Genomic DNA, 288,358 nt, shown 5'->3' on the forward strand with positions numbered 1-288,358 from the left:
AATGCATTATCTCACAATTCTCTGGATTGAATTTCATTTGCTACTTTTCTGTCCATCTGACTAATTAATCCATTGATATCTTCCTGCAGTCCACAGCTATTCTCCTCACTATCAGCCACACAGGCAAACATCTTGATCCTCCCTTCTTTATTTACAAACAAATCATTAATATAGACCACAAGAAGTATGGGAGCTAGTACTGAACCTTAAAGAACCCCACAGGAAACAGCCTTCCATTCACAAAAACACCTATCATAAATGACTCTTTGTTTCTTGCCACTAAACTAATATCCAGCTTGCTACTTTCCCCTGAGTCGCATGGGCTTTTATTATTTTTAACCAGTCTGCCACGTAGGACCTTGTCAAAAGCCTTGCTATAATCCATCAACTGTACTACTCTCCTTAACTTCCTAAATAAAAATCCATCAAGTTAGTCAGACACGAGCTTCCCTTAGCGATTCCACTCTGACTGTCCTTGATTAATCCGTGCCTTTTAAAATGACAGTTTATCCTGTTCCTCATAACTGATTCCAATAATTTGCCCACCACTGAAGTCAAACTGATTGGCCTGTCTGACTGACAATTATTTGGTTGGACGCATATGTTATCAGACCTCCAATTCTCCAGCACCACATCTGTCTCTAGTGAAAATTGGAAAATGATGGTCAATCCCTCTTCTATTTCCCTGGCTTCTTCTAACAGCCTGGGGTACATTTTATCTGGCCCTGGTGATTTATCCACTTTCAAGGATGCTAACCCCATTAATACTTCCTTGCTCCTGATGTTAATGCATCCAATACTTCACACTCCTCCTCCTTAACTAAAATGTCTGCATTATTGTCCCCTCTTTTCTGAAGACGGATGCAAAGCATTCATTCAGAACCATACCCACATACTCCACCTCCACACACAGGTTACCTTTTTGGTCTTTCATGGCCCTACTCTTTCCGTAGTTAGCCTTTTACTCTTAATTCATTGATAAAACATTTTTGAGTTCTCCTTGATTTTGATTGTCCATATTCTCAAATGCCCTCTCTTTGCTCTCCTAATTTTCTAATTGACTTCACTCTTCCACTTTCTATACTCCTCTCAGCTTTCTATAATACTAAGTTCTTGCTGTCTGACACAAGATTTCCTTTTATGCCTTATCTTACCCTGAAAGCTCTTTGACAATCAGGGGTTTAGATTTGGCCACCCCACCCCACCCCATTTCTTTGTGGAAATATATTTACTCTGAATCTCCCCTTTAAATGCCTTTGCTTGACACTGATTTACCATCAAGTAGCTGTGTCCAGTCCACTTTTGCTAAATCACTCCTCAGCTTGGTAGAATTGGCCTTGTCACAGATTTAGAACTTTTAGTTCTATACTGTACTGCACCATATTCTGGACACTAGACTTTAGGATGGGTGTCAAAGCCATGGAAATGGTGCAGGGGGGGATTCACTATAAAATGCTACCAAGAATGAAAGACTGCAGTTGTAAAGAGAAACTAGAAAAACTGGGGTGTTCTCTTTCGTGTAAGCAATGTTTACAGGAGATTTATTAGAGGTGTTCAAAATCATTAAGGTTTTGATAAAGTAAATATGGAGCAACTACTTCCAATGGTGGCAGGGTCAGTAATCAAACCAGGCAGCATGGTGGCACAGTGGTTAGCACTACAACCTCACAGCACCAGGGACCCAGGTTCGATTCCCAGCTTGGGCCACTGCCTGATGTTCTCCCCATGTCTGTGTGGGTTTCCTCCCACAGTCTGAAAGACGTGCTGGTGAGGTTCATTGGCCATGCTAAATTCTCCCTCAGTGTACCTGAACAGGTGCCAGAATGTGGCAACTAGGGGATTTTCACAGTAACTTAATTGTAGTGTTAATGTAAGCCTACTTGTGACTAATAAATAAACTTTACTTTACAGAGGTGATTGGCAAAAGAACCAGAGGCGAAATGTGGAAACATTTTTTACACAACAGATTGTTGTGATATGAAGTGCACTGCACAGTGCACAGTGGTTGTGGAAGAAGATTCAATAGTAACATTCAGAGGAGAATTGGATAACTAGTCGAAAGGAAAACAAATGAAGAGCTGTGAGGAAAGAGCAAATGGGATTATTGAATTGCTCTTTCAAAGAATCAGTGATTATCATAAAATCCCGACAGTGCAGAAAAGGCCATTCAGCCCATCGAGTCTGCACTGACTCTCTGACAAAGTATCTTACCTAAGCCCTCTACCTCTCCCTATACCTGTAGCCCCACACATTTACCATGGCTAAAACATCTAACCTACACATCTTGGAACACTAAGGGGCAATTTATCATGGCCAATCCACTTAACCTGCACATTGTTGGACTGTGGGAAGAAACCGGAGCACTTAAAGGGAATGCACACAGACATGGGGAGAATGTGCAAACTTCAACCTAGGCCGGAATTGAACCCAGGTCCCTGGCGCTGTAAAGCAGCATTGTTAACCACTGTGCCACCATGTCACCCTCGATTACCTTGATCAGATCTACCTGAGCATTGATGCTAGCTGGGGACACCAGCCTGCATTTGCAGATTTGAATGAGGTACAAATTCCAACATCAGGAGTGCATTGGGCCTGGTTAATTTTGGATCTAAACCAATTTCTAGGACTATGTCCTCAAGTCCTGAGTGGAGCTCGGCCTAACATCTTCTGTCTTGGAAGCAAAAGTGAGCCAAGGTTGACACCTTTCTTGAGATAGAACAAAATATATTGTTAATATTATCAATTAGAAACCAGGAAACTGATTCATAAAATCCTTGTCAATTATTTGATTAGACTGTCAACAGCAATAAATAACACACTTATGATTCACAATATGATAACTTATGAATGTGGGCGCAGTTCGTCTTTGACAAGTACATTGTTTAATGAGATACTCAATGCAATGTCACATGACAAATTTATATGGACAGCACTTCGCAGGGCAGCTTTAACAGCATGCTTCTCGCCTACATCAAACCAAAGGATTTTAAAACCAGTCCACTGTGACTGTACTGATGTGTATACTTTATCTTTTGCAGAAGTTACAGGAAAAGAATTAAAATTCTGTTCGCAGTCACAAGACCAACAGTCAATTCTAACAAATATCAATTTTCTTCTTTGACCGTGTAAGTAGCTGGAAGATCCAGAGCTTTGTGACAACCTAGATCCATCATGCAAAGTCATTTATAAATTGAACTGCGGTGATTGTAACGGCCTAACCTGTGGATCAGTTTGTTGCATTCGGAAATATAACAAAGCTATTAGGTTGAGCATTAATCACAATATCCAAGATTAAAGAAAGCAAATATCTGACCCTTCACTGCAGCGTTACCCTTTTTTCTAAATTAATAAATTGTTGATTAAACCACACTTTTTTAAAGAAAATGCTCCATGAAGCAGATCTGGTGGGAAGTCTGCAATCACTGGTTTGCTTGATTAAAGGAATTTCTCCAGGCCAGCAGTCATGACTAAGATGAAGATTACTTTTTTTCAAGCACAGATTAAAATGAACGTAAAAAATCAACAATCAGACCAAATGGAAATAGAAAGAGCATGTCAGTGAATGCAGTAGATTAAATAACACCATCCCCCATCGCCATACCTGCAGAGTCAAACAACGATGTGGAGATGCCGGCGTTGGACTGGGGTGAACACAGTAAGAAGTCTCACAACACCAGGTTAAAGTCCAACAGGTTTATTTGGTAGCAAATACCATAAGCTTTCGGAGCGCTGCTCCTTCGTCAGATGGAGTGGAAATGTGCTCTCAAACAGTGCACAGTGCACGAGAGTCAAACAACAACATGAAAGCACACAGTTTCATTGTGCACATGTCCTCACTTTGTGGACATACATACATGTTATTGCACTTGTTATTCCAGTTATATTACAGTATTGCTGCTGGTGACAGCCTAGACTTTGGCAACAGCAATGGAACAACAATATCTTTGATAGCACATAGTAATCCCTCAAGAAGAGTGTTTTCCCCAACTTCTGGAGACGCAATGCCACCATTCGCAATATAAATGGCTAAAACAGCATTGCAGGTCTCAACGTCTCTGGCCACTGACATCCTGAGTACCCAGTCTACACAAAAAGGCCAGCAAGTTGGTTTTCATATTGGTAGCCATCAGAGGAACAAAGGAACATGAGTAGGCCATTCAGCCCCTTGAACCTGTTCTGCCATTCGATTAGGTCATGGCAGATCTGAGCAGGGGCCACAACTTATATAAATGACTTGGTTGAAACGACGGGAAGTATGGTTGCTAAATTTGTTGATGACACAAGGCTGACACAGAGGAAAGTAAGTTGTGAAGAGGATGTTCGGCGGTTAGAGGAGATGTATGGGTACGTTAAGTGAGTGGCCAAAGATCTGGCAAATGGAGTATAATGTGGGAAAATTTTGGCAGGAAGAATAAAAAAGTAGCACATTATCTAAATGGTGAGAGATTGTGGAGCTCTGAGATGCAGAGGGATCTGGGTGCACTAGAACATGAATTGCAAAGCCATGATGTGGAGATGCCGGCGCTGGACTGGGGTGGGCACATTAAGAAGTCTCACATCACGAGGTTAAAGTCCAACAGGTTTATTTGGTAGCATGAGCTTTCGGAACGCTGCTCCTTCATCAGGTGAGTGGAGAGTTGGGTTCACAAACAGGGCATATATAGACACAGACTCAATTGCAAGATAATGGTTGGAATGCGAGTCTTTACAAGTAATCAAGACTTTACAGATGCAGACAATGCGAGTGGAGAGAGGGATAATCATAGGTTAAAGAGGTGTGAATTGTCTCAAGCCAGGACAGTTGGTAGGATTTTGCAAGCCCAGGCCAAATGTTGGAGGTTACACGTAGGACCCGATTTTACCATTTTCATTCTAAGTGCTGAATCTGGGCGCAATTCAGATCCGACTTGGAAATCTGCTTTCAGGTATCCCCATACGCACTTAGCCTGAAAAGAAAATCGCGGGTCTGAATCTGAATGGGCGGGGCTTAGCATGCCCGAAACGATCGGAGCTCTGAACTGCGCATGCGCAGTGAGGAAAAAAATTTGAAAATCGCACTGCTGTCACATCACTCCCAGCGATGTTCTCCAAGGTGGCCTTCAAGGCACACAACAACGCAAAATTGCTAAACAGAAACTGATAGCCAAGTTCCGCACACATGAGGACGGCCTCAACCGGCATCTTGGGTTCATGTCACATTACCATTTGTCCTGGGCTTGCAAAATCCTCGTAACTGTCCTGGCTTGAGACAATTCACACCTCTTTAACCTGTGATTATCCCTCTTTCCACTCGTACTGTCTGTACCTGTAAAGACTTGATTACTGTAAAGACTCGCATTTCAGCCATTGTCTTGCAATTAAGTCTGTGCCTATATATGCCCCTGTTTGTGAACCCAACTCTCCACTCACCTGATGAAGGAGCAGCGCTCCAAAAGCTCGTGCTACCAAATAAACCTGTTGGACTTTAACCTGGTGTTGTGAGACTATTTACTACGAATTGCAAAGGGTTATTATGCAGGTACAGCAAGTAATTAGGAAAGTGAATAGAATGTTATTGTTTAGCATGAGGGGATTTGACAGGGCATATATACATATCAGGAATACTATGTACAGTATTGGTCTCTTTATTTAAAGTATATTGTAAATATGTTGGAAGCAGTTCTAATACCTGGAATGGGCAGGTTGTCGTTTGGGGAATGGTTGAACAGGCTAGGCTTGTATCCAGTGAAGTTTAGAAAAGAGGTAACTCGATTGAAACTTATAGGGCAGAATTGTGCCCCAAAAAAGCTAAGTGTCATAAGGCTGAGAAAACTGATTGGTGCGGTCCGGACCACAGTCGTCCCACACTTAGTGCACTGAAAGAACCTGCACATGAAATACGTCGTTATGGCGTCTCCAGGCATGTGACTCACCCGAACCAGCTGCAGCTGTGCGCCATTAATAAGGAGTTGTCTGCCCTCTCAGGGGAACAAGATGGCCTCCTTTCCTCCACGGTGTCCAGCAGGCATCCTAACTCTCCCTCTGTAAAGCATGGGGCTGCTCTACATGGCACCATCTTCCTTATGTGTGACTGGTTGTAAGTGCCTCGTTAGTGTTTAAATGGAGGTTCCCCTTCTTAATGATGCACAGCTGCAGCCACTTGGGGTGAGTCATGTGCCTGGAGCCTCCATGACGGCCTGTTCCACTTGGCTGTTCTTTTAATGCACTAAGTGTTGAAAGATCGCAATGCCGAGCACACTTGAGAAACTGATGGAGAACACTCCATCATTCTTGCAATTTTGACATTTAGGGCAGGATTTTATGGCCTCCCTCGAGCAAGACCGGAAATTCCTGTCTGAGGTCAATGGACATTTCTGTTGTCCGCCCCTCACCCACTCCGATTCCGTGGCAGGAGATATGGTTGAATTCTGGCGTTCAAAATTTTTTTGGAAAATTCCACCCTCAATAAAATCACCCTGAACTTTATATCTTCCAGGGAACAAAAGCCCAGTGTATGTAATCTCTCTTCATCATTTAAATCTTGGGACCCTGATAATATTCTGGTGAATTTTTGTTGAATTCTTTCCAAGGTCAATATATCTAGTTGTAGTTTTCAGAATTGAATGCATTAATCCAGATGTGTGCTATATCGAGCTTTTATATCTGTTGCAAAACATCCTCTCTTTTATTTTCCATATCCGTCTCATTTTCATTAACCTTTTTGAATATTTTTCTCTCTAGCCAATACATTTTAGTGGCTGTCCCAGTCAGCAGCAAACGTGTGTGATCCAAAGACTCAAGTTATCATTTTGTATTTCTCATGTACAATGTTGCTGTACTTGTGTTGCTGCTGGTCTTCGATAATCCAACTGGCATTTCCAATGGATGCTTTTTAATTCATTCATAGGATGAGAATGTCTCTGGCAAGGCCAACATTTATTGTCCATCCCTAATTACCCTTGAAAAGATGGCACTTTTGTTGAAATGCTGCAGTCATGTTGTGTTTGTAAAGCCACAGTTCTGTTCGGGAGTTCCATATTTTTGATCCAGCAACAGTGAAGAAACAGTGACATAGTTCCAAGTCGGAGTGATGTGTAGCTTGGAGGGGAACTTGCAAGTTGCTTGGAAAAGAATGCTGTTAGAACACATTCCAGGGGTAGGATTCTCCGGCCATGCTTGTCCCAAAACTGGAGAATTTTGCCCGAGGTCAATGGATCTTTGCATGGCCCCCACCCCGCCTGCTCCGATTCCCATAGTGGGCGGGATGGGAGAATTCCCCCCCAGAACTTTCTTTTGCCAGTATATAAAATGGTTATGAAATGTGGAGTCTTGCCTTTGATCACTTAGCAAAAAAAGGGATTAATCTACATTTGCTGGCTTTCAGTCTTTACTATATCATTCTGATCTCTTTCTTTCTCCTTCTTTCCCCCAGAGTGCAAAAAAATTGCAACAGTAAATTTACAAAGACAGGTATTGGTGTAAAATCAACCCTGAGTAAATCACAATTACACAGCTGTGTACCAGAATTCAGGCTCATGTAGCACCCTGACAAGAGATACATTCAGACCAGCACTGAGCAATCCTTCTCCAGTCCTCCAATCTGTCACTCTGTTTCTCTCTAGCCAATACATTTTAGTGGCTGTCCCAGTCAGCAGCAAACGTGTGTGATCCAAAGACTCAAGTTATCATTTTGTATTTCTCATGTACAATGTTGCTGTACTTGTGTTGCTGCTGGTCTTCGATAATCCAACTGGCATTTCCAATGGATGCTTTTTAATTCATTCATAGGATGAGAATGTCTCTGGCAAGGCCAACATTTATTGTCCATCCCTAATTACCCTTGAAAAGATGGCACTTTTGTTGAAATGCTGCAGTCATGTTGTGTTTGTAAAGCCACAGTTCTGTTCGGGAGTTCCATATTTTTGATCCAGCAACAGTGAAGAAACAGTGACATAGTTCCAAGTCGGAGTGATGTGTAGCTTGGAGGGGAACTTGCAAGTTGCTTGGAAAAGAATGCTGTTAGAACACATTCCAGGGGTAGGATTCTCCGGCCATGCTTGTCCCAAAACTGGAGAATTTTGCCCGAGGTCAATGGATCTTTGCATGGCCCCCACCCCGCCTGCTCCGATTCCCATAGTGGGCGGGATGGGAGAATTCCCCCCCAGAACTTTCTTTTGCCAGTATATAAAATGGTTATGAAATGTGGAGTCTTGCCTTTGATCACTTAGCAAAAAAAGGGATTAATCTACATTTGCTGGCTTTCAGTCTTTACTATATCATTCTGATCTCTTTCTTTCTCCTTCTTTCCCCCAGAGTGCAAAAAAATTGCAACAGTAAATTTACAAAGACAGGTATTGGTGTAAAATCAACCCTGAGTAAATCACAATTACACAGCTGTGTACCAGAATTCAGGCTCATGTAGCACCCTGACAAGAGATACATTCAGACCAGCACTGAGCAATCCTTCTCCAGTCCTCCAATCTGTCACTCTGTTTTGCATGAGCCTCCTGAAGATCAAGACGACAAATGAAGCAAATAAATAATAGTCAAAAGCATTTAGAATTGGCCCTGTTCAGTGTTGCCCAGTACAGCTGCCAGCATGCAAATACTGCACTTCTGCCTTTCTTCATTTCAGATGATCACATCCTTGCTAAATATCCACACAGGCATCATCTTCCAGCAGGAATCTTTGGAGATTAATGAGCAGCAAAGACCCTGGGGGATTTTCCACCCCGTTTTTTGGTGGGCAGGAAAACTGTAGGGGTGGATAATCCAAGACGTGTTGGTAAACAGCTTCTAAGCCAGCTGGATTTCCCAATGACACTATCCTCACCCCTGCCAATGATGTAATGAGGTTCCCACCATGAAAAGTCAGGTACCCCCTTAGCCATACATTTAAATATCATGAACGGGCGTCCCCATTATATTATCCTCCATGTAAGGATCCCCCATCCCCACTCGCGCGATCACAGGCAGGGATTGCGACAGACCTGGAAAGGGTGCAGTGCCAGGGTGCAGGGCCAGGGACAGTGTTGGGGGCAAGCCTTCTGCTGGGGAGGTTTGGGTTGGGTGGAGTGTTGTTCCCTGGGGGAATTCCCGTGTCCATTGGACAGGGGGTTCCATTTCTGTGCGGGTGAATCCTTTTCTAAACTTTTTCTCCGGTCTGGACATGATCTGTCAGGGACTGAGGTTGCTCATTCAGAGCATGACGTCTTGGGTCCTGCCTCTTCCATTTTTTTTTCAAAATGCTTGAAAATTTGGTTGGAAAAGCCAGCAAGATAACTGGTGAGCTGCTTTCCGCTTTCCCCACCGGAGAGAGCGCTTTTAAAAAAAAATCACAAAATTCCATTCCCTGTCTAAATTCTTTACCTCTCCCAAGAATAATGCCCTACCTTAAAATAACTAATTAACCACAGTCCAGGAATCAAATCTCGAACATTTCTGATCTGTATCCATCAAATTATCAAATAAACAGTGTTAAAATTGGGTTACATTGGCTTGAAATCCCCCATAGGTGGGGGATGATATTTGGTTCCGGGACAGTGGTTAGCAGTGCTGCTCACAGCGCCAGGGACCTGGTTCAACTCCCGGCTTGGGTCACTGTGCGGAGTCTGTACATTCTTCTTGTGTCTGCGTGGGTTTCCTCCAGGTGCTCCAATTTTCTCCCACAGTCAGAAAGATGTGCTGGTTAGACGCATTGACCTGAACAGGCGCCGGAGTGTGGCGACTAGGGGAATTTCACAGTAACTTCATTGCTGTAGTAATGTAAGCCTTACTTGTGACGAATATATAAACTTTAACTTTACTTTAAATAATCGATTGTTGTCAGAAAACTGGACTCAAGAGAGAGAGAGAGAGAACAGACCATTATTTCTTCTGCTTTTGTGACGAAGTTTATATATTCGTCACAAGGAAGGCTTACATTACTACAGCAATGAAGTTACTGTGAAATTCCCCTAGTCGCCACACTCCAGCGCCTGTTCAGGTCAATGCGCCTAACCAGCATGTCTTTCTGACTGTGGGAGAAAATTGGAGCACCTGGAGGAAAGTTCTTTAGGTCAGTGAGCAAAGGCGGAAGAGCTGTGGGGGTGGGACAGTCAGCGATTCATGCTGTCCTATGGATGAATCACTCAGCAAGTCCGTTGTTCAACCCAACTCTGGTGAGGTTGGAGAGAGCAATATGGTGAAGCAGGCCACAGTGAAGTACTACTGAGTCATAGGGCCCGATTTTACCAAAGATTCGTGCCCCGGGCGATGGGCCTTTAACGCGATCTGCACCTGAATGTGAGCAGATCGCGGCTTTACCGACACCCGATTCGGCCGTGGGTCCAGTCCGCGCCCGAATCGGGCGGCCCAATGATTTAAATGCATTAACATGCATTTAAATCGACTTATGAATCGCGCGCCCAACTCTACTGCCAAATTCCACTTTACCGTCTTCTGGTCCGTTCCGGATCCGCGCTGTAAGCGACCTGCAGAATAAAAATCCGAAGCGGATGTCTATTCTGCAGGGGAGCCTCCGAAGCCCATCCTCCTCGACCATCCTTCACAGACCCCCCCGCTAACACCCCGGCAGACCCCCTCCCCCCGGATCAGACCCCCCCTGGGAGAGAGGCCCCCCTGGCAGACCCCCCCCCCCGGGATCAGACCCCCCTGGGAGGCAGGCCCCCCCCAGCAGACCCCCCCCCGGGATCAGACCCCCCTGGGAGGCAGGCCCCCCCCGGCAGAGCACACCCCCAACCTACCTCGATCGCTGGTCTCCCTCCACCATCCTTCCGACCTGCAGTCCTTCGAGAGTCTACAGCACCTTCCTAGCCTTCCACTGGCGTCCGCCGGAGGAGGGGGGCGGGCTCAGATGGATCTCTGGTTGCGTGGGGGAGGATGGACTTGGGAGAATCTTGCAAACTGAAAATAATGTAGCATCTTCTTTGTGCTGCCTAATTATCTATGGGAAAGGTAATTAAACTACAGTGTCCTAGTGAGCAATTAGTGACCTGTATAATACATTTGTGATCTGTAACTGGATTGCTGATGTCCCTGTAGCCATGAGCCAGGTGCTCAAATGTTCAGAGTCATGTGGTGAACTTGGAAGAATTGTCCCCGTGGTGGAACTTGGTTGGAAATAAGATTCAAGGAGATTACTAAATCTGGGAAATCAACCATAGTGAAAAGAAGTTTGTATTGGCAACTCTTCTCTCACATTCCATGGCAGATGTGCCCCTACTTATGAATGTGATTTGCATGGGCAACGTTGGTTGCAGCTAATCTGCCTCTGGAGCAGCCTTGGATCCTTTCTTTCATCTTGTTTTCATCTGAACATTGCACAGAATTAGAGGAATTCCCTTTGGAAGATAATGTCAAAATTATAATCGCAGGAACTAAAAACCTGACAGTCAAAAATGTGGGAAAATATTTCAAAATATGGATGGGGGGATATATATTTTGAAATATTTTCCCAAATTTTTGACTGTTAGTGTCCCAAGGCATATAGGTGAGATGGATTAGCCATGGGAAATATGTGGGCTAATGGGGATAGGGTAGGGGAAATGGCCTGGGTAATGTTCTCTGTCAGAGAGCATCAGTGCAGACTTGGCAGGGGCAATCCACCTCACCTGCACATCTTTGGATTGTGGGAGGAAACTGGAGCACCTGGAGGAAACCCACACAGACACAGAGAGAATGTGCAAACTCCACACAGACAATCACCCAAGGTTGGAATTGAACCCAGGTCCCTGGCACTGTGAGGCAGCCGTGCTAACCACTGTGCCACTGTGCCACCCATAAGAGAGTCACATCACTCTCAGGAGTCCATTTCATGAAGGTTTCAGGCTGCTTTTTAGAGGTAAAATGACCATCTTCCTAATAGGCTTTACAGACCGATGACCTGACCATGCCAGGAAATTCTACAAATTCAGATTCCCTGAAGGAATAAAGACTTGCGAGATGTCTAGTGATGTTCAGTGTAGATCAATGTTGTTGTACATGGCGGCCTGGTAGAAGACTATCATTACATGAATGAAAAAATAGTCCACCTCAGGTTTTGTGAATGATTATAGAGGTACATATGGTCAAGATATGGTCTGAATATTGCAAAATTATAAGTCATTTTTATTGTTTTTGTGTGAAATGTTAGCCTGGATTTCCAGCCCTCCCACGGTGGATTTTCCAGCACCAGAGGCAGCTCGCCATTGGCCACCAGCTGGATCTTCCTGTCCCTCCATTTGTGTTGCTCACCAGCCAAGTCATCAGGGCACCCGCCATGGTGGGTTGTCTTCTGCAGGACTCGAGGCTCCTACCAGTGGGAAGGGCAGGCAAATCTCACCCGTAGCTGTTGTCTGAGAGGAAAGCTGCATTTTGTGTAGAATTAACCAATCAGCTGATTTTGCTGGTTGAGGGTGCGCATTGATTCTTCGATGCTTTAATTTAATATTACAGAGTAAGGAAGTATGATTCATAAACCATTTCAACATTCTTTGTCTTTGTTGGAAGGATTACCTGGGTGGGTTTGGGCAGACTATTAATGATGACACTGACAAGTTGTAAGCCTAACAGTTGTAAAGTCTTCAGCAAAAAATCACCGTATCTATTTCCCATTAGAGAGGCCAGGATTGAAAGAGGTAAACCTGGTTGCCGTAACCTCCTTTAGTGCCAGACCAGGCTGTTTTGTTTCAGTCTGGTTAAAGGTTGATGTCAGCTTCCAGTGTCACGTCAATCTACTAAAACTGGTCCATTATCACAGCAGTTAGAAGTACTTTACTATCAGGTAAATAGTCATTCAAAAGTATCTACGTACTTTGCGCTGCATGAAATTACCCAGTGCTGTCTTTGAGGAGAACATCATAAATGTGATATAGCATCTCAACTGTGCACTCTAGTCAAACACTTTGATAAGTAAGTTAAGAAAATTGCATCACAATCTATCTTTTATATTTTGGTAACCCTTATCAATTTTGTGAGGAAAAGCAGTGTGTTTTCCCTCATTGTTAAAATAGCACATTTCATTTTAATGTATTTGCAATCATTGCCTTTTTCCCTCATGAACGCATCCTGTTGACAGTGGTCTGACCTTCATATGCGCACAGAAATAAAACTGCCCATCAAAATAAACTTGCTGAAACAGTTACGACAGTTACATCAGCCGTAATACTGAAAATAGAAGCTATAAAAACCATTGCCTACCACTCCAAGGAAATAAAGGTCACCAGAATGTCTGCCTTCATTTCAAGGATGAAATCCTGCTTTGGTTCAACACTAAAGTAGTTCAAGTTTTGCAACTTGATTCAATGAATTTCAAAGTGTTTTTTGTTTCGAGATGGGTGCAATTCTCATTCATTTCAGCTACTTATCCAATTCACTGAAAAATGTATTCATTTTTTTGTTGCTACAAATGTAATTGTGAACAGCTCTCTGGTAAGTTGTAGAAATTTCCCTGAAAGTACTGGACCCAGTAGCAGTGGCATGCTCGTTCACTTCCCTCAGTTATTGGGGTTACTGCGGTGCATGTAACAGGGAAACTGTCCATCATGTGTGTTGTTAGTAAATGCCAATGCTCCATATACGAAATGCTTTCTGACTTCCCTTCTCCCTCCTTTCTTGTTGTATTAAAATAGACCTTTCTGGAATTCAATGCTGCTGCACCTCAAAACTGCAGAACGCTTCTTTATCCTCCCGCACCCACAGTTCTTTCATCATCCAACCACCGGTTGCAAATGAATTCTGACTTCCATTCTAATTCTTTGAACTTTGGCATTGTCCTGTCCTTCACCCAGGTTTCTCAATAAAAAAAAACATTGCTGATATATGAAAGGAAACCCTTGAAACCTCAGATTCTGTGAAGGAATAAAACATCTTGACTGATGTTCCATATGGATCAATGCTGTAGAGCGAGATAGAAATGTAATTACCATATGGGATGGATTGCTGCGTCACGAGAAAGCAGTGACTAAATGGAGAAAGGTCAACCGAATGCCAGTGTCATTCATAATAAAATTACTGGGTAAAAACCTAACAGGATTCAATTATCAAGGTAACAAGGTGCTTTCTAATTGTCAGCCAGGTCAGTTTTTCTTTTCAAACAGTATCCAGGGATTTGAAGAGAAATGTATTTTATACAGTATCAGTCTAATGAATACATGTCAACGGTATTAATTTAACAAGCACTTCCATGCGTTCCTTGACTATCTATTGTGTTCCCTGAATTATAGCAACGGTGGACCCCTAATTTAATAACATTGCCCAAAGCGCTGAATATCCATACCACCACAAAGCAAAATAGTCTTTTGTACTACATATTATCGAACATGGTTTAGATTCTGTTCCAATGCTCAAATTGGAGTTCACTAACATGTCTGATGTGGTTTGAGCTCAGATAGAAGTACGCTTGAGGAATCAGATTCAGCCGCCGTATACTTTGAAGAGAAATATCTTTGCAGTTTTTTGGACCTTTTGAGTGAATAATTTCCTTTACAATTAAATGAGGATCAAGAGGGTAACAGGAAACACATGAACGGGCAATAATTTGAGAACAAATTTGTAAAAGATAACAAGAAAAATATCCAGGTCAAACTGATAACATTAAAGTACACAATTATATTCTCATGCTTTATTGCTTTATACATGTGAAATCCATTCTTGACTTTTAATCGTAATATATAAACAGCCTTTCTGCAATATATTCATGGCTATATAGATACATATCACATTTTAATTGCTTATTGATTTTTTACAAAATAAACATTAACAAAATAAGTTGTAGTCCTCAACTTAATTAGAAGTGTGAATGTCTAGATATCTGCAATGCGAATAGACAGCTTTGTTAAACCCTCAAGTAAGGATGGAGAATTGATGCATACCTGATGAAAATTAATCATGGATAATTTATGGTAGGAGTAATACTTTCCATATTTTATCTTAATTGCTTAAGTTACTTTGCAGTGATGGATGGCATTTTAAAATGCAGCTACCTCCCCACTTAGAAAGGCCAAGTTAATGTCCTGTTGACTTTATAACTACATGAAGTGAACTGAGTGATGTAGATGGAATCTAGTCAATTCTAATATAACTTCACAGTTCATTCCACAGACCAGCTTGGATCATTCAATATCCTAAGAGCAATAAAGAAGCTAGCACTCAAAAATTCTAACCCAAAACATGAGAATGTTTGGAATATATTTTAAAATCTGGAGATTGTGTATTTGGCACAATGGGGAAATGATTATATGTAGCCTTATATGGTTGTCTCCTATGCAATTTACAAGCATATCACATTATGTTAAGTACTGTAAGTGTTAATACTTTAAAAATTATTCAAAGTCACCATTCTAACAGTTGATGGCCAGTCTTCTGTAGGTGTTAGCTTCCTTCATTATATGTATTTCTAATATTGAAGCTTAATTCCACTACCAGCAGATCACCGTGTCAGTTCTGCTAAACCACTTAGAAACCCTTGGGGTGAAATTAGTCTATATAGTTATGTGAACCACACTCAGAGCAAATCAACAGCCCATTTTAAAGAAGCACGGCATAGACCAATTTCAACCCCTCTCCCCGCAACCAGGGTAGATCCTCCTCCAAACATACCCCCAAACTAGATTGTCAGGCAATGTGAACACACAGCATAACAAATCTCTTACATATATGAATGATTGAAAAATACTTACCTTGGTGTGGGATCCTCTGTTTGGTTTGCCCCAGTTAAAGGGCTTCATTTTACTGTATTTCTGCCTAATGTAACTCATTGTGCTATGCTTTGAGGCTAACTTAAGCTAATTTGGCCATATCAGCTTGGAATTCTGGGTTTAGCTTAGAAACTTGGCTACATTTGAAAATGCAATGTTAAGCAGGAATGATAGGCTTTCTAATAAGGTAAACAAGCCTTCATGGTCACAGCTGTGAATTGCTTTTTGAAAGTTACAGACATTGGTTTGTACTGTTTGTACCTGGTAATTTCATAACATAAGTTAGAAGGCTCTGTATAGCTATGTGTTTTCAGTTCAGTCGGTGTTCAGTTGCTTTTTGAATGCTGAACAAGCTTTTGAGTCAAGATCTCTCTCTCTCTCTTCTCTTTCTTGCCAGCAAATTAATCTCTTTAACTTTCTGTAAAATACTCATTCTAAAGGATGCTTAATAAAGAAGTTTCTACTTCGAACCAGCCGTGCTCAAGTTTATTTTGAAGAAGAAAATAGATCCTACAGTCTGGCGCATGAACAGGGACTGCTAAAGGCCTTTGGACTGAATTCAGGACATCGAACCTACGTCGCGACCCAGAGGTAAGGACTCCTCTTGTTTAAAAGTCCTCGGTCGATCGTCTAAGTTGTCCTCCCCTTTATGCGGTTAATGATGCGGCACACTGGTACCCGTGATGCCCCACCTAGAGATATCCCGTTTCGGCAGTGCATGTGATAAGTGATTCCGACCCGGCTAGAAAGCCCATGGCTCAAGACCTGTTGTTAACCCTGAACAGCCATCACCATGACAGAAACGAAAAGTCAGACCAAAACTCCACAGAAACAGTTACTGACCACAGTTAAAGGAGGGCAGGCCCCACCTGATGTGTCAGGGGCTGAGATTCTGCAGCAATTAAGAGAGTATATAGAACAGCAATTTGACTTGCCCAAAACCTGTACTGAGATTGAACTGAAGTATGTCCTACAAAGGACAGTGGTCCTTGGACGAGAATAAAGAGGGTCTTGGGGAAAACTACTCGCATGAAAAATAAGGAACATGTATGATGGTCCCTGGCCGCCATGGCCCAGATCTGACAATGGAATGAAATCATAAAGAATTCCCAGCATGACTGAGACCTGACCAATGCAAAGAACCAACTAAAAGCGGTATACGAACAGTTGGAAAATAAAAAGCAGGAGTTAGAAAAGTTACACGCCGAACTTAGGGATTTAAGACGAAAAACAAAACCCTTAAGGCTGAGAACCGAGATTTAAAGAACCCATCTTATAGAGAACCAACCCCATCTAAAGGAGTATGTATGGGGTGCAGACGAGGTTACCCGAGGATGCAGCAGAGGGGAAAGAAACAGCGAGACACACAGGGGCACGAGCCTTCTTCAGAAGCAGACTCAGGGTCCTCTAGCGACTCGAGTGAGGACAGCGACACTGCAGAAGGAACTTTTGAGCTAAGACTTGCACCCTTAAGGAGAGGCCGGGTCAAGATCAAGTCTGAGGCAGCTACAACGGCAGGTGGAAAAACCATTAAAGAGGGCCAGTACATCTACCACCACTTACACAAGCCGGCAGACACGGAGAAAATTGAAAAGTGGTTTAAAGAATTGCCAAAACCTAAGAAAGGGGGCATGGAGACCTGAGATCAATTAATCCATCTCAAAGCTATCTATCAACTCCACCCGGGGCGAGTTCAGATTATAACCGTAATGGCGCCCGAACAAGCGGCAAGGAGACCACAACGGGAGGTGGAAACGGCTCTAGGTGAAGACAAACAAAAACTAGATGCAGGATGGGACGCCATCAAATGATGGCTACAGATATTCGGACCCTCCAAAATGGACTGGGGAAGAATAGTGGCCTGTCAACAGAGAGGTACCAAAGAGGTCTGGGAATATGACAAAGAGTTTAGGGCTGTGTGGAATATTCGGAAATAGACAACGATGGACCCTAACAAATGGATGGCAGTATTTTCGCACCTATGAAAGCTGCATTTGCTGCCGGCCTAAAGCCAGAATTGGCGAACTTGGTAAACCTACACCTGCCAGAATTGGACAAAGTCGGAACAACTTGGGTCGGTGTAACCAAATAGATCGGGACATGGGAGCTAAAGTCTGTCCCCTGCAAGCAAGAGAGAAACCTGAGGATCCAGGTGGGCCCTGCAAAGGGAGGTTACCGGGAAAATGCCACCACTGCAGAAAAGAAGGTCACTGGACAAAAACATGCCGCACCAAGCAACGGGCGAAAGGACTTCAGGGACACCATCAGTCTCAGCCTTGATCTGAAGAAGTAGAACGTTTGGAGAAGTTTAGCAGCTCACCGCAGAGCAACAATAGCGGAGAACAAACTCTGGGAAACACCTCTTTGTCCTCCTCAGGTGATTGTAGTCAGTCCAGAGGTCAGCAGGGGTTGGACCTTGGAGAGATTTGCTGGAGGGAGCTGGTGGGTCAGGAGAGCAGGGGTTGGGCCTATGGAGAGGGTGGGATCTGGTCAGATTTGGAGGGGGTAAAGGCAGTGGCGGGGTGGGGGGGAGAGCCAGCATGCAGAGGGGGAGTTCTGTCAGGTCAGGCCTGTGGGGGAGGGTTCGTGGAGTGTCAGTGGGGTGCGGGGAGGAGATGGGGAAACCATGGGGGTGTGGTTAGTAGGGGTGGGGTAGTTGGGTGCTGGGTGGAGCCCCTGGGGAGGGGTTTGGAGATGTGGGGGTGTTGGGTGGGGATGGAGGAGGGAGTTCCATGGCTGGCAGAGGAACTGGGGCTCAATCTGCACCTTTACAATAGTTAGCCAGAAATTAAGAGAGGTTTTAATTTATCTAATTTTTTTCAGAGTGACTGTTAGTGAAACACAGTCGGAACCATCCAAAGTTTACGATTTAAACCATTTCGCAGCACAATAGCCCAGGGGAAGCTTGTGCTTCTGGGCAATTGCCATGCAAACCCTTACCTGGAATGTTCCAAGAGGGATTCCCCAGCGCATCTTGAGGTTCCCTTAATCCAAGGCTGGGGAGCTCAGAAGCTCCAGCCCATTGAATCAGCTCTCTGCTCCAGTAATACTGCCCAGGAATTCCTGGAGTATGCACAGGCCCATTGAGACAGAAGATAGATTCCTTGTGTTCTGTTCCAGTTTCCTCATCATTTCAATTAAGCACCTCAGCAGAGAAAATCTGAAAAGACTTAGTGTTGGGGCTTGACTCCCAGTCCTCCACAGAGTGCAGAATCTGCACAGATCTTAGAAGCAACCTGAAGAGTCAGTGAGGTGGCTAGGCAAACAATGGTTGATGAGAGAACATTTCGGAAGTGGGAGATAACTATGGAAACGGATTACTTCAACAAATTCCATATAGCATAACATTACTGCTTCCAGTCTGGAATTTACACCATAACTCAAACTCAGCAATCTTTGTCTCCAGGCCTCTGAGCAGATTAGTCTTCGTAGATACTGTCTCAGCTAAAAGAAGATGACAAAAAATACTTTGAAGAAGACCTCAATCTGGAAATCCAGTTCAAGTGCTTCTGCTGAAGGCAGATTAGGTTGACTTTTAATTCTCTTAAACTCCAAGAGTTCCCTCCAGCATCAAAGCTTTCAGATGCTTCATTCAAAGGCCTGGTTTCAGACATGCATGAAGTCTGCAGACTCTGTCATTGATCTCTATTGGATCTGTCACATTGTCGCCCGCAGGAGTGTTAACAGCTGGAACTCAGCATGCACTTGCCACTGTACCTAATTGGTATGCGAGTAAACCACACATTTTGTCCTCGTGTTGATAATTGCATTGCTTCACCCAGAGGAGGGAAAATTCAACCTTCTGGAAAAGGCAGACATTAGCCTTTTCTCATATGGCTTCCTAAAAAACTATCACGGGCAGGGAGGGAAGTTGAGACTTTTCCATCTGTTCTGCTTCTCAACTTGGTGATAATACACTAACTGCTTTAATTTTTAATTCAAGCCTAATTTGGTTTCAACTACAGCAACATACCAATCACAAAGCTAAATGTCGGCATAAATAAATGAAACCACAGAAAGAAGCTTTCCTCCAGTCAGACTTTACATGCCATGCAGTTAGTAATATATTGAGAAATTGTTTGATGTGTAATGACAATCAATGAAAACAAAGGCAACTTAATTTTCTCGGAACTACTGGTACTTCTGCTCTTCCATAAGTAACTGTTGCTGCGTTAATTAAATTGTAAATCTAGTCAGTACATAGAATATAAAAGAGTTTACATTGATTCAAGGTCAAACCTACCTACAGTGGTAATTAAGATGAAAATATTTATTTTAATTTGAAATTATACACATACTTTTCACCAGATCAGATCTGTGACATTATTTTACTCTAAACATTGGGTGGTTACTCCCTTTTAGATTTTTCAGTCACTGTTCTTCAACGAAAGCTAAACCTCGTATACTATAGTATGGTAAAATAAGCAGTTTGAAAAACCATTGATCTTAAAAAAAGACACAGGCAGGAGCCACAGAACCATATACAAGACATTGCCAAATCAGGGTCATATTTAGTTCTTCTAACCAGAGAAGGCATTTTACACTCATGATGTGTCAAAGACCTCATAAATCTACACTGTTATGGATTAGTCTCTGCTAATATTACAATTACATTATAGAATCATAGAATCCCTACAGTACAGCAGGAGGCCATTCAGCCCATCGAGCCTGTACCAACAACAATCCCACTCAGAACCTATCCCCGTAAACCCATTTATTTACCCTGCTAATCCCTCTGACACTATATTGGCCAACCCATCTCGCCTACACATTTTTGCATTATATACTAATAATCGGGGTAATAGAAATGTGATTGTTTGTCTGTGAATCATAATCTTGTGGATTGCATGGTGCAGTAGATTAAATACTGGCCTTTTTGCCTCTGGGTCCTGGAATCAAGTTCAGCTCGGATTGATGAGATGAAGTAATGGCCCAATGTGATACGAGCTTATACAATTTCATTCTAGTCCTGAGGTGCAAGGCCAACTCCACTGGCTATTAGACTTCTGTAAATAAGGACCAAGATGGGAGAGAATGAAGGAATAAAGGAATAAAGCAGCTTTATAAGACCCTCGTCAGACCCCACTTGGAGTACTGTGCTCAGTTCTGGTCGCCTCATTACAGGAGGGATGTGGAAATTATTGAAAGGGTGCAGAGGAGATTTACAAGGATGTTGCCTGGATTGGTTGGCATGCCTTACGAGGATAGGTTGAGGGAGCTCGGTCTTTTCTCCTTGGAGAGACGAAGGATGAGAGGTGACCTGATAGAGGTGTGCAAGATGTTGAGAGGTATAGATCGGGTGGATTCTCAGAGGCTTTTTCCCAGGGCTGAAATGGCTGCTACGAGAGGACACAGGTTTAAGGTGCTGGGGTGTAGGTGCAGAGGAGATGTCAGGGGTAAGTTTTTCACTCAGAGGGTGGTGGGTGAGTGGAATCGGCTGCCATCAACGGTGATGGAGGCAAACTCGATAGGGTCTTTTAAGAGACTTCTGGATGAGTACATGGAACTTAATAGGATTGAGGGTTATAGGTAAGCCTATATATAAGCCTAGGTAGGTAGGGACATGACCGGCGCAACTTGTGGGCCGAAGGGCCTGTTTGTGCTGTATTTTTTCTCTGTTCTATGTTCTAAAAGCAGACAATGCTGGAGCCAGAAAAGTTAATGGTTTCTCTCTCCTCAGGTGCCAGATCTGCTGAGTATTTCCAGTCAGTTGTATTTTCATTTTAGATTTCCACCACCTGTGCTATTTTACTTCTGCAATAAAGAATAAATGTGGAGATGTAAAGAATAAAGGCATGGCTGGAGAGAAAGGAATCAAAAGTAGAGAGTAACTGAGCAACTCAATGGACAGGATTTTACAGCCTCACTTGTCCCAAAACTGTAAATTCTTGCCTAAAGTCAATGGATCTTTCCATGGTCCATCCCTCACCTGCTCCAATTCCCGTCGCGGGTAGGGCAGTAATATTCCGACCAGTGGCTGTAGAAACATCATGACAACAATAGAGGAAAGACCCAGGTAATTGGGATGTTGAAAGAGTAATTGTTAGTGACTTGACCTTTTGCAGGGCAGATGTAAAAGAATTAGGTTGAAAGAGGGTAGGTGGAGAGGATTCAAGGCAGCGCAGTGGCACAGTGGTTAGCACTGCTACCTCACAGTGCCAGGGACCCGGGTTCAATTCACAGCTTGGGTCACTGTCTGTGTAGAGTCTGTATGTTCTCCCTGTGTCTGCATGGGTTTCCTCTGGGTGCTCCGATTTCCTCCCACAGTCTGAAAGACGTGTTGGTCAGATGCATTGGCCACGCTAAATTCTCCCTCAGGTGCTGGAGTGTGACGACTAGGGGATTTTCAAAGTAGCTTCATTGCAGTGTTAATGTAAGCCTACTTATGACACTAATAACCTTAAATGATCAGAGATGGCCTTGTCATTGATTGAAACTATGTGAGCAGAGACTGCAAGGCCAAGAACATGGGTAGAAAATGTTACATGAGGATAGGAAAGCAGTGAATTCAGCAAAGAGCATTGAGATTGAGACTTAATTCATAAGGAACAAGGAGTCACTCAGTGCTCAGATGAGAGAGAAAGGAAGGAAGATATTTCAGGAAAAAAAATCAAGGTGTAGTTTGAGGATGCAGATTGTGGAAAGTATATCAGGCTCAAGGTGTTGACAGTCAGGAATTAAGTTTCAGTGAAAACTACACACCAATGCAATCATCCGCAACTGGACCTTATTTGTAAATGAATAGACAGTCTGGAGGAAAGTGTGGATAAATATATAGTGAATGAATAACTTTAAGATGTCCAATTCAATAAAAAATATATTCATAGTCCAGTCTTATTTCTGTAACAAAACTCAATTCTTCTGACTTGACAGTGAGTATTGACTTAACAACAAAATATATAGCTATCTCCTGGTGTAGGAGCCAACCACAAGTGCAGTTAGAATCACAAAATTGTTACAATGCAGAAGGAGACCATTTCACTGGTTATGTCCCTTTAAGTCTGCGTTGGTGTCTTTGACCAGAAATCTTTGTCCAAACTCCTCCGTGCTCCATGTTCTTACTACCCGTTTCTAAGCTCTAGATGCTGGTCCACCTCATAGCTCATGGTCAGGTTGTGACAATGCAAAAGCCTCCCACACCGGTGAGTACTGGAGGGCTCCTCAAAAGCAGCAGAGGCAGCAGAAACATTCAGCATCCCAATTTGTCTGTTCGATGATAATCCTCATAGCAGCTGTCACCTGGGCGAGGTCCCCAAATTTGTTACCTTCCATCTCTCTGTGGGAACTATCTCAGCACGAGCCACGGTGGCACAATGGTTAGCACTGCTGCCTCACAGCGCCAGGTTCGATTCCCGGCTTGGGTTACTGTCTGCGGAGTCTGCACGTTCTCCCTCCCCGTGTCTGTGTGAGTTTTCTCCGGGTGTTCCAGCTTCCTCCCACAGTCTGAAAAATGTGCTGGTTAGGTGCATCGGCCATGTTAAATTCTACCTCAGTGTAACCAAACAGGCGTTGGGAGTGTGGCAACTCAGAGATTTTCACAGTAACTTCATTGCAATGTTAATGTAAGCCTACTTGTGACTTAATTTGTGAAATTCTGGAGGGGTAATCCCAAATTGTTATACCCCCTGGGTGAAGAAGGATTAACTGGCTCCCTTTCCTTATTCAACCCCCACACAAGATTAATTTAAAAAGGATTCCTCCCTTTGAGAGTACCTTTTCCCAGTCCCAATATATTTATATTTTAAAAGAACCAATTTAATCAGGGTCCTCGAGTTGAAGAGTAAGCTTATTAGCTACTAAAATATGAATAAATAGTAAAATGCATGCACATATATAGATTAACAATGAAAAGTGAGTCCAAATATAAGTTCATAAGAGTCTTTGGGTGAGATTTTCCAGCCGTGCTCGCCCCGAAACTGGAAAATCCCACCCAAGGTCAACGGGCCTTTCCATGGTCTGCCCCTCGCCTGCTCCGATTCCCACGAGTGGAACAGTAAAATGTACCCCTCTGACTTGTCCATTAGGACTAAATGGTGAAACGTTGCGGTTGTTTTGGATTCACGATTCCAGGAGCACTGGCTTCAAAAGTTGAGTAGTTGGTTTGGTGATTCCAGCGTTCTGCATTTTAACTGAGAGGAGTTATCCTGCTTTTTTTCCCTCAATTGTGGCTTTGCTGACTTGATCTGCTTCCAACAATCAGAGACAGCAAGAGTTTTATTTTACCGGTCAGAGCATGGGGGAGCTCGGACTTTCTCGTTTCTGTATCACACATTCTGACACACCAGCACCGGTCCCCACAGATCAGGTTTTCAGTTGCCATTTTACCCCAGTCCTCAGTATATTCCCAAAACCCCCAAACAAGTCTGGGTCATAACTTACAGGATATGATTCCTGTGGGGGTGATAAGCAGCTTCCATTATCTCCACAAAAATCTTTTACAATTTTCCCCAGGAGGCTTCAAAAGAGCCACAACTATTTGTAAGTGTTCCAGCAGGAATACAAGACTTTCACTGCTAAGGAGAGTCGAGCAAAAACGGCAATGCTTGAAACCATAAGTGATGACAAATAACAATTTTTAATGAAATAATTAATTTGAAGCTTATTTTAGTCATTTTTTTTGGCAACATTATAGCTCGTTTTTAATAAAAGTACAGCACCAAATGAACCAGGGAAAATACTAGCCAAAAAAAACTCAGTTCAAAAGCTTGAGGGGATTTACAGCTTATTAACAAAGAAAAATAAGCAGTAAAGCATTCCTGAAACATGCATTTGCATAGGTCCTGCCCAACTTTGCATATCTTTTATTTAAACAACAAAATTTATTTTCTTCAATGTACAAGGCATTAATTAGTACTTGCACAGAATGAATGAAAAAGGAACAGACTGTTAGTTCATAAAAATATATTTATTTTCTTTTAAATTTACAAGAAATTCTGCAATGTCATTGCCATTGATGAGCAAACTGATAATAGAAAATGTATTTTATACGAAATTAGTGCAGTTTCACTGGGCTACACTGAGTGGAGGAACTGGTGCCCCGATTCTTAATCTTACATTAAAAATTTACGGTAAAAGTGAGATATTTTTTACATGTTCTCGAGAAGTTACTGAAAAGCAGAGGCAATTACTCCATTAACGGAAGAATTTTTGTGGCATGTGAGTAGCAAAAGAAATAGAATAATTCAGCACTACATTTAAAAAATAATGCGGGCAAATTCAAGTTTTACATGCATGTTAATATTTGGTTTTTGCCTGGTATGCACCAGGGTGTTAAGGAGGACAGCTCTAAATGTAACATTACTGTTCGACCACAGTGATCGAAATTATCATATAATTATCTAAATGCAGAAGCTCGTATTTTTCTTCTTCATGTTGGATGTCCTCCTCTCCCACAACTTCTAACTACGGCATTTTAAAAATTTCTTCTGCCAGTGTAAGTCACTGGTAAGACCAAGTGCTCTTTGCCCATCTCCAACTTTCCTGAAACAGGAGGTGGTGAGCCACTCAAAATTGAATGGCCTGCTAGGCCATTTCAGACGGTTGTCAACTACATTGCTATGGGTCTGGAGTCACATACAGGGTAAAAACAACAGACTTTGTGCCCCTGAAGGTCATTAGTGAGCCTGGCGGGTTTTAATGACAATCCAATAGTTTCATGCTCATTATTAACTGAACTAGCATTTTATTCCAGATTGAATTGAAATTAAATTCCCCCAGCTGCTGGGGTGGAATTTAAATTCACGTCTCTATAGCATTAGTCCAGGCTTCCAGAAGAATAATCCAGTAACATTACCCCAGTACTACTATACACTACTTAATTCTTTTATAATATATTTTTCATAGTTATTACTTTTGACCTAGTTTTCTTGAAAGGGGGCTTAACTAACTAGAAAAGCTTTACAGTCAAGGAGCAACAGGATTCCAAGTAGCACAACGCCAGAGTATATATAGATATCAAAAAAGTACCAGACAAGTAAAATCTTTCCAAGCAAGACAGATTTGCTAGTGTTCAAAAATGGAACCTAATTAAGGAAACAACTAGAAGAATCCTCAAAATTTAGGGGCAGATTGAATATTTGCTTTGGGACCAAGGGCAACACGGGGCATTTCTACTTCTCATTGTTACAGTTAAAAAAAAGAACACACAATGCTGATTTTCATCCCATGATACTGAATAAAAATGTAATACATTTATTTCTGAGTGTTTTGTGTATTTTGGAGTGCCTGCACTGAAACTACAGTAGGTAATCTCTCAATTATGGCTGGACCGGGCTCATGGTATTGAGGTAGCTGCTGAATTTCAGAATCCATGCTAATTGCTTCTTCCCCCTTCTTCAAAAGCTTCAACATCTCCTGCACGCTAAGCTTGAAGACCAATCGTGGATCTACAGATGGTAAGGAAGGGCAACTACAATCTTCTCGTAGCTTGACAGCCTGAAAGAAAATCACAAAGCAGAATGTAATTTATACAATGTTTAAAGTTGGCCACTCAGATTCAGCATCCATGAAAAGTTGTATCCCGAGTACTGAAAGCAGTGTTTGCAAGGGTTTCTGCTTTGATGACAGAATTTTTCACTCTGCCTTTTTATAATTTTCACACCCTTCTACGTTATTCGCCTTTTCTTTCCCAGCAGTGTTAAGTACATGTACATTTTAATAAGCACCCTAATTGGGCAACATCAAGTGATCAACTTTCACACAACGTTGCTACCTTAAATTGTTCAGTGCATTGCATGGAAATTATCAGAAAAACAAAAAGTAATCTATCACAAATAGACAAAGGTTACAAATCAATTCTTTTAGAAGACAAATTGTCAGATGATTTTGATTTGTTCTGTCACATGTATTAGTATACAGTGAAAAGTATTGTTTCTTGCACTCTATGCAAAGCATACCGTACATAGGGAAGGAAAGGGGAGAGTGCAGAATGTAGTGTTACAGTCATAGCTGGGGTGTAGAGAAAGATCAACTTAATACGAGGTATGTCCATTCAAGTCTGATGACAGTAGGGAAAAAGCTGTTTTTAAGTCAGTTGGTACGTGACCTCAAACTTTTGTAATTTTTCCCAATGGAAGAAGGTGGAAGAGAATATGACCGGGGTACGTGGGTTGCTTGATTATGCTGGCTGCTTTTCCGAGGCAGTGGGAAGTGTAGAAAGTGTCAATGGACGGGAGGCTGGTTTGCGTGATGGACTGGGCTTTGTTCACGACTCTTCGTAGTTTTCATGCGGTCTTGGACAGAGCAGGAACCATACCAAGTTGTGACACAAGCAGAAAGAATGTTTTCTATGGTGAATCTGAAGACATTGGTGAGAGTTGTAGCGGACATGCCAAATTTCTTTAGTCTCCTGAGAAAGTCGAGGCGTTGGTGGGCTTTCTTAACTATAGCATCCGCATGAAGGGACCAGGACAGGTTGTTGGTATCCGGACAAGTAAAAACCTGGAGCTCTAGACCATTTCTACTTCGTCCCTGATGTAGATAGGGGTATGCTCTCCATTACGCTTTCTGAAGTCGATGACTATCTCCTTTGTTTTGTTGATATTGAAGGAGATTATATTATTGTTGCATCAGTTCACCAGATTCCCAATCTCTATGGAGCATAGACGAGTAGACGAGTGCAATTGGCAAGACCAGAAGCGGATGTGAAATTCGCTCCTGCCCACGACTGTCTTCCGACAGCAATTTCACACGCTGGCTGGTCAATTAACAAAATGCGCATTGAGAGAGGCTCAGCACTGCTGGGGGATGGTTCAGGAAGAAGATCGGCGCAGAACGAATGAGGGTGTGGGCGGGAGGTTTAAAATGAGCTCCCTGAAAGATGACAATTGTTGTGGAACTGCCTCAGGGAAGTGCTCTGATTTTTCAAAAGGGTCATATGACCTTTTGGATATATTGAGCGGAATTTTCCCATCCCACACACCATGGAAATCGTAACGCGCAAGGGGAGGACCATGTAAAGGTCCGTTGACCTCGGGTGGGATTTTCCGGTCTTGGGGCGAGTGCGGCCTGAAAAACCCGCCCATTGTGTCTGCAATATGTCACCCGCATCTGAAGCCACTGCCTGTGTGAGATGGGAATGGCCGGAGCCAGGCAGCTCTTCCTGGTTTTCTGACAACGCCAGCGGGTATTGCTAGAGGCAGTCAGTGCACAATGGGAGAGATTGCTGTCTCGAGATGGCAAGTGGAGGACATCACACTTAACAAAGAAGGCATGGAACGGAAGTGGCAACTCTAGTAAGCGGATAAGATGTAGCGCAAAGGACCTGGATGCAGTACAGGAAGAGGTTCTGTGCTTTGCCAGGGTGAGTACTGATTACAGATGTAACCATGGAGAGATGTGTTTGTATGTGACAACACTTGTTGAGGCATACATGTGTGAAATGCCCAGCTTAAATTGGCACATATTCCTCTGCCATCAAAGACTGTATGTGATTATACTGGGTGGTTGGTATGAATGTAAAGGTTATTTGTCACAATTTGATGGGCAACTGAACCTTCATCTTTGGTGGCAGAGGAGGCTGGTATGTTCTGGCATGTAGATGGGAGCTCATGAACACACTTATGTTGTGACAGAAGGAAAGGAGTCACAATGTAGGAAAGCAAGGATGAATGGGGTGATGTCATGTCCCCAACCTGCTGATATCAAGTCAGGTGGAGGAACAGATCCTCAAAATGGCATGCAAACATGGAACCAAGTCCACTGGTCACTGAGAAGAAGAGGTCTTGGAGGAGGGTAAGAGTCCAGTGGACAAAGCAGAGGTTGGGGAAGGGTATGATTTACTTGAATCACTACGCTACCAAATAATTTACCAATTCTCGTTCCATGCTATTATACAACCTCATATCCCATGAGTCCTAATTTTATGTAATAACCTCTTGTGTGGCACCTTATCAAATGCTTTGTGCAAATTCAAATACACTATATCTGCTGGCTTACATTTACTCGTGACAACTTCAAGCAAATTTCCCTTTTATATATCTCTGTTGATCTGCTTAATCATATTATGACTTTCTAAGTGCGCTGTTATCATATCCCTAATAATGGATTCTAACATTTTTCTACCACCTATATTCAGCTAACTGACCTATTCGTGCCCATTTTCTCTCATCCTCCTTTCTTAAATAGTGGGGTTACATTTGCTATCCTCTAATCCCTGGAAACTATTCTAGAATCCAAGGAATTCTGTAAAATCAAAGCCAATGCATCCACTATCACTGCAGCTACCTCTATAGATTGCCAGTTGCAGGGGATTTATTACCATTTAGTCCCATTAATTTCTCCAGTACTATTTATTTTCTTATACTAATTTATAGTTGCTTGATCCTTGGTTTCCCCATTATTTCTGTTTTTTTTTGTCTTTTACTGTGAAGACAGAATAAAAATATTTGTTTAATAACATTATCATTTCCTCATTACCTCATTATAATTTCACCTGTCTCTACCTCAAATGGGCCACATTTACTTTCTTCCTATTTCCTAATTTCTTCCTATTTACATACCTATAGAAATATACACAATCTGTTATTATATTTCTTGCTAGTCCAATCCCTTTTCTCCTTCCACATCAATTTTTTGCTCCTTCAATGAATTACAAAATCTTCCCAATTCTTAGGCGTCTAATTCTTTTTGGCACTGTTATAAGCCTCTTCCTTCAATGCACAGTAAGTCCCTGTTTAACATCGCCCTCTTTTAAGTCATTCTGCTTTAAAGTCGCACAGTTTTTGGGGCCGGCATTCCCAATTTATGTCTTCAATTGTGATTTTACGTTGTTTCACACCACGACAGGTATCCTAATCAGTGCCATTCTGAAGCAAGTGCGAGGAGAGGCACTGGGATCGCACTTGAAGGAATTTGATTTTTTTTTAAACTTTGCAACAAACTTCTCCATGAAGAATATCCAAAGAGGTTTTTTTTTTACAAGGAACAAGTTAAGCCTGGGCTGCTCGCTTCTGTGCAGAAGAGATCAATCTCTTGACTCTGCAAACAGATTTTAATTTTGAAGCCCCATAAATGTCCCTGCGAAGATTTACACTGTTTAAAGTTTATTTATTAGTGTCACAAGTAGTGTTACATGAACACTGCAATGAAGTTACTGTGAAAATCCCCTAGCCGTCACACTTTGGTGCCTGTTCGCGTACACGGAGGGAGAATTTAGCATGGCCAATGCACCTAACCAGCATGTCTTTCAGACTGTGGGAGGAAACCACAGCACCTGGACGAAACCCAGGCAGACATGGGGAGAACGTGCAGACCCAACACAGACAGTGACCCAAGCCAGGAATCGAACCCAGGTCCCTAGCGCTGTGAGGCAGCAGTGCTAACCACCGTGCCATCCTAGTGGTGAGGCAGACAGGCCGGTTGAAAGTCTGCGAGGGAGATATTTTTACACAGGTAAAATTGCTTTCCTTGTCACACAGCTTGTTTGGATTGAAGATGCAGGATGCAGTATTTACCCTTCAGGAACCTGACTCTGCAATGTTCCAATTAACTCTGGGACCCTGTGTCTAGCTCTTGTTCAACAAAAGCCAGCTAGATAGGCATTAGGCTTAAAGTGAGGAAGGGAAACATTATAGGCTCAACTTTACGCAGGACCCCCACCACTGCTGCCCATAGGTAGCTTGCCCACCCCTTCCCACCCACCCATGGACCTGTCACACACATTACGGTGGTTGGGCAAGGCGGCAGGCAGCTTGCACGCCCTTGGGCCTATTGAGGTCCTTAAGTGGCCAAGTAGTGGGGTCACTTTGGGGCCTCGTTCTGCCTTGCCAATAATTTTATGAGAGGATGAGGATGGGTGCACAATGAATATTTTGGCAGCTCTCTGGGATGGGACTTCCTCCCGGAGTCAAAGGAAAAGACTTTCCCTGTTCACTATTAAAACTCGTAATTTATTTAAAGCAGAATGTTGTGGGAGAAGAGGAATTCAAACTAACCTAATTTGATTGTCCTCTTGCTTAACAACTATTTATTTCCATCAAGACCAAACAAGTGGATTTTTCAGTGAAATCAGACAAACCATTAAATGTACTGGCTATGAACCAACTAAACAAATGCAAATTAGATACACACCAAAAAAATCTTTTCTATGGGTGTCAATCAATCAACAAGATACCATATTATTATGGAAATCAGTAGAAATAATTGTGTTCTAATTATGCTGACAGTGATTTACGGTGCCTGGAACATGATTACAGCAGTGTGGTTAAATCATACTGTCAGCACACTTCGAACTTCCAAGAGTCTTTTTCTTGTTCAGTTCAGTGTAGAAAAGAAAGTGTCTAAACTGAAATGTTGCTGTTGTCAAATGCTATTTTTCACACGTTGGTAATGATGCTACTCAAGACAGCAGGATGCTACAACTGGCTGTTAAAACTCTTAAAAGTGCATGGTGCCGCTTCAGTTGTTGCCAGATAGCCACATTAACTCTGCAGATCAAGAACCACTGTTACATCTCTCCCTGCCTCATCATTTTTGTGGCAAGAATTTTGGAAAGATCTATATTTCAATAGATTTTGAACAAGTCCAATGTCTTGTTATTTTTCCAAAATCCCTCTCAAGTGAGAAATGGAACCCTGGCTAGTACTTAAATAAATCTTTCAAAGGGTTGCTAGTTGTATGACCTCTGTTTGTACGGATACTTAGCAATTTGTGCAGGCAAGCTAATATTGGCAGTAACTATTCTCCAAGGGCGGGGCAGGGGTCATGCATTGTGGGAGAGCTACTTTGTTGCACAGACATTAATAATGAATCAGAAAACTTGTCAGCCAATTCTAATTTGATCGATAGTTTAGACCAATTCTGAATGATATTTCTTGATCTTCCTTTGTGTCAGCTTAGTTAGTCATGGGAAATGAAGAGGATACACTGCAGGGTGGTAACGTTAACTTTCTAGTTCCTTTCTCACTGTATCATTACATGGGCAAAAGCTAACAGCATGATGTGGGATTCACTTTTTTCACCTAAGATTTGTCATTGGTAAACCTTGAGCTTTGCTGTTAGGAAAAGAGGTGGCTGAAACATGATAAAAAATATATTAAATTGCTTCAAAATATAGTCAAACCTAACCTGGAGTATTATCTGCCAATGCAGCGAAAGAATGTGCATATCGTTTAAACTAGTAATGGGTTCTTCATAGAAATCATAGAAACCCTACAGCACAAAAAGAGGCCATTCGGCCCATCGAGTCTGCACCGACCACAATCCCACCCAGGCCCTACCCCCATATCCCTACATATTTACCCGCTAATCCCTCTAACCTATTTTAGGGCTTAGGTTAGGAAATTCTTCATGCAAAGAGTGATCAACTTAAAATAATAAAGGAGGTACAAAATGAAAGCAGAAATGTTGGAAATACTGAGCAGATCTGGCAGCCTCTGGACAGAGAAAGAGTTAACGTTTCAAGTCCATAACCGTACTGCCTGATCCTGGTACTTGGGAGCATTTTCCACTTTTATTTTAGATTTCCAGCATCAGTGGTTTTCTGCTTTTCGAGGAGGTACAAATCCTAGAATCATTTAATGAACAACGGATACTATTAGTGGATGAACCTTAGGGTCTCTCTCGACAGATGAATTAAAATGGGCCACATGACCTTCTCAATCCATGATAATTTTGGGATTAGCAATGCGTAGTCTAAATTGTTTGAAGGAGTAGAGAGAACTCTGAAAAGGTTTCATAACTTTTATTGCTTTCAAAGAGAAACTTGAGTTAAATTAACTTCTTTAATCTAACTAAACTCTATTTGTTTTTAATTTTGCTGCTTACTTATACACAGTTTTCAACTGTCATTGTGATATTTATTATTAGTCAGAGAGATTATAAAGTATATCTTAATGGTTAAAAAGATGAATTATTTACCTTGCAGCTTGTTAACGCAGATTATTTTGCACATGAAGTTGAGGCTGGTTTGCAATTTTGACAGTTTGTCGATAGAAATGAACTTTTGTATTGGGCATGAGAAAATTTTTAAAAACTCTTTCACACAATGGGCCCGATTTTACCATTTTGATTCTAAGTGCTGAATCTGGGTGCAATTCAGATCCATCTTGGAAATCTGCTTCCAGGCGCTCCCATACCCACTCAGCCTGAAAAAGAATTGTGGGTCTGAATTGCCCTCTGGGTGGGGCTTAACGTGCCCGAAACGATTGGAGCTCTGAACTGTGCATGCGCAGTTAGAAAAAAATTTGAAAATCGCGCCGCTGTCACATCACTCCCGGGCCGCAAAAAACAGGTAAAGCGGCCCGGGAGCGATGGTCCCCACAGATATCACCCCCACCCCTACAACATAATTTTTCCCCTTATCCACCCTCCCCCACTACCCAGACTGATCGCAACCCTCTGCCCTCTTTCCCCCCCACCGATCGCCCGCAGAGTGGCAGCGGTCCCCCCTGCCCCTCCCCTCCCACCAGAGAACCATCTGGCCTCCCCCCTCATCCCCCAGAGAAAGTTCGGGCCTCTCCCCCCCGCCCCCACCAGACAATGATCGGGCCTCCTTCCTCCCTCCCCTCCCCACCAGAGATGCATCTGACCCGCCTCCTCCTCCCTCCCCCCCCACCAGAGAATGATCGGGCCTCCCTACTCCTGCCTCCCCCCCACCAGACAACAATCTGCCCTCCTCCCCACCGACCCCCCAAGACAACAATCTGCCCTCCCCCCCTCCCCCAGCAGACAACAATCTGCCCCCCCTCCCCCAGACAGTGATCGAGTCTCCCTTCTCCTGCCACCCCCACCCCCCACCAGAGAATGATCTGGCCCACCTCCCCCTCCTCCCCACGATCTGAGTCAGAGAGCCGGTGGAAGCTCTGAACTTACCTCTTCAGCAACTGGAGTGCCCGAAACAGACCTTTGCCGAGCAGGAATGTTTAGCGCCGAATCTGGACGCGCGAACTCGATGGTAAAGGGGGAAATGCTGGTAAAGTTGGGAGGGCAGTTCATTAATTGAATTTAAATTCATGCAAATGCATTTAAATCGCTGTTGCGCCCGTTTCGGCCGCTAATCAGATCGCGGCCATTCCTGAGCCTCGGTAAAGTGGGTATCTGCGCAGACGTGGGTGGGGATCGCGTTAATGGCCTCATGCCCGGCTTTACCATGGTTTCGAGCCCACGCAATGGTAAAATCGGGCCCAATGTGCATTTATTGCTCATCCCCAATTGCCCTCGAGAAGGTGGTGTTGAGCTGCCTTCTTGAATTGCTGCAGTCCACAAAGTGTGGGTACACCAACAGTGCTGTTGGGAAAGGAATTCTAGGATTTTGACCAGGTGACAGCGAAGGAATGGTGATTATAGTTCCAAGTCAGGATGATGCATGGCTTGGAGGGGAATTTGCAGATGTGTTGTTCCCATGCATCTACTCTTCCTTTCTTTCGAGATGGTAGAGGTTGTGGATTTGGAAGATGCTCTCAGGGGAGCCTTAGTAAGTTGCCGTAATGCATCTTGTAAATAGCACACCGCTGTCACTGTGCATCGGTGGTGGAGGGAGAGAATGTTTAATGTGGTGGATGGAGTGCCAATCAAACAGGCTGCTTTGTTCTGGATGGTGTCAATCTTCTTAAGTGCTGTTGGAGCTGCATTCATCCAGGCAAGTGGAAAGTGCTCCATCACACTCCTGTCTTGTGCCTTGTAAATTGTGAACCGACTTTGGGGAGTCTGGCTTGAGATATTTGCTGCAAAGTTTAGACTTTGACCTGCTCTTGTAGCCAAAATATTTATATGGCTATTCCAGTTGAGTTTCTGGTCAATGATAACTCGCGGGATGTTGATAGTGGGTGATTCAGTGATGGTAAAGCCATTGAATGTCAAGGAGCAATGATTAAATTCTCTCTTGTTGGAGATAGTCATTGCCTGGCACTTGTGGTCTGAATGTTACTTGCCACTTATTAGCCCAAATCTGAATATTGTCCAGGTCTTTCTGCACATGGGCATGAACTGCTTCAGCATTTGAGTCATCGCGAATGGTGAACATTCTTCATTCATCAGTAACCATCCTCCTTTTGACCTTAAAATGGAGGGAAGGTCATTGATGAAGCAGTTGAAGATGGTTGGGCCTGGGACACTACCCTGAGGAACTCCTGCATTGATGTTATGGGATTGAGATGATTACCCTCCAAACACTACTACCATCCTCCTTTGTGCCAGGTATGACTCCAAGCAGTGGAGAACTTCTTCCCCCCCAACTATTTCCATTGACTTGGGTTTTGCTAGGGCTCCTTGCAGTTGGTCAAATTCTGTCTTGATGTCAAGGGCAGTCACACTCACCTCACCACTTGAATTCAGCTCCTTTGTCCATGTTTGGACCAAGGCTGCAATGAGGTTACAAGCTGAGTGGTTCTGGCAGAACCCAAACTGAGTGCCAATGATCAGGTTATGAGGAGTAAGTGCCAATTGATAGCACTGTCAAAGACACCTTCAAGAAAATGTATCTTGAACAAGTTTGGAAGTTATTTCCTGTTACTGCTGGACTCCGTATCCAAACTCTGAAAATGAGAGTTGAAAACATTTCATGTCTACAATTATAAAGATATGGGGGCTGACCATTGCAATAAAATAAATTGAGGGATGTTTAATGTTAATTCATTGATCTCAATTAATCTCAAACTATAGAGCTGAACTAAGTGTCTCTCACAATGGTCCCTTGGTTTCTATCTTCTGTGGCCTTACCTGCGTATTTCTGTTGGTCTTTTATTTCTGCTATCTCTGTATTGCTGTTGCATATCCTTTCTTGGCATCAGTCAACCTGTGTTTGTCTCCAACTGTTGTATTACATATTTGTCCTTTAGTCTCTTTGCAGCATAGGAGGCCATTCTGACCATTGTACCTATTCGAGCTCGATGAGCCATTCACTTTAAAGAAGAACTTTTGAAGTGAAAGGTTGCAATATAAATAAATGTGCCAGGCAATTGGCATCTAACAAGATTCCACAAACAATTAATGCAATGATGACCAGATAATCTGTTTTACTTGAGGAACAAATGTTGGCCAGGGCACCAGCTTCATTTTCCTGGTTTAAAATTGGAGTACAGAGACCACATTTTGCATCAGGATCTGCGAGCTCAAATTGCAACCAAGTGCGGCAGATGCCACATGGATGCCTGTCCAAACAGTTGCTAGGCTCCATAAATTTGTAAGTCTAACACTAGACCCAGTCTGTCAACTGGCTCAGCACAGCAGATTGCTCATTTTCAGGGCTCTCTGACTGGTGAGCTAAAGTGAACCATGTTTGGCATCAGCAACAAATGATACTGAGGCCAACTTTGACTTGGGTTCAGTCTGGCAAAGACCAATGCAGGAGGAATGGTGTAACCAATTACGTGCCCAAGTCAACTTCTGACACAAGATGTAATTTTCTCCAGCTTGAGATTTTGTCCAGTCACTGAGGTCTCGCCCACTGACTGAAGAAGTGAGGGAGGGAACCCAATCAGTTCCTGGGGGAGACACGACAAAATCAAGTGCCGTTTAGGCACTTAAGTGACCACTGTCAGACCTTCCCCATGACTGAGATCCCTGGTGATTTAAATCCACTTGCTCAGAGCTGCCAGCTAATCAGAGGAAGACACTCATCATTGCTACCAGCACCAGTCGGAACGGAAACTTCTGGCAGCACGGCACTTATCAGAGTCCTGGGACAAAGGTGAGTGAGGGCTGGATTGCGAGTCTTGGGTGAGGGGGGAAATTGTGGACTCGTTGGCAAGTATGCGGGTAGTTTTCAGCAGCCACCCACCTGCCCGGTGCCAGGTCCCTTATCGGGTACAGTGTAGATAACTAATAGGAACCTCCTGGGAGGCTGCTGGCAAACCCAACAGGGTGCTAGGCAGCCTTCCAAGGGCATGGGAAAAGCTGTGTGACCCCTGTTTAATCCCTGAGGCACCACTAAATTGCAGGGAGTTTAGGGATAATGAGTTCCAGTTGACTCATTGATAAGCTTAACTGACAGCCTGCCACCAGCAGCTGGAAATCAAATGTCAGGCCTCCTATTTAATTGGGGAGGAACTGACACTGCCGGGAGACTGATGTATCATAATTAAATGGGTCCAGCCTCCAAGTCTCCAGTCACGATGGATTGCATTAAATCCAGCCCATTGCTTCCTTTATTGGAAATAATCGTTTTCAGAATCAAAAGGTTTGTGTACCACTATTTTTGTACATATCTGCTATAGAAGCTCACTTATCTACATGTGGTTGTGGAATAAGCATTTACTTTTTAACTTATAGAGGACATGTAATGTGCCACTTGTGTGTGTTATTTTTAGCTCTGCTCCACTTTATCTTATATTTAACAATAGCCTCAAGAGTCTGATAATAAGGCCATTTAAATTTACCTCACTACACTTGAAGATTTATAACTATCACCTTTCTCCATAACCTCCACAACATATTTTATTAAATTTTGCTCCGCATTAGATATTCATTTGAATTCAACAATACTGGTCACTTCACAAGCAATACCCACATCTTGTGTTCAGCATTGTGTTTGCATTGTCTGTTATCAAATTATATATAACCTGGGGATATAACGATAAAAATCCTTGTAAACTGAGAAATGTATATTGTGCTTTTCACATATCTCAGTTACAATTCTGTAGTCTTTTGGTAGGCGGTCTGATGACATGTTTATTAAGATGAGAATCATTGAGCTGCTACATTTTACAGAAAATAAGCAAATTAATATAATCAAATCTTACCATAATCCAACTATTTATATTACCCCCTCATGAATAAAAAATGTATCATACTATTAGTTTAGCAGGCTAGGTGAAAAAAAATCACTTATTTTTTGCTGAAACCTAATCTATAATCTAAACCAAAACAGGGTCTCTTCTTGAAAGAAGCATTTCTTGAACTTTCTGACCTCCTTTTCAGCAGTTCTCACCATCTGACTGATCTTAAACAGATGTTTTTATCTCTTTGTTCCTTCTCACTGCAGAAAGGGGAATTGGGAGCTCCCTGTCGGAGCGGAAATTGTTTCAGAAATTCCATAGAATCATAATAAAATCCCTACAGTGCAGAAGGAAGCCATTTGGCCCATTGTGTCTGCACCGACCACAATCCCACTGAGGCCTTATCCCCTTAACCCACCTATTTATCCTGTTAGTCCCCCTGACACAAAGGGGCAATTTAGCTTGGCCAACCAACCTAACCCCCACATCCTTGGAGTGTGGGAGGAAACCAGTGCACTCGGAGGAAGCCCACGCACACACAGGGAGAACATGCAAACTCCACATAGACAGTCACCCAAGGCCAGAATTGAACCCAGGTCCCTGGCACTGTGAGGCAGCAACGTGCCACCATGCCGCCCCAAATTTCCTTCAATTAAATACTGGGAAGACTGAGGCTCTCTGATCCCCACCACAAATTCCATTGACTCTTTCCCTGGCAACTGTCTGAGGCTGAACCAAATCGTTCACAACCTTGGTGTCATACTTAACCCCAACATGAGCTTTAAATCACATAGCTATGCCATAACCTAGATCACTTATTTCCACCTATGTAGCATCACCCATCTCTGTTCTTGCCTCAGCTCTTCTGCTACTGAAACGCTTATCCATGCCTTTCTTACCTCCAGACTTAACTATTCTAACACACTCATGGGTGGTGTCCAACCTTTTAGCCTCTGTAAACTTGGAAGTTGTCCAAACTTCTGCTGCCCATCTGCTAACTCACACCAAATACTGTTTATTCATCACCCTTGATGATCATCTCGATTTTAAAATTCTGTCCATGGCCTGGATTCGCCCTATCGTTGTAATCTCCTCCATCCCTATAACCAGCCAAGATAGCTGCTCTCTAAATCTGACCTCTTGAGCATCCCCGACTTTATATAGAGTAGCATTTCAAGTCTGTCATACTAAAAGTTAACTCTATTTTTTCTCTTCACAGCTGTTGCCAGAACCTGCAGCGTTTTTCCAGCATTTCCTGTTTTTGTTTCATATTTCCAGCATCTGCAGAATTTTGCTTTTAGTTTAGAGTAGTGATTGAAATTATCCTGTGAAACTGGAGGCTTTATGTTTTTAGGTGATGTCAGCTGAACTTCAACAACTTTAATAGCGAAATAAAGCAACTGCACAATATGAGTATCCATCAAAACACTTCCTCAAGAGACGTCACTGTTGCGTCAATAAAATAAAAACTTCACATTTAAATATTTAACTGTACAGTTCTCTGGAACGCAGGTTCCTATTTACCTCAGGTATTAGTTTATCCAGGTGTTGAACACGACGATCATTTGACGGATGTGTGGAAAACCATTCAGGGATTTGAAATGTTCCTGAAACAATCTTCATCAATTCCAGTTGTTGCCAATATACACTGCTTGCTCTCACATCCATGCATGCCTAGATTAATGAGAATAATTCGTGAAATGACGAAGATGATCATTAATACATATTTGTTTTATCACAAAAGAAATTTGGCTTGCGAGCTTTATGATACAAGGAAGCACATATTCTTTAGAAAATGAGAATTGGGTTGATTTGGAGTGTTTCATGGAGCTGAATTTAATGGCCACAATAGTGGCCATCGGCCGGAAAACCAGGGACAATCCCACTGCAGTCATTTCAAAAGACCCAAAGCAATCGTGTGCCCATCAGGCAGCTAACCGCCTGGCATCTGGACTTCTGTCCATTAAAGACAAAGATTCCATCTCAGAAAGCTGCCACATGGCACACAGTCTTCCCCACCACTGGAAGAGTATCAATGGTGACAGGAAGAGACTCTTATGCGGCCACAAATTGGCCACTTAAGAGCATCAATTTGCCTTTGCACATGCCATCCTCAACCTTCCTGTCCTTGACTGATTTGGAGGGGGGCAGGAAAGTGAGGTGCTCTCCAACCCCACCTTCTCTCCCCATTCCACAACGCCTCTGCCTGCCGCCCTGCCCACTCTTGACTGCAGAATTAAATGTGTGTTAATTTTGCACAGATTGGGGATTAATTGCATTCAGACAATGGTATTAGTCGGGGACTCCCTTGTGGTCATAAATAAGGAAGTAGGCTGAAAGAGGTTGGTTGGAAGTGCATGACATACAATGTGTGCTTCTAAATAAAAGCAGGCTTCAGTTTTCTACTTTTCATTGCCTGGCTATCTCAGTCATAACATGTAGTCCTTTTTGAATCAAACCTGAAAATTCACTGCCGTTAGGTCATATGACATGAAGTGATAGCAGCTGCAACATCTCCGGCATAAAGTAACATTCAGCAAAATGCTAAAAGTAATAAAGAGTGGCAAAGTATGTTACAGTCCCAGAGGTGTAATGTCGACTTGTACCCATGGTATAGATTTATAAACTAAAAGAAAATGGAAATGATGCTTGGTGCCAACAGTACATTTAAACCTTTGGTTCTGAACGTAATATAAATAGTCGAAGTTAAAGCCTTACAAAGATCCTATTCTCAGTATTTCTAGAAAGAGGAAATTATTTGCAATTAAAATATTTTATGCTCACGCAATGGCGAAGTTAGCAAAGGTATTAAAAGATCTGAAGTTAAACCTGTACTAAATTAGCTGATCTCAGCAAGTTGGTAGCAAGTCAGCAATTGTAGGGGTAGGGTATAGGGTTGAAATCCATCATAGTTATTAATCCTGATTGTTATCTAGTGACTGTGGCTGAAAATATCATCTGCCTACTGGATGATGACAAGATAAGATTCAAGAGTATGAACTACCTGGTAATATTAGCGTGTTAAGGTCATCCATGAAGGATAGATAATTGGGTGAGGTACCAGTCTGACATGATGCACCTCCGCACTAGGCAGTGCCATTGGTGGTATTTTAAGATAGAGAATTTAATATATATGTATTAGTCAGCAGCCTCCTCATGCTTAATGGAACCATATTCCATATGAAATGTTAACCTATCTTTCTTACTTAATATAGTTCTAACATTTGCTTTTCCACCTTTCATTCCTCTTATATCTATGAATTTGAACATGAATAAGCATCATGAACATCAATAAAAAAAGGATGAAATTTATAGCCATAGGCCAGGATTCTCCGCTCCTGTTCACGCTGAGTGGGTTCTGCAACGGGAGTGGAAAATATCGCGAGAAGGGAAAAGTCATATTTTACGTCAGCGTAAATGCACAATGCGATTGTAACATTGAGAAAATTCAGAACAGTATTTTTCATTATGCAATTAAAGTATATTTTTGACCAGTCTTTTTGTAAAGAATGAGGAGCAAAATACTTGATGATTATATTACCTATAATTAGTCACAAATGAAACTTTGTATTGTTCAACACATGACTACAAACCAAAGATCAGAACTCTTTAGAAGGCACAAACTACCTTAGCAGCAAGGCGTAGTCCAACCTCATCAGCCTCAATCTCCAGTTTTCGGCTGTATGGTCTATCAAACATGTACTGTCGAAAATAAATTTAATACTGTTAATCGCAATTGCAAACACTAACTGATTCTTCAAGTCTGATCTATATTAACAATGTAGGTAAATCAATACAACATAATTATTTTGTCTCCCTTTGATCTCACTATGTTACAGTTTTAAAAGATACTTTCTGTTGTGTCGATGTAATTTCAGAGCCGAGTTAATATTTCATAACTACATTAGTCAAAAATTGCAAATACCGTTTGGAAAGTAGCATTAGCAATAACATGTGGTGTTCCAGATTTCATTTAAAGAGCTGCTTTGATTTTACAAGGAGCTCGGTGCATGTAAAATAAAAACATGTGGGCTCCAGAGCAATGCAAGAAATAGCAGTGTGCTACTTTTTCACAACTCTTCTTTCAATCAAAATTTGGCTTTGTTCATGTAACCAGTTATCACACTGCTGCTACCATTCTAATTTAGCATCAAATTCCAGATAAAACAGGGAGTAAAACATTACGTTGCAAAAATGCGACCCAGCATTTTAGGTAAAAATCAGGAATCACAATAACTGACGCATTTGAATTTTCCACACACCATCAAGGACTGACTCCGAGAACCAATGTACCAATAAAGTCACCACACAATGTGATAACTAGTATAGAGCGGAGATCATTCAATCATCCATATCAAAATTCTTTAAAATTTAACTGATCTTATTTTCCACTGTTTAAACAGAACATCATAGTGTGACAGATCACAAGAATCTTCACATATGAGCAGTGCATTGCCCCATGGCGCAGATCTCAATATATCAGATGATGCCATGTCTCCTCTGTGTGTATAGTATTTGTCTGGATATTTATTTGTCTCCTTTTGGCTTCTGTCACAATATCACCTCCAGTCATAGAGACATATGGCGCAGAAAAGGCCCTTTGGTCCATTGAGTCTGCACTGACAATATCTACCACTAAAAGCGCGCTAATCCCATTTTCCTGCACTTATCCCATATCCTTGAAGGTTATGATATTTCAAGTGCTCGTCCAAGTATTTTTTAAAGGTTGTAAAGGTTTCCAGCCTCCACAACCTTCCCTGACAGTACACTCCAGGTTCCCACCAGCCTCCGAGTGAAAAAGCTTTTCTCTCAAATCCCCTCTGAATCTCCTGCCCCTTACATTAAAACTCTGCCCCCTCATGATTAACTTCTCAACCAAGGGGAACATCTGCTCCCTACTCCTGTGTTTCTTTTCTTTTTGATTTCTGTCTCTGGATTGTTTAACTGCTTTTTCTGTTTCTGTTGTTTCCACGTATTCTATCAGGTGAGAAATGATTAGGCACATAGAAAGAGTCTCCAAGTTTCATTTTATAGTGATGGTTTAGGAAAAGTGCACTTTATAGTGCTAATTTTCTATCTGACCCCAAGTCACTGCGCCATTTTTCATTCACTTCTATGCCACTGTTACCATTGGTTTGGGTGCTACTTAGTGCTTCCTAAGACGGTTCCTATCTCTACTGCATCTCCATCTGCTTTGAGTTCCTCCAATCAGTTTTCAGTCTCTACCAGCTAAGCAAAGGCATGAGTAACATTCTCTGAGAGTGTGGCTATGCTGCATCTCTCTTCATCTTATCTGCGGTTTTTGACATGTTAATCACATTATCCCCATCCAGTGCCTCTCCTCCATTATCCAGCTTGTGTCTCAGTGGTGGCATTGCATGAAGCTGTCTCCTGTTGCCCTGTCAGAGCGGCCTCAATGCACACATCATCCCTTTCCCTCTGAGTACAGTGCTTTCCAACACGATCCTCTATTTAATAGTCGCATGGAGAAATAATTAAAGTTACATTTTAGGATTGCAGAGGCCATTTAAAATGTTGGTATTTCCAAACAAGTTCCATTTTGAATCTAAAAGTAGGAAGGGCATTAAAAGTAAAATTTACCTCAAAATAGTTTAAAGTTTAAATGTTTGCACTTGAGCGTGGAATTATTTTTAAAGGGCCAGAGGCAGAAGTAAGATGCAGGCTAGGTTGACCCAGCAGGGCAGAAATGGAATTCATCCCCAACAATGAACCAGGTTGTGGGGTTGAAGTGGCAGCAGGAGCAAGACTAGGCAAAGGCAGAACCGTTGGGCACCATCAGAGAATGGTGTTAAGGAAGCACAAAAATTACATTACTAAACTGTTAAATGGTCACATTATGTTCCTTACCACACAAAAAGTACAAAAACTGACATTATAGTGAAAAATATGCTCTGAAACAAGACAGTATGTCCTATCCGGGCGGCACGGTAGCACAGTGGTTAGCACTGCTGCTTCACAGCTCCAGGGTCCCGGGTTCGATTCCCGGCTCAGGTCACTGTCTGTGTGGAGTTTGCACATTCTCCTCGTGTCTGCGTGGGTTTCCTCCGGGTGCTCCGGTTTCCTCCCACAGTCCAAAGATGTGCGGGTTAGGTTGATTGGCCAGGTTAAAAATTGCCCCTTAGAGTCCTGAGATGCTTAGGTTAGCGGGATTAGCGGGTAAATATGTGGGGGTAGGGGTAGGGCCTGGGTGGGATTGTGGTCGGTGCAGACTCGATGGGCCGAATGGCCTCCTTCTGCACTGTAGGGTTTCTATGATTCTATGATTTCTATCCTAAAAAACATTATAGAGTGTCTCAGAGTAATATTTAAATTTTATACTGACATGTTAGTCAGAGAATATCAGCTGAAAGTTAATTTTATTAAGTCATTCAACCCTTTCTTAATACTTTTTTGAAAGACACAATGTTCCCCAAACAACAGTGAGGAAATACAGGACCTGGCAGACTCTTCAAGCATGTAGAACTGGAAGAGTCCAGCTTGATCTCCAGTTTGTGCTGAGTTAGCTTGTGTCAACCCAAATAATAGCAGAGATATTACAATTGTACCCATGCACCAGAAAAGGAGAAAAAAATCAGCAATGTTTCTGGTTATTAAAACTCTGCTCATTCAACTTTTACATAAGGCAAATGAGATGTTGGCAAACTACTGGAATCAGAGGCTTAAAGGCAGCACAGTCCAGCATGACTCAATGCCTTGGAGAGAGCTGGAGATGCAAAAAAAGACATGCCAAGTTTTAATCAAACTATCATTTTCAACAGTACAATGTCATTGCTATTCTCTTGCAGATTACTACTGCTTACTACCATTTGCTGACTTCAAAACTGATCTAGAAAACTAAATTCACAAAAGACACGGAAATGTTCTCACCTGAATCAATTTGCCTTGGATCCACTGTCCCAGAGCAGCAAGACTATCCCGTGGGAATACAGCCCAGATCAGAGTCAAGAAAACAAGAGACACAAAATCTAGGAGCTGAATTATACTCGCATGTTCTGCCTGTAAATCAACAACATCACATGACCAGCATCTTGATAAGTTAGTGGTTATTCATTTCACTGAAAACAAATTGTACTCATATAAATATCATTACAACCGTCAGATCTATGCATGTGTAATACCTCATTATCCACACTCCAATTATCCAGATTTTCCACTGCCTCATTATACTGTCTACTAACACCGACCTGCTCCTATCTGATGTAAATGAATCTCACTACTCATCAAAGATTAAATTAAATCTATTAATTGTATTATACTTGTGTTGATTCCAGGACCTAAAATAGTGCTGTAGCAAGGTCTTCCTGGTCATTAACTAAACCAAACTACAAAACCTCGAGTACACAACTGATATCGCAATCAACTTCTTCAAAAATGGTCTTTATACTTCAACATCTTACACAGTAAAATAGATTTCCTTTTTATTTCAATAAATGAGCTGAGATGTTACTCTTTTTTTAACATGACAGAACAACAGGCAATAACATAGGGTGGTTTGAACTATTTTGAGATATACTGGAATAAAGGAATGCTTTTTTTAGAATGCAACCAAGACCAATATGGATTGTATGTTCCCACTGCACTGCAACAAGGAAAGAAGCGTTGCTTGAAGCACTGCTGAGAAACTATGTGTGGCCAACAACTCACGTGAGAGTAGGAGGGCAACTGCAAAACACTAACCAGAATACATTTAGATTCAATGCAAAGGTAGAATAAGGTAATAAACAGCCAAAGGCGAAAGTGGATTGAAACAAGATTTAGGAGGGGATGCGATATTTAAGATTAACCTAGGCAGAAAAATTAGTAATTGTGACAAGAGTAATCAAAGACGAATCTTTAAAAATGGAAAGAATACACTAGAAAATATTCCTGTAAGATGAAAGGGGCATTTGTCAAAACAGTGGCTTCTGTGGATAGAATTCAGCAGTTAATTTGAAGCTAAAATAGAGAATATTCCAATGTGCTTTATAGACAACAAAGTATCTTTAAATTGTAAGTGCTGAACAAACTCAGCAGGTCTGGCAGCACCCGTGGACAGAGAAAAGGAGATAATGCTTTGTGTCAAATGTGAACCAAAATATGAACCAAGATGCTTCTGACTCGGGAATAAGAGTGCTACCAGCTTAACCTCAGATGACACTGTTACACAATATGACAGGTTCCATATGAACTGCAGTGTGATCAGTGTCATACCAAAAATGATAAATAAAGGAAATATTTTAAACTAGTAAGGAGAAGGGAGGGTCTTCAAGAAATGAAGCAAGCTTAAATATAAATGAAGCAGAAAGGAGAGCATGGGGCAGACTATGCTAAAGGAGCACATAAATAGCCAAGGTATAAATTTTAATAAAACAGGAGGGTAAAAATATAATTAAAAGAGAGAGGAACTAATACTAAAATGATTTAAACCGTATGCAAATCAACAGATGCAGTGTTTGTAACAAGCAGGGAAACTGGAGACAATAACTGGGAGGAACCAGGCAGAGTTGGGATTGCTGAGATAAGGCTACAGAAAAAATGGGCCTTAGAATTAAACATTGCAGGGTATAACATATTTAGAAAAGATAGAGGGGGGCAAAGGTGAGCTGGATTAGCTGGATTTATTACAGATAAGATAGTGGGTATGGAAAAAGTGACAGCCATCAGCAAGACAGAAATAGAATCCATATGAATAGAGATAAAAGATAAAAAAGATCAATCATACTCACGATGGCAGTCTACAAACCAGCAAGTAGTGAACGAAGAAATAGGCAAACAAATGAACAAACATATAATAATATTGATAGGAAATTTCAACTACATCAAAATAAGTTGGCCAGAACATGTGCAACATGGGGCTCCTTTCTAAGCTAGTCTGCAAAAAGTCTAACAGGAGAGGATTCACTGCTGGATCTGATAAAGGGGAATGAAGTAGAACAGACAAGTAAAAGTAGGTGAGTATCTATGCAATACTGACCATAATACATGGTTTAAAATAATAACTGAGAATTAACATGACAAACCTCAGGTTAATAGACTGTAGAAAGGTTGATTTTAAGGGGTTAAGATTAGAACTTGGGGAATTACAGTTTGAGCCTGTATCTATTGGAATTTAGAAAAATGAGAGGCAACCTTATTAAAACCTGTAAGATCCTGAGGGGACTTGACGAGGTGAATGCTGAAAGGATGTTTCTCCTTCTGAGAGTTTAAAATCTGGGAGGTCTCCCATTTAAGACAAAGATGAGACTTTTTTTTCTCTCAAAGGGTCACGAATCTGTGGATCTCTTCCACAGAGAATGGTGGAGTCAGGGTCATGGAGTATTTTGAGTTAGATAGATTCCTAATTGACAAAGGAGTCAAAGGATATATGAGGTAGGAAGGAAAGTGGAATTGAGGCCACATTTTCTCCATTTGTTTCATATTGTTTCTACTCAAATAATAATCTAAAGCCCTCTTCGAATGCCTCAACTGAACCTGCCTCTACCACGCTTCCAGGCAGTGCATTCCAGACCTGAACCACTCATTGTGTGAAAAGGTTTTTTCTCACATCACATTTGCTTCTTCTGCAAATCACTTTAAATCTTTGCCCTCTCGTTTTTGATGTAGAACAGCAATGGAAACCTTTTAAAGTGTTTAACAAAGCACAAGAGAGTACATTCTGCTAAAAACAAGAACTTAAAAACCAATGAGACACCAGGGATAAATAAAGACATTCAGAAAAAACTGAGAGTAAGCAAAGAGATATAAATTATATGCATGGACAGCAGGGGAGAGCATGACAAGGGAGAATAGGAGGGATGGAGAAAAGTAAAAAATAAACTAGGAAGCAAAGCATGAATTATGAAACTAAATTGAAGAATATAAAATAGAATAGTAAAATATTCCAAAGGCACAAATAAAAATACGAAGGTCGAGATGGAAATAGGACTGTGGGATAGTGAGCCAGGTGGAGAGCTAACATTATACTTTTATTTAAGAAGGGAGATAGAACTTGTCCAGCTAACTATGGACTAGTCGCTTAACAGAAAATAATAAAATTCCTGCAAAAGAAGAAAATAGAAAAACACCTAGAAACCATAGAATACTCAACATATCAAAAGGGAAAGCCATGCTTGACCAACCTCACTGATTTCTTTGTGGAGGTAACTGACTTACTGCAGCTGGTGTAATGTATCTAACTTTCCAAAAGGCCCTTAATAAGGTACCACATAATAGACTAACGAATAAGGTCAGAACATGCAGAGTCGGGGGCAATTAACAGAATGGATAGCTAACTAGCTGCAAGATAGAAAGCAAAGAGGGTAGGGGGTAAATGGTAGCAATTACGAGCGGCAAAGGTATAAAGTGGGGTCTCTTAAGGATCAATGAGGGGACCACTATTGTTTACAAGTTATATCAATGGTTTAGAAATTGGAATCAAAAACACAATTTCTAAATTTATAGACAACACTAAATTGGGAGGGATTGTCGACACTAAGGTGGACCAAAATACATTACAAGACATTAATAAACGTTACAAACATTAACAAAATGGGCATGCAATTGGAAAGTTCTTTTCAATCTAGCTAAGCATGAGATATTATATTTTATTAAGAAAAATAAGGATCACATATTACTTAGAAAATAGGAATCCAAACGAGATAGTGGAACAAGTGGATCTGGAAGCGCAAATACACAAATCACTAAAAGCTGTGATGCAAGTCAATAAGGCCATAAAGAAAATGCAAACCAAACACTCTGGCTTATTTCTAGAGGAACAGAGTTGGAAGGTAGAGAAGTTATATTAAATTTGTATTGAACCTTGGTTTAACCTTGGAGTAGTGTGTGCAGTTTTGGTTGCAATATTATAAAAAGGATATAGTAATACCGGAAAGGGTGCAAAAAGATTTACAAGGATGAAACCTAACTGTAAGGTTACACTTACCAGGAAAGGTTGAGTAGACTGGGTACCTTTTTCTCTTGAAAAGAGAAGGCGAAGTAGTGATCAAATAGAGGTCTCTATAATTATGAAAGGTTTTCATAAAGTGGTCATAGAATGTTTCCACTTGTGGGGAAGAACAAAACTAGGTAATCAATAAAAGCTGGCTGGTATACCATTAAAAAGCCTCTACTGAAGGTCTGCAGGAGTCCAGTTTCTGGTTGTTAAGAGAATTAGCCTTCACCAAAATTTTGACCAGTGTGGTAACTTTAATACACAGAATTTTGTGGAAGCTACAACAGACAATGTAAATTTTAATAAATGTGCTTCATTTTTAAGCTTACCGCCAAACAAGTTGCATTTATATAGTATAAAAACAGAAAATGCTTGTAATGCAGGTCAGGCAGTATCTGTAGGACAGAATTAACATTTCACGTCAATAACCTTTCATCACAGCTGGGTAAAGTGAGAGTTATAAGAAGTTTTGAGCAAGGGGTGGGTGGGACAAGGACATGGTAGGATGGAGGACTGCACAGATTCAATGACAGAAGTGTTAGCCCTATGGGGCCAAACGGAATGGTAATGCAGCAAGATAAGAAACAAAAGATAATCCTGAAGCAGCTGTGATACTATCTGAAACAAAAAGAGGAGAAAAACTGAAACATGCAAAGAAACTGAAACAAAATGGGAGCCAAGAGTTTGCAGTCTGAAAATGGTGAACTCAATGTTGAGTCCGGAAGGCCGCAAAGTGCGCAAACAAAAGATGAGGTGCTTTTCCTGAAGTTTGCATTGAGCTTCATTGGAACACTGCAGCAGGCATTTATATAGACCGGAATTTTCCAGCCATTCATGCCCCATCATCACTGCCAGCAAGGACGGAGAATTTGGCACTCCATTCACTGAAGCAGGACCAGAGAATCCCTCTGGCGTGAACGGTCGGAAAATCCCGCCCATAGTGACTTTAACATTGTAATATATCCCAAAGCCCTTCACAGGAACATGAATCAAGCAAAACTTAACACCAAGCCAGAGTTGTGATATTTAGCCAGGTGACTAAAAGCTTGGTTGAAGGTGTCAGTTTAAAAGTTTCTTAAAGGAGGACAGAGGTAGAGGCAGAGAGTTTTAAGGAGGGTAGTCCAGAACTTAGGGCCAAAGCAGCTGATGATAAGGTGGTGAGGTGAAAATCAACTCGAACATCAGATTTCTGAGGGTTCAGGGATAGGGAGGGGTGAGTTTGAAAACAAGGATAAGCATTTTCAAATCGAGGCATTTGCAGACCAGGAGCCAATGTCAACCTGCTTGAGGGCTGGTAAATTGGTATGAATGAGGATACAGGCTGCAGAGTTTTGGATGAGCTCAAGTGTACCGTGCATGCAAGGTGAGAGGCCAGCCAGGAGGAGAGCATTGGAATAGTCTAGTTTAGGGCTACAAATGTTTCGGCTGCAAAGGAACTGAGCTGAATAACAGGTTGATACAAATAGTGCTAAAGAAGTGGAAGTGGGTAGCCCTGGTGATGTAGAAATTATGGGATCAGAAATGTAGCTCAGGGTCAAACTTGACAGTATGCCCAAGGGCACAAAAAAGCTGAAAATAGATGCCAGAGGATAATCTACTTATCACAACGTGCAAGGCTATCTTAAGTTTGTTTAAAATTGATCAACAACTACAGAAATGCTTTCCTAGTTAGATTTTGTTCTTCTCTAATTATAGGTACCATTACTGAGGTGATACTGCTTGGTGCACCGTTATGTGTACAAGTAATGTAAACCAATAACTCAAATGTCGATTATAATACTGCTGTGAGCCAAACCCTCTAACTACAGCAATTGCCAAATGTTTTTCCAGCTGCTACTAGATTTGAATATTGAATGAAGCCCAAATCATGTCTGACCAATAATTTTTCCAGGTGTTAAGTTCATTTCACTAGAATATAGAAGATGCCCCAATCTAATGGTAAAATTGATGTTTCCTTTGGCGAAGGTCTTAGTTAATTTGTGAATACATAATGATTCGAACAATTGACAGCAGTAAGTTGCACTCACCCCATGCGCAAGGAGACAATGAGCCATCTCATGACCTAGAATGCATGCCAGTTGATCAGTGTCTGCTACTGCTTTGAACAGCCCAGTCAAAACAAATACCTGTCCATTCTATGAGAAAAGGAAAATAATTCAATCAGAAAGGCATGCAACATCAATTAGTGATGGGAGGCACTAAAAACTGACAATTTAAATTAATGTTAAATGAGCCTCTCAATATTTTAACTAACAATAATCCACTAAATTTTAGTTATGTTCAAGCTGTTTTGAAGATTAAAAAGTTATATGGTGTAAAATCATAATGTGGAGATGCCGGCGTTGGACTGGGGTAAACACAGTAAGAAGTTTAACAACACCAGGTTAAAGTCCAACAGGTTTATTTGGTAGCAAAAGCCACACAAGCTTTCGAAGCTCTAAGCCCCTTCTTCAGGTGAGTGGGAATTCTGTTCACAGAGTTTATAAAGACACAGACTCAATTTACATGAATAATGGTTGGAATGCGAATACTTACAACTAATCAAGTCTTTAAGAAACAAAACAATGGGAGTGGAGAGAGCATCAAGACAGGCTAAAAAGATGTGTATTGTTTCCAGACAAGACAGCCAGTGAAACTCTGCAGGTCCACGCAACTGTGGGCGTTACAAATAGTGTGACATGAACCCAATATCCCGGTTGAGGCCGTCCGCGTGTGTGCCGAGGCATGGTACATTGGGGAAACTATGCAGACGCTGCGACAACGGATGAATGAACACCGCTCGACAATCACCAGGCAAGACTGTTCTCTTCCTGTAGGGGAGCACTTCAGCGGTCACGGGCATTCGGCCTCTGATATTCGGGTAAGCGTTCTCCAAGGCGGCCTTCGCGACACACGACAGCGCAGAGTCGCTGAGCAGAAACTGATAGCCAAGTTCCGCACACACGCGGACGGCCTCAACCGGGATATTGGGTTCATGTCACACTATTTGTAACGCCCACAGTTGCGTGGACCTGCAGAGTTTCACTGGCTGTCTTGTCTGGAGACAATACACATCTTTTTAGCCTGTCTTGATGCTCTCTCCACTCCCATTGTTTTGTTTCTTAAAGACTTGATTAGTTGTAAGTATTCGCATTCCAACCATTATTCATGTAAATTGAGTCTGTGTCTTTATAAACTCTGTTTGTGAACAGAATTCCCACTCACCTGAAGAAGGGGCTTAGAGCTTCGAAAGCTTGTGTGGCTTTTGCTACCAAATAAACCTGTTGGACTTTAACCTGGTGTTGTTAAACTTCTTACTGTAACATCATAATCCAGAGTGTTTGAAATTTCCTTGTTACTGGAGATGAAATAAACTAGCCATCAGTTTGGTTCAAATTCTTTCATGGCAAATTGTTGCTCATCTCTGCACAATGCCCAGGACTGACTAATCTTATGGAACACAATCAGTGGTTGAGAGAGTGGGAAGGGAAATGGGGAAAATGAACCAGTCCACAAGGTAACAAATGGTGGAGTGCATTTCAAAAAAAGCACACTTTAGGGTACACAGTAGAAATTCTATAGTTTATGATATCATCCTAAAACCAAGGGGTACAAAATTAATTTCCATAGCAACATCTGAAGTGGTAATACAGAGGCCCAGTGCCACTTTGCTGTGGTGCATAGCGCTGCTGGTCACTGCCAGCTCAATTTCTTCAAAGCAAGACCCACATAGGCATCGTCAGCCTGTGAAGCAGCACTATCCTGATGTCACACATCAACCCGGCTACCTTATCTGGACCACTGCAAACAACAGGTTCAGAGATCCAAGGTGAGTCCTGCCCTAGCATTCCATAAAGGGCTCGTCACTCAAATTGCAAGTAAGGTACTTTTTCCAATTTTGGTTATTGCAAGGAGTCCGAAAGTACTCGAGTGTTTTTGGTGGTGCTGTGGTGAGTTCCTGAATTTGCCAGATAATGTTACTGCATCCTGACAGGGAGGGCAGCAGATGTGGTGATCTGTCCACACAAAGGCTGAAAAAGTACGGGGGAAGCAGTGTCAGTGGCTCTGGGTCTACAGGACAATGGGCAAGATGGAGCAGAGGTTGCAGAGGTGAAACTCTGGGTCACACCCTCTGCCAACTTGGAGCTGGACTCCTACATGCTCTTTGATCATGACAGGATGCTTTTCAGCAGGCCAGCCAATGCATCCAGTGAGCATGTCCATTCGTGCTCTCCTGTATGTCACCCCGATGAGGTCCTCAACTGAGTTCTTTGCAGCAGATACTGTCTGCAACCTTGCTCTTTGGGAAGCTGACAAATGAATCATTCTTTACCCAAGGCCTGGCTGGTGCCCAGTCATGCCCATATGACTCACCACATGCTGATGTCAACTCTATACTAGCCACCAAAGTATATGCAGTGGCATTTTTGGAGCTGGTGGGCATGAGAGTAAGTTCAAGGAACACAGGACCTCTTCATTGGTGTCCTTCCTCCATGGGCAGGCAGCGGTTCTTGGGTGTCTCAAGGAAATCAGAAAGGGAAGGTTGTTCTTAGGAAATGGGGCTGGGTGGGTGATACCACCTGCAGCTTGTTTGTCATGTCAATTAGCAGTATGAGATGCAAGTGGAGGACAAATATAAGGCAGCAAATTGCAACCATTCTTCATGTTCTCTGAGACATGGTTGACACAGACTCTATCACTACTGGAACCATGAGGGGAGGCAATGGCCTAGTGACATTATCGCAAGACTATTAATCCAGAAACTCAGCTAATGTTCCAGGAACCCGGGTTCAAATCCTGCCACGGCAGATGGTGGGATTTTAATTCAATAAAAAACATCTGGAATTAAGAATCTACTGATGATCATGAAGCTATTGTCGATTGTCAGAAAAACCCATCTGGTTAATTAATGTCCTTTAGGGAAGGAAATCTGCTGTCCTTAACTAGTCTGGCCTACATGTGGCTCCAGAGCCATAGCACTGCCCTTTGAAATGGCCTAGCAAGCCACTCAGTTCAAGGGCAACTATGGATGGGCAATAAATGCTGGCCAGCAGTGATGCCCACGTCCCATGAATGAATAATTTTTTTTAAATGATGCTGAAAAATAGTTCCTCCATAGAAGATGAAGAAGTACTTGTCTCCCCATCAATTCTACTCTGTTCCCTTTTATTATGTGTCCCCTTGTCCTTGGCAGAAATTGTGTGGCAATTTCCTGTGTTTGGGTGATGTTCCTGCCTTAACTGAATAGCTGAAAGTAATTGCAGGAGGTGATAGTGAGTCCAGTAACATTGTTAGATGTCGGAGGATGAGATGGAGTTTATGGTTGTTAGATATGTGCCATTGTGCCAAGGCCTACTGGTGGACAAGTGAAGGCGATATGGTGTATTGAGCAGGGTGGGAATCTGGTGGGGTGGTGGGTAGATGTTATGTGAAGATGAATTAATTGACCTTGACCACCCATGCAATGCTGCAAGAGATGGTGGGAATTTATTTCCCTAACAACCACTCACACCTTCTGAAAGTCATCTATGGGGCCTCCTGGTCCTCTGCAGAACAAAGGTATCACCCCTCCTGTCCAGGTCACCACTAATGTTTCCAACCTTACATCCATCACAAATGAGAACTCTCTCGTCCTGATGGTCAATTTTCCAGCATTCGCATTCCACCAAAGAACAAAGAACAAAGAACAGTACAGCACAGGAAACAGGCCCTTCGGCCCTCCAAGCCTGTGCCGCTCCTTGGCCCAACTAGACCAATCGTTTGTATCCCTCCATTCCCAGGCTGCTCAGAATATTATTCTGTACCGTTCCCTTTCAAGAGTGACAGCCTGCCTTTCAGAAGAAGAAATTGGCTGCTCTAAGTGGCACCTGCAAAATGCTGATTGGCCTCCTACTGAGCACAGAGGTGGGGGTAGCATGGTGCTACAGTGATTAGAACTGCTGCCTCAGTGCCAGGGACCTGGGTTTGATTCCCGGCTTGGGTCACTGTCTGTGTGGAGTCTGCATGGGTTTCCTCCGGGTGCTCCAGTTTCCTCCCACTGTCCAAAAGATGGGCTGGTTAGGTGCATTGGCCATGCTAAATTCTTGGACCCAATTGGTTACATGCTATAATCATGCAGATAAGGCGGGCGCACCAAATTTGCATGCTGCCCACCTCATTCAGAATCAGCAATCACAGGTCAGAATGCCAACCCCACACCTAAAAACTGGGCCCAAGGTATGTTACTGATTGGAGCACAGTCTTGACCTATGCAATATCACTTATATTTGCTGATGTTATTTGGTAGGTTTGAAGGAAAGAAAGGATAGAAACTATTGGCCTGAATTTTCTAATGGTGCACATCAACTGCAAAATAGAACCTCTGCTTGTCACAGAGATAGCCTCCTGCTCAGTCTGAATTTAAATGGGAGGGGTGGTCTTCTAGCTTTATGCAAGGAAGTTGAGCTGCAGTGGGAGAAAAAAGACAAGACAGCTGCCAAATTTGCAGAAAAAATATTTTTTTGTAAAATATTGTTCTGTTCATCAGACTTGTGTACAACCTCGTGCAACGAACATCTGCACAGGCTTCCTTTCTTCAATCCTCCTAGGATTCATCTGCTGGCTGTTCAAACTAGCATTTAAATTCTGTAATATTAACATACACCAGGTGTATAGACAGACATGTCAACTGAAGACCAGAAAACCTGCCCCATCCAGTTAACAATGCAACCACATGCATCATGGACAGATTAATTTATTTTTAATGGCGAATAATTTTCTTCATTGAATTTTTAAAATAATCTTTTTTCAGGGTCGAAATATTTTTAGGGCAGTGAACTCTCAATTCCACCAATAGTGAGTCAGTTTGAAGTCAGTACGTGTCACACAGAACCTGTCCATCCCTTCTAGTAAATGTGGTCAGGCTATGGTAGCAATCAATAGTCAAGAAACACAACCATAAGCACAAAGAAAAACACCCAAAGCAAGTGTTTTGCCACCGGCACACATCACTGATGGTGCAGATCAATCCTTTTGAGTACTGAATGTCAATTGGAGCTTGCACAGTTGTTAAATGATTTTGGCAGCATAATCATTAGTTGTTCTATTTTTAGCTATCATATATATTAATTCCCAATTCTCCCAGCCAATCATGTCCTACAAACACAGGAAATGGGTCACTGACCTGTATCCAGTGAGCAATCAATTTCATATTTAGGTTAGTTTTACAGATTGGAAATACTACTTCAGATGTTGAGGTATATTTTCTCTGTTTAACAAGATGTTGATTGTTGTAATACTATAATTATATTTAACTTGAGATAGAACTTTGCAATCTTGTACATCTGATCCAAATGACATCTTGAAATCCTAAATTTTATGTACTTTTTTCGAGAGTAAATGAGGTTCTAGTTCAAGGAAACTCTCTTTCCTGTATTCTTCAGCTATGTTAAGTGATGCACATGTTGCATGAGAAGGCCCAACAAGCTGGGATTGGGAACTTGCCAATACAGGAGAGACTGATAATGAAACTGTACCCCCTTCTTAATGATGTGGACCTGTCCACTGGGGCATTGTACTCCCTTCATTTGTAGATGATTAATGGTAACTGCTAAAATTTACAATTATTGTCGCTGGAAGGAGTTGATTAAATATATTTTTCAACTATATTTTAGTACAAAATTCTAATTGGCACTTATTATTGTCCTGATTGGGTGTATAAATCAGCATAGAGCATAGCTTTGTAGGGATTCCAAATTAAGTGGAATATGGAACTGATTAAGTTGAACACTTAACAAAAGCTGAAATGTTGGAGACATTTCACTGATTAAACATTGTAATGACCTAATAACTGCAGAGTAATACTATCAAGTAAACCACAGGAGGATATAATAAGGAAATTATTTTTCAATTGTAATGCAGAATTCATAACTGAATTACATAATATAACTCTGATACAGTCAAGGTCCTCAATAAAACTGCTAATGTGGTATATTAAATGTTTACATTTTTAGCCTGAAGCTTTTTCACGATTTCTTTCTTACCGGCATGACAAAAGCATTTATCTCTGGATCTTCAACAACGTTAATACTCCACTTTGTTTCAGAAACTCCTGGGATATCTTTGTTTTTTTCAACCAGCTGGTTGAAAACAAAGTGAGTGGTCTCATACATTGGGTCAGTCACAGGCAGAAATTTATCCTTATAGCTCTCTAGCACCTAAACACAGGGAGGAACGAATGAGAAACAAACACGATTTCAGTGTCAATTCTTCAAGATAAAGTACACTCAACAATTCATTTAAAAAAGTTAGATAATAATTAAGCAGTATGGTTAAGTGTTTTTCTCCCCGAGTCCGTTTGATTGCCATGCCTTGCCATGACTAAGCCTGCCTTCTGCCTGGACTCCAACAATAAGCCACCATAAGCCAGGTATTGGAAGATGTAAACAAATAGCGGAGGCATGCTTTCCGCTCTTACTTCCTTCCAAAGTGCCACAGTTAGTTCAGAAATTAAGTTCAATGAAGGTCATAAAAGCTGCAATATTCTATTCCAAAAATCTGGTGCTCCAGTAGGAAATCTAACCTCGGCAATACCATTAGTCAAATGACCACTCAAGCGATGGTAATCCTGCCCACAGTGACTGCCTCCCTCAACATTTCTGACATATCCTCCTCCCTTTCAAAAGCTCCTTCCCTACAACTGTGTGACTGACAGTCCCTTTTTTTTTTGCTTCCCCCACCTTTGAGCACTCCGAGACATCTCGAGGAACAGAATGAACACTGCAAACTTGTAAGTTTTCCTAAAAAAAAATTAATCGTCTGTGAAGTGCTTTGGAGGAGGTCTTGTGGCACAGTGGGTAGCATCCCTACCTCTGAGCCAGAAGCTCTGGGTTCGAGTCCTACCCCTGGACTTGATGGCCAAGGAAGGTGTGTTCATAATGCTGCCAAACAGGTTGAATATCAACCCGCAAAATCCTTCCAACACGCCAACGGCAGATGGTAAGAGCAGGTGAGACTCCTGGTCAGCCAGGCTGGATGTGGAGTGGCGCCCCTCAAGCTATAAGCCTCCAGCAGCAGACTAGCAACCTGTTCCAGGAATAACTAGCTATGGAAACCGATGAAAGTCTGCCTTAGTGCACCACTAGGTGTGGGAAGAGAATCGGATTGAAAGTGCTTTGGGACTCTCTGAGGCAATGAAAGGCACTGCAGAATTCTAAGTTTTCTTTCTTTCAGTATTGTTCTTAGTGCATTGCATGCAATAAAATACAGTGCAATGTTAAGATGATTCTTGCAAGACATACATCCAACTACACTCACTCACAGCAGACTATGATAAGCCCTATACTGATAGATGGCAACTGTGCTACTGTCAATTGCAAAGCGGCTTTATGAAAAATGTCTAATCTATAATTTGTTGTGTAAGAGAGTAGTAATAAGCCGAGCCTGATACTTCAGAATTGACCTACATTTCTCAAATTCTCATAATTAATAATTACAGCAGGTATATAGCTTTCTTTGTGAACACAGTTTGCAAAAAAATTACTTTGTGAAAGAAGAGTATTGACATCAGTTAGTTTAATCGTAACCAACCAAATCCCCCATGTTAAAAATAATTACTTCACACTTTTCTTTTACCTCCATCATCTTTCCAACATCAATCATTATAAATAGAAAAGGAAATTTCCTAATTATTGGATGTTTCTTAGCATGTTTCGAAGATCATTCCAGTTATTAAATGGTTTTATTGTCACTGTTTCCTTTTTGTTAAATTTCTTTCACATTTCTACTGAATGAACTTTTAAAAAAAAAATCGGGTGCTATACTTTACTGGTACTTTGCACTGAGGTAAATGTATTTGTGTTCCAATCACTTGACAGTCTGACAAGCTATTATTTGGTGATCTTGGGGGTCTTCGCTCCATTATGTGGCAAATTATTTCTGGTGTACAATATATAATCAAAAGTGCATTGCTGCTAAGCGCCCTGGTTTTACCTACAGCATACAGTGAAGAAATTCTTGTATTTAAACAATGCCCTAAATAGAAATACCGTCTGAATTTATGGCTTTTCATTAAAGGAATGGATGATAGATTTAAAACTGTATTTAATCCTTCTACAGTTTTCAGAATTGCAAAGAATAACCATTGCCATTTGATGGTCTTGAAAAAATGGATGCATTTTTGCTGACATTTATTTCCAAATGGAAAGGCCAGAGACAGTGCATCTGGCTGCTGTCTTCTCGATTTGTTCCAGGAGTTTGAAGACATACTCCATCCCAACAATAGAAAAAACATTGAAAAATCCTTTTTAGGACCTTAACCCCATTTCCGCTGTCTGTATTGTATAACTGGCTTACTGGAAACTGCGTCTGACAACCATCCTTTATTCTAAATCTGTTTTTGCATAATTATTAGCTCGTTTTGTTCCTAAAACAATGAAATGATAAATACAACAATGTTGTATTTAGCTAAACCGTAAGAAGATGAAGTCGTCCTTTATTTGCAACGCTGTGAATGATAAAGGTGCTAACCTTAACCCATTTCCATAATGTAAAGTGCACAACTCGATCAATTTTTAATGCCTCTAAAATATATGTTTTCAGTTTATTAGTTTCAGCAAATATCTATATTCCATACATATTTAGAAAACAAGTGACAGTGGCACACCACTAACTCATGAATTTGTCAATTTGCAAATGTTTTTTTCGAGAAGTGATGTTGTACAATATGTTGGATTACTGAATTGTTAATCTCAGCCTTGTTGCCAACCAACATTCAGGTGACATAGAGAAAATAGTTAGCAAAAGGGACATTGTCCCCACCCAGTCACAATGGAAGGAAGGCTAAAATCCAAGTAAAATATTGCCGAATGTGTGAGGCATTGAAATTTGATATTTCAATGCTTAGCCAATAATGAAATATCTTTAAAAATCAAGAGTTGGGTAATGCAAGCTGATTGTGCATCAAATTTTAAAAATATTAAAAGCAGAATACTGAGATTTCTAGAAATCTAAAATGAGGACAAAAATGCTGGACTCATCGGCAGTAAGGGAAAGGGAATAATGATTCAGTTTGAGGACCTTCGTTTCTCCCTCCACAGATGCTGCCTGATCTGCTGAGTAATTCCAACCTTTTCTGTTGTTATGTAATATAAAATTCTATGACTGATGTAGGTTTGGCTCCTTTTTTGACTATAATAATATCAAATGTCATTTAGTTACTTGAAAAGCAATTACGCTTCAGTTTTTCTCTGTCCCTATCACATGTTTTCCAGTCTTCTCTCTGTTGCAATATGTTCTTTTATGGTTATTGCTACCACTGAGATTCCTCCCTTTCATTTCTACTATTTGCATAATCTCCTACTTGAATTCATTTCTTTATTTCAGCTTAAAATTGTGAAACTCCTTACCTCCCTCAGTCTTCAATTTCTCCTATAGACTTTTAAAAGCCAAGTTTGGCGCCACCTAACCACTATTTCGTCATTTATACCATTTCTCCTTTAGCAACCTTGACGTTGTCCTTGGCTTTGAGCCTTGTATCTGCGGCATATCTAATTAAAATATAGATAAAATATACCCTGAAATGAAATATGGGAATAATTACTATATTAATGTTGATGCATGTTTTTTTCTCTATTTGCTATCTTTGGTATAAAGTAAAATATTAGAGAAAGTGAAATGGATTTAACGGGGTGCTACAGTTCCCCTTAGTTGGGAGTGGTTGGGGAGGGGATTTGATCCAGCAAATGTAATGGCGAAATGACTATTAATATTTAGGATACCCGCCTTCTCGCGGTCAGGAAGGCCTGCCTCAGATGTTGTCGATGGGGAGGGAGGCTGAGAATATCTTGTTCCACTTTGGGGGAACCCTCCCTTGAACACATTGGGTCTGTGAAGGAGGCCCCCCCACCACCAACTGATGTATGGAAACCTGGAAAGCTTCTGGGCTGGTTGCTTGATGCGGGCCTCTCCCACCACCAGATAAAGCTCTGTGGCAGTGGGAATTGCCCACTTAAGGGCCTCAAATGGTCCAATGTCACCATGCGAATTATACAATTGCAGTGGGAGCACGGATAGGCAGGCGGGTAGTGGGCAGATCATCAGCTGGATTTAACGTGCCCCTTCTTGCCAGTGGGGAACCATTAAATTCAGCTCTCTATTTTATGATTGCATCTACTTCCTCAGTAAATTGAGAGAACAGAGGAAACTGTAGCCTTTTGCTGTTGGATAACAAAAGAAAACCTTTCTAAAAGTTTTAAAGTGAATTTTAAAATACATTTTTAAAACAGTGCTCAAATAAGGAAGCATTTTTATAATTGCAGATTGTGCTGCAGGAATAGTAAAATAATCTTATTATGATTAAGTTTAGTAGAATGCAAATTAAGAAGCAATTGATCCAACTGTAAAAACAGCACATAAATCAACTTGCTTACATTTATCGGAATCCTGAATTTCCTGGAGGGTGTAGCTGTCGTCAGTATTTGGTTATTTATATTTTGCTTTTATTGATTTAATTATGACAGAAGGCTTCAATTTTATACACATAAATGCACAAAGTTTTCTGAATACAAGTGGTGAACACAGGCACAAGTGGTAATGTGGGGGTATGATATAATAGCATTAGCAGAGATGTGTTATAGTCTAGAGCAGGACTGCGAGCTAAAGATTCTTGGATTTAAATATTGAGGGATATTGTAGGGAAAAAAGGTGTAAAATAAGGATGATATAGAGTTGATGGAAAAGGTGAGACCATTTAAAGTTATTGAACAGATAACAAAATGAAGGGCAAGATTAATTAGGGATTGATTAGAGTCAAGAAATCTTCTCGAAAAGTATGAAGAAATGGTGGACATACTAAATTAGTCAATTTCACAGAAGACAGTGATAATGGAATTGCAAAGGCACAGCGATACTAGCGTTGGAAAGGGTCCAGAAGAGGTTCACAAGAATGATCCCTGGAATGAAGAGCTTGTCGTATGAGGAACGGTTGAGGACTCTGGGTCTGTACTCGTTGGAGTTTAGAAGGATGAGGGGGGATCTTATTGAAACTTACAGGATACTGCGAGGCCTGGATAGAGTGAATGTGGAGAGGATATTTCCACTAGTAGGAAAAACTGGAACCAGCGGGCACAACCTCAGGGTTAAAACAGAGATGAGGAGGAATTTCTTCAGCCAGAGAGTGATGCTTCTGTGGAACTCTTTGCCACAGAAGGCTATGGAGGCCAGGTCATTGAGTGTCTTTAAGACAGAGATAGATAGGTTCTTGATTAATAAGGGGATCAGGGGTTATAGGGAAAAGGCAGGAGAATGGGGATAAGAAAAATGTCAGCCATGATTGAATGGTGGAGCAGACTTGATGGGTCGAGTGGCCTAATTCTGCTCCGATGTAGAAACATTGAAATCCTACAGTACAGAAAGAGGCCATTCGGCCCATCGAGTCTGCACCGACCACAATCCCACCCAGGCCCTACCCCCATATCCCTACATATTTAACCCGCTAATCCCTCTAACCTACGCATCCCAGGACACTAAGGGGCAATTTTGGCCAATCAACCTAACCCGCACATCTTTGGACTGTGGGAGGAAACCGGAGCACCCGGAGGAAACCCACGCAGACACGAGGAGAATGTGGAAACTCCACACAGACAGTGACCCAAGCTGGGAATCGAACCCAGGTCCCTGGAGCTGTGAAGCAGCAGTGCTAACCACTGTGCTACCGTGCCGCCCTAGATGGTGCAATTAGATAGGAGAAGAATACATAAAGAAGTCGTAGTACTAAAAGGTTGGTGGAGCTGAAAGAGGGCCAACGTGGCATGCGTCCTAGAATACTGAGGGAATTCAGAAAGGAAATAGCAGATGCTCTTACTTATAGTTTTCAAACATCATTAAATATGTGATTGAAAGAGGAAAGGGAAAAAAGTAACAATTGACCAGTCATGCTAACATCAATAGAAGCAAAGCAACGAATGGTCACAACACAGGTTAGTAACACAGGTTAATTTAAGGGAGCCAACATGGATCTGTGAAATGAATGTCATGTGCAGCAAATCTGAAAGAAATACTTGAGGAAAGAATGCAATGAATTGATAAAGGAAATACAGCACACGTGATGCTTATGAATTTTCAAAGTCAACTGATAAGGTGCAACACAGACAAATCAGAAAATAATGATCAATAAATGGATTTTGGACTTGAGGGATACAAGTTGTGATGTTCAAAGGCAGTGTAGGGTCATTACTGCTCTCAATAAGATGAGATCTAGACAGAGATATTGGAAGTACAACATCAAATATTTGCACCTGATCAAAAATAGTAAGCATGCCTAACCGTGAAGAGATCAGGGATATATGGATGCATATGTCTAAACTTCAGGAAGACACAAAAATACGTTTTCAAGGAAGATTCGACAGTCATTATGAGAATTGGCTGAACTGTATCTTGCAAGAGGTATTGATGAATAGTGCATTAGTTTATTCAGATAGATTGAGGTAATTTTACACAAAATGGCCTAGCAGACAGAAATGCAAAAAATAGTTTATATCTGCACTGCAGAAGGAAAAGAATGGTGGAGGTTGCCAAGCAGGAACCATTAGGAATTCACCAAGGCTCCTTCAACAGCACCTTCCAAACTCCCGAAACTACCGAGAAAGGCAAAGGCAGGAAAAGCATGGGAATACCACTACATTCAAGTTACCCTACAAGTTTCTCACCATCCTGACTTGGAACTATATCACCGTTCTTTCGCTATCGTTAGGTCAAATTCCTGTAATTCCCTCCCTAATAGCACTGTGGATGTATGCACGCCTAAAGGACTGCAGCAGTTCAAGAAGGCGGCCCATCAATACCTTCTCAAGGGCAATTAGGGATGGGCAATAAATGCTGACCTTGCCAGCTATACTACATCCCAAGTACTGATTTTTTTAAAAATAAGGCAGTGGGGCCTGAAATGGCTCCAACAATTCTGTGACTCTCTGAACTCAAGGAAGATACAAATATGGCAGAATAAAACACCATATGGCGGCTGCCTGAAAACACTGGAAGAATCCTGTAGCACACACATTCAACCAAATGTAAAACGGCCACAGAAAACATGGAGGACGACTAAGTTGTAGGATACAAAACAGCAGAGGATATGAAGGAGGCTAGATTTCTATCCGCCACAGGAAGCCAGGAACAGCAGCATTTGAAGAGATGGGGACAAATATATTCAGGATGCAAAAAAATTAAAAGAGAGCAAAATAATCAAATAAAAAAGCTTAATGTTCAAATGAAAGGGAGCTAGAAATTAAATTGTGGATAGGTTAGATCACTTGCACACAGTGCAGCCAGCAATGGGTACATTGATATTTCTATATTTACATTCAGTATCGGATTAACACTTTAAAGTCCTATTAGGTTGCCATCTACTGACTCATAGAGAAATACAGTAAGAAGTTTAACAACACCAGGTTAAAGTCCAACAGGTTTATTTGGTAGCAAAAGCCACACAAGCTTTCGAGGCTCTGAGCCCCTTCTTCAGGTGAGTGGGAATTCTGTTCACAAACAGAACTTATAAGACACAGACTCAATTTACATGAATAATGGTTGGAATGCGAATACTTACAACTAATCCAGTCTTTAAGAAACAAAACAATGGGAGTGGAGAGAGCATCAAGACAGGCTAAAAAGATGTGTATTGTCTCCAGACAAGGCAGCCAGTGAAACTCTGCAGGTCCACGCAACTGTGGGAGTTACAAATAGTGTGACATAAATTCTGATTCTAGGATCGCATGATAAAGACTCAGGAGGAAAAAAGCAGAAATATTTATGTGAAATAGTGTGACATAAACCCAATATCCCGGTTGAGGCCGTCCTTGTGTGTGCGGAACCTGGCTATCAGTTTCTGCTCCGCGACTCTGCGCTGTCGTGTGTCGCGAAGGCCGCCTTGGAGAACGCTTACCCGAATATCAGAGGCCGAATGCCCGTGACCGCTGAAGTGCTCCCCAACAGGAAGAGAACAGTCTTGCCTGGTGATTGTCGAGCGGTGTTCATTCATCCGTTGTCGCAGCGTCTGCATAGTTTCCCCAATGTACCATGCCTCGGGACATCCTTTCTTGCAGCGTATCAGGTAGACAACGTTGGCCGAGTTGCAAGAGTATGTACCGTGTACCTGGTGGATGGTGTTCTCACGTGAGATGATGGCATCTGTGTCGATGATCCGGCACGTCTTGCAGAGGTTGCTGTGGCAGGGTTGTGTGGTGTCTTGGTCACTGTTCTCCTGAAGGCTGGGTAGTTTGCTGCGGACAATGGTCTGTTTGAGGTTGTGCGGTTGTTTGAAGGCAAGAAGTGGGGGTGTGGGGATGGCCTTGGCGAGATGTTCGTCTTCATCAATGACATGTTGAAGGCTCCGGAGGAGATGCCGTAGCTTCTCCGCTCCGGGGAAGTACTGGACAACGAAGGGTACTCTGTCCACTGTGTCCCGTGTTTGTCTTCTGAGGAGGTCGGTGCGGTTTTTCGCTGTGGCGCGTTGGAACTGTTGATCAATGAGTCTAGCGCCATATCCTGTTCTTATGAGGGCATCTTATGAGGGCATGGTACATTGGGGAAACTATGCAGACGCTGCGACAACGGATGAATGAACACCGCTCGACAATCACCAGGCAAGACTGTTCTCTTCCTGTTGGGGAGCACTTCAGCGGTCACGGGCATTCGGCCTCTGATATTCGGGTAAGCGTTCTCCAAGGCGGCCTTCGCGACACACGACAGCGCAGAGTCGCGGAGCAGAAACTGATAGCCAGGTTCCGCACACACAAGGACGGCCTCAACCGGGATATTGGGTTTATGTCACACTATTTCACATAAATATTTCTGCTTTTTTCCTCCTGAGTCTTTATCATGCGATCCTAGAATCAGAATTTATGTCACACTATTTGTAACTCCCACAGTTGCGTGGACCTGCAGAGTTTCACTGGCTGCCTTGTCTGGAGACAATACACATCTTTTTAGCCTGTCTTGATGCTCTCTCCACTCCCATTGTTTTGTTTCTTAAAGACTGGATTAGTTGTAAGTATTCGCATTCCAACCATTATTCATGTAAATTGAGTCTGTGTCTTATAAGTTCTGTTTGTGAACAGAATTCCCACTCACCTGAAGAAGGGGCTCAGAGCCTCGAAAGCTTGTGTGGCTTTTGCTACCAAATAAACCTGTTGGACTTTAACCTGGTGTTGTTAAACTTCTTACTGTGTTTACCCCAGTCCAACGCCGGCATCTCCACATCATGACTATCATAGAGAAATAGCAGGGGTAAAGCTGCCTTCTGAAAATTTTTACATTAGAATTTCAACAGGAACGTTTATGCAGAATATTTCAATGGAATATATACATATTAGTTGGATCCAGTAGTGTTAGATCATAAAAAATTAAAATGATCTAATTAAAATTTAAAAATCTAAGAAAATTAACATAGGTTTGGAAAGTATCACAAAATATTAGTATAATTTAAAGCTTTTTTTTTAAAATGGAAAATACGCTTACAAGTCACTCCAACCTCAGATAAATCTATATTGTGAGCCACAAGGGCTAGGTTCATAACTTAGACATTGCATACCAAATTCATGCTTACCGATTGGTACTCAAATTCAACTAATTGCAGAAACTGTCGTTTGCTGAACATTAGTAGGCGAGTACGTCCTGTGATAGGACTCTTGTCCAAGTGGGTCCAGAAATATATTGCAATCAAACCTGACAGACTACATATGCCTAATAGAATTCTCCACCTGTTCCTTTTCACAGAATCCTTAAGTAGCTCCTGTTTGTCGGGAGGAAGACCTTGCCACCATTTCCGTATACTCCTGAAAACACACAAAGTAAGTCCCCATTACAATGGAAGAAACATTATGGGACTTTCCACACAATGGATACTGTAGATTGTTTGAATTCTGAAGTTCTTTTCAGATTTATGCACTCATCTCCAAATCTGCCTTCAATTTGACCTTCCATTCACTTTAGTCTTTGCTCTGCAGTTTTATCTTTAGGGTTAAACACATAGGACAAAGGTTTCTCACAACCCAGCAACAGCTGAAAACAAGAATATAATTAACTAACAAACTGGCACTTGGCCTCTCACTGCTCTGTAAAATACCAACGTAAAGCTAATTGGGCTGGATGGGAGTTATATAATGCTTCAATAATCAAAAGGTTAAAATTTAGAAAAATAAAAACAATTAAAACATATCCAAGATTAGCAGTTATTAATACCTGTGCAAGTGTATACCAAGCACGCAAACAAAGTATCTCTTAAAAATTAAAACAAAAACATTGCTCAACTCTTGCCTAAATCACAATAAAATTACAACCTAAATTGCTAATAGTAAGCCTTTAAAATATGCAGTTTGTGTTTTTGCCCCTTTCAAGAAACTCCTAATGTCTCAGGGATTTATTTTATTACAAAAGTTCGAAATAGTGTATCAAAGGAAGAGTGAGAGAGTGAAGGAGAGCGAAAGAGGTCGGTATGAAGTACTGTCCACCAAGGTGACTTTTAAAAAGACATTCCTACTAATTGACTTCTTGTGGCAGCCTTCCATATTGTAAGACAATGGTTTGTGCTGCGGTGGTCAACTCTTTGTTACACATCACCTAGTGTGGGTTAGGAGTCCCACTCTGACATGGCAGTCTCCACCACTTTTGCTGCAGAGAAAGGCAGTGGGTTGAGAAGGTGCTTGATTCACTGGTCTGTTTTCTCTGGGCTTTCTTCTCAGCCAGCTGAGCTTTTCATTTCTACTCACTTCTCCCAATGCCCCTTTAAAACAGTCAGCCTCCAGAAGTCATATTTCATTGACTACTTTCCCTATAATTTTAGCTTGTATTATTTCGAGGAATGTCAGCCAGGTATTCCATTGGGAATTCTATAGATTTGGAGGTGCTTTTTTTTTGGTCCTAGATCTGGTGGGGACTGAATGTTTACCAAAATTCAGAACCAATTGGGTGCATAGAAATGCACAACAGGCAGCTAAAATAATTATTACTTCTCATCCAGGACCAGAAAGAGTGCTGATGTTGGGGATTTCATATGGGGTGGCTGTAGCTAACTTCGGCTGAGTGGTTCCATCGAGGGAAGGGAACAACTGAACTGATGAGTCTCCAGAAAGATGGAATTGAGTAACTTTCTAAAAAATGATTACCATTATCTAACTTTGGGAAAGAAGGGTTTATACTGGAACTGTCCCAGCTCCTGCAAAACATTTCTAATCTTCTGACATCTTATAGTGCATGAGGATACGCAAAGGCTAGAGGATATGGGTGGCACGGTGGCACAGTGGTTAGTACTGCTGCCTCACAGCGCCAGGGACCCCGGTTCGATTCCCGGCTTGGGTCACTGTCTGTGTGGAGTTTGCATGTTCTCCCCATGTTTGCGTGGGTTTATTCCAAGTGCTCTGGTTTCCTCCCACAGTCTGAAAGACATGCTGGTTAGGTGCATTGACCAGAACAGGCGCCGTAGTGTGGCGACTTGGGGAATTTCACAGTAACTTCATTGCAGTGTCAATGTAAGTCTTACTTGTGACTAATAAATAAACTTTAAACTTTACTTTTCTCCAACATGAGGAACTGATTCCTGGGATAGCGGGATTGATATATGAGAGATTGGATCAGCTAGAATTATATCCACCCTGTAAGTTTTTCGGGCAACTCAGGTCTTTTTATGAGCTGGGAAAAGGACTTGAACCCTAAAGAACTGTGAAAGTGGCCACATTTGGCTGCAGGACTTGACCAAAAATTTCCCAGGGAGCTCAGCCAGCCTGTGTGTGTGTGTGTGTGTGTGTGTGTGTGTGTGTGTGTGTGTGTGTGTGTGTGTGTGTGTGTGAAGGGGCCCAGTCCAAAAATTGCAAGCAGCCAGAAACCAGACGGACTGCTGATTAGGTTATCAGCAGCACAAAAGGGAACTGACGACATCACCAGACTAGGCCGGCAGCAAGACAATACACCTGGTCTGGACTCAATGCAGGTGATAATGGGCTTGTCTCAGAACGAGGAGAAGCCCATTTCCATAATGGGAAAACGATTAAACGATCTCCGATGGAACAATAAAGGACAGCATAGAACATAGAACATTACAGCGCAGTACAGGCCCTTCGGCCCTCGATGTTGTGCCGACCAGTGGTACCAATCTAAAGCCCCTCTAATCTACACTATTCCAATATCATCCATATGTTTATCCAATAACCACTTGAACACTCTCAACGTTGACGAGTCCACCACTGCTGCAGGCAGGGCATTCCACACCCTTACTACTCTCTGAGTAAAGAACCTACCTCTAACATCTGTCCTATATCTCTCACCCCTCAATTTAAAGCTATGTCCCCTCGTGCTAGCCAACACCATCCGAGGAAAAAGGCTCTCACTATCCACCCTATATAATCCTCTGATCATCTTGTATGCCTCTATTAAGTCACCTCTTAACCTTCTTCTCTCTAACGAAAACAACCTCAAGCCCCTCAGCCTTTCCTCATACGATTTTCCCACCATACCAGGCAACATCCTGGTAAATCTCCTCTGCACCCTTTCCAACACTTCCACAGCTTTCCTATAATACGGCGACCAGAACTGTACGCAATAATCCAAATGCGGCCGCACCAGAGTTTTGTACAGTTGCAGCATGACCTCCTGGCTCCGAAACTCAATCCCTCTACCAATAAAAGCTAACACACCGTAGGCCTTCTTAACAACCCTATCAACCTGGGTGCCAACTTTCAGGGATCTATGCACATGGACACCCAGATCCCTCTGTTCATCCACACTACTAAGTATCTTACCATTAGCCCAGTACTCTGTATTCCTGTTACTCCTTCCAAAGTGAATCACCTCACATTTTTCCGCATTAAACTCCATTTGCCACCTCTCAGCCCAGCTCTGCAGCTTATCTATGTCCCTCTGCAACCTGTCACTTCCCTCCGCACTGTCTACAACTCCACCGACTTTAGTGTCATCCGCAAATTTACTAATCCATCCTTCCACGCCCTCATCCAAGTCATTAATAAAAATGACAAACAGCAGTGGCCCCAAAACAGATCCTTGCGGTACACCACTAGTAACTGAACTCCAGGATGAATATTTCCCATCAACCACTACCCTTTGTTTTCTTACAGCTAGCCAATTCCTGATCCAAATCACCTTCAATCCCATGTGTCTGTATTTTCTGCAAAAGCGTACCATGGGGAACCTTATCAAACGCTTTGCTGAAATCCATATACACCACATCAACCGCTTTACCCTCATCCACCTCTTTGGTCACCTTCTCAAAGAACTCAATAAGGTTTGTGAGGCACGACCTACCCTTCACAAAACCGTGCTGACTATCCCTAATCAAATTATTCCTTTCCAGGTGATTATAAATCCCATCTCTTATAATCCTTTCCAATACTTTGCCCACAACAGAAGTAAGGCTCACCGGTCTATAATTACCAGGGTTGTCCCTACTCCCCTTCTTGAACAAGGGGACAACATTTGCTATCCTCCAGTCTTCTGGCACTGTTCCTGTAGACAATGACGACCCAAAGATCACAGCCAAAGGCTCTGCAATCTCCTCTCTAGCCTCCCAGAGAATCCTAGGATAAATCCCATCCGGCCCAAGGGACTTATCTATTTTTACCCTTTCCAGAATTGCTAACACCTCCTCCTTATGAACATCAATACCATCCAGTCCAACAGCCTGCATCTCAGTACTCCCCTCAACAACACTGTCCCTCTCCAGTGTGAATACCGACGAAAAATATTCATTTAGTGCCTCTCCTATCTCTTCAGACTCCACGCACAACTTCCCACTCCTGTCCTTGACTGGCCCTAATCTTACCCTCGTCATTCTTTTACTCCTGACATACCTATAGAAAGCTTTAGGGTTTTCCTTGATCCTACCTGCCAAAGACTTCTCATGTCCCTCCTGGCTCTTCTTAACTCTTTCTTTAGGTCCTTCCTGGCTAACTTGTAACTCTCAAGCGCCCTAACCGAGCCTTCATGTCTCATCTTAACATAAGTTTCCTTCTTCCTCTTCACAAGAGATTCAACCTCCTTAGTAAACCACGGTTCCCTCACACGTCTGCTTCCTCCCTGCCTGACAGGTACATAATTATCAAGGATGCGTAGTAGCTGTTCCAGAGATAACAACTTTGTTTGTTCTAGCCCTAAGCTTCCACCCTAACTCCCTGAATTTCTGCCTTACATCCCCATCCCTTTTCCTACCTATGTCTTGAGTGCCTATGTGAACCACAAGATACCTATTACCTGGGATGGGATCATCTGGTCTCTATGGACTGTAAGATCGCAGCTACAGATAACACTAGCAAGCCTTTGTCTGTGGAACTGCCGGTTGGAAGGGGGCGGAGTTGGCAGGAAAAAATTCAAGTTTTACAATATAAAAAGGATGGTCAGGCCGGCCATCTCTCTCTCTTCTCCTGTTCCTGCCTCTCGTTCGTCTCCAGCACGCAGCCCGAAGTCCACTGAGCAATTTAAACTAGGATTGTGAGTATCCTCTGGTAATTCGCGAAGTTCCCGAGATCATCATAGTGGATGAGGCTTTGGGGAAAGGGGGGGGTTTTGCATGCACCTTTCATAGTTTAAGACACTGGTAAACTTGTGTAAAGTAAGCATTTCCCGTTGTGTCCGTTTTAGTATTCCTTCCATAGCTATAGTCTTATGGAGCATAAGGCATTGTGTGTTGTTTTCCAGGTGTTTGGTGATCTTGACCTTGATGTTTTAATAAATATATATATATATATCTTTGACTTCCATTGGAGTCCGTTTTGATCTTTTCAATTTCTCACCAACGATCTCTGACCAAGTCACAATATAAATATTCCTTACCATAATTCCGGAGTCTAGAACTGAGGGTACTCTGGGCGCTTCGAAACCGCCCACTCAGGAAAGGCTGCCAGGTAAAGGTGGGCAGAGGCTTTCCTTTCCTCTCTCTCTCTCGGGGGTGCTACTCTAGCGGAGTAGGCGCAAGGTGGCTGTGAGTCCACCGGTAAGAGGGAGAGGATCACCCGGGCAGTGGTGGGGTTTGGACAATCGGTGTGCCAAGCCCAAAGTGAGCCCGTTGGGTGGAGTTAAAAAGGGGATCCCGCTACAACCCTTGTTCAGAAGAATGAGGGGAGATTTCATAGAAACCTATAAAATTCTAACAGGACCAGACAGGGTAGATGCAAGAAGGATATTCCCCATGGTGGGAGGTGTCCAGAACCAGCGGTCATTGTTTAAGGATTTGGGGTAAACCTTTTAGGAGATGAGGAGAAATCTCTTCACCCAGAGAGTGGTGATCCTGTGGAATTTGCTACCATAGAAAGCAGTTGAGGCCAAAGCATTGTATGTTTTCAAGGAGTTAGATATAGCCTTTGGGCGAAGGGGATCAAAGGATAGGGGGGGCGGAAAGAGGCAGGATCAGGCTATTGAGTTGGATGGCGAGCCATGATCATAATGAGTGTGGAGCTGGCTTCAAGGGCTGAATGGCCTACTCATGCTCCTATTTTCTATGTTTCTTTGCTGTGCACATAAAATGATTTCTCGAGCAACTAGTTTGGAAGAACAGTTTACTCTGTGCCTGTACAAATTTTGCACCAACTCATACATCATCTTGTACTCACACTCACTTCTGCCAAGACCACACAACTATGGAATTCCTGAAAATCCAGCAGATTGTGAAAGCTATATTAAAAAAAATAGATACAAAGAAAGTAAAAGAGGTGCAAAAAGAGATTAGTAAAATAAGGGATATACAAAGCTAACAGCAAAAGTTTATATTATAAATATATTAAGAGAAAAAAAGTGGCAAAATGAAATGTTGGTTTATTAAAGATTATAATGGATGATAACGAAATGTCAGACTTGTTAAGTTTCCCAGTGCAGGAACCAGGCAGCTTTAAAATAAAACATGAAAGGAATTTATCTATGGAACCACTCAGCTGAAATCATAGAAATCATAGAAACCCTACAGTGCAGAAGGAGGCCATTCGGCCCATCGAGTCTGCACCGACCACAATCCCACCCAGGCCCTACCCCCACATATTTTACCCGCCAATCCCTCTAACCTACGCATCCCAGGACTCTAAGGGGCAATTTTTTTTTTTAACCTGGCCAATCAACCTAACCCGCACATCTTTGGACTGTGGGAGGAAACCGGAGCACCCGGAGGAAACCCACGCAGACACGAGGAGAATATGCAAACTCCACACAGACAGTGACCCGAGCCGGGAATCGAACCCGGGACCCTGGAGCTGTGAAGCAGCAGTGCTAACCACTGTGCTACCGTGCCGCCCTAGTTGAAGTTAGCTGTAGTCACCCCATTTTTTCCTTTTTCTCCTCCATCCCATTTTGACTCTCGTAACCTAAGCAGTATGTGGCTTTCTAATTTGTCTTAGTCAAATATCTACTATGCAGTGCTTTATCAAAGGTCTTTTAAAATTCCAAATATATTACATTTACTGTATTACTCTTATATACATCTCCCATTACTTCTTCAAAGAATTCAAAAAGGTTGATCGGCATTACCTTCCCTTTTTAAATCCGTCTGACTACTTCTTACTATATTTTCCATTTTTCCATGTTTTTCTATTACATTTTTGAGAAAATATTTCATTCCACTTCCTACCACTGATATTAAGCTAATGGTCTAGTTGCCTGGACTTGTTCCACTTTTTTTAAATAAAGGAATACTAGCTGTCCTCCAATTTTCTGGCAGCATTCCGTTTTCTAATGAATTGTTTCAAATATATGTAATTGTATCTCTGCTATCTCTTCCCCAGCTTCATTTTATGGTTGGATGCAATTCACCCAGACCAGAAGTTTCACTCTTTTTCAGTTTGAATAGTTCATCAATTATCTCCCCCTGTTCTAGTTTAAATGTCTTTACTTTTTTAATCTCTGCCTCGAACACCATGCCCACATTGTTAGTCTCCCTGGTAAATACTGTGGCAAAGTTCGATGTCATTATTTGTGGAGTTTACCGAGAGCATCCCTATCCCGTTTTTTCTTTTATATTTATAGTACATCTGTAGAATACTATTTCTTTATGTTTTCCTTGAAAGTTTAATTTTACTTTGCTTTCTTATTTTTTTACTTTATTCCTAATGTCTTCCTATTCTCATTTGTCACCATCTCCTTTATTATCTATGAACTTAAGAGTATGTTTTTTTAAAAATTTCAATTTTCCTCCTACCTCTTTATTCATTCATGGTGTTTCATTATTGGGTAGTTAGTTTTGTTTTCTAAAGGAATATATTTCTCCTGAACTGTATTGATAATCATGTTAAATATTCACAACTGCTGTTATATTTCTGTCATTTTTTTCCAGTCCATCTTCCCGAGTTCCATTCTTTCAAAAGTAGCTTTTTCTGACCTATTATTTTGCTCAAAAACAGAAAATGCTGGAAAATCTCAGCAGGTTTGACAGCATCTGTGGAGAGAGGATACTGCCAACGTTTTGAGTCAGGATGACCCTTTGTCAGAGCTTTAATTTTGTTCTTTGGCTTATTTATGTCTTTTCCATCTTTATTATGCCATGATCATTGTTGCCTAGATATTCTGCTACACGCTGCTCTTTTCAGCATTGATTCATTTCACATTATTAAATTCAGCAATGATTCTTCTCTTGTTAGCTAAGAAAGAAGTCTTGAACACCATAAAAATTCCTTTCATTTTCCCAGTTCCCCATCTCTTGTGCCAATTTATTGGGGGAAGCTGAAATCTCCCTTGTTCATTATTTTTTTTTAAATAATTCCATAGATTTGCCTACATATTTCTTCCTCCACTTGCCTTCCACTAGGAGGTGGTCTGTAGAATACTACAGGAAGTCATGTTGGAACTTCGGTGTGACCACAGCTGGAGTACTGTGTGCAGTTCTGGTCGCCACATTTTAGGAAGGATGTGATTGCACTGGAGGGAGTGCAGAGGAGATTCACCAGGATGTTGCCTGGAATGGAACATTTAAGTTATGAAGAGAGGTTGGGTAGGCTTAGGTTGCTTTCATAGGAGAAGAGAAGACTGGGGGGAGTGGGTGGCGACCTGAATCATAGAATCCTACAGCGCAGAAAGAGGCCATTCGGCCCATCGAGTCGGCACCAACCACAATCCCACCCAGGCCCCATCCCCTACATATTTACCCACTAATCCCTCTAACCTATGCATCCCGGGACACTAAGGGGCAATTTAGAATGGCCAATCAACCTAGCCCGCACATCTTTGGACTGTGGGAGGAAACCGGAGCACCCGGAGGAAACCCACGCAGACACAGGGAGAATGTGCAAACTCCACACAGACAGTGACCCGAGCCGGGATTCAAACCCAGGTCCCTGGAGCTGTGAAGCAGCAGTGCTAACCACTGTGCCTGATTGAGATGTACAAGATTATGGGGGACATGGACAGAGTGGATAAAGAACAGCTGTCCCCTTAGTTGAAGGGTCAGTCACAAGGGGACATAAGTTCAAGGTGAGGGGCAGGAGATTTAGGGGGGATGTGAGGAAAATCTTTTTTACCCAGAGGGTGGTGACGGTCTGGAATACACTGCCTGGGAGGGTGGTAGAGGTGGGTTGCCTCACATCCTTTAAAAAGTACCTGGATGAGCTCTTGGCATGTTATAACATTCAAGGCTATGGGCCAAGTGCTGGCAGATGGGATTAGGTGGGAGCTCAGGTGCTTGTCGGTGCAGACTCGATGGGCCGAAGGACCTCTTCTGCACTGTATGATTGTGAGATTCCTTTTTATCCTTTGTCATAATCCATTTTCTTGTGCCATGTTGGGCTAAATTTTACCAAAGAATAGCAAAGCGTCAAGGTCTGACTGAAAACCAGCATTTTACACTGTCATTTTGAGGGATGTGGCCTAAACACACGAGTAAAGCCTGGCTACACTGAGGTCGGGGTGCCACCAAGAAATAAGCTCCCCATCACTCCACCACGAAGGGGCTCCTCCCCTGAGCCCCTCTCCCTGATCAACACTGGCATCTCCCCCCATGCCCGGCATCTCTCATCACTGCACCCCCAGCCCCCCAAACATCAATGCTGGCACCCTCTGCATCCCTTCCCCCTATCGTCAACACTGGCGTTTCTCAACAGCACCCACCCAACCTGTCAACATTACCTCCACACCCCATCACCCCCCCTCAACAGTAAGCACTGGCCTTTCCTCCCTCCTTCAATGAACACCCTCTCCCTCCCCATTACACATACATGCCCCCCTCCCCCCCCCAACCCCGAGACTCCCATTAGGGTCCACCCCTACCACTGCCTCGGCAAAGGTTGGCACTGCCAGAGATATGTGATTTCTGGATTTTGCCGGATCTTGAGCCCCTGCTGTCAATCCCGTGCATGGAAAATGCGGGCTCAAGGTCACCCCCGTTGCACCTTATTAGTACAGTTACCCAAGCACAAGACTGATACATCTCCAGGACCTGACAATTTCCGCTCAAGAGTTTTAAAAGAAATAGATGTCTTTGTCCAAACTTCGTGAATTTTACCTTTGGATTGACAAATTACAAACACTAAGAGCAGACTGAGGACAAAACTAAATAACTACAGGTTACAAAAACAGAAAGTGCTGGAAAATCTCAGCATTTGTGAAGAGAGAATAGTGCTAACATTTTGAGTCTGGGTGACCCTTCGTCAGAGCAATTCTTTGAGGTTAACTATAGGTTAATCAGTTTAACATCTTTATGCAAAGACTACCTGGCATCTATCATCAGAAACGGAGTGACTAAGCACTTGACCACATATGAAGTGACCAAAAGATCAACAGGATTGGTGATAACTGATTATCATGTCTGACAAAAGTTGTCACATTTTTGAGTACGTCACTAATATGGTAGATAGCAGAGTGTCAACGGATATATTCATCAACTTCTGTAAGTTCCATATGTGATTCATTAGCAAAATTGAAAACACAAGGAATTGGAGGTAACTTGTGATATGGGGTAAATTATTGGAGGGTGGGATACAGCATGTGACAAATGGCATTCCCCAGTGGTCTGTACAGAAGTCTCAATTTTTCACCATCTATATTAATCACTTGAACGAAGGTACACTGTCACCTCTCCTGCCCAGAAATTATTGTTCAGAAACACCAATTGCACAGAAATATTTTGAGCAGACCCAATTCATTCTCTTATCATCGGCATCATTTTAGTCCAGTATTTTGGGAACAAAAACATAGAAGATACGATATTTGTACAAGTAAAAGTATTTTTGTTACAGCATTATAACGTTTTCGCACTGTTTTACATTTCAGGTAAATATTCATGTCTGATGTTTTCCAGTTCACACACTTGCGGTTAGGCATTCTAACATCACTCTATAATTCAGAAAATTCCAAAGTCCAAAAATGACTTGGTCTGAAGCATTCCAGACTACGGAGCTCACAGTGTATACAGTTTTATATTCAAGTTTAAAGATAGCATTAAGTTGGCAGTATAGTAAGTTGTGTAGATGAAAACAGAAAACTATAAAAGAGCAAACTAAGTGAGTGGGGAAAAGCTATGGCAAAGTTCAAAATGTGAGGTCATCCAATTTGGATTCATGAAAGGCAAATGATCGTGATTTCTTAATGGTGAAAGACTAGGAGCTATGGTGTGCAAAGAGATTTTGTCCATGTGTGTCCATGCGCACAAATGATTAAAAGCTAGCACCCAGGTACAGTAAGAAATCAAACAGGGTAATACAATATTGCCTTTATCTCAAAGGGATTGGAATTCAGAAGTGAGGACTGATGTTTTAGTTCTACAGACTACATACAGTTTTGGGAAATAAATTTCAGCAAGATATATTGGCCTTGGAAAGGGTACAGTGCAGATTCAGCAGAATAATACGATGGCTTAAAGGGCTAAATTGAGGGGACCAAACGTGTAAAATGTATATCCCGCGTGAGGCCATTAAAATGAAGAAATGATCTGGTTGAGTAGTATCAGAGACCTTGGACGGAATTGAATGCCCACCCAAAGGCATGTTTGGTGGCAGGGGGCATTTAGTTGTGTCTGAGGGTGGTTGATTGAGACCCCGCTGCCTTCCTGCCTCAGTCCCTGACCATGTCCAGGCCACAAGGCTTGTGGACGGCCCTTTTGCACCATCGTCAATAGGGGCCCCGAAATGGGCAGTTAATACTTGCTTAAGTGCCTCATTCCACTGGTTTGTATTCACCCAGCGGTGCACAGGGGACACACCATGCGGGAAGCTCAAAAAGCAAATCACAACAGGGAATTCCAGGGGAATCCCTTGTTTAAATGCATTCACTGCTTGATTGAGGGACCCAGCATCGAGAAGGGGATGCCCACTGACAGCCTTGCATAGCAAAAAACCTGACCAACACCTTGTATAGCAAAAATACAACTTCCAGATTTGTCCTCTATCATTCTCTTTCTTTATTTGCCTTCATCACTGCAGCTAAACCCTGTGTTCACACATTCATATTCTGCAAATAACCCCACTTCTTAGTCCACAGTTGGAACATTGTTGAAACTAACCTTGACATTTCCAATGTGAGTTACAGCAAGAATATCAAATTATATCATTGTAAAAGCTCCATTATAAAAATTGCAGTTTAATATTCACCTTTTGAATCTTAATTAGTCATTGGACAAAACAGAGGATACCCTTTAGATGATATTATCAGGGTAAAGGCAAATGTATCCAACAATCGAATAGTACTCTTTAAAATTTGGAAAGCAAGTTCCAAGTCACCAATACGGAAATGCAGTGTTAAAATTTTTAAAGCTGTACTATTTTTCACTATCGTTAGGAATGCACAGTATCTGATCAAACATGTACACGGCCAACGCTTTACCTGCCGAGAAGCATTGCTGTCAGCTTTTTCACTGGTTTCAGTAGAATCAAGAGGAGAGGGATTGGCAAGGCTAAGACCCGAGAAGTTGTGTGAAAATCTCTGGATAGGTCAGCAATTTCTTCAGCAATAAACCGTTTCTTTGACAAAACACAAGCAGGCATATATCTGATGATGTAAGGAACGCCTCTGTTTGACAGGCTGGAGAACGTGCTTGCTTTGATATCTGGCACTCTTTTTGATGCAAGTCCTGCTTTGTGTACACCAGTTCTGACGGTTGAATGATATCTGGTGCACGGCACCAATTCCATATTGTGTTGAACAGAGGTTCGCCAAAATTGAGAAGGTCTACTTGAACTGCCATGTCCGCTGCATGTTGTTAACCTTTGGGTTTTTATTTTATAATTTCTCCATGTCTGAGTGCCTTCTGAGAGTGCTGAGATGTTTTGCAGAGAACTGCAGTTTCGCCAGGTAAATAGATGCTTTCTTGCATCCCGAAGCCAAAATCCTGTCTTCATTTCTGCTGATCAAAAATAAAACTGATAAAGCAAACCTTTAAGAACTACAAAGAGGAAAGGATGCTTATTTCCCCCTATCGAATATAAAAATAATAAAACATAAACAGGAGCCAATAGCTGTGAAACAATCTCATAGCTATAACTGTCAAGGTTCTGTCACATGAATGCTAGGGTTCCCAAGATAATATGCTGTTAGATGCAGGGGGCAATCTGCTCACTGCCTACTGCCAACATCACACAATCAATATAAAGGCACCTGAGTATTTAGGACTTCTGTGGTACTGAAATGCTAGCAAGATCTCAGCAATGTTTTAGATTTGACAAGTTCTGGAGGCATTGTCTCCAATCCAATATACTTATAACGGATGCCAGTAGTTTTCAAACGTTTCCAAAATGTATTTTTCCATACAATGCAGGCTAGTAACAGGATCTTCTTGCCTTACTAACTTACAGAAGACATCAACAAGCATTGAAAGCAGTGCTGAAGTTGTACAGAAACTACATAGTCATGTCATTAGTTTGTTAAGAGCACAGCTAATGTTAAATGTTGGGGTATTCTGAAATCCAGAAAGGAACTTTGGAATGCCTGATTAATTAATCACCTGCTCGTAATTCTATTTTGCAATTTGGAATAATCTGAAGAAAGAAATTGAAAACCAGTGGAGGATATCCCTGACTCTTCTGTGGTGATTTTAAACAAAATACAATTTATTACATGATAAAACACACAATAAGAAAATCAACTAAATACAGTTAACAACATTAGTGGCCAGCTACAAGATATTTATTAAATGTATCCAGTTCCAAACCCTCTATTTTTCTAACCTCAGAGCAAAACCTCCCCAAACAACATCCCAAAGGTTTTAAACTATAAGCAAAACTGAGCAATAATTACCACACTGAACAGGATGGTGCTGGAGTGAGGCGACTTCTTGCAAGCTGTGCCCAACATACCTTCCAATTCTATCTTTTACTCTCATTCTATGCTTCTAAAACTTCATTCTAACTCTTTTAAACTCTCTAACAATGCTTTAATTCAATTTCTTACACCCTAGCTATGACTGTAACACTACATTCTGCACTCGCTCGTTTCCTTCTCTATGAATGGTATGCTTTGTCTGTATAGCGCACAAGAAACAATACTTTTCACTGTATGTTAATACATGTGACAATAAATCAAATCACACCAGGCACCTATATCTGTTGGGTTCCTTCTAATTTCAAATAGAGACAACTGGCTTCTCAAGACAGAACTTATTGGGAGTGAACACAGCATCTGTTGTGTTCCAGAATCATAGAACACAAAATTAAAAACTGCTGTGAATTTCTGTTCAGGAGGAACTCAAATTGTTCGAGTTTGAAAGACCGAATTGTTCTCAAAACATAAGATAAAGGCTAAAGTCGGGCAGCGATCCAATTTGAACTTTTCAAAACAAGCTATCGAGCTGAAAAAAATAATGAACTGTTGAGATTCCTTTCAAACTTGGTTAAGTAGCAAATATCAGAAATTGGAAAGTCGTGTAAAGAAGAGAAGGATAGACAAAAGAGATTAAATCTGAGCAAAACTGAAGAATAATAGATCAAAAGATGTCCTTTAAAATTACGTAAAATGACACAATTGCATGGCAGGTTTTCCCTGCCCATTCCCCACCCCTTTAGGTTCTGTAGAAAAGTTATCCATTTCAGCAGACAGTTGATTTGTTCTTAAATCGCCTGGAGACCCATGTGCCTATGGTAATATATGCGTTGAAGTTACATGATATAAGATTTAATGGTGGATTTGTGGGAACTCAACAATACCAGTCAAATGCGGAAATTTTAATCATAGTCTGGAGGAATTTGGAATAAATGTAAGAATTTTGTGTTGCCACATCACGCTACCAGTACCCCCCCCCCCCCCCTCAACCCCCACCCCACCCCCCCAAACAATAAAAAAAACATTTTTCAGGTGGTAATGTGTTTGGGTGAGAATGCATTTGAGATTTTGAATCAACAAAGAATAGGTGATGTCTATAAAATCAGGCATTGGAATAAGTTAAGTTATAATGAAGGAGAATGGAGATCTTGTTTAATTTTAATCAAAGGATTGAGAGATTGGAGTGCTCTGTCTCTTCAACAAAGTATAACTGCGAGAGGAAGCTGAGAATTAATAGTTTGAAGTTTATGAGCTGAGAATCTGTGTGTTTCGTTTGTTTTATGTGGATGTTCACAGAGTTGTGTTACTGCTGTTTATCTTTCTGGGGAATTAACCTTACCTTGAGTTTTAATTACGGGCATATTGAAAGCTTAAAAACAGAACCACAAGAAGCACTGACATAATTCATTTTGGGTTATCAGGTTCAAAGAGTTATTCCTAACACAATTGGCACAACGACAAAGGAAAACTTTGAGATTGGATATGGAGGAAAAAGTTGAAAAGGGAAGATGGTTAGATAAAAATAGTCCTGGACTGTGTTCCTGTTGGATTAAAACAAAAAGGGTGGTGATGTAATGACGTTCATCTGAGAACTTTTACTCCATCTTTTTTCAAACTAGCAGAGAATTAACTCTTGTACCTGATTGTGGAAGAGATTGTTGAAGGTGACAGGGTAGGTTAAAAAGTAATTAAAAAGGCATCTAGGATCCTGGGCTTCATAAACAGGGGCAAGGAGTACAAAAGCAAGGAAGTCCTGAAGAACCTCTACAATCTACTGGTTCGGCCTCAACCTGGATATTGCATCTAATTCTGGACACCGGATTTAAGAAGGATGTGAAGACTTTAGAGCGGGTGAAGAAAAGATTTATGAGAATGGCTCTAGGGATGAGGGACTTCATTGTTCTCATTCAATAAGAGAATGTTGAGAGGACATTGGATAAAGTATTCAAAACCATGAGGGGTCTTGACAGAGTATATATAAAAACTGTCCCCATTGGGGAAGAGTGAAGAACCAGAGTACACTAATTTTAAGTTGATTAGCAAAATAACCTCCTGCAATAAAAGGAAAAACATTTTTATGTAGCAGTGGTTAGGATCTGTAAATGAGAGTATGGAGGCAGGTACAATTGGAGCTTTCAGATGCGAATTGGATAACCACCAGATGAGAAAAGTTACATGACTATGGGAAAAGGGCAGGGGAGTGGGACTAGTCAAGTTGCTGTTCTAGAGAGCTAGCATGAACACAATAGGCCAACTGGCCTCCTGTGCTGTAAACAATGTGATTCTATTCCAGATGTAAAAATGTAAGACAAAATAGAAAACAAAATTAGGGGAAAGGAACATAATTTACAAATCTTAAAGAGAACTGAAATTGATAATCTGGTCATCACCTGACACATTGGAACTGTACGGGAGGAGTTAAGCTAAGATCTAGAGTCAGAGACCCCTTTCGACATGAAATGGCTAATATGGCCTAAATTATAAGAAAAAGTTCTTTTAGAAAAATCAAGATAGTAGAGAAACTAACCTTAGGAGAATCTTAATATGATCACGAGAGAGAGAGAATTTAAAAGAGGCATTGCTGGTTGAAACAATTTGAAAGTCAAGGAGAACAAGAATACTTAATAAGAATTATCACAAGATGGATTCAGGTAAGGAAGAATGAAAAAAAAAATGGGTAGAAGCTTTTCCTACACAAGACTGCTCAGCCAACACTGTGGTACAAAGTTGGAGGAAGTGATTCCCTGTTAGGGCATACCTTGCAGATGGATTCAGATCAGGGTACACATTTCACTGGGCAAGTACCCAAGGAAATATGTAAATAGTTAGGGATGAAACAAAATTTCCACATTCCCTACCATCCCCAAAGTTCAAGTATGGTCGAAAGAATGAATTGAACATCGAAGAAAGCACTAGCTAAGTATATTCAGGATACAGGGCAGGGTTGGGCAGATTTACTACCCAATATTTTCATGAGACTTAGGGCAACACCTAGCAGGATGATGGGATGAGCTGATGACCAGGAAAGCTGAGATGGCGAGGAGATACATTAATAGGTGGAGAAGAAACCGGACCATTAAGAGAGAGAGTGAGGCAGTTTGCAAAGGACTGTCTGCACTAACCAATATTGTACAATGAGACAGTCAATGCAAATGAAACTATATCACTGCACTAATTACTGATGAGAATACAGCAGAAAATAGGAAGGACAAACAAGTTTAAGTGTCTGAAGTTACATATCTGCTTGATTTGTGTTTTAAAAATACAATAATCATCTCTAGAAATTAACTACATACTAAATTATGGAATTGATGATCAACTACAACTGAAAATTGGGTCTGAATTATCATTTTACGTCACCTCAGCCTTGTACACAAGTATGAATCTGAGTGCCTTATCATTCAATACACTCACATTGTAGCCATTCCATCTTTGACATCCCATATCTTTTCAACAGATTCAGATCTAGTATCATATCTTCCTCTTTGGCACCTTTCTTATCTCTCTCTGAGCTGAACATTTAAGAACAAAATTAGAAGTCACCAGTATAAGATAGTCACCAAGAAATCAAATTGGGAATTCAGCAGAAACCTCTTTACCCATACAGCTGAGAATGTGCAACACGCTACTACAAGGGATAGTTGGGAAAATAATTTATATGTATTTAAGGTGAAACTATATAATATGAATGAGAAAGGAATAGAAGTTTATGCCAAGAGAAATAACTGAGAAAGGATAGGAAGAGGTTGAGAGGAGCATCAGTGCCTGAAAGAACAGGTTGAGCCAAAGGACCTGTTTCTGTGCTGCATATTCCATGTAACTTTGAAACTTAGACCATTATTTCCCCCCACTCTATTTTGGTCTATCAGCATCTGAAGGTAGGTGAATGACGGAATTTGGGATGGAACGGTCCCAAGTGCTTGTTTATCATTTTAACTGTGAGGTGGATTCGCTGTGCGATTCTGATATCTATCTGTATTCCTTTTTTCAGTCTGTTGATAAGATGGAGCTTCTCTAGTATCCTGCATCTCGTGAGTTCACTAAAGAAGAATTTAGTTTCACTTTCAGGTGGCACAGTGGTTAGCATTGCTGCCTCACAGCTCCAAGGACCTGGGTTCGACTTCCGGCTTGGGTCATTGTCTGTGCGGAGTCTGCACGTTCTCCGCATGGGTTTCCTCCGGGTGCTCTGGTTTACCCCCACAGTCTGAAAGATGTGCTGGTCAGGTGCATTGGCTACGCTAAATTCTTCGTCGGTGTACCCCAACAGGCGCTGGAGTGTGGCGACTAGGGGATTTTCACAGTGTTAATGTAAGCTTACTTGTGACTAATAAATATACTTTACTTTATATCAGGTGTGAATTTGCTGACAAACATTTGGCAAAAGATTCAAAGTAATAACCTCCTCTGTGATTGCTGTCTCTGGTATCTGTCTTCTTTAAGTGTACTCAACAGCATTGAGAGACTTTACCTTTCAACCGTCAGTTCAGGAGTGGGGAAAAAGCTATGGACCACTTTGGGACATTTTGAGATAGTGTCAGGCTCTATGTAAACCAGTTGGTTTTAAAAAGACAGATTTATTCCTGAAGGTCAACATGCCTTTCCTCTTTAGAGATACTGATAGGCAGCCCGTGCATTTACAGCGTTGACCCCTTTGGTTTTTTTTGTTTTGTTGTAGTTGTTGCTCCGGGTCCCACTCTTGGGGTTAGAGCCCAAATACAGCTTTAAATATGATCAATGAGGTGGCAGCTGCTGGGCTCTCCATTACCTTTGTCCTTTACTCCGGCTGTGGTTCCCGGCCCAAAGCTCTCCGACAGAGGGGTGTGTGAGATAACCAGCAGCTGTTCCCCTCTGCTCAACGACAGGGACCCCAGTCCCAAGCCGCTCCCCCACCTCCAACTCCACACAGGACCACTCAGCTCCACCCGGATGACAGGAAGTGAGGGACCCGCGAAAGCCCGGGTGTCTCACCAATTGGCCCCGGCCGCCCGCAATCCCCGGGCCAACCGGCCCAGGCTGGCAGCAGACAAACTCCAGCTAATTGCTGTGCACGCACTAAAGTCTAATTTTAATTCAGTATTTTTAAAATTTTACTTTCCTATTGGGTGTGTCGGGATATTTTGGCAAGTCAATGGGGAAATGAAAGGGTTTTTAAAAAAAAAAAATTTTTTTAATGTCACAAGTAAGCTTACATTAACACTGCAATGAAGTTACTGTGAAAATCCCCTGGTCGCCACACTGCAGCACCTGTTCAGGTACACTGAGGGAGAATTTAGCACGGCCAATGCACCTAACCAGCACGTCTTTTGGACTGTGGGAGGAAACCCATGTAAACACGGGGAGACTCCACACAGACAGCCAAACCAGGAATTGAACCTGTGAGGCAGCAGTGCTAACCCTTTGAAGAGCTAGTATTGACACAGTAGGCCGAATGGTCTCCTTTGCCTTTTTCATTGTGATTTTGTTTTTTTTCAGTGTAAAATCAATTGACTTTTAGCACTAAACAAATCTTGGGACTTGGAGCCATATTAAAGCTCTATTTAATCATGGAGCTGTATTTTCTTTTGTGGATGAGCAACATTTAAACAAATTACATTTTAAACCCAAAACGAGTGACTACCATTCCCAAATAAGGAACATTAGCAGATCTGATAACCTCTGAAATATTCACAGCTATTATCAACTTTATTTTAAAAATGTTTTTGCTTAAAATGATAATACCCAAGTTCTATTTTATCCCTTGGCAATTACTCTTACATGAATGGGGCATGGTACTTTATTTCTTAAATCATAGCTTTTAAATTCTACAATTTAAAAGATGCCCTAAAAATCACAAAGGAATGGCAATGTTTTGCCTTAATTTATTTTGAAAGTAGGGGTGGCACGCTGGCAAGTGGCTAGCACTGCTGCCTCACAGCGCCAGGGACCCGGGTTTGATTCCCGGCTTGGGTCACTGTCTGTCTGGAGTTTGCACATTCTCCCCATGTCTGCATGGGTTTCCCCTGGGTGCTCCAGTTTCCTCCCACAGTCCAAAGATGTGCAGGTTGGGTGAATGGGCCGTGCTAAATTACCCCTTCATGTCAGGGGGACTCGCTAGGATAAATGCACGGGGTTATGGGGATAGGGCCTGGCTGGGATTGTGGTCGGTGCAGACTCAATCGGCCAAATGGCCTCCTTCTGCACCGTAGGATTCTATGAGTACCCATTCCAGATAGAAAATGGATGAAAAGACTGAGGTCAACCATTTCCTCATTCTTTTCCTTTATATTGTATTTCCTTCACCTACATTGTATAATTTAAAAAAGACTGCATTTATATATGCCTAGCTTTCATGACCCCAGGATAAATCCTAAAGTGCTTCACAGCCAATTTGCACACCTCAAAATCCCACAAGCAGCAATAAATAAATGGCCAAAGGATTTTGAGATGTTGCTTGAGTTTTTCCTTGGCTTTGTAGAACAATGTTACTTTCTGAAGAGAAGAAATTCAAAAAATACCAAAACAGTCCTGATATTGCTGAAAAATTAATCTCAGCACAAAGTAAACAATGGAGTGGTGCAAATCGTCCAGGAAACTCGGAATATATACCCCAAGAATTGCAAATAGCCACAATTTGTTGGGTGATTTGCACCAGTCAGCTGTTAAGTTGTGGGAGCAGCATCTCACATTTCACCTCTCAGCGATTTTCTTGATGTTGTTGCATTTGCACATTAATTGCCCTTTAAACTCACCACAGAATGTTATCTGGTTATTAAGTACCTTTTTAATTCTGTAATAATTAATAATTGTTAATGACTTACAATCACCCTCTTTGGCCCAGAGAGTGAACAGTTACAGATTGCAGTCTCATTCCTGGATACTGTAATTGTCAGTAAAGATCAAAATACTTTGGGCTTCAGGGTGTAGGAAAAGATTTAAGTCGCTGGGCATGCCACAAAATATCCCGTTCCAGCATCTTCCGGGCCATCAAGATTTCTAATTGGTACTGTAAACAAAACTTAATATCAACAGTATAAAAATGATCAAACTTTTTTAATTCACTCATCTTATTTTTTGAGTTTACAGATCACCCACAGTACAGGAAGGACAATATATACAGACAATAAACATTGTCCATTGGCAGTTATTGTGGCTTGATAAAAATACGAACCATATTGGAGGAACTACATTATTACTGTACAAAAATGATCGTTTATTAATCTTATATTTTAAAACTGCAACTCTTAAAACTTGTACTTACAACATGAAGACATTAACAAGCTGGACTAAACTACGTTTTTGAAGTCAAAAAACAGCATATACCAGTGTGACCACATATATTGTACATACTTCTGACTTCCTTTAACCTCACAAATAGACATACAAATAACTTCAATGAAAAATAATGTAGATATTGTTCCAGGAAAATATTATTTACAGTGTGTTACCATGCAGCCAATATTATCAACACATTCATTATATCTTGACTTTTAACTAAAACCGACTTAAACATTGCACTGTGACCTCCCTAACCAAAAACCTACTGACAAGCTGACAAGATGCAAGGCAATGTTCATGGAACATGTAACTAAGCAATAATTCAGTACAGTTTGAAGGACAAGAACATATGATTAGATAAGCTGCTGTTTGATCTATCAACACTACTTATATCTAGTTCCTGTGAGCTCTAATAAATTGCTGCCTAGATCAAACAGTAGTCAAGGATATTTGATTCCTTTGATTGTGATTTTTGGATTTAAATCTGGATAGGCTGATGCTATGACCAAGCTCTTTGGGGCAAGTAACTCATTTACTGTAATTTGGAAGGATTTTTATGAAAGTGGGTTTCTTGAGTCTTGTTCATTTTTCCATTCTGAACCTTTACTAAATAAACTTAGAGATACTGTTGCCTTTATTGCTGAAAAGAGAGACATGTTGCCAAAATTTTTCATCTTGCAGTCATCAGGACAAATGCAAGAATACTAAATTTCAAATGATCACAATATATTACTGGTGAAAAGGCAAGCTGACTCTGATTGATCAAGGCATTGCCATGAAGAAAGCATTGAGGATCTATAGGCTCCCTATGTTTCTGGATAATTCAAAAGAGGTGCAGGACTTGATAACATTTATTTTGTTGCAGAGAACAACTTAAATATGAATGTATGTCTTTTCAGCAAGTGTAAATGAGCCATGCGATCAGCTCAGCTGATTATCTTAAATGCATAGATGATACGTTCACGATCTTTGAATCGGCAGCTGTTTCCATAGATTTCCTTACACACAATGTGCTCCACCCTGCACACCAAACCCTTGTGATTTGGAGCAGTTTAACACGCTGCCTTTTTTCAACATGCTAGTTGAGAAATCTGCTCATGGTTTCTCCACCACTGTCTATCATCGCAAGCCTACATTCATTGGTCAATATATACATTGGGATTTATACAGCCACACGCTATAAGATTGGCCTTAATTACGATCTTCTGTATAGGACCCGAGCTATTTGCTCATTTTGCAAGCTTGATGCAGAAATAAAGCACATCAAAAGTAGCTTGCAGGACAATAGCAATCGTGATTGAGTCACTGTTCACTGTATTGCACAAACTTGCAAACGGGCCAAAGGCCGCCACATTTGGCCCTGAAAAGTGCCCAATCTACCTTAAATTATCCCAGTAAGGCAAAATATCTCAAATTTGAACAGAAGTAAGCTCTTTCACACTGCTACTATGCAGTGGTAGATCATGCGTCCCAAAAATTGGTTGATTAAATCAAATAGCATGTTCCTAAAGCTGTTTGTAATAAGCAGAGTACAGATTATACTCAACCAGCCTGTGCTTGTAAAACCCAAAACAAAACGTCCACTATTAGATGTGATTTTCTGATTGCACAGCATTTGCTGAACAATCCTGAGTGTGCTAATACTTACATTAACAACCAATTTGAGATAATCAGTTGAGCTCATAAAGTGGCTCTTTTAAGTTTGCTATAAAGAACATTCACAGGGACCCATTTTCTGCAAATAAAAGGAATATATTCAAGCTTCGCATTTTTTGGAATTAACCAGTAGCATGGGGAAGACATTCGTTCCCTGCTGTTTTTGCCATCGCCATAACTCACCCAATCAGCACCCCTTTTCTCCTCTGCTATAAATTGTTGCAATCATTTGAAATTTGGCACTCTTGTATTTGTTTTGATTAGTGCAAGATGCAAAGCTTCAGTACCTTTTCAACAATATTCAAGTTATGTGCTACAGGATGATTGTTCTGTCTCTCCTAGATTTGCACTTACTATTACTACTACATAATTTCAAGAGAGGTGGCAAATAGCTGTGACTGAGAATTTAACTAACTGATTGTGAATTTCCATTAATCAGCAGTAGCCTTTTAAGGTTGTTGAATCATCTCATGGCAGTATTCTGGATCAACCTCAAATGTCTTCAATTAAGTTTGAGTCTACAGCATTCAACTAATCTGAAGTCTGTAATTTAAAATACTGAAAAAAGTTGATTAACTCCAGCTTGCTCTAAGACTTTAACACAATTGTGTAGCTAATGTCATAAATCATAAGAGTGAAGCTTTACTTGCTTCTCAAGTTTCTGAACTGTGATTGTGTCACAGACTACTTCATGCAAAACAGCCCATCAATCAATATACGGAAGCTTTTGTTCTATTGATTATTTCATCAGGTGGAATAAATGGAGTCTGCCATCGTTAGCTGTAAGTCACTGTGAATCAAATGTATATGTAAATGAAACTATTTCCTATTTCACTAGAAAAAATTAAAATAACTGCTATAAATATTTGAAGTGTTTCTTATAGGATGTGTTCAACATGAAAGAATTCAGTTCCATATCTGCCATAATGTTTAAATAGCATAACTTAAATCATGTCGGGAATAGGGAATATAAATAAGTCACTTTTTAAATCACTAAGTTTATACACATTAAAGTGTTATGCTAAAGTTTTATTCTCTTAAAGTTATTCCTTTGATTGCTTTAAGCAGCCTAACTCCATCAGCTAGCTACAAATAACCATTATGCAGTTGGGTGTGCATGTGCTAAAATTCTTCAGACCTTCTGGCACACTCCAATGCTAGGTCTGGTGGAACAGCTGGAAAACAATGCAGATCCAGATGCCTGGTTCCCAATCACTGCTGGGCATTTCTATTGGGCTTTGTAAAAAATGAAGCGTCCGCTCTCTCCTTATCAGACGAGTAACATGAAGAGGACAGAACGAAGGACTACCAATGTTGGAAATTCCTGCGACCTGAAACTCGGGGTTCAGCACATCTTGAGGCCAGTACACCCAATATGAAGAGGCATACTGACCTTGTCAACGAGGAAAAGGTCTGGTGTTATAGTATAGGGTCAATGGAAACATGTCAGTAACTTTTCTTTTGTTGAACCTGACCTCTCAGAAGATCTTACTTTGAAAGTAATACAGGTCTATATTGCAAGTATAATATGCTGAAATACTTTGGAATCAATAGATAGAAGACACTCGTGGTCCAAATCAAAATCATATTATAAATAAAAAGTTTTCTCTTTTGCATACTTGTATTTCTTTGGATTTCAGAATTTAATTTTAGAAAAAAAACTTGGAGAAAACCATCTCAGCAGTTGCCAGTACATAAATAAGATTTTGCTAGGGTTCATACAATGGGTACATTCAATGTCTTGAAATACTACTTTTATAATATGCAATCAAATTGGTTTTTAGAGCAATATCCCGCACTCTTCCAGTTCAAAAGCAATCATCACCATGGTTCTCCTGCCAGAATAGAGCCACACAGATGATGAATTTGAAGAATCTATCTTCATTTGGCTGAAGTAAACCTACTTTCTGCTAAATACTGCTGCCAAGGCCGAGTGCTGGAATGCAAATTAAAACTGTTGGTCAGCACCTGGAATCCAAAGAGATTCCAAACAAAGAGATAATTAAACTCTAGAGTCTAAAACTGTAGTCTTTAAGTCACTTGTTTTATGTTCCATTTTCAGTAAGGCTGTTTGTGGGAGGACATTAGATATGTGTGTTAATAACTGGACTTGGTTATAACCAAGCAACTTGATTAATACGTGTGACATAATTACTGTAGGTTTACCAAGAAATTATGCAGCCAGTGGTATTCTATAATAAATAATAATCTAGTCTAGTGGAGTAATAAACCCCAACAAATATTTAAAAGTACAGATATCTGAACAACTAATGCAGATGTTTAGAATCTAAAAAAACATCCTGAGATTTCAGAGAAAGCTCTCACTCAGAATAATACTATCACAAATATTATTCACTACACTGGATACTTTTACATAGTGAAAAATGTTCTTTTCTCATCATGCAATAAATTGCTTTAACTCCAGGATTTATCCATAATGCTGCCCCAGATACTGCCAGACCTGCTGAGTTTTTCCCAGCGCGTTCTGTTTTTATTTCAGATTTCTAGCATCTGCAGTATTTTGCTTCTACTTATCTATAAATTGTCAAGCGCCACCTTCATCTACCACACCACCTAACTTTAGTATTAAACATTATATATACTCTGCAAAATCTATTATTTCAATGTGTTTACCTACCTAGAACACTTATCTTTCTTTTAACATTATCTCAAATGTTATTATTCCTTCCTTCTCAAGCAGAGACATGGCAAAGGAAGGAAAAAGTAAAGGAACTTTGTGACAGCTTGCGTTTGTCTATCAGGAGGAGAGCAGGAATGGTGACCAGCCTGGAATAAGCAGATAGCTGCCCCTTCTATACATTTGGAATTGAAAAGAAACCTGTTCCTCTGCTAACACTCCAGATTTCAACAGCAGAATCCACATGCTACAATAAAGCTGAAGCCTAAGGCTTATAAATCCAAATGTCACACATGATGTCTCAAAGCAGTACCCTCTGTCTTGCACTGAAAGAAGCAATGCAATTAAAGTATAACAGGGCAATTCTTAGTGCAACATTGTTTTGTATATTTTTGTTCAATGTAGTTCAGCTGTACTATCTAACTAAAAGGAAGGAAACAGTTGAAGTCATCTTTGTTTAAGTTATCTTTTTCAAAGAATTAATAATTTTACCATGAATGAATCCATCGTTGTTTTGAAAAACCAATAATCTCCTTGAAGCTTTAGAGAGCCTAGTTGTGGAACTTTCGCCCTATGATGCTTCAGTTAATAACTAGGAACATCACAGAGCAGTGCGCTCAACATGTGTGAAAGTTGGCTCACATCGAGGAATCATACGACAGATTTGGATGTAGATTTCCCTGCTGACATCCGAAGGTTAAGCAATTTCAGAGAGCCACCAGTTTGAAATCGCAGTGTCTGCTGTTTCCAATTGTGCCATTTCTCAATGATTCCCCATAACTGACTGAATGGAAATGACCTCACTCAATTGGCTCCATGATGGCAAGAAAATTGCACACTTTATATAAAAAGTCAAAGAAATTGCCAGGAAAGATCGTCGGTTTATTCTATAAACGGGAGTACTTGGGAAGAACGCAATCCCCATGACTTTCCTTTTAACTAGCCCAGCAATTTAATTTCCTTAAAACAAAACTAGCCAATTTGTACTAAAAATTCCCCTTGCTTCTCTACTGCACAAGTTCTGATGATTCTTCTGACAATTTCATCAGATTCTTCTGGGCAAAGTTCACTTTTTGGAAGCGGGACGTCAGACGCTTGGATCTTAGAAATACATGTTGAGGAAATTAATTGCCTGCTTCTACCGGAAGCTTAGAAATAGTTTCAAATGCATTGTTCCTGTCTTCAATGTTATAACTTGCAAGGAACAAATCTTCAATCTGGGTCAGAAACTCTTCAGTGACTGCAGCATTCCATTGATTTTCCAATGTTTTCCTCATGGATTCAAGCAGCTATAGTACAACAACAAAAAAGGTTGAAAGTGTTACTGAAACATTTTGAATGTTGCTCAGATAACACAAATGATCCGTGTATGTTAAGTAATGACTTAATCCAACAAAGTAAACCTCACCATGCATTTCAAGAAATCATATTATTTGTGTTATCATTGCATGCTAAAACAGAAAGCTAGCAAAAGCTAAAAGCTTTAAAATAATATAGGTGACAAAGCCCCCAATAAACTGACAACTGATTCTAAGCTTATCTCATACGAATAAAAGTCATTACACTGGTTTTGTAACTTATTAGTACACACACCATTCCTTCACAATATTTGGGGGAGGAAAAAAAACAATTATTTTAAAGCCCAAAGCAGAAAATTAAATACTAAAGATAGAAAATATTGAATTTTTATTTTTCAAATGATAGATTCAGGCTAACTTTAGGCATTTTGTATTTCAATATGGATAGACTTGCAATATTTTTATTTTCAAGGGAACAACCAACAAGTTACACTTATTTTAGTAAAACATCCCAACGTGCTTCACAGGAGCATCATCAAAATAAGATTTGAGTCTTAAACCAAGGTACCAGGACAGGCTAGCAGAAGCTTGGTCAAAGAGGTAGGGTTTTAAGGAGTGCCTTAAAGGAGGGAAGTGAGGGAGAAGGTATTCCAGAGCTTGTGGCCCCAATAGCCAAAGGCACGGTTGCTAATGATGGAATAATTAAAATCAGGGTTGCGCATGAGGCCAGAATTGGAAGAGCAGAGAGATTTTAGAAGGTTTAGAAGGAGCTGGAGGAGATTACAAAGATAGGAAATGGGCAAAGCCATAGAGGAATTTGAAATCAAGGAGGAGAATCTTAAAATTCAGGCATTGTCAGATCGGAAACCACTGTAGGTCAGCATGCAAGTTTTACGCAACATTATTGATGTTACCATTTGTTTTGCCATTCTACTTCTGAAAGTATGAAATTATTTTATGTCATATTTATTAAAATGTCTAACATTGTAAAGTGCCATCGGAACCTTATCAAATGCCTGCATAATTTTTGCAGCTTTGGATTTACTAATTAATCTTCCAACCATTATTTGTATTACTTTCCAGCAGATCAATAAAGTCATAAGATCAGAAGTGGTATTGTTCACTGATGATTGTAGCGTTCAGTTGGATTCACAACTCCTCAGATATCTAAACATGTCCACATGTAACAAGACCTGGACAACATTCAAGCTTGGGTTGATAAATGGCAAGTAAGATTTATGCGACACAAGTGCCAGGGAATGACCACCTCTCAACAAGAGAAAGTCTAATCGCCTCTCTCTGATATACAACGGCATTATCATCACTAATTACTCCATCATCAACATCAAGGAGGTCAACAATGAGCAGAAACTTAACTGGACCAGCCATATTAATACTGTAGGTAAAATAGCAGGTCGGAGATCAACTATTTTCTGGCGAGTAACACACCTAGAGTCCCCAAAGCCTCTTCACAGTCCACAAGGCACTAATCAGGAATATTCACCACTTGCCCAGATGAGTGCAGCTCTGTCAACTTTTAAGAAGTTTAACAATATCCAGGACAAAGCAGCTCAGTTGATCACCAGCCCATCCACAATGTTAAAACATTCAATCCCACCACCACCAGCATGCAATGTCTGCAGCATGTACCATCTATAACTCACCAAAGCATCAACAGAAATTTCTAAATCCATGACTTGAGGGACAAGATGTGGAGATGCCGGCGTTGGACTGGGGTAAACACAGTAAGAAGTTTAACAACACCAGGTTAAAGTCCAACTTTAACCTGGTGTTGTTAAACTTCTTATTGAGGGACAAGGGCAGCAAGCTCATGGGGACAACACCACCATGCGCAATTTCCCCTCCATGTCACATATCATCCTGACTTTGAACTATAATGCCTTTATTTCATTGTTATTGGGTCAAGACCCTGGAACTCCCTACTTAACAGCACTATGAGTGGATCTTTCTCACACAGACAGCAGTGGTTCAAGGCAGCAGCTGACTAACACCTTCTCATGGAAGGGATTAGGGCAGAACAATGAAGACTGGCCTTGTCAATGAGACCCACATCCCGTGAATGAATAACAATCCATGAACCGTGATTAGAATAAATCCCAGTTTAACAAATAACTGATGAAAGTGCTAAGACTGATCTCACAACTATATGGCAGGGGGTTATATTCCGAGTACTTATTCTCAGAAATTGGTTCAGTTCACATCTGCTTGGGTTTGTAGGTCTGGATTGGAATGTTATATCAGTGGTTTCTAATTGTTTTCCACCTGCGAGGACTTTAACACCCTATGGAGAAGCAGGGAATCACTAACAGCAACTACTGTATTTGCATTTAACTACACGTTGGCAGTTGTTGTCAGTTTCACAAGAGAACGCTGACAGTTTTACTGTCATTACAAGCGTAAAATCTGAGCCATAAATTTTTAATGTGTCTCGGGGAACCTCTTTAGCCTTGCTGGGGGTAACATATATACCACCTTTTCATCCTGCCTTTAGAGAGCCACAGATGTTTAAAACAATGGGGTCTTCTGTGCCCTTTTTATTATTCACAGAATCCCTTTACTGTAGAAGCAGCCATTGGTCTAACGAGTCTGCACCAACTCCCTGACAGAGTATCTTACCCAGGCCCTCTCCCTTGCCCTATCCCAGTAACTCCACACATTCATGATGGCTAATCCATCTAACCTACACATCTTGGGACACGAGGGGGCAATTTAGCATGGCCAATCCACCTAACCTGCACATCTTTGGACTATGGGAGAAAATTGGAGCACTCGGAGGAAATCCATGCAGACATGGGGAGAACGTGCAAACTCCACACAGACAGTGACCCAAGCCAGGAATCAAACCTGAGTCCCTGATACTGTGAGGAAGTAGTGCTGACAACTATGCTGCCCCAATTAGCAATACTAATCTTTTGAAAAACATCATACAATGGCTACCAACTATGACAATGGATAGTAAGAGTAAATATCTAACAGAAACACCTGACTAGCAAAAGAAGCAGCTGCTAAACACTGTCCCGAAATGCATACACGTTCAAATGTATGAATACAGAAATTTGAGCTACTTTCTGATTTCAGATACTGGCATTATCTCCATATACATTATATGAATAAAAACTTGCACGTATAAGAATGTTTCTCATAAACCTACCTTCTGTAAACATGTCAAATTGGAATCTCTGTGAAACATGCGGAGCATTGGGACACTGCTGTTAACAGAAGAGAACAAAATAGTAAATAATGCTATTGGTTGTAACTGTAGCTGTTCTAAGGTTATAATATTCTACTGAGTATATTATGTAGGACTCTGATATTAATACAGACAGGTTTAACTTCAAAAGTTAAACATATATTAATAAATGATTATAGCTGGAACATTACCATAACTTTCTCTGATCAGATACGTTTTATCAAGCAGTTGTGCATTTGCAGCATTTTATTTTTGTTTTCAAGTAAAACTTCATAGCACATTAACATACCAGAAATTCACCAGTGTGTGGATTTTATCTCTTTCACTAATTTGCTTTCACTTCTCAGTTTTTCACAGTAATTTCATTGCAGTGTTAATGGAAGCCTACTTGTGACGAATAAATAAACTACTTTTTCTACTGGCATTAACTCCTTGTTGGGTACAGCTCCAGGGTTGCCCACATCCAGAATTTTCTCACCCACCTGTGAACCTTGGCTAAGAATCCTGAGCAAAGTACCTGACTGCAGAGTCACTATCTAGCTTTGTTGTCCAAAATTGAGGGATATGGAAGTTAATTGTACCAACCCCATCATTATCTCAAAGGCAAGCTAACTCAGCAAATACTAGGGATGAAGCTTTCCAGTTTCTTCTTGGGTAAAATCACTGAGCCAGCAGATACATTACTTACATGCAGAAATACATAAATAGCAGAAAATAAAAGCCACTTGAACAAAGGGCTTCAAGTTCCAAGAAAAGGCAACACTTCAATGAAAACAGAAGTGCAAATAGAGTGCTTTGCTTGTTCCTTGTGCTTTGATGCATTCAACAGTTCCAGAATTACTATAGAATATACATTATCATTCATTATTTATCAGATATGTCAAGAGATATAAAAGGTTGTTGGAAGAGCAGACTTAGCTACATTTTTGCTGGTATAGCACTTGTGGGGAAAAAAATCTACGTTAGAATAGTCTACAAAGTGAAAACTGAAAGGTCACAGAATTCCTATCAAATCTAAGATTACTGAAAATATAAAGAATAAACTTGAAGTTCCAAGGTTAGTTACAAATTTTCCTAGAAAACCAAAAGATTATTAGCCTGTGAGAGAAACTGGTCTTTGGATGAGGTCAGGTGGCTAGTAGATTAAATGAAAAGTTGTAGAAAGATTGCAAAACCAGGGATAAGATGATGTCATTTATATAACAACAACAACTTGTATTCACGTAGTATCTTTAATATAATGACCTGAACCTCCACGGAGTGACAATTAGAGTTGGATTGCCACTTCATTACCTTGAAGTGTTTACCTTGAAGTGCTGCTGTCTCGCCTGACCTGCTAACTTAGGCCGGTTCAGAACTGTGCAGTGCAGCCTTCAGTGGACAGAGGGAGGCAGTCATACCCATTTTTATGGCACCAGCTGCTGCAATTCAGGTGTGTTTAAAGGTCCAGCCACCTTCATACCATGGGGGGGGGGGGGGGGGGGGGTGTGGATACTTTCACTCTTCCAACAGAAGTTGGCCCACAAGACAGAAACCAATGACAAAGAGTGTCCACTCCCTCATCACGAAGGTTTTCTTCTAACAATACAGCACTGCGATGATTGACCCTTAATCTGCTGTTTTGCCCTTAAAAGGACAATAAAGGCAACACAAGCAGAATACAATTTTATTGGCAGGAAGCCACCAGATTTGATCCAGTGTTTGAATGGCCATGTCCAGTAAAGGTACGTCATCTTCATCATTTTAAATATGGACTGTATTCAGTATAGAATTTTCTTGAACTTCCTTTTTTTTGAAAAAGGGCTGCTAAGATGGCTGCTGAAAGCCAAGTGACGTTTGCAATTCTGCACAGACTCAGAGTATCTCAAGCTTCCAGAAACTTCCTACTTGAATGACCATCGGGGGGGGTTGGCCCTCTTGAATGCGTTTTGTGGAATTCACGCTTTCCATTGCGTGTGGACTTACCCGAAACTCCAAATCAATAGATTCCAGACCGTTTTCAAACTTGATAACAAAGAGAGCTGCAGAAACCAGTGAAATCATGTATAGGTATGAATGTCCACCATCCATCCCCCATTATGTAGCAATGGCTTTGAACTTCAAATCAGTCTGGGTGGAAAATAGAGGTATTGATCAGGTAGTCACCTGATCAAAGCCGTTTTCAGACAACCAATCTTTCTCACTCCAAGCACCAAGGAGAAACCAATAAATCTGCAAATAACACTGAAAGCAGCAGCAGCAAAGGCAACAACATCTATGCCTTAAGACTGGATATAACCTCAGGGCTCCAAGCCTGTTTCTTTTCAAGTGTACCAGTACAGAAAACTGACCTCCTAGTAATAACTCTACATGCAACTAATTTCATGATTTGTTGAAAAATCCACCTCTTCAAGGGAATCCTGCAATGATTTTGAATAAGACTTTGGTTACTGAATTCTCCTAATTAAACTGCCAAGAGTGGAAAATAATCTTTTCTTCACTGGGCCTGCATCAAGGCAAGCCAAATCACATGATTACAAACTATTCCTTTATAACTTGTAAAAGTGCAATATCCTCTTTAGCTGTATTTTCCTCAAGTGTGTGAGAGTGGTGATTTTGATTTGATTTGATTTATTATTGTCACATGTATTAGCATACTGTGAAAAGTATTGTTTCTTGCGCACTATACAGACAAAGCATACCATTTATAGAGAAAGAAATGAGAGTGTGCAGAATGTAGCGTTACAGTCATAGCTAGGGTGTAGAGAAAGATCTATTTAATGCAAGTTAGGTCCATTCAAAAGTCTGATGGCAGCAGGGAAAAAACTGTTCTCGAGTTGGTTGGTACTTGACCTCAGACTTTTGTATCTTTTTCCCGAAGGAAGAAGTTGGAAGAGAGAATATCTGGGATGCATGGGGTCCTTAATTATGCTGTCTGCTTTGCCGAGGCAGCGGGAAGTGTAGACAGAGTCAATGGATGGGAGGCTGGTTTGCGTGATGGATTGGGCTACATTCACGACCTTTTGTAGCTTCTTGCGGTCTTGGGCAGAGCAGGAGCCATACCAAACTGTGATACAACAAGAAAGGTAATATATTTCCAAGTCCGGATGGTGAGTGGCTTGAATTTCCATGTGTCATGAAAAGCTACAAAACTCTATAAAATGTGAATAAATCTGCAACATTCTTATGAGAATTGCTTATGACACCATGACAGCAGGAAGCTGTGGGTGGCAAGATCAGTGTTTCAATTTTCTCTTTATTGCACTGATCGGTAGTTTCAGCAGAAACTGCTTGCCTCTTTGTAACTCAATTCAGGTAGGCATCAATACCTGGATACGTAAGTATTTGTTTACAAATCCAGCAGTTATAATTCCAAGCCTCAGAATTTTGTTAGCTAGCTGATGGATATATGCTTCAACCTGGTGGGAGGAAAAGTGTTGGACAGTTTACAATGGACCTGATTTTACCATTTTGAGTCTAAGTGCCGAATCTGGGCGTCAAATAGATCCGAGCCTGGAATCCTCTTTCCAACGCGCCCATACGTGTTTTGCCGGCTCCAGTCCAAACCGCGCAGTGGGCGGGGCTTAGCACTGCCAGACCGATCGGAGCCCTGAACTGCACATGTGCAGTTCGAAAAAAAATCTGAAGCAGTGCACCTGGGCGGGGAGAAAAAAGCAGAGAGCGGGGCTCTCTGACCCAGATCATCTGGGGGGGGGAGGGGGGGGTGTGTGTGTGTGTGTGTGTGTGTGTGTGTGTGTGTGTGTGTGTGTGTGTGTGTGACGGATCATCCTCTGGGGGGTGGGGGGGGAGAGGATGGGGGGGGGATGTATGGCAGTGTGTGACAAGAGACTGTTATTTTTCTTGATGAAGAGCTTCAATGAATACTTCTAACTTTGGTCAACACAAAGATGGTCCTTCTGCCTTGTGGGTCCATCTGGCTCACCAAGTCAGTTACAATACTGTGTTCAGAATCTACTGAACCATCTTGGATACAAAGGATAATGGTATTAGGGTTCTGCACGCAAGCCTTGCTTATGCCAAAAATTATATCCTTGGTGTCGGCAGCCATTCCTGATGTTACAGTACTGATAAGTACCATTCATTATCCTTTGTATCCAAGATGGTTCAGTAGATGCTGTACACAGTATTGTAACTGACTTGGTGAGCCAGTTGGACCCACAAGGCAGAAGGACCATCTTTGTGTTGACCAAAGTGGATCGAGCTGAGAAAAACCTAGCCAGTCCAAGTTGGATTCAACAGATTGTGGAAGGCAAGTTGTTTCTAATGAAGGCTTTGGGTTACTTTGCAGTTGTTACCGGTAGAGGCAACACCAATGAAGGTATTGATTCCATAAAAGATTATGAAGGAGAGTTCTTTCAGAATTCAAAATTGTTGAAGACAGGAATGCTGAAAGCACATCAAGTGACAACTAAGAACTTGAGCCTAGCAGTTTCAGACTGTTTCTGGAAGATGGTGCGCGAGTCTGTGGAACAACAGGCTGATGCATTTAAAGCTACTCGCTTCAACCTTGAAACTGAATGGAAGAACAACTATCCTCGGCTGAGGGAACTCGACAGGAATGAGCTATACGAGAAGGCGAAGAATGGAATTCTGGATGAAGAGATCAGCTTAGGTCAGGTTACTCCAAAACACTGGGACTAGATTCTACAAAGGAAACTGTGGGAGAGAGTCTCTACACGTGTGATAGAGAATATTGACCTTCCTGCTGCCCAGTCTGTGAATTCAGGCACATTCAATACCACAGTGGACATCAAGCTCCAGCAGTGGACTGACAAACAGTTGCCTCACAAAGCAGTAGAGGTTGCTTGGGGAACCTTGGAGGATGAATTTGCTCGATTTATGTCAGAGCACAAAGGGAAGAACCATGATGATATCTTTGACAAACTAAAACATGCTGTTAAAGATGAAAGTATAAAACGTCACAGATGGGGTGAGCGAGTCTGCGAGTCATCCAGCACAATGCTTTAGAAGATCGTTCCATATCTGACAAACAGCAGTGGGATGCAGCTATCCATTTCCTGGAAGAAACCTTGCAAACCCGTCTTCGAGATACCGAATCTGTAATTCGTGATATGGTGGGGGCCAGATTGGCAAGAAAGGTGGTTCTACTGGAAATCACGGTCTCCAGAACAGCATGTTCGAAGTGAAACCAAAACTGAACTGGAACGGCTGCTAAACATCACTGAGGAACATACAGCTTATCTTGCTCACGGAAGGATGGAGGAGGGAGACCAGCGATCGAGGTAGGTTGGGGGTGTGCTCTGCCAAGGGCCAGAAGATGGTAAAGTGGGATTTGGCGGTAGAGTTGGGTGCGCGGTTCATTAAGTCGATTTAAATGCATGCTAATGCATTTAAATCGTCGGGCCGCCCAATTCAGGCGTGGGTCGGTAAAGCCGTGATCTGCTCGGAATTGGGCCGATGCCCAACTTTACCGCAATTTCGCGTCCGTTTGGTAAAATTGGGCCCAATATCTCAGCCTTTTAGACCTGCACAAAGTCAAAGTCCAATGCCATTCCTCAGATTTATCAATCTTGAGTTGCTTAATCAAGACCTTATGTAATAAATAAGCATGGCAAATAAACATAGGGAAGATTATCTCCCCTCCCTCGGATGGTGAATGAACGGTTAATGCAGGCCAAGCTCTTCCTTATATTCTTTCATACAACAATTTTATCTCACAGTTAGGTTCTAGATTTTATACAGTGCATAAATTAACCTTTTGGTGCATGCCTTGAAGCTCTGAACCAAGAATTGTGTCATTGGAGAGAAATACAAAAGGTCAGTGACCTTGAAGTTCTGAAGAAATGTGTCAGTTATTGGTATCCTTCAGGGCCTCACCAAGAGTGGCACAAAATGGCCTGTTTCCCTATTGTAAATTCTTTGTTACAATTTGAATCAACAATTCAGAGATTCATTGTAAAAAAAAAGTGCTACAAACCTGCCTAGAAAGACACGCTGAAACTGCCTTTACAATGCCACTAACACACCAAAAGGGATGGATATTAGGAGCACTTTCACTTGAATTTTGAGACAGAGGTGCTCAGAGAATCTTCCATTTAACCTCTAAGGATCTTAACAGCAGGAGTACACATCAAGATTTCCGAGCTGCTAGTTTCTTCACGAGGGCTATAAAGCACACAATTGAAAGCCTTACAAAAAGCAAATGAAAGTGTGTGATATCCCAACCCTTGCTAGATTCAATTATCTTATATAAAACTATGAATCCCCCCTTAAAGTTCACACTGTAAATTTCAACAGCTGAGGAATTCAACACAAATGATTGCCCACACTTGCAGTTCTGCTCGTCTGGAAAACAGCGCAGAGTTTACATCTATCTAGTGAACTGGTTTACTAAAGCGTACCTGTGCAGAACAACTTCCATAGAGATGGATCTCTACTATAGTCCACTGGGTTGGATGCCAACTCAGTAGAGCACCTTCCAAAGAAATCTTTTGAACCATGAGTAGTAGCAGACTATAGCTGCAGGAAAAGTGATTTAAGTATTGTTTTGGGTAATTATATGTCCTTCCCAATGAACACGGTCTACTTATCTAATTTTATGTCTAAAAGCCTCTTTAGTTACACAATATTCAATTCAACAATTTATCACCTGGATTGCTCCAATGATGCAACAACCACTGATACAAAGGCCTGTTGCTTTTCCCCAACAGTTTTATTTTCACAGTTACTGCAGTAGGATCCTGCTAATTAGATGAGTGGATAATAAAATTGCAATATCACTGTACTACACCGAAGTGGATTGGAATCAGTATTCAGTTTGTAATGCCGAGCACAGGTCATGTATTTTGTGATGTGTTGTTAGAAACAAGTAACATTCTATTTTGTTGAAAATTAATAAGATATCTCAAAAAGATGTTTCAGTCAAATTTGTATTTAAGTGATAATATTCGTTAGTTACATTATTTTGTTGATTATGTGAATTTTACATAAGTTATGAAGTATTATGTTGCCTTGACTTCACATGGTTAATATGAGATTCATGCCGCTGTTCCTTTGCGCCCAGCAGCATCTGTGGAGTAGAAAGATATGGCGGAATGGTTGCTCTGCTTGCTTCTATCATTGTAAAGTGGGGTTGTCACACTCCTCCTGCACATACTCAAGCATATATGCGGCTCACAAAGCTCTAAACTCTGGGTTAGCTTCCATTGATTTATGAAGAAGCTATAAAATATTAAAAGGCTGTAATCGCAATTTTTGGGACAAAAAATAAAATTTCTGGCTTCAGACCAGCAACAGTTATTATATTGGAGATTGTGCCATTTATGTTGGCAGATCCATGACGGTTTTACTGTGCACACCAAAAATCATTAACACACTGAAGATCTCAATATGGCACCAGTTTGACAGATGCAGTCTAAGAATGTTAGGTAATAAAGGTGGTAGCTTTGCTTTAAGACACTTTCATCTGACATTTTTACCATAAGATAGCGAAGAAAATATTACTGTGCTAATGGATTGACTTTTTTTTAAGGTGTACTGCATTACTGTTTGCCCTTCTGAGCATTTTGATTAATTTTTAGGCACGTAATAAAAATCATCATAATTATTTTTATGATTCAGACTTTGAGGCTTCATGGAAAAGCACAATGTTGCCATCCCAACAAAGCTTCTTCTGCCTATCTAAATTGTGCTGTTGTACGACACCATGGTTAGTCAATCCAAGACGACATTTGAAAACTTACAGATGGGGCTATTAAATTGAAAATGGTCTGTAACATAGATAAATATGTGATAAGCCGAAGAGAGAAGGGATCTAGGGATACAGATGAACAGATGAACAGATGACCTGTACCCCAGGTCAGCAGAATAATTAGAAATGCTGGGATTTATTTCAAAAATAGGGAAGCTATGTTAAATCCTGATCAGATTGTAGCAAACTGTGCACAGTTCTGATCTCCAATCTATAAAAAGAATAGAGAAGCAATGGAGAATGTGAAAAGCAAAAGATTTATAAGAATGGTCCCAGGATTGAGGGGGTACAATTATTGGGAAAGACTGAGCAGGTTGGGGCTCCTACAGGGCAGATATGAGAATTTGTTGCCTGCAATATAAATCTTTAAGTACGCTGTGTGTGGGTGGCTTGGCTGATTATTTCAATTGATCGTAGACACTGCAGGTATCTTGACTACATGTCTTGTACACTTGGCTTAATCATTTATTTAAAAGTGCTCCTGTGGTTAAAATGAACTACTTTGCTTGCCACACTGGTGCTATAAAAATAGGATACTCAGTAGGGAACTGTGGAACACAGATTTTGCTACAAAGAAGAAAGAGCTAATAATTCATGATTTGAAGAAGCTGAGTGTTATTAAGACTTTCCTCTAAATTCTGAACTCCACAATTCCCAAGTGCACAATTTATTTGATCCTGATTAAGATTATAGCTGTTGCAACAGGGCACTTTACTCCCCAGCTAATTTTCAGCAATCAGAATCAAGGAGGGTCAAAAATACTCAGGACATCTTCAAAAGGGCAAGATACAAAGTAATAAAGGACTTCAGACACAAAAAACAAAAGCTTGCACTTATATAATAACCAAACATAATAAGGTTTCCTCAGGTGTTTCACATAAGAATTACAAGCCAAAATTGGATCCCCAGCCACAGATGGAGATATTAAGGGAGCTGGCCAAAAGCTTGGTCAAAGCGGTAGGTTTTAAAGAGTGTATTTTAGCAGGCATGAGAGATCAAGAGAAGATGAGGGAATTAATTCCAAAACTTAGGGGCAATGGCAGCTAAAAGCACAGCCAACACTGATGGAGCAATTAAAATCTGGGTTGCAAAAGAGGTCAGAATTAGAAGTGTGCAGATATTTCAGAGGGTTGTGGGTCTGGAGACAATTACAGAGATAGGGAGGGAAGGAGGGGGTGAGGCAATAGAGGGTTTAAAAACAAGAATTAGAATTTAAAAATCAAATCATTGCTGGACTGAGAGCCAATGTAGGTCAGGAAACACAGAGGTCATTAAGACTTGGGCAGCAGAGTTTTGAATGAGTTCTAATTTTCCAAGTGTAGAATGGGGGAGGCTGGTCAGGAGTATGTTGGAAAGTCAAGTCTAAAGGTAACAAAGGCACAGACAAAGGTTTTAGCAGCAGGTGAGCATTGTTATGAAGGTAGAAATAGGTAGTCTTAGTGATGTTGTGAAGTGTGGTCAGAAGCTCATTTTGGGATTAAATATGATAACAAGCTTGTGAACACTTTGGTTGCTGAGTGTCGTCAGTACACGTGAAAAATAAAACTGTGTTTTCAGATTATGTCACCAAGAGGCAGCATATAGATGAAAAATAGGAGGGCACCAAGTATAGATCTTTGGGGGAACACCAGAGGCAACAGTCTTGAAATCGGAAGAAAAGGCATTGCAAGCAGCGTTCTAGCTATAATTAGATTGGAATCAGCCAATTGCAATGTTACACAAATGAATGGCAGCAGAGAAATATTGGAGTCAACCATGTCAAAGGCTAGAGATGTGTTGGGTCGGGCGGGAAGGAATAGAGATGGATCTTTGTCACTGTCGCATAGGATGTCATTTTAGTATTGCGACAGGGGTGGAAACCTGTTAGGTGGGATTCAAACCTGGAATTCTGGGAAAGATGGGCATGGATTTCGGAGATGCCAATACAATGACTTGACAGAGGAAGGGGAAAAAAATTAGAATAGGTTGATCAATGATAATTTAGCAGAGAACACCTTTAAAAGGAATAATTTTGGACATTCCTAAATATGTTCAGAAAAACAAGTTGAAATTATGGATTATTAAATTAAAAAGTAAATGAAGATGAAAGCAGTCAATGAGATGACAATAAGAAAATGTTGAAAGGCATCTGACGGAAATCAAAAGAGCAAAGAGACACCTTGGAATAAAGCATGCAATGTAAACTAACAACAATAGTGAAAAAAATATTCCAGTACATCAGCAGCAACAGATGACAACCCTCAAAAATGCAAGTGGGCTTGAAACTGAAGACAACATAAGATTGTAAACATTCTGAAGGATTACATCCTCCATCCCCTACCCAAATGGAGTAAAAAGTAAAAACAAGGAATTACTCTAGTAGTCCTTCCAGGCTAAAAGGACTGATGATAAATAAATCCAAAGAGATAGAAACTATGTAATGTAGAGTTTTAAAAGAGACTGGAGAGAAGTTTGGTAGACATTGATAATCATTATGATGGAGAGGTACCAACAAATTGAAAACAGGCTGATGAGTGTTCATTTAAAAAGAGGAAGAACCAGCCCAAGTGGATTGAACATAGGGAGAAAAAAAGCAGCAAATATCCTCCAAGAATAACAGCCAAATAGCCAGGAATCAAGTCAAAAGGAGCCCAGGGATACTGGTAGGCTCAATGTTGAACACGTCCAATCTATTAGCAGCAGCAATCAAAGTCAATATAACATAGAATTACATGCCAAATCATAGAATACAAGTTAAAGGAAATAATGACTAAATCATACAGTGTCTTGGTCTTCTTCTTAGGCAGCCCATCAGAGTCAAGGATGACTTGCTTCCACATTAAAAATTAGTTCTCACATGACTGAGGGCGGCACGGTAGCACAGTGGTTAGCACTGCTGCTTCACAGCTCCAGGGTCCCGGGTTCGATTTCCGGCTCGGGTCACTGTCTGTGTGGAGTTTGCACATTCTCCTCGTGTCTGCGTGGGTTTCCTCCGGGTGCTCCGGTTTCCTCCCACAGTCCAAAGATGTGCGGGTTAGGTTGATTGGCCAGGTTAAAAAATTGCCCCTTAGAGTCCTGGGATGTGTAGGTTAGAGGGATTAGCGGGTAAAATGTGTGGGGGTGGGGCCTGGGTGGGATTGTGGTCGGTGCAGACTCGATGGGCCGAATGGCCTCCTTCTGCACTGTAGGGTTTCTATGTTTCTATGTTTAGGAGTTCAATACATGACCTATAGTGTCATGGAGGGTAGACAGTGGTTGGAGGAATAAGTGGGATGTCCGAATTGAAAGGTACACCTCTTGTTGTCAATGATTGGCTTCAGCTTGCTCTCGGCTAAGATACTCTAGATGTTCAGTTCTTTCCCGAATACTTTTCATCCACTTTGGGTGGTCTTGGGCCAGGGAGTTCCAGGTGTCAGTGGGGATGTTGCGCTTTTTCAAAGAGGTTTTGAGGATGTCCTTGAAGCATTTCCTCAGCTGGGGCTTGCTTGCTGTGTTGAAGCTCCAAGTAGAGTGCTTGTTTTGGGAGTCTCATGTCTGGCATACGGGCGATGTGGCCCAGCCAGCAGAGATGGAGCGTGTCAATGCTTTAATGCTGGGAACGTTAGCCTGAGCAAAATACTGATGTTGATTCGCCTATCCTGCCAATCGATTTGCTAGATCTTGCTCTCTAGACCATGAGCTTGGTGGTGGGTCTGAGGTCCTAGTCTTCAAACACTTTGTCTAAAGCTGCGCTGGCACTCTAAGGGTGGCTTTAAACCTCGTCGACAATGTTTGCCCTTGTTGACAGTAGGCTCCCAGGGTATGGAAATTGGTTCACGTTGTCCAAGGCCTCGTTGTGGATTTTGATAATGAGGCGGGGACAGGCGGTAGAGGATTTTTGCTTTACGGATGTTTAGTATAAAGCCCATGCTCCTGTACCATGTCGACTGAAAATCCTGGAAAACTTTAAGAAGCCATTCGTTGCTGAAATGGAGAGACTTTAGGATTCCTTGGATAAATGGATCAAGGTGGATCAAATGGTCTTCTGTAATTAACTGGCAATCACTGTACTTCCCTGACTCAGTGGAGGATTTTGTTGTTTTGATCCAAGAGTGCCGTATCAATCTGTGATTGCAGTTGGCATACAATATTATAGGCACTGAATAGATTGCGCAAGTTTATTCCAGTTTTTATTGACATGTGGTACGCAATCAACTTCATTTTAACCAAGTAAATTCCTAAATTTAGGTCTCTGCAACCATCAGAACTAAACAACAATAATGAAAGAAAACACCATTAAGGTGGCTTTGCGTTTTGAAAGTAGATAAATTGCCAGGCCTGGACGAAATATATTCCAGGCTGCTAAGAGAAACAGGGGAAGAAATAGCGGAAGCTCTGACTAGTCTTTATCAAACTTCTCTGACTACAGGCATGATGCCAGAGGGCTGGAGGATTGCTAACATTATACCATTGTTCCAAATGGAAAGAAGGGATAAATAAAGTAATGATAGGCCATGCAGTCTAATCTTGATGATTGGCAGATTATTAAAAAATATTCTGATGGACAGTATAAATCATCATTTAGAAAGGCATGGATTAATCAAGGATAGTTAACATGGAAATTCTTTTCATGAGAAGGTCGTGTCTGACTGACACGACTGAATTTTTTGAAGGGGGAACAGGAAGGCTTGATGAGGGTAGCACGTTGACGTAATCTACATGGATTAGCAAGGCTTTTGACAAGGTCACACATGGCTGACTTGTCCGAAGTACAGTAAGCCTCGGATCGAAGGGAAAGTGACAAGTTGGACCCCAAACTGGCTCAGTGGCAGAATGCAAAGAGTAATGGTCAATGGATGTTATTGTGACTAGACGTTTGTTCCAGTAGGATTCCACAGGGCTCAGTACTGTGTCCCTTACATTTTGTGATATATATCAATCAATTAGATTGAAATGTAAGAGTGATTAAGAAGTTTGCAGATAGTACAAAAGTTGGTCGCATAGTTGATAATGAGAAAGATACTGCAGGAAAACATCAATTGGCTGCGCAGGAGGGCAGGAAAAAGGAAGTGAAATTCAATCTGGAGAAGTGTAAGGTAACATAATAAGGGTGGCATGGTGGCACAGTGGTTAGCACTGCTGCCTCACAGCATCAGGGACCCGGGTTCAATTACGGCCTCGGGTCACTGTCTGTTTGGAGTTTACACATTCTCCCCATATCTGCATGGGTTTCCTGCGGGTGCTGCGATTTCCTCCCACAGTCCAAAGCTGTGCGGGTTAGGTGGATTGGCCATACTAAATTACCCCCTAGTGTCGGAGGTGCTAGCAGGGTAAATACGTGAGGTTATGGGGATAGAGACCGGGTGGGATTGTGGTCGGTACAGACGAGATGGGCCGAATGGCCTCCTTTTGCACTATATGGATTCTATGAATACATTTGGGGAGGGCAAACAAGGTAGGGGAATGCACAATAAGTGGTCGGATACTGAAAGGAACAAAGGGAACATTGAGTGCTTGTCTACTGATTCCTGAAGGAATGGGGCATGTACATAAGCTAGTTAACAAGGCATAAGGGATATTTTTCTTTATTAACAGAGCAGTGAGATTATGCAAGAACAAATTATACCACAAACCATTGGTTAGGCCACAGCTAGAGTACTGTGTATAGTTCTGGTTACCACATTACAGAAAGAATATGAGCACACAAGAAAGGTTACAGAGAAGCTATTACAAGGACGTTGCAGGAATGAAGAATGTTAGTTATGAGGAAATATTGGATAAGCTAGGGTGTTTTCTTTGGATCAGAGGCAGCTCAAGAAAGATTTAATTCAGGTGTATGATATTATGAAGTGACTAGAATGGACAGGATAGACTGCAGCAGAGAGGTTAATAATCAGGATCAGATATTTGGAACAGAGGGATTAAAGGGGAGTTGAGAAGAATTTGTTTTCATGCAGAGGGTAGTAGAGGTCTGGAATTCAGAGCCCAAAAGGATGGTAGAAGCATCTAAAGTGTCGCAGCCAGAACTTGCTTTCTTTCTGCCGGGATAGACACAATGGACCCAATAGCCTCTTTCTGTGCTGTAACTTTTCTATGTTTTCTACAGGTGCCAACCTAGTAACTAAGCGCTCATCGGTAAGATATACTGATGCCCACTAATGTCCTTTAGGGAAGGAAATCTGCTGTTCTTACCTGGTCTGGCCTACATGACTCCAGAGCCACAGCAATATGGTTGACTCTCAACTGCCCTCCAAGGGATGGGCAATAAATGCTGGCCAGCCAGTGACGCCCATGTCCCACGAATGAATAAAACAATATGCAAATAAAACTTCTAACAAAGTCTGAATATGAAAAGATATGCAGAATAGACGTTCAAACGGTTAACCCAGTGGAGGGAACAACTCACAACAGAATATCCGGATATAGGCATTGGTGGGTTCAGAGTGAAACAGATAGCTTGAGTTAAGCATATTGCTGAATTTCAGAGGTGCACAAAGAACAGTAATATGTAACAAAATGGAATACCCCAATTTTAAATCATTCTGTTGCACAAAGTAGGGGAGTGGTCATTGTCAATTAAGGTGGAGATGCCAGCGTTGGACTAGGGCGGACACAGTAAGGAGTCTCACAACACCAGGTTAAAATCCAACAGGTTTATTTGGAATCACGAGCTTTCGGAGCACTACTCCTTCATCAGGTGACTCAGGTGACCTGATGAAGGAGCAGCGCTCCGAAAGCTCGTGATTCCAAATAAACCTGTTGGACTTTAACCTGGTGTTGTGAGAGTTCTTACATTGTCAATTAAGACAGCCAGCCACTAGAATCAGGACAAAAAATAGAGTTAGCACTTTTACAAGTGGATGATGAAATTCATTCCCTAAATCAACAATCTGTATTTTGTTACTTGCCTAAGGGATAGTTTGTATTTCTCCAATATCCAACGTGCTTTGTCTATCATTTGCACCCAAAGAGGCTCTTCATTCAGTTGCTTCAACTCACATTTATATGGAAGTCCTATGTTAAAAGAAAACACAGGTTCAGCAATGGCTCAACATTCAACATTATCTGCAAACTTTATTGGAAATCTTCTATCAAAGGAGTTTCCTTAAACTAAACAGAGACAATGTTTGAGAGAGAATGTTTGCTTTGACAGCTACATTGACTGAACTATAGATCTTTCAACAAAATCAAAGTAAACTAATATTAAATCAGAGATGCGAATTTACCAAAATTATTGCAAGCAAGTAATAGCAATAAAGTTCTCTCAATTCAGGAACCATATCTTCAGATTGGGAAACTGCGCCTGCCACTCAGCTATTTAAGCAAACCGAAAGAAGGCAACCAAACAACTCTAGACCATCCTAACATCAGTTGTCAGGAAATTAGGATCGATGAAGAAGGAGAAAGTGATTGAAAATTTTTCGTTGATTGTTAAAAGCCAGCATGGATTTGCAATGAGATCGTGCCTGACAGACTTGAGAGAACATTTTGAAGGATAATTATAGCTGTGGACAGGAAATGTCTCTGGATGTTATTATGGACTACCAGAAGGCATTTGATAGAGTTCCTCGTTAGAGACTATTAGCTAAAGCTGAAGTCTGTGGAACTGAAGACAAATTATTGACATTGTTAGAAAATTGACTAAGCAGCAGCAAACATAGAGTGGGAATAATGTAATTTAATTGGCAGGATGTGACAAATGGTTTACTGCAACTTAACACACTTGGAATAGTGCGAGGAGTTCTGGGTACCATAGCCGAGGCAAAATATATTGGTGTTGAAGGGAGTGTGGCATAGGTTGACCAATATTTTGCCTCGACTCTAAGGGTTTAAGTTTGAGATTACACAAACTAAGATTGTATGCCGTGGAATTTAGAAGTTTAAGGAGTGATTTGACCAAAGTTTTCAAGGTATTAAGAGGAATAGACATGGTAGAGAGAAATTATTTCCATTTGTTGGGAGTTTAGCACTAGAGGCATAGTGTGAGAATTAGAGTCAGACCTTCCAGGAGTAAAATTAGAAAACAATTCCATGTGCAATGGGTGGTAGAAAATTGACATTGTTTATTTATTTATTAGTGTCACAAGCAGGCTTACATTAACACTGCAATGAAGTTACTGTGAAAATCCCCTAGTCACCACGCTCCGGTGCCTGATCGGATACACTGAGGGAGAATTTGGCATGGCCAATGCCCCTAACCTAAGACTGGAATGCTTTTTTGCCAATGGGAACGGATGCTAGATCAATTGTTAATTTTAAATTTGAGATTAATAGATTTTAATTGACTATAGGCCTTAAAGAATATGGGGCAGACCAGACGAGCCTTGTTCCTAAAAAGCAGGTCAATATGCATGTTTGTGGACAAATGGAAATCCCAGAGTTTATGTGAAGTCCAGATCTGAAACATTTCAGTGGAGGAAGAGGATGAAGAGAAATGGGAGTGGGGGCAGGGGCAAATATTGACTTGCCTGCCTGAAAAACATTAAGTAGAAAGCTTTCAATTACCCATACTTACGGAAGCGGCCATCTGCATTGAGTTCTTCACTAACTATAAGACATGTGACCTGGGAATAAGGCAAGGAGTTACTTCTATTGTACGGACTGATGATCATCCCAACGAACTGAGCTCCTCCACGTGAAAAATAATTCTGAAAGGCATTGGAACCAGTAATCAGACTTGAACATTGTAATAAAGTGGGAGTAAGTTTGTATTTCACACATTCTATGACATACAATATAGGATGTTAGATAAAAGCCCAATGCGTAACAATAATTGTAGAAATCACCATCACAAGTTTTTCTGTGTAGGGGCAATCAGTGGTAACTAGTGCACAATGCTGTAAGCTAGAAACATAAGCTTGAATACTCATCTTGCTGCACATTCGCATCTCAAGCCACCTCAAGATGGAAAATGACGTATCATAGAAGGCTTATCAGACACAATACCTAACAGATAAGAGGAGTGAGAGGTGGAATGCAGCTGAGCAGGAGTTATGCCTATTGGAATGATGTTTCTGTGAGCATGGTCAATTTTCTGGAATCAGGGTCATTTCAATATTTTTGGCAAGCTTGGGTCCTGTACCTGAGACAATGGCTCAAGAAGATGCAGAAAATGGCTCTGGTGGACACCACAAGCCTGATGCAGTTTTAAGTAGTAAAACATTAAAAGACAAATATGGCAGTGCCATTGGCTATGCAAATATGGCAGTGCCATTGGCTATGCAAATATGGCAGTGCTATTGGCTGTGCAACTGACTAGCCACTGATCAATTGCACAAGCTCGCCATTCTAATGAAAGTTAAATGGCCCCTTCAATGCCCACAGCAATGCAAGGCACTAAAGATGAACTTGACATAATGAAGCCTGTAATTTGGTCTTCCTTTCCTTGTGCATTTCTTTCCTGTTAACTGAAACATAATTCCTATGTAAACTGGGTGTCCTTATTGCATTCCATTTACTATATTTTACTGATGTGGAACACTAAGTACTCCTGCACAAACTTTTAAATAATGCCTAAAGCAAGTTTCGAATTGTGATGTCTTCTGTGGAGCATGCTTTGATTTTTGATTCAACGAAGATCCTAACAGCCTAGTGTTGCTAAGGTGCGAATATATCAACATAGTACCACCATTTATGTAAAATAATACACTCATTCATATCTGGCAGGAAATACCAGAATGGCACAGGTGATCCTCTGGAGCAATATCAGCTCCCCATGCTTCACTTTGTTAAAAAATCTAGCATGACCTATATACCCAATGGAGCAGGAGAAGGAAAGATGAGCATCGATTCCGACTCTGCTCACATTTCAGAATACCTTTTTAAGCTCACTGTATAGTAACATTGGTGGATGTTGCGATTCTCTATTATAACGCAACAGAATCCCTGAAAAGCTAATCAGTAATTTGTAAAAATACTTTGGTGTAGAAATTTGTTTCAGGCAGTGGCAAAAATCGTGCAACATGAGATTAGCCGCCCATCATTCATTGTACCTGATCAGATATTGCCTGTTTTACACCGTCGCCTGAGAATAGTTTCTACCCACCACCACCCCCCCATGTCGTTAAGCTATGGAATGGGAAAATATATTCAGAGATTTTTGCAATTTAGTGAATTCAGTGCATCCTAATTATTGCTGTTTCGTCTCCTTTTTGAGTACAGAATTATTGAATTACTAAAGCTGAGAAACTTAGATGACATTATCATGGCCACTAAAGATTAATGAGAACTCGTTGCATATTATTTCTTCACAACCAGTGTCTCTGAACACAATATACTTAAGTAGTTTCTTTTTAAATCTTTGAGGCATAAGTGGTTTTTTAAAATTTCTGGACTTCGCCGAGTTTGTACCTGGTATTTAGCCTGGGTGTCAATATCCCTCAAGGATGGATTCGGATCAAATGCAGGATGTGAGTGGTACCATCCAACAATGTTGTATCCTCTTCCAGCTAGGGCTTCTGATGCCTGCGTTTGTGACACTGGGTCCATCTCGCATTGTAATCCTGTGCTTAAGCTGTTACATGGCTCTGCAACACAGATCTGGAAATAGGAAATAATCTTTTATTTAGACATTATTTCACTAGGATGTCAAGAGAAATTTCTCGTCACCAGACCACAGTTTTCCTAATGCTAACAATCTCCGTTAATATAACATCCCTATTTCAGCCATCGGATGGATATGTTTTTCATTCATTTACCATACTACAATTGATCTCTTAAATTTTAAATGGAAGTATTAGCTTTTCTGCCAATTTTAGTGGTTTTAAAGTGGATCCAAACACTCTAACTTATTTCCTTGGCAAATTAAATGAAAGAGAGGTTAAAAGGGGATCCAATCCAAAATCCTACTTACCTCTAATACTCTCTTTCCTGAGGAATATCGTCCACCTAATAGACCAATCACTTCTGCCATTGACACATGTGCATGCTGAACATGAAAGAGATAGGATTATTACTTCTAACAACAGACAGAAAACTCATGCATTCAACAAATTACTATGCACATGTAATATTGTGGTTATGGCAAGTTGCCAAAGTATTCAACAGGATTTTCTGCTCCCTACCAGTAGGTGGCTTTCTTGACGTCTTATCCATCTACTCCTGAGCTGACAAGTCTTTTGAGGGGCTGGTGGGAGGCGTTGGTCTGTATCCCATCCTTGGACCTATAGAGGCCCTGTGACCAATTAATGGCCAATTATGGGCCTCATGCCACCACCACCTCTAGTTACTAACTGCAGGAGAAGGCCCACGTCGCACAGGAAGCCCAACAGCTTTAGTGACATGGGTTCGTGTTGGTGAGGGACTTTTTCTGAGGGGCCCCCCTGGGCCTATAGGGTGCAGCCCCCAAGGCCATTCTCTATCCTATCCCCACCCCCCCCCAGCCAGCCAATTGAACCCAGCCTTTCAGCCAACTCACCGAGACCCCTGACCTGAGTCTTCTCTGGACTCTTCACATGGTGGGACTGCCTGTAGTCCCAAAAGTGGCCACCAGCCCTGGTTGGGACTACAGAGTTGCCAGCCATCTGATTTGCTGGGGTGGGGTGGGAAGAGACAACATCCCTCCAGCCCATTGTGCTAGCAATGAATAATGGATATAATTATATAGTAAAACCAGTAAGACTTATTTGTTTCTTTAACATGCACTTATTTTTCCATTAACAGGCACTTTTAGATCAGTTATGCTGAATTATTAGACTAATAAGTGCAGGTTTATGTATGCAACTCCTCACATTACAAATTCATAGGCAAAGCACTGGTCACATCTCTGAGGAGGCACAGGAAGGGAACTATGTGAGAATTAATTACTTGTTGTTAATCACAGGATTGTCTTAAGCTCCATAGTGTTTTAAATGGGGAAAGAAACAAACCTTAAAGAAAACAAAACCTGCGTGGGTGGTTTGCTCCAAAGTTGCAATAAAATTAATTTTTAAAACCCTGTAGAATATTCAAATACGAAAAGCGCAATGCACAACATGAGTGGAATTCTCCCAGAGAAATTCTACGTGCTGAATTCGTGGAAATCCCACTGCTTTTTTCAGTGGGACTTTCAAAATGAATCTCTCACTCTGAGCACTGCAGAGTGTCCTAATGTGAATCTCATTAAATAGCTGTGGGCGGGGTCTATTCCTGCAGGAGAGGCTGGCAGCCGCTGCGCATGCACCGATCTGTCAGTGCCAAGCCAGCCCAATTGCTGGCCAGCTCTGTGGCCCCACATCACTGGCTGTGCAACCCCCCCCCCCCAACCCCCAATCGCTGGCCTCCTGGACATGTCTGGGCCAGCCCTGACAGCCACCCCCCGCCCCCCAACCCGACAGTCCCGATCTCCCCCACCCCACCCCCTCAACACTGAACCCACCCCCACGGCCAGCCCTTCCTCTGCCTCGTGATCCCAACTGCAGATTGGCAGCGGGACCCCCCCCCCCCCACCGACTGATCTTGCCCCCATAGGGCCCACCCCATTGGCACTGCCTGATGCCCGGCAGACAGTGCCAAGGTGCCTCCTGGACATTGGCATTTTGTCCCTTGGGCAGTGCCGGTGGGGGGGGGGAAGAAAGAGAGAGAGAGAGAGGGGCTAGTGGGCCCGGAGATTTCAGTCCTGGGCCCGCTAATGATATTCAAATACTGATCTACATAATTTATCCAGAAATCAGCATAGAAGTTAGGACGCCAGAAGTCTGGCAGCCAGCAATGCGCTAAGGCTGTGGCGCCCAGCGGGAAGCTCGCTGCACGGCCTCCGCTTATGTCTCCCAGCCCGAGCAGCGCAGCGGGCTGACAGAATCGACTCCTTATGTTTGAAGGTTCACATAATATATTTTGCATGGAACCAGTCAACCTGGATTTGATTTGGATTTATATTTCCAGAAGAGGCTGTCTGTTTGCATCATTATCTAAATAACTTTGTGACTCAAAGTGCATCTTATGAATCCTTCACCAAACAAATCAACTTGAAAGAGTCTACTGCACATGAACAGGCTGTTCAGCCCAATTGGAGTATGCCGGTGTTTATGCTCCATATTTGCAATTTCATTTCACTGAAATTGATGTAATTCTCAGGTATAAATGGACCTTAATATTGTCATAGACACTGCAGATCGACATATACACAACCTTGGTGTTATCTGAAATGTCTAGAACCTATTAAGGACCGAGTAAGTTTTTCAAGCCATGGTGGAAAAAAGTTGTTTCCATCACTTAATTTTTTTTCCTCAAAAGTGAATTTGTTCCACTAGCTACAGGAAAACAAGAGGTAGATTTTCACCTCAATTGTCCACCTCGGGAGAATGCAGGAAGGAAAAGGTGATGGAGAGAATTGCAATGACTGTTCAATGCAAATCAAATGGTTCTGGTACAGACTATAATTTTAAAGTAATTTATGTAATTTAAAGTAGTTTGAATGTATATTAGTTCCATGTTACCCTCCCATCTTTTATAAAACAATTGCCTGCTGGACCTTGATTTTAACCTGCGACATGTGCACACAGCTGAATTGTACACTCTGTCTCTGTCGTTGAAATTAACTCGCCATTTTAGTGAGTGCATTTTGAACTTTAACAGAGGTGACTGATCGTATGAGCTATAGTCGGAATTGGTCTAATGTATACTGTCTCTGTTAGGTCTTCTGTAAGACACCTTTCTATACTGAAGTCTTGCTGATTATCTTCTATTAAGAATAGAGTCACCAGCTGCTGTTACATTCAACAACACAATCTACTGATAATTACCCATCAACATTTGGCACAAGTGTTTAAAGTGTTGCTGAGAGGACCATGCTGCTTAATGTACATTGGACAACTTCAGCTTTGTGCCCATGAACTTTACACACACACAATTTGTCTTTTAAGAGTTTCATATTTTAGTTTTGTTCACAAAATGCATTGCCTAATGAAACATTGCATTTGGTGTATTAAGATGATAAAAATTGAAAGCAAAAGTTCAAAGTGTAAGTTTTCTTTCTCTATCGTTAAACAATTTACAGACCAAACATTCACTGATCAAATAGTCGGGTTGACATTTAATACATTAAAAGTATTTTTACAAATATTGCAGCTTAAAGAAGATGAAGATTTTAGGAACTTGATTTGCATTATACACTGAATTTGAGGATACTGACATCTGTTTTTTTTTACATTTTTAACATATCTGTCATATTTATTAAGCACTTGTGGCAATAATAGTTTCTACCATTATTCTGGGAAATATAATCACCATTTCAATGTTACATGAATTCACAAGTAGCCATGTATAAATGCGCTTCAAGGTGAAAAAGAAATACCTTCTCTCTTGGCTTACCATATCCATCACCAGCAATGCCTCGGAAGCTACCTTCACTTCAAATGGTTCCTGAAATTAAAATGCCATTTACCATCAGGCACACAGGAATTTTAAAAATTAAGCACATCAAATTAGAAGGAACAACTTTATTTGAATAAGACAGAAAGGACCCATACCGGTTTCTCTTCACTGAAGCAGTGACATGGGATCAGCTGGAAAGGGTCAAGAGAGCTACGGAGAGAAAATGAAGTAAAATGATCAATTCACCGAAGGCATGAGCATGAACAACAGGGGGGGGGGGGGGGTGTCTGAATTTCAGGTTCTGGAGATCCAGCTAGTTCCCATGGCTTGGGCTGAGCTTCATTAATATAAATGTGTAGACCTGCAAACCTGGGAAGGCTACCATGATGCAATTTGCAGGCTCCGAGCCAGGAAAAGGGTAGATTCCAGCTATGAACATGGGGAGAGGGGAAAATTGGGGTCGATGTTGCCTTGCTACACCACATCACAGCTCGCATTATTCTTATGCAAACCCAGAATAACAGCCCTGCTTCTCTCCCCATTAAAATAAAAGTCACATTTAATTTTTTGGCCATCTTTTGTGACACTGTCAGGAATCTCCGTGGATGCTTCACTTTGTAGGCTGTTGAAATTAGTTATTTATGGGCGGCAGAGTGGTTAGAACTGCTGCCTCACAACGCCAAGGACACAGGTTCAATTCCGGCCTTGGGTCACTGTCTGTGTGGAGCTTGCACATTCTCCCGTGTCTGCATGGTTTTCCTCCAGGTGCTCCAGTTTCTTTCCACAGTCCAAAGATGTGTGGGTTAGGTTGATTGGCCATGCTAAATTAACCCTTAGTGTCAGGCGGGTTAGCAGGTTAAATACATGGGGTTACGGGGATAGGGCCTGTGTGGGATTGGTGTCAGTGCAGGCTCGATGGGCTAAATGGCCTCCTTCTGCACTGTAGGAATTTTATGATTGTAGACACTTCATGAATTCACTAGAGCTCCATGAGTTAGCTTAGCTCCCCATGAAAACACCAGGGAAAACATGGCTGTGGATGGGAAGTAAGTTCGCAAGTTAACTGCTAGAATTTTAACTCTGTTTTCCCTTTCCACCAGGTGGATGGAGTTAAAATGGGTCCTGTTAGTTAACTTTTACTGCTTCATTTGAAGAGTTCTAAGAGAAACAGCAGCAATTTGGTTCATAAACAAAAACATAGTACATGTTATAATTGTATATAGCTTTGCTTTGGAACCAAGGTGAGATATCTAAATGGATACAAAATTGGCTTCTTGACAGTAGCCAGAGGGTGGTTTATATAGGGTTGTTTTCAAACTGGAGGCCTGTGACCAGCAGTGTGCCTCAGGGCTCAGTTCTGGGTCCACTGTTATTTGTCATTTATATTAATGATTTGGATGAGAATATAGGAGGCATAGTTAGTATGTTTGTAGGACATAGATGACACCAAGATTGGTGGCATAGTGGACAGAGAAGAAAGTTATCTCCAATTGCAACGGGATCTTGATCAATTGGAGCAGTGGGCTGACGAATGGCAGATGGAGTTTAATTTAGACAAATGCGAGGTGATGCATTTTGGTAGATTGAACCAGGGTAGGACTTACTCAGTTAATGGTAGGGCGTTGGGGAGAGTTACAGAACAAAGAGATCTAGGGGTCACATGTTCATAGCTCCTTAAAAATGGAGTCACAGGTGGACAGAGTGGTGAAGAAGGCATTCGGCATGCTTGGTTTCATCGGTCAGAACATTGAATACAGGAGTTGGGACGTCTTGTTGAAGTTGCACAAGACATTGGTAAGGCCACACTTGGAATACTGTGTGCAGTTCTGATCACCCTATTATAGAAAGGATATTATTAAACTAGAAAGAGTGCAGAAAAGATTTACTAGGATGCTACTGGGACTTGATGGTTTGAGTTATAAGGAGGGGCTGGATAGACTGGGACTTTTTTCTCTGGAGCGTAGGAGGCGGAGGGGTGATCTTATAGAGGTCTATAAAATAATGAGGGGCACAGATCAGCTAGATAGTCAATATCTTTTCCCAAAGGTAGGGGAGCCTAAAACTAGAGGGCATAGATTTAAGGTGAGAGGGGAGAGATATAAAAGTGTCCAGAGGGGCAATTTTTTCACAGAGGGTGGTGAGTGTTTGGAACAAGCTGCCAGAGGTAGTAGTAGAGGCGGGTACAATTTTGTCTTTTAAAAAGCATTTAGATAGTTACATGGATAAGATGGGTATGGAGGGATATGGGCCAAATGTGAGCAATTGGAATTAGCTTAGGTGTTTAAAAAAAAAGGGCAGCATGGACAAGTTGGGCCAAAGGGCCTGTTTCCATGCTGTAAACCTCTATGACTCGATGACCCTAGGAAAGATAGTTGCATGCCATGGTTAAAAATGGAAAATCCTTCCAATTTTTAACCACCTCTATCACACCTATGAAACTGTAATAAGACTTTAAACATTTCTTAATTGACTGCAGGAATTGGATCCCAGCCACAAAGATACTTGCAGCCCTAGAAAACTTCTTCAGAAATTACAAGTACCAAAAATAATTTTGAGCATTTTGATAAATGTATTTTCCACAAGCCTTCAAAATGTTAATGCACCAAACATTTCCTAGAAGAAACATGAAGGAACTGTTATCCTTAATACCTGGCAACAAAAATAGCTAATTAAGATTAACTTTAGGATGTACCACATCCCTGTCCATTGACACAGATCAAACACAAAGCCAAACTTAACATGTAAACAGCAAATACCATGATCAGCTTTCCTCAAATCAATACCTCAGTGTTGTGGTTTCAAAGTTAATATGCCACAATAGTTCTTGGACGAGTTCATACCTCTTTGATTGCCGAGGACCTCTCGCTGGTTTTGGAGGTTTGTTCAACTCTTCCTCATGCCTCCTGGCCATTTCTTCTGCAGTGAGATGCTAAAAATTCACAAAAGGTTTTCAAATTATGCAGTGATATTTGCTGAGGTTCAAAGTTAGTAGTTTGACAGGTAGCCTAGCGAGGAACTGCAAACACCAATGGGCAACATGAAGAAAGACAATGAGTTCTCAAACCTTTTCATTCACGGATCACTCAGGCAGGGTAAAGAGCTTGAAGCCCACCGAGTAGTCCTACCCCATCTACTTTTACTTGCCACCCCTAAAATACTTATCATAATTACTGGGAACTTTAAATATTTTATTTTTTTTGCTACTAAGTGTACTAACTGTGTGCATTAACTTTTTAAATTAAATATCGCAAGTACATTAATTTATGCCAGAAACAAAAGAACAGACATTTTCATATTATAAACATTAATACAAGCAGAGAACAGGTTTATTTGAAATATTTTAATAGGGAAAGTTGAGCAGTTGTTATGGAAGTTAAACTAGGGTGACAGGTCAGCCAAGCAGATTTCATGCACTATCACACCTGAGGTTGCATAAAGTCTAAAACACATATCAAATAAATCAAGTAAGAAGTCTCACAACACCAGGTTAAAGTCCAACAAGTTTATTTGGAATCACGAGCTTTCGGAGCACTGCTCCTTCCTCAGGTGAGGAAGGAGAAGTGCTCCGAATGCTCGTGATTCCAAATAAATCTGTTGGACTTTAACCTGGTGTTGTGAGACTTCTTACTGTGCCCACCCCAGTCCAACACCGGCATCTCCACATCATCACAAATAAATCAACTGCAATTTCCACTTCCTAGCCCAAGCCTAGCTGTTGCCCCAGTCTTGCTGTAGGCAGGTATAGGCGACCACATTTCAGAGGCATTATAAATGGATTTCAACACTGTACTGTTGTCACCAAATAGCTTTATTCCTAACCCTGTACCAAGAAAGTTCACTTGTAAAGCACCAAAAACAGACGAGTTAATGTTTTGGTTGTGGACCTTTCAACGGAATCAGTTTCTCTCTCCACAGATGCTGCCAGATCAGCTGAGTATTTCCAGCATTTTTTATAACACATGTAAATCTGTTACTGGTCAGATCTCCCAAGTGAAGCTGGAATAGGGTAGTTTAAGTCAACTTTGATCAAATTAAGATGTCTTATGAGGAAAGGCTGGACAGGCTAGGCTTGCATCCACTGGAGTTTAGAAGAGTAAGAGGCAACTTGATTGAAACATGCGAGATCTTGAGGGGTCTTGCTGTGGAGAGGATGTTTCCTCTTGTGGAACAATCTAGAACTAGGGATCACTGTTTAAAAATAAGGGGTCACCAATTTAAATCGCAGATGAGGCAAAAACAAATTCTCTCTCAGGCTCATTGCCCACCCAAATTGCAGTTATGAAAAATAAACTTATTTTCCATTTTGTATAGTTACCGTGCATTGTAAATAACTAACAAGCCAAACCAACTGTGCACCACAGGCTCTGGTGAATGGATTTTTTTTTTTAAAACATCAAAGCTGTTACTTCTTTTTAAAACTTTCTCAGTACCTCAAATGTTTGCCCCTCCAGATCCTTTGCATCACGCCAGTTTCCCCAAGGGTCTCGTACACGTCGTCTTCTGGTACGCTATCACAAATAAAAGTTGGCAGAGGATAAAATTCTATCCAAAGCATTATCAATGTATATAATCATTTGCAAAATAAGTGCTGGTGGTTTAAGGCTAAGTATGTACTTTTGATGAACTATGGAGATTAAAATCATAGTAGTTTTTCTTCTATATCTAAAGTTAACTGTATATTAATTGTGTTTAGCTGAATGCAAGAGGTGGGCATTAACTGGAGATTCACTTTACTCCAATAAATAGACAGAGTGAAACTGTTCTTGTTGTAATTAAATATTTGTAAAAATGTGTAAAGATAGGCTCTAGTTTTATCCTTCACCAACTGGTTTGCTGGAATTAGCAAAGGATGGTGAGTTAGAGGTAAAGATTGGAAACAAAGAAAAAAATTGGCCAAAAAAAAGCTCCAACCCTACTGACCAATGTGGAAAATATCAGACAGCAAAAGTAAATTGCGAAGGTATGATAACCCTCTGGCATAGTCAAATTCTGACAAATTTTGGAAAATATGTGGTAATTCTAAGGAGGAATATATCATGGGCTTTACCTGATTATGTACAAGATTGACAAAATTCAATTTGGGAACTTTAGATCAATACCAGCACTTAGATTTCTGAACTGTGTTTCATGTGAACTGGCTACTGGTTCTAACTGTTGTTCCATTCTCTGAGAGGGAGACTCTGCTGGATCAGATGTTTTCTGCCTTGACAAAATGAATGGGGAAAACAGTAATTTCCTTCAACCCTCATGGAATAAATGGAACATTCCATGGAGGCACAAAGTATAGAGGACGCCATGATTTCCAGATTTTGAAACAGTCTAGATACTGGATGCAGGTATTAATATAAATAGATGGACAACAAATACTGGTCTTACCAACAATACTTTGAAAGAATAGAGAAATTATCTTGTGAATCTAAACAAATACAGACTTAAGTCGGCTGTTATTTTGAAAGGTGCGTGTTGGTTGTGGGGTATGTTAGAATAAATAACTTTCATGGAGAATGTTTTGAGAATATAGAATATTTGATCACATTTGAATATCGAGGGAAATATTAATTGAATAACTATTCAAAAAGGAAGAATGTAAATGACATGAGGGAAATGCCAGGGGAATGGAATTAATGTAAGTCGCTTCAATTGATGAGCTTGTCGTGACACAATGGGCCACGTCTGTGCTTTTCTACAACTCTAGTCTTCACAGGGAAGGTCAGGTCAGAAAAGACCTAAAAAATGACAAATGTGTTAAAAATACAACAGAAGTGGAAACTCTACTGCTCCATGCTGGCCATACTTAACTAGTCAAGAATTACATTTCTGCACTTTACTTATTCTGGGTTAATACATCCAACTTACTGTGGAATTATCAAGCACTAAGTGGACAATGAGGGAGGAGGGATGGGCGCAATAAATTGAATGGCTTCCATGTGGTAAAATTCAATGGCTTCATGAAAGAATATTTCAGAACTTTATAACATTTTAACAACTGCAGTGTAAAAGGCTGCTGTAGTATTGTAGTGCAGATATTATGTATATTCCACTTACCATGGACTGTAACCTTTGAGCAAGCAAATATGTCTGTACGCTATCCTTTCCTTCCTCTTTATTACGTGTTCGATCTGCAGGTCGCGGCCGATGATATACTGCCTGTTCTGTGGAAGCAAAAGAGTAAACTTTACCAAAAAATCCATTAACCATATACTGAAATGCTAGAATACTCTTTTCCAATTTTGATCTGTCTGAAAACTTCAACCAAAAATTAATATTTAAGTTTACCACTTTAGATCTACGGTCCAGTTTATGGATTCAGTGGAGAAGGCGATCTGATCAGCTTACAATGCTGTATAATTTTTCAAGTGTTGTCTCCCACCCCCCACCACACCAAACTAGGCTCAGTACCAATGAGTGAAGTCAGGGATTCACGCTCGCCAGGATTTCAATTCCTGATTGTTACCTAATGGTTATTAAGTGAAAATGTCAGCTATGATGCTCGCCAGAGGTGAAACAGCATATGATCAATGTCAAGTACCATGTAGGAATAATAGTTACATAGGCATAGCATTAATCTACTATTGAAACTTACCCCAGCAAGGATACAATGCTTTCAGGTGAGAAGGATGGGGAGAACAAGGGGTAAATAAAACTGTTGAAAAAAAAAAGCTAATATTTATGGAAGTAATCACTGAGCAACTAGCTGGGTTCCAGTCAGCTATGAAGATTCTATTTCTGATGGCACTTTGATGACTGAGTTTTTAGTAACTGTACTGTACAACATTCTGATTTATTAACCATTAAAAAAGTACAATATTTCATCAATATAACTCATCACAATATTCTGTACCAGCTGAGGTTCACTGCCGTCAGAAGCAAGTCTCAAACTGCTGATACCTTGGGGTGGTGAGAGGAATAGATATTAAGAACAAATAGATTTAACTTGAGCAATTATGGGACAAGAGTACAAAATTATCAAATCACCAGTTTAAACATTTCTTCCCCAATCCACAAAATAATAATATAGTAGACAGGGGAAATTCAACCTTTATTCAGACTCTTCAAATAAAATTTGCAATAATAGTGTGGAGGATGAGTTCGTGGAGCGCATTCAAAATAGATTTTGGGATCAGTATGCCATGCAACCAACTAGGGAAAATGTTATTTTTGATATGTATTGTACAAATGAGGCAGGGTTAATTAATAAAATTATAGTAAAGGAGCCTTTAGGGATGAGTGATCAAAATATGGTAGAATTTTATTTGGAGTTTGAGTGTGATTTAGTTCAATGCAAAATTACAGTCTTAAATCTGATCAAAGCAAATCATGTAGGTGAGAGAGTCAGGGTTGGTTAAATGTGTTTAAATTATTTGAAAAACTAGAATAAAAGATACGTATGTAACAGCAAACATTAACTTATAATATACATTCCCTGAAAAGTAGAAGACCATTGGAAAAGTGGTCCGACTGTGCCAACAGGAGAAAGTAAAGAAAGCAGAAAATTAAATGTTACCACAAAGAGCAGTAAGCCTGAGGATTGGGAGGAGTTTAAAACTCGGCAAAGGATGACCAAGAAGTTAATCAAGAGGAAACAGGGCATGAACGTAAATGAGCTTGAGACAAAACAGATAATAAAAATTCTGTAGATATATTTAAAAAAGGTTAGCAAGAGTAAACATGGGTATATTAGAGGCAACGGCTAGAGAAATTAAAATGGTGTATAAGGAAATGGAAGAGAGATCAAACAAAACTTCATATTTGGCTTTATACCCAAACAACCAATTCCAGAAGTAGTGGAAAATCAATGGTCCAGTGTAAATCAGGAACTTAAGAATATTAGCATTAGTAAAGAAATATTACTGAAGACATTAATGGTCCTAATAAGGTAACAAATCCTCTGGATCTGATAGCCTGCATCCTAAAGGTGGTGGCTACAGAGATAGTGGATGTACTGGTTTTGATCTTCAAGAATTTCCTCGATGTTGGAACACTCCCTGCATATTGGAAGGTAGCAAATATAACCCCACCAGTTTAAAAAAAACTATAAAAGGTCAGTTAGCTTTACATTGATAAAGTTTATTTATTTATTAGTCACAAGTAGGCTTACATTCACACTGCCATGAAGGTACTGTGAAAATCCCCTAGTCGCCACAGTCTGGCGCCTGTTCGGGTACACTGGGGGAGAATTTAGCATGGCCAATTCAACTAACCTGCACATCTTTGGACTGTGGGGGGAAACCGGAGTACCCGGAGGAAACCCATGCAAGACCCGGGGAGAACATGCAAACTCCACACAGACAGAGATAGTGGAGAAAATGTAAGAATCTATTATTAGAGTCAACAGTAATAGAATCATAGAATCCCTACAGAGGAGGAGGCCATTTGGCCCATCGAGTCTGCACCGAACACAATCCCACCCAGGCCCTGTCCCCATAACCCTATACATTTACTCTAGCTAGTCCCCCTGACACTAAGGGGCAATTTAGCATGGCCATTCCACCTAACCCGCACATCTTTCGACTGTGGGAGGAAACCAGAGCACCCGGAGGAAACTCACGCAGGCACGGGAAGAATGTGCAAACTCCACACAGACAGTGACCCAAGCTGGGAATCGAACCCGGGTCCCTGGCGCTATGAGGCAGCAGTGCTAACCACTATGCCAACGTACCACTCCACACAGAGATGATGACAATAATTTCTCCCTCAATGTCAATAAAATGAAGGAGATAGTCATCAACTTCAGAAAGCGAAGTGGAGAACATGTCCCTGTTTACATCAATGGGGACGAAGTAGAAATGGTCGAGAGTTTCACATTTTTAGGTGACCAAATCACCAACAACCTGTCCTGGTCCCTCCATGTCGATGCTATCGTTAAAGAAAGCTCACCAACTTTCTCAGAAGACTAAGGGAATTTGGCATGTTTGCTATTACGCTCACTAACTTTTACAGATGCAACATAGAAAGCATTCTTTCTGATTGTATCACAGCTTGGTTCTGGTTCCTGCTCTGTCCAAGACTGCAAGAAGCTACAAAGGGTCATGAACAAAGCCCAGTCCATCACTCAAACCAGCCTCCCACTCATTGATTCTGTCTACACTTCCCGCTGCCTCAGAAAAGCAGCCAGCATAATTAAGGACCCCACACACCCCAGTCGTAACTATATTCCATCTTCTTCTGTCGGGAAAAAGATACGAAAGTTTAAAGGACATGTAGCAAACAGCTTCTTCCCTGCGGTCATCACACTTTTGTGATTACCTCGCAATAAGTTGATTTTTCTCTACACCCTAGCTATGACTGTGACACGATATTCTGCACGCTCTCCTTTCCTTCTCTATGAATATGTTCTGTCTGTATAGCGTGCAAGAAACAATACTTTTCACTGTATACGAATACATGTGACAATAACAAATCAAATCAAATAGAGTCATGACAACAGGGCACTGAAAAATCACAACCTGAATGGGCAGAGCTAATGTGGATTTATGGAAAGGAAATAGTGTTTGACAAATCTAGTAGGGTTTTTGAGGCTATAACTGGTAAAGTGGAACTAATGAATTTAGTTAGTTTGGATTTTCAAAAAGCAATCAATAAGGTGCACAAATGATTATTGCATAAAATAAGGACCCATTGGATTGTGGGATAATATATTGGCATAGATTGAGGATTGGTTAGTAGGCAAAAAGTAGACTAGGAATAGAATGGCCATTTTTGGGTTGTCTTGCTGAAACTAGTGGGTAAATCAAGGATCAAGCTGGTTACAATCAATATTGATGATTTAGATGAGAGGGCAGATGTAATGTATCCAAGTTTACTGACAATGCAAAGTTAGATGGGATAGTAAGATGTGAAGAGGAAACAGATGCTTCAAACAGATTTAGACAGGTTAAATGGGGGCAGAACATGCAGATGTGATATGAAGAAATGTGAATAGACTGACTTTGGCAGGAAAAAATAGAAAAGCAGATTTTTTTACAAAACAGTGAAGGACAGGGAACTGCTGGTGTTCAGAGGGAAATGAGTTTCTGAGTATCCGAGCTTTGACAAAGGGTCATTTGGACTCGAAACTTCAGCTCTTTTCTCCACTTACAGATGCCGCCAGACCTGCTGAAATTTTCCAGCATTTTCTCTTTTGATTTTCAATTTTTGCTTGACTAACATTTAAGTGCAGAGAAAACTCTGTGGATATTGAATTAATGTGATAAAGCAAGACTTTGGAATTCAATTAACTAACAGCTCCATTGCTGGCAGTTATGGTTTTATATTTGTCAACTCACCAGACAGTCTGAAGCCTTAAAGGTATAGCTAATTTGACACGGTTGTAAAAAACAAGTTCTGTGTTTTAGGGATCATCTCTACATTGAGGGCTAGAACAGGAGAAGAATCCTTATTTTCTGACATTAAGGATAGAATTAATGATAATATTCTTGGAATGACTACTTGTCATAGCTCAGTTGTACACTTGCAGCATTTTTATTTTTCATTTCTGCATTTGTTGTTTTTAATTTTCTTTACTCCTTTTTGTAAGCACTAAAGCAGATACCAGACACTTGGTGCACAGTGCAGAATTACACTTCATCATTGCCACACAGATTGACCCAGTTACAGGAACATGTCTAAAAAGGAGTTACAGCACCACCCAAAGGAAGTATAAAATACAATAGCAATAGCAACGACACTCAGGCAGAAGGATTTTCTGTGCCAGAGACTAATAGAAAAAGGTTTAAAAAAGAAATGAAATTTATGGTGGAAAAAAACAAAATTAAAAAAAGAGGATAAGAGGACCAAATCAGTTATTCAGACTACTAGGAAAACTCAGTCTGACAATTTGAAATTATTTTAACTATTGAGATGGTGCCATATGGTTATTATAAAGGAAATCAAAACCAGCTCTCAATGTTCATTTTACATATGGGATTTTCTCCATGGAGTCCACAGCCCATTACTGTAATAAAACTGGACTGTGAATACATTGAAATTTAGAATTTGAAAAAAAGCTTTATCTTCCAAATAAAACTTATGATAAGCTCACCACAGCCAAAATTTATAGCTCCAATTAGTTCTAGGTACGTGTGTATCCGTCCAATGCAATTCACATCTCCACAATTTTTCAGTCCTGGGCGCACTGATGTTTTATTCAGGTATTTGGGTTTAGACTTCTCCCTGCAGGAACAAAGCATAAGCCATCACACTGCAATTTATGACTGTCAGGCATTTTTGTTACTGAGACACTAGAGACAGAGATTTTTTCAAAAATAAAAGTCAGATGTGTCAAATATGATAAATTATTAGCTGCTGCATGTTGCACATTTGAGTATTGCAACCTTCTCTTTCATATGGAAACAAATGAACAAGAAAGGGCACATTCCATTTTATATTACTCCAGAAAATAGGTCTTCAAGTACAAATCTGGTAGCAAAAATAATTGGGGTGCACGGGAAGGAGCATGGCCCAGGTCAAAACATACCCACAGAATAGCATAACAAGGGTTTCCCCACCTGCAGATGTAGACCCAATCTTGGGCCAGCTGTCTGGGAAGCACAAGGAACCACTTATCTGAAGATGGAAAACTAAAAATAAATCTATCTGCACTGTGGGTGCATAGCATCTGGGCAAAGATCTATTTAAAGTGGACAGAACAGTTACTATTTGAACCCTTTGTCCATCAAACTACCTTTATAAGGAGAAGATAGATACCACCAGTAAAAGTAAGTGGCATGTACCAAGACTAACTGAATGGAAAATGAGCAAAGCATATCGCAACAGTGGCACAGTGCTGAATATCATACAGTAGGAGGTGGCGGTACAGTGGCACAGCGGTTAGCACTGCTGCCTCACAGTGCCAGGGACCCGGGTTCAATTCCAGCCTTGGGTGACTGTTTGGAGTTTGCATGTTCTCCCTGTGTTTGCATGGGTTTCTTCCTGGTGCTCTGGTTTCCTCCCACAGTCCAAACATGTACAGGTTAGGTGGATTAGCCATGTTAAACTGCCTCTTAATGTCCCAAGATGCGTAGGTTAGGGATATGAGGGGTGTGGGCCTGGAAAAGATGCTCTGTAGGAGAGTTGGTACGGACTTTATGAACCAAATGGCCGCCTTCTACACTGCAGTGATTCTAAGACAGGCACACGTGTGCTCTCTCTCCACCCCTCCCCACCAATCCCTTTGTCCCCACAACGTTTGCCAGTAGATCCATGACCCAGGCAAATCCAACTGAGAGAAAAATAAGAGACGCTCAGAAAATAAAATCTCCATTGGGAATACAGTTCTGCAGAGTGTATTTCACCAGCTGACAGTACATTGATTGTTCAAAGATATTAGCTAAGTTGGAAACTACATGAAAGATTCCACTCTCCCAACTCTTTTTATCAAATTGATGTGAAGCATATGATTATTCATCTGTGGCAAACCCAATTACAAAGTTACATTTTAAAAGTTATTTCATAACATGCACAATTTTTCAGAAAAATCTGGAAAGCATTTCTATTTGAGAAACAACATTATTTAAATACATTTATTGGCCGCAAAATTTGGCTCTATAGCCTGGTACTTTCAGCACCTGAGGTGCTGATTAAGGAGAAAATGTTTTCACCCACATCTGCACAGCCCATGACAAACAGCTCATTGTTGAGGGTGTTAGTGTGGGCATCACGTGTGTTGCTTGAATATTCCGGATAGGTAGACTATGACGTTAGTTAGCCTCTAATACAGATTTGGTGTCCTACTTTCCATTTTGGATCTTACCGCTGTAACTAACACCCCCACTTAAAACACGCACATCTGAACATGCAATGAGCAGCATTAGGGCCACACCGACCCAACCCCCCCCCCCCCCCCCCCCACCCCCACACAGTGCATTTAAAAGCATCATCATCCAATTTGTCATTCAGTTGCTTATTACTGGTTCCTGCTGAGTTTCTGCAATCACTGGGTGCTTGCAGTTCATTAAAGTCGATAAAACTTTCAGGAAATGGTGCTGGACGTAGTGCTAGCCTCACACCACACAGCACGTTCAATGCTGACTGCTTGTTGCAACCATTATAATTAGCAGACAACATCTACTTTGTGTGCTTCCTGTTTCACTCTGAACGCGCACAGGAATATTGCACACCACGAATCCTCACACCCGATTTAAGGGGCTCTCCAATTTTATCCCCCTAGAATCTCAGCTCACTCTGGCATAATTCAAAACCAAATTCCAATTGTACTTTTGATTTGGTGCAGAACTGTCAAAGAGACAGCAAAATAATCTTAAAATGTGAATACTTTATCAGATATGTTGTCAAACATTTTGTAAATAGGCTGCCTTTTCTTACCACTGATCCAAGATGTAGTTGCGAATTTTCAGAAAGCGTTCTGGTGTTTTTGATGATCGCCCTTCAAAGAACTCAGGGATAGCTTGTTTTTCATCTTCTGTGATCATGTTCTTGTCCAATATTACTTCTTGTGCAGGGGGTTTCAGTATTTCCCCTTCTTCACTATCACAGTTTTCTTCATCCACTTCCATTTCACAAACTGGTAAACCATATGCACAGATGTCATTATGGATTTTCTCTTTTTCTTCCATTTGACTGAACTCCAGAAAATCTGGTACTTGCACTATTAATCCTTTATTAGTTGTCTCCAAAGGACGCCCACATTTACCATAGCCTACAAAGTCTACACTGGCTGTTTTGACCGATGTTTCATTGCCTTGGTGGTCATCCATCATGGACTTCAAATTATCGATGTTACTATTAGTTGTCTCATCATGCTTGGACGCTTCCTGCATGTCTGACATCTGTAAACACTTTTGCAAGGCCACAGCAGAAGTGGGAGAAATAACCAACGATTGATCTACTTCTGAAACGCTGTAACCATAAGTAGTCACCTCCGGTTCATCTATCTTTAAATCAGATTGAGTTTCTGTTCCTTTCTGCCCCTGACGGCCATCACTGTCACTATCGGTTTCATCCATGACATCCACATCTTCATCATCAGACATATGCTCAATCTTAACAGCATTGACAGTGGAGTAAGCCTGACCTTGTGATGATATAGAGCTGTAATGCCCTGATCCTATCTTCAAAAGGTTAGCTCCATTTCCAGACACAAGTGTTGTTTCAGCAGTCCAGATATTTGTCTCTTCCACGGATTTTTCAATTTTTGCCTATGGGATTAAAACAAATATATATATACATAAACTTCACACCAATGATAAAGAGGTCGAGTCTTTTACACAGATACTCCCCGTTTCCCAACAGCCTGCACTATAATCACTTGCAACTACAATCCACATAAACTCGGTTTTCTCAAAATCATGGTAACTAATAGACTGCAACAATCATCTGGTTTTTTTGCTTTTTCAAACTCCAACTTTTTGTCTTGTGCAAATGGAAGCCTCTTGCTTGTTTTGGAACAGTTGTATGTGATTTGTCCTGGAAGTACTACAGTTGAGACAATTTCAATCTAATCCATCAACTTGGCAGGCTTGGGCTTGGAGACTAAATCGCAAGTCTCGGGACCACAGTGCTCCATAATGTTTAGTGTACAGTGTGCTTGAGATCTTCAATTATAGCATGATGACTTTTTTCAGTTTGAACTTTATTCTGGATTTAACAGTAAAAACAGAGGTATCAATAATGATTCTGAAGACCATCACTGACATCCCCTTAACTTAGCTGACTCTGCTCCTCTTAGATCTTTGGGCCCCAATAGGTTCCTCACCCAAGAATCAGTCTGATGGGCAAGCTTGTTTTCCCTTTTCTTGTTCAACAGAGAGCGCTCTCGAGGAGACTACATGCCTTAAGAGGAGTAATGAAACCTGCTGCTTCTTTCATGGGAGCATGAGGGAGGAAGGGGTCTGGATTCTGAGAGTGGGTATCAATCCCCTATTCCCAGCAATGAAGTTATGAGGTCATATCCCAACTCAGGAGAGTCTTTAGATGGGATGTGGGAGGGGATCCAATACCAAGGGTGGGATAAGCAGGGAGTCAGGGTTGAGGACAGCAAGGATGAGGTTGGTAGCGACCAATGACAAGGATGCAGACAATATTATAGTTTCAAAGGGAAGCACTCTCTTGTCTCCTCTCCACAAATGGTGCTTTAAAGACATTTAATTTTAACTGAAGCTGTCCTTATTTCCCGAGACCCAGGAAACCCAGCTGTCCAGGCTTAAACCTGCACAACAGATTAAATATAGGTTTGCAGCATAATTATTCTTAAATGGACAACACGTCTCCTGGAAGCTAGTTGGCTACCTGTCCCCATTATACTACCTGCATTAAATCCAGAGATGGAGAGGTGGATTGGGGTTGCTAGTATACAACTTTTACATCTCACCCTACCCCAATCCTCCAGACCATTGGGTTCGAACATCATCGTCATCTGTCATAGTTTGACAAAAACTGTGCAGAAATTTGTGATATCCAGGAACATAAACAAGCCACCTTCATTGTCTGGCAGAACAACCAAGGTTGCAAGTCAAGGAGGCAACATTCCAACAGCCCAAGGCTGATGCCCAAAGATAGATCTGGAAGATAAAGGAAGCTTGAAGGAAAAGCCATAGAGATCCAACAGTATACTGAGCATCATGATATGTGAAGCTTTTTGAAGTAACCGGAGCCATCTATAGATCAAAGTCAAATGAACAAAACACCTTCAGTCACAGGATGGTGTCTCTCTGCTTAATGATGACAATGCTATCCATCAATGCTGGAAAGAACATTTTCAACGACCCACCCCAACCGTGATTCTACAGTGGTACCTGACACTATCTGAGCCACCCCCAGTACCTTCTGTTAGTAATCATGGGAAAACCACCATTGATGGGAGAACTATGGCAAGCAATCAAATGAAAGAAAAATAACAAAGCCTGAGGCCCCCTTGGTATTCCAGCTGAGGTCTTCAAAATTGTTGGGCTTTTGCTCACATCCAGACTCCATGCACTCAAAGAACAAAGAAAATTACAGCATCGGAACAGGTTCGGCCCTCCAAGCCTGCACCGTCCACGCTGCCCATCTGAACTAAAATCCCCTATCCTTCTGGGGACCGTGTCCCTCTATTCCCATCCTATTCGTGTATTTGTCCAGATGCCCCTTAACAGTCACTATCATATCTGCCTTATGGAATTTTGAGGATGATAAACTTTTCCTCAACTTCAGGAATGTGACAGTTGTAACTATCTTCAAGAGAGATAAATCAAGCTGTGGGAACTATCGAGGTACTTCCCTCTAATGCACAGTAGGGAAAGTCCTGACACACATTCTCCTGAATTGCCTACTTCCTGTGGCTGAGGAAATCCTCTCAGATACAGTGTGGTTTTAGATCTTCCAGATGAAACTCCGACATTGTTTTTGTTGCCAGGCAAATCCAAATAAAATTCTGAAAATAATGCCAGGAGCTCTTCATTGCATTCATCGACCTGATCAAAATATTGACTCAGTAAATTGAGAGGCTCTGTCGATTGTGCTCCAGAGATTTGGATGTTGAAGAAACACCATCACAATCCTTTATGATGGTATGACTACAACTGTCTTGAGTGGGAGATCTGAAATAGTTCCCTTTAGTGTTGGGGCTAACACAGCCTTGCTGGATGCCAGCAAGGCTCTGTGTTAGCCCCAACACTATATACGATCTACTTGACAGTCACTTTTCACCTTATCAAAGATCAACTACCCTCTTGTGTAAGCATTGAATATTGATTAGACGGAGAACTTTTTAACCTTAGTTGATTCAACTGTCCATCAAGATGCACCCTGTTTCGAATCCAAACACCTTAATGGTGAGGCATAGCGGCAGCAGAGAAGGCAAGAAATCATATCCTACATTCTAGATCCCACTATCTCGTGAGATATCCTGCCCCATGTGCCCAAAGATCTGCAGGTCAGGAACCGGCTTGTTCAGTTCATGAAGGCCTATGGCAGAAACCCACCACCCTGAGTAAACATCATCCTCAAATCAAGGGACTGCAGAGGACAAAACACCAATCCACCCATGCTGGGAGTTAACATTTCCCAATATATTTGTTTGACAGTTCTAATGTTTTTAATGGTATATCTACTGTGAAATATTAATTTCATAAGTGATATGTGATTAAGTAAGCCAGAAATGAAAACACCACAGCTGTTATAAATTATCAGATTAATAATTTTGAATAAGGATAATATCATGCTGATAAAGTATTTAAATAGCATTTAATCCAGTTTCAATTTTTTTTATGAAACATGGGTTAAATAATGTACGATTCATGTTGATTTTCATACTAAAAACATTTGAATTATACAATAAAATGAATTAACGTAAATAAGACAGGATGAATTTAGTACAACAATTGTGAACTATTTGATGACTTGAATTACTTCACTTTGAATTAAGAACTGAGATCCTACATGTTTTAAACATGCTTCAAAGGTAAGATTTACCAAATAAACTAATGCCATAAGCGATGTTTCCCCAAGTGGCTAATATCTAAATTATTATTTGACACCATCATGCTTGTTACATAACCACTTTCATGATACAATGGAGCTTCGGTAATGACTTAGCTGGTAAATGTTCTGATTAGTGTGGAAACAATTCATACAGAACAGTAATCACAGGTGCCAGACCAATTTGTGGCAAGCTAATCGCTTTCAGCCATGACAGCAGTTGGGACTGCTACAGTTGGCTGCAGTGGATCCATCGAGAAGCATTCAATTAGGTTTCGACCAATGTCCCATTTAAAATTTTGTTGTTCTGCATGGCTCATTTTTTCCAGTGCACAGGTCCTTTAATTTGTTTTTGTGCGGATATGCCCACACATTATTATTTATCAAAGAATAAGGCTTTTAGCAGGTTGCATGGTCATGCACCACGCAGGTTAATAGAACATCGAGTCTGACAATCCCACATTCAATTGTTATTAGACGGGACAAATACCGCCCACTTTGATGCCCCTATGCTTTATGTGCCTGCCCACATGTTGTCTATACGCAATACATGAAGAATGCTTGCAAATGCATGATACCTAAACACTGCTGCAATCATGGGATAATACCCCAGCAAAACCTGGTACCTTTATGAGAAGAGGGCCTATAAATAACAATAAAGACAAGCAAAATTATCTTTGCCTATGTTCACCTTGCTCTTAAAGTATTGTCTGGCATAACTTTTCACTTGCAACACAGTCCGTGATTCAATTAGCTTTGCAATCTTCGTCCATCTTCGACCAAATTGGGCCTGAAAGTAAAACAAATTAGATTTTATAGTTCATGCTTAATGCACCATTGAAAGCACATCCAACAAAAATTGTGGTGCAGAGCTTAAGCTGCAGTTTTCATCAGACTTAATAAGAAAGGACAGGATGGCACAAAAGGTTAGCATATTGCCCTTTCACTCTTGGATGTCATATCCAGGCAGGACTGATGGAATAAAGTGTTCTTTCTGTGTCATCCATAAAGGTATTATTCCGACCAGACAGAACAGAGATCCTCAGTATACAGATGCCTATAATTTGATATGACGAGCACAAACTTGACAACCTAATTTAGTGCCAGTCATGTCAAGTTACATTAAGACAGCTATATGGGAAATGGAAGAAAAACACACAAACAAAACACAGCTGCCATAAGAAGAATGATACGCTCCGGAGGATGGGGGTGAACCATATTGTTGTAATAAGGTGAAGTGTTGTACCATGCCCAGTCCAAAAGATTTCGACAGTTAGAAATTGTGGCGTTCAAGAATACAGCCTGCTACTCACTCTGTGATACGACAGCAACACAGCACTCAGCACTTTATTTCCCCGACGCCTGTACCTTGAAAGAGTTTTCAGCGTATGTGACTTAGCAGATAAAAGCACTTAAAATTGATATTGAAGAAATCTGAAATCAATTTGACCAATGCATACCTCAACTCTCATTTAAGCACAACTCAGATATTTTCTGGATTTGGAAATTGTTTTGGGAACAAACTACTGATTTTCTGAGTGATACAAGAAAAACGGTCTGATTTAATGTAGACACCAATTTTAAGAGGAGAAATTTACATTTTCCATTACTGTGACCAAACCCTCCAACACTAACAAGAAAAGTTTGTTAGAAAAATGAAATAAAAACTTGACATTTTGTTATTAATTCAAAAATTGGTAAATTGTATTAACGTAATGGATTCATCTATTTTATTCTCATGCAGATACCATTAAAAAAATGTTTAAAATACTGTCAAACTAGACAACATATCAAATAGATTGTTGGCTTGCATACTCAATAAACCTGTTACATCTAGCAATGACTGCTCTAATATTTATTCATTATAACAGAATCTACACTTGGGGGTTAGATTTGATAGGATTGCCGTATATCCCTCTGCCAATACTTTAGCATTATATGCCTGCAGGGCCTTCAGGAAAATACCTTACTAGACCTATTTATTGTGTATTAAGATTAGCATTGGCATTGGAAATGAAATATAATTCTGAGTAAAATCCTGGTAGGATTAGCACATATTAACATCTATAGGGCAAACTATTTTTGAAAACCACGTTTAATCACAGCATTTTGCTTTTTATTAAAACTTACTTGCTATTAAAGTAATACAGTTACTGACAGATTTGGATCTCCAGTTGATTTATGAAACTAATCTGAAATTGACAAAGCAAATATTGCTAAAATATGCTGACTACCTCGAGATCCAATATATTTTGCATTCATCCTGTTATATTGATTAAATTGTAATAGATTATGTTCAAAGTTTTAGATGGTAGCACAAAAACTGACAATTAAAATGCTTTCTGGTACAATCAAGAAAGACACGGTGGTTGTGTTACGATGGAATGAGGCATGAGTGCCTGAGGCAGTTTCACAAGTAACATGATTATCTCACCACATCTACTGAGTGCAGACTTCAATTTGAAAACTTAACGAAAGTCATATGCTCATTTCTTTCTTGCACCTATGAGATTATGCATCTACAGGAGCTGGGTGCCCTAACATATAAATCTCAAAAGGTTAGTATGCTGGTACAGCAGGTGATCAGGAAAGCAAATGGAATGCTGTTGTTTATTGCAAGGGTGATGGAATACAAAAAGAAGTTTTGCTACAGTTGTATAGGGTGTTGGTGAGAACACATCTTGAGTACTGTGTACAGTTTTGGTCTCCTAACTTAACAAAGGATATAATTGCATCAGAAACCATTCAAAGGTAGTTCACTCGATTACTTCCTCAGATAAGTCTTACGAGGAAAGGTTGGACATGATGGGCCTGAATTCATTGGATTTTAGAAAAATGTGAGGTGAGCTTTCTGAAACATGTAAGATCTTGAGGTGACTTGACAGGGTAAGTGCTAAGGAGACGTTTCCCCTTATTGGAGAGACTAGAATTAGGGGACACAGCTTAAAAATAACAAATCTCCCATTTAAGTTGGAGTTGAGGAGAATTAATTTCTCTCAGAGGGTAGCTTTGTGGAATTCTTTTCCCAGACAGCTGTGGAGGCACTGAGTTACATGGATTCTTAATAATAGTAAACTACTGCAAATGTTTGAAATCTGAAATAAAAACAGAAAATGCTGGATAAATTCAGCAGATCTGGCAGCATCTGTGGAGAGAGAGAGACACAGTTCACGTTTCGAATCCGTATGACCGTTCGACCTGCTAAGTTTATCCAGCATTTTCTGTTTTTATTTTAGATGGATTTTTGATTGACAAGGGAGTCAAAGGCTACAGGGAGCAGACAGGAAAGTTGAGGCTACAATCAATGAGCTGTGATATTATCAAATGAGAGTAGGCTTGAGGGGCTGAACGGCCCAATACCAATTCCTAATTCATATGTTCACATGTACATGTTGTTATGTTAGTAAACTATTAAAAATCAATACTTCATGCTGCTGCCCAGGTCACGAAGAGCCCACCAATACTAAGATTTTCTGGTTTAAGTGACAGTGGCCATCAAGGTAACGTTAATTCAGTTAGAGATATGATTATTAACATCTTGCAGTTTTCATCAAGGTCAGCTGCAGAGTACACAATCAAATAGACTTAATGTATCAATGTGTTGATTCCAGTTAATACTTTATCTGATTGCCCAGTTTTGGGCTGAAAAGAATCCAACCATTTCACCAGTTCTCTGCATTACTTTTCAAATTTTTAGACGAAAGTCTTCATTATCCAAAACAACTAAAACAGTTAGGTCTTTATTCTGATCTAACAAATGTTTAAAATAAATGCAAACTGTACTATACAAATCCATGTTCTTGCATAATTCCTACTATAGTTAATTCTGCTGTCTCTCCCTTTGGCATGAGAAAGAACACACCATTCATGTTTTCCAAAGTCAAACTCATGCATTGTGATTTATTTATTGAGACAGCACTGTTGGGAGTCATATTAAAATTTCCTTCTACAACTACGCCTTAACTTCAGTTTCTGAAGATGATTCTCTGCTGCATTTTTCCTTCACAAGCAATATTTGTGACCTCTCTGTCTAACAAATTCGTGTCAATCTGAGAATTGTTTTGTGCTATGCATTTCCAGCCACTATGAACTGACTGGAGATGCTTCACAGTAATTTCATGCAGGAACATTTATCTGACAGAGAGAGGAAATTTCCATTCAATGTCAGTGGATTGAACCCCAAGGACAGAGGGCTAACCTGCTGTTGCATTTCCAGTTATTCAAAAAAAATCTATGACCTGATTTTTGTGTCAATAATAACATGGCAATGCAACCTAGTACCATTCTTTCTTTCCCAACTCCTACACTTCATTCGCAATGTAAGCAAAATATAGTTGTTACACAAGACAAGTTGGGCGACAAAAACATCCCGTCTTACAACTATTGGAAAATGAACTGTTTTGGCCAATTTTCTCCAATCTCCTAAAATAACTGGCGCTGTTGGCATGGTTTCACTGGTACAACAGCCCTTCAATATATTGCCAATTCTTAACTTATATGCCAGATCATGAGTGTTCGGCTATTAAACCGTAAAGAACATCATCAAAGCCAAGGAAACTATAATCACCCAGGGTCCATGCATATGCACTTGTCATCAAGATAGTGATCAAGACCAAGAACCTTGATTGAATCTTCAGTTCCCAACTTAGTAATCACTGATGTCCATGGGCGGCACGGTAGCACAGTGGTTAGCACTGCTGCTTCACAGCTCCAGGGTCCCGGGTTCGATTCCCGGCTCGGGTCACTGTCTGTGTGGAGTTTGCACATTCTCCTCGTGTCTGCGTGGGTTTCCTCCGGGTGCTCCGGTTTCCTCCCACAGTCCAAAGATGTGCGGGTTAGGTTGATTGGCCAGGTTAAAAAAAAAAAATTGCCCCTTAGAGTCCTGGGATGCGTAGGTTAGAGGGATTAGTGGGTAAAATATGTGGGGATAGGGCCTGGGTGGGATTGTGGTCGGTGCAGACTCGATGGGCCGAATGGCCTCCTTCTGCACTGTAGGGATTCTATGATTCATAGTTGGGCCTGGCTCAGATGTTGCCCTGGAGGTCAGCAAACTCAAAACAGACCAGAATCGAGCCCGAGTAAAAGCCATCATTTTGATTAATTGTTACTTTAATCTCTTACCAGCCCTTGCTCAAAAAGGTCTTTCTCCTCAGGTGTCCATCGTGCTGGCCAAGAATTGCTTGCTGTTCCAGGAGTCCTAAGGTGAAAATTGAAGCTATGTCATTAACTAAATTCAGCTTCATGCAATTTTAGATTTTAATATTACATAGAGAAAATAAGGTAACTTTCTTTAAAAATTGGGGGTGGGATTGTCCACAACCCCCACAGTGGGAGATTGTCCACGATTGGCCGGCAGCGGGATGTTCTGATTCCACTGCTGTCATTGGGATTTGACATTGAATTCACCCGCTACCACCACCGGGAAACCCGAGGCAGGAATTCGCCATTGGCGGGACCAGAAGATCACACCAGCAAGGATGACCAGAAAATTCCGGCCTACGTTTACAACCTCTCAGATTCTCATCTGTTTTTCAATTCTCATTTTTAAACATATTCTGCCTTGAAAACACTTTTGTTTTTATGTTGCGAGTTTACAGATGTTCTACTATTTCCATATTGTTAAAAAAAGCACTAAAACCTAGTTTAAATAAGTATTATTGCATTTACAGTAATAAAGTAAATTAAAGAGCTCAGAAGTATGCAGTTATACTAATTATATTCTAGCACAATCCAATTAGGTATAAACAATTTAATAAGAGACCATAAAAGTAATTTTATAAATCTAGGTTCCATATATACTAAAAAATCTTACACACATGTAAATTTCCTCTTCTCAACTACTTGACTTCTTGGTGTCAATTTATTACGTCAATTTTTCTCCAATATAGTTTCCTATGTCCATATGAAATACAGAATTTATGGAAACTTGTCACAATGTACTTATACGATTTGGCCACTGATCAGGCAAATTTGTAAAATCTCCATTAATATTTCAATTTGAGTGATTTTTCTGCTCAGACAAGTTGATGTTTAACTTAATTAAAAGCTTTAAATTCTATGTTTTTTTTGATGTGGAAATTAAAGGCATTTCCTCTCCCCTACTCCTTTATGGGAACCGTATGTCCCCTTGTCAGTGCACTGTTCTGTGTCTCTTCCAATTGCCTACTAAGCTCCAATTGAATCCGAGTCCTTTAAGATTTCAGGCCTGTTTGCAACTGTTAACCACCCAGGCCCATTCTCAATTTTGACTTGCTGCCTCCTTTGCTACTGCTTCATGCTTGCACTGCACGGCCCTGTCCCTACTGGCCAGCACTCATATATCTTAAGTCTACTGCTTTCGTCCCTGTCGACTGGCTGCTCTGCCGCCGTTAAAAGTATTTTTATGCAGCGATATTTTTATAGAGATATATAAATAACAAACCACTTGTAAAATAAAATTATATTTTAATGCTGTACACCTGAACCATGTTATCATGGAGAATTAATTCCAATGCTTATGAGAATGCTAGATAAATTCTGTCCCAAATTATTCTAATTCATAATTGCGAAAAGAGGAAAGTGAATAATTCCTGCAAATTTAATCAAGCAGTTGATTTTTAGTTTCATCCACTGAATACTACATTATAAATTAGAAAACATTTTATAACATGACTAAGTGTTTGAATTTTATTGAGGAAACTGCAAATTATCGCGTCCTTTGCTGATTAGTATAATCTTTTGTATCTTTCAAATAATAATTACTTGGCAATTTATTGATGCAAAATACAATTATACTTTTAAAACCATAAGACGGTATAAAGGGTTTGGCTTTCCACAAACAATACAGTTGCATTATACTCAGATCAACTGTTTCTCATATACAATTAACACATGGAGTATGATGTTTGTATTTTCCTGTTAATGTGTTTCAAAGATGTGAACAATTTAGGTTTAATCTACTGGTCCCAGCTCACTTTTCTACAAAAAGCAATGTGTATCATTAAATTTACCCAGAAGAGCTGAGTGCCATTTAATTTAATAGATATTTAATGTTGCCTCTTTTCTACCCATATGTTCACTTTTTAAAAAAAACAATGCCATGGTGAGTTGAAGGGCAAATTAAAAATTGGTGGCTTCCCTAATTTTACTTTTCAGGTTCCAATCAAATAAAAGAAGCTAGTGCTTGAAATTGAAGCAAATTCTCTTGAAATGTTGCAATTCAGGGATCATGTTTTGTTTAGAGATGAATCAACATTAATCAACATCACAGGGGGCTTATTTTTCTGATTTCCTTGTTGCCAATGTATGTGAACAGAATCATGTCTGGTTTTGCTGCATTTGTGTTTGGCACAAATCTGATAACATTCAGCTTCAGTGACAATTATAATATGGGAATTGGGTCAGTTAAGGTCAATGAACATGAAGTTGTCAAGTGTCCAATGTTGAATATGCTAGATCAGATATCGTAAATTGGCTAACACCCTGAAGCAATGGGGAATGGGCCATCCTGAAAGCTCTACTGAAAGTTTGCCAAATTGATCACTAACAGTAACTATGCACAGCAGCAGATGTTTATCTATTCTGTTTGGAATTACAGTAACACTTCATTGTTTCTAAAGAATGTTAATTCAGTGGCACAGAAGCAATCAGTGAAAGCGGCACCAATACACCGTGGATTGCTTTTCCATGTTCTGCCAAGTGATGTGCAAAGAATGTTTGATTTTTACTAGAAGACAGTGTCGCTTTTTTAAGCGCAGATTAAAAGTTAGCTGAAGAGAAAAGGAAATCAAGTTTGCATTTACATTGCAACTATCATGACCTCAGGACATTCCAAAGCACCTCTTAGTCAAAAAAAACCTTTGAACTGTTGTCATTATTGGAATGTAGGAAATGCGGCAGCTAATTTGACACAGGAAACTGTCACAAACGTAAGTGTGATGGTAACCAGATAATATGCGTTAGTGGGGTTGATTGACAGACAAATATCAGCCAGAACATTGGGGATAATTCCTCTACTCTCTTTCCAAATAGTGCCGGTGTTGTTTATGTCCAGTTGAGCGCCCAGTCTCATCTGACAGTGCACCACTCCCTCAATACCGTAAATGCAGTGTCAGTCTGGATTACATGCAGGGTTAATAGCAGTAAAGTTAAACCAATGCAAGTAATGTCCATTATATGCAGTATAGTTAAAAGTATGAGTATCATGTCCATGCTCATGGACAAACTGGAACAAAGGAATATCTTTAGCTCAACAAAGAAATCGATCCTCACATCATTTGCAGGATTAATTCAACTGCAATTAGTTCCTGCCTACGAATAACTTCAAGGCAAATGATCACATAGGAAACTAATTTTTAACAAGGAAGAATGGATAACAAAAGGTCCATCATCTCGAGATTATTAATAGGCAAGATGCTCGAGGGAATCATTAGGTGTGCAGCATATGACCATTTAGACAGAGAAGACCAGAGAAGCCCAACTCAGCTTTCAGGAAAGAACGTTGCATCTTAACAACTTGATTGGATTTTCTGAAATCACCAGGATAGTAGATGAAGAGCATTATTCATCTAGGCTTTCAGAAAGCTTTTTATAAGAGGCTTCTTTCCAAATGGGATCTTGTGAAATTAATAGTAAACTGCTACAGTGGATTGAGAAATGGCTGAAAGCCTGCAGACAAGAGAGTGGTGGTAAATGGATCTGCTTGGAGATTGGTTAGAGCGGCGTCCCACAAGAATTGATCTTAGAATTATATACTATTTTAATTAATAATTTAGGTGTAGGTGTTTGGGGAATACAAGTTTGCAGACAATAACATGATACGTGCAAGAGTTAGTAGTGTAGATGATGCTCATCTGCTATAAGCAGATTTAGTTCTGCTGGGGGATTGGGCCAGTATTAACAAAGAAATGTACATCCTACAAGGAAAAGGGTGACGTGCAAGGGGAAAGGAGACAAGGAAGGATCAGAGGTTCCACAGACGACAGGGGAAAGTATGAAAGAAAAGGGGAGACAGTAGAGATAAGATAGAGGGGAAGAGATGTAAGGAGAGAAATGAAATATGGAGAAAAGAGAAAAAAGGAGAAAATTGAGAGGTGAAAATTAAAATTACTCCACCTTTAATTCTTCCCTTATGAACTTTAAGTCCAACCGCTCCTTTTCCCTCTTCTACTCTGACCCTTTCACTTCCCCTCTCTCTAACTCACCCCTCCCACTTAAAGCATCCTCACTGGCAGGAGGTTATAATGACAATATGGTAAGTTTACATTACAAATGTGGGTATGGAAAATGATAATAAAACTATAACTACACGGGACTTAAAATAGAAAAAGAATTACACCGATGCCGTCCATTCTAACTCCACTTCCCCAATATCAGGGGCGGCACGGTAGCACAGTGGTTAGCACTGCTGCTTCACAGCTCCAGGGACCTGGGTTCGATTCCCGGCTTGGGTCACTGTCTGTGTGGAGTTTGCACATTCTCCTCGTGTCTGCGTGGGTTTCCTCCGGTTTCCTCCCACAGTCCAAAGATGTGCGGGTTAGGTTGATTGGCCATGCTAAAAAAATTGCCCTTAGTGTCCTGAGGTGCGTAGGTTAGAGGGATTAGTGGGTAAAATATGTAGGGATATGGGGGTGGGGCTTGGGTGGGATTGTGGTCGGTGCAGACTCGATGGGCTGAATGGCCTTTTTCTGTACTGTAGGGATTCTATGATCTATATTTGGCCTCAACTTCAGGCATGCAATGCCATAGGTGATTGATTATTCATTCATAGAATCCCTACAATGCAGAAGGAGGTCATTCAGCCCATCGAGCCTAAACCAACAACAATATAATCCAGGCCCTATTCCTGTAACCCCACACATTTACCCTGCTAGTCCCCGACACTCAGGTGCAATTTTAGCTTGGTCAATCAACCTAACCCACACATTTTTGGACTGTGGGAGGAAACTGGTGCACCCAGAGGAAACCCACGCAGACACAAGGAGAACATGCAAACACCACACAGACAGTAACCTGAGGCTGGAATTGAACCCAAGACCCTGGCGCTATGGGGCAGTAGTACTAACCACTATGCTGCCCTTAAACACTAATATATTAAAAATTCTAAAATAAATGTAAAATATACTGCGGATGCCAGATATCAGAAATCAAAATAAACAGCTGGAAAAACTCACGTCAGGCAGCATCTGTGGAGAGAAAAACAGAGTAAACATTTCAGGTCCAATATGACTCTTCCTTGGACTTTGCAAGTTTCTCCTTTGAGTCATACTGGACTCAAAACGTTGAGTCTGTTCCCTCAGTACAGATGTTACCTGACCTGCTGACCTTTTCCTGCAATTTTTTATTAAAAATTCTACATCTGTTTGCATTTCCTGTCAATTGTGGAATTCATACATCCCTAGGAAACATGATATTTTTTTAATTGACGGCTGAATTATATCGGTGTCCCACATTTACCCCCAGATATGGGCCTGGTATCTCCATTGAACAACAATGTTGTGGGAGATCAAGCTATAGTTGCCATAATATCCCTTTTAGATGAGGCAAAATATTTCGGGGGAATACCTGAACTCATCGGTAAACATTTACAATGGCAATGCCTTAAGAATTACTAGTTTAGAATAATAAAATAGTGCATCACAAAAGGAGACCACTTGGCCCATTGAGTTTGCAATGGGTCTTTCGAAAATCAATCCTCTCTCCCTATATCAATGTAATTTGTTTCCCCTTCAAATATTTGTTCAGTTTTCTACCACTGAATCTGTGTCCACCCACTGTCAGGCAAGTGCACTCTAAATCCTAACTGCATAAAAATACTTTTTCTTCATGACGTCTCTGGTTTTTTTGTCTATCACCTTGAATATGCACTCTCTGATTATCAACCTATTCAGCGATTAAGAAGTGTTTCTTAATTTGCTTTACCTAAATCATTCATGGTTTTCAACATCTCTATCAAATTCTTAGCCTTTTCTGCTCTAGGATGAACCACCCCAGCATCTCAGGTCTATGCACATAACTGTAATCCCTCATCCTGGAATAATTCTAGTAAATCTCTTCTGTGCCCTCTTGTCCTTCTCAACATGTGGTGTTCAGAACTGGACCCAAATAGAAGAACATTTCCTATTAAATGTACAGATATATAAATGAACAAATTTAACAAGTATGTAAAAAGATACAAGAAAATCAATATATTACAAAATCAATCACCTTGGAAAGAACAGAGCTTCGAAATAAATACATTAAGTAGAACAAATCATACATACTTGCTTTTCACAGCTTTCCTTTGGCGAATACTGTACAAAACAGGAATAAAAGTCAATGAGTACAGACAAGAAAACAAAGTGCATTTGCAGTAAGAAAAGTATTAGTTTCACAATTAAATACAGATTTATTATTTCTGTACTAGTCAATCTTTCAGTTGCAATTGGTGTTACTTGGATAATAAAACGTTAACATGATTTTACATCAAAATCTCTAATTGAATTGCAGACAATTTAATCGGCCTTCGCCTCCCTTCTTGTGAAGTCTGAAACCAGTTAAAATGAGATGGATAATTGCAGCATTAAATGGTCTTGCTCTTACTCTGCAGAACTGGGTGGTCTCCAATCAGTACCTTTCAAGGGTGAGATCAGGAACTCAAAGTATCTACATCTACCACACAGTGATGTAAACTTTGACAATCTGTAATTGTGCAGCCCAAATAAATGCTTCTCCTAAACTATAACCTGAAATATTTCGCCCCACAGAAATAAACTACAAAATATCGATGGCTGCTGCAATTTCATGCGAGTTTAAATTTCACAACATATATTTTTTGCACCTTTTTTGACCCTATGTTAATCTCAGTTGTATGAGTTTCCAGTGAAGTGGTTTTATTGGAGTCTATTTGATGTGGATATAAAGCAGAATACTACTTTTGCATAGGTAAACAAACATTTTTGCAGTATTCTAAAATGAAGTACACATGGAGGAGGTAAGAAAAAATACCTAAGTAGCTCACTAATCTGCCTGGTGAAATTGTTGTTTTCTTCCTCTGACTGGCAGTATGTCAGACAGATTGCAGTTAAAAAAAGAGATCAGAGTTTATTTACGTGGCTGTTCTGTGAGTAAGCAGCTCCCACTCTGTTACTGAATTTTTAACTGGTCACAGTTCCTTGATTGCAAGGTTGTCAGCAAGTATTCAATTTTTGCCACTCACTGACATGAATTAGTTGAGCTTATAAGATTTTTTCTCTTTAATTAAACACTGACCTTTGCTGAACATACTGCCCATACAAAGAGTTGTTGCTTGCATCCAAAGATTAATTTCTTAATAAAGATTCCAGTGTACAGTGAACCTAACATGCTGCTGCTCACATACGTAACAGAACAATTTAAACTGAAGAGAAAATGTTCAATCACAGGAAGCAACAGTGAGTACTAATTAACTAATTTACAGGCACATAAAAGGACATAATCCTTTCCATATTTGTGCTAGAAATGCTTAACATTTGGCACAAAGTCCACTTTTGATTTTGTGTTAAATCTTACATTAATTAGGTTTTTATTCTCACCCGCTTTATTCCTTTAATAAAGGAAATAACTTCAACAAAATACTAAATGCATTTTTGACATATAGATTACCAGAGAGCGAATAAAGTAGAGAATAGCATAAAACCACATTAATTGCAGAAAGAAAGCATAGATTAAACATTAAGCAACGGGAGAAGAATGGATGGATACATTTGTGCTACTTGCACACTCAAAGCCAAAAAGTGCCTTATCCCAAGTCTGTTGATCAATAGATTTTTTTTCAGTGCTAGTTAATGTCTGTGAACAATAGGCCAAAATCAGAAGACAGTTCTACGCAATAACTTTACAGAGAAAAAAACAACTGAGTCAAAGAAACTGGAACCTATGGATGGAACAGGGGGAATATATATAATCTTTTCTACAGTAAGTTGGCATGATGACACCTGAGAATAAACGTACTAAGCATTGTAACATGGACCTATGCGCACAATCCACTGCACTGCAAAGTTTCCGATCTCAAGTTATTTCTCTTTGAGGAAACATCAAAGGTACTAGGGTAATTCATGAACCTGGTTTTACATTGCTCTTCTACAGCCAAGTTCTGACAGTCAGCTGCAAATCCAAAGCAAAATGTTTACTTTTAATCGGATCACTCTGACTGACTGACGTGCTCCATATATACTTTGGTGTCGTCATTGTCAGCATTAAGAATCACCCCTCAGATGATGATGGCACAAGCATGACACAAAGTGTAATATCGAAGTAGTTTGTACACAGGGAATGTCAAAAAGACAGTCAAACACTGGACGTCTTGTGAAATGTTAAATTTTAGCAGCCAGATTTAAAGCAACACTAGTGAACATCCAGTAGAATTTGCAGGGGAAGACAATTAAAACAAAAATAAAAGGACAAAAATGCAGATTATGCCAACTTAAATAAATAAATACATTTTAGCTTGAAGAATTAAATAAAAGGTACAATTCTAAAGGAGATGCAAGAGCACATAAATCTGAGAGTATATCTGCTCAAATCACTAAAGATGACAGTTTGAGAAAGCAGTAATACAGCATACATGATCCTGGGCTTTATAAATAGAGGTATAAAGTACAAAAGCAAGGAAGTTAAGATAAACCTGCATTAAACACTATTTCACCCTCAATTGGAGTATCATATCCATTTCTGGGTACCGTACTTTAGGATGTGAACACATTACAGAGGGTGCTGAAAATATTCAGAATAAGGACTGCAGAAATGAGTTACATGGATATATGGGGAAGCTGAAGCTGCTCGCCTTGTAAAAGAGATTAAAAGGAGATTTAATCAAGGGGTTCAAAATCATGAGGGATCTGGACAAAGAAGATAGGGCGAAACTACTTCCATTGGCCGAAAGGTCAAGAAAGCAACTTAAAGTGATTGGTAAAAGGAGCAATGGCAGCATGACAAATAACTTCCTTACGCTGCAAGTGGTTAGGGCCTAGGATGTACTCCTGATAGTGTGGTGGAGGCAGATTCAATCGAGGCCTTCAAAAGAGAATTGGAATAGCATCTGAGGAAAAAACATATACAGAACTACAGGGAAGAGCTGGGGAGTGGGTGTAGGTGACTTGGCCTTGCAGAGAGCTGATTTGTAAATGGCTTCGATCCTATATCTTAGAATCATAGAATTCATACAGTGTGGAAGACCATTTGGCCCATTGTGTCTGCACCAACTCGTACCCAGTCTTACCCCATAACCCCACGTATTTACCCTACTAACCTATAGATCTTGGGACACCGAGGGCCAATTTTGCACAGCCAATCAACCTAACCTGTACATGTGGTAGGAAACCTGAGCACCAGGAGGAAACCCACACAGATACGGGGAGAACATGCAAACTCCACATAGACAGTCATCCAAGGCTGGAATTGAACCCTGGTCTCTGGTGCTGTGAGGCAGCAGTGGTAATCACTGTGCCGCCCTTAATCTTCTTTCACTTAATATATAAAGAAATCAAAGAACAAAGAAAATTACAGCGCAGGAACAAGCCCTCTGGCCCTCCAAGCCTGCACCGACCATGCTACCTGACTCAACTAAAACCCCCTACCCTTCATGGGACCATATCCCTCCATTCCCATCCTATTAATGTATTTGTCAGGACGCCCCTTAAAAGTTACTATTGTATCTGCTTCCACTACCTCCCTGAGAACGAGCTGCAGGCATCCACCACCCTCTGTGTAAAAAAACTTGGCTCGTACATCTCCTTTAAACCTTACCGCTCGCATCTTAAACCTATGCCCTAAATCCTTGAATGCTTTCTCATACTCTACAAAGCAAGGATTTAACTGGTGCCATGCAAACTTGTACAAGTGTAGTTGTACTATTGCAGATCCTGCAATAGTAATTCCCCAACCACTTAAATGTGTGGAAAATCATACAACAGATTCTGGAGTTCATGTTTTAAAGACTTTAACTCAACTTTCTTCCCTTTCTATCTTGCCTGAAAGCACCGATTAAAGAGCACCGGGTACCTTCCTTTACCTCACCCTAATGGGCATTATTTAAGTATAAACCATAACAGTTAACATAAGCATGTACCATTTGACTGCAGAAGCTTCATATACAAATTCAATGCTGTCACTACCTGATATCCGCACGTGCACGCCCCTAAGCAAGGAAAGTTAGATGTTCCCCTCTGTAATATGGGGCACTGCAGCAATACTATAACATCCTCTATCTGAGAGCAGCTAACTGATCATGGAACAGAATATGAACGTGGAACTTTCCTGGGCAGCGTGCCTTAAATTTTCATTGATATTTTCATTCCCCATATGCATTAATTGAAATATCTTTTCTGGTATCTTGATAAGCAGCTTAAAAAAGACAGGTTTGGGTTAGAGTTTATCTGAAATGTAGTATATTATATGCCTTAAATATTAATCAATGAATCCCCATTTGCTATACATGCCAAGTCACCTTTTCACAGATATTTTCTCTCTCTCTTGGTGATCAGACCAGCTGCCTTGTGGATGTTTTTTCCCTGTTAGGTAGTACCTATTAAATGGTTAAGGAACACACACAAGCAAAAAAGACTGAATTACATAGTGAAGAAATACTGTTCCAGGGTATGAAAGATTACAACTTGAAGTCATATAAACTGCATTCGGGAACCATTATATTATTGGTATGCATCTACACTTGCTTCATTTTTGAAAAGTTTCATGAATTGTTCACAGATCCACCTGAATAAGGAGACACAGGTGATGGCTCAGCAGAAGAGGGTAACCATACAGATCTGGAAGATCCTAGGTTTAATTCTCAGTCTGTACTGAGATAGCTGATCCCCGCCAGAACTAGCTGGAGGGGATGGATTAGGGAGGATAAAGTTAACTAGGTGCTCAACCATAGAATCATAGAATCCCTACAATGTAGGAGGAGGCCATTCAGCTCATCGAGTCTGTACTGATTGTCCAAAAGAGCATCTTATCCAGACACACGGGATTTGACCTGGTTACAATATCCTTAGTTGTGAAATTGCTTGAGAAAATTCACTGGCCAGACTTACACATCTGGAACAATGACTTGGAAGAGAATGTCCTGGAAACCATACTGTGAGCAAGGAGTCAATCTCTTCAGAAAAAATAGGAAGAAAACTAACAAAGATAAAGAGAAACAGAAAATTATAGACTGCTAAACTGTCCTCTCAAAGACATGATGGACAGGAAACCTGTTCTAACCAACCGAAACAAAATACTGCTGGAAATGTGAAATAAAAACAGGAAATGCAAAAATACACAGCAGATCAGGTAGCACCTGTGGAGAGAGAAACAGACAAAACATATCAGGTCATCGAAATAACAGGTCTAGATCTTCTGGTCTCCGGGGATTGTTGAAGACGAGAGAGGAAAGGCAATCTGACGGTGGTTGCTGCTTCACGGAAGATTTGGGCTATTAACTGTTTTTAAATATACTGTGGGCATGTGTCTTAGGAATGAATTCCACTTGCCTCATTTTATTACCTTATCACTTCACAACATGGCCAATTTATGGAACAACTTGTAGGGGTTAATCCTGTGGGGACTTTGGAAGTTTGGAAAAGATAATGCAGGAATAGAGTACGGGATTACTCTTGCTCACAAAAATAATTTAGTGTAAGCTTAATGATTTGGCTGCAGAGGACAAGAGAATTTTTTTTCATGATAAAGTCCAGATCTCCTAATGCATAATTGGACCATTAATACACCACCTACATTCAAGCTTATGACTCTCAGACTGAAATCGTGTACAGGGCAACAACTCAGGTGAGAGACAGTGACGGTGTTAGCAGTGGCAGCTACTGAGGTGGTCAACAGGGGTGCAGCACCTTGGTAGATGGAGGGCCAAAGGGGAAGGAGTTGAAAACTGGAAAGGGGCGAACAGATAGTTTTGCCAACAGAGCAGGTGATGGTAACAGGGAAGGGCAAAAGAAGGATTTTGAATAGCAAAGAGAAATGCTCAGAAGTTCAATAGCATAGACCTTTGAGGTACAAAGATCTCATTTAATACTTAAGTCAGGAGGGTGGTCATGAAAATGCAGAGTTGACATGCAGGATGAAATTAAATGAGAAAAGAAGAAATAAAAACCAGGGAAAGAGGGAATTTAAATGGTGGCTGAAATTACTTAGGATTAGGAATTACAAGGTATAAAGGCAAAGTAGAAAATGACAAAGTTTTAAATTGGAGAGACAGAGAGGCTGTGTTGTATTGAGCGAGAAAGATTATCTGCAAATATAACTATATCTGACTCCAGTAGTAGTGCATCTGTACAATAACGTCACCAATGAAAAGGATACTCTTCTTCCTGCAACATCTTCTCAATAGCTGCTCTATTCTCTTCACTGAGAGAGCTATCCAAAGTCCAGGACTGTGAAAAGAAAGAACGATGAAAACACAACAAACTTAGAACATTTGACAAAAGCTACTTCACTGGCAGTTTGGGATGTCCTGAGATCATAAAATGCACCCATAAGTGTGAGTTGTTACTAATATTTATCACATTCAAAATCCATTCACCAGTTTCCCACAGCTTAATGAGCTAAATTATGAGAACAGTTAGCATAAATTGGGCTTGTGATCCCCTAACATTCAGATGGCATACATATTTCAAATTGAAATATTTAAAACAACGACAGGATTCAAAAGGGCAGATTAAAACAACAACTTCTCAAGACAGGAGTGGGGAGAAATCCAGAATAAGGGAGCATAATCTCAAAATTAGAGCCAGGCTATTTCAGAGTGAAACACAAAGACCTGGAATTCCACTGTTCGTAAGCCAGTGTGAGTGCTACGGGTCAAATGAAATTTTCAAGAGATCAACAGATCTTCACAAGGCAAGGGGCAGCACAATGGCTAGCACTGCTGCCTCACAGCAAGAAGTTTAACAACACCAGGTTAAAGTCCAACAGGTTTATTTGGTAGCAAAAGCCACACAAGCTTTCGGAGCTCTAAGCCCCTTCTTCAATTTCGGTCTTGGGGGATGTGTGTGTGGAGTTTGCATGCTCTCCCCATGTCTGCTTGGGTTTTCTCCGGGTGCTCCAGTTTCCTCCCAGAGTCCTATGATGTGCAGGTTCGGTGGGTTAGCCATGCTAAATTGCCCCTTAGTGTCCAAAGGTGTCTAGATCAGGTGGATTAGCCATGGTAAATTCACGGGGTTATGGGGATTGGGAGAGATGCTCTTTTGAAGAGTCAGTACAGAATCAATGTCTGAAGACCTCCTTCTGCACTATAGGGATTCGATGGTAAGAGCATCAGGAACATGGATTAAATGCAGGTAAGTGCTTTGAATGTACAGAGCAACTATATTCAAGTCAATGACACAACAGGCTTCAGAAGATAAAGGGCCTACAGTCCAACTCCAATGTTCCACAGAAAGAAATTGGACAAAAAGGGTTTGCTTTTAATATTGTTTAAAAGCATAGTGTATTTAGATAGTTAATAAAAAGGTCTTTGAGATGGACAAAAGCATCAGAACTGCTGTAATTTTATCATAGACTGTAAATGAGTGATTTGTTAGATTGTCTCAGCAATCAATAAATACCTCCCACCCATTGTGCCAAAATCTTTGATTAGCAAGTAGTAACATAAATTCAACAGGCAACAGGGGAATTGCCAGGGACATTTGTAAGCATTTCCAGAGTCAAAAAGCTTACAGATGTTGGGCAATAGGTAGGAGTCACCTTATTTAAATTAAAACTGCCCATTAAAATGCGATAATGTGGTACGTTGTTAATTTTGCATTATTACATGGGTATTGTGTGGATTGTATTACGTCAGTCCAATATCAGTTGACCTTGCCTCATCAAGCATTTACTTGGTTTGTCTTTTGAGAATTTTTTAAAATTCTAATGGCTGAGGAACAGGTATAGTTTTGTGTCAAGATTAACATTATATACAATGGTTTTGGCTGACAGAATGTGAATGGTTGTGATGCCACAAGGAATGGTTCACTCAAGGCCAAAAGTTCACTATATGGGCAATGGTCTGACTTGGAAAGCCACAGTCACAATTTCAACTGTTCCCCATAATTCATTTGTGGAGCAAGTGGCCACATCTTCTCTGACCTGCCCTCAAAGCTGTGGAGGGGTGTCCAGATTTTCTGCGGAAGGTGGAAACCTGGGACTTCACCACTCGGGTCTGTTACCAGCGTCTGTTGATGATATTTGCAGTCAACCAAGAGGTGCACAAGCAAACTGTTTTTTTTGGATGTGGATTGTGCTCCAGTAGGGACTACAGGATTTCAGATGAGTCCATGGGTTATATTTTGAGGTTCTATGTCAGTGGAAGTGCTTTGTTAGCTGTCAGCTGGTGGCGTTATTTGAGGAGGATGTTTTCCCTGCGAACATCAGGAAGTTCACTATGTGCTGGCACAGGAAGCCACTTGAAGATTAATGATGCGCACACACAAAATACATCAGTTATCAGTCAAAAACATGAGACATCTTTGCATAACCTTATTAAACAAATAGATGTGGCACTACAGCCAACTCACACAAAAGTAAGAGACCGTGGTCTGTTTACAGGAGCGACTGGTGCCATTGAACCTGAAAGGGTGACCCAAATTTATAATACAATTCATGAACTAGGTGTACGAGCTCAGTTGCAGAATTTGATAACTTGGTTTGTCAAATGCAGCACTGCATCCCATTGTTGAAATATTTCACATGAAATTATATTTTTATATTTAGTAAATTTGACTAATTTAAAATTATCCACCACAATGCTGCGTTTTAGGACTTACCAAAAATCCATTGTTACTCCTCCAGGAAGAATCGAGGTAATGGTCTTGCAGAAAACCAGGAACTGTACCACAATCCTCACTTCAAACACAAATTAATAATTTTTGGTAAGATTCAGAACCACAAAGAATATTGTTAATCTTATAATCAAAAAAATTACCCTCCACCTTTACTGGGGCAAGATTTGGGGGGGGGGGGGGCAGGGGTCTGGTCAGAAGTTGCATGGCTGGTTATTTCAAATGGGATCCCCATCTGGAAGCCAGTCTGGTACAGGTTGGTATCCTGCTGCTTGTGTAGAGAGTGCAAGGAAGGTGGGTATAGCGTAACTGGTGTTGGTTTTTGTGCAATAGCAGAGATTTTTAAATTCATTTTTGGGATTTATTACCCATCCCTAAAACTATACCATTCAGAGGGTTCTTAAGAGTCATCTACATGTGGATCTGGAGTCACATGTAGGCCAGACCAGGTGGGGATGGCAAATTTCCTTCTCTAAAGGAAATGAGTGAGCCAGATGTTTTTTAAAAATAATTGACAATGGTTCCGTGGTCACCATTAGACAATTAATTTCAGATTTTTTATTAAATTCAAATTTCACCATCCGCCCTCCTTTCACAATACCACTTACCATCGCCTCCTAGTGGGTTCCCAGTGATTCTGAGGGGGTCTGGTCATAAGAAGGGGTGGTGCTTGCTGGGAGGGAAGCATTCCTACTCGCCCACAAACAATGCTTGGAAAGTATTTATCTCTTCCACACAGCAGTCCACTCCTCACTTTAGCTGCCAGGTTTCCCGAGCCCCATGAAACCTGGCTAGCCAGTGTTAAAGCTAGAAGGGAATTACATTTTGAGGCATGTAATTTCATTAAAATATCCTCAACTCCACATGTTCCTACTCCATTGCGCTTCCATTAAAACCGGAAGTGGCCATGTTGGAGTTTGAAATTTTAAACATTCTTATCCACCCATCTGACCCAAGCCCACCTGATGGGTTTAAAATCTCCCTCGTATTTATTATATTGTTAACTACTACAGCTTGTGGGTGCCATACTCCATCTCTTCTAAATTTGACATGCTAACTTTCAAATCAGCAGTTTGACACTATTTTACAAGTGAGCAGAGGTAGTTAAACCAAATTTACAGGGTGAAATACAATTTCCAATAAGGATTGATAACCACTAATCAGAATCTTCAAACTGAATTATGTCACCCAAGTTCAACTGTACATCAATATAAATTGTAACTAAAATTTTCCATAAATAAAAATGCTACTTCATTTTTCTTTGAAGTTACTCCCTGAATTGTGTAGTTGAAGGGGATTGTGCAGGATGTGGAATCAGTCATAGCTAGAGGGCAAGCTGGAGGGCAGCAGAAAAAGGGGTGACCGAGGAATAGTTGGGTAACGAATATCACAGAGTGGTTGCATTCAATCGAATGGTGGAGGACAGACAAACATGCCATACCATCACAGCAAATCTACTGGTAGGAATAGCTACTAGCAGCAGAGGAATAAAGCATCAGAGGATGCAGGGAAGATTCATGAACATGGTTCCAGGGAAGCAGAACTTCAGTTATGTCCCTGAAATGTTTTGATGAAGGTATTCAAAATCATGAGGTGGCTGGATAGTAGCTGGGGAGAAACTGTTCCCATTGACAGAAGGAGCCACAGATTAAGGGAAAAGAAACAACAGCAAAACATGTCACACATTGAGTTGTTAGGGTCCGGAATGAACTGCCTGAGTGTGTGGTGGAGGTAGGGTCAATTAAGGTGGTTCAAAAGGAAATTGGATCACTATCTGCAAAGGAAATATTTTCAGGGCTAGAGGGAAAAATGACAGGGAATGGCAGTAGATAAATTGGGGGCTAGCACTGACATGATGGGCAAAATACAAATCATTCCACGATTCTGGTTGTATTCATTTTGTTTGAGCCTCACGATCGTATTTCGTTCCCTTGTCTGCCTCTGAGGGTTCAAAGTAAGGTCGGGGACTCGAGCACACAAAGCACTCAGGTCAGTCTTGCACAGTCAGATGAACTGCGGCACTGCAAACCGTCTCAAGTGGATATAAATGCTGCCGTGTCACTCTTCAAAGGTTGTCAGTAGCGATCTCCCGCTACCCTGACCAACATTTACCCCGCAGCCAGCTGAATATCTCGACATTGAAGTGGGAACTCGCAGTGCGCTGGTTGGCTGCCGCGTTTGCTATACAAAGCCAGTCCTCAGATGTACTCATTTCATTCATTAGCTTTGGGAAAAGCCAAACCTTTTCCTGTAGGTTTGACCACTGAAAATATTAAATACACATTAATTTTAATAAGGTTGCAGGGTACGTCGCTCTATTGTCAACAGGGAGAAGCAGCAGCAGCAGCTTACATTGGTTACCCCCCAGTGTAGACTCTCTGAATGTTTTACAGTAAATACTCTGACAGGTGAGAAATAAACAAACCCAGGCGGATCCCTCCCTCTCCCCCAGGCCGGCTTCAGCGGTGACAAACTACCCTCGCCTCCCCACTCCGGAACCAGCAGAGCGGGGAACAGCCCCTCCCTCTCTCTCTCCCCCCCTCAGGCCCTTTCCTCTTACCCCAGGCTCAGCTCTGCTCCATCTCCTTCAATATCCACATCCACCTCCTCCGCCATATTGGACCAGCAGCGTCATTTCCGCCCTCAACCAGGCACTTCCGCTCGCCTATCTAACTCCCCCTGCAGGACGACCATGGTATCTCCCGGGTTCAGTTCCTGATTTGAATTGAATAGATCTATTATAAAGTAAAGTTTACTCATCAGTGTCACAAGTAGACTTAGATTAACACTGCAATGAAGTTACTGTGAAAATCCCCACACTCCGGCGCCTGTTCAGGTACACTGAGGGAGAATTTAACATGTCCAATGCACCTGACCAGCACGTCTTTCGGACTGTGGGAGGAAACCGGAGCACCCGGAGGAAACCCACGCAGACATGGGTAGAACATGCAGACTCCGCACAGACAGTGATCCAAGCTAGGAACCGAACCCAGATCCCTGGCGCTGTGAGACAGCAGTGCTAACCCCTGTGCCCACCATAAATTGGCTTTTGCAACCAAATCAACCTGTTGGACTTTAACCTGGTGTTGTTAGACTTCTTACTGTGCCCACTATATATTGTCACATGTATTGGGATACAGTTTAAAATATTGTTTCTTGCCAGCTAAACAGACAAAACACATCATTCATAGAGTACATAGGGGAAAAGCAAAGTATTGGGTGCAGAATGTAGTATTGAAGTTACCGATAGGGTGAGAAGAAAGATCAGCTTAATGTGTGAAAGGACCATTCAAAAGTCTCATGGCAGAGTTGGTTGGTACGTGTTTTAAGACTCTTGTATCTTTTTCCCCGATGGAAGAAGGTGGAAGCAAGTATGTTCAGAGTGCATGGGGTCCTTGATTGTGCTAGCTGCTTTCCCGAGGCAGTGAGAACTGTAGATGGAGTCAATGGATGGGAGGCTGGTTTGCATGATGGCTACAGTCACAACTCTTTGTGGTTTCTTGCGGTCATGGTCAGAGCAAGGGTCATATCAAGCTGTGATGCATCCAGAAAGAATGCTTTCTATGGTGATAGCACACATACAATTTGGTTGCACCAAAAGAAACACATTGACTAAAAGGATTTTTTTTTAAAAATTGGGAATTTTGCCCTAGAATCCATTCAAACCGTTGCTCAACTTATTTTGATGGTACCTGTGACAAAGTGTCTTTGTGTCCCCCTCTGGATTAAATCTGGAAGATCTTTGTAAATCAGCAGTTGTATCACTACCTCAAAGACCAAATGTAACAATTTGCAAACTTCATTGAACGCTCAGCCACGAGTAACACAAATCAAAATAAATGTAAGAATCCTCAATCCTCATGATGAGTGCAATGTGGAATTAGACCAATATGGGCAAAGGGAAAAAGGAACAAGAAATGCAACTTGTTAAGAATAATGGGGAGTCCAAAAAAAAGGTATACCTAAGTTTTATAGATTATACTAAGGCTTTTGAGAGTGAGGCAGGAACAGATGTTTGGAATATTACATGAACTTTTCCCTTCAATATTAAAATTAAGGCTGCTTCAAAACTTAGACAGACCAAACAGCAGTTAGAATAGACAATGAATAACGTGATCGGATAGCTACAAAGAGTGCAACATGGGGTTGTCTTCTGTCACCGAATCCTTTCAATCTTTAAACTTAAGTGATTAAAATATGGTTATAAACTTACCACAAATTTCAGTGGCTGACAGAATATAAATAATCTGAGATATGCAATGACAATAATAACAAATTGTAACATATAGATCATTAAACTGCAGCAAAACAGTAAGCATGGTAATATCAAAGGAGTATATCTGGATGCAAAATAATAGTGGAATTGAAATAAACCAAGTTGAATCATTTTCTTATCTGGGTAGCCTCATAACATCTGATGGGAGAAGCGATTAAGACATCAGCATGCACAAAACTTTCAAAGAAAACCTTCACAAAAATGTCAGACCTCGAGAAATAACATCTTTATGGAAAGCAGAATAAGCTTATTAAAATTCTATTTTTGGTAAACTTTACTAAATGGATGCAAAAATTAAAATGCAAGCTTGGGGGAGGATAAATTAAAAGCAACAGAATGTGGCTTCTGAGACGCATCATGCGGATTCGTTGGACAACACACAAAACTAATGAGGAAATTTTGAGGAAGGTGGGTACACAAAATCTTTTGCAGACAATAACCAAGTGGCAACTACATTTCTTTGGGCAAGTACTTAAGAGGGAGAAACTAGAACAATATATCTGATGGCAACTGGTAAAATTGAGGGTAACAAGGCAAGAGGGAGACAAAGGAGGGAATACACTGACAGTTTAAGAAGCAGAACAGGTGGAAATTTGGAGAACACTACCAAGATGTTGGCTGCTATCAAAGACCATGAAACTTGTAAAAGAGCTATGATTGCTAACATAAAGAATGGAATCTGGAGATAAAGAAAGACAGTACGTTTTTATTTGTTTTGGACAAATATTTGGGTCAGGATGTTGGCGAGACTGACTAGTCAATCAACAAAACTATAGACCTGCCAGGATCAGGTATCAGATTACCACAGAAGCTTGCCCAAATTCCAATCTTTCAATGTCAGATCGGTCATAGTGATTCTATCTCAAGTCTTTGCCATTGAGGCAAGGTGTGAACTGATTCAGAAGAGTAAACTACAATAATGAAAAGCTATTTCCTCAACTTGGATGTTGTAGAGGCATGGGTACAAGCAGCTCGGTTGCAGACAGAGTGTAAAAATATTTTTAGAACACTGCTTCACCAGTGGCTAGATACCAATGGTTTTCATACATGCATTACACACTAATGACAGAAAATAAACAATATCCAACAAGTATTTGAAATGAAGGGCATTTTTATTTCTAAAGATTTAAATTCATGTCAACTATGAGAGTTGGAAGTGTCAGTATTTGAATGTTTGGCACCATATTGCTCAGTATGAAAGTGAAATTCTACAACCACATTTATACAAATATCACAAAGCTGTGTAAGAACTCAAATTTTGAAAATATAGCATCTATATACATCTAGCAAATACAGAACTGGAGACAAAATGAGTTATGAATACGAATCAGTTGCTACTTGTCACTTATGTGTCTTCATCTGAAGAATAGCAAGACAATCCCAGGATTCCACAGCTTTTATTCTGCAAAATAGTTTCCTGAGAATCTTCCGTCATCTTAAAGGCTTCTATTTCTTCTTTCTCTCTGTTCAACCCTGCTTTGGTTCCACAGGAAGATGAGGTTTGTAAATTTGGTAGCTGCGATAAAAGAATTTTGGTCATGTGGTGTGAGCCTTCTCCGGATGTATTTTTTGGGGTTGAGCGCATGGAAAATCTCAGTGGAACTCTAGCAGGATTAAAAGTGAGGGGCTGGTCCTGAAACTTGGAATTAACCACTGAACAGTCATAGATGACACCATCTGCTACCTGTGGGCTGAGACAGCTCCTTTCCCTTCCTTCACCAGATTTCCTATCAGAGTCATACTCATGAGTTTCATCTTCAGTTTCATGTGAAGGAGGCATACGTAGTCCTTTCAAATTGTGCAACGTATCTGTAAATAGCAAAGCCATAATTTACTAAAAGAGAAACAAGTGCATCTGAATATGAATCTAATTACTGGATAGAAATATTTGGGTGGTAAAATTGGCAAACATTGCTTTAAAAAGTGGAAGGTATGGGGATAAAACTACATTGTGGTATCATTAAAATAATCAACATTCCAATTTTTTCATTAAAAAGGAAATATTCAGTGGTGGCTAAATCACTTTTCCAACACTTCACAGAAAATGTGCAAGATAAGTTTTGGTATTAAAAAGTCAATTGGAATTTATATAAATTAACAATGTGTAAAGATCATTTTCAAAACATATTTTGAGGAAATCTAAATGAAGGGCTAAGGCTCAATGGTGTTTATATGGATGGTAGTAAAGGTGAGAGAAATCAATATTTCTAGACATAACATATTAAAAGAATAATTTTAAAAGGTGTCTTGTCATTAAATGGAAAACTGAACGGCACTGTCTGGCATAGGGCCTGGCAGTTTTAGAACAATTAATGGCATTACACAGTACAGCAACAATTAGAGGTTGGCATTTAAGTTACACTAGGTTAGATAAACCTTCAAGTGCCAGAAAATGTATTTCCAAAGATCAGCTGACTCTCCCATGAGTGGATTCATGCTCCCACCCAGTTCATTCAAGAAAAAAACTTTGTCAATGAGTTTCCAGTTATGCTTCTTTTGTTAACAATCTCTTCAAAACTTCTCCCAGCAATGACAGACAAATCACCAAATAGTATATTTAGTATTTTTTTTTATAAATCTAATGACACTAGAGGGCAAGGAAAGATGAACATAAATAGGCAATGGAAGGAAGTACTCAGCGGATCTGGCAGCATCTGTGGAGAGATAAGCAGAGTTAAAGGTTGAGGACCTTTCTTCAGAGGATCTGAAGAGATGCTGCCACACCTGCTGAGTATTTCCAGATTTTCCTGCTTTTGTTTTAGATTCCAGCCTCCACAGTATTTTGCTTCTGCTTTAAGTAATGGAAGGAATTGACACCAAGTTGCATTAATGTAGGCAAGAAGAGATGAAGAGGAGTTAATGAAAGATGAGTTGTCGAAATGGGCTTTAAATAGGTTCAGAACATGAGTTAACAAGAGGCAGAAGGATGTAATTCTAAATGAAGGGAATCGCAAAGAGTTACTGAAAGCTATACCAATATTTCAGAGGCTCAAGGAATATGTTTCAGGCAAGAAATAAGAATTAATTACACGCCAGAATGGAGGACTAAAGGGTAATGAAGGGATAAGACTGGAGTAAGTTGCAGAGATAGAGTGGCCAAAACTAAAACCATGAAGAATTGGAAGTTAACGATCAGGATTTTACATCGAGTGTGCCAAAATGATATTTACATCATTATGCTGCAATGCATCAAGGCCTAATTGCTGCTTAGTTACAAATTGACCTCAAATATAATTTTGAATACCTAGTTCGCTGATGGTCTGTGCTGCAGAGTTAGGTGGCCTTTTCCGCGTATAAGCACGGGGTTTCCAAGGGTGGTCCTTGTGGGAAGGATCTAACCGACGTAGCTTCCACAAGTAACGCTGATACTCCTTCTTAAGTTCTTCAATATGATCCTGGAATTCCTTTATCTTCTTTTCTGAGTAATGGGATAATTGTGATTGCTGTGAAGCAGAGAAAACATTTCCTCTTTATTGTATCATTATAATGCGATTCATAGAATGGTTACAGCAAAAAGGAAACCATTCAGCCTGCCATGTTTGTGCTTGCTCTCTGAAAGCACAAGTCACCAAGTGCCAATCCCCCACTTCTCCCTGTAACCCTGCGCATTCTTCCTTTTCAGATAATAGTCCAATTCCCTGTTGAATGCTTCGATTGAACCTGCCTCCATCACACTCTCAGGCAATGCACTTCCAGAACCCAACTATACACTGTGAAAAATATTTTCTTCATGTCTCCATTGCTCTTTAGCCAATTTAAATCTGAGTCCTCTGGTTATTGATTCTTCCACCAATGTAGTATTAACATATAGCAGGAAGAGCAGGGTCCCAACATCAATGCATGGGGAAGTCCATGATAAACATTCCTCCAGTCCAAAAAACAACCGTTCGGCACTGCCCTCGGTGTCCTGTCACAAGGCCAATTTTGTATTTATGATGCAACTGTGACTTTTATTCCATAAGCTCTAACTTTGCTCACAAGCGAATTGTGTATAGCATTTTATCAAATGCCCTTTGGCAGTCCATGCACATCACGGCAACAGAATTACCCTCAAAAACTCAAGCATTATTTTATCATTTTGATTCTGTTAGACCACCCACCTAGACACATACAAAATAAATGAGCACACGATGTTACATCTGTAACAAACCCTGAAAAATATACTTTTAATAAAAGCAATTTGGTTAACAAAAAGCCATGGCAAACATAAAAATAACTTACTGAACCAAGCATTTAGCAACTATATTTCTTTCATGTATCTGCTTTCTTTCAATTGGACTAATTAGAGCTATTAAAGATTGCATTGTATAAAGAGTGGGTACTGCAATTTAGTAGAATGATAATCCTTTCGTTGCAGACTTTTGTTTCGAATCCAGTCATGAGGAGATGTCTCATCTTGATGCAAGTTCTTCGAATAAATCTGAGCAACATCAACTCATAGCAAGTAGTAATTAGACAGCACAAATCTGCCAATATATTGTATTTTTACAGCAGAATCCATTACCAAGAAACTCCCTTGATACAACTCAGAAGAAAATATTTTTGACTGAAAAACTTGAATTTTTATCGCAAAAAATGAATTGATATTGTTGAACACCAGGAATTTTTCTCTCCCCAGAAGTGAAACATTGCTAATGTCCCTTTCATAAACTGAATTACTCACCTGAAGATAATATTCAATCTCAGTTTTGATGCTTGGAATCCATTTTTTTACTTCAACAGCTGAAGTCAAGGATGACTAGAAATAGGATAACACAAATTCAAATCATCATCATTAAATGTGAAGTGGTCACTAAACAGAAGCTCCATGCACTACATTTCTTGATTTTAGGACAAAAAGTTTTGTTCGCATTGAAAGTGTACCTCTCAGTAAATTCAAAGGTATGAATTCAAACATCTGGAAACACTTAGATTAAATCAATTTAACTTTTAAACAACGCTTGTTTCTAAGTCATGAATATTAATAAACTGCAACTGTAACACTGACAGCAAGATTATAACACTGCTAATCAAATCTAAAATATATCACTTTGGATGTTGCTCCAACAGATTGAGGTGAATTTTGCAGCAGATCCATGCTCTAAAACAGGAACCATCAACAGTCAACTCTGCAGTACAGCTACCACCCATTTCTGAAGACTTTCTGCAAGTGCTCACTTGACATGCCAAGTGACTATTTCAAAATTTCTTGTGCAAATTCAGAAGAACCATTACAATCAGTGACCACACTCCAAAAATAATTTGACTGTGGAACATACTGAAGTTGTGGTACCATATAAATGCAAGTTTCTTCCTCTTTTTTTTGAAGTAGGAGAGCAAGAAAGAAACATGCATCTCAGCCTTCGAACACAAATGGAGCGTGAATCTTGCATGGAGGGAAAATGATCATTGGTACAGAATTAACATACACATTTAATTTCTAAAGTTTTGGGTATGGTGCACTAAGAGGTGCAACGGCAATCATTAAACATCTTCCTGTGCCTAACCTTCTGTAAAGCATTCTAGACCCTCTTAATAAATTTACTGTTTATGGCACCGTCAGATGGTAGGGACGCAAGCTTGGAACAATGGAGGATGAATTTTATTTCTCTTTACTGCATCGTGGCACATAAATACACCATCAAGAGGAGTCTGACTTCCACAGAGATTAAAGATCATGCTCTATTATAAAACTGCAATTTCAGACTCAAGAAAAAAATGGTTTGGTTACTCACCAGTTTGGGTCGGTTTTGATGTATCTCTCTCAGGCGACCCTCTGTTGAACAAAAACAAAGTGATTAAAAATTGTAGTACATGACTAATGCCTTTAATACACTTAAATGTACTAAGATTAATATAATCTTTATGCAGGAGATGGGGGAAAAAGTGATTTGGCAAGCAAGTTTCAGAGCTCAGGGCCTCGGTAGCTGAAAATGGTGGAACACAGAAAACTGAGAATCTGCAAGAGGCCAGAGTCAGAGAAGTGCAAGGTTCCGAGGGCTCTGGGACTGGAGAAGATTAGAGACATAGGGCAGGTGAAAATAATAAAAACTGAGTTTTAACTAAACTAGAAGCCATTGTAGGTCAGTGAGTACAGAGGTGAGTACAACAATCAGTAAATGGTACCATATCTCCCAATTTCAGTAATACACATAAATTTCAAGTATCTAGAGCTGATAACTGTTAGCAGAACTGAAGTTTAGATAATATTAGGTGATGTCCGAGTGGGTACAGTCACCACTTCTATCAAAAATTACATTTCCAATTTTATAATCATGTTTTTTGTGGGACTTAATGTTATGTCGTTAGCTGTTATTTTGCTAGTAGTGACTCATCATTGGAGCCTTCTTGCAGACAGAGTACACTGACAGAGTACACTGACAGAGTACACTGACAGAGTACACTGACAGCCAGATTGAAAGTTATTTTAAAAGGTCATTTCATTCTTAATCAAAGATTAACAAGCAAAATGCAGAAATTTAACTTCGTGACTCAAGTAACATCCATAAACCAGTCAAGAGCTTTTCCCTGGTGGTTTATACTACTTTAACTCTTGTTGTTGCACATTCCCAAACATCAAAAACCTCTCAGCAGAAAATAAAATGCCATCTGAAGCTAAATTCTGTAGTATTCTTTGGCATATTATCCTTTGTGTGTGTGATTAGATTATATCACATGTGCACAAACCAAATGGCTTTTTAATTTTGTTTAAACATATGCAGTGTGCTGGCTAGTCAGATCAGTACTGTTACATTCTTGTCATTTACAGACCTGGACATAATCCCTCCTTGGTGCTCACTGTTTGTAGTAAAGCACTAAAAGATTAGGACATACAACAGTAATCGCAAAAAAGGGCGTTGACTGCTGCGGGCAGCTAGTATCCCATAAAATATGCATAGTGGAAGGAGGAGGAATTTCTTAAGCATATAGTTGATAGGACGAATGCTGAGCCATAGCATTCAAATGCAGTCAACTAACAGAGCTGTCGCTAAATCTATAAATTATATATACCCTGAAAGGGGTGACCGGTCACGCAAATCAAACCCGATTATGCAGTTAAGGATAACAATGAGAACACTTCATGAATTTTGGCTCAATTATAATGCCACCCATGTCAAATGGCCTTCAAGTAACTTCGTGGCAGTGTTAATGGAAGCCTACTTGTGACACTAACAAATAATCTTTAAGCTTTAACTATCCTTTCTTCTGGCTGGGATTCGCAAAGTGGCCCAAGGAGGCCAGTGACGGGGAGGGGGTAGTTCTAGCATTGACGAACCAGCACTAAACCTCAGCACAACAGAGCAAAGAAAACCCAATGATGCCTCGTGAGGTGCTGTGTAAACTTGATAGAGAGCTGCTCACAGACAAACATTACATGGACATCCATTGACAGAGGTTGATAGAGGAAGATGGAGCAGCTTCTTTTACCCTCCTTCTCCCTCTGCAGCCACAGTCGGTTCAGTTTCCCCAGCTGTTTTTCTTCATTGCGGGCCATCAGCTCCTACCATCGCACCAAGTTAGTCCTCCACATTCCCAGCATCCACCTCTCTGGTGCAGTCCTCCACATTCCCGACACCCTCCTCTCTCAGCAAGTCCTCCGCGTTCCCGGCATTCTCATCTTTCACTCAGTCCTCCGCCTTCCCGGCATCCTCAAGATAGGTTTGGTTCTGTCACGTGAGGGTGGAGGCTGGTATTATTTGAAGCTCCAAGTGTTTAATTTGAGTTTTCTCACGTGTAAGTGCGGATATCGAACTAAGAGACTGGCAAAAGCGTCCCAAGAGCTTCATACAACAAACCAGACAACACTAAACAGTTCAAAGTATTAACACTGCTGTTGGCTGCAGGATTAACCCTTTCAGAATGTAACCATGGATCACCCAGAGACAGTTACCCATGTGCCCCCTCAGTGCTGAGTGGGAATGGAGGGATACAAAAGAATGGTCTAGTTTGGACCAGGGAGCGGCGTGGGCTTGGAGGGCCGAAGGGCCTGTTCCTGTGCTGTATTGTTCTTTGTTCTTTATGTATGGGAGATTTTTATGCTTGAAATTGCTCACTGCTCCACAACATCACCAGTGGCTGCTACCGAGAAGATGCCAGCTTGGTGATATTATTGGAAATCTGAAATAAAAACAGAAAATGCTGGATAAATTCAGCAGGTCCGGCAGCATCGGAGGAGAGAAACAGAGTTAATGTTTTGGGTCTATATGACCCTTCTGTGTGGACTTGAAATGTTAACTCTGTTTCTCTATCCACAGCTGCTGCCAGACCTACTGAGTTTATCCAGCATTTTCTGTATTTACTTCTTTATTCCACCAATATTTATATGGTGTGAGCTAAACCAGGCATGACCCACCGATAGGTAGTCCTGATAATGAAAACTTTTAAATTGAAACCATTTAAAGATGCATCTTGAAGATTTCAAGTGATAGAGCTAAGGCTATTTCCTTTGACAGATTGTTCCACTGTGGGATTGTCCTTGGGAAGAAATACTGTTGATACATTGTCTTGGAAACAAATGACCTTTGTAATTTGTGTGGATGACTACCTCATGTTTTGTCATTGCTGAAGGCCACTAGGTATTTCTGTCAATTCCTACCAGTCCATTCCATAGTTTATAAAACGTGATCAATCTATTTTTTCCCCTTATTTGCTGCAATGATTCCACCTCCAAATCTTTAATCAAGGTTGCGACACTATCCTTGTGGATATTGGTATATTTCCTGTACTGTTTCGTGCAGCATCATTCAGCATATCTTCGTGTCGCTTCAATTTTATTGATTACCCTTACTATATGAATATTCCATTCACAACTCCCATACTCCAGGATTGGTCAAGCAAATGTTTGGTAAGATATAACTCTGATATTTTGTTGCAATACCAAAGATTCCTCCTCAGAAATCCCAAAATCATGTTTGCTTTGGATGTTATCTCCTGAATGTGGAATCCCCATTGAAGATTGTCTTTTAAAATGAAACCCCAGGTATGTTTGGATTTAGTATCAGTTGTTTGGGTTTAATATCAGTTGTTTGGATTTAATATCAGTTGTTTGGATTTAGTATCTGTTGTTTGGGTTTAATATCAGTTGTTTGGGTTTAATCTCAGTTGTTTGGATTTAATCTCAGTTGTTTGGATTTAATATCAGTTGTTTGGATTTAGTATCAGTTGTTTGGATTTAATATCAGTTGTTTGGGTTTAATATCAGGTTTTTGGGTTTAATATCAGTTGTTTGGATTTAGTATCAGTTGTTTGGGTTTAATATCAGTTGTTTGGGTTTAATCTCAGTTGTTTGGGTTTAATCTCAGTTGTTTGGATTTAATATCAGTTGTTTGGATTTAGTATCAGTTGTTTGGGTTTAATATCAGTTGTTTGGGTTTAATCTCAGTTATTTGGATTTAGTATCAGTTGTTTGGGTTTAATCGCAGTTGTTTGGGTTTAATCTCAGTTGTTTGGATTTAATATCAGTTGTTTGGATTTAGTATCAGTTGTTTGGATTTAATATCAGTTGTTTGGATTTAGTATCAGTTGTTTGGGTTTAATCTCAGTTGTTTGGATTTAATATCAGTTGTTTGGATTTAGTATCAGTTGTTTGGATTTAATATCAGTTGTTTGGATTTAGTATCAGTTGTTTGGGTTTAATATCAGTTGTTTGGATTTAGTATCAGTTGTTTGGGTTTAATATCAGTTGTTTAGGTTTAATCTCAGTTGTTTTGGGTTTAATCTCAGTTGTTTGGGTTTAATATCAGTTGTTCTGGGTTTAATCTCAGTTGTTCTGGGTTTAATATCAGTTGTTTGGGTTTAATCTCAGTTGTTTAGGTTTAATCTCAGTTGTTTGGGTTTAATATCAGTTGTTAATATCAGGGATTTGTTCCCAGGAGCAGGCTGAGGGTAAGAGAGTGGGTTTTCTGACTTTAATTAATTATTTATTTTTTTGTTTCCTTACACTCTTATTAACTTTTCACTGTCTTACTTGACATAAAGTGTCCAGTATGAGTGTGAAACCAGTGTGTTGTTCCCAGTGTAGGATGTGGGAGGTCCTGGAGGCATCTGGCCTCCCGGACATCCACATCTGTGAGGGGTGTGTCGAGCTGCGGTTCCTGAGGGACCGTGTTAGGGAGCTGGAACTGCAGCTCGAGGATCTTAGGCTGATGAGGGAGAATGAGGAGGTGATAGACAAGAGCTATCATCAGGTGGTCACACCAGGGCAACGGGAGGAGGCCAAGTGGGTGATGGCCAGGAAGGGTAAGGCTAGGGTGGTTGAGAGCACCCCAGTGGATTTGCCCCTGCACAACAAGTACTCCTGCTTGAGTACTGCTGGGGGGGACAGCCCGCCTGGGGGAAGCAGCAGTGGCCGTGTCTCCGCAGTGGAGTCCAGCCCTGTAACTCAGAGGGCTAAGGAAAAGAGGAGGAAGGTGGTATTAATCGGGGACTCGATGGTGAAGGGGACAGACAGGCGTTTCTGCGGAGGTAGGCGGGATTCTCGCATGGTGGTCTGCCTCCCTGGGGCCGGGATCCAGGATGTCGCTAGTCGCGTCCCGGAAATCCTGAGGTGGGAGGGAGAGGAGCCTGAGGTAGCGGTACATATTGGTACCGCTGATGTGGGTAGGAAGGGAGAAGGGGTCATGAAAAGGGAGTACAGGGAATTAGGGAGACAGCTGAGAAAGAGGAAAGCAAAGGTAGTAATCTCAGGATTACTGCCTGTGCCACGGGAAGGTGAGGGCAGGAATGGAGTGAGGTGGAAGATGAATGTGTGGCTGAGGGACTGGTGCAGGGGGCAGGGATTCAGGTTCCTGGACCATTGGGACCTCTTTAGGGGCAGGGGTGATCTGTATACAAAAAACGGGTGGAACTTGAATCACACGGGGACCAATATCCTGGCCGGTAGGTTGGCTAAAGTTACTGGGGAGAATTTAAACTAGATAGGTTGGGGGGAGGGGAGCTAGAAGAGTTGACTAGGATCAAGGAACTAATTGATGGGGTGGAGGATGCAGGGGTAAGGGGAATTACAAAATTAATGGTAGAGGAGAGGGTGCAAGTGAATGAAGGCGGTAATTTAGATAAGGGAGTAGAGGGAGAGGGTGTTCGCGACTCATCAAAGCGGGTCCAGATAAAAGCTGGAATAAGGACACTTTGCCTGAATGCACGAAGCATTCGGAACAAGGTATATGAGTTGATGGTGCAAATCAGCACGAGTGGGTACGATCTAGTGGCCATTACAGAAACGTGGCTGAAAGGTGACCAGGACTGGGAGATGAATATCCAGGGGTATCAGGCGTTTAGGAAGAATAGACAGGAAGGAAAAGGTGGTGGGGTCGCGCTATTAATAAGAGATAATATCAGGGTAGTACTGAGGGATGACATAGGCTCTGAGGAACAAAACGTGGAATCATTATGGGTAGAGATGAGGAATAGTAGAGGGAGAAAGACACTAGTAGGTGTGGTATATAGGCCCCCAAATAATAATGTTGAGGTGGGGAGGGCTATAAACAAGCAGATAAGGGATGCGTGTAAAAACGGAACGGCAATAATCATGGGGGACTTCAACATGCACATTGACTGGCAGACTCAAGTCGGTAAGGGTGGAATGGAGGAAGAGTTCTTAGAATGCTGTCGGGATAGTTTCCTTGAACAGCATGTTACGGAACCGACGAGGGAACGAGCTATTTTGGATCTGGTATTGTGTAACGAGGTAGGTAGAATTAAGGATCTTATTGTGAAGGACCCTCTTGGGTCTAGTGACCACAATATGGTCGAATTTCTGATTCAGATGGAAGAGGAGAAAGTTTGGTCCCAAACCAGTGTCCTCTGTTTGAACAGAGGGAAATATGATAGGATGAGGGATGAATTGGCTAAGGTAGACTGGGAGAGCAGGCTGGCAGGTAGGATAGCTGAGGAACAGTGGAGGATTTTTAAGGAGATCCTTTTCAGTTCTCAGCAAAAATATATTCCAGCAAAAAACAAGGATTGTAAGAAAAGGGAGAACCAGCCGTGGATAACGAAGGAAATAAAGGAGAGTATTAAAATAAAAACAGCTGCGTACAGAGTGGCCAAAAATAGTGGAGAAACAAGTGATTGGGAAAAATTTAAGAAACAACAAAGAGAGACTAAGAAAGCGATAAAGAAAGGAAGGATAGACTATGAAGCTAGGCTAGCAATTAATATAAAAAATGATAGTAAAAGTTTTTATAAATATATAAAAAGGAATAGAGTGGCTAGAGTGAATGTTGGACCCTTGGAGGACGAGAGGGGGGAGTTAATAGTGGGAAATGAGGATATGGCTGAGTCTTTAAATAAGTTTTTTGTGTCGGTCTTCACGGTGGAGGACACAAATAGTTTGCCAAATATTAACGATAGAGGGTTGGCAGCAGGAGAAATACTTAATACAATTAATGTAACCAGAGAGGCAGTGCTGGGTAGACTAATGGGACTGAAGGTGGACAAGTCCCCGGGTCCGGATGGAATGCATCCCAGGGTATTGAAAGAAATGTCAGAGGTAATAGTGGATGCGTTAGTGATTATTTATCAAAACTCGTTGCATTCTGGGGTAGTGCCGGTTGATTGGAAAACGGCTAATGTTACGCCGCTGTTTAAAAAAGGAAGGAGACAAAAGGCGGGTAACTATAGGCCGGTCAGCTTAACGTCTGTAGTAGGGAAAATGCTGGAATCCATTATTAAAGAGGAGATAGCAGGGCATCTGGATAGAAATGGTTCGATCAATCAGACGCAGCATGGATTCATGAGGGGAAAGTCGTGCTTGACGAACATGTTGGATTTTTATGAAGATGTGACTAGGGCGGTTGATGGAGGAGAACCGGTGGATGCGGTGTTTTTGGATTTCCAAAAGGCGTTTGATAAGGTGCCCCATAAAAGGCTACTGAAGAAGATTAGGGCACACGGAGTTGGGGGTAGTGTGTTAAAGTGGATTGGGGACTGGCTATCCGACAGGAAGCAAAGAGTCGGAATAAATGGGTGTTTTTCCGGTTGGAGGAAGGTAACTAGTGGCGTGCCGCAGGGATCGGTACTCGGGCCGCAACTATTTACCATTTATATAGATGATCTGGAGGAGGGGACGGAGTGTAGGGTAACGAAGTTTGCAGACGACACAAAGATAAGTGGAAAAGTGAATCGTGTGGAGGACGGAGAAGATCTGCAGAGAGATTTGGACAGGCTGAGTGAGTGGGCGAGGATATGGCAAATGGAGTATAACGTTGAGAAATGCGAGGTTATACACTTTGGAGGAAATAATAACAAATGGGATTACTATCTCAATGGAAACAAATTAAAACATGCTACCGTGCAAAGGGACCTGGGGGTCCTTGTGCATGAGACGCAAAAGCCCAGTCTGCAGGTACAACAGGTGATCAAGAAGGCAAATGGGATGTTGGCCTATATTGCGAAGGGGATAGAATATAAAAGCAGGGATGTCTTGATGCACCTGTACAGGGCATTGGTGAGGCCGCAGCTGGAATACTGTGTGCAGTATTGGTCCCCTTATATGAGGAAGGATATATTGGCATTGGAGGGAGTGCAGAGAAGGTTCACCAGGTTGATACCGGAGATGAGGGGTTTGGATTATGAGGAGAGGCTGAGGAGATTGGGTTTGTACTCGTTGGAGTTTAGAAGGATGAGGGGGGATCTTATGGAGACTTATAAGATAATGCGGGGGCTGGATAGGGTGGAGGCGGAGAGATTCTTTCCACTTAGTAAGGAAGTTAAAACTAGAGGACACAGCCTCAAAATAAAGGGGGGTCGGTTTAAGACAGAGTTGAGGAGGAACTTCTTCTCCCAGAGGGTGGTGAATCTCTGGAATTCTCTGCCCACTGAGGTGGTGGAGGCTACCTCGCTGAATATGTTTAAAGCGCGGATGGATGGATTCCTGATCGGTAAGGGAATTAAGGGTTATGGGGATCAGGCGGGTAAGTGGTACTGATCCACGTCAGATCAGCCATGATCTTATTGAATGGCGGGGCAGGCTCGAAGGGCTAGATGGCCTACTCCTGCTCCTATTTCTTATGTTCTTATGTTCTTATGTTCTTATGTATGGTTTTGCATCCACTATTGGAGAATTTGACTACACAACTTAAAGGAGATAGAATGTGGGGTTTAGGGAGACTAGAGAACGGGGTTCTGGAAAGAGAGTAATATTCTGGAAAGCCAATTGGTGAAGGTTGATGCTGAAGTCAATCTTTACTCTGTCTTACATTTATTTACAGAGCAAACATTACAAGCAAATGCCTCCATGATGTGTCTCTATATGCTCAAGTGAAACCCCAATTATTACCGTCCATCTGCACATAATTAAACACAAATTTATATACAAATAACAAGGTTATTGGATGGAGCAGAAGGAGACTGGGTTATTTGTTTGAGTCTTAACTGATGACATCTTTTTAGCATCAAAGGACAGAATATCATGTGGGACAGATCAGTTGAATTCTTAAGTGCAATGTACAATAGGTTCACAGATGCTGTCAGACCCGCTGAATTTTTCCAGCATTTTGTGTTTTAGATTACATTTCTACCATCCCCAGTTTTTTTACTGTATACAGTAGGATTTGGGGGTACAGTGATGATTTTCAGAAATTGCTAGTTGGTTGAATTGTCCATAATTAGACCAGTTCAAAGTGATCAGAAGCAGAAAATCTACAGCAGAGAAAAAAACCATTCATTCAATCCATTGTGCCTGTGCCAGGCGAAAAAGGTTATCATGTCTAATTCCACATTCCAGTTCTTGATCCATAGTCCTATAGGTTACGGCAATTCATGTGCATATCTAATTTTCTAGTAATGCAATCAGGACTTTGCTTCTAGAAACCTTTCAGTGAGTTCCAGATTTCCATCACCTGGGTGAAAAATATCCTCAACTCCCCTCTAACTCTGCCAATTACTATAAACCTATTCCCCTTTGCGACTGACCTCTCTGCTAAAAGAAATAGATCCTCCCTGCCACTCTAGTTGAGCCCTCATAATTTTATACACTCAGATAAGTTTTCCCTCAGTGTCCTTTGTTTCAAAGAAAACAACCTCAAGTTTTACTCATTGGAGATTTGCAAGGAACGTTACATTTTAACTATACTCGCTAGTACATTTCTCATCCATCCTGTAATTTGGTGACTACAACTGTGTCCAGTACTTCAGCATGTACCCTAACTAGTATTTTATACAGTTCTAGTATGATTAACCTCCCAGTCTTTATGCTTGATGCCTTGACTAATAAATGAAAATATCTCATAAGCTTTCTTGACCACCTGATCTCCCTGTCCAGCTACCTTCAGGAATCTGTAGAAAGACGCACTAAGATCCCAGTTTCCTCTGCACTTCTCAATATCCTGCCATTTATTGTGTATTCCCTTTCCGCCTTTGCACTCTCAAAATGCATTACCTCACACTTCTTCGATTGAATTTAATTAGTCAGTTTTCTGCCCACATGACCAGTTCGTTGCTTTCTTCTTGCAATCGACAGCTTTCTTTCAAGCACATAGCCATTGTTTGCATAATTTCCAAACCTCTTAATTATGTCCCCTACATGTAAGTCCAAATCATTGATATATACCATCAAAAGCGTAGGAGCTACTACAGTTCTCTGAAGAACTCCATTGGAATCAATCTGCCAGTCACAACCCATCAACCAGTATCCTTGTTTCCTGCCGGTGAGTCTATTTTGGATCCAATTTTGACAGTTGAGCTTGGATATGGATTCTTAATTTTCTAACCAGTCTGCTATATGGGACCTTGTCAAAAGCCTTGCAAAAATCCATGAAGACTTCACCAAATGTGCCACCCTCAACACTGCAGCACAAGCCATTAGGCAAGGGATTCCACCAAATTCGCCAGTAAAGAGAACTGCTTTCATTTACAATAAAATATGTTCATGATCCCTTGTTGTAGTCATAGTCAAACATTCATCCAATATGTTTAAATCTCTCATATCTTCTGTTAGAGAGGACAATCACAAACGATTATCATGTTAAAGGTTTAACAGGAAATTTCCATGGAAAAAATACACAAATATATTGAATTGCAAAAAATTACAAGTGCACCACCATTTTGTCCATTTATTTGTGCTTTTGCTACTTGATATTACTGAGACTATCCTTTGTGTTTAAAACTCTTTTCACTTGTGATACTGAACTACCTCAGTGCCAGTTTGTGAGGTTTCTGACTGGGGCTGTACTGATAGAGCCATTGATAAATGAAGTGGTATTCACCTCAGCAATGCCAACACTCCAGTGGACTTGCTCTAGTGCTACATCACTCGTGTATCCAATGTCTTCCTGGCCCAGACCACAATATCTCAATATCCTGCCATTTATTGTGTATTCCCTTTCTGCCTTTGCTCTCGCAAAATGCATCATCTCACACTTCTTTGATTGAATTCAGTTTGTCACTTTTCTGCCCACATGACCAGTTCATTGCTCTCTTCTTGCAATCCACAGCTTTCTACAATGTACTGTCACTGCCTTGAGAAGCAGTGACATTTGAACCTATTCCTTATAGCTCATTAGTGTTGGGGAATGGTTTGCACCAGATAAGACAATAAGACATAGGAGCAGAATTAGGCCACTCGGCCCATCGAGTCTGCTCCGCCATTCAATCATGGCTAATATTTTTCTCATCCCCATTCTCCTGCCTTTTCCCCATAACCCCTGATCCCCTTATTAATCAAGAACCTATCTATCTCTGTCTTAAAGACACTCAATGACCTGGCCTCCACAGCCTTCTGCGGCAAAGAGTTCCACAGATTCACCACTCTCTGGCTAAAGAAATTCCTCTTCATCTCTGTTTTAAAGGATCGTCCCTTTAGCCTGAGGTTGTGCCCTCTGGTTCTAGTTTTTCCTACTAGTGGAAACATCCTCTCCACGTCCATCCTATCCAGGCCTTGCAGTATCCTGTAAGTTTCAATAAGATCCCCCCTCATCCTTCTAAACTCCAATGAGTACAGACCCAGAGTCCTCAACCGTTCCTCATACGACAAGCACTATAGATCAGGCACTATAGTTAAAAAATGAGTTGTGAAAACCTGGGCAAAGCTGTCCTTCAGGACATTTATGGAAGCCGTCATTGTCGCCTCCGTCAAAATAACAAATGCCCTTTGAAACTTTTTCTGGCATCTTCAGGTTGCAATGATTTGGATTGCATGATCGCACAAGGCTTCTGCAGCACTTCCATCAAAGATATAATGGACAAGGAGTTGAAAACACGTAAATTCATATCCTCCATGAACATAATAAATAACAACACATCACATTCAAAAAAGATAAACACTTTTAAATAAAACACATCCTTTTTATTCATATTTTCTGAATACCTCTACAGTCATCTTCAGAATTATTCAAGAAAAACTGATAATATTCATTCTGCAAGCTTTCACAGGCATAAATGTAAAACAAGGGCAAAACTGATATAAATGTAAGGACAATATCTATTCTGATACCTTGATACTGAAGAGATTAGTAAGTACAGGTTATTTAGTAATACTTTATCAACTATATTAGACTTACATATTTCTGAGTTATCAGTTAAACAAGACTGCCTGGTTATTTTGCAAAAATATGTAGGGGCTGAATTTTCATGGGCATTTTCTGAATTATCATGGGCATTTTCTGAATTATCATGGGCATTCTCTGAATTATCCATTGTAACTCTAGTAGGAAACGCGTGTAAATCGCCATTAAATGAGGCAAATGCTATTTTCCAAGGTTTCAGAGGCTCTTTTGCTGAACTGCTTTGCAAGTATTATGATATGCTGGCTTATACTAAGTAATTTGATCTGTAAATGTGACCACGACACGTCTGACTTAAATGTCCCTTTCCATGAACTCTACAAGACTGGCATTTTCTATTTATTGATGTAATTTATTTGATTATTGAGTCTTATGATAAACTGTCTTGATTTTTCCCATCTTGCTCATCTCTGTGAGAATTACATTAAAATTTCAAAAACCTGTTGTCACAACCTATGTAATTTTCCCCAAAACAATACAGCTCTCTATAGATGCCCATAAATGCTATACTTTTTAGACAATAGTTTCATTATAGGTTAATTAAACCATGGTATTTAACCACTTCTACCATGCTATACAACCCATAAACTAAGAAGGTTCCATTAGAAAAACAAATTATACTGTTAAAAAATGAACATATTGTGCATATTGTCTATAATTTAGGGTCATAAGACGTATCTGTCTGGTCTCTTGTAACTTGCCTTTTCATCATGCATTCCAGTACATGATCAGTTGCAGTTAGTGATCGATGGTTCAAGGCATTGGGCAAGGAGAAAGAAATCCACTTTGAAACAGGGAGGAAACAGCTTTTGGTTGGTCACTTAACACATTTGGAAGCATCCACGCCAATAATTTTAACGTAAGCACTAGGTTGTTAACACTAGGAAAATTAGAGTAGGGGATTACAGAAGACATTTTTGGTAAACAGCTAGTTTTCTTCTGGCAACACTGTAACTGCCACATACAGAATCAAACTGGAGACTGAGACATTAGATTGATGTCCAAAGTTTTGTTTGCTATCCTTCAGGATACCTTTAGGACATTTTTAAAAGTCTTTTTGGAATTTATGTCTTGCTCAGGAATTTAAATAAATTGCCTTTGATCTGTTGCAAGAAGCAGGTTTGATTTGGCAGATTTTTTTTCCCTCATTCCATACTTTAATGTGTTCTTACCAATACTTCAAAAGGTCTTTAGTTGTGTAACTTAAAACAGATGTTGCTTCTGTGATTCAAAGGTGCTATGAGGATAGGTTTAATGTTATTAAGTTCTAAAGGTGAACCACAGTGGGTTTCAGGATGAAATTAAGCAAACCCCAACACTCTCTGTGCTACCTTTGCACCTTAAAATAATTGCATTACTGTGTATGGTTTGGGGTAAATATGAAGCAAAAATACATTTTATGTCCATTAAAACAACAACATGAACCAAGATTCACTAAAACGAATCACCAATAGGATATTTTTGTATGCACAGTAATTATACATTAGTCATAAATACTCTAAATTTTACATATCTTACAATCAAATTACAAATGTTACAATCTGATGCACGCTCACTGTATAGTATTGCCACGTTTTGTACAGATTTTAAAATTCCAAGGGCATGATGGCACAGTGGTTAGCACTGCTGCCTCACAACGCCAGGGACCCAGGTTTGATTCCCGGCTTGAGTGACTGTCTGTGTGGAGTTTGCACGTTCTCCCCGTGTCTGCGTGGTTTTCCTGTGGGTGCTCCAGTTTCCTCGCACAGTCCAAAGACATGCTGGTTAGGTGCATTGGCCATGCCAAATTCTCCCGCAGTGTACCTGAACAGGCGCTGGAGTGTGGCGACTCGGGGATTTTCACAGTATCTTCATTGCAGTGTTAATGTAAGCCTACTTGTGACACTAATAAATAAACTTTAACTTTATATCTGTATTTACTATGTAATTTATACACATTTACAAATTTTCTAAAGTTCCTCAATTAAATATAGTTTTTTGGGTTTTTTTCTTAAAACAAAGAATGCCTAGATAATGACCATGGTGCCACAACAGTGGAGGCTCACAAACAAGTTACAAAACACGATCTAAACACCACAATACATTCATTACAAATGCAAAAAATACAATAAAGTTTACTTCAGAATGGAAATAATACTTGTCAAAGAGCAGAGTTAATCAATGAAACTGGATAGCAAAACTACATTAACAATTCATAGCATGCGTCAACCACTTCAAAACCATTGTTGGAGACACTGAATTTAAGAGGAGAAAAATGCTCAAAGTATCGGTTCACCTGATTTGTAAATTACTTGATTGAGCACCCTAATTGTAAGAAGCTTTTTAAAAAGGTAATGTTCTCATCGAGTAGTTTTGTCAGATATTCTGACAATTAATTTTATTGATTGATTTGAGAATCACAAAGCAGTAAGTTGAACCTCTGTCAAATGGTATCAGTTTCACAATGATTGTCCAAATCTGATGCACGCTCACTGGTGTAGTATTGCCATGTTTTGTACAGATTTTAAAATTCCAAAGGCACAAAAAGTAAACATAAAATAGAAATTTAAAAATGAAATACGGATTCCTGCCGTGAAAAAGCAAACAAAGGGAAACTGCAATAATTAATTCTAATCAAACAACACTGAGATTTAATTTACTTAATGCATCACTGCATTGATCACAAAAGGAGGTAGAGGTGACCAGAGTAAAGAGTTCTGTGTGCTTTTACAACTGATAATTTTGCTTTTTTTTCCACTAGGCGTGTGTCTTTTTTTCTTTGTTTTGTCCTTGGGGGTCACAATAAATTGCACAGATTTAGAATGAACTTTGTTTTTTTTTTACGACTTTTGAATGGACCTACCTCGCATTGAGTTGATCTTTCTCTACACCCTAGCTATGACTGTAACACCACATTCTGCACTCTCTCATTTCCTTCTCTGTGAACGGTATGCTATGTATGGCGCATAAGAAACAATACTTTTCACTGTATACTAATACAGGTGACAATAATAAATCAAATCAAATCAAAATTTTCCCCATTCCTCTAAAACCACCGCCATGCTAAGTTTGAAACATGCCAGCAGCCCTTTGATACCTCATTGAAGTGATAATTTTTCAAGTGTGAACCCTGACAGTGAGCACTGGTTGACTAGATAAATTTGAGATAGATACCAGCAACTTGAGTCTCATCTTGTCCTCATTCAAGGTTCACACCATACATTTTTGAATAAAGGGTCACTGGATAGCAAATGGAAGCAGGAATGCCAATTCCCTCCATCGCACCTTCCCCAAACCTACGCACATCCCACGAGCTCCAGCATACTGTATCTTGTTAACTCCACACAGCACAAAGGTGAAACGGGGATGATAGTGGTCCATGAATCTGGGGTTCACACTAGATAATGCATTGTCCAATTAAACCATCAAGCATGTTAAGGTTTTGTTTCTTACCTAGTTAACAACATTTTCTTTTTCAATAATGTTGCTATTTGATGGTGGTTATCTGTTTCTCCACTTTCTGCAACTTGAAGAGGTGTCTTTTTTAAACTATTTGTCAACTGAAACTTAGGTTTCTCACCTTCAGACCAGTTGATTAGTTTTTGAGCAGTGCTAAGGTTGCCAGATTTGCAAGCACAATGCAGAGGTGTGTCTTTGGCATTATCTAAGGCATTAATGGCAGCTCCACTGATCAACAGCAACTCTATCAGGTCCTTGTCACTATGTTCTGCTGCTAAATGTAATGGTGTTTTCCGCCAAATATTTTTAACATCTATGTTTTTATTTTTTCCAGCCAATAAAAGAGCTTTGACAACAATGCTATGGCTATTGCTGGCTGCATAGTGCATTGGAGTATTCCCATCCATATCCTTTGCAGTAAACTTGGCCCTTCTGGTTAACATCAAAGATACAAAGTCCAAATGGCCTTCATTAGCAGACAAATGGAGTGGGGTCTTCTTCTCCATATTTACTGCATTAGGATCTGCCCGGTTTGACAGAAGGAGCTCTGCAATTGAGGCATCTCCAACTACAGCAGCCATGTGCAAGGGTGTTTTCATACCTCTATCTTTGGCATTTACATCTGCTTTGTTCTGGATGAGACACTCAGCCGTATCTCTGTTACCTTTTTGTGAAGCGATATGTAAAGGTGTAACTGCTTCTTTAGTGACAGCATTGACTTTTGAACCTCCTGCTATCAAAGTTTCTATCATTAGTCGTTGGTTCTGAAAGGATGCAACATGTAAGGGTGTTTGGTTGCCAGAGCCAATTATGTTTGCATCCATGCCCATGTCAATCAACAGCTTTGCAACAGAAAGAGACCCAGTTTGGACTGCAAGGTGTAATGCACTGTCCATATTTGGTGTCCTTTCATCTAAACGTGCACCTTTATTTATCAGGATATTGACAGATTCAACATGGCCAAGTTCTGCTGCTAACAGTAAAGGGGTATATTGCATTCCATTTCTGGTGTTGATGTCAATGCCCTGTTCAATGATAATGCCCACAGTTCTGTATAGATTTTTCTGAACTGCTTTAAACAGTGCATTGACTAAGACGGTAGAGTTAATTTCACTGGCATGCTCCAAGATCAGCTTCATCAGGAATTGGTCATTACTATCAAATGCTGCATGAATTAAATCAATATTCACCTTGGCTCCAGCCTCCAGCAGTACTTTCACAGTATTGAGATGTCCTTGGGAAATAGCATGAAACAATGGGGTCCTGTTCTTCTCATCCTTAGCATCAACTGGAGCTCCATATTGGAGAATGATTCGCGCTAATTTACTCTCATCTCTGAGTGCAGCCATGTGCAAGAAAGATTTCTTCCTTTTATGGTTTCTGGCTTCTTCTTTCAACATCAACTTCACCATGGAGAAATGACTGTTCTCTGCAGCTAATTGCAATGGACTTCTGGATTCTTTATCCAAAGCATAGATGTGTGCTCCAGCTTGGAGAAGCATTTTAGCTGCACCCAAATGTCCCTCCACTGCAGCCCGGTGGAGGGGTGACTGCCGTTTATTATCCCTCACCTCTACCTTTGCTCCTTTATTCAATAAATATTCAATAATTGTAACATGCCCATGAGCAGCAGCAATGTGCAACAGGGTTTCATTAGAAGCATTTGTGCCATTTACATCATTGTCTCCAAAAGCTCTATCCAGACTGGAAAGATCTCCTAATGCTGCAGCTTGGAAGAGCTCAGTTATTTCGATCCAGATGGGTTGAGGTCTAGCAACTCTTTTTAACGTTTGACGTGGGTTCTTTTTATGTGTCATGTTCTGTCTGAATTCCTCTGACGTTTTTTGGCTGTTCCTGGGGATTTCATCCTTATCTCTTTCCAAAAGGTATCCCACCAGCTGTCTCTTGGCTTTCCCAAAGCTGCTAGACACATTACTGACATAGCATCTGATGTGATCATACAGAGTTGGTTCCACACACTTGAGGCAAGGATAGAAGAACAGCCTGCAGGCTCTCTCTCCGCAAGAAACCAACATATCCAGAATTCTTGCGTTCTTCTCCTCTCGCGTCTTATAGCTTAACACAGCCATTTTCTTGTCCAGTGAAATGATACGATTCTCAACCAACCAGTCCAGAAGATGATCGGTGTTGATAATCCCTGCTACAAGTTCCTTCTTCTTGCTCTGTAGAACCTCAATTGCATATGGATTTGTAAAAATACCTGTACTGTTTATAGCCATTGTGGCAGATCGACATGTGTACTGATTAAGGTGTAGGTCGATTGGCAACAAAAAAACTTTATCCTTCCGTCAATTGTCAATTCTCGAAGGAGAGTCTCTGTGTTTCATGAAGTAGACAGACAATTCCTTCTACTGCTGAAAGTCAATCACCTTTAAGCTGATATAACTTCACATCAAAATCGAGTCCTCAGGGGCTTGCAAGATTGCAACTGGCATTAAATGAGTCCTAATCCCGAATGAATCGTAAACTGTCCCACCAAACCATAGCAACAAGGTTGGGTTGCTTTATTCCGATACAATAATGATATCACAAACATTTTGGCAAACATGTAGAGTTTGGTCTGAACAATAAACTTTTGAGAGATTCCATCAGGTTTTGAGCATTAAACTATCAAAAAAAGTCACCTTTCTCTCCCGTGAGCCAAACCTTTGTGATTGCCATCCACTCACCTGGTTAATCAGTCTATCAGATGACGTGGAAATCTACACCTTAACTACTGTTGCTTAGAGTCTGTTAGGTCTTTGTGTGAAAAAGCAAAGGCAAAACAACAACACACAACTAATGCCATGAGAAAACCATAAGCTGTGGAGTATGCATCTGAATCTATTGATGGGCACCGTTCCCAACTAATATTTGCAGTTGTACAGTTTAGTTTGCTTACTTCGGGAGCAACTAGTGGTCAATTTTTTCCCTGTGTTGATAAAAATAACCTACCACAATATACCTATGTATTAAGCTCTGCATACTTGTATGGACAGACAAAATTAATTGACAGTTTGTTGCTGCAAATGACTTATTTGTTTATTGGGCTGCAACCACTGATTGAGTTTTAAAAGACTGAACAACAACATTTCAGTGACTTAAACCACAGCTCCTGAGATGGTCACATATTGGCATGAATGTACCTTACAAATTCTAAAGCTGTTAACGATGGGGTCAGGCTTTATCAAAGTCAATCACTTCAGAGGAATGTGAATGGCCATATCCCTTTTCTGAATGGAAAGCTGTGACTAGCGATGTTCCACAGGGATCAGTTCTGGGACCTTTGTTGTTCATAGTATGTATAAATGATTTGGAGGAAAATGTAGCTGGTCTGATTAGTAAGTTTGCAGATGACATAAAAACTGGTGGAGTTGCAGATAGTAAAGAGTCAACAAGATATATACTGGTTGGAGAAATGGCAGATGGACTTTGATCCGGACAAGTGTGAGAAAATGCATTTTGGAAGGTCCAATGCATGTAAGAATTATACCGTAAATGGTAGAATCCTTAGGAGTATTGACAGGAAGAGAGATCTGGGTGTACATGTCCACCGATCACTGAAAATGGCAACACAGGTGGATAAGGTAGTCAAGAAGGCATATGGCATGCTTCCTTCATTGGTCGGGGCATTGAGTATAAAAATTGGCAGGTCAATTGCAGCTGTACAGGCCTCATTTAGAATATTGTGTACAATTTTAGTCGCCACACTACCAGAAGGATGTGAATGCTTTGGAGAGGGTACAGAAGAGGTTTACCATGATGTTGCCTGGTCTGGAGGGTATTAGCTAAGAGGAGAGGTTGGATAAATTCAATTTGTTCTCACTGGAACAATGGAGGTTGAGGGGTGACCTGATTGAAGTTTACAAGATTATGAGTGGCATGGAAAGAGTGGATAGTCAGATGCTCTTTCCTAGGGTAGAAAAGTCAAGTACTAGGGGAGATAGGTTTAAGCCGCTTGGGGAAAAGTTTAGAGGAGATGTGCAGGCAAGTTTTTTACACAGAGGGTGGTAAATGTCTGGAACGCATTGCCCGGAGAGGTGGTGGGAGCAGGTACGATAGCAGAATTCGAGAGGCAACTAGACGAATACATGACTAGGATGGGAATAGAAAGATACAGACTCCGTAAGTGCATACAGTTTTAGTTTAGGCAGGCATCATGATTGGCGCAGGGTTGGAGGGCCGACGGGCCTCCTGTTCTGTGCTGTACTTTTCTTTGTTCTATCCCCTGAGCCATTCACAAAACATCCAACCTGTGCATTCAACTGAGCGCGGATCAAGCCATTTGATGTAATCGCTTTGGACAATGCACTATGGTTTGGAAGGGAACTTGTCTAGCCATAAACTAAACATGCGGCATGGTAGCACAGTGGTTAGCACTGCTGCTTCACAGCTCCAGGGACCTGGGTTCGATTCACGGCTTGGGTCACTGTCTGTGTGGAGTTTGCACATTCACCTCGTGTCTGCGTGGGTTTCCTCCGGGTGCTCCGGTTTCCTCCCACAGTCCAAAGATGTGCGGGTTAGGTTGATTGGCCATGCTAAAAATTGCCCTTAGTGTCCTGAGATGCGTAGGTTAGAGGGATTAGCGGGTAAATATGTAGGGATATGGGGGTAGGGCCTGGGTGGGATTGTGGTCGGTGCAGACTCGATGGGTCGAATGGCCTCTTTCTGTACTGTAGGGTTTCTATGTTCTATGCCCAAACCATGGACCTGGAATTAACTTGCTATGACCATGTTTGGTTAACTGGTCAGTTGGTGAGGAGGGGATCATGATTAGACCAACTAACTCTTTTCAGAAGCTGTTTTTCTTCCAGACTGGAAAACTGGAAAAGAAGGTCCCTGAGTGGACACACTCTCTCTCTCTCTCTCCATCCATTCTCCAAGTTTGAGCCTGTCTGTTGTTTGATCAACCACATGCTACAGACAGTGTTTTAAGGAGGCCAGTCAGCCCATTATATTCATTCTGGAAAATCAGGCCGTATTCCCGCTTCTGACTGTTTCACAGTGACTCATGTAGAAAGTTCACTTGTGTAGCTACTGGATGAAACCGGGAAGATATTCTGCTGCTTCCCAGCCTATGCTCACAAATGAAGAATGGTCAGAGTGGGTGGCTGCACATTAGAACCAGAACTCAGATCTAATCAATCCTTTCAGGAGACAGAGGGTGAAAACTTGTTGGGGTAGGTTACAAAAAAATTCTAGAGATGGCGATGTCACGGGAATGTGGGATTTCACAAAAGCTACATTAATTGCAATCCAATAATGGGATTTTTACTGAAAAATAAGTAAGAGCAGCCTGCCAGAGAACTCTCATGTACGTAGGTACATGGGATGGGAAGTAGGTGGGCAGAAATAATGTTGGCCAAGTGTAGTGGGTGAGAAAAAGGGGAGCATGCAGCATTTGGGATATCTGCTCCTGAGCAGGATCATGGGTTCTTTGGAGATTACCAAGTGAGGCTGAGAGGGAAGTTGAGGATTTAATCAATGAGTCAAAAGTGATGAGTTGGGATTGGGATGGGAGAGACAAAATACCCAAGAGGAAATCAATGACATGGGATTAGTGGGACTACATGACAGGCAAGGGAACAAACAGAAGAGAGAAAAAAAAGACATAAACCATCAATAATCCCTCAGTAGAAGGAAATCAAGTGTTAGAAAATGGGTCGATTTGGAGCCTGCCCTCACCATCTGCGGGAATGGCGGCATGGGGCAAAATCCGAAGAGCGCGATTCGCACCGGTGAGTTCCGAGTTTCAATCTTACTGGTTGGCCCATCGAGTCTGCACCGACCACAATCCCACACAGACCCTATCCCCACAAGCCCATGCATTTACCCTAGCTCGTCCCCCGACACTAAGCGGCAATTTAGCATGGCCAGTCCACCTAACCCGCACATCTTTGGACTGTGGGAGGAAACCGGAGCACCCGGATGAAACCCACACAGACACGGGGAGAACATGCAAACTCCACACAGACAGTGACCCAAACCAGGAATTGAACTTGGGTCCCTGGTGCTGTGAGGCAGCAATGCTAACCATTGTGCCACCGTGCCGCCGCACTGTGCCATTGTGCCGCCCCAGTTGACAAGCACTCTCTCCAGGACTTCCCCCCGCACCAGATATTCAGAAGGTGACGGGGTGGCATCCTGCCAGCATATGCCTTCACCCCCAAGGGGGGTTTCAGAGCTAAGTGCTCAGGCAGTCAGCACTATCCACAGTGTGCACCGCTCAGGGGGAACCAGAGAGGACTCGGGCAGGGGTGGGGGTCCCAGAATCGCCATTTCAGGGAGAGGGATTGGGAGGGATCACTTGCAAACCTTACCTTCCCTTCATGTCAGGTTGCTCCTTGCTTTAAAGGAGTTGTAAAGGCTGGTATGCAGGCAGTGCTTCCCATGTCCACCTTCCTGGGTTCCTGTCCATTTCACAGCTGAAGGAGTGTCCTTCCTTAGTGGGGGCTGGCAAGAGGGTGGGAGGGATATGACATTGCCATTCTCACACTCTAAGAAGTTTAACAACACCAGGTTAAAGTCCAACAGTTTAACAACACCAGGTTAAAGTCCCACAGTTGAGTCACACTCCACAGGGATGAGGTGCCGGGTGAGCGCGGTGGTTCCCCCAAAGCTTGGTGGCATGAACAAACAGGGTGGAGGTTCTGTGGGTGAATGAAGTGAAATTCATTGACAAATATTCAAAACAAAATGGTCACTCATCTACACTAGTGCTTATATTCACCCGTGTCCACTAAGTGCCTACAGTTTCTTAATTTTCCTGATCCTCCTACTACATCTAGGTATATCCCCAGGATCCACAGCTGAGGTTGAGGTGGGCCTGCTGACTTCCATGCCTGGGATGACCTTGGTGTGCATCCCCTGGGGTGGGCTGGGACCTTGAGGGTCTCGGTCTATTTTCGAGCAGCACAGTTGACTGCTTTCCTCCTCGGTGTCAGGGGCTGAAGGTGTGTCATTCATGGGGGGGGTGGTTTCAGATGGGCTGGAGATGCCCAGGGTCCCCTGGCTGTACTCCTGCTGTTCCTCTTCCATTCAGGTTCCCGGCGGCCCCTGTACTCCTCCATGGGATGGTGGAGCAGCTGGAGTGAGATCCAGAAGCTCCGCCGTCCTCTGGCACCAACACTCATGGATTCCCACCAGTGCCGGAACCATCTCCTGCCATGGAGGGCATGTCCTGCACTAAGGTCTCCACTGCGGACGCCAACCTCGCAGTGTTGGCCATGGTGGGCTACAGTGATGGCACCATCTCCTCAAATAGAAGGCAATGGGACTCCTCCAATCAGCCTTGCGGTCTGAGGAGGGCTGCTGTCATCCCCTCCTGATACTAGTGACTCTGCCTTTGCAGATCCAGCAGCTGAGGGACGACCGGACCCAGGGGCACGTCATCGGCCAGGGGTTCAGCAGAGTTCTGGGCTCTGGCATCCCTCCAAGTGCTGGTTTCCTTGCCGTCTCCACCTGCTGTCAGCTGTGAGGTGCTCACCCAGTGAGTGACCCAGAAGCCTATCTAATTATTGGACCCACCAAGGTATGAGTATCTGTGCTGGTGCCGGATGAGGGTGACAGCTGTGACGTCTCTTTAACGGTAAAATTGGAGAATTCACCCTCAGAGCTGCTGAAGTCCGGGGTGTCTAGAGGATGCGAGGATAGTCTGGCCAGCCTGCAAGAGAAGGGGATACAAAGGGAACATTGATTACTCATTTGTACCTTGAGGAATGACAGCATACGTGTTGAGGATTCTCACATTTCTCTGCTGCTCCCACTTTACCAGCAGCGCAGGCACACTCTTCCTCCTCCCTGGCCAGGTTGAGGGCTCACTCCTCAAAACTTTTGAGGGTTCTCAGCTTGGGCATGACTCCAGCTGGCTGTGCCCATTCACGCCTGTTGTGGTTGAGTTTGTCCTGCAGTGACACAGAGAGGAAGAGTGTAGGTGGGAGTGTTGACATTTAAGATGGTGATGAGGTGTGGCAGGCGTGTGGCTTGGGTGGGAGCTGGAATGTGAGGAGCGTAGCTGCTACTGGGGGAACATAGTGATTGTGGGAGGGAGGAGAGAACCTGGCGCCTGGTGTTGGCAGAGGTGGCTGAGTGGGAGAAAGGGTTGGGGATGCGAAGTGTTTGCGGGGGGTTCAGTAGGCGACTGGGGGTGGTTCATTTACCTTGGCTGAGCGAAGAACATCATTGATCTTCTTCCAACTGCTGCCCTTCCTGACCAGGGGCTGCCACTGCATCCCAGGCGGGGTGGTGGCCCTGCTGGAAGACCTCTCCTGGAGAGAGGGTAAGGTGTGTTCTGCCTCTGCTCCACTCCATCCAGCATCCTAATAGGGGCCATCTCAGAAACGCGCGGTGCTGCTTTCTTGGCTGTCATCCCCAGCAGTTGTTGTGGAACAAGTGCTGGGGAGCCGTTTATGTGGCGCTCCCCAGTGTTTGTAGCAGTGTGGGGCAGAGGGGATGAAATCAGAGGGGATATGCTGCTTCACATGGGCATGAAAATTATCGCTGATGAGGCATAAGATTCCGCCCCGAAACACACTGGCGTCAGTGGCAGGAAACACTCAGTTTTTCGCAACAAAAACAGAAGATGCTGGAAAATTTCCAGAGGTCTGACAGCATCTGTGGAGAGAGAATAGAGCCAACGTTTTGCTGGGTTTTTTTCGGTTGGAATCCACGTGGGGTAAGCCGGTGACCGAGACCGTAGCTGAGGAAGGCAATATGGTTTTGGTAAACACCTTGTCGAACACCATGAGGGAAATGGAAAACAATGAAGGTGGGCAGGGTGAATGTGACAAATGGAAATCCCGTGGAAGGGAAGAGCAGTACTTCTTCAGGGCAGGCATTTCTGGAAGAGAAGTGGCACTGAGTTAAACACTAAGAGAAAAGCACATTACTGCGGATGCTGGAATCTGAAACAAGAACAGAAAATCCTAGAAAATCTCAGTATATCTGACAGCATCTGTGGAGAGAGAATAGAGCCAACGTTTCGAGTCTGGATGACCCTTCGTCAGAGCAAAAAACTCAATTTTAATTTCATGCTGGAACCAACACTTACCAGCAATTTTTTGGTAAGATTTCACCCAAAATTTGAAGTAATGCATCCTCTTCCTGATTAATTATGCCCTTCCTGGATTGCAAGAGGTAGCCCTATATTGCTATCCTACAAAGTCGGAACATTGATAAATCTAATGTTGGATTTACAGCTGAAAACTAGACATCATTGATGGTAATGTCATTCCAGTGTACTGTTGATGGTTAAGTGGTCAAGTTCATCAATTTAAATTTCCATGGTTAAAAAAAAACTTTTCATATTTAACGTTGGAAATTCTTTAGCAATTAAAGTGATTTCAGGGATATGAAAGTGAGCAATTTTGGACAGTTGCTTGCTTACAGTAACTGCATCTGCCATGTAGCATGTAATAACGTTGCATGACCACTCGGGGTCAGTAGTACTTCAGGAATAGTGTCACCGGATGCCTGACAAATTCACTGTATAATTGATGGTAGGTTGGGATATAATTAGACATTGACAGATGGTATCTTTATTATACAACACCAAATGACACTGCAAATTTCTGTGACTGGAACTGCCAAGCAGTTCTTTTCTTCAAAAAAATAATTTGTAGATTGAACCATGCTACTTGTGATGAGAAAATTCATAATTCACTTTATCATAGACACCAAATTTAATACAAATGTATAAAATTTGCAGCGAGAATACTTTCAGGGTTTGAAGGAAGAGTGCAAATCAACATGAACAGTTCAAATTAGAAAGATATCAAAAGAGAAAATGCTGGAAAATCTCAGCAAGAAAAGAGCTGATGTTTCGAATCCAGATGACCCTTTGTCAAAGCCCATTTGCTTTTATCCAAATTAGAAAGATTTTTTGACTTCTTGCGAGGACAATGCAGCGAGTATTCAATAAGGTTAATAAACCACAGATAACAATATCAGTTTAAGATCTGGTCTACGAGCACCAAAGAAAGAAGGCTAAAGGCGAATCTCTGCCGCATTGGTCAAATGTGCTAGGGCCGTGGAAGTCGACATGTCTTGCACTCTTGGTATCCTAAAATAGTACTGAAGGAAGTGGAAAGCTGAAAGTGCTGGTCTCTTAAAGTCTAAAAATACTGCACAAAATCAGGATTCATTTTCTCTCGTTTTGCTTGGGGGGGAGAGAGAGCGAGAGAGAATATGAAAGTACTGTGTACAGAAGGTAATTCCCTCAAATTTCCTTTCTTTCTCCTTTAAGCATTTTACTGAGACCACCTCTGCCGAACTCTTCAGTGATGTGGAAATGCCGGCGTTGGACTGGGGTAAACACAGTAAGAAGTTTAACAACACCAGGTTAAAGTCACAGGTCTCCCAAACTGATCACCAAAACAAGTTCTATTTTCAGAAACGACACTTGTGGGAACGTGGAGCAAATTGCACAAGGATACCTTAGGTTTCCAATGTCAACCTCCCAGGGTGCAACATGGTATTAAAAGGGCCGTAAGTGTTCCCTGTGCACACTTGGATCTGGCTTCAGACACAAATGGCTGTGATAATTAGTAAACTGACGTTTGTTTACATGGATCATAAGCATATCACATTTCACAAACATCCGCTTTGAGTCCACCCGTCGTCATTCACTGCCACCAGTCCTGACAAGTTGCGTGAATCCAAAAGTCGGCACAGAAATCGGGCAGTAAAACCTTCACACACCTCTCCAAGTTGGATTTCTGTCTTTCACAGGTAGTCACGATCAATACACAAAATAATCCACACTTGTTGAGCCAGAATGATTGCAGTAAGTATCGAGCTATGGGAAGCATTGGCAACCCAAACAGGTTTCTGTTTGCCTTAAGAGAGACACCTTTCCCTTTTAGATCCATTTTAGATATGCCACCTAATATTTAAAGGAAACATTAAACTCTGAATAAATTAAATTAAAAGTTCAACCAGACTTCAATGACGAGACGATTTTATAGTATAACATTTTTAATCAAATAATGAATGTTCTAGTCATAGTTTACAACACTTCATTAATTACTTAATACCACAGAATTATAGCCTTGCAAGATAAAGATAAGGTTGGAGCGTAAAAATCACTGCTGGTCCAAAGACATTCATGTGATATTCCTCAGTCCTAGTTTATTGCACGTGTTAACCAGTTGTTTCAAATGGGGTTAATCTCTAAAAATAAGGGACTGAAGAATGTCAAGAAAGCCATATTAAATACAAGTTCACTAATATCATCAACAGGAATTTCAATTTAGATTTCCATGAAGAAACTACTTGCACTTTTACATGGCATACTTGTTATCCCAGTGGTTCAGTAGGTAAAGACATTGCCTGCTGTTGTTTTGGACAAAGCAGACCATATCTGTCCCAGTTTTGATTTGGGGTTTGTTCTGTGGTGGCACAATAGGGTTGCATGGTGGCACAGTGGTTAGCACTGCTGCCTCACAGCACCATGGACCCAAGTTTGATTCCCAGCTTGGGTCACTTTGTGTGGAGTTTGCACGTTCTCCCCGTGTCTGCGTGGGTTTCCTCCAGGTACTCCGGTTTCCTCCCACAGTCTAAAAGACATGCTGGTGAAAGTTTGAACTTTATTTATCAGTGTCACAGGAAGGCTTACATTAAATGCAATGAAGTTACTGTGAAAATCGCCTCGTCAAGATACTCCTCCACCTGTTTTCGGTACACAGAGGGAGAATTTAGCATGGCCAATGCACCTAACCAGCGCATCTTTCAGACCATGGGAGGAAACCGGAGCACCCAGAGGAAACCCACACAGAAGGGGGGAGAACGTGCAGACTCTGCACAGGCAGTGACCCAAGCTTTGAGTCGAACCTGGGTACCTGGCGCTGTGAGGCAGCAGTGCTAACCATTGTGCCACCATGCCGCCCTTGGTCCATTGGTCATGTTAAATTCTCCCTCAGTGTACCTGGACAGCTGCCAGAGTGTGGCAACGAGGGGATTTTCACAGTAACTTCATTGCAGTGTTAATGTAAGCCTATTTCTGACACTAATAAATAAACTTTATAACTTTCTCAACTGTTCTGAGCCACAGCAGCTTTTAGTTTCAGTGTCCATTAGTTGAGAGGAAGGGTAAATGGCCAGGATTTCTCCACCTGATCATTTCTCACTCTGGAAATAGGTGTGCAGATCTCAATTCCGCGAGGCAGTGTGAAAAGGGTGACAGCAAGGCAACAACAGCCAGGTTTACAACCCTCCTCATTGTTGACCCACTGATGCCAATTGGAGTAAAAATCAAGAGAGATTTGTAGCTGGCAGCTGACTTTCCGTCACCCCTTTCACAATGCTCATGGAATTGAGATTTATTCCTCTGGTGTGTGGATGTCTGGTAAGGGCAGAATCAAGCTGTTCTTCTTCGTAATCTATTAAAGAATGACCACTTGGGCAAAGGGCATGAGGGTGGCTACAAAAATGTAAACCAGCCTGTGAGTGTGCCTTCAGGAGAGAGAAATAAAAAAATGCAGAGAAATAGAGGGGAAGATGGAGTCTTGTTCTCAAAAAAGCGGCACACTTTTTTTAGTTCTTATTTTCACCACTTTTTGGGGGGAGGGGAAACACACCTATTCTACTAAGGAGGAAGCATGTATTGAAAAGCAGTTTGCACTTCACTTCCTCATCCACGTAAATTGGTAAAATGTGAGACTGGGCGGGGGGGGGTGGTGGGGGGGTTAGTTTATTTTCATCGTAATGTTAAATACTGGAGAGTTTGTCAACCACTCTCTTGGAACAAACCAGGCATTATTTGCATACATTTCAGTCATGGGATAAATTAAATAATGTGAATTATTTATCTGCATTCTTAAACTGTACCGCTAGAAATAACAAGACATCTTCAATCAGTTAAGATATTCTGCTTTATTCGATTGTCATGGTAAAAGCTAAGAACAGTGATAGTAGGTGGGCAAGGTTGAGTCCACAGGCAACGCCAGACGATACCAGCCACCGACTCTCTCAGACTGATTACTCAGTCTTCAATGGTTTGACCTTTTGTGGCCTTGCAGTAATAAACCCAGCTCATAAACTCAATTGATAGCAACATGCTGTGAGAGCCTTGGAGGTACATTTTGTCAAAATATAGCCTTGTAGCCTTGAGAGAATTTCAGTAAATGAGCCATTCGCACCAAACAAGTGGGATTTTTCTGTTGCAGTTGCTATGGTAATATTCCTGACATGTTTTGTGTCATATTAAAATGATAAATATTGAGTTTAAAAACATTAATTTACAAGCACAAGTTAATGGTACACTCAAGTATCAGTGCTCTTGCACGACCTCTCACAGTTTCTGTCACTGTCTCTGAGAGGAGAAAGGCTCTTCCAGATTGATGTGGAGATGCCAGCGTTGGACTGGGGTAAACACAGTAAGAGTTTTAACAACACCAGGTTAAAGTCCAACAGGTTTATTTGGTAGCAAATGCCATTAGCTTTCGGAGCGCTGCTCCTTCGTTAAGACCTGGTTGGCTGTAGAGATTCGCATTCTAATCAGTATTCTGTAACTTGGTTTTGTGTGTCTGTGCCCTGTTTGAGAGCAGATTTCATAGAATCATAGAATCATAGAAACCCTACAGTAAAGAAAGAGGCCATTCGGCCCATCGAGTCTGCACCGACCACAATCCCACCCAGGCCCTACCCCCATATCCCTACATATTTTACCCACTAATCCCTCTAATCTACACATCCCAGGACACTAAGGGGCACTTTTAGCATGGCCAATCAACCTAACCCGCACATCTTTGGACTGTGGGAGGAAACCGGAGCACCCGGAGGAAACCCACGCAGACACGAGGAGAATGTGCAAACTCCACACAGATAGTGACCCAAGCCGGGAATCGAACCCAGGCCCCTGGAGCTGTGAAGCAGCAGTGCTAACCACTGTGCTACCCTGCCGCCGATTTCCACTCCATCTGACAAAGGAGCAGCGCTCCGAAAGCTAATGGCATTTGCTACCAAATAAATCTGTTGGACTTTAACCTGGTGTTGTTAAAACTCTTACTGTGTCTTCCAGATTGCTCAGTGGGTGAGTGTAGCTCATTGACGTGTTGCTGAACCGCACCAGCCAGGAAACCAAGATAAAATCCCAATTCGGGACTTTCCACTGCTGCTGTGGTTTCTGTATACATGTACGACAGAAAGTATTGTCACAATTCATAATAGTTTCTTCGACAGCGCCTCCCTTGTCGAGGCCTCATGCCACTGGGAATCAATTGTGTTTACTTTGACAGTATCCTAACTCGAACACCTAAAACAAACTTCCGCCAAATGAGTTATGTTGGTAAATGCAGCCGACTGCCCATTACATTCTGATGTCTGAGCCTCATTGGAAATCAGACAGTGAGCTTCAGATTTTGAGAACTGAAAATCCGACAGCTCCCCCCCACCCCCCTCACCAAATCGAGCCACCAGGGGAGAGTAAATGGAGCGAGGAGGTGCACTGGGGATGGGGGGAATGTGTGGCCTACCCAAAGGACAAGAGTATTCTTATGGAACCATTGAGATAATTCCTGCTCCCCCTGACACTCAAATAATTCCTCCCCTAAAAACGTGCCCAGGCCACGTTTGGAGCTCTGGTTAGGGGGTTGGGGGGGGGGGGGGGTGTCACCACCCGGTGCAAAATAATGAAACATGTACTTGTGCACTTGCAGAGGAATTGCAAACGGTGCCCTCGCCATTGTGTGCTCCGGATTTGTGAGCTGTTTCCCATCTGTTTAATGTTCTCTGGAAAGAAAGTCGATTCTCAAATTTCTTCTCTTTATGTTCTGAGAGAAAATCTCTGGTAACATCCTGAAGTCATGAATCTGACCATTTCCCTGAGTTAGCTCATGGATATAGGGTGCAATTATTCTGCAAACCTCTGCTGATAGGCAACCACATTTCCTGATCTGATAACTCATGAAATGCTCACAACAAGCTCACAACAAGAAACAAGTTTCCACAATATGAAGGGGAAGTATCCTCGTGAAGTCTCGTCAATGAGCGATGTGCTTCCTACACATTTTTGGAGACAAGTGAGTGCTACAACTTGCCAGCAACCTCACTGTAACAAAAACAGCGCAAAGTTCTTCCTCCCTCCCCGAAAGCTGTTTGTCTTGGGATCAGTTGAGTGGTAACTGCAGTTATGTCCAAGTGGTTTGCAGTGCAGCGGGGGACACATGATTGTGAATTAGAAAATGTGAAACTGCCGAGGCGACAATCTCTCGAGAGTCTGGAGGGGCCGCTCCGGTGTCAAAGGCAGCCCGAGGGTCTCCATGGCTGGGAGTGCAGTGGGGGCGGTGGGGATGTGGTTCAATCTATGTGTGTGTGTATGTGTTGTGTGTGTCGGCGGGGAGGGGGAGGGGAGGTCAGCGTGTGTGTGTTTGTGAGGTGGAGTTCAGTATCTGTGGAGTCGGGGTACATAGTGTCTGTGTGTGTGTGTGTGTGTGGGCGGGGGGGGGGGGGGTTCAATGTGTGTCTGTGTTTGTTGGGGGGTCCAGTGTGTGTGCAAGAAGGGTGAGGTTTCAGGGTGCATGTTTGTGCGGTGTGGGGGGTCCCGTGTGTGTGTTGGGGGGAATACATAATCAGTTTTAAATGATTCATGAGTTACAAAAGTTGAACACAATTGGGGTCTGTCTCAATTCTGTGGCGAACAGTCGGTGTTTTTAGTCATGACAGTGAATGATAACGTCAGTTGTTAAATGTTGACGCTCTGTGTCCACTCATTTGGAAATGTGCAGCTGAGGAGAGTGGGTCAGAGGTATGAAATTTACTGAATTCGAGAGTTCATGAAATACGTTCAGCCTCTCAAACACCCCGCCCACATCATGGACTGACGACAAAGCAACGCCTCTAAGAGCCAGTCCCCACTCTCCACCTCCAGCCCCAAACCCCAGCTCATCCCCAAACCCCAGCTCAGTACCAAACCCCAGCTCCAGCCCCAGCCCCAAACCCCAGCTCAGTACCAAACCCCAGCTCCAGCCCCAAACCCCAGCTCATCCCCAAACCCCAGCTCAGTACCAAACCCCAGCTCAGTCCCAAATCCCACCTCCAGCCCCAAACCCCAGCTCAGTACCAAACCCCAGCTCCAGCCCCAGCCCCAAACCCCAGCTCAGTACCAAACCCCAGCTCCAGCCCCAGCCCCAGCCCCAAACCCCAGCTCAGTACCAAACCCCAGCTCCAGCCCCAGCCCCAAACCCCAGCTCAGTACCAAACCCCAGCTCAGTCCCAAAGCCCACCTCCAGCCCCAAACCCCAGCTCATCCCCAAACCCCAGCTCAGTACCAAACCCCAGCTCAGTGCCAAATCCCACCTCCAGCCCCAAACCCCAGCTTAGCCCCATCCCCAGTTCAGCCCCAAACCCCAGTTCAGCCCCAAACCCCAGCTCAGCCCCAAACCCCAGCTCAGCCCCAAACCCCAGCTCATCCCCAAACCCCAGCTCAGTCCCAACCCCAGCTCAGTCCCAACCCCAGCTCAGCCCCAAACCCCAGCTTAGCCCCATCCCCAGTTCAGCCCCAAACCCCAGCTCAGCCCCAAACCCCAGCTCAGCCCCAAACCCCAGCTCAGTCCCAACCCCAGCTCAGTCCCAACCCCAGCTCAGCCCCAAACCCCAGCTCAGCCCCATCCCCAGCTCAGCCCCAAACCCCAGCTCAGCCCCAAACCCCAGCTCAGCCCCATCCCCAAACCCCAGCTCAGCCCCATCTCCAGCTCCTGTCCCATTCTCCTCCACCCCCCTCGCTCTGCCCCGCCCTGCCGCCTCCAGGCCCATTCACCAGCTCATTCCCAATGCCAGCCACAGCTTGTTCCCACTCTCACCTTGGCCCAAATGCCAATAAATCCCAGTTCCAGTCCTATTCCCAGCTCCAGCTCATTCACAATCTACGTCCTTGGTGCCAGACAAGGTGTAGTCTAAAATGTCCTCAATAGCAGAACAGACAAAGGAAGACTGTGCATCTCACCAGCTGCAAAGATGGAAGAAGGCTATGGCGGTATCGTGGTTCAACATGTCACTGAAATCTGATCGCCAAACCATCACAATCATGTGGAGTGGACAATGATGTCGCCACAAGGATTACACATCCAAGGTGAAATAACAACTTGTCCAGCAAGCTCTCACGAGTCAAAATATCTTAATGATGAGGCAAATTGACAGAGAGGAAACAAGAAAGAAAAGGAAGCAATCCTGCATTCGGGATCCCATTACCTTATGGGACATGCTTCCCACGTGCCCAAAAATCGATGGGTCAGAATTCAGCCTGAAGACCCATGGCACATGACACTGAATAGACATCATCCTTGAATCAAGGGGCAGCCTAGGACAGTGTCCTAGACCCAACCATCTTCAGGTGCTTGATCAACAATCTTCCTTCCATCGTAAGGTCAAATGTGGAGATGTTCATTGATGATTGCACATTAGTGACTCCTCAGATACTGAAGCAGTCCATGTCCAATGACTTGGACAATATCCAGGCTTGGGTTGACAACTGACAAGTAACATTCGTGCCACACCAGTGCCAGGCAATAACCATCTCCAACAAGAGAGAATCCAACCATCACTCCATATCATTCAATGGCCTTACCATTGTTGAATCCCCCATCATCAACAGCTATCATTGACCAGAAACTGAATTGGACTAGCCATATAAATATTGTGGCTAACAATAGGCTAGGAATCCTGTGGCAAATAACTCACCTCCTGACTCCCCAAGGCTACAAGGCACAAGTCTTAGGGGCGGCACGGTGGCACAGTGATTAGCACTCCTGCCTTACAGCGCCAGGGACCCAGGTTCAATTCCATCCTCGGGTCACTGCCTATGTGGAGTCTGCATGTTCTCCACGTGTGTGCGTAGGTTCCCTCTGGGTGCTCCGGCTTCCTCCCACAGTCCAAAGATGTGCTGGTTAGGTGGATTGGCCATGCTAAATTGACCCTAGTGTCAGGGGGACTAGCAGGGTAAATGTGTGGGGTAATGGGAATAGGGCTTGGGTGGGATGTGGTCAGTACAGATTCAATGAGCTGAATGGTCTCCTTCTGTACTGTAGGGATTCTATGATACAAGGCACCAAGTCAGGAATGTGGTGGAATACTCTTCACCTGCCTGGATGAGTGCAACTCCAACAACACTTAAGAAGCTTGACACCATCTCGAACAAATCAGCCCACTTAATTGGCAGCCCATGAACAAACATCCACTCCCTCCACCACCAACACAAAGTGGCAGCAGTCTGTCCCATCTACAAGATCCACTGCAGGAACTCCTGTAGGCTCCTTAGACAGCACTTTCCAAACCCACGGCCAGTATCATCTGAAAGAACAATGACAGCAGACACATGAGAACAGCTTCACATAGAAGTTCTCTTCCAATCCACTCATCATCCTGACTTGAAAATATGTCACTTTTCCTTCACTGGCACTGGGTCAAACTCTGAAACTCCCATCTCTAACAGCACTGTGGGTATACCTACACCACATGGACTGCAGTCATTCAAGAAGGCAGCTCATCGCCGCCTTCTCTAGGGCAATTAGGGATGAGAAATAAATGCTGGCTTCGTCAGAGACACCCACATCCCATGATTAAATTAAAAAGCTGAGTCCCAGTCCGAGCCCAAGCAAGCTTCGCCCACCTGTAAACATGACCAACTATCAGACCCTTCTATATTCAGGCAGAAGAACAAAGAGGGTTGGCAGCGGGTGCCAGGACTTTTGTATTTTGTTGTTGGCACATTCAGCTATCTGTCTTCCACATTTACCCACCCCTCTGTAACTTTCTTTTGAGAAATAAAATTGCATCAAAAAAACTCTGAGAATTCATCTCTAACAGATCTACATGTCAGTAACGTTTGCAATTTTAGAAATTATACCAGGAAATTGCAACAACAGCCACCTGTTTTTCCAGCATAACATTGGTGTTCGACCACTGAGTTTTCTGTTGTGATCTGCCATGTCCCATTTCTCCAGAAATGTGCTGGACAACATAATGGCTCCGTGGCATTTAGCTGCAGGAACTCAAGTGTGAATTTCAGATATAAATAGGCACGTTTAGTTGTATCAAATATTAAATGCCCAAATCAGCAGCCCTTAGGAACTTTTCCGTTTTTACTTTTGTGTATAGTTGCCACCTTTGATTGGAGATATTCCTGGAGGTTTGCTCGCATGACATTTCACCAAGTGACACTTAATCATTTGACATCAATCCCATGACATCTGGTCACATGAGCTGGATCAAATGGCACTTGCAAATGTTACTGTGCTTATCGTACAAAGGTTGCGTCCCTGTATTTGAACATCTTTGCTCAGCTGCACACCAGAAGCTATTGTACAGAAAGCTCCAAGAACTAGGAGAAAGAATGTTATGTTTACAGTATTCTTTAATTTTTTAATTATTTCATGGGAAGAATGCAAGGCTGGCTAGACCAGCATTTATTGCCTGTTTGCCCTTCAGAAGGTGGTGGTGAGCCACCTTCCTGAACCACTGCAGACCATGTGGTGTAGGTACACCCACAGTGCTGTTAGGGAGAGAGTTCCAGGAATTTGACCCATAATGTATAAAATGTAATAATGTAGGAAATGCAGCAGATGATTTGCACTCATTGATCTCCCACAAACAGCAATTAAATAAATGATAAAAGTATGTGCTTTAGATATTGGTTGAGAGTAAGTGTTGGCTAGGACACTGGGGAACTGCCCAGCTCTGAATCATGCTCTTTTATGTTATTCTATGGGATCTGTTATGTTTATCTGAGAGAGCAGGGAGGAGCTTAGCTTCATATCTCATCCAGAAAATTCCATTTGCTTTGCTTTTTATCTGCTGTACCTGCATGCCAGTTTTCTGCGACTCATGCACGAGGACACCCAGATCCCACTTCACCGAAGCACCCCAAAGCCTCTTTCCATTGAGATAATAAGTTGCCTTTCCATTTTCCGACCAAAATGGATAACCTCACATTTTTCCACGTTAAACTCCATCTGCCACATTCTGATCGCTGCCTCAATACCTCCTCCCTAGCCAATGGCCAAAAAACCCCCAGGCTGATTGCCACCCTGATAACCAGCACCCCCTCCCATCCGATTGCAGTCCTGACAAATCCCCAATGCAGAGTACCTCCTGCCTCCCCGTCATTTTCCCGCTCCATCGTGGCCCTGCCCCATCATGGTCCCACCCCTTCCAATAGGTATCTCCCCTTGGCACTGCCCAGTGCCTGGTAGGCACCATGAGGGTGCCCGTCTTCCAGTGCCAAGGCACCCAATAGCCAGTGCCAGGATGCCAGGCTGGCAGTGCCAAGCTGGTACTTCAAATTAGCAATTACTTACCAATCAACAAGTGAACATGTAACTGCCCTGATCCATATAATTGAGTAAGCCATACCGCTTTTACCTGCTAAACCACTGAAAAGTTGCTTTTTATATTCAGTGTTATGTATGGTAATTCAGTTAAATTAACTACTGTAATTTAGTTTGTGTTAGGCACCATATTTCAGTTTGAATAAGGTGCTGTAAAACATTGATGCAGTCTGTTTCCTCATTACCTGATGAAACCATCAATACCAAGAGGGACTCAGGTTCTGATAATTGATAACATGACTGATAATTAGTACAGCAGCAGTGAAATGTTACTACTCAGTTTGTCAATGCTATAGCTTCCTGAATGCTCACATTGCTTCAAGATGCGGTGAGGGGTTATAAAACCGAATGACCTCAAACACCTGGGCTCATATTTATAAAGAATTTATTGCACACTTTAATACCGAAAGCTTTTGTATGTTTTCACATGTGTTCATTCTTTTAAAGTTGAAAATGTGCAGCAAATTACTTGTAGATTTTGTTCCAACTGCTCAAAGTGTCTTCAAGTACACATAATTTACATGAGCCTAACTCCACAAACTTAGTGGCATGAAACTGCCAACTCCAGACTGAGTTCAAAAAAGAAATCAGCCCAAAGCCACTTGCCAAGGAATCACCGGTATTCTGCTTACACATACCAAACTGAACACAACTTTCACACTTACAACATCTTTTTTTTCAATTTACTGACTCCTGTTAGGTAATATAGATAGGTTAATTTATATTACCTTACCTTCATGTGTGAGTGCAGACAGCATTGGTAAGATATTCAGCCTGTATTGTCCTCACCCAGAGTCCACGCTGTAGCAGAAGCCATTAGATAGATTTCAGGGAGGGAACTCTGGAAGACTTTCCCCTAACTGGCCAGAGAATGCTAAAATCTATTAGAACATAGAACATTACAGCGCAGTACAGGCCCTTCGGCCCTCGATGTTGCACCAACCAGTGGAACCAATCTAAAGTCCCTCTAATCTACACTATTCCAATATCATCCATATGTTTATCCAATAACCATTTGAATGCTCTTAATGTTGACGAGTCCACTCCTGCTGCAGGCAGGGCATTCCACGCCCTTACTACTCTCTGAGTAAAGAACCTACCTCTAACATCTGTCCTATATCTCTCACCCCTCAATTTAAAGCTATGTCCCCTCGTGCTAGCCATCACCATCCAAGGAAAAAGGCTCTCACTATCCACCCTATATAATCCTCTGATCATCTTGTATGCCTCTATTAAGTCACCTCTTAACCTTCTTCTCGCTAACGAAAACAACCTCAAGCCCCTCAGCCTTTCCTCATATGATTTTCCCACCATACCAGGCAACATCCTGGTAAATCTCCTCTGCACCCTTTCCAACACTTCCACATCTTTCCTATAATACGGCGACCAGAACTGTACGCAATAATCCAAATGCGGCCGCACCAGAGTTTTGTACAGTTGCAGCATGACCTCCTGGCTCTGAAACTCAATCCCTCTACCAATAAAAGCTAACACACCGTACGCCTTCTTAACAGCCCTATCAACCTGGGTGCCAACTTTCAGGGATCTATGCACATGGACACCCTGATCCCTCTGTTCGTCCACACTACCAAGTATCTTACCATTAGCCCAGTACTCTGTATTCCTGTTACTCTTTCCAAAGTGAATCACCTCACACTTTTCCACATTAAACTCCATTTGCCACATCTCAGCCCAGCTCTGCAGCATATCTATGTCCCTCTGTAACCGGCCACTTCCCTCTGCACTGTCTACAACTCCACCGACTTTAGTGTCATCCGCAAATTTACTAATCCATCCTTCTACGCCCTCATCCAGGTCATTAATAAAAATGACAAACAGCAGTGGCCCCAAAACAGATCCTTGCGGTACACCACTAGTAACTGAACTCCAGGATGAATATTTCCCATCAACCACCACCCTCTGTTTTCTTCCAGCTAGCCAATTCCTGATCCAAACCACTAAATCACTATTGTCGCTGCTATCTCAGCAGGGATCAGCTGACTTGACAAACCAGGGCTTAATAGATTGATTATGACGGTAAGTTGCATAAAAACAGCAGTATCCCCCTTGGGTTGAGAAGATTGAGGGGTGAACTAAATGAGGTGTTTAAAATTAGAAAAAAGGATTTGGTAAAGTAGGTCCTCCAAAAGGCTTTGGATATTAAGCCAATTGAAATTGTCAAAACTGGGGATTGATAGATTTCTGTTGGGTCAAAGGATATGAAGCAAAGCTAGATAAATTTGGTTGAGGGTTCGATCAGCCATGGTCTAGCCAACTGGTGGAATAAGCTTGAGAGACTGAACTGCCTACTTCTCCTCCTATGTTCAAAAAAATGTGTTTCAGTGTTTCGTCATAGCTGCATCACATAGGCCAACTGATAATTTTAACTACACACATGCGAACAGGAAGATGTTTCTGTACACATTTTACCTCTTCTATGTACCTTTGTTAAAATTGAAATAAGCAAGTATTCAGCAGAATAGTGACGTATTGTGGTAGAATACTAACATACTATACAACCATAAGAACATAAGAAATAGGAGCAGCTGTAGACCAAATGGTCCATTGAGTCTGCCCACCATTCAATCTTTGGCTTCAACTTTCTGTTGCTTTCCATAGCCTTGATTCTTTGAGAGATCAAATATCTGTCCATCACTGCACCACAGAATTGAGGTTATTTGATCAATTTCTCTATGTTGCTCTGTTCTAGATTCAGTCATGATACCGCGGGATTGGTGCAAGTTGAGGCAAGAGCTCCATTCTAGGAAGAAAGGAAAGTTGTTAAATTTTTATCAAAACCTCCCTAGCCAATCACTGACCTCTCTAGTTGATCACTGACCACTGTGGCTAATCACTGACCTCTCTGGCTGATCGCTGACCTCGCTGGCTGATCGCTGGCATCCCCAGTCGATCATCACCACAGTACTTCCCCCCCCGCCCCCCCCCCCCCCCCCCCCCCACCAGCCAATTGCCACCCCTATAGCCTCTCAGGCCGATTGCCAGTCTGATAACCCCCCACCTCCATCTGATCGCCGCCCCAGCTAATCCCCAATCTGTCATTTTCCCACTCCATCACGGCCCCGCCCCATCACAGCCCCACCCCTCCCAATGCCTGGTGGCCACCACCAGAGTGCCAGTCTGACAGTGCCAAGGTGCCCAGTAGGCAGTTCCAGGGTGCCAGGCTGGCACTGCCCAAGGGGCACTGCCCATCCTTGCCCCCGACCACTCAGGAAGCCTCAACGGCCTCTGGTCCCACCAGCAAGGTCATCATGTTTGGTCCTCGTTGCTAGGGACCATATGTGATCCTCGCCGGTGAGAACCTCCACCAGCGAGGCCACTAAGGCAAGTGAGCTTGAATAATTGCATCCTGGGCTCACTAATAATATTTAAATTATCAAATGAATATTAAAATCAGCCTCGCGCCCCTCCCGGATGTGAGGCTATTTATGCCAGCAAAACATGGCCAGTAAGATCACGAGAGGTGAGAAACTGGGTGCGATGCTGGTTTTTCACCTCTTGCACAATTTTACCAGTTTGCAAGATTGCCCCCTGTATCTCGATGGCAGAAAAGAGTCTACTCTGCCAAGTCCTGTCTTCTCAACTCTCAGACAGTCAATGTTCCAGCAGAGGAGATAGAAAATGCTTCAAGGACACTCTGAAGTTCTCGTTGAAGTGTGGCAGCATTAAGATTAATGACTGGGCGAAGATTGCTATCAATCATTCAAAATGGTGACAACTTCTCCATCAAGCTGCATCATGCTTTGACTCCCAACATCTTAATGATAATGCAGAGCAAAGACAGAGAAGGAAAGAAAATGATGCAAATCCCGCATTCTGGATCCCACTACTCCATGGAACATCCTGCTCAATGTGCCCAAAGATCTCTGGGTCAAAAATCACCCTGTTCAGTCACATAAAGACCCATGGCAGAAACTCATGACCCGAGAGACAGTCAACAACAGGTTTCCTAAAGGCAATTGATCAAAGCGCAGCAGCAAAATTGCAGTTAGTTTTTCATATAAGGCAGCCCATCAACAACCTGGAGCTGCCTGCACTCATCCTCACCTCCCACACGGACAATATTGGAAGTCACCCCCACCCACCTCTCCCCGCAGCCGCCTCTCCCCCCGCCCCCTCTGCTCCTCAGGAGGAGGATAACATTCATTCCAGTCTCTTCATAGAAATGATCCTGATCTAGGTTTTGGGAGAGGGTCAATGCTGGAGCATGCTAATGATCAGAATGTTATCCTGCTGCAGTTCTGCAGCCAGCGCAGAATTTCTGGTCCAGTGTTTTTAACGGATTTTGTTAATACTAGCAGATCTCCGATGCTATTGCTTGTCAGTGTTGTTCTGTAATGGGAAGAATGTCATAAAAAAGGATAAAACTTGTATTTGTATCGCATCTTATTATATGCTCAGGATACTCCAAAATATTTCCCAATCAATGAACTATCTTTTGAAGTCCAGTTAGTTTTATATAGCCAAATGCATATGGTACTATGACATAACATTTCAACATAATGAGGTGTAAATTCAGAATATTTTACAAATCAAAATAAAGAGAAAAGTGTTCAAGCAGATCTGAATTTGGAAAGAATATTAATGAGAGATTTGCTGTAGAGAGTGATTCTTAGACCTTTGAGCCATCGATAGATTGTTTATTAATGTTACAAATTTACATTATCTGTGACAGAAAGGTGTGTTCATATTAATGCTTAATATATTGCCAATGGGTCTAACAAGCATTTCTCACAGCATGTCAAAGAGTATATTGTTTATAAAGAACTGGAGCGAAATGTCATGAAATAGACAACAAATTATTATGCTGCTATGGAGAACTCTACTTAATTTGTACTATCTATTTAAAGTCCAAATGTAAATAACCAAATACTAAGGTCCATTACAGTTTGATTTTTTCATTTTCAGTTATTATTTTATGATGTTTGATCAATAGGACATTTTTGTTCAATTATAATTGGTATTTATTAATATGATATATGAGACAACAGCATACAATTTTGACACACATGTATGACACTTTCAAATGTAACATTTTGAGGTATGATGAGTGTGTTTGTCGCCTATTAGCCATTAGACTTTGAACATATGCAGCAACAATTTCATTTATGTGGAATATATAAAGTTCCTTCTGTTTTTTTTAAATATTACAGCAAATCCCCTCACATCCATTGAATGTTTGGAAAGGAAATATGTAACTATACTGCGATAGGTATGCTGAACAGAAGTATTTTATTTATTTGGCTATTAATGATGAATGTGATGTTATTATCAGGGACAGCACTATTTTACAGACTGTATTAATCAGGAGTTTCTATGTTGAAAGTCTGCTAGACACAATTTGTTACAGATTAATTTCTTGGGTCTTATCATTATGATTTACAAATGGATGAGAGGATGTCATGGTGACCAATGAACATTGAATGAACTTTGCCTTCTGTCTGTCTCAATTTGCCAAGGAATGCCAAACCTTGCAGCTCACACTGATTGCTTCACAGAAGGTTGGCAATAGATACCATTGATCTCCACTTTCTTTGCAAAGTTATCTTTTGAATGCAGGATGTTAAAAAAGAGAAATCTAAATGAAACATTAAGGTTGGTGCCACCAAAGGTTGGGAGTGATATGGTAAATCAAGGAGTAGTGGGCTGCAGACATTCATCTTCGATTTTAAAAGCCTGGAGAAGGTAGGAAATATGGAAAATGGGATCATCCCTCCACAGTTTTTGAAAAAACAATTAGAACAGGAGATAGTATTTAGTCTTGATTCCAACCTAACTTAAATAATACTTGCTGAAAGTTTAGCCAGTGAGAAATCTCTTATCCATATTTTTCACAAGAGTTTACATTCCCAATAGTGGCCAGGATAAATGTTGTGAAACATTTGTTTTATTTTCACTGTTGTCTTCCAGGTGTATTCTTGATTTGCATTTAGTTATACAAAAAGGGAGAATTATGGAATAGAAATTCAATCAGGGTCTGTACGATAGTTGAATGTGTCATATATTGTCCATTCATTCATGTGTACTCTGTCTGAAGGTAGGTCCTTACCTGCTGATACTACACAAGAGCTGTTTTCGTGACAGCTTTTGTCAGTGGTGGTTTTCCGTTGTCCTCCATTCTTCGGGCCAGGGCAAGGAGGCGGGTCCCAAATCTACCTCTGTCAGGATGGGAATTGAACCCCTGCTTTTGGCATTATTCTGAACCACATACAAGCAATCTCGCCCACTGAGCTAACTGCATCCCCAAATTGTCCCTAAAAGCTTCATTAATAGTCCAACACAATATAACACCAGCTATATAACACACCTCTTTCACAAGTCCCGACTCAGGTAATCTATCGAGCTAGATTAGCAACAGACAAATGCACGCTATAATGAAAGGCATAGGTCATGAGTGATTTTGCAAACAAGATTGTAAACTATCCAGGTGTGAGAAACGGCAGGTTTACTGTGCATTGTATTGCAACACCCTATTTATAACATGTGCAAACATATTCTAAGCTGTATACAACTGGAATCCAAATGCATCAAAGTTTTACACTTTTTAAAGCTGTCTGATACTGCTGGAAATGCACGTTGATAGCTGCAATATATGGTGACGGTGCTAATTTTATTCTGGTACTCCAAATAATTCACAATTTCTTTTCACCTGAAATATGAAATGAGTTTTCCCAGCCTAACAGCTTTGCATTGTTCTCAGCCCAAATTCTTCACCACCATACCAGAATCATAAAATCCCTACAGTGCAGAAGGAGGCCATTAGACCCATCAAGCCTGCACTGACAACAATCCCACCCAGGCCCAATCTTCGTAACTCCACGTATTTACCCTACTAGAACCCCTGACCCTCAGGGGCAATTTTGCATAGTCAATCAACCTAACCTGCACATCTTTGGAGTGTGGGAGGAAACCAGAGCACCCAGGGGAAATACACGCAGACACAGGGATAACGTGCAAACTCCACACAGACAGTGACCTGAGTCTGGAATTGAACCTAGGTTCCTGGCGCTGTGAGGCAGCAGTGCTAACCCCTGTGCCACTGTGCCACTGAAGACCACAGGAAAACCTTGGTTGTCTCCCAGCAGGTTCTGGGGTGTGGGACTCATCTTGATGGGCACTCCATAGCAGCAACAATAACCGCCCCACAGTAATGGCACTGCTGGTACATCACAATCCCAACACCACCACTCCTCCACCCCCCCCTCCCTCACCCCACCTTGATTGTTGGGGTCTGCCTGCCTGGCTCCTGCTTTCCACAATCAATCTCACTTCGATTCAAGAGCATCCCACCATTGAACTGCCTTCTCCCTGGTGATGCAGCCTCACTAATGGCCATTATTAGCAGTGGTTTGCTTAGACTGATGGACTGCCAGCCACCTGCAATGGGCTGGCTGCTCTTGGGAGTGGATAACCATCTTCAATTGGATGACGGCCCCCGTATCAACCTCTTAACTGTCTGCCACCAGTAGAATGCTGTATAATAAACTTGCGATAAAAATAAAATATAAGCTTTTATCTGTAAATTGAAAAAGCTGATCCTTCCTAAAACAGTTTAATGGTAGCCTCATAGCTGTAGTGACATGTCCTTAATTATACTTCTCTTTTTTCACATATTAATTAACACATTATATCCCATTATATTTTCATCTAAAAATAAACTGGTCTTGTATTAAACATCTGTAGCCTTATATTCCATCACACAGGTTCCAGCAAACTAGGCAGAAATCAGACTTACATGATATCATAATGTGTTTTAATCTGTAGTGTCTCTTTATCTAGGTCACACACTTCACTTCAAACACTTTGGGCTGGGAAGCTCTGTTGCAAGATGTGATTTTGCTTACAAGAAGAGGATCATGCATTTATACAGCACGTTTGATGACCTCAGGACATCAAAAAGCAGGGAGTGTGGGGTGGGGGGGGGGGGGGTGTAGGGGATGGTGCTGGCAGTGGTGTAGTGATATTTGCCACTGGACTAGAAATCCAGAGATCCAGGGTAATGCTCTGGGATTCCAGGTTCGAATCCCATCACAACAGATCATCAAATTTGAATCCAACAAAAATCTGGAATTAAAAATCTAAAGATGACCAGGAAACTGTTGTCAGCAAAAAAAATCTGTTTCACTAATATCCTTTTCTAATGTGCCTGGTCTGGCCCATGGCCCAGCTTGTCAGCCCTGCAAAGCCGTCCTTACTAACATCTGGGCTTGCCCCAAAATAGGGGGAGCTGTCTCACAAGTCAATCAAAGGCCTGACATAGTCATACTCATGGAATCATGAGTATTACACAATGTCCTAGACACCACCATCACCATCCCTGGGTATGTCCTGTCCCACTAAGCTTGAGCTGACAAGCAGCATGTGACATTCATGCAACACAAATGGCCAGGCAATGGCCATCTTCAATAAGAGGGAATCTAACCATCGCCCCTTGACATTCAATGACATTACCATCACTGAATCCCCCACTATCAACATCCTGGGGGTTACCATGGACCAAAACCTGAACTGAAGTAGCCATATAAATACTGTAGCTACAAGAACAGGACAGAGGCTAGGAATCTTGCAGTGAGTAAGTCACCTCCTGACTCCCCAAACCCTGTCCAACATCCACAAGGCACAAGTTAGAAGTGTAATGGAATACTCTTCACTTGCCTAGATGCATGCAAATCCAACAATACTCAAGAAGCTTGATACCATCTAGGACAAAGCAGCCCATTTGATTGGTACCCAATCCACAAACACTCACTCCCTTCACCATCAACACACAGTGGCATCAGTGCGTACCATCTACAAGATGCACTGCAGGAATTCACCAAGGCTCAATTGATAGCACCTTCTAAACCCAAGATCTCTACCATCTAGAAGGACAACAGCAGCAGATATATAGGAACACCACCACCAGAAAGTTCCCATCCAAGCCATTCACCATCCTGACTTGGAAATATATCACTGTTCCTTCGGTTTCGCTGGGTCAAATTGCTGGAATTCCCTCCCTAACAGCACTGACTCCATATGAACTGCGGTGGTTCAAAAAGGCTGCTCAGCATTAACTTCTCAAAAGCAATTAGGGATGGGCAATTAATACTTCCCTAGCCAGTGACGTCCACATCAGTATGGTCACTGTTATAATACAGAAAATGTAGCAGACAACTTGTAAGCAGCAAAATATCACAAATAGCAAGGAGATAATGGTTATATTAGAACATAGAACATAGAACATTACAGCGCAGAACAGGCCCTTCGGCCCACGATGTTGCACCGACCAGTTAAAAAAAAAAACTGTGACCCTCCAACCTAAACCAATTTCTTTTCGTCCATGAACCTATCTACGGATCTCTTAAACGCCCCCAAACTAGGCGCATTATCTGTTATGATGTTTTAAGATGAGCATTGGTCAGAACTACTGGAAGAATTACTCTCTGAACATTGCTATGGATTATTTTACATCCACTTGGAGGTTAGATGGGTCCTCAATATAATATCTCATTCAAAAGATGACGCCTGCAACAGCAGTCACAGAATACTGCACTGCAGTCAATTTAGGGTATATGGCCCCAGTATCCCTGAACCTGCATACTGACTAACCAATCCCTCACAACATCCATTTGTTCTTGCACTGACTAATCCATTTTCAAAAAAGTCTTTCCCCCTCACACTGACTCACTGACCCTCTCATCATTCCTTCTTCCTTTCGCTGATTAGCCTCTCCATCACAGGGATCTTCCTTCAGATATCGACTGACTCATCCTTCAAAGTATTTTTTCCCCATAAACTGACTAATCCGTCCTTCACAATATCCCTTCCTTCTCACACTTACTAAACTGACCTTCACCACACTCTATCTTTTACATTGACTAACAATGTTGCTTAACATTATAAAACTGTATTTTTAAAACTCGAAGGAAGCCATACATTTCTGAGAAAATAATTGAACACAGTAGAGATTTTTAAATAGTTGGTTTACATTTTGTATAAGCTCCCCCCACAGCACACTGTCTCTATTAATACTTTACATACTTGTGGGTAACTGAATCTAAAATAACATTATTATTAAAGAACTTTATCCCCAGTGAACTGTGCAAAAATCCCCCAGTGTATTTCTGATTAATTAGTAGCACAGTAACAGTCACTGACAGTCAAACATAAAGCGGGAGTATCCCTCTGTAGGTGGATCCTTTTATCACTTTCAGGGAGTGTAAGCCAAGTACATCGAGTTTCATGGCTGTTTAGCACATTCTTCTCTCACCTCTGGGACCTGGGCTTGAATCCAATTTCGACTGCTGAAATGAAACTATGCTTTCACTGCTAACTTTAAAGGATACTTTGTGAAATAAGTTTGGGCATGTTGCAACTGGGGCCTAATAAGTGCTTGTCAATAGTGAAAAAGAAACTCCTCGCAAATTGACAAAATAATAAGAAATAAGGCTCACTCAGAAAGGCGTTAAGGATGATTCAAAGTTATAAACGTAAAAATCAGGCTGGAGTGTAGCGTTCAAATTAGGATTAACATGTGTTGTTGGTGTGGTGCTGAATAAAGGGAACTTTGTGGCCTATTTTATACCTGATGTTGATAGTGAAAGTCAAGAAGTGAGAAATCTCTCATGCCGAGCACAAAATTCAATAATAATCATATTCAATAACTTTTAATTAAGCCTGCAATAAAAACTCATAAATTGCTCCAGAGATCACAGATGAAAATTGAAATGGTTTAAAAATTAATTATTTTAAAACATCAGTATTCTCTCAATGGGTCCGAATCATTGCTTTCAAGTATTTAAGCCTGAAGTTAAATATAAGATATTACCTGTTCCTTGAATATTTAAATATGAAGTTTCTTTCTCAGAGGGATTGAATCCCATGCACTAATGCATATTATAAATTAACATGTAGGGATTTTACAGCCTCGCTTGCCCTGAAACCGTAAAATCCCACCCGAGGTCAACAGACCTTCCCATGCTCTGCCCCTTGCCCACTCCGATTCCCATGGCAGGCAGGTCGGTAAAATTCTGGCTGCAACAATTCCATGCTGATATGCTGAAGTTTTCGTATATAGACATATAGCTACTTAGCAGGTGTTTGGTGTGGAGGTTTGAGGGGTACATTTGCGACTCTTAATTGAATATAAGGAAAGTCCTATTGTACTGCTCTTTACAGTAGGTCAATGCTGCCCTCGAAGTGGCTGCGGGGGTGATGAGACGGTCACACACCTCCTTGTGGAATGTGCCTTTGCAAAGAAGGTCTGGAGTGAGATGCAGTGGTATTTGTCGAGGTTCGTCCCGAGCAGCTTGGTGACGCAGGACTCTGTGCTCTACGGGCTGTTTCCAGGGATGCACACCGAGACAAATATCAACTGCTGCTGGAGGGTCATCAACTCAGTGAAGGACGCACTTTGGTCCGCCCAAAACTTGCTGATCTTCCAGTTGAAAGATTTGTCCTCGACCGAGTGTTGCAGACTGGCACATTCCAAGGTCCAGGACTACGTGCTGAGGGACGCGCTCAAGCTTGGGGCAGCCGCCGCAAAGGCACAATGGGGAAAGGCCACCGTGTAAAGCCTTTCAACCGAGGCAGACCGAGGGCCCGGTAACTGTAGAACACCCTCGGCCTGCGTAACTGTATGCTAATCTGAAAAGCAACAGCACACAGTAAAACCTGATGTATGTATATAGTTTCAAATACTGAAATGTAATGTCGTGTAAATAAGCATCGTATAGTACTGTAAAAATGACGGGGTTTTTTTGCACTGTTTGTAATTATTGGATATGCTGTTTTGCAATGGCTTATTTGAGAGTTTTTTAATGAATAAAGTATATTTTTGAAAAAAAAATTGAATTTCTGGAAATGGAATAACCATATACCATGATCCAATTATCTTGGTATGGAGTCATAATATAAACGTGATACCAAATAATCAAGGTGTACATTAGTAGAGCGATCCTGGCTTAAGTTATAAATTTACACAGCTTTCACAGTTTACCTTACAAACTTTTACATATGTCAACCTGCAAAATGAGTAGATGCTGACCAACAACAACTTGTATTTAAATAGCTCTATATAACAGAGTAAAATTTCCCAAAGCACTTTACAGGAATGATAATGAAACAACATTTGAAACTGAGCCCCTTAAAAAGGTAATAGTAGATAACCAAAAGCTTGGTCAAAGTTAAGTTTTTTAAGTTTATTAATTAGTCACAAGTAGGCTTACATTAACACTGCAATGAAGTTACTGTGAAAATCCCCTCGTCGCCACACTCCGGTGCCTGTTCGGGTACATTGAGGGGGAATTTAGCATGGTCAATGCACCTAACCAGCACGTCTTTCAGACTGTGAGAGGAAACTGGGGCACCCAGAGGAAACCCACGCAGGCACGGGGAAAACATGCAGACTCCACACAGACAGTGACCCAAGCCAGGAATCGAACCCGAGTCCCTGGCACTGCGAGGCAGCAGTGCTAACCACTGTGCCATCATGTCGCCCAAAGTGGTAGGTTTTATGGATTGTCTTGAAGGAAGAGATAGAAGTAAAGAAGCAAATAGGTTTATAGGAGAAATTCCAGTACTTCAGACCTAGGCAGCTGAAAAAAACACATCTCAAAAAGCCATTAGACGTCCTGAATACAGATTTATGAGAGGTAAGGCACAGTATTCATAGAATCATAGAATCCTACAGTGCAGAAGGAGGCCATTCGGCCCATCGAGTCTGCACCAACCACAATCCTACAAGCCTTATCCCCATAACCCCATGCATTTACCCTAGCTAGTCCCCCTGACATTAAGGGGCAATTTAGCATGGCCAATCCACCTCACCCGCACATCTTTGGACTGTGGGAGGAAATTGGAGTACCCAGAGGAAACCCACGCAGACACGGGGAGCACGTGCAAACTCCACACAGACAGTGACCCAAGCTGGGAATCGAACCTGGGTCCCTGGCGCTGTGAGGCAGCAGTGCTAACCACTGTGCCACCCTGCCACCCACCTGTTATTGTCATTACCGAAGCACAGTCATGTCCATCACTCTGCCACTCCTATAGCAAAGTTTTGTGGCAAAATTTGTGGTGATTTCTTCTTTGTTTCTTGCAGAGAGATAGAGGGATATCATAAAGGTGTACAGAAAAGGGCTGTGAGACTGGTGCTGATAGTTTTAGTGGTTTGAATTATGAGGAAAGACTGGGGTCTCTTTTCATCCTTGAAAGGAGGTTCCTGTGAAGCAATTTTATAGAATTATGTGGGAGATTAAACAGAATGCAAAGGTAAAGCAAGCAAAGTGTTTTAAATTAATTCTGAGTAAGGCAATCGGGCCATAGGTTCAATGCAGTAAAAGACAAAATTAGGTCTGATATAAAGATTTTTTTTCTCCAGAAAGAGTGATCAATTTATAGAAAAAACTCCTATGTTGATGAAGTGGACATTTATATAGACTTTCAAAAGACATTCAATAAAGTGAAACATACAAGACTGAATCAGAATTGAATTAAATGGATGGTGATAACTTGGCATGTAATTGGCTAAAGGATAGGAGGCAGATGGTTTCAGTGAACAGAGAAGCATGGTATGCGATCATACCACCGCTTCCCCCCCCCCCCCCCTCCATTTGATAAGCAGTATAATCTAAATTGTACTATTGGAAGGAGAGTGCAAGGGTCGAGACGCCTGAGGGTACAGATCCTTCTTGAAGGTGACTGGGTAAGTTGGTAAGGTAATTAAGGAGGTGCATGCAATACTTTTCCTTATAAGTAGGGGCATTGATTTCATAGAATCACAGTGCAGAAGAGGTCATTCGGCCCATCATGTCTGTCCCGACTCTCTGACAGAGTATCTTACTTAGGCCCTCTCCCCTGCCCTATCCCTGCAACCCCACATATTTCCCATGGCTAATTCATCTAACCTACACATCTTGGGACACTAAGGGGCAACTTAGCATGGCCAATCCACCTAACCTGCACGTCTTTGGAGTGTGGGAGGAAACCGGAGCAAATGTTATTTAATGTGGCAATGTGTGAAGTGAAACACTTTGGGAGAAACAAAATAGAGAAGCAATGTAATCTAAATTGTACTATTTGAAGAGGAGTGCAAGAGGGTGAGACCTGAGGATATAAAATCTTAAAGGTGACTGGGTAATTTGTTAAGGTAATTAAGGAGGTGCATGCAATACTTTTCCTTATAAATAGGGGCACTGATTTCATACAACCCCTGCAGTGCAAAAGAGGCTAATTCATTTAACCTACACATCTTGGTACACTAAGGGCAATTTACCATGGCCAATCCACCAAACCTGCACATCTGTGGACAGTGGGAGGAAGCCGGAGCACCCAGAGGAAATCCATGCAGAGAGTGTGTAAACTCCACCACAGTTCCACAATACTTTACCTAAAAAGATGGTGGAAACAAGTTCCACCGGAACTTTCAAAAGGCAATTTACACACACTTGAAGAGGATTAATTTGTAGAGTTATGGGGAAACGGCTAGGGCGTGGGACTAAAGTAGACAGTTCTTTCAAAGAGCTGACAGAGGCATGACAGAATGGCCATCATCTGTGTTTTAAGATTCTATGGACTGGATTTTCAAAGGGCTGTGGGAACAGAACCTGATGTGGAAAAATTTTAAAGTTGTAGTGCTGGAGGTTCTTTTGAGATTCTGATGCCTCTGGGACAGATTTGAATTTTCAAACCACCAGTGGTGGGGAGAGAATGGACAACCTGCTCACTACCAATTACCAGCTTAATGAGCTTTTAAGGGACCTGTGTATATGCAATTGCAATTTTGAATCTTTAATTTGATGAACTTGACCAGTCTATCTTATTCTCTGTGGGGCCATCAGAAACTTTCTCTCCATTTACTTAAAACTGACTTTTCATGGACTTCCTTGTGCCAGTTCCAGCAGTCTACCATAATCTAACCTGTACAGCTTCTTTCATTGCTAATGGTTTTCTAATCATTCTCTTCCATAAAGGCAGTGACAGCCCCCAACATGGCTACTTCTGCTGCCGGTACCGGGCAGTTCCAACTTCCTGGCAGAGCTTGATGACTCGAATTGGGTATCAATTGAGCACTTTCTTGCCAATTAGGCCATTTGACTTCCAAAATAGTGTTGTGAGAACGACGCAGCTCGGGCGTGGGGTTGGGATGTTTGGTTTCTGATCCAATATTGAAATTCCAGACCTATAATTCTGTAACACAAAAATCCTGGATATATTTAAGCACCAACTAGATGCTGGAACCAAGGGAGGTCTGAACGCACAAAACATGTACAAAGTGACTTTTTTTTCCCATAATTATGTTGCATGATCTTTTTTGTGGCACTCTGTTGTTGTCAGGTTCTTCATTATTTTTACAGTTGTCACAATGACATGGAGACACTCTTTATTCCCTACTCCCTACTTTACATTAGCATCTGTGTTCACCTTTCATCTCTCCCCACCCTTACTGTCGGCACACTTCACCCCCTCCCTTTGTTCCAGCGGCCATTTGCTTCACACGGCTCATGCTGGCACTATTCTCCCCTCCTCTTTCCCAGTACATCCTTCTTGCAGCTGCATCTGGGGGAAGGAAGCAACTCTGCTTCTTGCTCAAGAACTGAATTCCTGATTCAGCAAAACAATTTGGAGAATTTCTACCCTCAGCATTCATTTCCAGAAACAAAGATAGAGCTGGAGTGGTGAGTGGCAGAAGGAGGACGATGAACCCTGATGAGAGAAAGAATCAGGAGAGCAAAGAGGTTCAACGATGGAAGTGGTGCTGGATTTTCATCTGGGAATGCAAACAATTGGATGTTGTTCTGAATTGCTGATGCCTTTATGAAGCACAGTTGGAATGTATTAATTTATCTTTGGAGTTAATCCATTTAGAATAGAATTGTTGATGTGCAGTTAAACTGTCCTTTGGCACCCATCCAAAGCAATTCTCGGTGCGCATCAACACAGAAGTGACTGTACAGTAGATGAAAGCCCATGGATATGGGACCTCCCCTCTCCCCAAAAACAGGTGATTTTAACCTTGCATAGCACAATCTTAGACTTTTAAAAGGATACTTTTGGGCAGCGACAAAGTAGAGGACAGCACATTAAATCTCTATTTAATGGGGTAAACAAGTACACCATGGCCAGACTTCCTCATGACAAATGGCAGTAGGAGAAATCATGGCCGTGATTTTCCCAAAAGTTTCATGATGGTGAGAACATCGGAGCGATTGGTGTGGTCCGGACCACAATCGTCCCACATTCAATCATATTTTTGGAGAGTGGTAAATTGCGTGCTGGTTCTGGGGGTGAGGAGATGGGGGCAGGCTGTGGGGGGTCGGGGGGGGTTGCTGAAAGTGATTTGGATGGATACCCTGATCTCACAGTGCACTGGGAGAACCTTGAATCCCCCCCGGGATCTTAGAATCCTCCTCATCAGTGCATGTTTTTTCACCCCCTCCCTAACACAGATTGCCAGCGTCAGGGCACAGGGGCCCTCCCAATGGACCCCCCTTCATGACACCAACATGTCCCCCCTGCTTACTCTACCCTGCATAACCCCCCTCCCCCATCATAGCCCCCGCTCATGCCCCACACCCACAGGCCCCACCCCTTCAGCACTGCCTCTGGCACAACTGCCAGGGTGCCATGTGGACACTGCCAAAGTGCCATGTGGGCACTGCCAAATGGGCACTGTCTAGCCAGGTGCCCAATCACCCGAGGGCTTCCATGACCTCCAAGCCCCACCGGCATGGCCATCGTGCCTGGTGATTCTTGCCGATCTTGTGCCACGCCTGAAGGTCAAAAATGTCCTGGGAGAATCTGGCATTGAACGGGCTATGCATATTTAAATGCTACTTTAAATATGCTAATCGGCCTCATGCCCTTCCTGGGTATGATCTGGTTCACGCCATTAGAAAGGGACTGGGATGAATGTAAACTGTTTGGTGCCAGGCACAAAACCGAATCCGAGGCCGCACATTAATTTCCTGGATCAGTGAGATCTGTGCCAGGTGCGGTGAGGTCAGAGAATCCCCCCCTCACCCCCGCCTCCACGCTCATTGGTGTAAATGGTAGATTTGTTTAAGATGAAAAAATGTCACAATAGAGCATTCTGAGGATGTGTGAAATAAAGAATCAAGTGAAATTATAAGTGAATTTAAAAACAAAACATGTCCCCTACATGATAGCAGTGGCTACATTTCAAAAGCATGTTACTGGCTGTAAAAGGCTTTGGGACATCCTGTGGTTATTTACAGAAATGTAAATCTATTTTTCTTCTTTTAACAAAAACAACGTAATACACGTTCACAATCATACAATTTAGCAATTAGATCAATCTTCCATGAAGGCTGGATTACCTGTGCATGCAGGTTCCAAAGAAGTCACAGCATAATTAGGTCTCCAAGGAATTAGCATAATTCTTGCTCGCAATAACACAGAATATATATTATTAAATGGCCTTTCCATACAGTATAGTTAGCAGGCAGATGTACATATATTTGCGGGCAATGGATTCAAAATTTGGTATTAGACAATGAATCCTATTCTGCAAACTTGGGCTGGATTTTATTTGTCTTTGCCAAGTGTCTTTTTGGCAGCAAGGTATATAAAATAAGGTGAGTACACAGCCCACCCACCCCGAGCTCAACCCCATAACTCGGTAGGTGATGGGTGCTGAAATTAAGTAATTAAGGATCAATTGAGCTGATTAACAAGCCAATTGACCCAAATAATACACTGTCCACACCATAATCAGTTGGTGTGTGTGTAGGAGTGGGCAGTCCATTTAAAAAAAAAGACTTTTGAAAAGGCGGGAAGGTGGAACACTATCTATGGGGAGGTGGGGTGTCCTTTACACATTGGGTGCAGCCCCCGAAGATAGTATTTCCCTTCCTTCCTACCCTACATCTGCCTAGCCCACTTGTGCCTCCTCCCTAAGTTGACCAAACCCTCCCCACCCAGATTTACCTCACTGTAGATCCATTGGGCTTTCTCATCGGTCACTTGTGAGTAGTGATAAATGGTTGCTTTTCAGATTGGAGGACCTCTGTGTATATGCACTGTGACATTAATGTACCTTTAAGAAGTGTTTTTTTTAAATTGTGTACTCTGCAGTTGTAAGCAAACTTTTTAAGTTTGTTTTTCTCATTGTTGCCGGGCTGCCTATGAGAGTCTTTTTATTGCTGCTTAAACAGGGTTTGTTTATTTATACTGGGATGTTTATGACTCTGCATTGTTAGGAGAAAAATTAGTTGGCAGGTTAGAGATAGGAGTTTTTATTTTCAGTTTGGAGCTGCAGGTTTGAGTTTTAGTTTTAGATGGGGCATCAAGCTGAAAAATCTCTTTCTCTCTCGCTCTCCCTGGTTTTGGAAATTCTGCGGGTTAGCTGAAAGCCTTTCTGAAGGGGGGAATCGGCTGTTGGTGTCTTGCCTAGAGTTCCTGGTGGTTTGGGGAGCGGTTCTGACTTCAAACTTGTTCTGAATCTATCCAGAGAACTGTAGACTTCCTCCAAAGGTCTCAAGTCCAGTATCACGTGAGCAGTGACACTTTGCTGTGTTAAACCTGTGAAAAGGGTCTTTTGTCCATGGGATTGGTTTGATTGGAACAGATTAGATATATTTGTTAAGGGTCATACATTATAGTGGTGTTTTGTTTCTTACTTTTCTTACTATACGTATTAACTATTTTCTTAAACAAACTTTGTTTGATAAAAGCTCCCTAATGGGTCATTTGAATTATACCTGAAGTGAAACTTATCATGCTTATCCTAGCCAATTTCAAGATGCAAAACGTATGGTCCAGGCGGGCTCCATAAAACACTTTGGAGTTTCTGACCTGAACCATAACAATTGGCGGCTCTCGCTTGCGGGATTAAAATCTATATCTCCTGATTGATTTGGGATTATTGAACTCAAAGACAGTGAATGGTGAGCATATTGGTGTTCTCTTATCAGGTGTTGTATTCAGGTTTAAATATGGAATACCTTGTGGAATAATGGCTCTTTCAGAGGCTAAGAAGTTCTTGGGGGTGAAGGAAGTCATGCAAGGTTGTTTGCAAAAGGGGACTAGAACAAAGCTTTTGGAATTGGCAAAAATGTTGCAGTTGACATTACCTACACACTTTGGGTTTCACACTCCTTAGCTACCAAACCCTACATCAGTGGAGGCAGCTGATGTCTTAAATGGCTAGCTGCCTCCATAAAACACGCATGCACAAAATGCAGCCCGCTCTCACAAAAATGGGCTACCTAGTAAGGAAAAGGTAGATAATTGTGGCGATAGCTCAGCATTTAAAATTGCCAGAAACACAGTCAGAATCATTGGAAATGGATAGAATTCAATTACAAGTGAAACAGCTTGAACGTGAACAGGAATTAAAGTAGCTTAAATTCAAAATAAAGGAAGGAGAGAGAATAGTGAAAGCCAAAGAAAGAGATGCAATTGCAGCAGAAAAAGCCAGAGAAAGGGAGGAACAAAAAGAAAAAGAAATGAAACTGCTGAATTACAGATCAGGGAAAAAAGAAAAAGAAAGGATAGCCCTAGCAGAACAAAAAGAAAAAGAGAATTAGAACTTCAAAAACTGGAAAGACAATTTGAACTTGAAATGTTAGAAGTGCAAATGCATAAAACTGTGAGGATAGCTGCAGAAATGGCAGATGATTATGGATTACTTCATAAATCAAAGTTTGGTTTCTGACATCAGTTTCAGCCTGTGAGGGATAGAAACTGGGGAAAAGAGAAATACTCGGGTGGTAAAGGCAAAGGAGATCTTGTGGGAGATAATAAAGAGAGTGTACCTCAAGTTAAAAAGAAAATACAGGAGGGTGCAAGAGAAATGAAAAGCCTCAGATGTTTTCACTGTAATAAATTAGGCCATGCAAAGTTGCAGTGTTGGTGGTTTAAGAAAAGTACTGGCAAGACTGATGTGGTAAAACAGGATAAACCAGTGGGGTTTGTTAAAGTGGTAAAGGAAAGCCCAGTTGAAGTGAAAGGGGTGCAAAAGAAGGTACAGCCTAGTCAGGAGTTGATTTATAAGAAGGTGCCAGATCTCTTTCAAGAATTTACTTGTGTGGGTAAAATTTACTCATGTGTACCAGGAGGAGTAGGTAAAGAAATTAAAATTTTAAGAGATACGGGAGAAAGTTAATCTTTGATGGTAAGAGATGAGGAGTTATGTAGTTTGGAAAGAGTATTGTCATTGGAATTCAGGGTGAGAAGAGTAGTGTTCCATTATATAAGGTGAGGTTCGAAAGTCCAGTGAAGAGTGGGGAAGTGGTAGTAGGAGTAATAGAGAAATTATCTTGTCCAGGAATATAGTTTATCTTGGGTAATGATATAGCTGGATCACATGTGGGAGTGATACCTATTGTGACTGAAAAGCCAGTGGAGAATCAAACAACTGAGTTGTTGAAGGACGCATATCCTGGGATTTTTCCTGATTGTGTAGTAACAAGGTCACAAAGTCACAGAGGAGAAATCAAAGAGTGAAGATGAGGAAGTTGAAGTTCAATTATCAGAAACAATTTTTGATCAGATGATTGGAAAAGAACAAGATTAAATGGAGGATGAGGTGGATATTTTTAGTTTGGGGAAAGTTGGCAGAGTTACAACAGAAAGATATAGAAATAAAACAGTTGTATCAGAAAGCATACACAGAAGAGAAATCTGAGTGTATGCCAGAATGTTATTACCTTAAAAATGATGTCTTAATAAGGAAATGGAGACCTTTACATATTCAGACGGATGAAAAGTGGGCAGAAGTTCATCAAATGGTATTGCCGGTAGGGTATAGAATGGAGGTGTTGTGAGTAGCACATGAGGTACCAGTAGGGAGTCATTTGGGAATAAGAAACACTCAAGCTAAAATACAAAAACATGGCCTGGACTGCATAAAGATGTGGTTACATTTTGCCAGCCATGTCAAGTGATAGGGAAACCTCAAGCGGTGATAAAACCAGCACTCTTAATACCCATTCCAGCATTTGAGGAACCATTTACAAGGATCTTAATCGATTGCGTCGGACCCCTCCCTAAAACAAAAAGTGGGAATCAATATCTATTGACTATTATGGATGTGTTTACCAGATTTCCAGAGGCCCTTCCATTCAGAAGGTGGTGGAGACAGGTTTGATTGAAGTAATCACAAACGGAATGAGATTGCTATCTGAAAATAAATAATGTGCAAGGTTATGGGGATAAGGCAGGAGAGTGGGATTAGATAAAATGTTCTTTCAGTGAGCCAGTGCAAACTTGATGGGTTGAATGGTCTCCTCCTGCACTATAAATATTTTATGATTCTTCTTGAACTGGTTTGAGAACCAAGCAGTATCCACTGCTGAGCTCTTGGCACTGCCGTACTACTAGTTGGGACTTCCTTCCCAATGATGAGTGGAAATCCCACTGTTAGACAATTTAGCCCACCTATAGTGTGTTATGGTTTCAGGATGGGTTTACATGGAGTGTTTTGGCTTCCAGCCAATTTTCCTTTGTGGATGGGTGGGGAGACAACCACTTATCCCCAACCCCCACAGCGCCCATAAAATGCAACCCTTCATTATTTGAAGATGAGTTGAGTTTGATATTGAAATGCAGTATGGTCCACTTCAAAGGAAGCCTTGGGCACAGTGCTTTATTCATTTATAGGTATGTCTGAGATGTTTAGGAGCCTCAAATTTAGGGCTCCTGCCATTGCATCTTCCAAATGCAAAATGACTCACAAGAATAAACTTAAAAGCAGTATTTAATTACCAACGGGAGGAAAGGTGGAGCAAGAAGGGACAACAATGGCCAGTCTATTAAAGGACGTGTCTAAATTTCTCACTGTCACTTTCCCATCACTCTAGCCTCAACAATCTCCATTAGTTCACCCTCCTCCCCCACTTCAAAATCGTCATCCTTTTGTTATACAAATCTCTCCAGTCTCATCCCACTCTGCCTCTGTAACTTCTTCCAGCCTTATGTACCGGACTGTCCTCTTTAGTCCTCTCAATTTGGCCTTCTGCCATTTCCATCCTCTCCACTGCACCATGGTGGATGCAGTCCAAAGATGTGCGGGTTGGGTTGATTGGCCATGCTAGGTTGACCCTGGTGTCAGGGGGATTAGCTGGGGTAAATATGTGGGGTTAAAGGAACGGGTCCTCGGTGCAGACTTGATGGATCACTTCTCGGCCTTTTGGCTAAGATCAAGTGTAGTATCGACATGCTGTACTTGGTTGAAGTCATTAGGTTACACTGTAGCTTCATTTGAAGCAATTTTTAAAAGCGGCATCTCGGCCTTTTGGCTAGATGCAAATGAGATCAAGCCTTGGAGGAGGTGCAATGTCTACTCCAATCAGCTTGGATCATGTAGATCAAGCCGAAGATAGGAGGTGAGAGCCCTGTCTTGTCTGCTTGGATCGGGAATGTCTCACTTGTTGAGACTCTGAATTGAACTTGATTGGATTGAATTGGATAAATATATTTCTTTTAAATGGCCTCCTTTGGCACTGTAGGGATTCTATGAATACTTTATAAAACGGGTGGCACGGTGACACAATGGGCAGCATGGTGGCACAGTGGTTAGCACTGCTGCCTCACAGTGGCAGGACCCGGTTCAATTTCGGCCTTGGGTCAGTCTATGTGGAGTTTGCACATTCTCCCTGCATCTGCGTGGGTTTCCTCCGGGTGCTTCAGTTTCCTCCCACAATCCAAAGATGTGCAGGTTAGGTTGATTGGCTATGCTAAATTAACCCGAGTGTCAGGGGGATAGCAGGGTAAATATGAGGGGTTGCGGGAATAGAGCCTGGGTGGGATTGTGGTTGGTGCTGATTCGATTGACCAAATGACCTCCTTCTGCACTGTAGGGATTCTATGATCCTATGATAACTTTAAGTGTGTTTGGGCCTATTTCTGGACCTCTTTAACTTATTTCTCTGTGCATCTTTTAAAGCCTCAATACACCCTGTTTCTCTGAATATGCTTCCTGCAGTGCTTCTACTTTTGCTCATTTTGCCTCTGTAGGGATGATTACTTTAAAGAAGACACTTACTTTTGTTATTTTACATATCTCTGTGTTGAACATGGGCTGTTGAAAATGCACAATTTGATAGTGGCAACGATATTGTTTTTATTTAATTAGGGAAATATTTTTATATGATTCAAAAAGGATTTCATTGTAATTATTAGCTAGTTAAATATTAGTTACTGTATTGAAATGTTCAACTTAATTTTTAGATAAAACATAATTATTGACACTACTGCAAATATTTCAATGAAAAAGCAATAATTTTCCTCTATTCTGAAAGTAGTGAGTGAGATAAGAATTGAGAAGCAAGTGATACAGCTGTTAATTCATCTCCATTCCAAGGGGAATACCACAGCCACCTTGTTTATCACATGAGAGTGAAAGATGTCCTGAAATGCTAAGGCCACCCTGAGTGAACAGGAACTACGTTTAGCAAAAAGCGCAATGAATATTAAAGTGAAATGAAAGCAGCATTGGCGGTTCATGTTATAATGTACACATTTTAAATGGTTCGGTCAATAGTTTTGCTCGCACACATTATTCGCCCTGTAAGAACAGAATGCGTGCTTCGGAACCTATCTGATTTGTTTTCAATGCAAACGAGATTATTTTATTACCGTAACAAAATTTTACCATCATCGGTCGTAAATAGGTAAATTGTGATGCGAACTTTGCATTTTAAAAAAGCGACACAGTTTAGGGTAAAACTTTAAACATAGCAGAGTCTAAGTAGAAATTGCAGTCTTCATAATATACTCGATTTGCATTAAACTTAAACTAATTCAATGCTATATTTCGGCTATTGATTGTTCTTTTCGGGCTGAAAACTCAACCTAATAAAGATGCAACACATTGGGGCATTGTCAGCACCACTGTTGGTAAGATTGTACACGGTACTATTTAAATGTTTTTCTGGTGACATTTTAGTCAGTGTCCTTTCAAAGGTGACAACGAGGTCTCTTGGCACAAATGTTTAAAATCTGCTAAAAAAAAGCATTGGCGTGGTCGGCATTTGAGTGGAATTAGGTGGATGAAGGTTGCACCAGGTGCGGCTTTTGCTTCACCTGGCTCTGCCCTCCCCGCCCCGTGCAGGTGTGCTGTTTTGCCTGTTGCTTCCTGGCAGCCAGGTTGGCCAGGAGCTGTCAATCAGAGCACAGCGCACGGGGGCGGTCCTTCCTGTCAAACCCTGCCCAGCTGACACCACTCCCTTCCCCGAGCTGTCAATCAGAGCACAGCTCGCGGGGTGGGGCGGGCGTACACCCATCCCGTCAAACCCGGCCCAGCTGACGCCACCCCCTTCCCCGAGCTGTCAATCAGAGAGCACAGCGCGCGGGGGAGGGGCTATCCTTCTCGTCAAACCCCGCCCAGCTGACACCCTCTCCGCCCCGCCGAGCTGTCAATCAGAGCCGAACGCGCGAGGAGGCGGTCCGGCCCGTCAAACCCCGCCCAAGCTGTTACTTCGGCTCCACCGCCCCACTCCCATTGTGACATCACCCTTCCGCCAGCTCAGACGCTGAGGTCACCGCGTTTTCCATATTTGGTAACAGAACGCCCACGTTCCCGGGCGGGGTTCCCAGGCCAGGCGCCCACGTCAGCACGTCCCGGGCACACAAGGTCCGCGTGGCTGCAAAAGACGCAAGTTTACGAGCGCGCAAAGACCTTACAAGGGAATAAGTGCCTCGAAAGTGCAACGTGTTTTCCCGGCCTTTTTCTTCCGCTTTGCTGATTTCTTAAAATAAAGAAACACTGCTATATTTTCAGCATCTTTTTTATTTCGCTACTTCACTCACTTTTTGCACTTTTAACAGTTGCATGTCGCCAGTAAGTTTGAGATTTTCAGAGTAAACTCATCACAAACTAGGTGGGGGAGATCTGCTTTACAACCAAGTTTTCGTGCGCATCACAGAAACCCGATTGGCCGTCCTCACAATCGTGAAATTAACCTGAAATTTATAGGTGGATATCTGGAAAATAACTTCGCCAATTTAGAGGAACATCTTTGTATTGGCTAAGAAATCGGAGCAGTTATACTCAATCCTGATCAAGTATTTCAATCGTTTATATAATTTATTTTTGAGAGCTTAGATTCTTAGAACTTTAGCTTTGGCATTCTGTAAGTTCTTGTCGGTGTGAGCTGTTGAATACAATTGTATCTATTATCTCAAAAAAGACCCCCCCCCCCAAAAAAAAAACTGCTGCTTCTCAGCAGTCAAGAATCAACTACTGTTTAATGTATGAAGTTAATTATATCTGTTCCATTATTTCTAAACAAATATGGTATAATCCTCCTGTGGGACGTTTATTACTTTACCTACGCTTTATAATGCGAGTTGTTGTACAGATTAATATAGTTCTACGATTTTAGAGTCAAACTTTTTACCTCTTGCATCCAAAGATGTGCGGGTTAGGTGGATTGACCATGTTAATTTGCCCCTTAGTGTCAGGAGGACTAGCAGGGTAAATACGTGCGGTTGCGGGGTAGGGCCTGGGTGGGATTGTGGTTGGTGCAGACTCGATGGGCCGAATAGCCTCCTTCTACACTAATGATTCTATGACCTGTCAATTTTGTACAAGGTAATGGTAACGTGTTACAAATTGAATGGTAATAACAGTTCAGAGATCTAAACCGTGATTTACAATACAATTTTTTAAAAATCGTGTCAGTAACGACTAATGAACCTTATTTCACAGCAGTTTTCCAATGAAATTTCGCATTTCAATTAGCTCCTTTTTCCCCTATTTTTTACTTAAATATCACGCACTAAGGACTACTCGGACTTTTGGCTGCGCGAATTAAGACAATCAGCTGAAAATATAACTCATTTACAGAAAATATAGGTTTTGCGAATAAGTTATGAATCACTGAGAATTCTCTGCATTTTAAAATAAGCCACCTTAAGTTATATAACTTAACATAGTTGTGAAAGTACGGGTATCCATTACAACCCTCAATAAAGCTTACAATTCTCCAACAGGGTACTTGATGTGACCTTTCAGCCTTCACTGAGGATTATAATTGTGAAGTATGGCACCGTGTTTAGTGTAACCATTTAGAGCTCAAAATTATAATTCTTAATTAATCACTCCCTCCCCGTTAAAGTGTGACTCTTACATAGGATAGTGCTTAATCTAAACGTTCAGTTAGGATGGATTGCAACAGTCGAAAACAGCAACTGATAAGCAAAATGATTATGAACACAGATTATAATTCTCCAGGAAGGGAAAGCATCTAGTTAAATGGTACTTTAAAAAGGTATTTTCTCCAAATATATGAGTTCTTCAAACTTCATGCCATTGAAATCTGATTTATACGTAATTCTTAATATATGAAGCAGTTCTTCAGTTCATAGTAATAGGCGTCTCATTTGGGTTTCTGAATTGACCCATTTATTAACACCTCAAAAATTTATAAGTAATATGATTAGTAGCAGCACTCGAAATTAAAAGTAATAGTTTCTTGGAGTTTATCAGTAAAAACATATTGACAGTAAGAATTTGGTATCAAGTCATACTGTACGTTTAGACCCTTTGAAAAATAAAAAGGTGAAACTGAAACGCCTGAGTTGTTATGAACTTTGTTAGAGTATGCTTTCATTCTGAATGTTCCACATAGCAAGTTTATAATAGACACGTGCATTTGTCCTGTCTCGAGTATAGTACAGAAAGAGAAACTTGACCACAAAGGACAGTTCTGTACATCCCTACCACCGTATGTACTTTCAATATTCAGATTAAAGAGTGCGGCAATAATACTGTGAACACTATATGCCAAGAAAAGAATAGAGTACAAAATAAACATCTTTTCCAATACTTTATTCATACATTCTTAAATATAATTGAACTTTTTCCAGAAGTTCTCAGAAACCAACATAAAAAATTATATATTTTATTACAAATGGTAAACTTAGAGTCCTCCAAATCTCTTATTTACAAGAATATATTGGGTTTTATCCCAATAAGCAACATAAAAATAACTTACAAAGGCTATCGCTTGAAGCGGTTATGTTTTGTTGACAGAATTTTTTTTCATGAAACAAAACATAGTCTGTACAATTTTTCCAAGGCAAAACGACCTCAAAGCTTTAACCTCCCTTAACTCCCTCCCACGCCCTCCCCCACGTTATACTACAACAGAAGCGATCTACTCTATCGCAGTTTTTAATTCTGTAATACTGGATGATCTCGAACTGTTTCGGTCCATGCAAGACTTGGTCAAAGTAAAACAATGACTCGTATGTTTTTTTTTCCCGCAAACAGCATTTCAGTGATACTGTTTTTTTTGAAACATCAAGCACAGTCCTCCACGTTTTCCTCCGTACATGCGCGCTCAGGGCGCAATCAGGACTTTTCTGCTGTCTTGATCTATTTAATTCAGTCCTCTCTCCTCTGCATTTGTTTCACCAATAGTTCTCCCCTTCCAAGTCCCTTGGATCAAAACGTTTGCAGCTGCTGTGTTAGCATGAGTTGGCAGCCGCTGTTTACGTGATTCATAACTTTCTGCTTCAGCTGGGCAACCTGTTCCCGCAGCAGGTTGGCCGTGGACGCCAGCTCAGAGTTCTGCGCCTTTAAGGTCTTCACTTTATCCTCCAGCCGGGCGATCCTCTCCAGTTTCCTTTTCCGGCACTTTGAGGCGGCGATGCGGTTTCTCATTCGCTTCCTCTCCGCCTTGATGCGCTCCTGGGACTCCATGTCAATGGGGGAGAGCGGCGGGGTCTCCCCCGGCATCTCGGGCACCGTCTGGGGCTCTTCCTTCAGGGCCTGGAGTCTGGGGTGCTGCACGGGCATCTGGTGGCTGGTCATCGGGTGGTGCTGGGGCGCTGCTGCATAGTTCATGCTGCCGGCGTTGTAGCCCGGCTGCGCTGCGGCGATGGTGTTGGGGTTAAAATTGTTGAGGTTGGCGTAGACGGGAGGCTCCTGGTGCAAATTGGAATTGTAAACAGTACTGGCACTGGGCAGGGAGGCGGAGACCGCGATCGCCGTGTTCACAGACGGAGTTGAACATGTCACGCTGGGCAGGATATTCTGTTTGTGAAGTTCTTCGAGAGCTTTGACGAAGCCTTCGGCGAAACCCTCCTGCTCGTCCGTGACATTCCTGGGGCACAGGAACTGGGTCGGCGTCGGGGTGGTGGTGATCAGCCCGTTGCTGGACTGAATTATCAGCCGTTCAAGTTCAGGTGATGCGAGTTTGAGAAGTCCCACGTCCGGCGACGTTAAGATCCCCTCGCTGTTCTTGTTCCTCAGATGGGGTTTCAAGTTGCTGGCTGGATCGGACAGGTTGAGGGTCATATTCTGTTTCAACATTTTCGGGCTGTATCCATAACCACTATTCTCGGGCTGTGCAAAAGCGGCGTTGAGTGCATCGTCGTGGTAGAATGGCTGTTCCATCTTCGTAGACATAGAATACCGATGGATCGGGGGGGGGGGGGGTGAGGAAAGAAAAACTCTGGATACAAAAGTGTTTCAAAATAGCAAATGTAGCAGAGTTCTTCAAAGAGTTCGGATAAGGCTACAAGGTAACTCACAACTTCAAGAAAACAATAAAAACACTTCTGGAAATCGGTGGATATTTTGTTTCTTTCCCCCCCAAGTCCAAAATCTCCTGTTTTACAGTAAGAAAGCTCCCAATAAAAAAGTGTGCAAACTACCAAGTTGCTCCGGCTTGTTTCACACTCGGCTCTGAGCGCTTAGCAGCGTGAGTCCCAAGCTTATCTGCAACTGCTCATACCCCCCGAAATAGCCATGAGGTCATCTGGGCCGCCTCCCATTGGCTGCTCATTACGTACGGGCGTTCTACAATTTGCATGTCGGCTCCCATCACCATGACAACGCCCCAGAAGATTCTAACCATCGCGCTGCATGACGGGCTGAGGTAATGCTGGAGCGGGGCATCTTGGGATGACGTCTTTATTTTGAAGATCCACTTAGGTGGGACGTCAGCGGAGTGGCGGGAAGTTGTTGTTGTTGTTGGAGCGACGTGTTGGGGGCTTCTGCTGGCAGGGCAATTAACGTAATCCGCAATAATTCTGCTCCTTTTTTAAAATCCTATCCCCTAACACCTCATCCCCTTCATCGTATTTATTTAGTGCCATACTGATTTGGCGGCGGCGGCGGGTCTGAGGGGTGGTGTTTATTGATTGATAGATGGATAGGTTGGCCAGTAGGGGAGCTGCCGCTGGGTCAATGGGAAGGCCCCCCCGGGGGGCGGGGCAGTGGAGGGTGTTTTTGAAAGCAGCCAGCATTCGAAGGCAAACCGTCAGGGGGCGGGGCGCGACGGCGGGTGTATTGTGACGTGTCCCCTGATGGACGGCCGGGTTGACCAATGACAACGCGCCGGAGGTGAGCCTCCTCCCCCCGCCAATGGCAGTGTGGGGGCGGGGTCTCCGGTCAAAGTTCGGTTGACCTGCAGTTGACCGTCTGCGCTTGTGAAATGGATCGGGTGGCGCGCTGTTGGTGCCGGGCTTCTTGCCGTATCGCGCTGTAACAGAACGCTGTCACCCCCCCCCCCCCCCCTCTGTTGGGGAAGGGGCGGTGGACCGCACTAGCCACTGTCCACTTCTTGCAAATGCCATTTAAAAAACCCTTGCCCCCCCACCTTTAAGGAGATGATGAAACGGCCAGAAACAGGCCGGGCTGCGCCCTGCTGTGTGGAGTGGCTGCAATTCCTATGATCAGCACATTGATTTCTCTTTCAGGAAAATGCAGTGGTTATCGATAGCTAACGCTCTGGGAAGGCTCTGTCCTTGAGTTCACCAGATGCATGTTAATGTAGCAAAGTGCTTGTTGCAAGAGCCTGTCCTGAAACAATCGTGTTTCGTGCGGGTTTTCTGAAACTTTGAGTTTGTTGAGGGAGGGGAGGGGAAGAACTTTTCAATTATAATCTTGGGTTTGTCTATAGGGGAGTTTTTTTTTCTCTCGTGCCGAGACTGTGCACCTATCTTTCAGCAACAACCCACGTCGCTAAATAACCCACCCAACCAGTGAAACTTGAGCCCTCAGATCCAGGAGGAATAAGACAACAGGCTGTCTGCTCCGTACTGAAGTGTTTCAGAGCAAAAGTGCGACGGATTTAAAAACTGCCTTTCCTCTGATGTGTTGAAAGTTCGCGATTCATGTGCAGTGATCTCAAACCAGCTTGTGTATTTCAGAAAGTGACTTGATTTTAGATTAGTAATTCGCATTTTACAGTGGGGATATTCCTGTGCAGCATATTATAAGGACTGCTTGTGCAGTTAAGATCGAAATACATCTCAATTATATGATAATCGCCCGCAATTTAACTTTTAATCTTTCTATCTGTGAGTAGTTGCAATATGTAGTTGCAACTTGCATTGATGTGACGCCTTCACCATGGAAACTTGATATGGTCCACAGGGGCAGTAAGCAATTTTGCTATAAGGCATTGCGTTCATGTCTAAACCTATCTTCACTGGATGCTTACGCATTTGCACTTTTAGCAAACAGGAGAGCATTGGGTGATAAGTCCAGACATGATGAGGCCTATCGTAGTGAATCTGTTGCTCTGGTATAGATCAAGTGGCCCAGTACAGACCAAGTTTCAAACAAGGAACCTAATACATTTTATAGATTTGCAGATTCTCTAATCTGTCATTGGTTTTCCCTGGCTAGAGTTCAAATTTTTAGAACTGTTATGTATTACAGTAACTACAGTAATATTTTTAAAAACTGTAGATTACAAGTACATCTCAAAGAATGGATGTCGTAATATACTACTTAACATGCCCCTGATTTAAATTTGGTTATAATAAATCCAGTTTCCAGGGGACTGTTGGGTTTAGATTATATTTGTAACATAATTTAAAACAAATTTCCAATACTTGATCAATTGATGCCAGTATTTACATACAAGAAGACAAATTTCAAGACAATTTTTAATGTTTTGTCCCACATTTATTGATTTTTGAAAGGTTGTTAATGGTCATCTTTTATAGAGTCATAGAGTATTACAGCACAGAAAGAGGCCCTTTGGCATCGGTCATTAAGCACCTATCCTAATCCAATTTTCCAGCACTTGGCCCATAGCCTTGTATGCTATGGCATTTCAAGTGCTCATCTAAGTACTTCTTAAATGTTGTGAAGGTTCCTGCCTCTAGCACCCTTTCAGACAATGAGTTCCAGATTCCCACTATCCACTAGGTGAAAATGTTTTTCTCACCATCATCTATAAACCTCCTAACCCTTAACTAAATCTATGCCCCCTGGTTATTGGGCCCTCTATTAAGGGGAAAAGTTCTCCTCATCAAGTTCCCCACTATCAATGTTATTGCACTGCTGTTTAAAATATGAAACTATTATAAATGTTAAATAGTTGTATGTTATTTAACAGCTCTAAGAAACCCTTTATAGCAGAAACTTTGGGCTTGATTTTATCAACCATCTGCAGACCAGCTGGGAATGGAGGGGTGCCCATGAAATGGTGTGAGAAGGTGGTGGTTGGTCTGCCTGTTGCCTTCCTGCCATCATTCAAGGTAGTGGACAATTCTCCTACTCAGAGGCCAGTTGAGCCACATTAGTGACATTCTACCAGCAGCACAAGGGTGGGTCCTACTGCTGAGTTAAGAGACCACACTTGATACCTATCAGCCTCCCAGGGGACTTTGGGGGGAGGGGTTGGAGCAGGGCTGTCCACCTTTAGGTATTCTTTGGTGCACAGTGTGAAGTTAAAGTAAAGTTTATTTATTAGTCACAAGTAACACTGCAATGAAGTTACTGTGAAATTCCCCTAGTCACCACACTGCAATGAAGTTACTGTGAAATTCCCCCAGTCACCACACTCCGGCGGCAGTTCGGGTCAATGCACCTAACCAGCATGTCTTTCAGACTGGAGGAAACTGGAGCACCCGGTGGAAACCCACGCAGACACGGGGAGAATGTGCAAACCCCACACAGACAGTGACCCAAGCTGGGAATTGAACCCACGTCCCTGGCACTGTGAGGCAGCAGTGCTAACCACTGTGCCACCGTGCCGCCTCCACGTGGAACCACCCAGTGATACTCGTTGCTCCTGCGGCAATGGTACCACCTGCGTTCACCAGCCCCACCTCACCCATGCCTCCCTAATTAGCCCATTACCTCAGGCCCCACTTACCTGGCTGTGAGGGTGCTGATCCATCATTGTACTCTCTTGCCTCAGATGCATCGCTGGCGTCAGCCATTGCTCCCAGTGGTTTGCTGAGCTGCCAGTCCTCATTGGCCAGCAGCTCCTGGTGGCGGGTAGCTGCCCTTAATAGAGAATGGCAGCTCCAGAGGCAGCCACTCAAGTGTCTGGAACCATTAAAATGCAACTTTGGGCTCGTCACCTGTGTAAAATTCAACCCTTTATAGTATTGATGAATATCCTTAACAATGAATGAAAAATGTATTTAAAGCACATACAATTTTTCTTGAGTGTAAACTCAGCCCATGTTAAACATTCTAACATTCTGCCCTTGACCTAAAAGAATTGAAGCTGTCATCAAAAATAATTTATTTTGAGATTTTATTTGCAGCTGAGATGGTAAACATGACGCCAAATATTATAAATTGGAGTCATGGATTAAATAATTCCATTAAAAACTACTTGAGCCACAAACATGACAGGAGGAAAAACCATCAGTTATTCTACCTTAGAATGCAAAAGAAACACCACAGCCAAGAGCCTAGTCAACCAGTGAGTGTCAGAGGCTAGAAATAACTAAGGGCAGCCAGGTGGAGTCAGATGGGGAGGCAGGACTGGAGAATTCCCAGCTTGAACCCTGGTGGTTATGCTGGCAAACTGTAGGGAGCGTATCCTGTGAGTACTACTGTCTGGGAGAGCACCATCTACTCTTTGTCGGTGTTGTATGGGGGGGGGAGGGAAGGAGGGCTCCAACTCTGTATGACTGCCCCTCTCATATGTAACAGCACTTAGACCTGGGTGACCTTTGCCTCAGAGCAGTTAATGTCATGTACTTCAATTTGGAATTTGCCTGCTGTGCTCAAGTTTGGCTGAGTACCCTGCCCTTCAGGTAGGCTTTAAAGGAAGGCCTCAGATAGCCAGACCTCCAGCTCATCCAGCGGGCGTGCTGGCTCCTTGTTCAAACCTGTTTGTCTGGCTTGGTCTGGGTCACTATGCAATAAGTGAAATAGCTGGAACTTCCTCCTGTAGCTGTTTGGTTTCCCTTTTGTTGCTTCAGGAATACTACCACCTAACTGCCAGCCAAATCATTGCCATGCAGGAAATCTAGCCCTGCCACCGTCACCTCCGGACAATTCCTACATGACTGGACCAGACATCAGGTCATTCTATGTGTGGACTTGATGTAGCAGAACTTACCTGCAACTTAGTTAGCACCTGGCTTTCCTGGAGGCTAAGGTCAGGACTATCTGAACAATGACTATGGGATCTCATCCTTGACAATTAGAAATTCTATCATCTGTATGTAATTGTTTTACAGCGCAAGTGTCACTACTAGATCCACTTGTGTTTCCTTGATTTCCACTCATCCATCCAGTTCTGCCAGGCCATAGATCTTTCTTCTTGTCCATGATCTTTAGTTAATATTTGAAGTTGTCAGTAGCTTTTCCTGCTCTCCCTCCAATAATCACATGTCCCCATTCATTGGCGTCTTCTGCTGTGTATGTCACTGAGCATCAACTCTAGGCAGTTGTCCTTTGGATAGGATAGCTATTTTTGTGGGGGGGGGGGTGGGTGTGATGGAGGGGTGAATGTGCAGACAGTGTGGGGAGGTCAGGTCTTTTCACAACATCAGGGTTTGAGTGGTCCCTGTATCGTTGAGTGGTATAATGGACTTGCTTTTTTCCTTGGAGGGGTATGAGGGCACTGTTTCCTGAAGGACAAAACTCTGGTAGCTGTTGGAAATTTTGTCAAGTTCTGCCACACATAGGACAGTACTATTAGAGGGGCTAATTTCTGCCATAAATGCCTCTCCCTGAACTGTTGCGTCACTTACAGGGACATGCTCCATGGAACTAATCTTGTGGAGTTCGAGAAGACCCACAGGCTTCCCTTGAACTTCTAGCATTCAGGTCTGGAGTGTCTTATTTTATTGCTGTGCAACACATGGGCCTGTGTGTGTCAATTTGGCTTGCTGTGTTCCCCGTTTTGAGTTTGGAAAGAACTTTTACTCTCTTTCACTTCTGATCAGATTCCCCCTTAACTTTTACAAATTTCTGGCAGTGATTTAGGAAGGGTCTGCCTGAATCCCCAGAGCTATGGGTGAGGTCAGAATCATCAGCCATCATTGCTGCAGATCTGACTGTAGAAACCCTTTATCTCTGTGAGTTTTGAGGCTGTGGAGGAAGCAGTTTTTAAACTCCTCTAACATCACCAGTTCCTTTAACCCCTCCTAACACTTCTTAAAGCACAGACCCACCGGTCAAAAGCTATTTGTTTTAGTCTTGAATTCCCAATTGTTGATTTTTTAAAATTGGAGTTACAGAGTTTCTGGCAATATGCCTCTGGTGCTGGTTCATAGGCACTGAGAATTGCAGCCTTTGTTCGCTGGTAATTGAGTGGTCCCTGTATTGTTGAATGGTACAATGAACTTGCTTTTTTCCTTGGAGGGGTATGAGGGCACTGTTTCCTGAAGGACAAAACTCTGGTAGCTGTTGGGAATTTTGTCAGATTCTGCCATAGGGCAGTTCTATTAGAGGGGCTAACAGGCGCTGCAGACATTTCAGCAGACAATATTGAGTAAACCTCACAAACTTTTCCTACCAGTTGCCCTGTACTGTATCAGAAATGTCCACAATTCTGGTAGCCTGTGTAACTGAATTGCCAGCTTACCAAGAGCTCTCACATCTTCCTCTTCAAATTTTGGGACAAATCCGGAGAGCTTTAGCACATCAAAATTTGACTCTGGGCTAAGGAAGTTTGGATTACTGTGAGGTAAAGTTAAGTTTCCTCTAGTTATTAAAATCTGATTCAATTCTCTATCTTTTTGTGCCTGCAATTCCATCTCCAGTTTTAGGAGCTGGCACGTTTTCCCTTTCAAACTTCAACTTCCGCTCTTCTAGATTAATTTTGGTTAAGGCAACCTGATCGGTTCAGATTTTGCTGCTTCTTGGACCTGTTCTGATTCTGTAGTGTGTTCCAAATGTTCGGCCAGGATCTTTAGGACCTCAGATCTCTTTGCTTTATTGCATGTTTTAAACTGCATCTGCTGAGACACAGCTTTTAGGTGTTCTATGTTTAGCAACTTTAATTCTTTCCCAGTGAAGTCCTGTTTCACAAACATTTGGACCAAAAATAGGCAGGTTATTTTCTAGTTTTAGTACACGAAAGCTTGCTGCAGTGTTAATGTGTCATTTTAAATTTAAAATGATGTGAACATCAGTTTCTTGTGTGATTTGTATTCCTCCCTCCCTCAGACTTTCTTACCTTACATTTTCGATTGTTGGAGCTGCAGACCCTATGGAGATGTTCTTTTGTGCATAGTCGTGATGTTCACTTTCTACAAGCTGAGATGGTGCCTGTATTAAAGTCACCTAGACCAGGCATTCTTCTGCTGTTGGGATTTGGCAGCACTGGCTGAAATAAATGCTTTAAAACATTTGTGATAAGATGAAGAAAATTTCATTATAAATGCATGCATTTAGCGATGAGCTGCTTTTGTCTTTGATAGTGGCAACTTTATTTTTGTAGATGCCTCAGACTGTTAAAATAAATTTATTTTGTAAATTAATTTTGATATATAGAAGTAGAAATTTGTCCCACTTCATTCCATGGAACCAAATGGAGCACTATTTCCTTCCTTGTTGGACTGTACAAAACATAACCAATCAATTTGTTTGTCCATATTATAGAATTCTTTCCCCCTTTTTAGTCCTTTACACTGCTGAATACAAAAATCAAGGTTGGCACTCAGTGCAATACAGAGAGAGTGGAGAGCTGCACTGTTGGACGTGCCATCCTTTGGATGGAATATTAAACCGCGGCCCCGCCTGCCTGTTGGATTGAATATGAAAAATCCCATGACACTATTTTGAAGAACAGCAGGAGAGTTATTCCTGGCCCTGACCAATATCCTCCAACAGCATCACAATAAATACACTAACTGGTTGTGATCACATTGCTGTTTGGGGAAGTTGTGCTCAAATTGGTTGTTGTGTTTTCGCTCACTACTTTTAACTCTGCAAACACACTCCTCTCCGGACTATCTTCTCTTTCGTAATATCGCCTAGAATATTAATGTGACACATGTTGATTGTCCTCTGGTCTGAAATAAACCAACGTCTCGGCCTCCACAGCCCTCTGTGGCAATGAATTCCACAGACCCACCACTCTCTGGCTGAAGAAATTTCTCCTCATCTCTGTTCTAAAGTGACTCCGTTTTATTCTAAGGCTGTGCCCCCTCGTCCTAGTCTCCCCTGCTAATGGAAACAACTTCCCTACGTCCATCCTATCTAAGCCGTTCATTATCTTGTAAGTTTCTATTAGATCTCCCCTCAACCTCCTAAACTCCAATGAATATAATCCCACGATCCTCAGACGTTCATCGTATGTCAGGCCTACCATTCCTGGGATCATCCGTGTGAATCTCCGCTGGACCCGCTCCAGTGCCAGTATGTCCTTCCTGAGGTGTGGGGCCCAAAATTGCTCACAGTACTCCAAATGGGGCCTAACCAGTGCTTTATAAAGCCTCAGAAGTACATCCCTGCTTTTGTATTCCAAGCCTCTTGAGATAAATGACAACATTACATTTGCTTTCTTAATTACGGACTCAACCTGCAAGTTTACCTTTAGAGAATCCTGGACTAGGACTCCCAAGTCCCTTTGCACTTTAGCATTATGAATTTTGTCACCGTTTAGAAAATAGTCCATGCCTCTATTCTTTTTTCCAAAGTGCAAGACCTCGCACTTGCCCACGTTGAATTTCATCAGCCACTTCTTGGACCACTCTCCTAAACTGTCTAAATCTTTCTGCAGCCTCCCCACCTCCTCAATACTACCTGCCCCTCCACCTATCTTTGTATCATCGGCAAACTTGGCCAGAATGCCCCCAGTCCCGTCATCTAGATCGTTAATATATAAAGAGAACAGCTGTGGCCCCAACACTGAACCCTGCGGGACACCACTTGTCACCGGTTGCCATTCTGAGAAAGAACCTTTTATCCCAACTCTCTGCCTTCTGTCTGACAGCCAATCGTCAATCCATGTTAGTACCTTGCCTCGAATACCATGGGCCCTTATTTTACTCAGCAGTCTCCCGTGAGGCACCTTGTCAAAGGCCTTTTGGAAGTCAAGATAGATAACATCCATTGGCTCTCCTTGGTCTAACCTATTTGTTATCTCTTCAAAGAACTCTAACAGGTTTGTCAGAGTCTCTAGAAGTAAGCTAGAAGTTCCAGGACTGGAAGGCCTCAGCATTTTCAACTCAACAGCCAAAGGAGTAATCCACAGTAGGGGTTGGAAAGTTGCAAAATGTAATATCACATGACCATACTTATTTCCTGTGCTAAACCTAGGATGGAGTGTGTGTTTGTAGGGGATTGTTTACACTGGAACAGTATTTGTAGTTGTTAAGATGTACACAATATCATGGTTGTTTTATTTGTAATTGGTAAACGTTATTGCTAATTGTCTTATATGTTAACTGTATTCTTAAATAAACTTCGTTTGATAAAAGCTCCCTAGTGGGTCATTTGAATCATACCTGGAGTGAAACATCTTATACTTACTTAAAGTTCAAAGTGCAAAACGTATGGTCTAGTCTGACTTCATAAAACATTTTGGAGTTTCTGACCTGGATTATAGTACTCCTCTTTAACTTAAGTTTTTAAAAATAGTGTCAGATAACTGAATTTCTACTTCATTTCTCTCTTGTATAACTTTATCATCTTCCTGTCTACTTTTACCGGCCAGGGTTCTAGTCATGACACAACAAGGAAACAATCCAGATGTTCCCCCTGTTGCATCTCAGTCTCTTTCACTTCCGCTAGTTGTTTCATTACCCTTGGTTAGGCTAATATTTCTGAGCCAGCCAAATCATTTCCCAATATAAAAATCAGTTCTATAGGGATTTGATGCTACTACTCCAACTGCAACCTCTCCACTCGCTAAATCATTCTTGAATCCAACTCTATATAATGGAACCAGTTTATACTCTCTGTGTATACCTCCAATTATTATTTTTTTCTTTGTTAGCCCCTCTGGAAGACCAATTGTATAATCAGTCAGCATCTGTAATTCACTTGCTCCAGTATACCTCAATATTTTTATTAGTTTCCCTCCTTGATTAGAAAAATGAAATACCTCTCATAAACAAAATCGTTAAACGTTTCCATATTTTGTTTACATATGTAGCGGGTCTGTTTCTTTTACTCCACTCACAGGCTGGTATCGGTGTGCAGCAGTACCTGTGGGGTCTCTTTCCAGCGGGCTCTGAAACTTCAAAGCCGAGGAACGCCGCACTGGGCAGTTTCCGCCGGAGAGAGTGCTGGGCCAGGCTCACTGTTTATACCTAACCAGTGACCTGGGCCTTATTCCACACCAGGTATCCTGACCACCACCAACGCCTGGGTGATTCTCGTTGATGGAGCAAACGGCCACCCTGTAACCACCTCACTCAGGTAGTTTCCACGAGAGAGAGTAAGAGGGAAACTGCACTGTTTATCCCTGACCAGTCGTTTCCCCCGAGTGAGCGTTTTCGAGGCACTCAGATCACCCTTGGTTCTAGACTCCGGATTTACGGTGAGAGCTCTTGAAATTGTGACCCCGCCAGAGTACACGGATGAGAGAACAGAAAAGCAAGACAAACTCCAAACGGGTTTCAAAGTTACAATAATTTATTCAAACAGCAAATCAACCTTCCCAACACCACACCATACAATAATAAAGCTTATACTTTAAACTATTTTCTATGGGAGGAAACACTATCGGCACAACGTAGATTCTTACTTTTACACAGTCTTATCACACTTAACTTCACTAAACACCACCCCCTTTCAACCCTCGTCCTCTACCTTATATCGGGAACTTCAGCCGGCGGAGGTACTTACAACTTTGAGAGCGACTTTACTTGTCTCGATGCGAGTCCAGCTGGTGGGCAGGAGTGGGTACACGTGGTGCGAGAGCTGAAGAGCTAAGTGCCAGAAGGAAGAGGCGAAAAGCTAAGAGAGCACACATCGGGAGCGAGAGAGAGAGAGAGAGAGTGAGCCAGAGCTTGCTTGTCCCTTTTCAAAACCTCACCGGTGATTCTCTCACATAAAACAGTTTCTGATCACTGGTAGTTTCGATCGACTGGAACAAAGGGCCCGAACGGTCGGGGCGCCCTTAATCGATATTTTAATGTCTTTTAAATGTTTTCTGAATCAGCCTGATTGGTATCCCATCAGCGAGATGGGTCTTAATGTTGTCCGTGGATGGACTGATCTCTGTTCTCATTGTCTTGCTGCTGGGCTATTTACTCCTCGTCTGCTGGCCATGGTTTCTCCTTTGTTTCCTGTTGATTAGATCATCCCTGCCTCGACCTTCTTGTTATTCCCAGCCTCTTGCATATTCATGTGGCTGTAAAGGTCCTGACAGCCAGCCGGCCATCATAACAAATTGTCCATTCTCCTTATCCCCGGGTTCTTTAATCATGGAGGATTTGCCCTAAAACTTACACATATTTTGTTGGAGGAGAAAGGGAACACATCTCCCTTCCAGATAAACATCCAGAACCTCAGTAGCCTGACTCTCTTCAGCAATAATCAAAGAAGGACCCCCTTGACTATCCTGAACCATATCCACTTCCTAGTAGGTTCTGAGGGAACACCTGTGCCATTGTTTCAGTTTTAATGCACATTTCCTTTCCTGCTACAACCTTTTCTGAGGATTCCTTAAGCTGTCCTATTATTGTAATAGGTCCCCATTTAATTTGCAGCTATTAGCTTTAGTATGACCAGTCTTATTACAATGGAAGAACGTTATTTTCTTTACATTGCTGTTACGTTCTAGCCCCATTTCCTTTATCAATTTGACATTCCCTAGAACTGTGTGTGTGAAATATCATAGGTATCTGCCAAGACTGCCGCCTCTTGGATCTTTGATACCCGATTCATCTAAATAAGTTTTAATGATTATTGGAATACTCTTTTCGAATTCAACCAAAATCATGATTCCCTCACATTCTAAAAAAATTTCTCTAATTTCGGTGATTGAAACCACTGATCCCACAGTGTTTCTTTTTCTCTTGCAGATTCTACAAATGTATGATTAGGTTTCTTTGTAACGGTTCTAAACTAATTGATTAGCTTCAGGGACAAGCTCATAAGCTTGGAGTATTGCCCCTTTAACCGCATCATGGTCTGCAGACTTCTCTTCTGACAGAATAGTGTACACATTCATAGCTGCATCCATCAGGATGCTGCGTAACATAGAACATAGAACAGTACAGCACAGAACAGGCCCTTCGGCCCACGATGTTGTGCCGAGCTTTATCTGAAACGAAGATCAAGCTATCCCACTCCCTATCATCCTGGTGTGCTCCATGTGCCTATCCAATAACCGCTTAAATGTTCCTAAAGTGTCTGACTCCACTATCACTGCAGGCAGTCCATTCCACACCCCAACCACTCTCTGCGTAAAGAACCTACCTCTGATATCCTTCCTGTATCTCCCACCATGAACCCTATAGTTATGCCCCCTTGTAATAGCTCCATCCACCCGAGGGAATAGTCTTTGAACGTTCACTCTATCTATCCCCTTCATCATTTTATAAACCTCTATTAAGTCTCCCCTCAGCCTCCTCCGCTCCAGAGAGAACAGCCCTAGCTCCCTCAACCTTTCCTCATAAGACCTACCCTCCAAACCAGGCAGCATCACTGGGTTGCAAGGGAGTAGAATAGACAGTATTACAGTTGATAAGTAGGATGTGCAGGATATTCTGGAGGGTCTGAAAATAGATAAATCCCCTGGTCCGGATGGGATTTATCCAAGGATTCTCTGGGAGGCAAGAGAAGTGATTGCAGAGCCTCTGGCTCTGATCTTCAGGTCGTCGTTGGCCTCTGGTATAGTACCAGAAGATTGGAGGTTAGCGAATGTTGTCCCATTGTTTAAGAAGGGGAACAGAGACTTCCCCGGGAATTATAGACCGGTGAGTCTCACTTCTGTTGTCGGCAAGATGTTGGAAAAAATTATAAGGGATAGGATTTATAGTTATTTGGAGAGTAATGAATTGATAGGTGATAGTCAGCATGGTTTTGTGGCAGGTAGGTCGTGCCTTACTAACCTTATTGAGTTTTTTGAGAAAGTGACCAAGGAGGTGGATGGGGGCAAGGCAGTGGACGTGGTATATATGGATTTTAGTAAGGCGTTTGATAAGGTTCACCATGGTAGGCTTCTGCAGAAAATGCAGATGTATGGGATTGGGGGTGATCTAGGAAATTGGATCAGGAATTGGCTAGCGGATAGGAAACAGAGGGTGGTGGTTGATAGTAAATATTCATCATGGAGTGCGGTTACAAGTGGTGTACCTCAGGGATCTGTTTTGGGGCCACTGCTGTTTGTAATATTTATTAATGATCTGGATGAGGGTATAGTTGGGTGGATTAGCAAATTTGCTGATGACACCAAAGTCGGTGGTGTGGTAGACAGTGAGGAAGGGTGTCGTAGTTTGCAGGAAGACTTAGACAGGTTGCAAAGTTGGGCCGAGAGGTGGCGGATGGAGTTTAATGCGGAGAAGTGTGAGGTAATTCACTTTGGTAGGAATAACAGATGTGTTGAGTATAGGGCTAACGGGAGGACTTTGAATAGTGTGGAGGAGCAGAGGGATCTAGGTGTATGTGTGCATAGATCCCTGAAAGTTGGGAATCAAGTAGATAAGGTTGTTAAGAAGGCATATGGTGTCTTGGCGTTTATTGGTAGGGGGATTAAATTTAGGAGTCGTAGCGTTATGTTGCAACTGTACACAACTCTGGTGCGGCCGCACTTGGAGTACTGTGTGCAGTTCTGGTCCCCACATTACAGGAAGGATGTGGAGGCTTTGGAGAGGGTGCAGAGGAGGTTTACCAGGATGTTGCCTGGTATGGAGGGGAGATCCTATGAGGAGAGGCTGAGGGATTTGGGATTGTTTTCGCTGGAAAGGCGGCGGCTAAGAGGGGATCTTATTGAAACATATAAGATGATTAGAGGTTTAGATAGGGTGGATAGTGATAGCCTTTTTCCTCTGATGGAGAAATCCAGCACGAGGGGGCATGGCTTTAAATTGAGGGGGGGTAGTTATAGAACCGATGTCAGGGGTAGGTTCTTTACCCAGAGGGTGGTGAGGGATTGGAATGCCCTGCCAGCATCAGTAGTAAATGCGCCTAGTTTGGGGGCGTTTAAGAGATCCGTAGATAGGTTCATGGACGAAAAGAAATTGGTTTAGGTTGGAGGGTCACAGTTTTTTTTTTTCTTAACTGGTCGGTGCAACATCGTGGGCCGAAGGGCCTGTTCTGCGCTGTAATGTTCTATGTTCTATGTTCTATGTTCTAAATCTCCTCTGCACTCTTTCCAGCGCTTCCACATCCTTCTTATAGTGAGGTGACCAGAACTGCACACAATATTCCAAATGTGGTCTCACCAAGGTCCTGTACAGTTGCAGCATAACCCCACGGCTCTTAAACTCCAACCCCCTGTTAATAAAAGCTAACACACTATAGGCCTTCTTCACAGCTCTATCCACTTGAGTGGCAACCTTTAGAGATCTGTGGATATGGACCCCAAGATCTCTCTGTTCCTCCACAGTCTTCAGAACCCTACCTTTGACCCTGTAATCCACATTTAAATTAGTCCTACCAAAATGAATCACTTCACATCTATCAGGGTTAAACTCCATTTGCCATTTTTCAGCCCAGCTTTGCATCCTATCTATGTCTCTTTGCAGCCTACAACAGCCCTCCACCTCATCCACTACTCCACCAATCTTGGTGTCATCAGCAAATTTACTGATCCACCCTGCAGCCCCCTCCTCTAAGTCATTAATAAAAATCACAAAGAGCAGAGGACCAAGCACTGATCCCTGTGGCACTCCACTAGCAACCTGCCTCCAGTCTGAAAATTTTCCATCCACCACCACCCTGTCTTCGATCAGATAGCCAGTTACCTATCCAATCTGCCAACTTTCCCTCTATCCCTCTATCATTAGAGGTAACATTAAGGTCCAAACATTTTTTGGCTACTTCAACTTCACAGCTATTTTTTAAATGAGTTGAAATATATTTCAATTCCATCCCCTTTAAAGTTAAGCACTAAACAATGATTTTTAATTAAATCCAATTCCTCAGCGCAATCAGAATCATCCTCTGAACTATCTCCCCATTCTTACTTTATTCTAAGCTTTTCTGTAGCCAAGTCTTGTGTCTGATTTCTTTCCCTCTTGAAACTCAAGCTTAATCCTCCATATTTTCATTTCTTTTGCTCTTTCTTTCCCCTTTCTTTCTATTTCATGTTTTTTTCTCATTTCTCTTTCTTTCTCTTTTTCCTCCAATTCAAGCTTCTTCAGTTCCTTTTCCTTTTCAAGTTCAAGCTTCTGCTTTTCTCTAGTTCCTTCTATCTCGAGCTGTTTAGGTTAGCTGGTTAGGTGGATTGACCCAAACAGGCGCCGGAGTGTGGCGACTAGGGGAATTTCACGGTAACTTCATTGCAGCGCTAATGTAATCCTTACTTGTGACTAATAAAATAAACTTCAATAAAATAAATGTAATCCTTACTTGTGACTAATAAAATAAACTTCAACTTTGTTTCATTTGAAACTGAAGTTTTGCTATTTCCAGCTGTGATACTAATGTCAGGTTTCTCTCTTTTTAAGTCTAAAAACTAGGTAATTACTCATGTAATTCTTTCAAAATCCTGCTTCTATTTCTACCTTCAGTTTATCTGCTAACTCGGTCAGTTTAGCTTTAGTCATGGATTTCATATACTTCGTTACATCTTCTATTCCCAGAAAAACTTTAGCAATAGTCAAAGCCATTTTTGAGTTCCAACCTGTGTAATATACTTCACAGCAAATCCTGTTCCAATGCCCAGTAACCCAATGTACTAATTTCTTTAAGGATTTACAGATCACACTTAAATTCATTAAATTCAGGATTTTTAACACCAAAAAGCCCCAAGTTTGTTACCATCCCATCTGATATTATTACTGGACAAGTCAGATCCCAGATTGAAACTTGGCTTGATAGATCCTAACTTTGTTTCTTTTTAATAACACTGGAGGTCAGTTACTGAACATATTCACAAGCACCTGCCAGTGTACTTTCAATACAAAGAAAAAAAGATCAAACAAGGAAAAAATAACTATATTAAATTAGTCAAAGGGTGGAAAGATTTGCTACAAGCACCAGAAAATGATTGAAACTCACAGTATTCCCTTTATCCCAGCAAACACGTACAGACACAAAACCACAGTGAAGATTTACCACTTTCTCAACTCCAAGGTTTCTGGCTTGGGCTGGCTCCATTGCAAATGGTTTTCTTCCGGTGGATTTCTGAGCGTTCACTTGATTTTTTCCCCCAGCTGATAACCCTCCTTGAGTCACCCAGAAACACAATCTAAGCTCACTATTACTTCAATTTCAGAGCAAGCGCATGAGTTCCCCAGCAGTTTTGCAGCATTTCTTACTGAAGAGTTTAGAACTCCTGCCTCCACTCTCTGGCATACACATACTGACTAATCCACCCCTCTGTTTTTCAATGTGACCCTGCAGGCGCCTGGACTCCTGTAGTTAAGCAGCAGCACTGTTATTTTCCACTTTTTTCTTAAATCCACTAAGCCATTAACCCCTTTAAAACCCATCTGTTCATTTCTAGGGTTGTAAAACCTCAATAAAATGCATATATACAAATAGGGTCTCCAGACTTCCTGGCACTGAAAAACTTGTTCCACCTTTCCTAACACACGCATATAAATTAAATTTAAAGTTATTCATTGCCCCTACCAATTATATCTCCTGCCAGGAGATGGAGAGCAGCATAACAATGTAACTGCACAAACTAAGAGCTCACAGTAATGGTGCTGATGTATTATCATGGATAGAGGATTGGCAAACTAACAGGAAATGGAGAGTGAAGATAAATGGATCATTTTAAAGTTGACAAACTTGTAGGCCAGGATTCTCCCAAGAAAGTTCTAAGTCCCCAATTTGCGTGAAAAAGGGAATAACTCTCGTTAAATTTTTTCTAGTGTGATTTTCAGATTGATTCTCCCACACTCTGTGCATCACAGCTATTCCCACCTGAGAGACTGGCAGCATAGCTCTGAGCAGGCCATTGCGCATGTACATAAGTTTATTTATTAGTGTCACAAACAAGCTTACATTAACAATGCAGTAAAGTTACTGTGAAAATCCCCTGGTTGCCACACTCCAGCACCTGTTCGGGTACACTGAGGAAGAATTTAGCATAGCCAATGCATCTAACCAGCACATCTTTCAGACTGTGGGAGGAAACCGGAGCACTCGGAGGAAACCTACGCAGACATGAGGAGAACGTGCAGACTCCGCACAGACAGTGACCCAAGCTGGGTATTGAACCCGGATCCCTGGCGCTGGGAGGCAATGCTAACCACTGTGCCATCGTGCCGCCAATCTGTCAGAGCAGAGATCGGCGCATGTGCAGTGGCCCTGCATTGCTGGCCTTGTGACCGCTGGCCAGCCCGATTGCTGACCAGCCCGCAACCCCCTGATTGCTGGCCTTCTGACACCCTACCCCTCGATCGTTGGCCTCCGGGAGATCCCTGGACCAGCCCTGATCTCCCTGACCCATCCTCCCCCACCCGGCCAGCCCCAATCTCCAAACTCCCCCCACCGGCAGCCCCGACACCCCCACCTGGCAGTCTCGACCCCCCACTTGGATGGCCAGCCCCAATTGCTATCTCCCCTTCTGTCCATGGTCCCAAATGCAGGGTGGCAGTGGGACTCCTACCCCCACCAATCGCCCCCCCCCCAATAGGCCCAGCCCCCTCTGACCCCCCCTCCCGTGGCACTGCCCAATGGCCACTGGGCAGTCCCAAGGTGCCCCCTTAGGCAGTGCCTTATCGCAACCACCTGGAGGGGGCCTCATTGGACTCTCTTCACTTCAGCAGGGTCGGCCACCTGTTCCCCATTAGTGGGGAGCAGTTGTAAACCCCGCTGGAATGAACCACTCCTGGCACCGGGGGAGACGCTAGTGGGCCTGGAGACTTCAGTCTTGGGCCGCTAATGAAATGGAAATCCAGATTACCATATTGTAATAAGCTCTGTGCCAATTTCTGGCATGGAGCTGATTACTCCGAAAATCTTTGGCTGGGAGATAAGGCCTCCGCTGATGTCTCCTGGTATGCTGTGCTGCAAGAACAGCATAGCGGGTTGGGAGAATCCCCTCTTAGATTGTCACAGATCAACTATTTACAATCTATATTGGTGACGTGGAGGGACTAATATTATAATAGCCAAATTTACTGAAGATATAAAGATAAGTCACTTACAAAGCATCTGCAAAGGGCGATAGGTTAAGTAAGTGGGCAAAAGATTGACATATGTAACATGATGTGGACAAATGTGAGGTTATCCACTTTGGCCAGAAGAATAGAAAACCAGAATATTAGTTAATTGGAATGTTACAGTGCAGGGAATCTAGGTATCCTTGAACATGAGTTACAAAAGGTTAGTGTGCAGATACAAGTTATTAGGAAGACAAACAAAATGTTGGCCTTTATTGGAAGGGAGATGGAGCATAAAAGTAGGGATGTCTGCACTGCATACAGTTTTAAATTTTGGTCACTACCTAAGTAGGAATATACATGCATTGAAAGCAATTCAAGGAAGGTTCCTGGCATATTCCTTGGATGAAGGTGTTGTCATAAGAAGGAAGGTTGAGAAAGTTAGCCTATACTCATTGGAGTTAAGAAGAATGAGAGATGATCTGACTTCAACATGGGTTTCTGAGGGGGCTTGCCAAGATAGATGCTGAGGGGTTATTTCCCCTCATGGAGGAATGTAGAATTCAGGATCACAGTTCCAAAATAAGGAGTTTCCCATATTGATATCAAGATGAGGACGAGTTTTCAAAGAATAGTCTTTAGAATTCTCTCCCCCAGAGATGTATGGAGGCTGGATCATCAAATATATTTAAGGGTGCGCTGGACATATTTTTGATTTACAAGGGAGTCGAGGATTATGGGGGAACAGGCAGGAAAGTGCAGTTGAGGCCACAGTCAGATCAGCCATAATCTTACTGAATGACAAAGCAGGTTAGATGGGTCAAATGGCCAACTTGTTTCCTTTGAACTCACACTCAATTAAGTACTAATGTAACATAATATATTTATAATTGTGTTATGGTATCACTATTGTAATATCAGGAATTTACCTATCTTTTGTGATAATAGTAATTAGGTGAAAATCTGCCAACCTATTTTCATAATATTCAAACTTTTATTGTTCCTGAGTCTATATGAATGCAAGGGAAATGTTTACATTTTTGCCCCGACAATGAAATGCAAGGGGCGGCACGGTAGCACAGTGGTTAGCACTGGTTCTTCACAGCTCCAGGGACCTGGGTTCGATTCCCGGCTTGGGTCACTGTCTGTGTGGAGTTTGCACATTCTCCTCGTGTCTGCGTGGGTTTCCTCCGGGTGCTCCGGTTTCCTCCCACAGTCCAAAGATGTGCGGGTTAGGTTGATTGGCCATGCTAAAAATAAATTGCCCTTAGTGCCCTGAGGTGCGTAGGTTAGAGGGATTAGTGGGTAAATATGTCGGGATATGGGTGTAGGGCCTGGGTGGGATTGTGGTCGGTGCAGACTCGATGGGCCGAATGGTCTCTTTCTGTACTGTCGGGTTTCTATGATTTCTATGATGATTTCAAGTCAGATATTAGCCGTTGTGTCAAAACTAAATGGGTATTATTTTTAGTCATCCTAGCAGTTGCCTTATTTCACTGGCCAATGGGTAGCAGTGCTCAGCATTCTGTACTTATGTTTTGGTAAAACACAGTGGAAGAAATTAAACTCCTCACTCATTTGCTGTTTGGGAAAGTGTAGCAAGTAGAATTTACGATCTCAATTTTCTTTCTAGTTGACTTCAGAACAGTTCTTAAATTTGGCAGTTGTGAGATGATGGCTAAATATGCATAGTATTTTCTGAAGACAGAGCTGTGGCCTGGAAAAATAAAATCCCTTAGCATTGGCATTCCTTGCTGAATAAGGATACCAGATCAAAGTATTCCAGTGTATAATATTGTGAACTCAATTATGATTTACTGCAAAAAAAATATGCTGTCCAAGACTCACTGCTAATATGACATGAACAGCTGGCTGTTGCAGATGCTTGTTGCAGATCGATAGCAGACCTTCTGTGCCTTTCATTCTTTTGACAATGTTTTTCAAAGTGTGTACATTTCAATTTATATTTCATTTGAAAGCTTTGATTCAAAAACTTCTCCCTGCAAATAGCAAAGACAATTTCCTTGTGAGCTCTGTAAAACTACTTTACTTATACTTGACCAGCGGTAGGCCACTCAGCCTCTCAAGCGTGCTCCACTATTTAATAAGCTTATGGGTGATCTGATTGTAGCCTCAACTCCACATTCCTATCTACGGCAGATAACCTTTCACCTTTCTACTTATCAAGAATTTATCTAGCTCTGCCTTGAAAATAATAGATCACCCATTTAAGACAGAGATTAGGAGAATTTATTTTCTCTCAGAGGGCTGAGAATCTTTGAAACTCTCTTCCTCAAAAGACAATGGAAGCAGAGAGTCAAAGACTCTACTGCCTATTGGAAAAGAGAGTTCGAAAGGCTCTCAGCCCTCTGAAAGAACAAAAGAATTCTTGTCATCTCTGTCTTAAATGGGTGATCCCTTATTTTTAAACAGTGCCCCTAGTTCTAGATTCTCCCACAAGAGGAAACATCCTTTCTGCATCCACGCTGTCAAGACCCTTCAGGATCTTAAGTTTTAAGTAAGTCACCTCTTGTTCTTCTCAACTCCAGTTGATACAAGTCTCATCTGTCCAGTTTTTATTCATAAGGCAACCCTCAAACTTTAGGTATTAATCTAGTAAACCCTCTCTGAAATACTTCCAATGCATTTACATCCTTACTTAAATAAGGAGACCAATACTGTGCATTGTAGTCCAGATATGCGCCGGAATTCTACTGCCCCGCCTGCCCCTGGAATCCATTGACCTTGGGCGGGATTTTCCAGCCTTGGGTCGAGTGAGACAGTAAAATCCTGCCATGGTTTCACCAATTCCCTGTATAAATGAATTATAACCTCTTTACTTGTGTATTCAGTTCCTTTCAGAATAAACATTTTTAGCTTTCCTAATTCCTTACTGTGCCTGCAGACTTAAAATTGACTATCATGATTTGGAACCAAATATTTGTGGGGAGAAAGGAGGAAACATGAGATACTAATGTTCAGTGACAGTGTAATGTTTTTGTCTTGCTGTGGATTTAATTTATCTTAACATATTTCCCCCTCAGTAGCTGTCTCTATTCACCCTGCAGCATGGCAGCAATAAGTGACCCACTCTCACTTCACCAATGGGTTTAACCAGATCCTAAGATGATTACTTACTTAATGCTTCCCCATTTTTCTGTGGCCAATCCCCAAACCTATGGATTTTTCTGCATGCCTTGACATACCAACTCACTGCACCATTTTAGACGTGCTAATAATAATGACAACAACAATATTACAGGCTAATGCAATGTGAATGAAAATACAGTCCATCTAGGGGTTGGATTATTTGCTGAGGTAATAGTGGGCAGGTGCACATGTCCATTGGGATAGAAACCTGTGGAAGGTTTGTCTAGCAACAGTGAAGGGAGTGTTTTCTTGATTAGCTTCTGAAAACTAAATGGCATTTATCTTACCTATCGTATGCATGTTGTTTTGTCTGCTCACATTTCACTTTTGCATAAATATGGGCTTGCAGCTCTTTACCATTCACCTTTTTATGTTGTAGTTTTTATACTAAAGGCCATAAATATCCTTATTTAAAAAATAATTTCTTTTAATTCAATACATGCATAATTAGTATGATTAAAGGCTTTGCTTAAATGCTCAGGACTTAAATTTAGATTATAAATAATGGTACAGTACTTTCCAGAGCCTAACTCTCTTTTTATGTATCTTTACTTTTCCTAATTGTTTTGAATTCACAGATAAAATTGAAGAAATGCAACTGCTGTAATTATTTAAAATATACTACTAAGAGCTCACAGATGCTTAGCTTGGTTGCTGCAAATACCGCTTGAAAGCCTTAGCCTGTACATGAGCACGAGCTGGATTTTAATGTTGAGGTGATAGTGTCTACACTTGACATCAAGGAGGGATTTGACCAGAGCAGCCCAAAGCAGTCTGGTACAACTAAGGTCAATGGCGATTGGAGAAAAACTCTCCAGTGGCTGGCACATAATAAGATGTTTTTGGTTGTTAGAAACAACCATCTCAGCTACAGAAGATCACTACAGGAGTATCTGCTGGGTCCAACTTGCTTCAACAGCTTCTTCAGTGACTGGAGGGTCAGAAATGTGACTGGTGAAAATTGCAAAGTATTCATTTACAATCTCAGTTCGAGGAATGAGGGTGGGGAGATAACATAACATACAGTCACTGCCTCTGAGATACCTTTTGGTCTCTCCACATGTTCTTTCTCTTTCGGTTACTGTTTTTACCTTGGTAGTTCTTACAACACCATGTTGTAGATCATAGTAAACCAGTATTTATCTTGGCAAGAAAATGGCAATAAACTGTGGATACTGAAAATATGAAATAAAATTGAAAATTCTGGAAGTACAGAAGAGTCCAGGCAGGATCTGTGAAGAGAGAGAAAGAGTGACACCAAGCATTGATGCCTTTGTCAAGAGGGATGACCATCTGAACTGTTCACATTAAACCAAGAGAACATAATAAAGAGGGTGGGTTTGGTTTCATAATTGTATTTAATACATCGTCATGACCAAAAAATTATAACATTTATAATAATGAAAGTTTTATGTTGATTTCTATCAAACGTCCAGTTGAAAGGATTGCCCCCCCTTGCTCTAGTGCTTTATCACTCCATGGTACTCCAACCGTTTCAATTCATATGTTTGGAGTGTCCTTTTATATATTGGAGTTGAGATTGCATCAAGCAGGTTGTTGTCACGCCCCGATGCGAATTGGATGGGAATCCCAAAATAATGAGGTGGCTGAGTTTGAGTCACTTAATCTCAGGTTTCCCATGATCTAACATCCCACCTCCCTTTGCCGTATATCTGGAAATTATAATCCAGTCCAAAGATGACTGCAAATATTCCAACTCTGAATTTAAAAAATGGAAATATGAGTGCTGAGCATATGAAATTTTTCTCAGAAGACAGAGGAAGCAACTTTGTGCTGGTGAATTGGTAAAATAAATCTGGTTAATAGTCATGTTTGTTTTTGCCTATTGCTGCAAGGTGTTAATAGGCTCTTTAGAAAAGTTGTCATGCATTGAGCACCTGGGATGAGTTCACAGCTGACTAATTCTCAGCCTCATGAAGTGGGGAAGAAAAAGGAAATTTATTATAATTTAACGGAAGGTATAGGCTCAAGGTTGCAATCTAACTCGGGCTCCGATAATGCTTATAAAACTTTGATTTGTAACCGTCTATTTTTTGTAACCGTCTATTTTTTCATTCAGCAATTTGAAGCAGGGAGTTGAATTTGGGGAAAAGTGGGGTCTTATGATCTTCTCCATAAATACTACCGTTTGGTATTTGGAAATGAAACTATAATGTGTCACTGAGGTTAAATAGGTTTTATTGTTAACAATGATGTATTCTGCTATTTTTTTCTTTGGTAGTACAAACATATGAATTAGGAGCAGGAGCTGCTACTCAGCCCATCGAGCCTGCTCCACCATTCAATAACATTTTGGCTAATCTAACTGTACCTCCTGCCTACCTCCAATAACGTTTCGCCCACTTGTTTATCAAGAATCTATCTAGCTGTGCCTTAAAAAAATTAAAGGACGCTGCTTCCATTGTCTTTTGGGGAAGGGAATTCCAAAGATTCACTACCATATGAGAAAAAAAACTTCTCATTTCTGTCCTAATAAACCCCTTATTTTTAGACAGTGATCCCTAGTTCTAGATTATCCCATAACAGGAGACATCCTCTCAACATTCACCCTGTCAAGAGCCCTCAGTATATGAGAGGTTTCAATCTAAACTCTAGCAATACAAGTCTAGCCTCTGCCATTCTTTGTAAGACAACCCACACATTCCTGGCATTAGGCTAGTAAATCTTCTCTGAATTGCTTCTAATGCATTTACATCCTTCCTTAAATAAGGAGACCAATATTGTACACATTACTCCAGATGTGGTCTCACCAGTGTCCTTTATAACTAAAGCATAACATCCCTACTTTTACATTAAATTCCCTTTGCAGTAAATGTTAACATTCTATTATCTGTTCTAATTACTTGTTGTACCTGCTTACCAGCCTTTTGCGATTCATGTACTAGAATTGCAGATCGCTCTGCACTTCAGAACTCCACAATATCTCACCATTTAGATGATAAACTTATTTTTTAATCCCCCTGCCAAAATGGAGAATTTCACATTTTCCCAAAATTATACTCCATTTGCCAGATATTTGTCTCGTCACTTAATCTCCATATGTCCACTTCACAACTTACTTTCCTTACCTTTGTGTCAGCAGCAAATTTAGCAAATATACATTTGGTCCCTTTATCCAAGCTATTTATAAAAACTCTAAAAAGTTGAGGGCCCACCACTGATCCCTGTGACATATCACTCATTACATCCTGCAAACCAGAAAAATACCCATTTAAGGATACTCTCTGTTTCCTGTTAGCTAACCAATCTTCTATCCATGCCAGTATGTTAACCCCAACACCATGAGCGTTTATTTTCTGCAATAGTCTTTGATGTGGCACTTATCAAACACCTTCTGGAAATCTAAGTATGGGGTACATCCACTGGTTCTCCTTTATCCACAGCACATGTGCCTCCTTAAAAGAACTTCAATAACTTGTTTAAACATGATTTCTCTTCTCTTGCACAAAACCACATAGCTTCACTCAAGGAATATGGAGATAGTGCAGGAAAGTGGCATTGAGGTAGATGTGGGAAAGTGACATTGAGGTAGATGCTCTGCAGCAATGTTATAATTTAATGGTGGAGCAGGCTCAATGGGTTGAATGGTTTACACTGGTTACGATGTTCTTGTGTTCCTAGACATTGGACGATATTTTCCAGCTGCACTTACCCCAGAACTGGAAAATCCCATCTGAGGTCAACAGACCTTGCATGGTCCCCCCACCACCACTCCCCCACCCCCACCCCCCATTGCTATGATTCCCGTGGGGGACAGGATGGGAAAATTCCCCCCATTGTGTCTTGAAACATGCATCACCATAATATTCCATGAACTACAATACAGTACTTACAAATTCTACAAAAATGCATTTAAATGTCATGACAATTAATCAATTGCATTAAACTAATTCTGTAAAATTAAAATAACAAATTATCTGGCCATATCCATTTATTTTTCTTTTGAATATTTCCTTGGGAATGTCAAAAGCTATTGGGACCTAAATTCAACAGAGCCTGATAATGATTGGCATTTTGAATTCATGCACTCAAAGAGGGAGAAGACAAATTTAGGATGGTTCTCACTCTGCATTTGCAGATGCAAATTGGGCTTCTAAATGCAGCTTACTTATCAGCTCAGGTCATCCTCACTCCATATTAACATAAGTTAAGAAAACTCATCTGCTGCTTCATTTGTAGCTTCTAGCAGTCCCTTTCAGGACAGTTGCTGAGACTACTTCAGAGCCAGCGCATGCTCTGAATTGTCTTAATAGATTCCTTGTAAATAGGCGTAGTGTCCTTTCTTTAGTATGGAAATGGGTGGAAAAAAAATGCCCTGATAAGTATAGCCACGCTTCAAATGTTGTGAAAATGGGGACCATCACTCTGCTAAATTAGGTATCATTGCTTTGATTCAACGCCCACAGAACTGGCACAATTATGTTGAATTTAGGCCTCATTGTTATAAATAACAGGCTATTGTAGGTATTCTCTAAGACTCAGTAGCACTGATCAATCTTGCAAGCAATTTCTGTGTTTCTAAGATCAGGAGTGCATTAAGTGCAATGCAGCACATTGCACAAACTAATAAAGTGGTTAACTTTACACAAAAAATAGAGTGAATCAAACAAATACACAGAGATTTACCAGTTTCTTAATGCTCCTTGTACCATACAAAGTAAAATATGCAGCCCTATCACTGTTCTTGGTAAAACTAATTTACAAGTTAACTATTCATTCCAAAAGTAGAATATGGATGCTGGAAATCAGAAATAAAAACAGAAAATGCTGGAAATACTCAACAAGTCAGGCAGCATTTGTGGAGGGAGAAACAGAGTTAAGAGCCCAGAACTTCCAAATTCAAACATACCCCAGAGGTAACCCAAGACATGCCACGGGACATCTCGGAAGTCCCAATGCACTGACTACGTGGGAATTGCCAGGAACATTTGGACTTCCGATGGGCAATTCTCCTGCATTTGGAAGCCTCCAAAACTCTGAGTTGGAGTTGGCGACTTTGAATGGTTCCAATTTACTAACCAGAATAGTTACTCAAGGAAGTTAGAAGGATTTAAATTAGATCTAACTTCTGGGTAACTATACTCCTGATGCACGCAGCCCCCGCCCCCCTCCCTACCCCCTACCCCACTCCCTTGACAACCTCCCTTCCAACTACCTGACTACCCCGTGACCTGACTATCCCCTAAACCCCCGCCACCAACTACCTCCTTGACTTCCTAACTACACCCTGACCCACCTGACTAGCCCTCATAACCCTTGTCTACTCCCCAACCACCTGAATAATCCCCAGCCTGACTACCTCTTGACCACATGGCTAGCCACCCAGAACCCTGATCCACCCTACCCCTTCACACATTTGCCTGCCACCCTACACTGTCACCCACCTGCCATCATACCCCTTCATCCACCTTCCTCTCTACCTTCACCCTAATTGGACCCTCTATTGGAAGACAGGTCTGAGATATCATCTGAAGGTAAGTAAGTAACCTTTTCTCTGATCTGGATTGGAAATTGGGATTTCAGGTCAATCACTTTTCTTTTGAACCTAAAACATTAACTCTGTTTCTCTATACATGGGTGCTGCCGAACCTGCTGAGTATTTCCAGTATTTTCCATTTTTATCCCAATTTGTACTTTAGTTGACTTACAAGCAATAAGCATTTGTTCTTCATTCTGGAGCCTGTATGCATCTCTGACTGTATCACAGGTGCTCTGAAGGAGAGAGAAAACACAAGGACAGTTCTGCGATCCCTTCTTCAAGACTGTTAAAGGTTGTTCTGCTGAGCTGCAAGTCAAAATTACCAATTTAAATTAAATGCTATCCTCTCCATTTGGGCTTATGTAGTACCTTGTCTTTTGGTCAGACAATACTGCAGCTGAGTGTATTCATTGAAAACCATGTTGATGGAGGTCAAACTTACAACCGATGGACCCTGGAGTTTTCCCCATTGGTTCAAATATCCGCACATAAACCAGACTGTTAGAAAAAATATCTAGATGAATCTATTATGATTCTCTTAGTATATAGAACATAGAATAGTACAGCACAGAACAGGCCCTTCGGCCCACGATGTTGTGCCGAGCTTTATCTGAAACCAAGATCAAGCTATCCCACTCCCTATCATCCTGGTGTGCTCCATGTGCCTATCCAATAACCGCTTGAAAGTTCCTAAAGTATCTGACTCCACTATCACTGCAGGCAGTCCATTCCACACCCCAACCACTCTCTGCGTAAAGAACCTACCTCTGATATCCTTCCTATATCTCCCACCATGAACCCTATAGTTATGCCCCCTTGTAATAGCTCCATCCACCCGAGGAAATAGTCTTTGAACGTTCACTCTATCTATCCCCTTCATCATTTTATAAACCTCTATTAAGTCTCCCCTCAGCCTCCTCCGCTCCAGAGAGAACAGCCCTCGCTCCCTCAACCTTTCCTCATAAGACCTACCCTCCAAACCAGGCAGCATCCTGGTAAATCTCCTCTGCACTCTTTCCAGCGCTTCCACATCCTTCTTATAGTGAGGTGACCAGAACTGCACACAATATTCCAAATGTGGTCTCACCAAGGTCCTGTACAGTTGCAGCATAACCAGATATATAAAAATATTCCAAATTAAAATTATACTCAGGTAATGCTAATAATATTCAAAATGTCATGGCTATTTTGTACAGTTTTTATTGTCAGTAACAAGGCTTAGCCAAATAATGGCACATGTTTTGGACAGTGTTATAACCTACAAATTGTGAATTACATGTCAACAGCCACTCTTATAAATCTATCCATTACCAACACACTCCTAAAAAAAGAGTACATTTTGCAATTCCATATGCATTTCTGATTGCATTAATAGTGCATCAGAGTAATACATGTACAGAAAGGTGTGATGCCACTGGATTTCTGATCTGACTGCCCTTTATGAGGAGCCACAGGGCAGAATCAGAAAAGGATTATGGGTTGAGTTTAGAAGCATTGTGGAGCTCTTGGAGTAGGTCACTGTTGGCTGCTGTTGTCATTTGAAAACAAGGGGAGAAGTATGGTGGTAAACAGATGTAAATGCCTTCTGATCTCAAAATGACAGCCCCTGTCAAGTATTTTGTAAATAATAAATGGATGAGGAGACAAGTATCTGGTCAATGCAGATATTTATGTTATCTTATAGAGTGTCATCAGCAACTACCCCAATCACTTATTGTTTGATAAAGGTTATTGCAAGTATTAATACATCTGTTAGCTTCTTGATTGTGATTTCAGCTTTGTTGAATCTTGTTTGACTCAAATCAGACTAAACTGGGACATCTGGAAGACACATGACCCAAAATAAAAGCATGTTAAACCTATTATAGTCTGATTGCTATTTAATATTTCTGCCCAATTCACTCAAAATCCAATCTTCACCTACTCATCCCCATTTTTGCTGTCTAATGATTGCGCTCTGGGAGACACCTGTTTCCTCATCCCTCAGGCCATGCATTCTCATTGAAGTTAGTTCAAACTCTTAAAATATCCTAAAAAGAATACTTGTATTTATCTGATTCATGTAAAGCAGGATCATATTGGACTTTGGGAAGGGACCTGCCAGATCAGGCAAGGGTTCTGGCAGCAATTAGGAATATCTGAGATTGTGGGGGGGGGGAGAATTAATGAGAGTACCTGAATATTGTGATTGGCAGGATCAGCTTTGATTGCATATGGTTGTCTGACAGCCATGTCTGATCCACATCATGTCTGACAGCTGCCATTGCAAAAATATATGAATGTTTCTTCTGAAAAAATTATAATCATCAGCGCCTGTATCAGTCTCTGTGGTGCAATCGGTTAGTGCATTCGGCTGTTAATCGAATGGTTGGTGTTTCAATACCATCCAGGGGTGAAGGTTTCATTTTCGGACGGCACGATGGTACAGCAGTTAGCGCTGCTGCCTCACAGAGCCAGGGACCCGGGTTTGATTCCCGGCTTGGGTCACTGTCTATGTGGAGTTTGCTCGTTCTCCCTGTGTGTACGTGGGTTTCCTCCGGGTGCTCCGGTTTCCTCCAACAGTCTGAAAGATATGCTGATTAAGTACATTGTCCATGCTAAATTCTCCCTCAGTGTACCTGAACAGGTGCTGGAGTGCAGCAACTAGGGGATTTTCACAGTAACTTCACTGCAGTGTAAGCCTACTTGTGACACTAATAAATAAGCTTAAGTGTATATGTTATGATTTATAATAACTAATTGGAAATGACCCATCAATAGAATAAATACTTTTGTGGTAAAATTGCACCGATAATTGGAACAAATATTGGATGTCTATCTTCTAGTGTTAATACTCTTGCCTTAAATCTCCACTGAAAAAGGAAATATGTAGGTTCAATTCCTGCTCTGTGCTTAGTTGGCTGATCTCTTGTCAGGGCAGCCATGAAGCATAACAATTGATCTCAGCAAGCCTTTACTTCCTCCTCCAGCATTTTTGATGGCTAGTCAGTGACCCTGCTGGAAAGCATCCGCCTATAAATGTTGGCAGGAGACAAAATTGGATTCAATCTGCAAACATTCTACACCCAAGGTCACTCATGCAGTTTGGCCACTTGGTTTAGGAAATGGAAAGCAACTGCCACCATGGCTTATTCCTCTCACAAGTCATTTTGATTTTGATTTGATTTGATTTATTATTGTCACATGTATTAGCATACTGTGAAAAGTATTGTTTCTTGCGCGCTATACAGACAAAACATCCCGTTCATACAGGAGGAAAGGAAAGAGTGCAGAATGTAGTGTTACAGTCATAGCTAGGGTGTAGAGAAAGATCAACTTAATGCCAGGTAAGTCCATTCAAAAGTCTAACAGCAGCAGGGAAGAAACTGTTCTTGAGTTGGTTGATACGTGACCTCAGACTTTTGCATCTTTTTCCCGACGGAAGAAGGTGGAAGAAAGAATGTCTGGAGTGCGTGCGGTCCTTCATTATGATGGCTTCTTTGCCATTAGTCAATGGATGGGAGGCTGGTTTGCATGATGGATTGGGCTACATTCATGGCGTTTGTAGTTTCTTGCAGTCTTGGGCAGAGCAGGAGCCAAACCAAGCTGTGATACAACCAGAAACAATGCTTTCCATGGTGCATCTGTTGGTGAGAGTCATAGCTCACATGCCAAATGTCGTTAGTCTTCTGAGAAAGTAAAGGTGTTAGTGAGCTTTCTTGACTATAGTATCGGCATGGGAGGACCAGGACAGGTTGTTGGTGATCTGGACACCTAAAAACCTGAAGCTTTCGACCATTTCTACTTCGTCGCTGTTGATGTAGACAGGGGCATGTTCTCCATGATGCTTCCTGAAATCGATGCCAATCTCTTTAGTTTTGCTGACATTGAGGGAGAGATTATTGTCGCTGCACCAGTTCACCAGATTCTCTATCTCGTTCCTGTACTCTATCTCATTGTTTGAGATCCAACCCACTATGGTGGTATCGTCAGCAAATTTGAAAATCGAATTGGAGGGGAATTTGGCCACACAGTCATAGGTGTATAAGGAGTATAGTAGGGGGCTGAGAACACAACCTTGTGGGGCACCGGTGTTGAGGATGATCATGGAGGAGGTGTTGTTGCCTATCCTTATTGATTGTAGTCTGTGGATTAGGAAGTTCAGGATCTAGTCACAGAGGGAGGAGCTGAGGCCCAGGCCACAGAGTTTGGAGATGAGTTTCATAGGAATAATCATGTTGAAGGCTGAGCTGTTGTCAATAAATAGGAGTCTGACATAGGTGTCTTTGTTATCTCGGTGTTCCAGGGTTGAGTGCAGGGCCAGGGAAATAGTGTCTGCTGTGGACCTGTTGCGGTGGTAGGCCAACAGTAATGGATCCAGGTAGTCCGGGACATTGATTAGTGCCATGAATAACCTTTCGAAACATTTCATAATGATGAATGTCAGAGCCCCTGGATGAGAGTTATTAAGGCACGCTGCTTGGCTTTTCTTTGGTACTGTGATGATGTTCGTCTTCTTGAAGCAAATAGGGACCTCAGATTGAAATCATAGATCATAGAAATCATAGAAACCCTACAGTACAGAAACAGGCCATTCGGCCCATCGAGTCTGCACCGACCACAAACCCACCCAGGCCCTACCCCCATATCCCTACATATTTACCCACTAATCCCTCTAACCTACGCATCTCAAGACACTAAGGGCAATTTTTAGCATGGCCAATCAACCTAACCCACACACCTTTGGATTGTTGTAAAGAGAGGTTGAAGATGTCTGCGAATACCCCCGCCATCTGATCTATGCAGGATCTGACTGCACGTACGGGTACCCCATCTGGGCCAGTCGCTTTCCGTGGGTTGACCTTCAAGAAAGCTGCTCTGACATCTGCAATGGTGACCTCAAATGCAGGTTCATCTGAGGCTTCCAGGCTGGAGGGTGTGCTCTCGCTGATCTCTTGCTCAAAACGGGCATAGAATGCATTGAGCTCATCAGGGAGAGGTGCGTTGGAGGCAACGATTTTACATGCCTTCATCTTGTAGCCTGTTATGTCTTGCAGACCTTACCACAGTCGGTGGGGATCCATGTGGCTAGCCAGGGACTCTAGCTTGGTCCGGTACTGTCTTTTGGCATCTTTGGTGGATCTCCTTAGATCGTATCTGGCTTTCTTGTATAGGTCAGTGTTGCATGACGTGAATGCCTCAGACCTAGACTTCAGCAAGCAGTGGATATCCCTGTTCATTCATGGTTTCCGATTGGGAAACACGTGGATTGCTTCTTTGGCACACACTTACTAATGAAGTCAGTTACTGTCGTGGCGTACTTGTTCAGGCTGGTCGCAGAGTTTTTAAATACTAACCAGTCCACTGACTTCAAGCAGTCCTGTAGGAGATCATCCGATTCCTCAGACCAACATTGCACGATTTTCTTTGATGGATTCTCCCGCTTCAGCTTTTGCTTGTAAGCCGGGAGCAGGAGCACAGCCTTGTGGTCTGATTTGTCAAAGTGTGGGCGATAGGCATGTTTGATATTTGTGTAGCAGTGGTCTAGGATGTTTGGGTCTTTGGTGGAACAGGAGACTTGTTGGTGGTAACTTGGTAGTACATTCTTGATCTTGGCCTGATTTAAGTCCCCGGCCATGATGAACAAGGCCTCAGGATGTTTCGTCTCAAGGCGATTTTGTATATTTCGTCCAGCATGATTCTCATGTCTGCATGGGGTGGGATGTAAACTGCCATCAGGATAACGGAGGTGAACTCCTGCGGAAGGTAGTAGGGGTGGCATTTTAGCATCAGGTATTCTAGGTCCGGGGAACAGAAACTCGCCAGTGTTGCTACGTCTAGGCATTATGAAGTGCTGATTAGGAAGCAGACCCCATCTCCCCTAGCCTTGCCTGAGGCCACTGTATGATTCATTTGATGGATTGAGAAGCCCTCTGGTTGTAGGGCACAGTTCAGTGAAGCAGGAGTGAGCCACGTCTCCATGAAACAGAGCACACAGTTCTCTTTGGAAAGTGAGTCTGGCTTAAGTTCATCTAGCTTGTTTTCCAGAGATTGGACATTTGCCGGGAGGGAGGGGGGGGGGGGCCTTGGGACCACGTTGTTTCACTCTCACCTGCAGGCCTGCGTGTTTTCCACGCTTCCTGGAGTGTCTGCTTCATTTTGAGCCTGGGATTCGGTGAGAGTAGTATGCGGTGTTAAGAGTATAATTGTGTCCAAGGTGGTTCTTTGCTCTGGCCAGTGTGTGGATGGAGGATTTGTTGCTTTGCTTGTGGTTCCTGTATCGGTAGATGGATCTGCGCAGTCGGGTGTTCCGGGTCGCTGTCAGGTTGTGGTTTGGCTTTGCCGGTCAGTGGAAATCCAGACCACGCTCCAGCGTGGATGGATCGAAGGTGGGTAAGTGGGTGACGTGTCTGAGGTCGTGGACACAGATGAGTCGGTGGCCAGGTCTGTGTATTGGGGTCCGCTGGGTCACTGCCAGGTTGGGGTCTTCCTTCGGAGGTCAGAAGATCTCTAGACCTGCAAGTAAATTGAAAAGAGCAGTGTTAGTGATTGTTAGGCAGTGGGAGTTGAATTTTAGGAGGGTGGGGAATTGTAAAAGGGGGGAGTGGAGGGAGTGCTTGGGGCCTGCAGGATGTCGCAGCTCTCATTGTTTTGTTTTTAGGAGAGGAGAGGAAACAGAAGCATCATTGTAATAAAAGCAGAAAATTCTGTAATTACTCAGCGAGTCAAGCAGCATCTATTGGAGAGCTGAACAGAGTTCATGTTTTGGATCAATTACCTTCCAACAGAACTGACATAATTAGGGGTTTCGAACTGGATGCATTTGTTAACCTAATGATTTTTCCTTGTTTCCAGTTGCTTATATATCCCTGGAACTAACCATGCTGTAAATATAGAGATTTGAAAAGAATTAAATTGATTAGCCAATGGGTAAGTGGTTACTTTTATAGGCTATTGCTGTAATCATAAAAAGCAAACACAATTTAGAGCAGTGTAGTGTAACATTGGACAGCATGTTCAACACGCACTCTGTCAGGTACCTTTTGTTCGGATTGTCATATTTCAGTATATTAGGAACTTTCAGCCAATACATTTTTAACAGCTGAACAAAAGGTTGTAAAAGATGGCAGCTCAGGATCACCTGAGGGGGGGGGGGGGGGGGGGCGGGGGGGAGCCGGGGGGTGGGAGCCGGGGGGTGGGAGCCGGGGGGTGGGGGGTTGGGCGGTTGGGAGCCGGGGGGGGGGGGGGGGGGTGGATGGGGGGAGCCGGGGGGTGGGGGGTGGGGCGGTTGGGAGCCGGGGTCGGGGGGGGGGGGGGGGTGGTTGGGGGTGCTCAACATGCCAGCAAAACCCGGCTGCAGTGCGATCAGGGTGCCATCTTTAAGGGCATCCCAATCGGAACAATAAATCTTATCCCCAGCCTATTATGGAGGTCTCAAGGGTTCCCCTTCCCACCCTTAATTGGAGTTGGCACTTCCCTCCACCCCCCCCCCGATCATCAGTTCCTCCCCCCCCCCCCCCCCCCACGATGATCGGCCCCTGCCCCCCCACACCTCCCCTTCACTGTTGGAGACAGCACCCATCTCCCCCCCTCCCACCCCATCACTGATTTCCCCTGCTCCTCTGTCTGCTCCCAACCCATACCCAAATCTAAATGAACCTCCCCCCCACTTCACCCACTGAGGTCTGGATAAATGAGTGAATGGGGCGGGTGGTAGGGTTTGTAGGTGGGTGAGGTATGTAGGTAGGGTTAGTAAGGTAAGTGGGTTGGGTGGCAGGGGGTGAAGTGGTAGGTGGGTGAGTGCATGATGAGTTGGGAGTAGTTGGGTCAGGAGGGGGCAGTTGGGGGGGGGTCAGGAGGTCAGTGAGTGTGATTGGGGAGGTCAGTTCTGTAGTTACCCTCGAGTTAGACTGGGACCTGAAACCCATCCCCACTGACTCCGACAGGCTTGCTGCCATTTTCCACTTAATTGAGCATTCCATCTGCCCTTGGAAAGAAGTCCCGCATTGGAGAGCCATCGACCAATCAGATAAATGGCTATTTGCAGGGGTACTGTGAGTGTGTTTGCTGGCTTTTATTTCAGTGTCAAACCTCCAGCACCTGTTGTCACAGAGCACACACAGACAGGACAACCAGGGGCAGCTTCTCAGCTGGCGTTTAACCCACTAGTTGTATATTCCAAATGGGAAGGAGAATCCACAAAGTCCATCTGTGCATTACACAGGAAACTTCTTGATGAGATAGTCATTATGTCCCATTGTCTCTACCAGAGATGACAAATAGTTTCTGGGTGCTTTTAGAAGTGCCACGTCTGGTAGCAAGGTGGGATTCCATTGTCTGTCAGAGAATCACCCTGTAGCAATTCTGCCCATGGTGTGTGTGCCCAATTTCTAAATTAAAATTCTCATTTAAAGTCCAATATTTCCAGACCTAATTTGTGTTTTTCCCATCAGTATGATGACACTAGGCAGTTGCAGATGTTAGCAGTGACCTGCATTGAAAGCCTGAGCTTCCTGATGCACAGTTGCTCAAATAAGAACAAAGAACAAAGAACAGTACAGCACAGGAAACAGGCCCTTCGGCCCTCCAAGCCTGTGCCGCTCCTTGGTCCAACTAGACCAATCGTTTGTATCCCTCCATTCCCAGGCTGCTCATGTGACTATCCAGGTAAGTCTTAAACGATGTCAGCGTGCCTGCCTCCACCACCCTACTTGGCAGCGCATTCCAGGCCCCCACCACCCTCTGTGTAAAAAACGTCCCTCTGATGTCTGAGTTATACTTCGCCCCTCTCAGCTTGAGCCCGTGACCCCTCGTGATCGTCACCTCCGACCTGGGAAAAAGCTTCCCACTGTTCACCCTATCTATACCCTTCATAATCTTGTATACCTCTATTAGATCTCCCCTCATTCTCCGTCTTTCCAAGGAGAACAACCCCAGTCTACCCAATCTCTCCTCATAGCTAAGACCCTCCATACCAGGCAACATCCTGGTAAACCTTCTCTGCACTCTCTCCAATGCCTCCACGTCCTTCTGGTAGTGCGGCGACCAGAACTGGACGCAGTACTCCAAATGTGGCCTAACCAGCGTTCTATACAGCTGCATCATCAGACTCCAGCTTTTATACTCTATACCCCGTCCTATAAAGGCAAGCATACCATATGCCTTCTTCACCACCTTCTCCACCTGTGTTGCCACCTTCAAGGATTTGTGGACTTGCACACCTAGGTCCCTCTGTGTTTCTATACTCCTGATGACTCTGCCATTTATTGTATAACTCCTCCCTACATTATTTCTTCCAAAATGCATCACTTCGCATTTATCCGGATTAAATTCCATCTGCCACCTCTCCGCCCAATTTTCCAGCCTATCTATATCCTGCTGTATTGCCCGACAATGCTCTTCGCTATCCGCAATTCCAGCCATCTTCGTGTCATCCGCAAACTTGCTGATTACACCAGTTACACCTTCTTCCAAATCATTTATATATATCACAAATAGCAGAGGTCCCAGTACAGAGCCCTGCGGAACACCACTGGTCACAGACCTCCAGCCGGAAAAAGACCCTTCGACCACTACCCTCTGTCTCCTATGGCCAAGCCAGTTCTCCACCCATCGAGCCACTTCTCCTTGTACCCCATGAGCCTTAACCTTCTTAACCAACCTGCCATGTGGGACTTTGTCAAATGCCTTACTGAAATCCATATAGACGACATCCACGGCCCTTCCTTCATCAACCGTTTTTGTCACTTCCTCAAAAAACTCCACCAAATTTGTAAGGCACGACCTCCCTCTTACAAAACCATGCTGTCTGTCACTAATGAGATTGTTCCGTTCTAAATGCACATACATCCTGTCTCTAAGAATCCTCTCCAACAACTTCCCTACCACGGACGTCAAGCTCACCGGCCTATAATTTCCTGGGTTATCCCTGCTACCCTTCTTAAACAACGGGACCACATTCGCTATCCTCCAATCCTCAGGGACCTCACCCGTGTCCAAAGAAGCGACAAAGATTTCCGTCAGAGGCCCAAGAGAGCTGATCATATAGATTTTGTGTTTTGGGTCTTGTCTCCTTCTCGCTAGTTTTCTGTGTCCACTCATGCTGCCCTATTGAGCAGCATGTGGCTGAGCAGAAAGCAGCTAGTGTTGCTGCTAGTGTTGCTTCTGCTGCTGCTGGTGAATTAGTGTTGGTGTGGCACCTTCTCTTGATTTTTATCAGAGGTAAAAGATAGAGATGCATAAGCTTCACTCATGCTGTTGTGAAGTCTGACAACAGGGGAATGCTGATCAAGGCTTCCAGGAGGTTTGCAATCATCTATTTAACAGTGAACACATGCTCTGAGGAGGAATGCTGTGAGCACCAGGCCAGGGCTGCAGCTCTTCAATTTCACTGATCGAATCATCTCAGCTTGTCAGTATCATTGAAATTCCCTGCTGTGCATTTGTGTGGCGACCCTCAGGAGTTGCTGACGGCTTGGAAAATAGGTGCCCTGGCTATTAAAGCCAGTAGGATTGGTTGAAACAGCAGATAATGACTTGTATGATTATTTTAGTGAATTACCCTGCAGTTCCAATTGCCTGAAAACCCGCTCAGGTGAAGCCTGTAAATGTGCGGGATGGTTTCAGGATTCCAAATTGAGATCACTTTTAGGCGATTTAAGCAACCTTTCCTGGCAAAACTCCCCCAATAAGTTTGAAAATTCATAGAATCCTACAGTGCAGAAGGAGGCCATTTGGCCCATCGAGTCTGCATTGACCACAATCCCACCCAGGCCCTATCCCCATAACCCCATGCACTTACCCTAGCATGTGGTTATGGTAGGGTAACCCATGCAGACACCGGAAGAATGTGCAGACTTCACGCAGACAGTGACCCAAGCCGGGAATCGAACCGGATCCCTGGCACTGCGAGGCAGCAATGCTAACCACTGTGCCACCATGTCGCCCCAATTTCTTCTGAGAGTAGTTGAAATGCAAAGGTTTCAGCCATGTTTTATATTCTGAATGAGAATATCAGCAGGGTCATCTAACACATAAAGTTCTCTTGATTATTTTCATATTCATCATTTAAAAGTTCAAGTAATTCTGATTCTTCTGATATGGCAAGTGTCAAATTATCTAATGGATAAAGAGTTCTGCATAATGGCATAACTTGTGTGTGGTTCTAATTAGGTTGACAATACTGATTGCAATTTGATATCTTTAAGATTGATCGAGTGACATTTTTCTAAGTGTTGAAACCAGCTTGAGGCAGATGTTATCCAGAGCTGAACCCATTAGGCCAGTTGTTCAGAGGTGCAGCTTTCCTGCTAACCACATTGTGATATCACAGCAGTGAATTTGACTTCAAACAGGGGACAAGTAAAACTTTAGAAAAAGAGTGATGTTGTTTAAAGGGTCACCGTTGCCCTTTCAGGGAACATTTGGAGGGGCTGAATTCCTTGGAGCAGCTGCTCTGGGAAATCACTTGAAGCTGCCATGTTAGCTGTCAGGGAAGTTTGCACAGCAGCGAAGATATTAAGCTGTGGTTTTGTGGCTTCATGCTAATTTTTTTATTTAGCTTTCAGTTGGTAAGTTCAATGCACAGTGCGGAATGTAGATATAAAAATACAGATTCTGGTTTCGCTGTCCATTCTGGGCTGAGTCAGCTGATTTCAGACAGGCTATCCACAAGGATGCCATGGGTCCTGCTATTCTGGGAGATATTAGAAATATTTGGGATCCCAACTCAATGTCACTTATAGAGAATATTTGTCCCTGCATGCAGTCGAATCTACCTTCTTTACCTGGTAAAATACCCCTCATAAACGCAGATGAATTTCTTGCTCATAAAAGAGCATTCAAATATTAATTGCACTGACAATTCCTTCTGAGTGTAACTGAAGCAAAAGCTCTTGTTGTTTTATACATTGAGTGAACATATCTGCAGATTCATTTTGGGTGGGATTTGATGGCGTCACTCGCCCCAAAGCCATAAAATCCCACCCAAGGTCAACAGACCCTTCCATGCTCCGCCCCTCGCCCGCTCCGATTCCCATGGCGGGAAGGACGGTAAAATTCTGGCCACAGTGTCCAGCTCTGACGAAAGGTCATCTCACCCTGACTTGAAACATTGGCTCTATTTTCTCTCCACAGATGCTCATAGAATCACTACAGTGCAGAAGGAGGCCATTCAACCCATCGAGCATGCTCCGACAACAATCCCACCCAGGCCCTATTCCCATAATCCCACGTATTTACCCTACCAATTCCCCCTGACACTAAGGGGCAATTTAACATGGTCAATCCACCGAACCTGTACATGTTTGGAGTGTGGGAGGAAACCGGAGCACCCAGAGGAAACACATGCAGACACAGGGAGAATGTGCAAACTCTACACAGACAGTCACCCGAGGCCAGAATTGAACCCTGGTGCTGTGAGGCAGCAGTGCTAACCATAGTGTCGCCCAGTCCATACTGTCAGAGCTGCTGAGATTTTCCAACATTTTCTATTTTTGTTTCAGATTCCAGCAAGTGCAGTGTTTTGCTTTTATCTTAGTGTCCTTGATTATTTTGGTTATAATATATTGCTCCTTTCACTGCCCAGTGACTGCTGCTGGAAAATATAAATATAAATGTAAATATGACTGGATGTGATTTGGCCAGGCATACTATGATGCCTTCCACAGTTGAATCATCTATTTATTAGCTGCTCTTGTCATCCAGGAAGCATTCCATCAAATATGTCAGCAAAAAACTTTAGGAAAAGTGAAATCAATGGGCAATGGAAAAGAAAACTCTTCAGTAGCTAGAGTCATTTTCCAACACAAGGAAAAGATGGACAGGGTTGTCAGAGGCCCTTTGCGGCAGAAATGGCTGCAAGTCGGCACATCATGAACTCCTCTTCAGCATTAAGTCAGGAGTGGGCCCATTCATTGATAATTCGGCAATCTTCAATTCCATTCACAACCCCTCTGATGCAGCCTATTCCAGTTTGCAGCCAAAACAATATAACATCCAGCTTTGACTGAAGAATGGCAGTTAGCATTTACCCCGCATAAGTGCCAGGAAAAGGCCACTCTATAAAAACCAGAAAAGGCTCAGTTTCCTCTAATTTTTCTGAGAGTCATGATGTGGAGATGCTGGCGCTGGACTGGGGTGGGTACAGTAAGAAGTCTCACAACACCAGGTTAAAGTCCAACAGGTTTATTTGGAATCACGAGCTTTTAGAGCGCTGCTCCTTCATCAGGTGAAGCAGCGCTCCTTCACCTTTTCTGAGAGTATACAGGGGATTTTGTTGAATGCTTAGTCCTTTTTTTTTGCGTGGTTACACATGCATAATATCTTAAAGGGATCAACTAGTAAGTGACCTATGCAGAACTTCCTGTTTGTTGCATAACCATGGAACTTGGAGAGAACATTGAGCTCAACCACCCTCCCCTTCTGATCTACAATAGCACTACGATTGCTTAAGTCCACCAATCACCCCGCACCCCCCCCACCCCCCGCACTCAAATTAATATTCTGGAAGGTGCCATTGACCAGAAGCTTATACAGAATGAGCCAAGTCAACAAGGTAGTTACAAATGAAGGGATTCTGTGTGCTGAATTATTCACTGAATGACACTTCAAACCTTCTGCACCAATTGCATGGCTCAAGTTATGCATGCTGTACCATTTGCATGGGTGGGCATGGCTGCAAGTTAAATAAGGACAAAACAGCTCTGGACTCAGCAACTATCCCCATCATCATTGATGCACTGTTGTTGCAGTGTCTACAGAATGCATTGCCGCTTATAAAGGTTACTTTTACACCCACTGGTTGCGAATGTAAAAGGTTACTTTTACATCCGCAACCTCTGCTGCAGAGAAGAACATCAATCGCAAGATCATTGGAACACATCCTGATTGGGTTAACCATTTCCAGTTCTTCATGATCACAGGTTAAAATTATAAAAATCCTTAAGCAACATCATTGTGGGATCATCATCAGGACAAGGACTACAGCCTTTCAAAGAGAAGGCTGATTAGATAATTGATAAGATAAGTGATGATTAAGATAATTGGAAGTGGGCAATAAATGTGACATTATCATTGCCCACAATTTACCGAAAATGAACGAGAATTTATTCTGGGGAAACTTTAAAGTTCTAACTTTATTTGCAGATGGATTTATGTTCTAAATAAATTTCAGTTTTCTTGGATTAAAACCTTGCTTTCTCTATGTCATCCACATGGATCATCCCAAAAGCCTGTATGTAATTAGCAATGTCTCTGGCTGGTGATTGGTATTGGGATGTGGGTTTATAGATGTGACAGCTTTCTGGCACCTTGCTGAACTGGCCCAAGAAATATTAGCCTTGACAGTGGAAATAGTTGTTTTTATTCTTTCGCAGGATGTGGGCATCACTGGCTAGGTCAACATTTATTGCCCATCCCTAATTGCCCCTGAGAAGGCGGTGGTGAGCGGAGGTCCATGTGGTGTAGGTACACCCACAGTGCTGTTAGGGAGAGAATTCCAGGATTTTGACCCAGTGAAGAAATGGCAATATATTTCCAAATCAGGATGGAGAGTAGCTTGGAGGGGAACTTGCAGTTGGTGTTACCTGGTACCTGCTGCTCTTTTCCTTCTTGGTGATGCAGGTCATGTGTTTGGAATGTAGTGTCAAAGGAACCTTGGTGAGTTTCTGCAGTGCATCTTGTAGATGGTACACAATGATGTCACAGAGCATCAGTGGTGGAAGGAGTGTATGTTGAAGGTGGTGCCAATCAAGCAGGCTGCCTGTTCTGAATGGTATTGAACCTCTTGAGTGTTGTTGGAGCTGCACTCATCCAGGCAAGTGAAGAGTACTCCATTATACACCTGATTTGTGCCTTGCAGATGGCAGACTGACATTGGGGAGTTTGGAGATGAGTTACTCTTCACAGAATTCCCAACCTCTGACTTTCCGTTATAACCACAGTATTTATATGACTGTTCCAGTTCCATTTCTGGTCAATGGTAAGTCCTCCAGGATATTGATAGTGGGGGATTCAGTGACAGTAATGCCATTGAATGTTAGTGGTTGAATTTTCTTTTGTTGGAGAGAGTCATTGCCTGGTATTTGTTTCATGTGAATGTTACTTGCCACTTATTAGCCAAGGCCTGAATGTTGTCCAGATTTCGCTGCATATGGACACAGACTGCTTAAGCATCTGAGGAGTTGGGAATGGTGCTAAAAATTGTGAAATCATCAGCAAACATCTCCACTTCTGACCTTATGTTGGAGGGAAATTCATTGATGGAGGGAAAATCATTGATGAAGCAGCTGAAAATGTTTGGGTCTTGGACACTATGCTGAGGAACCACTGCAGGGATGCCCTGGGATTAAGATGATGGATCTCCAACAACCAAATCCATCTTCCTTTGTGCTAGGTATGACTCCTGCTCGTGGAGAGATTTTCCCCTGACTCCAGTTTTGCATGGGTTCCTTCATACCATACTTGGGCAAATGCTGCTTTGATGTCAAGGGCAGTTACTATCACCTCACCTCTCACTTCAAGTTAATCAGTCATGGGGTACCACGCTTTGATTAAAAAACCAAAGGGGAAGTTGTCTATAAAGGGAATAAGTTCAACCAGGTGGAAGAAGATGATGGATAGTTGGCTACTGTTAAAGAAAGAAGCAGAGGGCTGGGAGGTCATCATGGGATGGAGGTGGCATAAAGAGCTGTGTGACCAGAGTAAAGGAAACAACTGGGCCAGAAAGCAGTAATTGTTCAAGTGCCAGAGGGCATGAAAGAATTCTCCTATGTTGGTGTGGACAAGGTGGGATAGGATGTGTAAGTGGGATCAGAATAAGAGGAAATCAGCTCTGTGGGACTGGGGGAAAGTGGAGCAACCAACCTCATGCAGCAGATCAAGAGAGTTAAACAGAAGGGTCTAAGTAAGTAGAAAAATAAGTGAAGGGACTGGAAGAAGAGCTGCCACATGTGAAATCCATTAATGTGGGTGCATTTGGGGACGATATAGAGGATCAATTGTTTGGATCACAGAGGGAATTAGAGGGGGTTATGAAAATCCAACAAAGGGTGGATGAATTAAAGGTTTGTACCTGAAACAAAGCTCTCCGTAACGAGCAGCCAACCTACAGTATGGCATTTTCTCTTCTTCTTTCAGATTTTCAGCAGCAGCAGTTTGTTGCTTTTTGAGCTCGAGTCTGCCTGGCTCTTGATATTCACAAGTACACACTGTTCAGCAGGACTCCATGAGAAAGGGTTTTGGGTGCAGGAATACTCGCCGATTTATCTTTTTACATCTTAACCCTAAGGACACTAATATTAATCATAACTTAACAGCACTGCCTTGTCTGCTATTAGACCACAAATGCAACGGGGAGGGTTGGGGGGAGGGGGGTTAGGGAGGGAGGCTTCCTGTAGACCAATACAACAGTCAGCAGTGTGTTTGCTAACTGGACCCTAAGCTGTTATGTATGGATTTTTTTTTTTGGCCCAACTATTTAATCGATGGGAAAGGGAGTTTGTCTCCTTAAGCTGCAAATTCAAGATTTGTTGATTATTCACTGTCAAAATATTGCATGATGAGAATGGAGATCAATCATATCCTGCCTCGTTCCCCAGAAGAATCAGTTTGAGCCAACAAAGGCTGCTTCATCATTATTACAACTTGAGAGGAAATCCGTTTGTTGCAAAATGGCACTTATTTTGCTTTCTTTTGTTGTTATATTTGCCAACATTTTCCAGAAGCATTTTGGAACAGATTCAAACCCACTTCCTTTTTAAGAAAAAGAAGCTCCATAAACATGGTGATTGCTAGCAGCAGCTGCTCTTAAGATAGAATGTGCATATACAGTACCTGGTTTAAGTAGCTGTTTATTCCCTTTGTTTATGTGACCACTGGACCAGCAGTTAATTGTAAAAAAAAGTATATTCTTTTAGAACTTCCATTAAAAAAACACTTAAATGGGCTTTTTGACAGCTTAGTATTTTAGGGTGTTTGGAATCAGGTATTGTCTGTGGACTCGCTGAGGACTTTAATATTTTTTCAGCACAAAATATTGAAAACTTATTGTAATTGAAGCGTAAGTGTAATATTACTGAGAAAGCAACACTAAAATATTTTATAATAAAATCTTGTTTGTCATTATTGAATTTCAATATCATAGGGGTTTTCCTGTATCATGGTTAATAATCAGATGTTTTCCCATTTCATTAGATTCAGTCAATAATTATACAATAGTGCTATATTGACAGTCTTGAAGCTGTAGTCTAACCTGAGTCACAGTAGTTTATTTCTTTAGATTTGGAGCCTGACATAGAAGAGATTGCAACTGAAAATTGAAATTCTGAGACCAGCTTCTTAAGCAATTTTAAGCAATCATAGCTCAAGTATATTTTCGAAGGATTTAACAAATGCATTGATTGGGATTTCTTCACTTTAGGGGAGGCGATAGCCTAGTGGTATTTTCACTAGACAATTAATCCAGAAACTCAGCTAATAGTCTGGACACCAGGGTTCGAATCCCACTATGGCATTGGTGGAATTTGAATTCAAAATAAAAAATATCTGGAATTAAGAATCTACTGATGACTGTACTCTATTGATTGTAGGAAAAACCCATCTGATTCACGAATGTCCTTTAGGGAAGGAAATCTGCCATCCTTACCTGGTCTGGCCTAAATGTGACTCCAGAGCCACAGCAATGTGATTGACTCTCAACTGCCCTTGGGGCACCTAAGGGATGGGCAATAAACACTGGCCAGCCAGCAATGCCCATATCCCTTGAATGAAAGATATTACATCAAACATTTGCACCAGAATAGCTATAACCTGGTTACAATGAGTGCTGGGTTCCAAATCTTTTTATTCGCAAACATTGCAGCATTGGAAGAACTTAAACTGGCAATTTATAATGGTTTAAATTCATTTCTGTCACCATCCTACTGTGATATAGCTGAAACTCGGTACATGTTTAGCAACCGAGCATGCTCTGCATGTCATCAACTTGTTATGCGCAATCATTTGGAATGACCTGTATGTACAACCTAATATTGTAAGGATTTTCTTTTGGTAGTCTTTGCATAAATGACTCGAGTTACATGTTCAGAATCTGGTATAATCAGCGTGTTCCCTTATTTGAGCACAAGGAACATTTTTTAACAATGGCAAAAAGGAATCATCTGGTTTCCAATGATGCGCCTATGACACACTGCAACTTATGCATTAGTGAATTTGTAGAACTTGTGGTGATTTAGTCACAATGGTAGCTGTGGCATCAAAAACCCTCTGGTTTCTACTAGTCGAATCTTCAGTGATAAAATCATTCTGGATTTTAAAAAGGCAAAGCTTTTGCCAGGAAGGTCTAGAAACTTCTGAAATCTATGAATTGGCCTGAGTATCTAAAGGAGAATTATAATATTTTTAGTTGGTTATTTTCACAACCTTGCTTCATCTATGTTAACTGAGCTGTTTTGTATTTTCTGTTTTATTTCAGAGTTCACTGTTTGAAGTTTTTCTTTTAACCTATGGAATCTGAACACTTTTATTTTACTAAAGAGTAATATTTTCAGCAAATATGGTTCACAGTATCAAATGTTTGTATTCCATGTTAAGACTTTAACATCAATATTATAAATTATATGCACTCAAAACCGACTGCTCTTTCTTATCTTGAGCTACATCAGTAGTTGCACAGCATTCAAGGCATGACTTGAGGTTACGGTCTTGATGAAAGAGGAAATGCTTGTAAATTTAGAGATCATAGGTGCAAAACTCAAGTATTTTTTTCATCATTTCAAGAAATGTCTTGCTAGCAGACAATGTCCCCATCCTGTTTCACAGTTTGTAAAATTCTGAGTATTTAAGTCCAATTTTTTATTAATTTTCCCTACTTAATACCATATTTCGCCTCAGTGGCTCTGTCAGTATGACTCCTATCCAATGCAAACCTGAGTGTGAAAATCTGAGGCTCAATCTGCGATTTGAGTTGAGTTAGCTAATCTCAGCCAGGGCAAGGGTTGCAGATGTTGCAACTGATCTCAGTCTTCCTGGGTTGGAGAGAAGAAAAATCTACCAGGGTCCCAGCTCCTGATCATTATGCAGTTGCTGTTATGGGAAAATGTGTTTGAGTGGACAACAGACAACATCAGGAATGGGGCTTGACTGCAACCGGGACTTTCAGTGTCTTGTCCAATATTTATCCTCAATCAGCATCACTTAAACAGTTTGACCATTTAGCTATTTGCAGGAGCTGTATGCAAATTGATTGCTGTTTCCCTATTTAATCACTGACTACATAGTGACAATATCTCACCAGCTATGAAGCATTTTAGGCTGTGAAAAGTGCTGTATAAATAAAAGTTTGTTCCTTTTTAGATTGACCACTGTCATAACTTCCATCTCTCTTAGATCCAACCCAGAAATGTATGTCAAACCTGACTGCTCGTGTTTGATTACCTACTGCTTAACTTCAGCAATTTTGCAGTTTAAATTTGAGTGACACAAAAATTAAACTTTCCCCAGTACTTAAACTAATACAAGGAGGTATGACACGAGGAGGTATGGATATCTATATTTTGTGATGTCAAAACCCCTAATGCGATGTTCCAAAGTTCTGAAATGCATTGGCACCTCAACATACAACAAGATCACACTTTTGAGGGTTGTACTTTATACTGATCTTTCTGTAACTCTGAAAGTTGATATTTCACACGTATGAAAATCAGAACTAATTATTGATACTTGTGAAATACCAATTAACGGTTTTCAGCAGCACTTTGATCGAGACTTTCTCATTCTTGAAAGGAAATGGTGTTATTCTGTCATCCATGAGTCTGCCTCAAACCAAATAAATTAAATCCTGGCGCCCCCATTTCCCGAAAGCAGCCCTGATATTATGCAGCTACGATTGAAAACATGCAAGTGGACATCTGCAATTTTTAATTTGAAAAATGATCATTAATAGGAGTTGTAATGCCTGTGAATTATATCAATTATCACAAAGAGAAAATTTGATTAAATTCGCAGCACACTTTATCAATAACTTTATCAAATTCTAAAATTAATACTTCCATTTTACAAAAGTGAAAAATTTACTGTACTCAGGTGATGTTTATCCACCAGGTGATAATGTTGTTATTGGCGGATCCTAATTACTTTGTGGGACTTGGAAGGGGAGTGGGTTAGGAGAGAGAAAGCTTCAGAAGATATCTTAGTTCCTTAGACTAATTCAGTTTAATTGTGTCAAACCACAAGGGTATAGATATTTCTCATAGTTTTCTAGGTTACTTTACAACCTGGTGCTGAGCCCCACATACCAAAAGGCCCCAGTTCCACCTCTGCTCTGTGCTGAGTCCACTGATCTCAGCTTGGGATGTCAGTTCGGGCGGCACGGTAGCACAGTGGTTAGCACTGCTGCTTCACAGCTCCAGGGTCCCGGGTTCGATTCCCGGCTCGGGTCACTGTCTGTGTGGAGTTTGCACATTCTCCTTGTGTCTGCGTGGGTTTCCTCCGGGTGTTCCGGTTTCCTCCCACAGTCCAAAGATGTGCGGGTTAGGTTGATTGGCCAGGTTAAAAATTGCCCCTTAGAGTCCTGAGATGCGTAGATTAGCGGGTAAATATGTGGGGGTAGGGTGGGATTGTGATCGAGATGGGCCGAATGGCCTCCTTCTGCACTGTAGGGTTTCTATGATTTCTATTTATAGTTATAGCTGCCGATTTGCCTCTTTCCATGATCCAGACTCTACTCCTATTTGGCCAGGGACAAGGGCCGGGATTCTCTCAAAAACATTCTAAGTGATGAATTCGCGTAAAAACTGGAGTAAGTCCAGCTGGGTTTTTTTAGCAGGATTTTCAAAATGAATCTCCCGCACTCTGAGCGCTGCAGAGTGTCCGATTGAGATTCACGATAAAAACCCAGGGGCAGGGTCTTCTGCCGCTGGAGAGGTTGGCAGCATAGTGCTGAGCGGGCCATGCACATGCACCGATCTGTCAGAATGGAGATCGGCGCATGTGCAGTAGCCCCGCACTGCCAGCCTCTCTATCGCAGGCCCAGCCCCGCGACCCTGCATCGCTGTCCTTCCAAACCCCCCCCCCCCCCCACCCCCCAACCCCCACCCTCCCGATAGCTGGCCTTCCGGGCCTCTCCAGGCCTGCCCTGACCACCCCCCCTCCCCCAACCCTGGCAGTCCCGATCTCCCTATTTCCCCTCCCACCCAGCAGTTTCGACCTTCCCCCTCACCTCGATGACCAGCCCCAATCGCTGTCCATTCTCCCTCTGTCACTGATTCCAAGTGCAGAGTAGCAGCAGGACCCCCCTCACCTCCACTGATCTCCTCACCACAGGCTCTGCCCCCAATAGGCCCCACCCCTTGGCACTGCCCAGTGGGCAGTACCAAGTTGCCCTTTGTGCATTGCCACTTTGCCCCTTGGGCAGTGCTAGTGGACCAGGCTCTCACTGCCGGGCTGGCACTGCCCAGGGTGCAACCCCCCCCTGATCTCCTGGGGGGGCCTCCATGACCTTTCTTCACTCCTGTGGGGTCGGGCCACTCCCATTAGTGGGAGCTGTTGTAAACCCCGCTGTAGTGAACCATTCCTGGTGGGGGGTGGGGGAGAGGCTAGCGGGCCCAGAGATTTCAGTCCAGGCCCGCTAATAGGATTCAAATGAGGATTATAATATTCAAATGAGCTCCATGCCAAGCTGACGACGCTGGAAATCCGGTGGCCAGAGACGCACGGGGGCCATGGGGGGCCTGCTAAATGGTCTCCGCTTATGCCTCCTGGCAGTGCAGTGGGCTGGGAAAATCACCCCCATGGAATTTAACATACAGCAGTCCTGCATGTACTTTTTGAAATGACTTACTCCCCATTTTGAGTTTCTGCTGAGTTCTGCAAGGCAGTAACAATCTCCCTGGCAGGAGTAACCAAATTCCCTCTACTTGGCTCCTTTCCCAGAATTGTTCTAGCAGTTCCGAGGCTGTTATGTCTAGTCACCCATACAACAGCCAGTTACATTCTTCTTGTTATTGGGTAGCTGAAGGTCAATGTGACCTGTTCACATCAACTGAAACTCCTGTTAATAGGAGGGAATAGAACTGGACATGGAAAAAAATTGTTTACATCTAAAAAGTGATTGGGAGAATTTACAATATGGCAATCAAATGTCACCTGCATCAGTTGTGTAATTCTAAATTTGCTCCAACAGAATATCATATCAGCAAAACTGCCAATGTAAAGTAACCTGATTTTGATCACTTTAGTTCTAGCAACATAATTTGTTAACTTTTAGCTCGAATTACAGTGGAGATGTGATGGCTGATATTTACAACAATTAAATGGTTGGGATCGAGTACATGACAGTGTTGAGTTACAATTTTTATAAATACAGCCTCTGCCCCCATATTGACCTCCTTGCTCACTTTCTCTATTTCAATTTTATCACTTCACAATATCAGAAATGTCATGAATCTAGTTTTGAGGCTTCTAGTCACCAGTTGAATGTCTGAGACTTCAACCCACATCAAAAACAGAAACACCATTAAAATATTCAAGATCTGTTTCCACCCGGGAAACAGCAGCTAATCAACTGGCAGAAGCATAATCTCCTCACCTTTAACATTTGCTGAGATTGGCACCTGTATATCTTCGCTACTTTTGAAGTGTCCACTTCTGAAATCCTGGATCCACATCTGTCTGAATGTGGCTTATACATCCAGTATCTCACTCTCACACCATCTCTAGAATTAATTCTTTGCATGAGATCATCTTCCACATGGATCCTGATGATGCCCAGTTCTATTTTGTTTTCACATTCTTCAGCATGGGGAGGTGATGGCCTAATGGTATTAACGCCAGACTATTAATCCAGAAACTCAGCTAATGTTCTGGGGACCCGCGTTCGAATCCCGCCATGGCAAATTTGAATTCAATAAAAAATATCTGGAATTAAGAATTTACTGATGACCATGAAACCATTGTCGATTGTTGGAAAAACCCATCTGCTTCACTAATGTCCTTTAGGGAAGGAGCTCATTCGCCCTTACCTGGTCTGGCCTACATGTGACTCCAGATCCACAGCAATGTCATTGACTCTCAACTGCCCTCGGGCAACTAGGGATGGGCAATAAATGCTGGCCACCTAGTGATGCCCATGTCCCACGAATGAATAAAAAAAAACTCCACAGCAGTTTAGGGCGGCACGGTAGCACAGTGGTTAGCACTGCTGCTTCACAGCTCCAGGGTCCCGAGTTCGATTCCCGGCTTGGGTCACTGTCTGTGTGGAGTTTGCACATTCTCCTCGTGTTTGCGTGGGTTTCCTCCGGGTGCTCCGGTTTCCTCCCACAGTCCAAAGATGTGCGGGTTAGGTTGATTGGCCAGGTTAAAATTGCCCCTGAGATGCGTAGGTTAGAGGGATTAGCGGGTAAATATGTGGGGGTAGGGCCTGGGTGGGATTGTGGTCGGTGCAGACTCGATGGGCCGAATGGCCTCCTTCTGCACTGTAGGGTTTCTATGATTTCTAGTTTCTCTGCTGTTTACGTGACATCAACATGAGGACATCAACTATTAGGACATGTTTTTTAGCCACTGACTTCAGCGAAAATAAAAATGAGGACAGATGTAAAATGGATGACAGTTCTGATATCGCCAATTTTACACTCGGAAAAAGTTATTAAAATTCTCTCATTCAGTAAATGACAAATTTTTGTCTCAACATTTAATTTTGCTTTTTTAAGATTCCACATGAAAGAAGAAGGCTCTAATCTCACTCTGCCACTGTTGAAATATTTTGTCTTTGGTACACACAATGTTTTAAATATCATGTTTTGGATTATTATACAATGGCTGGGATTCTCCAACCTTGCCCGCAGTTGGGAGTCTCCAGTCCCACTGCAGTGAATGGAGATTTGGTTGAGTGCCAAATTCTCCATTCTCACTGGCAGCGGTGGTGGGGCGAACAGGATTGGAGAATTCCGGCCAAATATTTTTCAGATTCATTATTGCCAGATAATTTTTGAGAAATTTTTGTAACTGCACATTGCATCCCCGACAATTCACAGTATACTTTGAAGTTCTGTATCTTGATAATGGATACAATGGGCCAAATGGCCTCCTTCTGTGCCATAAACCTCTTCATCTTTCTAAGTAAGCAAGACCTGGGAATTGTGGTCCAGAGCCCTTACTCTGTGCATCAACTAGAAGATATATTATGCGGCACCACGTTAACTCTCTTCCCTTTGAACAAACCGAATAAACACTTTTACACTTCCTTACTCAAGACACAGGCTTTAACACCATGAGACATGCAAGGGTTTTAATGCAATATTGTGGTGCTGATTTTGTGAACCTAAGGTGGATGTAACAATAACCAAAGCAATAAGGCAGGCACCTGATCAGCATGGGAATTTGGATTCCTGCTAAATTGGTCAGGGCCATATTTTAGGCAGACCTCACAGCCACATGAAATCAGTGGATACATCAGGCAGTACTGAAATTAGGTTCCTGTACTCATTTCAGGCCTGAATTGTTAAATTTGTTTGCACTAGCTACTCCGAGTTTGAGATTTGCAAGCTTTGACTGGTATTTCTGGATCTTGAATATCCTAACCTGCAGTCCTTAAAGGGATCATAAAGGTTCATGAAAAGAAAAGGTCCCAATATTTTTAGGAATGTGTGAGTTGTTTGAAGAAGAGTGATTCTAATGGGCCCACAGAACAATTTCCTCTCCTCCCAGTGGATCTTGGCACAGGATAAAATGAAGGAGATAGTCATCGACTTCAGAAGCAGTAGTGAAGGACATGCCCCTGTCGACATCAATGGGGATGAAGTGGAAGTGGTCGAGAGCTTCAAGTTTCTGAGTGTCCAGCTCACCAACAACCTGTCCTGGTCCCTCCTCATCAATGCTATAGTTAAGAAAGCCCATCAATGCCTCTACTTTCTGAGGAGGTGAAGAAAATTTGGCATGTCCGCTACGACTCTCACCAACTTTTACAGATGCACCATAGAAAACAACCTTTCTGGATGTATCAAAGCTTGGTATGGTTCCTGCTCTGTCCAAGACCACAAGAAACTACAAAGAGTCATAAACAAAGCTCAGACCATTATACAAACTAGCCTCACATCCATTTACACTGACTACACTTGCTGCTGCCTCAGAAAAGCAAACAGCATTATCAAGGACCCCACGCACCCTGGACATATCCTTCCACCTTCCTCTGTCGGGAAAAGGATACAAAAGTCTGAGGTCACGTACCAACCGACTCAAGAACAGCTTCTTCCCTGCTGCCAGCAGACTTTTGAATGGATCTACCTCGCATTAAGTTGATCTTTCTCTGCACCCTAGCTATGACTGTAACACTACATTCTGCACCCTCTCCTTTCCTTGTTTATGAACGGTATGCTTTGTCTGTATAGTGCGCAAGAAACAGTACTTTTTATTGTATAACAATACATGTGACAATAACAAATCAAATCAAATGAGTAAGGCCCTGAGAGACAAGTTATGTCAGCACACCTGATTTGTCCCCATAGCTCATATGAATTATTTTGATGAGTCCCAAGAATGAATTTAGTTTAGCCAGTGAACCTCTCCATTGACGTGTACCATAGCTACACGACGCAGGAATTTTCCCCAGTTTGGGTCACGGATGAATCTTGTCCCCGTGTTTCCTAAATCCTTCAAAATATAAAACCGGCCTAATTTGCTTTCTCTCCAAACATGGATCTTTAAACTAAGACCATTTACTGTAAACTCTATCTAAGCTGCCCTAGAGTTATAAATTACAGACAGCTGTGTGATTCATACAAATTGATTATTTTCTGACTCTGTCCATCAATAAGCTGAGCTATAATTTGATAAGATGAAGTCTTTACCTATTATCACAGGACTTTTGAACTCATCAGGGCCCTTCTGTATTCTCAAATGTCTGAAAACAGCTGTCAGTAAGACTCACTGCCTCGAGCTGTGGCCTGTCCTTTAAATGTGACCAGGTGGCTTCTTGTAATCTAACTGGCTATGTGTCATGTTGGGAGAATTAAATAAACTGATATCTTCAGTAGCGCGCTATCCCAGAATAGTTCTAAGGATAAAATGTGGGCCATATTTGACATTAGCATAAGATATTTGGCATTGCAAGTTATGGACTGATTGATCACTTAAAATTTCACACCATCATTGTGTGAGCCAAAATAAACTCATGCCCGAAGGGAAATCTAACATGTAAAATGGTTAGCTTTAGCAGATAGATTTAGTTTAAAAACAAATTTCTGTCGTGTTGGACATTGATCTCAGAATATTGCAATCCCCCGCCGAGGGGTCTGAACGCAGTTAAATGCAGTATTCACGCGGTAGCCTGGCTGTCGCCTACCTGCCCTCCCCCAACCAATCTCGTATTTCACAGGGTAGAGGAGCGTCAGTTCCATCCTTGGGCCTATTGAAACCCTTAAGTAACCAATTAATGGCGGTGCCAAAAATCTCATCCTTAGCCAATCAATCCAGTTAATACATGTTAAATGGTTGGGAGCAGCCAGTATTTGGGGAGACAAGCATGTGGCAGGGAAGGAAATCTCACTATCCAAAAAAATCCTATGTGTTGATTGCAATAATACAAAAATACAATTTTTAAAAATAATTTTTTTGCCATAGCCCTTCATGTTGTTACCTCATCCCTCACCCTTCGTAAACTGTTATCTGTTGTAATGCTCTGTAGAGGCATGTTATACAACTTCTGGTCAACACTTTTAAAGATTGGGCACAAGCAAGCTGTTAAGATGTCTGCTGCAAATCATGTTACTTGAGGCATTTGGATTACAGACAATATCAAGTCACTGGTGAAACCTAATTAAATATGGACATAGGTGAAGGTACCTCATATCCCGTCATTAGATGCCAATGGCAGGCAATAAAAGCGGGAGGGATTCCTGGTCAGCCATCTGAGGGAAACCATCTCTATTCATAGCTCCAGATTACAACATTAATGCCCAGCTCTCACCACTTTGCAGTCCAGTTGACTGGACTGGATCAGATTAGTGCTAACAGCATTGGTTATATCTCTGTTCCTTCTGGAATGGGGTCAGGATCTACCTCTTTGCCCTTCATGTGGTGGAGGTCATGACACTAAGGGTCGGTCCTGCCTTTGGGCAGAGAACTGAGGAAAAAGAAGATGAATGACTTAGATGAGAGGGATGGAGAGTAAGCTATCGAAGTTTGCTGATGACATTACGTGAGAAAGTAAAATGTGAGGAGGCAAAGAGCTGCAAAAGGGTTTACACAGATTGAGTAAGTAGCTGGAATGTGATTAGAGAAATATGAAGTTATCCAAGTTAAATATGAAAGGCTGGGAAATGCTGGTGTTCAGAAGAATCAGGTAGGTTAGCTTTTATTATCAGGAATTAGCGGGGTATAAATAAATGTTAGTGCAATTGTATGGGATCTGCAGTTTTGGTTTCACTACCTAAGGCAGGAGCAACTTGCAAAGGTTCACTCGTCTGATTCCTGGGATGAGGGCTTTTCGTATGAGGAGAGGCTGAATAGACTAGGCCGATGGAGTTTAGAAGTATAAGAGGTGATCTCAGTGAAATCAATGAAATTCCTGAGAGAGTGGACAGGGTAGCTGCTGAGAGGATGTTGCCTCTGGCTAGGGAGTCAAGAATAAGAGTCACAGTTTCAGAATAAGGATTCTTAAGACTGAGATGTGGAGAAAGTGGTTCATTGAAAAGTTATAAAACTTTGGAATCTCTTACTGCAAAGAACTGTGGGTGTTCAGTTATTGAGTATATTTGGGTCAGAGATCTACAGATCTTTGGATACTAATGTGGGGATAGTGTGGGATGGTGTGACTGAGATAAGAGATCAGTTATGATCCCATTGAATGGTGATGCAGGCTTGAGAAGTTGAATGGCCTACTCCTGTTCTTATTCCTTATGTTCTTAATGGCACTTCTTGCGTACTGACAACTTTGGTACAGAACAGCAATTGAACTGCAATCTGTAAGGTTCAATAATGTACCTTGCAGTACGATTACCTTGTGACCCATCAAGGAGCGATATGCAGTATTCTTATTAATTGAGATACAAATGATTCTGGTATTGCCTAATGCTATTAGTGAATATTTCTGGAGATCAAAAATTTCTCCTTACAAGAGGAACTGAAATATGCACCATCTGCCCCAGACAGTAAAAAGGAAATTGCATAATCAGAACTCTTTGCAAAAACTGTATGGTCTGAACACATTTTGATTGTATAACCTTCTTTTTTGTGTTGTACTGTACTTCTTTCGATGCTCATTTTGTTCAAATGGCAATTGATGATAACATCATGGAGGGGGCAAATCACTGATTTAATACCAATCGAGTTATTAGCCAGAATGCTTCAACATTAGTCTTCACACCAGTGAATGGTATCCCAGTGGTGTCATCAGCATTAACAATACTATATAATAATTTAAAAGAGGAAACAACTAATACGTTTGACTATATCATAATGCTTTGCAACAGTTTGATACTTAAAATAATTTGAATAATAAGAAAACCTATGCATCTAACTATCTGTACATTGTATAGTTCGTAAGTATCACAAGGGGCTGGCTGACTCACAAATCTTTCCTTCCAAGAAGTGGAAGAAAATATATTCTGGAGAATTAAGGTTCATGCATTCATTACGCAGTCTCATTGTCAGTGTAACTTTAGTTGAATAATATCACATCGATCTAGGATTTTTTGATATGTTGGTTTGGCCTGGCTATGGGAAAAATCGGAAAAAAAAAATTGCAATTTAATTTCAGCAGCTTAGAAACATGAAGGTTGTGGCAGCAAGGAGGCCATTCGGCCCATCACCCATGAAAATCAGCTTCAGTCTAATTCCACTTTCTTGCTCTTGATCTGTATTTTACCGCACTTCAATTGTATGTCAAGGTATTTTTTAAATGTGATGAAGGTTTCTGCCTTTACCATCTTTTCAAGTAATGAGTTCCAAACTCTCACCACACTTTGGATGAAAACCTTTCCCCTCAACTCCCCTCTAATCCTTCTGCCAATTACTTTAAATCTTTGTCCTTTGGCTGTTGACCTTTTTGCTAAGGGTAATAGGTCCTTCCCAGCCATTCTCTCTAGGTCCCTCATAGTTTTATTTACCTCAATTAATTTTCTGCTCAGCCTCCTCTGTTCAAAAGAAAACCACCACATCCTATCCCATCTTTTCTAATAGATAAAATTCTTCAGCCCTGGAAACATCCCTGTAAATCTCCGATACACCCTCTCTAGTACAATCACATATTTCCTGCTATATGGTGACCAAACCTTTCCACAGTACCCTAGCTGTGGCCTAACTAGTTTTTCAAAAGTTCTGGATAACCTCACTGCCTGTATACCTACAGATGCTACTGTGAATAAAGGAAAGTATCCTCATTGATGTCTAGTTTGGAATCTACCAGGGAAACAGGTTTCCAAACCTCATTACAGCCTTAGTTCAAACACTAAACTCCAGAGGTGAGGTGAGAGTGACTGCACTTGACATCAAGGCAGCATTTGACTGAATGTGGCATCAAGGAGCCCCAGAAAAATAGAAATCAATGGGAATCAGGGGAAAAACTCTTCACTGGTTGAAGACATACTTAGCCCAAAAAAGATGGTCGTGATTCTTGGAGACCAATCATCTTATCCTCGAATTCTCTTCTGAACAGCACTGTGGGTGTACTCTACATCATTCAAGAATGCAGCTCAGCACCATATTCATGAGGGCAAATTGTAATGAGCAACCTTGTCAGCAACACATATTAAAGAATAAAATAAATCCTGTTTGCTTTCTTAACCAGCCTACCTGTCTTGTTCTCTTCAAAAGTCTGAAGTCCAAAGATGTGCAGGTTAGGTGGATTGGCCATGCTAAATTGCCCCTTAGTCTCAAGGGGACTAGCTAGGGTAAATGCATAGGATTATGGGTTAATGGGGATGGGGCCTGTGTGGGATTATGGTCGGTGCAGACTCAATGGGCCAAATGGCCTCCTTCTGCACTGTAGGATACTATGATTCTAGGATTCTAAAACAAGTTTAAGCAAAAAATTACTTTAAAATATTGAATGGAAAACAGAAGAAAGTAATCAAGGTAAATTGATAATAATTAGTGATAGTAAGGCAGAATGTGAGAGTGCAGTGAGTCCTATTAAATATGAGGATGAGCTGAAGAAATTCAGAAAGATAAGGGAAGGCCTTTAAAAAACAGCTTTAATAGCTTGGATATAGGTTGGGTTACTTCACTGTTATTCTGGCTGAGCAACCTTGAATAATACCACATCTGCTTCCCCACGGATGTGTCCTCCAAACTACCCCAGTATTAACCTGGATGGAAAATTACTTATAAACTTCTTTAAACTCTCTTTTCTGACCCTCTTCCCTCTGCTGTTCTTCATCTCCATCACCAACAACGTCAAAGGTTGAAGCTATCCACTTGGCTTTTGCAGCCTTCTTCTCTGCTGATACCCCCCCATCCCCCATTAGTGGTCCCCACACTCCAATCTGAAACAAATAGTTTGATGTGGAGATGCTGGTGTTGGACTGGGGTGGGCACAGTAAGAAGTCTCACAACACCAGGTTAAGGTCCAACAGGTTTATTTGGAATCAAGAGGTTTCGGAGCGCTGCTCCTTCATCAGGTGAGTGTGGTTTGAGGTTCTTCTACCCTTACTCTTAGCCTGTGTTATCATCAAGTGCATCTGTCCAATAAAAATCTAACTCTTGAACTGGAAGTATGTAGTGTAGGCAGATTGTGGGAGCACTGAATGTTTAACACTGATTTGATAGCAGCTCAATGCTTCAGTTAACATTGCCTCTGAAACATGCATAGCTAAACATGCATTCAGTAGCAGGAACAAAGAACAAAGAACAATACAGTGCAGGAACAGGCCCTTCGGCACTCCAAGCCCGCGCTGCTCCCTGGTCCAAACTAGACCATTCTTTTGTATCCCTCTATTCTCACTCCGTTCATGTGGCTATAAGTCTTAAACGTTCCCAGTGTGTCCGCCTCCACCACCTTGCCTGGCAGTGCATTCCAGGCCCCCACCACCATCTGTGTAAAATACGTCCTTCTGATATCCGTGTTAAACCTCCCCCCCCTCACCTTGAACCTATGACCCCTCGTGAACGTCACCACCGACCTGAGAAAAAGCTTCCCACCGTTCACCCTATCTATGCCTTTCATAATTTTATACACCTCTATTAGGTCACCCCTCATCCTCCGTCTTTCCAGTGAGAACAACCCCAGTTTACCCAATCTCTCCTCACAACTAAGCCCTTCCATACCAGGCAGCATCCTGGTAAACCTCCTCTGAACTCTCTCTAAAGCCTCCACGTCCTTCTGGTAGTGTGGCGACCAGAACTGGGCGCAGTATTCCAAATGCGGCCAAACCAACGTTCTATACAACTGCAACATCAGACCCCAACTTTTATACTCTATGCCCTGTCCTATAAAGGCAAGCATGCCATATGCCTTATTCACTACCTTCTCCACCTGTGACGTCACCTTCAAGGATCTGTGGACTTGCACACCCAGGTCCCTCTACGTATCTGCACCCTTTATGGTTCTGCCATTTATCGTATAGCTCCCCCCTACGTTAGTTCTACCAAAATGCATCACTTCGCATTTATTTGGATTGAACTTCATCTGCCATTTCTTTGCCCAAATTTCCAGCCTATCTCTATCCTCTTGTAGCCTCTGACAATGTTCCTCACTATCTGCAAGTCCAGCCATTTCCGTGTTGTCCACAAACTTACTGATCAGCCCAGTCACACCTTCTTCCAGATTGTTTATATAAATCACAAACAGCAGAGGTCCCAATACAGAGCCCTGCGGAACACCACTAGTCACAGGCATCCAGCCGGAAAAAGACCCTTCCACTACCACCCTCTGTCTTCTGTGACCAAGCCAGTTCTCCACCCATCTAGCCACCTCCCCCTTTATCCCATGAGATCCAACCTTTTGCACCAACCTACCATGAGGGACTTTGTCAAACACTTTACTAAAGTCCATATAGACGACATCCATGGCCTTTCCCTCGTCAACCATTCTCGTCACTTCTACAAAAAACTCCACCAGGTTAGTGAGGCATGACCTCCTTCGCACAAAACCATGCTGACTATCGTTAATGAGTTTATTCCTTTCTAAACGCGCATACATCCTATCTCTAAGAATCCTCTCCAACAACTTCCCTACCACGGACATCAAGCTCACCGGCCTATAATTTCCCAGGTTATCCTTCCTACCCTTCTTAAATAACCGGACCACATTAGCTATCCTCCAATCCTCTGGGACCTCACCTGTGTCCAGTGACGAGACAAAGATTTGCGTCAGAGGCCCAGCGATTTCATCTCTCGTCTCCCTGAGCAGTCTTGGATAGATTCCATCAGGCCCTGGGGATTTGTCAGTCTTCATATTCTCTAACAAACCTAACACTTCCTCCCTTGTAATGGAGATTTTCTCTAACGGGTCAACACTCCCCTCCGAGACACTCCCAGTCAACACATCCCTCTCCTTTGTGAATACCGACGCAAAGTATTCATTTAGGATCTCCCCTACTTCTTGGGCTCTAAGCATAATTCCCCACTTTTGTCCCTGAGAGGTCCGATTTTTTCCCTGACAACCCTTTTGTTCCTAACGTATGAATAAAATGACTTGGGATTCTCCTTAATCCTGTCTGCCAAGGACATTTTGTGACCCCTTTTTGCCCTTCTAATTCCTCGTTTGAGTTCTTTCCTACTTTCTTTGTATTCCTCCAGAGCTCCCTCCGTTTTTAGCTGTTTGGACCTAACGTACGCCTCTCTTTTCTTTTTGACCAATCCCTCAATTTCCCTGGTTATCCACGGTTCTCGAATCCTACCCTTCCTATCCTTCTTTTTTACAGGCACATGCCTATCCTGCAGCCCTAATAACTATTCCTTAAAAGACTCCCACATGCCAGATGTGGATTTACCCTCAAACAGCCTCTCCCAATCAACAGCTGCCAATTTCTGCCTAATCCCACTAAAGTTAGCCTTCCCCCAATCCAACACCTTACCCTTGGGACACCACTCATCCTTTTCCATCACTATCCTAAAGCTAACAGAATTTTGGTCACTATTTGCCACATGTTCTCCTACCGAAACTTTGAAGACCTGACCGGGCTCATTCCCCAGTATTCGGTCCAGTATAGGAAGGACCCCTCCCTCACTTCCAGCAGTGCTATTTAAAGAGGTCATCATCTACTTTCAGATTAGTTGATAATTGATTTTGACTGGTTCATGCTGTGATTATAGAAATGTTCGATGGCTCTCAGAATTC

General features: G+C 41.9%; 5 protein-coding genes, 1 long non-coding RNA gene and 1 other non-coding gene across 11 annotated transcripts; 2 read left to right on the forward strand and 5 right to left on the reverse strand.

The window, feature by feature from the left end:
• Positions 1-24,210: 24,210 nt before the first annotated feature.
• oma1 (OMA1 zinc metallopeptidase) lies at positions 24,211-84,334 on the reverse strand. Of its 5 annotated transcripts, none has more exons than XM_078218484.1 (10): positions 84,178-84,334; positions 77,982-78,498; positions 65,794-66,022; positions 56,240-56,413; positions 50,267-50,374; positions 44,198-44,326; positions 40,937-41,011; positions 38,834-38,983; positions 35,313-35,507; positions 24,211-26,090 (listed from the first exon to the last, which is right to left on the reverse strand). In XM_078218484.1, the coding sequence occupies exons 2-9, from the start codon at positions 78,494-78,496 to the stop codon at positions 35,343-35,345; spliced, it is 1,545 nt and encodes a 514-aa protein (XP_078074610.1). In that variant the 5' UTR covers positions 78,497-78,498; positions 84,178-84,334; the 3' UTR covers positions 24,211-26,090; positions 35,313-35,342. The 5 variants fall into 5 exon arrangements, with proteins under 5 accessions (XP_078074610.1, XP_078074608.1, XP_078074609.1 ...); XM_078218485.1 differs by lacking the exon at positions 24,211-26,090 and adding an exon at positions 34,777-35,128 and having other exon boundaries at positions 84,178-84,322; XM_078218482.1 differs by lacking the exon at positions 35,313-35,507 and having other exon boundaries at positions 84,178-84,330.
• A 5,602-nt stretch (positions 84,335-89,936) lies between these two features.
• On the reverse strand, positions 89,937-157,206 carry mysm1 (Myb-like, SWIRM and MPN domains 1). Its single transcript, XM_078218487.1, has 20 exons — positions 157,142-157,206; positions 154,567-154,645; positions 152,123-152,193; positions 150,267-150,344; positions 146,065-146,094; positions 139,946-140,021; positions 135,516-135,614; positions 130,733-131,565; positions 128,451-128,581; positions 123,476-123,582; positions 121,861-121,938; positions 120,271-120,359; positions 117,586-117,640; positions 117,428-117,478; positions 113,991-114,065; positions 113,489-113,677; positions 111,654-111,786; positions 110,047-110,152; positions 95,431-95,488; positions 89,937-92,249 (listed from the first exon to the last, which is right to left on the reverse strand). The coding sequence occupies exons 1-20, from the start codon at positions 157,195-157,197 to the stop codon at positions 92,085-92,087; spliced, it is 2,559 nt and encodes an 852-aa protein (XP_078074613.1). The 5' UTR covers positions 157,198-157,206; the 3' UTR covers positions 89,937-92,084.
• Positions 157,207-159,544: 2,338 nt separating this feature from the next.
• Positions 159,545-166,463, reverse strand: LOC144497355 (uncharacterized). The gene is made up of 5 exons (XM_078218488.1): positions 166,265-166,463; positions 164,572-164,612; positions 163,521-163,595; positions 162,102-162,300; positions 159,545-160,666 (listed from the first exon to the last, which is right to left on the reverse strand). Exons 1-5 carry the CDS (start codon positions 166,329-166,331, stop codon positions 160,203-160,205), a joined length of 846 nt encoding a protein of 281 aa, XP_078074614.1. The 5' UTR covers positions 166,332-166,463; the 3' UTR covers positions 159,545-160,202.
• Positions 166,464-179,765: 13,302 nt separating this feature from the next.
• caiap (CARD- and ANK-containing Inflammasome Adaptor Protein) lies at positions 179,766-182,015 on the reverse strand. The gene has a single exon (XM_078219205.1). The coding sequence runs from the start codon at positions 182,013-182,015 to the stop codon at positions 179,766-179,768; it is 2,250 nt and encodes a 749-aa protein (XP_078075331.1).
• A 40,212-nt stretch (positions 182,016-222,227) lies between these two features.
• On the forward strand, positions 222,228-222,425 carry LOC144498019 (U2 spliceosomal RNA). Its single transcript, XR_013498606.1, has one exon. It is a non-coding gene; the product is annotated as a U2 spliceosomal RNA (small nuclear RNA).
• A 4,445-nt stretch (positions 222,426-226,870) lies between these two features.
• jun (Jun proto-oncogene, AP-1 transcription factor subunit) lies at positions 226,871-228,779 on the reverse strand. The gene has a single exon (XM_078218490.1). It carries the CDS (start codon positions 228,469-228,471, stop codon positions 227,506-227,508), a length of 966 nt encoding a protein of 321 aa, XP_078074616.1. The 5' UTR covers positions 228,472-228,779; the 3' UTR covers positions 226,871-227,505.
• Positions 228,780-229,005: 226 nt separating this feature from the next.
• LOC144497928 (uncharacterized) lies at positions 229,006-236,293 on the forward strand. Its single transcript, XR_013498576.1, has 4 exons — positions 229,006-229,081; positions 231,419-231,560; positions 234,026-234,099; positions 235,444-236,293. It is a non-coding gene; the product is annotated as an uncharacterized LOC144497928 (long non-coding RNA).
• Positions 236,294-288,358: the final 52,065 nt, after the last annotated feature.

Source organism: Mustelus asterias, chromosome 8 (genome assembly GCF_964213995.1).
Source record: "Mustelus asterias chromosome 8, sMusAst1.hap1.1, whole genome shotgun sequence".
NCBI classification, from domain to species: domain Eukaryota; kingdom Metazoa; phylum Chordata; class Chondrichthyes; order Carcharhiniformes; family Triakidae; genus Mustelus; species Mustelus asterias.

Coding starts and splice junctions, on each gene's coding strand:
- oma1 (XM_078218482.1), bottom strand. CDS start 78,496: ATGAAGACAGGATTTTGGCTTCGGGATGCAAGAAAGCATCTATTTACC. Junction 56,414..65,793: donor TTGAATTTGAGTACCAATCG/GTAAGCATGAAT, acceptor CCCTGTGTTTAG/GTGCTAGAGAGCTATAAGGA. Junction 38,984..40,936: donor GACTACGCCTTGCTGCTAAG/GTAGTTTGTGCC, acceptor TCATTAATCTAG/GCATGCATGGATGTGAGAGC.
- mysm1 (XM_078218487.1), bottom strand. CDS start 157,197: ATGGCGGAGGAGGTGGATGTGGATATTGAAGGAGATGGAGCAGAGCTG. Junction 121,939..123,475: donor CTCAAAGGTTACAGTCCATG/GTAAGTGGAATA, acceptor TATTTGTGATAG/CGTACCAGAAGACGACGTGT. Junction 95,489..110,046: donor AAATACAAACTATCCCTTAG/GCAAGTAACAAA, acceptor TTCTGTTAACAG/CAGTGTCCCAATGCTCCGCA.
- LOC144497355 (XM_078218488.1), bottom strand. CDS start 166,331: ATGGCCCGCAATGAAGAAAAACAGCTGGGGAAACTGAACCGACTGTGG. Junction 164,613..166,264: donor GCTGCAGAGGGAGAAGGAGG/GTAAAAGAAGCT, acceptor TTTGTTCAACAG/AGGGTCGCCTGAGAGAGATA. Junction 163,596..164,571: donor ATCAAAACCGACCCAAACTG/GTGAGTAACCAA, acceptor TCCTATTTCTAG/TCATCCTTGACTTCAGCTGT.
- caiap (XM_078219205.1), bottom strand. CDS start 182,015: ATGGCTATAAACAGTACAGGTATTTTTACAAATCCATATGCAATTGAG.
- jun (XM_078218490.1), bottom strand. CDS start 228,471: ATGTCTACGAAGATGGAACAGCCATTCTACCACGACGATGCACTCAAC.